At 40.2% G+C, this 231,863-nt stretch overlaps 10 protein-coding genes and 1 long non-coding RNA gene across 15 annotated transcripts; 4 read left to right on the forward strand and 7 right to left on the reverse strand.

Moving 5' to 3' along the window:
• Nucleotides 1-16,958: 16,958 nt before the first annotated feature.
• Nucleotides 16,959-36,581, forward strand: LOC124259595 (sialin-like). Its single transcript, XM_046693753.1, is given in 12 exon segments — nucleotides 16,959-17,343; nucleotides 22,656-22,803; nucleotides 23,611-23,840; nucleotides 25,183-25,416; nucleotides 28,058-28,145; nucleotides 29,608-29,703; nucleotides 30,232-30,365; nucleotides 32,029-32,130; nucleotides 32,132-32,176; nucleotides 32,761-32,893; nucleotides 33,707-33,948; nucleotides 35,040-36,581. Coding segments are annotated over 11 exon segments (1,722 nt in total). The 5' UTR covers nucleotides 16,959-17,343; nucleotides 22,656-22,664; the 3' UTR covers nucleotides 35,319-36,581.
• Nucleotides 36,582-38,275: 1,694 nt separating this feature from the next.
• LOC124259577 (sialin-like) lies at nucleotides 38,276-46,629 on the reverse strand. The gene is made up of 9 exons (XM_046693733.1): nucleotides 46,362-46,629; nucleotides 45,549-45,782; nucleotides 44,928-45,015; nucleotides 44,242-44,337; nucleotides 43,587-43,720; nucleotides 42,561-42,704; nucleotides 41,129-41,261; nucleotides 39,126-39,370; nucleotides 38,276-38,456 (listed from the first exon to the last, which is right to left on the reverse strand). The coding sequence occupies exons 1-9, from the start codon at nucleotides 46,545-46,547 to the stop codon at nucleotides 38,283-38,285; spliced, it is 1,434 nt and encodes a 477-aa protein (XP_046549689.1). The 5' UTR covers nucleotides 46,548-46,629; the 3' UTR covers nucleotides 38,276-38,282.
• A 9,196-nt stretch (nucleotides 46,630-55,825) lies between these two features.
• LOC124259578 (uncharacterized transporter slc-17.2-like) lies at nucleotides 55,826-76,756 on the reverse strand. The gene is made up of 11 exons (XM_046693734.1): nucleotides 76,533-76,756; nucleotides 65,783-65,874; nucleotides 65,276-65,407; nucleotides 62,934-63,220; nucleotides 62,250-62,483; nucleotides 61,771-61,858; nucleotides 60,495-60,590; nucleotides 59,434-59,567; nucleotides 57,401-57,544; nucleotides 56,744-56,876; nucleotides 55,826-56,107 (listed from the first exon to the last, which is right to left on the reverse strand). The coding sequence occupies exons 3-11, from the start codon at nucleotides 65,307-65,309 to the stop codon at nucleotides 55,947-55,949; spliced, it is 1,311 nt and encodes a 436-aa protein (XP_046549690.1). The 5' UTR covers nucleotides 65,310-65,407; nucleotides 65,783-65,874; nucleotides 76,533-76,756; the 3' UTR covers nucleotides 55,826-55,946.
• An 820-nt stretch (nucleotides 76,757-77,576) lies between these two features.
• Nucleotides 77,577-86,354, reverse strand: LOC124259580. The gene is made up of 3 exons (XR_006893868.1): nucleotides 86,344-86,354; nucleotides 81,846-81,849; nucleotides 77,577-77,624 (listed from the first exon to the last, which is right to left on the reverse strand). It is a non-coding gene; the product is annotated as an uncharacterized LOC124259580 (long non-coding RNA).
• A 271-nt stretch (nucleotides 86,355-86,625) lies between these two features.
• Nucleotides 86,626-90,537, reverse strand: LOC124259579. Its single transcript, XM_046693735.1, has 2 exons — nucleotides 89,300-90,537; nucleotides 86,626-88,517 (listed from the first exon to the last, which is right to left on the reverse strand). Exons 1-2 carry the CDS (start codon nucleotides 89,652-89,654, stop codon nucleotides 87,619-87,621), a joined length of 1,254 nt encoding a protein of 417 aa, XP_046549691.1. The 5' UTR covers nucleotides 89,655-90,537; the 3' UTR covers nucleotides 86,626-87,618.
• A 7,173-nt stretch (nucleotides 90,538-97,710) lies between these two features.
• Nucleotides 97,711-113,586, reverse strand: LOC124259627 (uncharacterized transporter slc-17.2-like). Its single transcript, XM_046693798.1, has 9 exons — nucleotides 112,900-113,586; nucleotides 106,531-106,865; nucleotides 105,997-106,230; nucleotides 105,245-105,428; nucleotides 104,273-104,409; nucleotides 102,838-102,990; nucleotides 101,985-102,117; nucleotides 100,863-101,104; nucleotides 97,711-97,977 (listed from the first exon to the last, which is right to left on the reverse strand). The coding sequence occupies exons 1-9, from the start codon at nucleotides 112,943-112,945 to the stop codon at nucleotides 97,828-97,830; spliced, it is 1,614 nt and encodes a 537-aa protein (XP_046549754.1). The 5' UTR covers nucleotides 112,946-113,586; the 3' UTR covers nucleotides 97,711-97,827.
• A 19,247-nt stretch (nucleotides 113,587-132,833) lies between these two features.
• Nucleotides 132,834-148,312, reverse strand: LOC124259617 (uncharacterized transporter slc-17.2-like). Its single transcript, XM_046693787.1, has 10 exons — nucleotides 148,171-148,312; nucleotides 147,869-148,014; nucleotides 140,841-141,175; nucleotides 140,321-140,554; nucleotides 139,631-139,814; nucleotides 139,177-139,313; nucleotides 135,455-135,601; nucleotides 134,447-134,579; nucleotides 133,895-134,135; nucleotides 132,834-133,041 (listed from the first exon to the last, which is right to left on the reverse strand). Exons 2-10 carry the CDS (start codon nucleotides 147,894-147,896, stop codon nucleotides 132,966-132,968), a joined length of 1,515 nt encoding a protein of 504 aa, XP_046549743.1. The 5' UTR covers nucleotides 147,897-148,014; nucleotides 148,171-148,312; the 3' UTR covers nucleotides 132,834-132,965.
• Nucleotides 148,313-152,443: 4,131 nt separating this feature from the next.
• LOC124259616 (uncharacterized transporter slc-17.2-like) lies at nucleotides 152,444-165,445 on the reverse strand. Of its 2 annotated transcripts, XM_046693785.1 has the most exons (9): nucleotides 165,350-165,445; nucleotides 162,380-162,714; nucleotides 160,142-160,375; nucleotides 159,797-159,980; nucleotides 157,668-157,804; nucleotides 156,079-156,225; nucleotides 154,981-155,113; nucleotides 154,059-154,300; nucleotides 152,444-153,751 (listed from the first exon to the last, which is right to left on the reverse strand). In XM_046693785.1, the coding sequence occupies exons 1-9, from the start codon at nucleotides 165,360-165,362 to the stop codon at nucleotides 153,599-153,601; spliced, it is 1,578 nt and encodes a 525-aa protein (XP_046549741.1). In that variant the 5' UTR covers nucleotides 165,363-165,445; the 3' UTR covers nucleotides 152,444-153,598. The 2 variants fall into 2 exon arrangements, with proteins under 2 accessions (XP_046549741.1, XP_046549742.1); XM_046693786.1 differs by lacking the exon at nucleotides 160,142-160,375.
• Nucleotides 165,446-173,096: 7,651 nt separating this feature from the next.
• LOC124259605 (uncharacterized transporter slc-17.2-like) lies at nucleotides 173,097-190,832 on the forward strand. Its single transcript, XM_046693766.1, has 10 exons — nucleotides 173,097-173,140; nucleotides 179,468-179,565; nucleotides 180,196-180,389; nucleotides 180,942-181,175; nucleotides 181,904-181,999; nucleotides 182,543-182,676; nucleotides 183,326-183,475; nucleotides 183,992-184,124; nucleotides 184,428-184,669; nucleotides 189,625-190,832. Exons 4-10 carry the CDS (start codon nucleotides 181,031-181,033, stop codon nucleotides 189,835-189,837), a joined length of 1,113 nt encoding a protein of 370 aa, XP_046549722.1. The 5' UTR covers nucleotides 173,097-173,140; nucleotides 179,468-179,565; nucleotides 180,196-180,389; nucleotides 180,942-181,030; the 3' UTR covers nucleotides 189,838-190,832.
• Nucleotides 190,833-191,880: 1,048 nt separating this feature from the next.
• Nucleotides 191,881-204,153, forward strand: LOC124259614 (uncharacterized transporter slc-17.2-like). The gene is made up of 10 exons (XM_046693783.1): nucleotides 191,881-192,073; nucleotides 194,555-194,652; nucleotides 195,092-195,285; nucleotides 197,540-197,773; nucleotides 198,468-198,563; nucleotides 199,285-199,418; nucleotides 199,924-200,073; nucleotides 200,385-200,517; nucleotides 200,760-201,001; nucleotides 203,688-204,153. Exons 4-10 carry the CDS (start codon nucleotides 197,629-197,631, stop codon nucleotides 203,898-203,900), a joined length of 1,113 nt encoding a protein of 370 aa, XP_046549739.1. The 5' UTR covers nucleotides 191,881-192,073; nucleotides 194,555-194,652; nucleotides 195,092-195,285; nucleotides 197,540-197,628; the 3' UTR covers nucleotides 203,901-204,153.
• A 3,666-nt stretch (nucleotides 204,154-207,819) lies between these two features.
• LOC124259602 (uncharacterized transporter slc-17.2-like) lies at nucleotides 207,820-220,611 on the forward strand. 4 transcript variants are annotated; one of them, XM_046693761.1, is made up of 10 exons: nucleotides 207,820-208,094; nucleotides 210,949-211,190; nucleotides 211,993-212,226; nucleotides 212,809-212,896; nucleotides 215,030-215,125; nucleotides 215,882-216,015; nucleotides 216,604-216,753; nucleotides 217,763-217,895; nucleotides 218,525-218,766; nucleotides 220,380-220,611. In XM_046693761.1, the coding sequence occupies exons 1-10, from the start codon at nucleotides 208,037-208,039 to the stop codon at nucleotides 220,602-220,604; spliced, it is 1,602 nt and encodes a 533-aa protein (XP_046549717.1). In that variant the 5' UTR covers nucleotides 207,820-208,036; the 3' UTR covers nucleotides 220,605-220,611. The 4 variants fall into 4 exon arrangements, with proteins under 4 accessions (XP_046549717.1, XP_046549718.1, XP_046549719.1 ...); XM_046693764.1 differs by lacking the exon at nucleotides 207,820-208,094 and adding an exon at nucleotides 211,535-211,613 and having other exon boundaries at nucleotides 211,101-211,190; XM_046693762.1 differs by lacking the exon at nucleotides 211,993-212,226.
• Nucleotides 220,612-231,863: the final 11,252 nt, after the last annotated feature.

A 231,863-nucleotide genomic window follows, 5' to 3' on the forward strand; every position in this document is an offset into this window, starting at 1 on the left:
GAAACTCCGCGAATTAATTATTTTCTTAGAAACACATATAATATTGTTTCCTGGTTCTAGTACCTGTCTTTCCACATACAGTATGGTGTGATAATCACCATTACGCATATGTATAACAGCCAGAAGTGAATTTCTTCTTGGAGTTATCCGAGTTAACAACTAAATCAGATTAATTACAAAATGTGTTTTGAGTTATGAACAACCTTTATTACATTACCAATGTGTCATTTGTTATCTCCGATACGGCCTTCAGAGAAGGAACATGTGATCTACTTGGCTTGGCACTCCAAAGGTTTAGAACGAGCCTTGATCCGTTTCCGCAAATCAGTGAAATCAACACATGGACTAATTTGATCAACGATGCGGTGATATCCACATCGTGAGTACAATAATTTAGCGAACAATTTTCAAAGACAGAATGTCCATAATGTTTTTGCCCAATCTTGCTATTTGTTTCGCACATATATTTGCAGGTCAAATGGTGGTACGTTTATTTGCAGTAACCTGTAACTACAAATCACAGGTAACTACCAAGCATCTTTGCATCTCGGCAACCTCCATTTATCATATGAAGGGAAAATTGCACAACGAATTCCGTGCAGGTATATCTATTGAAACATATTAGTATATGTTGCAAACAGTTCTCGAAGTCAATTCGTCATGAGATGCGAGTTACTTTCTGTATTTCCCCAGAGTTCCACCAATAGCCTCATCCACACATCAACAACAGTAAATCGATTATTGTGTGATTACCACAGAAGTATCGAATAGAATGACCTTTTATATTGTACAATATGTGCCCGGGTTTTGGTTTGCCATGGCTATTTGATCGTGATTCATATGTAATCAGTATCCTACAGTGTGGACAATGAATGCTATTTTCGGATATCACATGTTACCATGGAAGAGATTTTATCGCTATGTCTAATGCACCCCTGTGGGTGCACTGCACAAGCCAAGGCATTCGTACATGTAGTGTGTTTGTATTGTTTCAGTTCAACACACCTTTTTCTAAAGTGTGACTGGGGGATTATTATTTAACGCCGCTTCAGTAATCGCGTGCGGCTTCAATTCCCCAGAGAGAATTGTCCCATATTGTAATGAATATATTGAGGATATTTTGTTAATGTTGTCAAATAACATATATATTTCATCGAGTGGTCTGACAAAGTTGATATGAACATATTAACTTTGTCAGACCACGAGATGAAATATACATGTTATTTGACAACATTAACAAAATATTCTATTTATTATCATTTGATCATTGTTTATAAATGATCGAGACATCGAGTAAGTCTGCATTTTATTACGCAACCCAACTACAGTCTAGCCCTTGAGCAGAAAGTAGTTCCAGGCAAAAGTGATATTTTACTCAGTGAAACAACATGTTATTCTACTCAGTGAAAATACCATGTTTATTTTCACCAATATTTACAGTATTTCACCCTTAAGAATATAATAAAATGAAGGTAGGTGCCCCGTTATCAACTTCATTAATCATTGTTACATTTACAATGTTGGCACTGTAACTGGTAAACATGCATTAATGATAGTGAATAAGTGTGTCAGTTCATACATGTTTTTGTAAAACCCAGCGTCTCATTTCAGCTTGCGAACACAAATATTTTTACAGACATTTTGCTACCAACTGATTGCGGAAATGGAAATCGTGTATTCACGAACTCTACTGCACCGAATAATGTACGGATGCGGAAGATCTCGCTTCTAATAATTTTGTCGTCGGTTTAAAAGAGAAATAGACATTTAAACCAATCCAAAAGTAGAATATGTAAACTCAATTACGATATCAGTCATTCAGAACATTAATATTTGTTTGTTCTGGTGCCATTTTAATCCATGTCCAGTGGATTTCATGCAAGCCCATGGATGGTAATCACATCCGATATTGACTAATAGTTCCAGAGTCGCAAAGTGTCCATCTTCCTTTTTAAAATCGCTGCATCCTACGTAAATCTGACCCTGACAAGTATGAACATTGATACTGTTTGGACAGCTTTGTATTAATGTTAGTTTTCGTATTCCTTATTTCTCAATATATTTCACAGCAATGCACGTAATACATTGAATACGTCACTTCGAATTCAATAATTCTTTGCCGAATCCTGACTTGGCAACGAATGCTTATGTCTTGTCATATCGAAAGGATATACACTGGTTCAGAGCTTTTATAGTTCATTTTAAGAATGTTCATTTAACATCAAACGGTGTCAGAACGAACAAATTGTGAATATTGCGTTTTATAAAATTACACACTAATCAATAAAGCGGCCCTAATTATGTGTCTGCAACTCACCAAGAATTCTTTTGTTTGGATTGTGTTGGTCTTCAAACTAAATGTCCTTATAATAAATATTCTTTCAAGCTCTCAGGTAACATTAACGAATCTTTGTCAAATAGTACGCTATATTCAAACGGAAACGTCATTGAGACACAAACAAAAAACAGAGCTAGCCTCGAATGAAATGTAACTGCCTTTTGAAATTAACAATTCCTGCACTTGTTTGTCAATTCAAACAACTGTTTGGTTGCGTGTCACAGTAACTGTTGTCTCTGAGTGTATAATTCATGACGACTGAGAACAAGGCAATGGATTTGAATTCCATTTTGAAGTAATGCACATGAGGAAGAGGATATGTTTATGAACTTCATTATAAGGAAGACAACGTTTCGGATTAAATACGTCCTTCTCGACCACCTCAGTACATCTGCTCAAAATGATGACGTCCGAAATGTATACCATTGCCTTAGGGAGAGTATTTACGAATGTCAACTTCTCTGTTATGCTGAACAGTATTTCTCAAAATATGCTTACTCCTCAATCAGATAATAACGGTGTCATCATATTCCCTGAAGCGATGTGCCCCAAATAATGTAGAATCTGATATCCTTACATACTCTGATTCATACAATTATATATTTACCTCAGGCAACGTTATAATCCCAGTATGTGTAATATAACAGAATAAGAGAAACGAATGTTCTATTTGTATGTGACACACTGCGTGATAGATAAGGGCCATAACACATGCATACAATGACTGGTCTGGTGCCTAGAAACAGGAACGTCTAAGCACATGTCAAACAATGTTCTGAACTTTACATCAAACATGTAATGAAAAATGGATCACATCTGATCAAACACACACGCCCTTGTTCAATTTAATCTTTGTGTGATATCTCCGCATTGCACTGTGCGTGATATCTCGACATTGAGACCAAAATTGAAGAGAATTTTGCAATGGAACAATTCCAAAACAGTAATGACCAAAGGCGTAATAAGAATGGTTTTGTTGGTTGTGTTAAGAAGCATTAACAAGTGACACTGGGATACATTGCCAACAAACAATATTGACCATGGGCCCAATTGTGTTGGCTTATGGTATTGACGGAATGGACTCCGGAATGAACAAGTTCACTGGGCATATCTTGTCATTATCGAAATGGTTTTGTCACTTTTATTTACTGTGGAAGTACATCATGCTGGAGAGATTAATATTTATCAGTCAGTCCACGTTACTATTCACTTGTATCAACTTAAGAAAAGCTACAACTTGAGAATGTTTACGTACGTTGCGAATATATCACCACGAGTTGATAAAGTAGCAAATATCCGAGGTATGCCGAGGATATGTTTACATTATCAACGAGTGTTGATATATTTGATATCAGAAGACACGAGGGTGAGATTCTATTTATCATAAAAAATCACTCCTCATTAGTTTTCAATGAAAAATGTACATCTCTGAACATTAGATTTGTAGTGCAGCGATGTCATATCATTGTGACGTCATCAAGTTCATGACGTCATAACATTGTCTGGGCATTGTACAAAATCTACTGTCAAACGATATCTCCTGTGGAACACAGTTTTGGATGATAAATGATAAAAACATAATATCGGAAGAAGACACAGAGAACGTGATGCCAACTGAATAGATAAGAGCCCGATTGTTAGGGTGAGTGAGTGAATGTGTTTATTTTTACGACGCACTCAGCGATATTCCAGCTATATGGCGGATGTCTGTAAGTAATCGCGTCAGGGCCAGACGATACGGTGATCAACAGCATGAGCATCGATCTACGCAACTGGGATACGAGGCCATGTGGTCCTGTGCATAAAGCTCAGATCACAAATCAGTTGAAGTTAAGCAACGTTGAGAGCGGAGATTCCTTGGATGGGTGACTGTGTTTGCCAGCTCGACTCTTGAGAGTTTCTAAGACTTCAGTCCTGTCCCACGACGAAACATATGTGATACATGTGCTCTCACCCTTAGGCAAGTGAGTTTGTTCAAAATTGCCTCTGTTCACCCAGCAGATATAATGGGTACCTGGTGGGATAAGTCATATGGCTATAACCTTCTAGCGCCTAACAGGCAGTTGGGTCATTCGGGATAATAATGTTGTGCTGTTTGTGCTCGCTTTGGTGTAGAGTATTGCGCGGTATAAGTACCCTCATCATTATTATTATTTTTATTATGTGTCAACCAAGTCAGCGAGCCTGACCACCCGATCCCGTTAGCCGCCTCTTACGACAAGGGTCTTCATCTGAACATGCTCTCAACAACAATTAAGTTTGTAATGAGAGTAGCTATGAAGTTCTAGTGGTCCAGGCATTTTGACAACATGCAGGCACTTGTATAGCCATTCTATCCACGTACACTTTAATCAAAGTTATCGTTTACTGTTCCAGCTTCCCTGACAGATCCAGAAGCAAACCATGGATAACGTCAGTCTTCAGTTCAGCAACGTCACAACGGCAGTCGTAGGGTTGGTGGAAAACGTCAGCAGAGACCTCACGGTTGAAAACAACATCGAAGAGGATCTCTATGAAGAGGACTATTATCATGACATTGGATGGGAGATACCGTCCGTCCCATACGTGACCTGTATTGACATTACAGCAGGTCTTGGAATAATTGGAAACATCCTCATCATCATCCTGATGGCGTCACCAGCACAACGACGCTTTTCCTATGCCGTGTACATGATTTTCCTCGCTATTTCCGATTCCTTGATATTGCTGATTATAGCAATCGAAGACACTACCGATAACATATTTCATGTTTTTTTAAGGATGATTGCCTCTCATGTTGCTGTCTGTAAATTCTGGTACACATTGCAGGTATGCTGCAAGATTATCTCCCCCTGGCTTCTTGTCGTCATGACCTTTGATCGATACATTGCTGTCGTATTTCCATTGTCCAAGTCGCGTTTTTGTCAAGTGAAGTACGCTATAATTATTTCACTTTCTGTATGTCTTATAGCGTTCTGCATAAACACGCCTTTTTTGCATTTTCTAGAATTGGTTCAGTACCATGATGAAGTAGAGTGTGATTCAGATAACATAGTCTTTGCAAATTTTGTATCAGCAACGTCAACGTTAATGGACTCGGTCCTGCCGGTGACGTTACTCTTGATCCTAAACATTCACACAACAGTTGTTCTTCGTCGAGTTGTTAAATCCGGACCACGAAGGACTGATTCGCGCAGAAATTTAAATGAATCCAACATTTTGAAAATTACAACGAGCCTTATTGTTGTTTCTGTTTTATCCGCCATTGCATTGGTGCCGTTTGCTGTTAATGCTTTAGTTGAGTATATCGTCTCAGTAACCGACGGAGATCCAATTGTGCTCCAGACTACTGGCAGAATTTGGAAGATTCTGAACGTTGTACGTTTACTGAATTATGCAATGAATTTTTATGTATTGATGGCATCTTCTCAACATTATAGACATTTGCTGAGAAAGAAGTTTCGATGCCCCCAGTGTCATTTCAAAAGATCAGGAACTAAATCTCATGTACCGTTTGATGACCTTAGTTCTGAACGAAAAATATCGACCATCACAAACAACACAAGTGTTTCCCTATAGATGTATTTTTATTCATTTATGAAGGTTATTCAATATTGTTTAAGTCTTTTGTATATCTTTTGTATATCTTATAGGTGCCCGAAACGTTTTTACTTTTGTTAATTCGAGTTTACATCCGTGAAGATCCGGGTTAGAATTGGTCTTCAGCAACCAATGCTTATCGTAAGAGGCGACTAACGGGATAGGGTGGTCAGGCTCGCTGACTTGGTTGACACATGTCATCGTGTCCCAATAGCATATATCTATGTTCATGATATTGATCACTGGATTGTCTGGTCCAGACTCGATTATTTACACACTGCCGCCATGTAGCTGAAATATTGCGGCATTAGAAAACAACCAACCATGATTCGAGTTGATATATCAAAAGACACTCGGTTGAGATTCGCTGTTAAAAGACTGTCTGCAAAGTATAGGTAAGTGGTTCAATAACTATCAAAGGTTATCTGTAAAACGAGACCAGTAATAAATGTCGTTCAACACATTTTGTCATGTAAGCAATATCAGTGGCTTAAACAGGTTACTACGAGGATGCTTACCGTGTACCGTCTATATGAAAACTCGATGAATATGAATGAATATGACAGGAACATGCATAATTCGTTTCTCACACACTTTAACATCATACTATTTTAGTATCGAATCTAATTTTGTCTATTCTCACAATCTGAATTGGATTTTAATACTTACAACGATCCTGATTGACAAATTGTCTCCCCCATATAAGTGAATTATCTACACGATCGTGACCGTGGATATTAGGTAAGATTAATGAATAATTATTGGTTATCGAATAACCATAATATTCGACAGAGCCGGAGGTGAATTCGACTAAAACACCAAAAAGGTATCAAAGTATTGCAAGTTGGAAAGTAGTGCCCCATAGTCTGACCTCAGGTCATCACCATGGAGCAGCCAATCACGGACTAGGAATTAAATCGCTCACACATGTTTATCCCAAACATGACTTTTATCAGAATGTAACGTACAGTTTATGAAGTTTTATGACATCGTTACGTACATCATTACCCCGTTATTGTGCATAATTGTAACATTAATTCTACATCAATGAGCCATATTACCCCGTTATTGTGCACAATTGTAACATTAATCCTACCTCAATAAGATTTTTTACCCCGTTATTGTGCATAATTGTGTCATTAATCCTACCTCACTGAGCCATATTACCCCGTTATTGTGCACAATTGTAACATTAATTCTACCTTAATGAGATCTATTACCCCGTTATTGTGCATAATTGTAACATAAATTCTACCTCAATGAGCAACAGGTCGACCGACCTGTGATAAACTGATGGGTAATATCACCAAAGATCATTCATCCACACGCCAATTCAGTTAGTATATTGTTTGAATATTGTTAGTCTTATTAATTCTATACATGCATCGTTATATATTGTGCATATGTATTGTGCATATTCTTGGAGTGTTGTGCTGTGATTCGCAGTATCAGTTGTGCTGTAGACAGATGTTCTTAATCATAAATTCTGAGGCGAAATGTATTATATATACTCTGACTTTTCTGCATTGTTGTGGAATAAAATATTGATTTTGCGTCTAATTTCCATGTTTATGCAACGGTTCATGGTATACGGGTCTGCCTTTATTACCAAATGTACCAGGATCTATTTTAAAGAGGGTCAAGCCAACTAACGCCCATTGGCTGTTTTCGTGTGTATACTTATTAAGCATTCTGTGAAGTTTTACATATTCATCTATGAGAATTGACTTCAATATATTTTGGGGGGTGTTTCTGGGGGTGTTTCTGGGGGTGTTTCTGGGGGTAGTTCTGGGGGTGTTTCTGGGGGTAGTATTTCTGGGGGTGTTTCTGGGGGTATTTCTGGGGGTGTTTCTGGGGTATTTCTGGGGGTGTTTCTGGGGGTATTTCTGGGGGTGTTTCTGGGGGTATTAACGTAAACGTATGCGTACCGGCTCTTAATCGAGGGGCTTTAATCGAGGACCATGCCTCTCTACATTGATAGGTTGACATAACTACACTGCATAGGTTATCTATTTGTGTAGTGGTATGTTATCACTGTGCAGAGTGGATGAGACCGACTTTTGTGACCGTTGCCATCGATACCGGTGCCATGGATTTCCACCAAGGTGGAAAGTGTCCAGACCTCACAATTCAAGCTGACATAATACGATATAACTGAGACAGTGTTAAACCAAAACCACGAAAATTAGCTGCCGCTCAACAAATTATTCGACAAAGCGGACGTACAATCGTAATCTAAACTTGCATCATTTTCAGTGGACTCCACTTTCTGCAGTCGCGCGTTCTCGCGGACGCCACTAACATTCTTGTTTGAATTGCAAGACTAGTATAATTTAGTGATTTGATGACACTTTTTACCTGCTTTGCAAAAACGTCAGCGTATCGGTCTCATAAACATTTGCAAAGGTCAATCAATTGTAAAATTAAAATTCGGGGACCGTCGGATACAAGCCGAATTGAAGTGAGTTTAGTTTTATGCCGCTTTTCGTAATAGTCCAGCAATATCACGGCGGGGAACACCAGAAATGGGCTCCACACATTGTATCCAACTGGGGAATCGAACCCGGGTCTTCGGATTGACGAGCGAACGCTTTGCCCACTAGGTTATCCCACCGCCCCCAGAAATAGAGAATTGAATCGGACACTGTTTGTGTCATTAATGGTTCACATGTCTTCTACATGTCATCCAAAACACTGTTAGAAACCTTAATGAGACCTTGAATGTTTTCAGCTTAATCAGTCCCCCGCCGTGATATAGCTGGAATATTGCTAAAAGCGGCGTAAAACCATACTCACTCACTCACTTCAGCTTACACAACGTATGAGCGAGAATCCTGTGGCGCTCTTTGAAATCGCGTTATAAAGATCAAGTTCAGTTGCACCTCAAAAGTGAAATGTGAACACCAAAATCTGGAGCTGTTTGAATATTGCTCGACGTAAATGGAAAGTTGACTATTTGGAAGTTGAAGCCATCCCTCTGGTCGTAAAGACTTATAGACAGCTTGTGGATCACTACCAAATGGTGATGGGTGAGTGAGTTAGTTTAATGTTAGACCGCTTTAGCAATATACCAGCAATATCATGATGGAGACCAGAAATAGGCTTCACACATTGTACAAATGTTGGCAATCGAACAAGAGTCTTCGGCGTGACAAGCGAAACACTAGGCTTCCCTACCACCTCCAAATGGTGACAGAAGTAGGTATTTGCGAAAGCCGATTGCAGCATTACAGAGACCTGTTCTGGAAAAAATCTTTTATATTAAAAATCGTTACAAGTGTGATGGTTACCTTTATGTTCTCATCCCTGTCACAAGAAAGTAAAAACAAAAGCCGAAACTGTGGGTTCGAGTCCCAGTACACTCTCGTCATATAACTGGAATGCCATTAAAAGCCACACATACAAGTAGACTGTAGATTAACATGGAATCAATAACATGAATGTTGCAACAAGCCTCTGATTATGTACATCCTGTATGGATACAATCTTACCGTGACCACACAAACAATAAACATTCTGTTTGTGACCTTAACACAATCTGATTTGGCACAAAACGAAAATATCATTGATTTATCTAATCGAAACAATATGTGACCTTACACCACACAGCCTGGTCCATACGGACATACTGCATGTAACCTCCCATCACACAGCCAGGTCACTGCGTACATACTGCATGTAACCTCTCATCACACCGCCAGGTCACTGCGTACATACTGCATGTGACATTTACATCACACAGTCAGGTCACTACGTACATACTGCATGTGACTTTACACCACACCGTCACATAACTGCATATAAAATATGTCAACTTTCATCACAATGTCAGGGCACTACGTACATACTGCATGTGACATAACATCACACCATCAGGTCACTGCGTACATGCTGCATGTGACATTACATCACACCGTCAGGTCACTACGTACATAATGCATGTGACTTTACATCACACAGTCAGGTCACTGCGTACATACTGCATGTGACATTACATCACACCGTCAGGTCACTGCGTACATACTGCATGTGACATTACATCACACCGTCAGGTCACTACGTACATACTGCATGTGACATTACATCACACCGTCAGGTCACTACGTACATACTGCATGTAACCTTACATCACACCGTCAGGTCACTACGTACATACTGCATGTAACCTTACTTCACACCGTCAGGTCACTACGTACATACTGCATGTCACACTACATCACACCGTCAGGTCACTACGTACATAATTCATGTAACCTTGCATCACACCGTCAGGTCAGTGCGTACATACTGCGTGTGACATTACATCACACCGTCAGGTCACTACGTACATGCTGCATGTAACCTTACATCACACCGTCACATTACTGCATATAATAATTGTAACCTTTCATCACAACGTCAGGTCACTGCGTACATACTGCATGTGACATTACATCACATCGTCAGATCATTACGTACATACTGCATGTAACTTTACATCACACGTCACATTACTGCATATAATAATTGTAACCTGACATCACAACGTCAGGTGACTGCGTACATACTGCATGTAACCTTGCCTCACACCGTAAGGTCACTGCGGACATACTGCATGTGACATTACATCACACCGTCAGGTCACTAAGTACATACTGCATGTAACCTCATATCACACCGTCAGGTCACTACGTACATACTGCATGTAACCTTGCCTCACACCGTAAGGTCACTACGTACATACTGCATGTGACTTTACATCACACCGTCTGGTCACTATTAGTCTGTCTCACAGTCCCTGAACCACATTATTTTCCCTAATGCCAAGCTCTCTCTGCAGTGCTAAAGCCCTAAATAAAGCAAGTCTAGATTTCCTCAGGTTCTGAATCTCTGGTCTCCCTAGGGCTCCTTTTCAATATAAATGGGCTTGTTTGTTACTATCAAAATTATATATATTCAGAGACTAAGCCTTAGTCTAGGTCACTATGTACATTCTGCCTGTGACTTTACATCACACCATCAGGTGACTGCGTACATACTGCGTGTAACATTACATCACACCGTCATGTTACTGCATATACTGCATGCAAACTTGCCTCAAACCCTCAGGTCACTACGTACATACTGCATGTGACTTAGATCACACCGTCTGGTCACTACGTACATTCTGCCTGTGACTTTACATCACACCATCTGGTCAGTGCGTACAGACTGCATGTAACCTCACATCAAACCGGGGATAAATATTTCAATGTTAAAACACTTAAGGATATTTTTACCACTGCTAGTTCTCATTTAATTGCTGCCGGCATTGAGCTGGAAACTATATCTCCTTCCCGTCTTCTTTCTTCTCCGCTTTGGCAATTGGTTAGGCCACAATTTGACCTAACATTAACTACATTTAAAAAATCAGAAACAAATGAATTACAGTATAAACAAGAATTTAGTCAATTAAGAAATAAATATAATACATACAAATCCTTATTTACAGATGGGTCCAAGGATGGTGGCGCGGTTGCTTGTGCCACTGTCATTGGATCCAGAACAATATCTCCTCGATTACCAAATAACAGTTCTATTTTCACAGCAGAAGCTCACGCTATATTAACAGCTCTTAGATATATCAATAAACACCGTAAATATAAACAATACATAATCGTTTCCGATTCTCTTTCGTGCCTACAGGCCATTAAAAACCTTTCTTGTAAACATCCACTATTAATTGAAATTATTGAATTGTATAATGAGCTTGCTACTGGCCAATGCGACATCGTCTTTTGTTGGTTACCCAGCCATGTTGGCATTTCTGGGAAGACGATGGCTGATCTTGCTGCTAAGGCAGCACTCAACAAATCTGTGACACCACTTCTTATCCCATACTCTGATTACAAAGCTAGCATTAGAACCTACATCCGTGATCTGATGCAGAAGAAGTGGGACACCCAGGTAGGTATCAATAAATTAGATGAAATAAAACCTTATATTGGTTACACCTACTTGGGTTGTCAATCCAGATTTGAAGAGGTCATTATGGGACGATGTTGCATTGGCCACACTAGATATACTCACGAATATTTACTGAAAGGCGAAGATCCTCCGTTTTGCATCCCTTGTGATGAAAGAGAATACATCTGACTGTGTTGAATATTCCATCACAAGGGTTAAGTATTTCAATGTCAAAACATTGAAGGATCTTTTTTATAATGTTAATTATCATTTACTAGTTGAATTTTTAAAATAATTTGATTTGTTGACTGATCTGTAAATAGCTAAATATTTTATTATTGGTAGTTTAGATTAGTAACTGATAATTGTTAGTGGCTGTACCCTCAAAGGGTGTTGAAGTTTTGTAAAATTATTGTCCTCCTGACAGGATACGTAAGTCCCAAAACTTTCAAAGTTAAATTTTTGCTTACCCGAATTTTAAACGTAGTATATTTGTTCCTTTAAATTTCGGCTAAACTTGTCCTACAATCGCCAGCGGCTGAAGGATGGTGTAAATCCAACTAGGGTCCATGTAGGTAGCAAAGGCACTGTAAGTCCCCATGGTCCCTAGTATGGTGATCTACCTTCAGTTGTTGGCGATCTATAGCCCAATTTTACATTGTATTGTCCAGAAATATTTTTCTACTTTTAAAGATATATGCTAGCTAGTTTTAACTCAATCTGTGATAAGCTAGTGGTTTTACTGTCCTTCGCTGACAGGGTTTTATATATTATATGTATGTATTATAAATTTAGAACTAGTTTTAGTCACGATATGGCTGAAATATTGCCGATGTGACTTTAAATCTTAACTCACTCACTCTATCTCATTTAATTATTGGTTTTTAAAAGAAATTGATTTCATTGATGAATTCTGATTAATATGTTCTGTAGATAGATGTATTTTAAAGATTGGTAGTTTAGGTTAGTAACTTAGATTGTTAGTGGCTGTACCCTCACAGGGGGTTAAAGTACTGTCAAATTATTGTCCTCCTGCGAGGGTACGTAAATCCCAAAACTTTCAAAGTCTATTCAGATCTACACACTTTTTAATCGTAGAATATTTGTTGTTTTATGGCGAACTATCAGTACAATCGCCAATGGCTGAAGGGATGGTATAAATCCAGCTAGGGTCAATGCAGATAGCCAAAGTACTGTAAGTCCCCATGGTCCCTAGAGTGGTGGTCTAACTTCGGTTTTTGGCGATGCTCAGCCTTGTTTATATTGTATTGTCCTAATATGAAATCCTTTTTTAGAGATATATGCTAGTTTTATTTCTTGATATTGTGATATTCTAGTCGGTTTTACTGTCCTTAGTTGACAGGTTTCTATAATTTACCATACATTACTATGTATAACAATTAAATGTTGTCGTCACGATATGGCTGAAATATTGCCGATGTGACGAAAAATATTAACTCACTCACCTTACATACATGAGACCTTACATCACACCGTCAGGTCACTACGTACATACACTACGTACACCGTCAGGTACTACATGTAACATTACACCACACCGTCAGGTCACTACGTACATACTGCATGAGACCTTACATCACACCGTCAGGTCACTACGTACATACTGCATGTAACATCACATCACACCGTCAGGTCACTACGTACATACTGCATGAGACCTTACATCACACCGTCAGGTCACTACGTACATACTGCATGTAACATTACACCACACCGTCAGGTCACTACGTACATACTGCATGTAACCTTACACCACACCGTCAGGTCACTGCGTACATTACATCACACCGTCAGGTCACTACGTACATACTGCATGTAACATCACATCACACCGTCAGGTCTACGTACATACTGCATGTACATCACACCGTGCATACGTACATAACATGTAACATCACATCACACCGTCAGGTCACTACGTACATACTGCATGTAACATCACATCACACCGTCAGGTCACTACGTACATACTGCATGTAACATCACATCACACCGTCAGGTCACTACGTACATACTGCATGTAACATCACATCACACCGTCAGGTCACTACGTACATACTGCATGTAACATCACATCACACCGTCAGGTCACATACGTACATATCACACCGTCATGTCACTACGTACATACTGCATGTAACATCACATCACACCGTCAGGTCACCGCCATGTCACTGTGAACATATTATATCTGGCCTTAACTTCACCACCGTATACAATCTGTCGCAGGAGATCACACTCTGAGGAGAAAATCAACAAGATGCAAAGACTGCCGATTTCACCGCGTGACCAATGTATCTCTTGAAGTTAATTAACTCTCACTCTCTAATAAGTAAACACATAGGCTTATCTGGATGGGGAGAAATGAACACTAAAATATAGACGAATACGCCTAAATTAAATATTCAGACCTACAGGCTAAAGTCGAATCACTAACGGAAATACTTGACCTCCAGAGTAAACAGGTTCTTGAACTACAGAACTACTTGACTTCCAACAATGGAAAGGTGCTCAACCTTAACCAGATAATCCTGAGAAAATAAGTTATTCACAGACACATTTTCTGTTTTCGACTTTACACACTGATACGCTGACAGTGCAACAGAATGTTTGTATACCATTTGGCTGAGGAAGAGAAAGCAACAGCAGGTTGGTACGCAACGACAACTATAAGAGAAATACATCATCCAGTCAACAGTCGGAAAGCAACTGACCTCACGGTGCAGGACACACATTGCCGAGTGCAGCCGGAATGAAGGCTGTTGCAGCTGTAGATTCTAGGCGTAGAACGTCACACCCTTGAATGAGTCGCGTTCAGGGCAAAATTAATCAAATATTATGAATGTAAATGCTTGTGAACATGCAGGGAGGGACATTCTAAAGGGGTCTTCATACAACCAGTTTTAAAAGTATTATATTACATTCAAGGTTTTTGTAAAGATTTAGAAATGTTTCTGATGTACGTAATTTATGTGCCTTTGGGTATGCAAGATGCTACTTGTATACTTATAGGCGGCCGGCATTGTAGGGATAAAACTGGGTAAGTCTGGGTGGAGTATCCGTGTTGAACTGCGGATGGTGTCTCACACACACACACACACACACACACACACACACACACACACACACACACACACACACACACACACACACACACACACACACACACACACACATTTTATTCAATGTTAGCTCAAATGGATGCTTAATACATGCATCTATCAGCATGCATATTAGTAGATTGCCTCAAGCAACTGTACAAAACTGCGTTGTGGGTGTGTATATTCATTTAATCTAAAGCATTTAACAGAGCAAATGAAACAACGCTTTTTTTCATTGATATCATTTCAAGTGGTGAGTTTTAGTTTTACGCCGTTTTTAAGCAATATTCCAGCAATATCACGGCGGGGGACACCAGAAATGGGCTTCACACATTGTACCCATGTGGGGAATGGAACCCGTGTCTTCGGCCTGACGAGCGAACGCTTTAACCACTAAGCTACCCCACCGCTCCTTTTTGTTTTCGAGATGTAATCTCTCGAAATGATATCAATGAAAATATGCGTTGTGTTCATTTACTCTTTTAAAAGCTATAGGTTACACAAATACAAACACATTCACAACGCAAAGAAATTGCTTACATTTTTGTTCAGTTTAATAGAAAATGACACCTTCATGATATCAATGAAAATGCGCGTTGTTTTATTTACTCTGTTAAAGGATTTAGAAAATATATATATACACACACTCACACCGCAGTCTTGTACAGTTTCGTAGAAAATGACACCTACAATGAAAACATTTAACAAAGTCTATCAATGCTCGATTATCTGTGACAGCCACAACGATGAAAGCAATTTGCATATTTGTATCCAGAAAAAGGTCGGAAAGGTTAATCATTTTTTTAACGCAATGAATCGAATACTGTTTTCAGATCCGGTTCCATTATGAACGAAGTTGTTTACTGAACTCTCTGACAACAAGAAAATATATCATTACGTTCAGTGCACGAATGTTAAGTATGTGAGGATGGCGCGAGCCTCCTTGGTCGTTAATAACTTTCGTATGTGTTCTATTGCGAATAAGCAAGCTTCACAGACATGGAGCAGCTGTCTGTTTTCAACCAAGGAATGATAAGTAGGCAGAAAAAATGAGTGACGTTATTGATGTTTATATGCAGGTTTTGTTTTGACGTACCATTTTACATTGTCCTTGTGGCGTAAAATGTCAGGTGGATATCTTGAGGTTGTTACTCCATTTGCAAGTTTTGTCTTGACGTTCCATTTTACACCGTCCTTATGACGTAAATGTAAGGTGAATATTTGAGGGTGTTACTTTATATGCAGGTTTGGTTTTGACGTACCATTTTTACATTGTCCATATGACCTATATGTAAGGTGGATATTTGAGGGTGTTACTCCATATGCAGGTTTGGTTTTCACGTACCATTTTACATTGGCCTTATGACGTAAATGTAAGGTGAATATTTGAGGGTGTTACTCCATATGCAGGTTTGATTTGATTATTTGAGGGTGCTCTCAATATGCAGGTTTAGGTTTGACGTACAATTTTACATTGTCCTTATGACGTAAAATGTAAGGTGTATATAGAGTGTGTTCTCTATATGCAGGTTTGTTTTTACGTACAATTTTATATTGTTCTTATGACGTATATGTAAGGTGGATATTTGAGGGTGTTACTTAAACAGATCGATGAACAGTTCTCTCAAATACACCACACATTATTAATCCATTATGTTGGTGTAACATAACACACGTTTCTAAAACTCCTATGAGGATGCAAGCTTTATCAACTCCATGCAATTCTAATTATAAACTAGGCGAAACAATTGTGACATCCCGTCTATCCGGCCACCACTTCCTCGGCAGTTACTATATAGAGCGTTACATTCAGGGATGTAATTAGTCAATACCCTCACGTGTCAATATGTGTCGTTACAAGTTTGAAATTTCCGCGTTACAAGATTCAATGTTGGTTATTACTGCCTGTATATGTTCTAATAGTCCAACCCAACAGGTTTTGTGACCAGTCAAACGTAGTCCAGGACGAGTCCCCTTTCCTCTAACAACACGCGCTGACGACGAAGTGGGCGGGACGAGTGCGTCACCTCACGTTCAATGACGTCACGGAGCATGGCGCGTGCCGACTGTGAGCACCGCAGGGCCGAGTGACAAACACATTTCCTCCCCTTGATAACACCACAGTCAAACGAATCGGGCAAACCGACCTCAATTGTCCGATGCGCACAAGGATATTTGCGGCATGCTTGAACAAACATCGCGCGTCTAATTCCTGTTGTAAGCTGTAGGGTTGTTGCGCGAGTACCGCACGCAACACAACCCACAATTGCCTCATGGTATCTGTTGGCGTTTAAAGCTGATAAGAGTCTCCAACTCCTTAATGAAGAAGCAATACACGTCCTTTGAATATCTACCTATGGTGTCAGTATTGTGAACAAGGTAAGACCATCTTTCTCCTTTATTTACCTGTGGACGGGATGAAGAGTTTCACCGTTTCAAGGCTGGACAGGTGTAAGCTTTCACCTGAGCTTAATGTTTATCAGACCGTGAAGAATGTGTTTGTACACATAGGACAAATCGTTACATGAGTGCTGAGTATTTGAACGGTATGGTTCGAGACGACAGGTAGGCTATGCGCATTTCGCCGTATAGCAATGACCCGATATGCAAACAACGTTACGAGAGGTCAGGGGAATTCCGCGATCAATATTATCAATCTCGTTATAGCGCGAGTGCAGCTTCATGTCTACTAACCTATATTCGCGAGGGCTGCACGTGGAGTGTTTGAAACGAGTGTCGGAAACATGAATGTACACATGTCTGGGTGAGAGGGATGATTGCTGGGACGTGTGGAGAAGAAAGCGAAGTCCATTCGCCTCCACTGCACATTGCCAGAGCAAGCACGCTAACATTTACCCTCCTGTTGTTGCTGGCGTTTCAGGACGATAGACATGACCCGAGCGAAACATCAGCATTATGGTAGCGGGCTGTTGAGAAGGATTGAGCGTAGTGTTCTGTGAACATATTGCGACTTTGTAACACTTCGTCATGAACTATGGTATATGTCGTAAGAGAAGGGTGACACGTGTAGTATAGGCTCAAATCTGGATGAACTGTCAGTGTATTTTGTGTTGAAATCGTGGGCAGAATGTGCACTAACGCGACCTTCATTTCTTATTAATTACTCGATGGGAGAAGAAGTAGACAAAACTTCTGTGTGTGTGTGTGTGTGTGTGTGTGTGTTTCTGTGTGTGTGTGTGTCTGTCTCTCTCTCTCCATCTCTCTCTCTCTCTCTCTCTCTCTCTCTCTCTGCGACACACCGGCTTCAAATACGCATGATCATACGCACAGCAAGGTGTATATCCTTGTCCTTAAACGCGACCAGCGGGATCAGGTAGTCAGGCTCGTCGACCAGCTATGTCATCGTATCCCCACTGCGTACATCGATTCTCAGGATGTATATCACTGGTTTATTTACAGAACGCCGTCATATAGCTGACCTATTGCTGGGTGGGGCGTTAAACAACAGACATACATTCAAACACACGGACAGTCGTACTAGCAACGACTATAGCAGATCAATACTCCGTACACCGTACCGTAAACACTAGTCTCGCAAGCACCATGTATAATAATTTTTGCAGATATACAATACCATCTGCATCAATGTTGAAATGTATATATGTATCGCATCTATTACATTTTAACATTAGCCTTCACTGGTATTCTAATGGTATGTTATTATATTACTGTATGGTATTATTCTCACGTTCTTGATTTATGACATTTTGGGCACATTACGTCCATTTTCTACCATAATGAACTACATTATACAGTCTATGCCTGGATCACGTTTATCTTAGTATCTATACGTATCACAGAATCAGTTCCCCTGCCATCTGTAGCAGTGATGTGAATGCAAAATGCAGAACAAATATATGTTTGTTCACGCTTAGACTTGCTCAAGTCTCTAAGGTAAAAATTAATAGTGTAAATGATAATTTCTAAATGAAAATAATAATAACAGACTCGGGTCCTTACTGTCCACTTATCTAGACTTGCCTCTTTAAAGGATAGAATTACTATACATGCATTGGCTTAGCCCTCAGTACAGCCGTAGAGCAAGGCCAGTGCACACTATGCAGACTGGCATCTGGGACAAGGAAGTTACACGAAGATACGTACTTCCCTTCCTTGTCACTGTGTCATCTGTATGCATGATCTTTCTGCAACCGGATAATTCCATGCATGCGTTTTGCTGTCAACCGATACTTTGATATACGTTCTTGACATGTGAATAAGCTGAGAGACTGATACCCGCGTAGAAGGTAGAATAGAAAGGGAGACATTCGTGAGTATTGACTTCCGAATCAGTTAAGTCACAGTTAACTACGGTTATAACGAACACAAGGGGACCATTAATTGTAGTTCGTTATAACGTAGTTCGTTAGCGTATTAAGTCTAAGGAGCGGTGGGGTAGCCTAGTGGTTAAAGCGATAGCTCGTCACGCCGAAGACCCGGGTTCGATTCCTCACATGGGTACAATGTGTGAAGCCCATTTCTGGTGTGCCCGGCCGTGTTATTGCTGGAATATTGCTACAAGCGGCGTAAAACCATACTCACTCACTCATTCAGTCTTAAATATACAGCGTCAAAACTAGATTTCATTGCATCCGTTAGTTCTTTAGAGTCAGAGTTGAGTATAAAATTCTAAGTCTGGCCTACCAATGTTACCAAGAGACTGTTCCAGGCAACCTCAATGAGTTTGTCTCAAAACACAATTAATCCAGAGCTCTAAGATCTGCAGATAAATACTTATTGAAAATTCCACGTCAAGAACTCAAATCCGTTGGTCTCTGATCGTCAGCTATGGATCTCCTAAACTCTGGAACCAACTGCCACTTGAGATGAGACTTTCAAAAGTCCTATAAAAACCTTCCCTTTTAGAAAATACTAGAAAAATCTAACCTAAATCTTGAGTCACTTTATTCTTGTATGCACGGAAAACTGTTTTATCATTTGTATGTTTTTAATATTGTAGCGCTCTGAGCATACATAATGTATTGAATTCAGCGCGATATTATTACGCATATTATTATTATTATTATTATTTGCGTGTTCGCTATAAACGCAGTTTACGTTTATCAAAAATGATAAATGTGGTCATGATTTTTCATATATCGTATATGTTCATAAGAGACAATGGAAACAACACTTTATATATCAACCTGCTTGGTGGGTTTATAAAAGTCAAAGCACATATTACCGGTTTATGTGATGAGCGTGGCAGATAAAGTGTTAAATATTACTAATTTCCTTCCGTCTTGTATCTGTAATAATCTAGGCGGAACATAGCGTTGTATTTCCTCGGCGGTTATCCTGTTTGGAGTGCAAGTAGTAGACATGCTATAATGTAGTAGTGTTAAGTTAGTAGACTGCTAGTGTAATGCAACCCAACACCAATTTAGAAGTACCCCATACTACAGTAAAATCGCCAATCCGGACACCGTGTCATGCAGGTGGTTCACTGGAGGAGAGAGTGAGTTTAGTTTTACGCCGCACTCAGAAATATTCCGGCTATATGTCGGCGGTCTGTAAATAATTGAGTCTGAACCAGACAATCCAGTGATCAACAGCATGAGCATCGATCTACGCAATTGGGATACGATGACATGTGTCAACCAAGTCAGCGAGCCTGACCACCCGATCCCGTTGGTCGCCTCTTACCATGTAGCTGAGTGCGGCGTAAAACTCACTCACTCACTCTTTTGCCCCTCTTTGACTACTCGAAACATGTTAGGAGACCATAAATAGTGTAATCAGAGTTTGCCGATAGGTCTTCACATAAAACTTTGGTTCTAAAGCCTCCTTTATAATGGTTGACTGTCAACAAATGAAACCACAAGAATGTGTAAACATCGCATAAACACTCCTTTGTATTCATTTCAAGCACATAAACCTGAAATCGTGATGTTTCAACACGTTTTGTGTTGTGTATTAAATCGGTAACTAAGAATTTGCACTGAGAGTTGACTTGCCTTTCCATGTGTTTGTGGCGTGTGCACCTGTGGGATAGGCTCCTTTCACCTTTTTAGACGCACACCAGATTAACATCACTATTAGTTGCTTGGATGGTTGGTTGTTTAACGCCACACTCAGCAATATTCCAGCTATATGGCGGTGGTCTGTTTATAAATGTTGCAGACATCATTTGCTTTAGTAGGCGGTGGGGTAGCCTGGTGGTGAAAGCGTCCGCTCGTCACGCCGAAGACCCGGGTTCGATTCCCCACATGGGTACAATGTGTGAAGCCTGGTGTTCCCCGCCGTCATATTGCTGGAATACTGCTAAAATCGGCATAAACCAATACTCACTCACTCACTCTTGCTTAAGTCGTCTAAGGTACCCGTTCCACGCAGGTAAAGAGTGTGGGTATTCATGAATCACAGCTGACCAACCAGCCCTCACACTAAACCCCAAATATGCATCTAGTCACCAATGAGTCAATGGGTACCCGATAGGATTAGATAGTGTTGTGACCGTTGTGACCGCTTCACAATATGGACATCAACAGGAACTCGACACACGCGAGGGGCGGTTTTGGGTAGCCTAGTGGTTAAAGCGTTGGCTCGTCACGCCGAAGACCCGGGTTCTAATCCCCACATGGGCACAATGTGTGAAACCCATTTCTGGTGTCCCCCGCCGTGATGTTGCTAGAATATTGCTAAAAGCGGCGTAAAACCAAACTCAGTCAGTCAGTCAGTCGACACACGCGACGACGTCTCGTGGTATCAGCTATGTGCGCTATGCACATCCTTTACCAGAAGGAGGAAACTTATCACTAATATGTCATCCCAGTTTCTTCCTGTTTTTGAAATGTATAAATACGACATGATGACACAATCCCCAAATCCATGCACATTAGCTGCATATCATTACCATCACATATTATACACTGATATTGTTTCGTTTAATGTAATGCAGTACTTATCATCTTTACCCTATCATATGTTTCCAAGTTCAGTCGGAGGATAGGCCTTGTTAACTGCATCATGTTATAAATTGCTATATTATTTTTATGTGTACATAGACTAATAATTGCCTGCGAGATTCTATACAAAATATGCGGTTTATCAAAACACTGTTGTTTCGCATTCGTCACCACTCGACATTTTCCGTTACCATTCGGCTTGTCTCGGAATGACGCGATGTGGAGGGCTGTGTCCTTGACACAAATTCAACGCGTTTATATTGTCACATGACACGAGCCTTTTCATACCATTGTTCAGGTCGTTCGTCATAATATTAATCACTTGGCTGCCTGGTCTAGACTTTGTTATTGACAGGTAAACTGAAATATAGAGCCATGACTCATCTACTACAAAAATACGTGTCTGGGACAGTATATTACTATTACAAACGCATGTATGTAATGTCGTGAATTATCAATATATATCCACTATATCTGCAGCGGTGGTATACGCGACTGAATGTACGGGATCGAGTTTAGTGTTGTGAGATAAACTGAAGCAGGTGTTGCCATATGTATTACGCCAGTCTGTGTTGGTAGTATTTGTCAGTTATATGTAAGTTGAGGTATGATATTTCAGACTGGCAAATCTTATGTTATTTTAACAAGTACAGAGAATACCCATAGGTGCTGACCCAGTTATTCTGGAAATTCTAACTTTACCAACAAAATACAATAATACATACCCTGAGTGCCATTATAAAACAAATGGAACTGTTCCAGAATTCAACGATGCTTCAGGAGGATGAAGAAGGCCCTGCGAAGACGGTGTTTTTGCGTCAGTCAAGCTGGGACCTACACCATTACAATCAAAGACCAGTGTCAATAGATCAAGAAAGTATCAAGTCGGCGGGAATAGACCCCAAGCAAGGTCAGTCTGCTTCATTCATTCATACAACAGTGCGGTGATCGAAGGCACTATCAGTTGTAACATCTAGGGGTGACTATTGAAGGGGAAACAACTATTGCGATAGCGATAGAGAGAGAGAGAAAGAGTAGAAGTGTTAGTTTTGTCTACTTCTCCCGTCGAGTAATTAATAAGAAATGAAGGTCGCGTTAGTGCACATTCTGCCCACGATTTCAACACAAAATACACTGCCAGTTCATCCAGAGTCGAGCCTATACTACACGTGTCACCCTCCTCTTACAACATGTACCATAGTTCATGAAGAAGTGTTACAAAGTCGCATTATGTTCACAGAACACTACGCTCAATCCTTCTCAACAGCCCACTACCATAATGCTGATGTTTCGCTCGGGTCATCTCTTTTCCGAGTAACTGAGTTAGTGTTTCAGTGAGTCAGTGAGTCAGTGAGTTAGGTTTAAAGTTGAAATGCAAATAGGTGTGAAGCCCTTAAAGAAATCGCTAGTAGTCCTACAATGGTAATAAGGCCGATCATAGTTCTCTGCACACCGAACTACAATGCCGCCTTCCTCTTTTTTTCAGTTAATATGAAAATGGACATGTAACATGTTCCGGGAGGTACGGTTAACGCCGATATTTTAAGTATTTCATGCTTAATTAGAAGAATGGTCTTGATATATTTTACCCATATTTGGAACCGAACCCACATCGGGCGAAAGGTTGATCCAGGAGGCTACTATTTCACGGTCTCAGGTATTAAATACATTAAATTATGCATGTATATATTTTCGTAAATATGATTTGATGTTTCAGTTCCATGGTGGACGTCGAAGCGCTTCCGTTTGTCAGTGCTGTGTTTCTGCGGCTTTGCCTGTCTATATGCTCTCAGGGTGAATCTCAGTATAGCAATGGTCTGCATGGTGAAGGATGGCCATCACAACTCAACACACGCCGCGTCACCTAACAGCACTAACACCACAAGTCATTACTCAGTAACAGCTGATGCACAGCAATGCCCTGTCCAAGCTTCATCACATTCGGAGGTATTTAATTGAATTACTGTTATACATTTATGATATTCATAATCTTAATATTATATAATACCTTCATATATATTTATCATATTCAGATCAGGTACGGAAAAAGATTGAATGAATCCTATGCTGCTGTTTTCCGAAAGTTCGTATTTTCTCCGATAGTGAGACCTTTGTCCAATGGAATCTGTTCCGTCCGGTATTCTCTGATGTTGACGTTTTGGCATTATTTTGGATGGTTATTGTTGTGAGGATGCCATAATATGACGTCACGTTGCTAAGGACAGCAGTGCATTAACCAATCAGCTGGAAGAACAAATATTTTTCTGAGTGGGAATTGATGGCGGTGTTGAGGAATGATCATCAATTGCTGCCATGTACAATGGAACCGGTTACTGAGCTTGACGAGTTAGACTTTAATCACTGGGCTGACTCACCACCTCAAGAAACAGGTTCACTCTTGTTTGTTGTACGTCGACTGGTGCACTCTTCTTGCTTTGTGAAGCTGGACGTAACGAATATAACGAATGTAACGACCCTTGATCAGAAAAATCTAGGGTTGACATGAACATAGATCTGTGATTGGGATACGATGACATGTATCAACCAAGTCAGTGTCCAGTCATATTTCCTTCCTAAATTCACCAGATCCGCCTCAAACCATAACGTTACCATCATTCTGTTCCACGTCTTGAACGCAAGAACTTGATGTTCCTTTTCTTCGTCGATGGTAGACACGAAGTCTTCAGTGTACCCTGAACGTTGGAATCGTCTGGGAACATGAGCTTTGGCAGTTTCTGTCTTGCCAGTGTCGCAGTGTTCCAACAAATCGAGGTCCACGACGTTGGCGCTGTACCTCGTGATGGTCCTTACTTGGTCTTTATGCGTACGGCCCATCACGCCACTGTGAGTAACAGATCCCTCAGAGAGAGTGTACATGGGGGGACGGTGACAGGAGGTCGTCTTGTGTCCCGTCCACCATGTCTACCTATAACGGGTCAAAGTCTTGGGGGCATGAATGACGTATTTGTGCTGGTTGGAACTCTGCATGTACGGGTGGAACAACATTTTCACTCGGACTGACTGATTTCCACTGATGCTGCTGCAGGGGCACCAGTCGGTTAATTCTTTGTCTTTGGGCTATTGAACCATTTTCTTCAGCTACTCGGGGCTTGGAACCAACATTTCAAAATGCCAGTTTCGCAATGTATCTTTTGGTCCTCTGTTTAGTCTGTCAGTACATGTAACTTATTGAAAGACATTATTCTGCCGAAGTGTGTCATTGACAATTTCACTGGTGTTTTGTAATCATATTTAGTTACACGTTGTACGAATGCTACCTTCTTTTCAGGGAGCTGAGTTTCTATGGGACAAGCAACTGCAAGGGTTGCTATTAGGGGCGTTTTTCTGGGGATATTTAGTTCTACAAGTACCTGGAGGGATGCTGAGCGAGAGATTCGGCGCGAAAAAGGTGATTGCTGCCGGCATGTTCCCTGTTGCCGTCTTGAACATGGTGACACCACTTGCAGCCCGTGGAAGTCCATATCTCCTTCTGGCTGTCCGTGTAATAGTAGGAATTGGGGAGGTGAGTCCACTTTCAGGAATAATAACGGTATCCAAATTTAACGATACACATGCCTTATCGTAAGAGGCGACCAACGGGATCTGCTGGTCAGGCTCGCTGACTTGATTGACACATGTCATCGTATCCCAATTGAGTAGGTCGATGCTCATGATGTTGATCACTGGATTGTCTGGTCCAGACTGATTTCCAGGCCCACATATAGCTGGCATATTGCTGAGTGTGGCGTCAAACGACAAACAAACAAAACAACAAAATTTAACATAACCGATTTACGAAAGAACCGGTTTCAGCTATGCTACGTGTGATCTCTGCAAGCACCAGAAACTGATTGCTCACTACACATGGGCAAGCTGATTCCTGTCTTGGTTGAATATGTTAGTCTTACGACGCTTTGAACAAGATTTCTTTTCTATTTCTGCGCTCAAACGATAGTCCAATTAACTATTCACAATTATTAGTGACACTTTACTAATGTTCGATGTGAAGGAATTTACCGCACAAGCAGCAATAACGCAAACCAGTGTGACAGCGGGGGTCCTGATCACTAAGGGGGCGGTGTGGTAGCCTAATGGTTAAAGCGTCCGCTCGTAACGCCGAAGACCCGGGTTAGATTTCCCACACGGGTACAATGAGTGAACCCCATTTTGGGTGTCCCCCGCCGTCATATTGCTGGAATATTGCTAAAAGCGGCGTAAAACCATACTCTCGAGCTCACTCACTGATCACAAAGTCATGTCTGTTAAAATTTATATATACTAGGCACATAAAGAAACTGTGCATACAAAAATTGAAAATCTAAATTTATCAAACCTGTGTAGACATATAAGGATTTAAACTCAGAGATTAGTGACATGTATCAAACATGCATGCACGTGCCACGTTCCGTGACGTCAGTGGGTTCGTCCTTGAGACGTGCAATACGTTGTTGCACGTGCATTCTGGGAAAGAGAAACAGAACAAATGAATGCCACACAATACTGCCATTTTGGAAAGCTCAACCCCTGCCCTTGCGATCGTTCAAAAATTAAGCGGCTATTGAAACGCATAGCATGCCAAGGCTCACGTCTGCACAACGTCATAAGGCCCTTGGGATGGTCCGTGGGGGAATGTCTCAACGACAAGTGGCTGCACATTTCCACTGCCACCGGAACACCATTTCTGCCCTGGTGAGACGCTACCAGAACACAAATGACGTCATCGATCGGCCACGTGCTGGACGTCCACGTGTAACAACGCCAAGACAGGACAGATGGATAAGGGTGACCCATCTTCGCCACAGGTGTCAGACTGCAGTGATGACTGCCAGAACCATCCCAGGACTTCGCCGTATCCACCCCAATACAGTTCGACAACGTTTACGTCATCACGGGATCAGACCACGACGTCCCGCCATACGGCCTATCCTGACACAACGTCATCGACAAGCTCGCCGAATGTGGTGCCGAAATCATGTCCGCAGACCCTTGTTTTGGTGGAGAAATGTTGTTTTTACAGATGAGTCCAGGTTTAACATTTCCCATAGTGATGGACGTCAACGTGCCTATAGACGCGTGGGAGAACGTTATGCACAGGCCTTTGTCTTGGAGAGGAATCGCTTTGGTGGTGGTTCCGTGATGATTTGGGATGGAATAACAGCACGCCAAAGAACTCCTTTGGTGATTGTTCAGGGCAACTGAACTGGTGTGGGCTACAGGGATCAGATTCTTCGACCTGTGGCAATTCCTTTTCTGCAACGTCATGGCCCTGGGTTAACATTCCAACAGTACAATGCCCGCCCTCATACGGCAAGGGTTGCTATGGATTTCTTGCAACACCACAACGTTGACTTACTGCCTTGGCCTGCAAATTCACCGGATCTCTCCCCGATAGAGCATGTTTGGGACGAGATGGATCGACGTCTACGCCGTCTTCCTCATCCGCCAGATAACGTCCTTGACCTTGCAACAGACCTTGAGAGACATCCCACAAGCCTTCCTTGCACGTTTGATAGGCTCTATGCGTCGTCGATGCACTGCTGTTCTCAATGCCGATGGTGGACATACCCGTTATTGAGCTTGTGACATGGTCGTTTGACCCCTGTCCCGCTTGTGGACTCGTGACGTCATTGTGATTGACTTTTCAATTGAAATTCTCCCGACTTGTTATTGTCTCATGATCCCGCCATTAAAGTTTATATGTACCTTTGACATTGTTATCGTACTTATCAACTGGGATAATATTTTAACAACTCACAGTTTCTTTATGTGACTAGTATATAATATACTAAGGCATAGCGCAACGAACGCTTTGTTGATATTGGCTGTATTGTGCATTTAGACTTGGCAACTAAATATCTGTATCGAACCACACCATTGTCCGTATTCCAGCAATATCTCGAAATTGACTTCACACATTGTACTCATTTGGGGAATCGAACCCGGATCGTCGGTATGACGAGCAAACGGTTCAGCCACTAAGCTATCCCACCGCCCCTTAGACTTATTAAGAGAAAGCCTGGTAACGTGATATTACCCTCATGATTAACACACGTTGCCTCTATGTCTGTACTGGAAGTATGGACTCCTGGTGATAACTATTAACCCAAGTATGTCTGGTTTGTTAGTAATGCCTGAGCTCTCAACATTCAATCTTTCTCTCACAGTCAGTTATGTATCCAGCGGCACAAGCTCTCTGGGCGAACTGGGCTCCTCCTTGGGAACGTAGCAGACTCATCGGTATATCATTGTCAGGTAAAACAATGCAACCTTTTCAAGCGAACTAATCACTAGGTATGTCTAAGATAGATTGAAGGTCCCTTGGTAACGTCATTGCATTTCATTGTGGAGAGAGTGAGGCGTGTTCATAGGGGTGGGCGATAAAACCGGTTAACCGGTATCTTGCAATTCGAATTTCACAATACGACATATTGCGGTACACTTTTCGCGAACCGGTTCACCCGATACCATCAGCAGTTTCCGTGACCATGATCGGTAATTTTCGTGATGTACTAAAAATGCTAAAAAATTGTATTTCTTTCATATCATTATATATTAGTAGTTTTGATGAGTTTATTGGTCATATAATTGCATTTGCATGACTCTTAAACCATATGAATAAAAAGAATAGAATTGGTACCGGCACTCGTTGTTGGGATAAAGAAACCAAAATGGCGGACGCCGCTGCAGACACTTTTTCTCGAGTTCCAACTTTAAAGTGAGGTCTTCAATTTAAAAAACATTTTCATTTGATCTCTTGTACATCACATCTGAGTCCTGACAGTGGCATTGTAATTTCATTACCTTAAACCATGTGTTACACTTTCACAATATATTGCAATACATATTGCAATACGCCAACACATACCACAATATATCGCAATGCGAAAATTTTGGCAATACCCAACCTGACGGGTTCATACTATTTAAACGAGTCGGAGCAGGCATTTAAATGTTACAGCGAATAATTTTACGCCGCTTTCAGCAATATTTCAGCAATATCACGACGGCAAACACCAGAAATGGGCTTAACGCATTGTACCCATATGGGGAATCGAACCCGGGCCTTCGGCGTGACGAGGGAACGGTTTAACCACTAGGCTACCCAACCGCTCCATCCCGAATGAACAAATGAGTGTTTCACAAGTCACCCTGTATTTACTGTTTGACATTCATTTGTATACGTATATCACAGATGTTTTTAAATCAAACGTCGAAGAAAGTTATTTCTGCTTTTTGTTTCTTTGATGTTCACTTCATTTTATCCATCATTCTATATTGGACCCCAGTTATTTGTATATTATTCACCACGGTTTTGGCCTATCTGACTAACAAATAAACAAACAAACAAACACAAACGTGTTGTTTTTCATAAAAAAATTGTGGTGCTACCAGTAAGGCATGACATGCGTATCATTTTTGTGAACGCCCTTGCATCATAACTAATGTTACTCGTCCGTAGATATATTTTTCATTGCCATTCGTTTTATATTGATAATTATGATAATTAGTCCTACTAATCTCGACAGGTATCTTTTTATGGGTGAGTGAGTTTAAATTACCGTCACACTGGCACTATTTCAGCCATATCGTGACTAAAACAATTCCTTTGTCCTACTAAGACAATATAGTTTAGGTACGTCACATATTACAAAGCGAACCTTGAAAACGGAACACTTGGAGGGTATATTTATTGCTATTGTGTTGTTGGTTTCAGGGGGACAGTTTGGTAACGCTTTAATATTCCCCGTTGGAGGTCTGCTCTGCAGTTACGGGTTTGACGGTGGATGGGCATCTATTTTCTATGTCATAGGTAACATTGCCTTGCCTTTGTATGTGTTTGTGACGACCGCATCTCTTTCAGAACGCTTTGTGTCATTGCTTGTTATAGTGATTCATATACGCATGATGATGTCGAATCGTACAATAAGCCCTGTTTTCAGTACGACAAATAGGCAAGTACGTGCATAGGCTTTTAACAGCTTCCGACGAGAAACCGTTATAGACAAGGTCGTGTATAGGCTTCTAATAACTCCAGACAACGAGAAACCATTATCTTAACTGCAGTTAACACCTCCTCATCCTTCAAGATAGGTTATTCTGTATTTCGCGAGAAGGTCCTGGTAGATCAAGACAGTAGATTTCCGTGGTTCCGATTGGATACAACTCAATCATTTCGTTAAAATATTCCACTTCCAAATTTCATCGAGAATGAGGCATTATATAGAGACAAACCAAAATCTGGATGTCATACCCACGATCATAGGACACAATATTTGAGAAAAGAATGACGTATATTACTGAGTGTATAATATTATATGCTATATTGGGTTTCCTTCAGGAAGCGTAGGACTTTTATGGTGTGTTATCTGGACGATATTTGCTCACGATCGGCCAGAATCGACCCCCGGAATATCGGACCTGGAGAGGAAGTACATCTCAAAAAGCCTCGAAGAGAGCAAGAAACAACCTAAGGTAGGGTCACAGATCACAGGGCTCACAAAGGGCGACAACAGGATGAATATTTATCACATCCAAGGATCAGGGGGAGGTCGGGTAGCCTAGTGGTTAAAGCGTTGGTTCGTCACGCCGAAGACCCGGGCTCCATTCCCCACATGATCACAATGTGTGAAGCCCATTGCCGGTGTCCCCCGCAAATATTAATTGCTATAATATTGCTAAAAGCTACGTAAACCCATACTCACTCACGCATTCACTCCAAAGGCTGTAACAACTTGTCCAAGCATGCTTATGCTGAATAGTTTTTAATTGTGACGTTTTCACTTCATGTCAGTTGACTTACTGATTTTCCCTTAAGCGAGAGAAAGGTGATATGACCGCGAAACGTACATACGTTTTGACAAGAATGTATTCTTGAGGTGCCGTAATCACTCACTGACGTTCCACATTCCTGGAAATAGCCCGAGGCAAACACTAGCGTTGTTTGTGGTAGTAAAGACACTTTGATCTTGTACCGAATGTAAAGAGCGCCGAGTATTTAACAACGTGTCTACGATGGGATACATTACGATAAAATGCTACGCAATGCCCACATGGCATGTAATTGCGATGTAGCACAATTCTCATCTGATAAGGAAAACGTTTCAGCATATTGGTTGCAACTAAACAGCACTAGGTGATACTGTTTGTTTGTTGTTTAACGCCACACTCGGCAATATTCACGCTATATGACGGCGGTTTGCAAATGAGCGAATCTGACCCTGACAATCCAGTGATTGACCTCTGACCAATGGAATCCAGTGATTGATGTGTCCTCTGACGCCCCATCCCGTTAGTTGGCTTTGACTGGGGATCAATTATAACCCGAAATGGACATCATGTGACATCAATATTTTTAAATTAATGACCAATTCCCACGTTCCTAACCAAACGGATACGATGACGAATACTCAAAATGACGTTAAGTCGTGTAGCACGAAATGCACGTGTGAACAACCGCTGGTCCGAACGTTGTGCCCACAGCAGTAAAAAGCGAGCCTCGAGAGAGAAAGAGCCGTTGGAATGGTCCGACAGGGAGCATCACACGCCGCTGTAGCAAGAACCGCCATCCCGTTAGTTGGCTATTTTACGACTAACATGGGATTGGGACACCGGATCAGTCGACAAACCGTTTGCTGCACATGGTATCCGTGATCAATTACCTGAACGTCAAAACGAACCTTCACGGGTCCGAAACTGGGCACGTGTCTTGTTTTCGGACGAAAGCCGGTTTTGCCTTTACAAGAACGAAGGTCGGCAGCGAGTATACCGAAGAGTTCCTGAACGTTTGGCGCCGAACTGCATCCAGCAAGTCCGTGCATTTGGAGGCGGAGGTGTAATGGTGTGGGGAAGTATCTGCGGTGATGTGAAAAGGCTCGTCATTACGGGGAACCTATGTACAGCGTTACCAGGATGAGGTTTTACGACCAGTCGTGCAGCCATTCGCCCAACAGCATCCAGGAGGAATCGTGTTCCAGCACGATAACGCTAGGCCTCATACGGCAAGATTGACCCAGAACTTCCTTTGTACCTGATATTTGAGCACATGGGCTCGGAAAATCAGAAAACTGCGCCCCCAGCCAACCTCCAACAATTGGAACATTGTCCGAGGATGAGTGGCGGGCAATTTTCTCATCAGGGACATACCCCAGTATGGGCCATCATCATCGCGTTTCACACCTGTGGCATATCTGTCTATGTTGGATATACATGTATGTTTCTTTTGACACAGATCCCCACGTACAACTCCCTACATGAAGGAGGTGCTCAAATTTGACATCAAACAGGTACGTGAATACTGACGGGTTAATGTAATTATTATATACTAATGTAGAGTAAACTACGTTTGTTAATACTCTAATTACGAATTGTGGTTTGGTTTGGTTTGATGTTTAACGACGCACTCAGCCATATTCCAGCTATATGGCGGGGTCTGTAAATAATCTGGACCAGACAATCCAGTGATCAGCAGCATGAGCATCGATCTACGCAGTTGGGATAAGATGACTGTGTTAACCGCATGTCAACCGCCTCTTACAAGCATAGGTTGCTGAAGACCAGTTCTAACCGGATCTTCAAGGGCAATTACGAATTGTGAATATCAAGAACTTTCTTATATTTCGACCACTTGGTGTATATTTTAGTCAAAATGTATATTTTAGTATGTCTTTAGTCGTTCAACGAACTACGGTTATAACGAACCCTTGGAATTCGTTATAACCGTAGTTGATAAATTAATTGCATTGTTTTAAACGATGTATTCTAAACATCTACAGTACGAAAACTGTCATCATTTCTCTTGTATGTGATGTGCCATCTGGATTACTTCCCTATGAGTAAATTCATTACTTCAACGCATTTTCTCTTTCAGAACGGAGTGTACTCTATGCTTCCATACTTGTGTTTCTGGGCCTGTATCTCGATATCTGGAGTGTTCGCTGACTTTCTCATATTACGGAAAATACTCTCCGTTACGTGGACACGGAAGGTTTTGTCTCTCATAGGTAGGTGAGATAACCTTAACATTGAAAAGCGAGAGTTTATACGAAACAGTGATACATTTTCATAAAATATATCTATCTGGTGGCAGTTACGACGATTAGGTATTTGTTTTTTGTTTTGTTTTTTGACAATTATTCTGTACATGAAATTAAAAAATGGAAATTAATTAAATTTACGCAATGAGGGCAATCATTCTATTTGATATCTACCGAAACTATTAACATATTTCACAAAATTTGTTATTAATATCACGGCCAAATACAAATAACGTAAGCTTAAAATGAAAAAGGATATTTGCGTAATTGTTTAGAATGTTATTTTCCTCCAACTTCATTATTTACCTTAACAATGTTTCTGTGTTGTAAATAATTTATTGTATTTTATTTCGACCACCAAATACTGAAGTTTTTAAAGCCAATAGCAGGGACAAGATACCATAAACGTTATAGACCTTACGATGCTAAATCCCCAAATAAAACACACACCCTTTTTGAGGTTAATATATATATATATATATAAGGTAACATCTGACACGGTAGAGGATGTAGTAGTCTGCCTCACAGTCACTGAACCGCAATATTTGCCTCGCCCGTTCTGTAATAATATTGTAAAGCTCTAAATGAAGTCTAGATAAATTTTCCTGAGGTTCCAAATCTCCGTTCTCACTTGGGCTCTTTTTCAGTTTGAAAGTAATTTTTGTTTCTATCGTAATTATGTATATTTAGGGACTAAGCGTTAGTCTGGGAATTTAGTGATGTTCCTCTGTTCATATCTCAATGCAAATGTACAGCTCACAAAGTATTTGTTTCACACAGGAATGGTGGGGCCGGCGGTGTCGTTGATAGGCGTGGCCTACATGGACTGCACACAGCACGTGGGGGCTGTCATTCTGCTGTGTGGCGCTGTTGGCTTGTGTGGTTTTCACTTCTCCGGTTACTTCATCAACCACGGCGACATTGCCCCCAACTTCGCCGGCACTCTGTTCGGCATCACCAACACTGCTGCAACTGTGCCTGGAATCTTGGCTCCCTACATCGTCGGTGCTGTAACTCCTAATGTAAGCAGTAGTTGGAGACATAAGTAGAAACGCATATCTTTATACACTTTTTCTCTAGTTAATGTCCAACCAATAAGTCAGAATTGTGTTTAAGGATCAAACGTAAACGATTCTGTCTCATACACTAGTGCAGAAAATGACTGATGTTTACTGACAACGCAGCTACACGAAGGCCTACAACAAGCAATAAAATTTCCCAAATGCAAATCATTCATTAACGTTTCTTCTTGGTTGATGGGTGAAACAAGTTGTTTCATTTTGACGCATATGCAGAAACTGACTGATTGTTTACCGACTTTGGATTCCCACACAGCTAAATGTACATTCGGAATATGTCCAAAACGTGCGTCTGTCCTTCATGAAAATGCATGCGAAAAAATGCTTTCCTTATTCATGTACTAAAAGCAGAGTTTATCATAAGTATGTGTTTATGATTCTCACTATCAAAAAGTGATACCACCAACCGGTGGCACCTGTCACAAACACGCGCAAAGGCAGGTCAATTGTTTACCTGGGAATGTAAATACACGAACATGTGGTAGAACTGATAACTGGGACTCGCATCATATATCACTCCGACTGCTGTGACCATCTAGTAATAGCTAGTGATAACTTTAATCTGACTGTGTTGGATCTTATTAATAAGACAGGGTCAAATAAGCTGGCAGTTGTGGAGGGCATGGATTGACACAGGATGAATGTGATAGTATTGTAGCGGTAACGTGCAAGGTGCTTGTACCTCATCACAAAAGATCCTTGTGATTATATACGATTTGACTTAGAGCAGAAATGTGATTCACTGAATCAGTAATCGCATTGTGTTTGTGGTAAAGATCTGAGGGTGAAACACGCTCTGCAGAGTTGTGTCCCTTTAGCCGTTCAGTTATAGTTAGAAGGGCACTTCCTCAAAGTCTAGAACCTGTTGATATAATGTCGGTTGATATAATAATTATAGAAGAGATTACGTCTTCAATCAGTGATGCAAAGTTTGATCATATGATGTCGTCTAGCACATTAAATGGTCACCCCTTGAAGAACATTGCGGTAATTGAACTAGTTTCCGTTTTCCTTAAGTGTCATTTTTGTTTCAGAAAAGCCAAGAAGAGTGGCGAACGGCCTTCTATATATGTGCCGGAGTTTACATATTCGGTGCCCTTGTGTATCTGGTGTTTGGTTCCGGGAAACAGAGACACTGGGCGAGAGTTATTGACAAAATGGAGGATGAGAAAGTATCACTTAGGAAACCAATAGTAAATGGACACCGCAAATCAAGGACAAGCCAGCGTGGTACCTACTTTGATAATGAAGAGAGCCATGTGACCATTGAGTGTGATCCTGGTGAAAGCTATGCTGAATCTGCCATTGTATAGATAATCTCCTGACCAAATGACACATGACCAAATGAGAATATATTTTTCTTTGCAGCCATGAACGGAGTCCTTGCCTTACAATATATTGCACCATGAAATATTGTATACTTTATTTTGTTACTATCCTTTACTAAGGTTACTGAACATTCTTTTACCATGGATGTTATCATGCACATTATTCGGACTATTTTACGGAATAGTTTTATTTTTCCAATGAAATGAATCAGTGTCTTATGTAAAATGTATTATATTGTTGCGCGCGTTATACAAATGAATGTTTATGAAATGCTGACGATTTTATATAGGACAGCAAGAGGACACATGTTGAATCAATGATGATCTGGAAACAACGGATACAGGTCGTCCGTAGCTCTACAACTGTTTTGTGTATGTGCTTAACAAAGAAACAAACAAGTGGTCGTGTGGCTACAACGGTTTCACCCTGGTAGATTAGACAGTCGTAGAGCTCCATTTGAATGTCCGGAGACATCCCAGTTTGAATAGTCTGTATCAGTATTATGTATAACAACTTCCAGCCAATACTTACATGGCAATAATGATATCATGAGCCTCTTGATTAGTCTAGACGGTTTTACAGAAGTTCGTGTGTTACTGTTTTCATATGCATATGTACAAACAGGTTAGGCTCCATGTATTCACCAATTGTAACACTATAGTGCTCCATGCCTCTATATGTCCATGCGCTTTTTCCAGAACTTGCAAGTGGATCAATATTGCCTTTAAAACACAGGACGGGTGTCTCACGTGCCTGTGTAATTCTCCTATGCACAATAATTATTGAGATTATGAACTTCGTGCCTAATTGCAGTCCAACTGCACAGCATTCCTATTTAATATGCGATAGTCAAGCTCTCGTAATGCTTACTTTGAATGAAATAACTTCTGTAAGTGGCATTTGTAGCTGCATGATGAAGAGGAACAATCTTATGGATAGACAACTTGTTCATTCCAATAGATGCGAAGTTTCGGTGTAGATGTCTCCTCTGTTGCAATAAAGAAGTTGTCTATCCATAAACAAAATGTTCATCTACTTGAAATAGTAAAAATTATTTGCAAGTATTGACACTTCTTTGAAGTCTAGCCTTGTATGTATGAAGCCTTATATTGGGAAGGTGCTATCTGTCTAAGAAACCTTTGTTTTGTATTGCTCCATGAGCGTATGTGTGGTGTGAGTGGTGTTGTATACTTTAGATATGAGTGTTATGAACACGGATACTTGAAATTAAAAAGTATTTTCTTGAAGAGTTGTTTCTATGTTAATCACAGCAACAATGATAATAGACTGAGTGATAATTCAAGTAACTTGATACACATGGCCGGGTAAGACAGGATTCCGGTACAGAAGATGTCCATAATAATGTCTCTTTGTGCAGGAGACGCCAAATGGTCGGATTGTCTGTCTCGGTGACCAGCGGGGCATCGTGGCCAATTCCAGTAACTTGATGCACATGGCCGGGTAAGACAGGATTCCGGTATAGAAGATGTCCACAATAATGTCTCTTTGTCTCGCCAAATGGTCGGATTGTCTGTCTCGGTGACCAAAGGGTCATCGTGGACACCTGACGTGGGATAGTGCTCGTAATATAATTATTGACAAGTTTCTCTGGATTTGACTGGCTCCTGTCAGCACATTTGAACAGCACAAAACAACACATAAGCCCCAAACCATCAAACTGATCTCAGAAACCGAACAGACCACAGAAGAGGACATGTGCACCTGCTGTGACACTTCTAGGTAAATGCTGCTATACTCTTTACAGTTTGCGCCTTCTGCAAGGAGGTCTGGTCATGGCGTAGAGCCATGCCATGGGTAGTCGTTGCGGCCGTCTCACTGTTGACACGGATACCTTGGTGTCTGTTACGGTGCCTTCCTTTATGAGCTGGCTTTTGTGTGTGAGTACATGGGGCTGTGAACGTCATATTAAGGTTCTCCTGTTGTGGATGTAGGGGATACTCGACGAGGATGATCCTGGACTAAATTGGTCCTTTGAAACCTGATAAACAGGTTGGATGTTGACGTTTGGAATCCCCATGGGCCGTTGCTATCGGCATCATCGTGGAGCAACGGAAAAGCATAATTTCCATATTCTTGACTTGAACTACATCCTCAATCAGCAATTCCTCCATTGCAACGACAACAATTCATGGTCCACTATAGCAGAATAAAATGAATGTGTTGCAGGATTTTGCCAAGGTTCTTCACATTCGAAAACGTCTGTCGTGCCTATGCACTAGCATGTTTTACAAAAGAGGTCAAATGGTTTGCTTTACATTCAGGGATTTCCTTCCAACAGCTTAGTGTCATATTTGTAATGTCACGTATCTTGTTTGCATATATTTGATAGTATATTTGCTGTTACGTGTTGTTTACAAGTACAACGCGAAACCCAAATCATGAAAGGCATCACAGTGGCACAAATATGTAACACAGCAATACATATTAGACACTATTCACTGTACACTAACCAATACCCAGTAGTTGTTCGAGTACAAGACATTTACATATAAAGCTAAATAACAACACGTACAACAGCCAAGATTTGTGAATTGTGACCTAAATGTTTGAGATATTGTGTATGTTTCGTCTTCCATATTCAACACAGAAAAAGAGGTTTGGAAAAACTTAAGGTGCTATTTATCAGACACATATTCTAAACAGCCATATGTCATATATTTAGCGTAATCGCAAAAAAAATATATACTGAGGGAAACAAATAAGGGAACACCACTTCATGGCCGTGTTCCTTTATTTATTCTCAGATTTCCTCCCACAGCCCTTTCTGAAAGCTGGTGATGAAAACTGAAAATATTAAAGGAACACTTGAATTTTCCTGTGCTCCTTTATTTGATTCTCTCAGTATAAAATCATGTTACTTAGTTATAAAGTCAAATATTATATCTTCTGTGTGATCTTCATTAAGACTGACAGTATTTCCTTCAAGATTACAAAGCATCTTCTTTGCGATCCACATTAAGACCGTCCACAACAGTTGCATCTTCGGCAGGAGGAAGAGCCCAGGGTTGAGGGGCGGAAGTAGAGAACAGGAAGACGATTGTTGACATCAGCAACACAGCTGCTGCCACGTAGAACGCAGACTGCCACTCACTTTGGGAACCCTGGAGGAACACACAGAAACAACGACATTGTGTCATAGGAAACACGCTCAATTACCTTGTCATGTGTGCCAATAAATGTATAACCACTGTTACATGCTTTTTAATAATTTTGTTTTGCATCCAGGCTGTACACCTAGTTATACAAATTATGTAATAGACTATATTTAATCAAGTTACATTCTTAGCCACCTGAAAATAACATAGCACACGGGAAACAAAATACAAATTTCCAATCATAATCATGCTATTTTCAGTATCTTGCAATACAGCTGCTAGGCTTTTGTCAAGTTCAGTGGGTACATGGGTGAAATGACCTCGTGTACAAATGAAATGCAAAGTATATATATCTTCTTGATAATCAAAGAATATATCTAGATACTGAAGGATTGGCTGAAACAAGTTAGATTTTGACTCAATTTCATGCAGAATACAGTGCTTATCACGATTCGATATCAGATATTCAAACCACTTGACATAGACATTTAATATACAATCTGTACAGATGATCGACGAAAGTGCAGGATATTCGCGATTTTTATACGTACATCATTTCAGCAGTAAATATGTAAACCTTCTGTCCTTCGAATTGAAAGATACAACGCCCTATGACGTAACCATTGGTGATTCAATCCCACAAAGTCCCCTAAATCCAACGCTTACAATACTTACTGTAGGTGTGAGTACTGACACTACATATGGCGCCACTATCCCTGGTATACTGGCAATGGTGTTAGACACGGCAAAGAGAGTGGCCGAATGGACAAGGGCGATTTCCACAAACGTTGCCAGAAACACCCCGGACAAGGAAAGTCCGTTCAATGCCCCAGCTAAACACAGCAAGACTACTGCAGGTATCTGACTTCTGGAGTCCAGCTGGGCCAGGATGATCATCAGGATTGCATGCAATCCGCTCCCTACAGACAAATAAGTGAAGTCTGAGGTTGAAGCATGTGTCTGAGTGAGGGTTATGGTGTAAGTAATTCTGCCATACTTCGTTTCTTCAATACGGGAGAAGACTTTATAAGGTAGATCTATTTCTTCCATCAATTCGATGAAACTCGCACCAACAGGGATAATGCCTTGTAGAGGGTAGCATACATGGACTTCCGCCATTTACTTTGATAGTTCTCACATCAAAGGACAAGTTCGCTCTTTATATAATTTTGTTTGTTCGTTTGTTTGTTTCTTGTTTAACGCCTCACACAGCAATATTCCAGCCATATGACGGTGGTCTGTAAATAATCGAGTGTGGATCAGACAATTCAGTGTCCAACATAATGAAAATCGATCTACGCCAAAGGAATACAATGACAAAAACCAGCGAGTCTGTGTTAGTCGCTTCTTACGACAAGCATGGGTTGCTGAACACCAATTCTGACCCGGATCTTCACGGGTCTTGTTTGTATAAACATTTGTACGACGTACATGCTTATGAACACAAGCTAATATTTTCTTGTTATGATCTTTGTAACCATTTCGGATCACCTTTACGTGAGTCGAACAGTATTTGTGAATGCCATTTCAACACGCCTATTTCTTCTGTCGGAAGCACTCGTACAATATGGTCTGGTGCCATTAAGATAATCCGAATGGCCCACTGCAAAATTCCTTATATCAAAACGCTGATGATTTCAGAATATTTTTGTACACGCCATTTGGTCTGATTTCAACATCAGTCCAAAGACATTTTAGAACTTATAACTGACACTTTAGTAAGAGATTCAGGTATGACCCAGCGTCTTCTCAGCTTCAAAGACCCGTGACGATCCGGGTTAGAATTGATTCTCAGTAACCCATGCTTGTCGTAAGAGGCGATCAGGTGGTCACATGACTTGGTTGACACATGTCATCGCATCCCATCGATGTTCATGCTGTTGATCACTGAATTGTCTGGTCCAGACGCGATTGTGAGGACACAATACCATTTAGATCCATATATTTCAGACTCGATCATTTACAGACCGCCGCCATATTGCTGGAATATTGCCGAGTGCGGCGTAAAACTAACTCACTCATTCACTCACTCACTCAGCTTCAAAATGTGTTTCTTGTGGAGGCCGGATCTACCTCAGGTGACCAAAGCTTCTGTATGTACCCCTCTGACGAAAGTAAATTGGTTCGGCTCACATGGCCGAAGTTATAAATATACAAATTGAATGCTTTTAACATTTTGAAAGTGGTGAAATGCAATATATGTTATTTGTGTTTTATTTCTGCGATTAGGTATTTAAGTGTGAGAGTGTTAGTTCGAATCCCAGATGGGACTCAATCCGAAAAGGGACTTGAATCTGTACATAACTGAAAAAGTGGTATCAGAAATGTAACATATGATGCATTTGACGACCTTCTGAAAGGCTATATTGTGTATACTATTCATAGCTTAAAGAATGTAAGCCATGCCAATTTACACTGGTCAGAGGGGTACAGAAACTACATGATCTAGACTACCAGTTGCGGAAGCTACGGTGGTCAGGTAGATTGGATCGCTGACTTTGTGTGCTAACGACTAGGTGCCTGACTCTGAGATAGTGGGTTGAATCTCAGATGGGACTCTCAACCAGAAAAAGTAACAGAATGTGTACTTGACTGAGAACGTGTAATGGCAGATATAACATACGTTGCATACTTTCTGAAAGGTAATGGGTATTGATCAGTTTCTATATAGTTTGTACCTATAGTGTTCATAATCTTCCTCGTGTTGTCGCGAGATAGAATCTGCTTCCTGATAACTACATCAGTCACCCAGCCACCCAGGAACATCGACAGACCAGTGCAGATGTAGGGCATCATGACAAGCAAGCCATTCTGTCGGCAAATTAACGGAGATTGTGATGGTCCAAGAAAAACGCTAACACTAACGTATATTACCGTCACATTCAAGAGGAGAAATCTTTCCGATAGTCGTACACACAGTTAACACTAAAGTAAATGAATGTCACATTCAAGAGGAGAAATGTGTCCGATTGTCCAAGAAACTGTTAACACTAAAGTAAATTAATGTCTCATTCAAGAGGAGAAATCTTTCCGATTGTCCTAGACACTGTTAACACTAAAGTAAATTAATGTCTCATTCAAGAGAAATCTTTCCGATTGTCCAAGAAACTGTTAACACTAAAGTAAATTAATGTCTCATTCAAGAGGAGAAATCTTTCCGATTGTCCAAGAAACTGTTAACACTAAAGTAAATTAATGTCTCATTCAAGAGGAGAAATCTTTCCGATTGTCCTAGACACTGTTAACACTAAAGTAAATTAATGTCTCATTCAAGAGAAATCTTTCCGATTGTCCCAGACACTGTCAACACTAAAGTAAATTAATGCCTCATTCAAGAGGAGAATTATATATCTTTCCGATTGTCCTAGACACTGTCAACACTAAAGTAAATTAATGTTAAATTCAAGAGGAGAAATCTTCGACAGTCGTAGACACTGTTAACACTATACTACATTTCCGTCACATTCAAATGGAGAAATCGTCACTATAGTCGTAGACACAGTTTATACTAAAGTAAAGTTACCGTCACAATCATAAGGAAAGATCTTTCCGATTGTCATGGACAGTGTTAATACCAAAGTAAATTACCGTCGCAGACATATTGAAAAATCTTTCGGACAATTTGTTTTTATCACTTACATAATATACAGAGAGCATTTAGAGTTCATTTATGAAGTCACTGCGATTTATGACATTCCCTGGACGATGTAATATTAAGTATGTGTTTGACCATACATGTATAAATATTTTATTCGGGTTGACAAGTGGGCAATAAAATTATTGCCATTTCGAATGCTGGTGTGTTTGTGCATGAGTACAAATAATGGTTACAAATATCAAAATCTTGATGTTGCAAAATCAGTACACAGCACTATGCGTCCCGAAGACGCACCATACAAATTCTGACCGTGACGAGCATCACCGTATTAGAGGAGGAATTCGTCACACAATCAGATTGAAGAATCGAAAGAAGTGTCTCATTTCGACACATTTACGTAGTTTCAGTCTTCTGCACATGATCCGTATGTTAGATAGATCTGATGACACGTCGTGTCCTAGATACGACTGAAGCCATTTACAAGTTTATGGATGTTGTGGATTTCAACCTACCGATTGAATGTCGAAATACATGACTTCATTGAAGTAACTTGGAAGCTGAAGCTGCAGCATGTAGTAGGCGTAGTTGTACAATGTGTGGGTGCAGATTAACGTCCACGTCGCCCGCGACCTCAACATATCGCCCCATGGCATCACCTGCGAAGACCATACATGTAGGACAAGTCTTTGATGTGTCTGATAACAATTGGATGACGTCTTCTACCTCTTGTGGGTATTGTATCACATTTGTTTCATTTTAGAAATTAGTCAATGCATAATGTGTGTATGTAATATTTTTTCGATCAATCGATCAAATTAGGGGTGGAATGCAAAGTAGTCGTTATGGCTAGTCAACCAAACTACGGTCTTGTTCCAACGAGACTAGCGTTGTCAGGAATGAGGAGTCCTCAGAGCATTATGTCTTGTGTAATACGAGCCATGACCGTGCAATCTCTATTTTAAGAACTGTTTCGACATTTGGTACATCAACTGGGTTAGACTTTCTTCAGTTTCAGTGTTCAGTTTTTGTACAATTTCCCTAACTGTTTAACCCTATAAGCTAAGGGGAATCTGTGGATCAACAAGACTGGTTGGTCGCTTGCCTTCCACTTTGTAGCATATATGTCTTCGCATTATTATTCGCTTGTATCAAATTTGATAAGACTAATAGTATAATTATCGTGGTAATACAATTAAACGATGATGATGATGATTACAACGATGTAGAGGCGTACCGTTGATCAACTACATTGCTGTAAATAAACTTGGTGACCCGTGAAGGTCCGGGTTAGAATATTGGCCTTCAGTAACCCATGCTTGTCGTAAGATACGACTATTGGGATCGGGTGGTCAAGCTCGCTTACGTGGTTGACACATGTCATGGGTTCCCAATTGCGCAGATCGATGTTCATGCTGTTGATCACTGGATTGTCTGGTCCAGACTCGATTATTTACAGACCGCCGCCATATAGCTGGAATATTGCTAAACTCACTCACTCACTCAATAAACTTGGTTCATTTGTTTTTAACCGGACATACCTTTTTCGCATGGATGCGTGATTTGGTAGTTTGTTCTATGTACGTTTTCTCAGCCACTGAAATCCATGGTTGGTCACGTGGGTTATCTCGTGAAAGAAACAACCATGCTAAAGACCACGCTAACCCGAGGCCACCTAAAAAGGTAGAAAAATCAAAATGTTGAACTGAATTATTAGATCCTTCTAATTCTTGACCAATATTCTACAGACACACAGTGACCTTCTGCGCAGAGTTATACCAACAGTTTTACGTATATAGTGACGTAAAAATAAATATCATGTACTTTTAATCTGTGAAGTTTATAGTTTTTCCCGTAATACACTTATTGGTAAATTCATCAATTCTAACTCTCTAACATGACTTCTTTTTTTTCTTCTATAATTTCTTCTTATAATTATGATATTTTGCATAAAACTTCATATTTTTTTATTAAAGCACAACAAATACGGCAAAGTAATATATAATATATTGATATCATCTATTTGTACTATTTTATGCTATCGTATGTATGTAAATATGTATTATGGGCAGGGATATTTTTGTAACCCTGAACTTTCAGTATTGTGGGTCGAGGGCCTTATACTGAATATAAATCTGTCTGTAGAAACGTAACTAAATTATAAGGAATGAATCTTCTTGTCTTACAGATACACACCTGTAACATAAAAAACTGATGGCCATCCACCGTCTATACCAGACCTGCACAGGATTCCAGACAGCGGGAAGACCAGAGCAATTCCAACCTCGATACCTAGCTCGCAATGCATGAAATACATAAATTTACTAAAGTTCACCCTCACTTGATACAAATTCAATCATGATTTGTTTATCAAAACGAATGCCATTAAATGCAGTAGATCCTCACACAAGCCTTAGGGTATAACATTTGTAAGTTTGTTGTTTAAAGCTACAATCAGCAATATGGGGACGGTCTGTAAATAATCGAGTCGATCCAGTGATCAACATCATTAATATAGTTCTCCGCAGTTGATACGATGACATATGTCAACTAAGTCAGCGGGCCTGACCACCCAATCCTGTTAGTCGCTTCTTACTGAAGACCACTTCTAACCCGGATAGATTTAAGTCTGAATAGGGAAACGTCCCGAGCAAAACAGTGCATACGGTACAAAATCAGTATGATTTGCGTTGAGTAACACATTGTTCATTATACCCTCCTTATACTAATGGATCCTTGGATTCTTCAGACCAAACCAATGTTGCCGTGATGAGAAAGAACGCAAACACGTGTTAAATAATGTTGTTAACGGGTTATGCACCAAATTCTCTTTTATTGATCTGTTTCATATTTTAGATCATGGTTTTGCAGCTGTTATTTACCTGCAAATGCGATACCCTGTAACGTTGAAATTTCGGATTTGGGTGCCCAGTGTATCCAGAACGCCGGAACCGATGTGCACAATACTGACTTAAAGAGAGATGGACATGGGCGTTTGAATCAAGAGGTGGATTGCATGAATAACAATAAAACATGTGTTTTGGAAGACCCACACACAATGCAACTGCTCGATCATTATTTGGCAGTTCTCATCATCATATGACTTTTATGGTCCAACAATTGTTTTATTTGATTATATTTTTATTAATTATTAAATTTAATAAAGCATTGTGAGCATCGGGTGTTTTCGGGGAGACTAGAAATGTTACCCCTTTGGAAGCACCTGGAGTTTTCACAAAATTTAAGACATCTGTTCAAACAGTTTTCATCAATAATTTGTCTTTATGACTCAAAGGAAACTGTTTCTGAAGTTAATTGAGACTCTTATTCTCTCTGCTTGAAGGTTATGTTTACATAGAAAGAGAAATGATTTCAAACCGCATTAGTGAGTGCCCTCATGTACATATAACATGGGTCATGTTCTGTTGACTAATATAATCACAACTACATCCTACAAAGATAAGTTGTTCAAAGAATAAATCAAACCTCATGTCAGCTCTCACCACAAACGCTCCAGTAAGGATCCTGATAACCACAAACATGTAGACGTTGATGCGGGCCGCTACTGGCGATACCAAGGCTGATGCAGAACACAGCATCAACCCAATCCCAGTGACATATCTGGGACCAAATCGTTCGGCAAGCATCCCACAGGGAATTTGGAGACATAGGTAACCCCAGAACATTGAGCCAAGAACAATGCCTTGCATTTCTTTGTTCCATTCAAACTCGCCTATCTGGGAAAAACACCCACACAAAGACCTTATGAGTATGCCAAACACTTGCATTCATTAGGTTGTGTTGAGTTGTTAAATCATTAATTATGATGCAATACGATTTTTCATGTCATTAATCATTTCTTGTTGATTTGGTATCATTTGTTTGATGATATTTATTTCGCATTCACTTAAATTATTTGTTAATTACATTTATACATATAGTGAGGGGCCTTTGGTCATTTTTCGAGTGGCTTTTGTCCAGAGTGGCTTTTGGTCGATTGGCTTTTGTACCAAGGGACTCTTGACCTAGATTCGCTCCAAATAGCGTGGGGGTGCTAATATGTAATCTAAAGGGTGGTGCGTGCGATGTTCGATACCTGGCCGATAAATATACAGTCGGTCTTTACAGGTGCGAACCACAAAGATAGTAACACTACATTATTGCGACTGAGCAGCAACACATAACCTGTATTGATACATGGGAAACACGCGGTGTATTAGTAGTGGAATAAAAGGCAAAATGTACACTTTTTCGGACCCTTTGGGGAGACGTGACTAGTTTAGAGCTTGCATAAACTTACTGAACGTCATACTCACTTCACCATCGCTGGTAATTGCACTAGCCATATGATCGGAATGGTGAAAATCGTAGCTATTGTTTGAAAAATCATCATGTAAATCTATAGAGTCTGAAGGACCCGTAGTCGAGATGGATGACTTGTTTGTTAACCTTCCTCCAAGATCCCCATCGTTGGTTAGGTTGCTGTAAGGATGACGAACCATACAGACAATAGTCAAGCCAAGGTTCGCTCGCAAACAGCTCCCTAAAGCCAGTCCAGTGGCAAGAAGTAAGGCAAGGAAGTAACGACACTTTCCCCGCGTGCGTTCTGAAACGATAAATGTAACGGACAAGTTTTGGTGAAGGAGTAAGGACATATTCCGAAACGTTGTGTTCCTCATTATAAAGAGGTTGACATCTATTATGACATCTCTTCCTTATGCGTATCACTTCTAAATGCCATAAAGACATATTATTACCCATGTGGTACTTCGTGAAGTGGTTTCATAACAAATTGTCATGACACGTATAACACCTTCGAGTGATTTGATTGGCTGATCGGTGAACTGTGACATTACCGGTACTACTTTCATCGCTCATTCCATTCATGATTTTCATTCAGAAGTTTTCACACCTTCTGGAGGCATGTAAAACGAGAACACTTCTATGAAATTAAATAAAATGTATTTTTTGGTGTGGTTACAAGCATAGGTTTTCAATCTTTTAATAACTCGAGTTTCGGTACATAAAAACGAAAATAAAACAATCTCAATAAGTAAACAAATACGTCTACTAAGTCTATCCTGAGTATAAACAAAATGGCGTCGCCCGGAAGAGTTGTGAATATTATCAGGCCATTGAATACATTCAGCGTGTATGTTGTCAGGACTGCACAGGGAGTTTCTAACACACATCAAAAGATGAGCGGCGCTCTTGTAACTCGATCATTGCCACTGTCAGCCGCGTCCACTTGTCCTCCCAAACAAAACATGTGTTCTACTGCCATTGACATGCCTCCCGTGGTTTCTCATATAGGGGTTGAAAACACTTCTCAGAGTCAGAACACAATAGGCTTGAAATCGTCTTCATTCGAGATGAGTGATGATAACGTTGGTTCTGGGCGCAAATGTTGGTATTTTCATTTTGAACGATGGGTAACCGTGGAACAAACGTTCATATCCGGTTTATGACCATCAACAAAACAGCAAAGCGATAATCGGCAAACAAAAGCAAAATTCTTCAAGCTTTGATATCGAGATGGTTTGATTCTCCTCCATTCATTATCGGTAATTTAGCGAGAGAACTGCCGTCTTGAATCATTCAATATGTCGGTATGTTTCCGCGTCAGGTTCGCCAACGAACTTCCGGCTGCAAATATGGTTGCTTATTCGAAAAAGATGGGATCGTTCTCAACATTTTCCACCATATCGTTAAACGGCTTTCATTCAATGCTCGGTATTATTTTCAAAACGTTCGTTTTGAAATGATACGCTGATTATTAACGCACAGAGGTGGACGGTTCTGGGCTTCCATTCATTACCGAATCCATTTCGCAAATGCTGCCAGTTTTCCGGAACGAAATCTACATGATGAATATCGTTGAAACTTCGACATGGCGAATCGGTGGCACTTCGGTGGAATTCCAAATTGGACGGTCAATTATCATCCAGAACTGATGATGATGATGCGAATGCCGAAACCGGATGGCCAGCCGCTCAACTGGTCAGCGCAAAAGCTCAGCGGGTTATTGATGGAATGAGAATACCGGACGGAACCGGATCGCCCTGGGGTGTTCATTCTTCGGTAGAGCGGTTCGGGGTTAACGCTTCGCCATGCTACGCATCTCGGACCAAAATTCAACGGTCATGGAAACGCCTGATGAAACGTGAATTACTCAACGGTCAAGCGAACTTTGCCAGCTGAACAGAATCATTCCTGAAGCTGGGATCGCAAACATTCGGTCAGTCTGGCGTATTATGATGGCGGTGGTATGTTTCCCTCTTTAACGATATTTGACGACAACTGAACTGGCGCAACTTCGCCATGGTTTTCTGGACTTTACGTGGATGACTGGATCATTGTTTGCATTCAATTGAGCGGTTTCGATCAAATCCGCTTATAACGGGAAAAATGTTTTGACGGGGATATTCCGGTGATAATGGATATTCGTGTTGTTGGAACTGGGCCTTCGGTTTCCATGCAGCTTCGAGCACTGAACGTTGATTAAACGCATTGTCGATGCGGATGAGCTTTATGACGGTGTATTATACCATGCCGTGGCTAAACCATCCGCTGGAACCTGAATGGTACAGCAATTATGAACGACGACTGAACAAACGGAATCGCGAAGTGGATTTCAATGGTACCATTGATTTGCATTCAAATTCATTCGACGAGTACAAGCATGCCATCAATGAATTTCATTTATGAAATGCGGTTTCGTGCTGTTCGTGATCACCAATATTTTAACCGTATCGCTATAACGGCGGGATTATCAATTTTAGTTCCAATTAACAAAAAAATCATAAAATCATACCCATTCAATGTCCACCGCATTCATCGGAAACGCATGATGCGCAGCATTAAGAGTCTTTGACGATATCATTAACGGTATCGGAAAACGTTGCCATTGAATGGTACGAACTGATAAAACCGTGTTACCGATCACGAATCCTGGTGTAAAATTATACTGGATATCGTTATATTCTGGTGATTTTGTTGCGGTAATTTGGGGCTATCGCTAATCACCAGAACAAGGAAAAATATCGAATCGTTATCACCGCTCGGAACCTCCGCTATTATCTCGAATGACGTTCCTTCAACCATTCGCGGTGAATAATGCAGGTCGCACGCAATCGCTGAACTGAACGAACTTGATATGATGTTTCCGCAATCAGCGAAAATGTTTGAGATATTGCAAGCTTCGGTTCAAATCCGTTAACGCCGATGGCCTCAAGAACAACAGAATGCTTTTGTATCGATGGACGACGGTTTAATTTTACATAATTTTCAGCTGGACTGTTCTTTCGCTTCGCTTCCGGACTTCATGAATCGCCATCATGCAATACCGGAGGTACGGCGAATCAGCAACGCTTATCCTTCAACAATAAACTCAATTTGATTGGTGATATAAAAATAAGTGTATTGTTGTACTCCAAATTAACCATGGATCGAATTATACCTTGACTGCATGCGTACTATCGCAGTGTATCGACTTTGATTGCTGTGGTTAATTATGACCATTGCGGCGAAGTGAAGATCCGGTTAATTATTGATGTTTAGTAACACCTTACATCAATAAAGAGGCGATGGGGACGGTGGGTGAACTTCGTTGACTTCTGAACGCCATCAAATATCGATGCGTAAAAAAGCAATTCGGTGATATTGATCTTTCGAATATTGAAATCTGGTCGGACTTTCAATTTATTTTCGAAGATACCGCAGATGCTGGAGGCGGCGTAAAACCAAAACTTCCTCACTCACTCATCGTGATACCGCAATTGTATTCAATTTGTGGCGAACAACAGCGCCATCTCAATGACCTGCATTTTGTGTCGCCGCTCTCTAAAATTATTCCGCTTCGGCTATAAGTGAAACTGCTTTCTATCAAGTTTGATAACCTGCACCATTTAAAGCTGGATTATTCCAATTCATACAAGAAATGAAATTCATCATATCAACGAACGAACCATAATGATTTGAAAGTTCTTATTCCTTCGATTTGGCTTAAACTCGGTTTTTAATAAAACATGGTTTTCTTCGTGAACAAGAAAAACTATTCATTTCGTCATTCGAGAACTGGCCAGTGCGTCATATTCGGTCAGCCATCGGTTCATTCAGTTTAATGCCGATCATCGGTTGCTCATTGCAGTTCGCTATCGTTGCTCGCTCGGAACCATCTTGCGAAGCGTTGATCGGTTCCACTCTAAAACCGGGCTCCATTGGTGGAATATGATTGGGGATCTTACCAGCGGTGAGCCATTGCACTCACTGGGATCGCCAATCAGGCTGACCATCTCGCCTGGATGCCGGATAACGGTTAAATGTTGATTGCGCGTCAGGCGCGTCGTGCTGAACTATGAGTTCGCATTTCGCTGTATGGACTGGCGGGTGTGCGTGGTGCCGCGTAATCGGACGACGTTTCTGCCACTGCGTTACCATAAGCCGTAATTGTCAGATGCAGTTCATGGTGTCCGATTCATTTACTGACGGCTAACAGGTGAAAAGCGTGTTATGGGAGGTCGAGATATAAATGGTCCGTGGCAACTGATGCGCTCGCCGGCAGCATCTGTCGTATCGAACCAGCCGTACGGCTAAATGTCATAATATTTTCCATTTCACCGGACGACCGGATATCTGCCAGTTCAATTATATCCGCCGATCTTCCGTCGCGGGGATACAAAGAAGGTGCTGAGGATTGATGAGCGAGACGAACTCCGAATTATTCAGCAAATTACGAACATTCGTTCGGGAAAGGATTAGCGGCATCGCCTGAATATCAAACATCACCAGTTCGCCATCGTATGGTGCCTGGTTGAAATAACCGCTGATATGGCTGCATCGACAATTCGCCATCATTATGGATTTTGCTGAAAACCGCAGATATCAGGCATCGTTAATTACCATCATTCACTCCGTTTACTGAACGAAAATACGCAGGTGTCAGCATCACCGGAACGCCATCAATGCTGGTGCCTGAACGAAGCCTGGGTATCAAAATTTTGCCGAAATTAACGCAACGCAAGTTTATGGACAGGCGAAGAAAATGCGATGTCGGCATCCGCTGAACGCCATCAATGCCAGGGTGCGCGGATGAGAGAAAACCACCGATGTCAGGCATCATTGACCTTCCATCAAATACTGGCTTTGCGTATGGTTCCAGGGAAAACACCGATGTCGGCTGTCGTGGATCCATATCATGTGGGTTGCGGACGAAACCACGCTGATGTCGGCATCAGTGACCGCCAATCGACCGGAACATGGATGAACGCGCCGATATCGAACATCATTGTGCCATCAACCGCCAGATTTTGCATCAGAAAATATGCGGGATGTCAACATCGACGGTGCATCGTGCTGGTGCGCGTAGAACTCTGGAGTATGAACATCGTCGGTCGACATCGGCCTTCCAGGTTGCTGGACGAATATGCCGTCATCAAATCAAACCGGTGTACCATCATTGCTGGTTGCATGGTTGAAAATGCCAAATCGCCAAAACATCCGTGAACCGCCATCGACAACGCCGGGGTTGCGCCTGAACTGAAGAAAACCGCGATCATCAATATCGGTGGATGCCATCATTAAGGTGCCTTTCAGGATGAAAACCACGCCGAATATCGACATCAAATTGACACCATGTTTCCGCAGACCGCCAGACGAAGAAAATGCCGATGTCGGCATCAGTGGTCCATATCGGCTTCGCCGGGTTTGTGGACAGAAAACGCGGATATAAATCAGTGGGTCCATATCCGTTGCCAGATTTTGCCTGGACGAAGAACCGCTGGTCGACATCATCGGCCGCCATCGACTCAGGATTTTGCATGGTTGAAAATATGATATCGAAACATCAATTCAGTCATCATCGGCCAGTTACTGGGATGAAGATATCATTTATCGCCGATTGCTCATCGGCGCCAGTTGCCTGGACAAACACTTCGTCATCGACATCATTGATCGCCATCGGCTAACCGTTGCAGGTTGCGGAAACCGAACGCCAGGCATCGACTACCGTCCGCCATCGACCGGGATTGCTGGTTGGGAAAACCACAACGTCCTGGACATGGACGAAAATACATTTCGCCAGTTTACATGGACGAAAAATGCGGTATGCTGGTTGCATGAACGCCACCGATCATCGTGCAACCGCATCATCAAACTTCCATGATTTGCATGGATGGAAAATACGCCGATCATCCGACATCGTTAAATTATATCGAAAATACCGTTGCATGGTTTGAGAAAACCGGAATCCAGGCTGTCGTCAGATAACCATCAAACTTCGGGTTACGCCTGGACGAACCACCAGTATGTGGGTTGCGCTCAGTTGAAAATACGAAACATATGGATGCGTGGACAGAAAATGCATAAAACCGCCGCAGTTTGCATGAACAGAAAACCATGATGGTATCGACTGTTACATAATCATAGTTATGGACGAAAATACGATGAACATCCATGGGCAACTATCGAACGCGCAGATAACATGATCGCGCGGTATCCGTCATTGCTCCGCCATCAACCGTTTAACCGGACGAAAATACCGCGATAACAAAGCATCGTTGAACCATCGGCTGCCGATTTTGCGGACGAAAACCTTCGCTCAAGCATCCATGGCCCATATCAATGCCGGTTTTGGTTGGGAAAATATGATCATCACGCTTATCATGCCGCCATAACCTAACGGATTGCATCGGTGAAACGCATGATATCGATATCGTGGTCCATATTCGGTTACGCATGGACGGCATCCGCCGATTATCGAAACATCGCCAATAAAATCAATGCTGATTTCGCGTGGATAAAATGCGGTTTGTTGAAAGCTACCGCTCAGTTTACGCCGGACGAAAATGCAACCATATGATTTGCTCTGGACGGGCGCCGATCGTATCATTGACCATCATCAATGCATGATTGCATGGATGAGAAAAATATACTGATATCAGCATCGTTAATTCCGCCATCAAATATGGGTTGCTGGTTAAAATACCGTTCGCCGAAGCATCGACAAACTCATCAAATACTGGTTTTGCTGGAACAGAGAACCATGATTTACGTAGGACGAAAATACGGCTCATATGGTTACGGACTGAAGCCGGCTACGCCGGTTGCGCTGGACGATATTCAAAACTTATCGGTGGCCACCATCGATACGGTTCGCTGGACGAAGATACCGGTCTCGGCATCGGTGGTCCATCAACCATGGGTTATGAACGAAGATACTGACCATCTCAAAATCGGTGAACCATATCAACCAACAGATTTTGCGTCGGTTTGAAAAACCGATATCGAACATCGGTCAAACTCATCATGGCACGGACAGGGTCGCCGTGATGTTGTTGCAGCCACCGCTATGTACACCAAACCGATATTGTCGGTCAGTTCATATCCTCAATCCGTATACCCGTAGCAATCGTTAAAAGTCGTATGCGCTGTGCAATGTATCAGGCGTGTTATCAAGAATTGAATAACAAAGGTATATATCACCGACGATATTCGGCTTCATTTCCGTATGCGCCGCTGGTGGCGCAACAATCGTTCCGCATCGTGCCAGTGGCAATCAAACTGGGATTCGGAAGGCGTGCGCGTCTGAAACTGGAACACGTAATAACTGGAAAGAGATCGGCCGACGACTGGTAAATGCGTCAGTTCTGGCGATTCGATGGTCTTCGACGTCGCGGCATTCGTTATTCAAATTCAGAAGTTCCGGGCAGTTCGTTACTGGTTCATTTTGGATTATGGTGGTGTGTTTGGCTGTCAAACCGTCAGGGCTGGTGAACGTCGCCATGGGACAACGAAAAATCCCTATAATTTAGGGATATGGATCCTCTCCGATAAACTGCGTCTGGTTCGGGAGGGTTTATGAAGGTCAGGAAGTTGGACGGTGCTGAATAAAGCGCGTTTTCATGAATCATCTTTATTAACCTTACGACGAATTCTGATTGGTCGTCGCTCGCTAATGAGGACGGGAGAACTCAAGTTGACGGTGGTTTTCATCAGTTTGAGTTTTCGACAATGATTCTGTTATCGGCATTTCTTAGATCCAACCTGGCCAGGTTGGTGGCTTCGTTAAAGATATTGCTTCAAAGGCTGGATAAATCGTCTTTCAAATATCGTTTATGCAAAATAATGGGTCCTGGCGGATCATGATTCACAATGGATCTTCATTATGGTTTACTAAAGTGAATGGGTTAGTTCAAAGCCTTCATCTCGATCTCGATCATATCTTCATTTAAATCTCGGCGGATGCGTAATCATGGCTGCTCGAAGCTGTTCCGCTGAAGTCATTATGAAATGGCTATTAACTGAATAAGCGATCGTTGGTAAATGGCGTTTTTAATTCGGGTTATCGATTGATTCGATCATCGGTTCGTCATCGAGTTCGTGGTGGAACTTCAGTTGGTTTCGTTACGAATTAATGGATTTTATTGATATTCAGTTCAAACCCGGATACCGGGATGAAAGAATCAAACGGATATTCGATGGTTGGTTGTTGTTGGTTTCGTTAACTCTATGTTTTCAAAACCGGAATCGGTCAGATACTATTGGTCGTCGTGGCACATCAAACTCTTCGCTGTTTGGGATATATCGTAAGTCATCGGAAGGTGAAGATATTCGTCATAACCGGACGATAAACCGCGGTGCGGTTTCGTTAAGAATCGGGATGCTGTCACGGACAGGATCGATAACGAACGCAATCAAAATATTAAATCGCTGCTCTCAAAACACAATACGATTTCATCGCTGAACAGAAGGTACGATTGATGATCGTTTGGACGAATAATAAATATATCAAATGAATGTTGATGGAACCGCGAAGACAAAATATTCGGTTGTTACGCTGCGGGTTGCATATAAACTCGATGGCGTCAGTTCATCATCACTCCGCTAACGTTATCATCGACCTTTAACGTTATCATATCCGTGGAACCATCTCAATAAACGTTATCATCAACTGGCGTTATCGCTTCACGACTCAACGTTATCCATATTGGTTAACGATATCCATTTATCGACGTTATCGCTCCATCAGCAGGTATCATCCATTATCGCGTTATCGCTCGCTTTACCGGGGACAATGGAACTGGCGTCGCCGGACCGACGGTCCGTCTCAAAGATGATATCGTTGAAGCGTTTAAATTGAATATGTCGACAATATTGGTCAACTGTCGGCAAACGATCGTTTCTCCGGCGACCGGGGAAGGATATCGGCGAACAACCTCGAACCGCCATGTTGAACATCGTGACTTCAAAGATTCGTCAGACTTCATGCCGGTCGACCATATCGCCGCTGACATAATTGATCTGTGCTATAATCATTATGGTTATTCGATCCAGCTTGGACATTTATATCGTACTAATTCGGCGCTGGTTCTAAAGTTCTATTTCTTATCATAAGAAACAGGTTCTTTCAACTTGTTAAGTGTGTTAAACATACTAGACCTAAGTTCTATGTTTTATCAAAATATGGCATGTGTCATGTTCAAAACCAAACCAAAATTCAATGCAAAATTCTATGCATGTACATGCCTACCACGACATTTGAAACGTGCATGAGCGTATTTATGCATACCATGTATTTATGCACATCATCACGAATTCATTTAACAGTTTCATGATACCTCCAGTACACATCCAACATAAAACATTATAAATGCGAAAGGGAATTAAGGTCCCGGTAAAATATCACACAGAAGAAATAATAAATACTCACCGTCGGGGTTAGCCGAGACACCACATAGGGTGCGACTATCCCTGGTATACTGGCAATGGTGTTAGACACGGCGAAGAGAGTCGCCGAATGGGCAAGGGCTATCTCTATATAGGAAACCATAAACCCTCCAGACCAAGCAAATGCATTCACTGCCCCTGCTAGACACAGCAGTACGACTGCGGGTACTTGACTCCTACAGTCGAGCTGCGCCAAGGAGATCATCAAAACTGCAGGTACGGCGACAGCTACAGATGAAATTGTCGGTATGAAGGAGAGAATTTGTGGATGGCAACTTCTTTATTTGAGGAACACGACGTTTCGGAGACAGTCTTATTCCTCGATCAGTGGAATGAACTGGCAAAGGAGTAAGAAGGAAGAATGAGTAAGGATATACCCCGAAACGTCGTGTCCCGCTAAATAAAGACGTTGACATCCATAAATTCTCGCCTTTATGTGTATCACTTCTAAATGTCGTTCAAAGACTGGTCGATGTGAGTTAAGAGGTGCCTGTCGAGAAGATTTCATGGAATTAGGTGCTCTTGTCAGTCTTTCTCTAATTTCGCAGCTACAAGTTTACAAGTGTACACGTGTACAAGACCACATTGAAATAAACTGATCATGGAGCGCTGCGCTCCAGTACTTCTTAAAATTAATTTCAAAGATTGAAATGTTAACATGTGCAGTAACTGCTGCCTCCGTGGGATTTCGTCTGAACTGACAGACAAGAGAAATGTAAACCCATGTCTAACGGTAGATAAAAATGAAACAAGCAATAAATAGTATTTCGAAGTTCTTAAAGTTCATACGTAAACTATATTTTCGTTTGGATACTACATTTATAGCTTCGTAATATTTCGATAACCTTTGTAATTTGTTGGGGTCAAATCAAGTGTATGTTTTTCGGCAGTTTGTGAGAACAATGTTAGAACAACACTTGAAAATTACATTGACAAACAACAACCGCTACACACAAGTAAAACCAGTAAATACCTATAGAGTTCATGAGCTTCCTTGTGTTGTCACGTGACAAATAGTTCTTCTTTATAAGGGTATCTGCCAGCCAGCCAGACAAGAACACGACGACACCAGTACACAGGTAGGGCATCATGACAAGTACACCGTTCTGAATGTGTCGTAGGGGAACAGATAATATACCTCAATATAAAGGCTCTCACATTGTAAATATAATTTTGAACAATTCAAAGTCATGAGTTATGTTCTTCTCTCACAAGAATATATATTGAAGAGAATATTCATTCTCCATTGTCTGCCTTCATTCGGGGTTTAATCAAGTCTTTGTTAGTTTGTTTTGCTATATTCGATGTATATGACGGCGGTCTGTAGTTAAAGCAGTCTGGGCATGACAATCTAGTGACTGACTAGATTGCGTATATTTACGCAACTGGGATACGATGACATGCGTCAATCATGTCCACCCGATGAAACATGGGTTGGTGAAGGCCAATTCCAACCCGGATCGTCACCGGTGTTAATGACAATTTTGTGAATGGTTCACTTATAACCATTAATGACACCAGGTGTTCTCAGAAAGGATACTTTCCTGAATATCTTAATCACCTTAAAATATAAAAAATAAATAATCATGCAAAAGACGATAGATAGTCAGCTGTGCACAATTTGAATTACCGATTGAATGTCGAAATGCATGACCTCATTGAGGTAAGTTGGAAGTTGAAGCTGTAGCATGTAGTAGGCATAGTTGTACAATGTGTGGGTGCAGATTAACGTCCACGACGCTCTTGATTTCAGCATATCGCCCCATGGTATCCTCTACATAGAACACAGACGTGGAGACATTTAAATACATAAGGCACGAATAAAATATGTATTATGTTATCAATGAAAATCTCATCATCACTTATATTTCGCTTTGACTTTACCATTTTCGTATTTTCAATATGACAAAAAGACATGCACATGGAGGATACAGGGGATCATGGTTGGTCTGTTTGATAGTTAGCACTGACTTTTACCAAACAGGCTTGGTAACAGGGACTTCTCGAACTGTGATCGAGTCCAGAAAAAGACACACCTGGTGAGATGGCCATCGAATCCAAAAGGTTCGTGTTTGGGATCTTCACGAAAGAAGGGTACATGAAAATAACGTACCACTTGCCAATCATCAGCGTTTCCTATATTGGACCCGGAACTAATCTACGTCTACTTTATGTTCACCAAGAAGTTGTATTTGTAAAAGGTTCAGGTTGTTAGAAAAACGAGTCACGTATTAAAATCCTTAATGCAGCATCTATATACTGTAATGTAAATGGGGTATCTCCCACCTCCGCGTTCAATTTCGTTAGAGGTTAGAGATCACAAGCAAACAAATGTATAAATTCGATTAAGTTACAATACGATAAACCCCAAATTTAGTACAGAGCAATATTACTGCAACACTATTTGAGTCAACAAATGTCTGAATAACAATGGCTTAGTATGGGTGAGAAGCAAGCATTCATTCTTATTTTTGGAAGGCACATGGTCATTTGATATGCAAAACGAACGCACTCTTTTCATTGTATCTATTTCAACAGATGATTGCTACGTATTAATATACTGATATAGGCTATCATTTGGTAATAACACTGCACCATTAGCAGCCAAAAAGATAACAATTTGAATTATGTCTGGATGATACTAGATTTTCATTTTCACAATGTGAAGCCAATAACCAAAACAGTATAGGGCTCAAAGCTCAACCCTGTCTAACACCACACTACAAGTATTATTTGAGAACTGTTAAATTGTACGGACATTCTGGCATATATTTGGATGTTTAGATGATGTACCGGTGTTATGAAAAACTATCCAGAACTAAAACCTATTTGAGGAAATGTGATTGTACAATATGCAAGTTATGTACATAGTTTGCGTCTCCGTTTGGAGATCAATCGTACTACTGTAACTGATTGTAAAATGTTTAGAAAGCATGGTGGAACCCGGCTTGGCATGTCAAGAACTGCAATTTTGTATTGAAAGTGTGACTTTAATAAACACAGCTAGTAAGAAAATTCGCAGGCAAAGGCAAGGCAAACGTTCACCGCGAAATAGAACGGAGCATATGGCACAAGTCAAATTCTATAACTGTATTAGATCGGAGATGGGCCGAATATGGAAGGTTCCTTAACCCGCCCACCAATTTAAAGCTTTACAATGACCTTGGGTACCATAACCCTTTTCAAACAAAGACCGGTCAGACTCAAAGTTATAGGGTTTGTTAAATAACTAGGACACATTAGTTCATGCTACCATGTCACAGTCACAGAAGAAATAATTCTGTTAATAGCTCAGTGTGGGGTATTCTTTTCATAAAAATACAGTGTGACATGAAAGGTAAATTACGACCCGAACTACTGTTTATGTTATACATATGTTTCACCATTGCTCATTGGTGATGAATAAGCATGATACTAATGATGCCTGTCATGTACATGTTTGTGTACACTCTTCAAACCAGTAGTGCATAGTAGATAATACGAATACTGAGTTTGTGCATTCGTGAAACATTCAATACAGATGAAGACTAAACAATCAAAGAAAATATAATTATCTGGCTTCGTAAGAGGTATATTTAGGTATTTATTCGCCAAAACGTCATATTTTAAGATGGAAGTCTTGCTTGGCGTGACCAGTTTCTGATTAACTTTCATTTGCCATACCTTCTCTTTGTGTGTCCGTGTTTTTGTATGTCGTTCTATGTAGGTTCTTTCATCCATTGATATCCATGGTTGATCACCTGGTTTATCACGTGACAGTAATATCCATAATAAAGACCATGTAACCCCGAGACCACCTGCATGTAATGAGACATGGATATATTTGCATATTAACAGCAAAGCAGTTATACCTTGGGCTAATACGACGAAACATTAATGCGGTGTGTACACAGATGGTATATTACGTAATCTATAGAGCAGTCACTAATTTGTTAGCTGTTATATAAAGTAAAATATGTGTCCAAAAAGAAGAAAGCAATTAATGCAGCATGAATACCTAGGTATTTATGAGCGTAAATGTTATGAATTGCATAGACACACTAATGAATTCTTGATCGTATGCGATATGAACTGAGAATGATACATTTAGACTAACAGAGGTGATTACTTCCTGGGCCAAATGCTAGAAAAGACCCTAACTTTCAGGATCTCTCAGAAGCAGTAAAAGTGTTTTCCAGTAATTAGCAAGACACCTCCCACCCTCCAGAAATTCTTGTTCATATGGAATGAGTGAGGGAATTTAGTTTTACGCCGCACATATTCCAGCTATATGGCGGCGGTATGTAAATAGTCAAGTCTGGACCAGACAATCCAGTGATTAACAGCATGAACATCGATCTGCGCAATTGGGAACCGATGACATGTGTCAACCAAGCCAACGAGCTTGACCACCCGATCCCGTTAGTCGCCTCTTACGACAATCATGGGTTACTGAAGGTTCATTCTAACCCGGACCTTCACGGGTTGTTGATATGGAACTAGACACAGAATGTATGAGGTTACTAAAAATAAACAAGGTTTACCCCACTGTTGAAACAATGTCCACATGTTCATAGACCAACTGAATGAGTATTGGCCACATGATGTAATGTACTGTGACAAGCACTGGTGTTCAACGTGGTCAAGATATGCAGTATGGGTGAAAAGGTTGAGTTTGATGCTACCTCTACATTTGGTATAATTTAGACAATATGAATTTTCTAGACTATTTCACAAACACTCACCTGTGACATAAAACACGGACGCCCAACCACCATCAAAGCCGGATCTGCACAGGAAGCCGGCAAGTGGGAAGACTAAAGCATTTCCAACTTCACTGCCTAGCATACATAAATGGAAATTATTGATGCAAACATTCATAAAGAATGTGCAGAAGTGTTATAGAATGTTCAACTGATTTAAAACGTATTCAGTGAGACAACATATGTATTAGAATGTTTTGCAAAGAAAATCATTCCATAGATTACAAGTCGCTTGCTACCTTGCAGCTGGATAGCTGGATTTGAATATGTGATGGTTTAGTGATTCCAGTAAGCTGCTTTGATACCAAAAATTCGCTATTCCCAAACTTGGAGAAAATACACGAAACCCAGTCATTAATACAGGCTACATATTTACGAGTATATGCTATGTTATTAGTTGAGATCTACATTACCCGTAGATGTGATTTCAATAAATTGAATTTGGAACCGAACGTGCAGTGTGTAATTTCAACTATTTAATGTAGCCCGTTTTTGAGAAGCTGCTTCCCTTCATAGATGTGTGTTTTTAGACTTACAACGCCTTGGTTTCATTTTGCCTTTTGGCATTCGGGGTATGTTACAAATATGCAAATGCAGTAGAGAGTTTTCCTATCAGTGCTTTTTTTCTTGTCATCATGTCATTAATTTCATCAAATAAGTTTCCATAGCCCAGGAATCGGAATGAGTACCTTTGCAAACATATACCACATATACCATCTTCATGACCTACTCATTTCACTTTGACTGAGAATTAATTCACTATGTTCCAAAATCTGGTCATCTATGCTTATTCGCGAAACAGGTATGATTTATACATACTAACACATCAGCAACCCTCATCAAAACTGTTTGGTAGCATTTACAATAATGTATTAATCACGCCGATGCATTGGTCTTGCATAAATCAGTTCCAAATCTGTGATCGTATTTACATGTTCATCGCGAGAACAAGTTATTGGATCAGGACACGGGCAATACTATTCTTTATATTATACATGTAGTATAGCAGCGTTCTGGAAGGATTGGGGGCGGTGGGATAGCCTAGTGGTTAAAGCGTTGGCTCGTCACGCCGAAGATCCGGGTTCGAATCCCCACATGGGTACAATGCGTGAACCCATTTCTGGTAGTCCCCCGCCGTGATGTTGCTGGAATATTGCTAAAAGCGGCGTAAAACCAAACTCAGTCAGTCAGTCTGGAAGGATTGAAACATCAAAGGGATAGAGAAACTGCGGGGGTGACCAAAGATCCATGTGTTTACCTGTAAAGGCTATACTTTGTAAAGACGAGATTTCTGATTTGGGTGCCCACTGGACCCAGAAAGCAGGAAGCGATGTGAACAATACTGACTTGGAAAAAGAAAGAAACATGACTGTTAGAAATTCCTTTGGTCATGTATAGATTCATACACATCGGGTTTATGAAAAGATCTGTCGACCCATTCTGACACATGTGCCCACGGGTTTACAGGAATCCAGTGCTAAAAGTATTGCATTCTGGAATATTTAAACTATATTGCAAAGACATATTAAGTCAATGGTTCATTTCCAAGGACAATAGAGAATTTAATATCTACAATGTAGACAGTATGTGTATGAACTTGTCTGTTTGATTTTAATGGAAACATTGCTTCTATTAAAGACAACGTAAAACCGAAACAACTTGTCCAAATTTTTGTTACCGCTATATTGGAATAATAGAAGACATTCCTATGCATAAACGTGTCAGGACAGTTCTCACCACAAATGCTCCAGTTAGGATCCGAAGAGCCACCAGAATGTACACGTTCGTGCGGGCAGCTACAGGTGAAAGCAGTGTTGATGCAGAACACAAGATTAACCCAATTCCAATGACTTTTCTGGGACCAAATCGTTCGGCTAGCAACCCACATGGAATTTGAAGACACAGGTATCCCCAGAACAATGATCCAAGAACAATACCTTGTGTTTCTTTACTCCATTCAAATTCTCCCATCTGTAAATACCAAAGTTCAATATGTATGCCTATAAGTACAACACAATGGCGCACACCAAATGATTTTATTTGAGTGTGTGTTGTTTACGCCGAACTCAGCAATATTCCAGCTATATAGCGTCGGTCTGTAAATAATCGAGTCCTGTGATCAACAGCATGAGCATCGATCTGCGCAATTGGGAAACAATAACATTTGACAACGTCTGGGGAAGGGCTCTGTCCTTCCCCTCCCGTTCGTCGCCTCTTAAGACAAGCATGGGAAACAGTGGACCAGTCCTAACCCGGATCTTAGGAGGTATGCATACCAAGTGAGGAAAGAAATGTTTACAATATAAGATAATAAAAACAAACAAATTTCCGAGAACTATGACATGGTAAGCAAATTCGAGATAACATTAAACAAAATCAGCATATATGAGTTTGTAGATGACTTACTATATGACAACTCACCTCGAACTCATCAGCATCACTGGTAATCCAGCTGAGAATCTTGCCAGTAGGGCAATAACTGTCTGATGTTTCATATCCATTGGTGCTGTTTGAATGACTATAAGCTGTGGTCAAGTTAGATAAGGTTTTCAATGATAACCTTCCCCCAAGATCTGTCAAGTTCCCGCTGGATTGACGAATCATACACACTATAGTTATCCCGAGACTCGACCGGAAACAGCTGCCAAGACACATGCCAACTGAAAGCAATATGGCAAGCCAGTAGCGACACTTTCCGTGTGTCTCATCTGAAAAGAGAATTCAATAGAATGGTAAATCTGTTCCTACGACCTCGAGCTCGGACACAAAAACCATTTCTCACAGCACCAGTCCTGAAATTGTCTCTTTCATTTTGTTTCTTTGTCCAAATACATGTTCAGTTTTTAATACAAATGAGTTTAGTTCGTAAATTGCTAAATGTGACAACGTGCCTTCATTTCCAAATACAAACATATGTGTAAGCTTCACTAAATAGTGTTACATGGGCTTCTACTGAAATCTGGCTCAGATAATTCATCAATGTGCGGCTGCGTCCATTCTGCATAAAACATGTGGTCGTGGGACCGAATTTCGGTTTGCCAGTTTTCGCTTCTGGGTATCAGCAATATTCTCTTTGATTTCGTCAAAGTAGTAAACATCCAAGACCTACAGACCTTAGATTGTATTCTCAAATAACCCTGATACGTATGACTGACAAGTTGTGAAAAACGGCGTTTAACCAAGCTCAGTCACCCACTTCATTGTATACACCTGGAAATACGTTAGTCACCCCTAAATATGTTGACCGCTAACAGAACTATGTTCAAGTTTACCTTCTGTTTGACGTTACACATAATAATAATGTTCAACAAGTGTTTGCCACTGATATGGCAATGTCCCCCGCCGCTAAAGAATTGAATATCTATATTTACTACTTATATTTTTGGGTCACATACAAGATGCCTGAAATGACTGGTGTCTGCATAATCACCCAATGTAGGCTGTCAACATACTTGAAAACATTGGGTGCAATGTATTATGAGATATCGCGTTTAAAAAGCGGTCAAAGTATCGTGGTGACCTTGAAGATAAGGTCAAGGTCACCCAAATCGACTGGTGTCTGCATAATCTCCCAATGTAGGCTGTCACAAAATGTGAAGACATTGGGTACAACAGTTCATGAGATATCGCGTTAACAAGAATCGGGACGTACGTATGGACGTACGGACAGACACCGCTGAATACATAGTCCCCCGTTCCAAGTATACTTGGTCGATAGTGTCTCCCAAACACGTCCCATCCCGACTGTCAGTTCCACCATGTTCTGTCCAGTTGGACTTAATGTTCACCCACAATAGGGGGCGGTACGGTAGTCTAGTGGTTAAAGCGATCGCTCGTCACGCCGAAGATCTGGATTCGATTCCTCATATGGGAACAAGGTGTGAAGCCCATTTCTGGTGTCACAAGCCTTGATATTGCAGTAATATTGCTACAAGCGGAGTAAACCATACTCTTTCACTCACTTACTGTACAAAATACTTGGATATACCGTTCTCCAAAGCCACATCATCTGATACTCTTCCGGAAAGAGCGTCCGCCCGGAGAGGAGTAAGTCGCGGGTTCGATCCCCGGCCGCGTCATAACAATAGACGTTAAAATATGGTACTTGTTGTTCCCTGCCTGGCACTCGGCATTAATGGGTACAACAAGCACTGGTCAGCTCGGAGTCAATATAATGTGTCTGATTGGGGTATTCATGCTTCACTGCGGCAGGGTATCTCAGTGAGCTAGCACTATAAAACCAGCTAATGTCTGGGATAGTACAGGCACACATACTCACGCATGCACGGCATCATATGAGCGAATATTCTTAAGTGCGACGTTGAGCCCCATTTCACCTCACCTCACCTCACCTCTTCCGGAGAGCCCGACACGTTTGTGGACTGGCAAGATTGGTTGTACGCTCTGAACATTGGTGACATACTGCCTTTTGCGTTTTAGAAGTGAGGCAGTCAGTCATTAAGTGAAGAGTAAGTAAGTATGGTTTTACACCTTTGAAAATTTCAAAGGTGTAAAACCTTAAATATTCCAGCCAAATGCTGAGGGCATAAGAACTTAGTTTTTGTCACATTTTACCCATGTAGCGAATCGAACGTGATGATGTAACGTATAACCAATAGGCTAACTCTTTCAAAATGTATAGCTTCACCATGTTACGTGGTGGCCCACAGTTTTGTGATTAAATGGCCCGGAATGATGTATATGATAAAGCAATTACTCGACACACATGTATGGCATGTCAAAGATTATATGCAAAACCATACCTTTGTCAATGTTCAGATTTGGTTCCACTTCCATCTTCAATGCTCAACACATAGTCATGTCGGTGTTGGTCAGTTATGTAAAAGAGCGAATGCCCCCGTGGCCAGGCCTTTTTATATACAGTATGCCTAGCACTGCAATAGAAATTGCTAAGTAAGCAATTGGTGGTCATTGTAACATCTATAAAATGAACGAGCCTGTCACTGATAATTCAGTTCAACGACAACATAAAAAACCCATCAATGTTGTAATATCCTACAGGGTTTTGATATGGTTAGGAATATATGCCAGATGTGACATTAGTATTGGCATTTTCGCATCACTTTGGAAATTCATGTTTCTATTGACACAACACTAGTTTGTAGGATATAGTTAGGTCGTGAATAAACCGTTTACTGGAACTGTGTTCCCGTGCTAATATTAATTTCAAAAACAAACGGTGTTAGGGAATCGCACTTTTCAATAATAATCGTTGGTGGCAAGGTATGTGGAATGGCGCCTGTACTCACCCCGGCTGGAATCAGACCCATTGTGTACGTGCAACAATAGACTTGTTGAGCAGGGAAAGAGCGTGCGTTATGTCGTGGAGTACGTACATATCCTGAAAACACACGAAGCCGGTTGTCAAGTTCTTGGACAATGACCAACAGGTGCATCTCAGAAAATATGTTGTATAATCCCATTGTGTCAGAGCGATATGACTCAGTTTGATGTTGAATAATATTCAAAAGTCTTCAAAACATACATCTTCCAAAAACTTCCATGTTTTTCGATATCATCAGCAAAGCAAAATTAATGAAACCAATATCTGAAAATAAAGTTCACTAAGTATCGCCACTTTTCATTTCATCCTGAATCAGCATTCACAACGTTGTTTTGTATGTTTTAAAGTCAGTATGTCAAGTACTTACTGGGTACAATCAACAAGAAGTAATGTAGTAGTGATTAAATGGTGATTTCAAAAATTTCCAATTTGGAAAGATGATATTTCCAAAATTTCCAAAATTGGAAAGATGATATTTCCAAGGCTTGGAAATCTTTGGAAATTTAGGAAGGATTTTACCACTACTTCTTTCAGTTTCTCCTTTTCCCAAGGATCCCCGTGAGTGTATAGACTGTGTATTCGTCCTCCTAGGGTGTATTCGTCCTCTATGCGATCAACTATAACCAGGAGACTATAAGACGTTGTAGATTATTCCTGGTATAACTTCTCTCGTCTGCATCCTTGTTGTTCTAGGTGTCAAAATTGGCATTAACTGTCATATTTGCCCTGATATGGCCAGCATTTTCCAAAATACAGTTTTAAGTGTATGGTTTACTTATTATCCACAAAAGCGCAAATAGTTTTTGACCTGTCACGGTTTGCATAAACACAAATTACATAGACCTACGTTACATCATTGATTAAATAAAAGTTTACCGGACCCACTGACTGGCCATGGTTTATTACATGTCATAAAAGTGAACCCTTGCCAGGGAATAATAGGCTTATTGTAGTAGAATACATTCTTTAATGGTACCCTCTAATTAACACCTGACACAAGGGATGGACCGTTTAGGTGGTTTATCATTGCGAAGTCAACAGACCATGAAATGTTGTTTTAAGACTGTGAGCGAATAGAGAGCAACCCGTTTGGGTTTGTGGTCAGAGACGGTGTTATGCAGTTGGTGTATTCACGAAATATCATGAACTTAATAATAGATAATTGGTTATATTGTCCACACACAGGCGGACTGGGGCAAAAAGAACCCAAATGAATCCCTTCTTAAAAACTTCATAGTGTAACTAATTAATTTGGTCATATACAATAAAAGGTGACTAAATGTTTAATTTTAGATAACGTTAAATAATTTCTGGAGAAACCACTACACAAGTTCATATCACAGATGATTCCAGAGACAAATAGTTTATGAGATTCTAGTTTATGAAAAGCATTAAATTCCAAACAAGCCAATCTGTTCTCTAATGCTCGGGAATTATTACCACTTACATACCATAGTTTGAGATGTCGACTCAGGAAGCCGACCTTTCGATTCTTATAAGGCTCAGGACATTGACAAGGGGTACGCTTTAAAGTTTGGGTGTTATTTTAGCACATGGCTAATCTCACGTGACGTGTTATTACAAGCTGGTGGTTGATGGAAGTGAACACATCGCACACTGAAGCCGACCGTGTAAAAACATGATCAAAACAATCATATGGTAAACACATTTAACAAGGCACTGATCCAGAGCAATTTCCGCGCACTGGTTGTTGCTTTTGTTATTGCTTTTCTCCCCTGAGTACCCGGATGATATCCCAGTACTTTCGATTGGTTCGTGACCTTTGCTGCGCAACCCGCATGCGCAATTGATCGTATAGGTGTAGATTGATCAACAAAAATAAAATCTTTTTACTCGATAATATTTCCATCATTTTGAAAATGAAATGAAAACACTTTGAAGTTTAATCATCTGCCAGTGGTAAAAATGTCAGGACTGAAAAAAAACAGAAGTCAATGCATGTCTATATATTTTGTCTTATAATCCTAATTATTATATTGCCATATTTGGCATGCATTTTGAAACTTAATAAAAAGCATACGATTATACTTATAGCGTATTTATAACATGACTGTAATATCTAGACATTTTATAGAATGCCAACAAGAATCATATTTCACACACACCCTAGGTATGACCTAGTGTATGTTGTCTGTCTCATTACGGCGAAAACAAATGATTCTGTTGAATGCTACCACAAATGAATAAAAACAAAATGCAAATATTAGAAATAAAACCGACTAAAGTCTGCAACAATGTCAGGTTATTACCTTGTTCGAGGAATGTATCCATCAATATCCACATAGGTTAAGTCCCGATTTTGACCGCCTCAAATTTGGATATAGGAGCCAATAGAGAGCTTTGGTCTGGATGTGTATGCTGTTTGTCCCCTCTTCTGACAACAGTCCCATCTGCTGTTGTAGTGACTGAGGCTGTTTTCAGGCACTGATATCTCCATATAATGGTACCATTCCTGCTGGCAGTTCGTCTCGTATTAGTTTGTATTAGTGTTGAAGAATTTTACTTGTTCTGTACTTCTCTCAGGTGATTGCATTAACATAACTACCCTTAATTGGTGCAGCTAGTTATCCCAGGTTTGAGAGCGAAACTTCGCGAATCAGTGACCAAGACGCTGTCAAAAATGGGACACTACCTCCACATAAAGGAACAATATGCCATTGATCTGCAGCTGACAAAGAATCCCGTTCCATGCCAAGTGTCTTTTAACAGTCTAATACCCGAAAAGGGATACATCGATTCAGTTTTCACATTGGTGTATAATCTCATTGGTCAACTAATTGCATGATGTCCGCCATTCTTTAAAAGGTAATCTAATTAGCCAATAATGAGCATTAAATCCACTTGTGTTTTTCTTGGCTTGGTCATCTCCTCCCCACCCTCCCCACCCACCCGTACCATTGTCTTGCTAATTAACATGGTCTGGTGATCCTCTTACGCCTTAAATAAACAACTTGCCCGACTGGCAAAGAGGAACACCCCATCAACTTACTGGCGGTTAATACATTGAAGGAAAGATGTTGTTTTACACAGGTACAGGGTACAGGACAGGGTGTAATCAGTATAGATTAGTAAATCTACATACATAAACATTACCTTTTGACAAATCCACTGTGCAAGAAAAAGTAATTAATCAATCAGCGTGTTATCGGTTAATCCTTTGATCAATGTTTGTTTTGTATCTCAGCTGATAATTCGTCTTGCTGCAGTTCCATGAGCATATTACATAACATGTAATACATTTGTCACATCAGACCATCAATTCATAATGCTGAGTACATGTATTTACTCCAGACACAAGAAATGCGAAATGGGAACCTTTGGCGGGTAACCTGAGTGGTATTACCATCATACCTGTTATAAATGCATTAATTGACCATCAAGTGAATGATGACAAATAACATGTGTAGGTTTATACCACCAAACACTCAGCTAGTTACAGCAAAGGGATAGTAATCGCTGAATTGCATGCAATGTTAATTGCCTGAAAAAGTTATGGGCCGACACTGTTTGGAGGATACGAACGGAACTTCATTGTTGCATAAGAAATACATATAAGCATTGGATGTGTACTGAAGTTAAAATTGTATATACCTGAGTACATTTTCATTTGTCATAAATATAATATGTAATAGACATCATATGTTTACATGGCATGATTAAATATCGAGGTAAAAAACACAGAAATAAGATCAAATTGAAAAATTGGATCAGTCACTATGCCATCTATGCATTAAAAAATCCGAAAAGCATATACACTGCTGGTATACTTTATTGCAATCAGACAGGAACTACTGGGGGTATTCTCAAATACATGTAACAGCATCTGATGAGCATCCACCCTTCCTAATGTCCCGCTGTTTGGGTTGAAGAAATTTTGTCAAGGTGGCCAGAAGCCCAGTCCCTGTGTCCGTCACTGTCGAGGGAGCAGATACCGACAAGCTTGCAGTTTGGTTTGGTAATTAGACTGTTGGCGAGAAACATTAATCGCTCTGGATCAGTTCCCCTCTAATTACATTGGGATATATACATGTAATGAGAAGAAGCATGAAAGTGTACATTCGATTTCGAAATGGCTAATGCTCAACTTGAACATAAGTTTATTCCTACACCTTGTTGGTGCAATATGCCGAAGGCCAAAGACAACCCACGACGAAGAAATACCGATACCTTGAACGACATCTTCAAGAACTGAGACACCAGTTTCAAAATAAAATGGAATGTTAACTGTTAGACAGTTTGCTGATTCAGCGTCTCTTCTTTCACATCTTTAATATATTTATAATGTACTTATAAATGTGTATGTATATTTATAATTATGTAATATTTTGAAACATTTCATAATATGATGTAATATAACTATTTATAAAAAAAATCCTGTAATATGTAGCATGTTGTAACATGATTAAATAAAATCTGTCCATATAGTCTCCACTCGTGGCTTACGCCTTCTATGTTTTTTATGTGTTTTATATTTCAATGTTTATATGCTGAGACTGAAATGAAACACTATCTTTATACATATATTTGGCTCGTTTTCTCATTAGGTGTGCTCTCATTCGCATAATCCGGAATATCCTATTCTATCAACAAGTAGGCCTATCATTGTCTCTATAATCCAATGTTAATTTGCTAACGGACGGGACATCAACATTTCTCTTAACTCATCTGTTTGGACCAAAGGTCGATAGAGGGGAGTTTCCATGTATATTCTCATGCCGTTATCAAGATAACAGTTACCAGGTGAACAGAAGTATATATGCATAGTGACTAGCAGCAAACTAACACCAGGTGATTCAGCAAGTAGCACATCGTTGGGGGCATGAGGAGAGTAAGATCAACAAGTCTAAATCCACTCCATTCTCCAAGTGATGGAATCAATCAACATTCAATCAGCTTGTTTATCCTGAACGTTGTACATCGAAATGCCGCTCTATGCAATAAACATGGAGTTGTTATCACGTAAGTGGTATGTTTCGTTGTGTATCCCCATACTGTTTACTGCAGTATAAGTGAAATCTGCTTCACTTTGCGAATGACCAATCTTTTGAAGTTGATTTAAGTTCTACTTAAGTAAACTGCTACCTAACAGATTAATCTCAGATTAAAACATCTCATTCCAAAGTCGTGTTTTCTATTTCAGGTACTAAGAAATACTGAATTTTTACATATTAGATATAAATCTATCGGTACCAGTTTGACGTGTCTGGTCATGAGTTAACTAACATAGTGATTATATATTTTTGACCATTACACGTGTCATTCACACGTCACGTATGCCATTCTAATGTTCTCTGATCCATTTCATCATACAGCATTTATGTCATTCAATGTTTTGAAGCTCATATGAAAACATGAAAAATGTTACTGTTCCAGTTCCTTTTGAAGAGTGAAATTATTTTTGTTCTTGGAGTGTTCCATCCCCAATATACTCAGTCATTATGGTTACAATCGGCCTGATTTTAATTAATACCTATCAAGTTATAGATGTTATACACGCGTGCATGCACACACACACACACACACACACACACACACACACAAAACATCCGTAATTTGTGAATTCTGTTCGGACGATAAAGAAATATCTAATTTGATAAGAATCACTCTATAAATTATCAAAAATATGGAACAAACTTCCGTATACTACCATTTCAGAAACATTGCGATATTGACCATGGAATAATGTTAACAATATGCAACCAACCCAATGTAATACAATACAATTTTCACCGCCTGTGCATACCACACTGTTGACGAATCTCTCAGGTGTGTTAAAGCGATAATCACATCGCGACATGATTAACAAACCTACAGCTCAGCAGATTTTAATAACTTACCTTTTTAATAAGAAAAACAAGATTTATGGATGTCTACTTCTTTATTGTGAATAACACGAAGTTTCGGAGCTTATGCTTGCTCCTTCATCAGGTGAAAATCAGGTCACAGTAATGCATTCCACTTCTTAATGCCCATCAAAGATTTAACTTACTTCCAGAGACTTCTTTAAGAGGCATAAGGCCAAGGCAGTAGGCCTTGTTAATTGGTGACTCTTAACTGCCTTGACTCACTCATCAATCAACAAGGGATTAGGTCCTGGGGCGTGCAAAGAACAATAATTTACCATCACCCACCAGTTATCTCCCCTTGTGGACATTTCCAAAATTGTACATTTTTGGAAATCTCATATTTCCAAAATTGGAAACATCGTTCTTGAATATGTCATGCTTTTTGCATATTTCATGCAATTCGAACAGCAACTGTTTGACTGCGTTATTCCTTTTTAACACATCCTTGCACTTTGCTATTGCTAGAAGACTCTGAAAATTTACTTAGGTAAATAGGTAAATACAGTTTTAGCACACAGCAAATGCTTATATGTATTTCTTTTGCAACAGTGAAGTTCTGTCCGTATTCTCAAAATAGTGTCGGCCCATAGGTTTTCACATGCAATTAAAATTGCATGCAGTACAGCAATTAATACTCCCTTGTTGTAACCCGTGTTAGGTGGTATAAACCTACACATGTCATTTGTCATCATTCACTTGATGGTCAGTTAATGAATTTATAACAGGTATAATTAGTGGTAACACCACTTAGATAACCCGACAAAGGTTCCCATTTTGCATTTCTTGTGTCTGGAGTAAATACTCAACAGTATAAACATCGATCAAAGGATTAACCCATACTTTTATCTTACGGATTTGTCAAAAAGGTAGTGTTTATGTATGTACATTTACTAATCAATACTAAATACACTCTGTCGTGTCTGTGTCTGCGTAAAACAACTTCCTTCTTTCAAAGGATTAACCGCCAAGACATTGATTCTCATTATTGGCTAACTAAATTACTTTTTTTTGTAAAGAATGGCGGAGATTATGCAATTAGTTCCCAGGTATGCTATCTTGGGTGACCAATGCGACTATATACCAATGTGAAATACCTGAAACGATATATCACTTTTCGTGAACATGTATTAGACTGTTAAAAGACACATCATTTGGAACAGCTGCAGGTGAATGGCATACGGCTCGTTTTTGTGGATATTGATGGATACATTCCTCGAACAAAGTAATAGCCTGACATCATTATAACTACCTGTTTTAGTTTTAATAATTGCTTTTTGTTTTTATTCATTTGTCGCAGCATTCCACAGAATCCACGATTTCGTCGTGAAGTAATGAGACAGACAACATACACTAGGGCGTGCGTGCGAATTATGATTTACAATGTCTAGATATTCAAGTTATAAGTAAAGGCAGATCGCCTGATAATAAACTAATTAGGATTATAAGACCAAATAGAAAGACGCACGTTGACTAGTATCTACATACTGGTGAGTGGACATTAACCATGGGAATGTAGCAAGATATTTATTGCGCAGTATGTCACTTCGACCCCCACCTCGCTTCCGAGGAAGAAATCGTTATGTTATAAGTTGTGTCATGCCAAATCCTGTTGGCCATGATTCCAATACATATTTAACTACGAGTAGAAAGTAGTTTTGCTTTTCTAACTTGATGAAAACAAACCATAATCTCATTAATTCTTTAACAGACTTTAGCCCGTCATGTTACGATTATTAAAAATGGCAGCGCACTGTCGCGAACATCCGCGAGTCTGAGAATAAATGCTATTTAGGTTTGTTTTCACCGAGTTACAAAATCAAAACTACTTTCTACTGGTAGTACAATATGTATTTGATTGATGTCCAATAGGATTTGCGTGACATATCTTATATCATAACAATTTCTCTCGAGGAAGCGAGGTGGTAATCAATATAACACTACTTCAAGTTGTGTCATGGAAAATATGTTTGGTCATCAATCATATATATATTGTACTACAAGTAGTAAGTAGTTTGATTCTTTAACTTCCGCGAAGCATCTGGACAAATTTAAGATATCGTTCCAAGCTTCCACAACGCTTGTTTCGCACTCACAAACATAACTCATTTACTAAATGATTTAGCACGAACTGCGGGGTCCGGTGGAAATTAGTGCATGGTGACACCATCACTCGACCCCCCAGGACGGCAACGCAACGATTGACAGCAACGCAACGATTCGTTTTGCTTTGAGTAAGTTTCGTTGTTCAGACCATCCTTTAATGTTGGAATAAGGGCGAAAAGTAAATATAAAACAACATGAGTGATTCTACCCTCTGTGTATTGTACTTACCATTGAATCAGAGTACCAATTCTTTATTGAATGTTCATTTTACTGTGATCTGAGAAACAGCCTTCTCCCACAATACTACATAAATAATCCATGTGAAACATTGACAAAAGAGCGAAGTTTTTGAATATAGAGTATAAGATTAAATTAGACATTGTACACGTTAGCATGCAGCTTAATATTATATATGGCGCTGGATTGTATTTTCATCTTTATAATTGTAAAACGGGTCGGTGGCCCTTGTACGAAATTAACTCTCACTGACTAGATATAAGCTTATGATGATACATATTTAAACTCAACGTGACAAATTCACTTTTCACACTTAAAATGTGTTCACTGCAATTTCGACTAGTCAAGTCGATAATCCTTTCGTTAACCCCTTAAACAATCATTACTAAAACAACACCAAACATCAAAGACTACCGCCAGTCGCCTTAACGACCCCATGAAACACTCATGCCGCCCCATGCCACTATTGCAATTAGCCCATGCAGAACAATAATTTACCATCACCCACCAGTTATCTCCCCTTGCGGATATTTCCAAGATTGGAAATTTTTGGAAACATCATCTTTCCAAAATTGGAAATGTCTTGGAAACATCATCTTTCCAAGACATTTCCAAGCTTGGAAAGATGGATTTTTTTTTTCCAGTGAATTATATTACAAACTCAGATTACACACTGTTCAACATATCCTGCTATTATTAATGATCTATTGGTCTCTTCGTTGCAAACATCGGTGACAATGTTGAGAATATATTTGTAAACATTTCAATAGTAAGAAATCATGAACATGTAATGCATACGTTACAATAATTTGGCAAATTCAACGACGAGATTCACCAATACTGCCTTTCTGTAAGTTATCTGTAACTATTCTAGTCTGGACAAGACAATCAAGTGTCTCGCATCTTTAACATCCATCTACAAAATACGGATACGATGACATGTATTAACGAACCTGGCCGCTCTCTCCCGATAAACATGGTTTGCTGAAGATCAAATCTAGCCTGGGCCTCCATATCGTGTGAGTGAGTTGGGTTTGACGCCGGTCTGAACAGTATTATATCTCGACCTGTCTGTGAGGTGAAAGCCTACGTGGTGAAGCTTTAAGACACATATAGCCAACCCTACACCTACGGTGCTGCATAACCTATGTAGATCATAATGTCGAATTATGTACGGTAAGGCACTAACCATTTTGTTTTGAAGAATTTGGTTACCTGTTCAGAAATATGAAAAACGTCTGAAATGAGGCTCCAGCCAATGAAATTTTCTTGCCACAACTCATCTGGTTTCAAAGCATACAACCCTTTCGCGAAATTGTTTTGTTTTGTAAATGAAATTTAAACATGTACACAACAGTTTCTTTCCTTTATGCTTCAAATATTCAAATATTATGTTTCTCAAACAATCCAAATATAATTTTTCAATGCCACAATTTCACTGATTTCAAATCGTGTCAACGTTGACGGAATAATGATATGTATTCATTTACGAATATATTCTATTCATGCAGCGAACGACAGTCGATGGCGACAGGTTTTCCATTTCACATATATATTGTTTATTTAGATGCACTGAACGTTATTGGAATATCGTTGAATGCATATGGCAGAGAATATGTAGATATGGCAAACTGACATACATTCAATGGATAAGGCCACATTCACACCTACCATTGGTGTTTAGTTAGGAATATACTCCAGAGGCATCAATACCAAAAACAGTTAGACCGATTCATGGGTCACAAACACACGCACTCACGCGTGCACACAAACACACACACACTGTTAATGACTGACTTGTCTGGTCAAGACTCAATTATGTACAGACCGCGAAGCTATAGTTGGAATAATGCTGAGTACGGCGTTGAACAATAAACAAAAACAGCCACTGTGACATTAAAAAGCAAACTGATATTTGACCAATATTGATTTCAGGATATCATTTGGCGTTTAGGTAGAGTGTATCTTAGGTGTTGGACAATTATTAGACAAAAATTAGAACTACAAACATCAGAATATGTACAAAAGTTTGGTTTAAATCCATGCGAGGCATGACTTACCATTGCTTTGCTAACATACGAAAGGGAAAATAAATCCCTGTGCTTTTTCATTGTTATTTTAAAAACACATATATTCTGCCAAACACATGCTAAATATGAAGCATAATATCTGAGTTGTCTGAACGTAATAAAGGCATGTAACAAAAACATTTCATAAAAAACTTATCACAATTGATGTATATATGCACGGATACCAGTGTTTGTAAAAGTACAAACTTGGAGGTTAGATATGTATTGCACGCAGAATATAAGCATAATCGTTTCTGTCAACAGGTACGTACAATTACACAGTGACCTAATTTCCTCACACATCCGTTCATGTCTACCTGCATGCCACACTTTCCCCGCGAGTCCTTTTCTACAGCAGAGTAAAACAATAACACACAAATAGATCCGAAATATATACTCCGACTCCGATGCACTCAGTAGTTGATAGCAGTCTACTCACGTGTACATGGGAGCGATGTCGAATTACCATACTCTAGGCAGCGAACTGTTCTGCAAGTCCGATGGCGGTGCACGATGGCGGTGCACAACCAAAGTACTCTGGCCAAGTCACGCTTAAGGAAACAGAGCTGTTTGTCACCGTTCGCTCTATCGCGCGCATTCATATGCTGTACGTCAATAGGTAGTGAAGCGTTGCGCAGTACTCGCTGCTTGTGTTAGGCTTGCGCGGCGTCCTGCTTAAACTGTCTGTCTCACGAACCTGAATCATGTTCGTTTCTTTCCGCTCAGCCCTATATGTGCATGATACTAATGGTCGGAATCTTCATTAACCGAGGGGCTCCTTTTCAATATGAGTAGAAGCATTTGTTTCTCTCACAAGACAAAACGTTAAATTACTGGATTGACAAACATGTTCCTGCAGTAAGCTACGGTTATAACGAACTGTCGGATATAGCGTTCACGCTTTTGTCCTGGCCACATGCTGTATATATTAGTCAAAATGCATGTAACGAACTACGGATAAAGCGATCTAGACTTAGTGGTCCCTTCGAGTTGGTTATAACCGTAATTTGCACATGGGGGCAGGCATATCTAGAGACACGCATTAAATGCGCCATGTCACGCCACACTTCTCTAAAAATAAATAATGCATTTCTCCCAATAATACTAACTATCAGCCCTCAAGGAATTCGAAGCTACCATATAATTATTCCCCCCAAAATACGTGTTATGTACGTAACAATATTAAATTAAAACGTTCGAAGAAGTTAATGCAACGTTGCATTAAATCGACTCTCGTGCCCTCTACCGGCCGAACATTATTTCAAGCGAACCCCATAGAGTTATGTGCCTTGAAGCGCTCTTTACGAATATCCTACGCACACTTTTGATTGAAACCAGTTTGACAAACACCGACAACACCGCGTGCGACAGTTTTCGATGCATGGAGCAGTTGTTTACATTCCATATATGACAAGTGTTCTCTGTTCGCTTCGAGTTTCAATTATCGATTTCAGGCAAGTCGTTAGGGATAATACGTTTTTTATTGCATCAATGGTAAGCTAAAGTGAGTGCTTATGCCAAAATATATAAACTATAGGCCAAAATAGTGTCGCAAATGTGTGACATTGTGCCATTAAGCTTCAGCACTATGTAATTCATTAGCAGGTGCTTGTGTTCAGGTATCAGGTCTTGTAACGACTATCCGTTTACAAAACCCTTGCCAGACAAAATCGTTTCCAGGAACTACATTTAATAAAATTCCTGTTACAGTGGCACACATTAGACTAACGCTGAGTCTTTTAAAATATAAAAAATGATAGAAACAAATAACTCCACTTAGACTGAAAAGGGGTCACCCCGTGCTCACAGTTTCAGATCTAGGGAAATCTAGACTTGCTTCATTTAGGGCAACTGCATTGCAGAAAGGTTTGACAGAAGGTAATATTGTGGTTCAGGGAATGTGAAACAGAGTATGGGACGCATAAGTACTTCAGATAACCTCTGCTGCCGATCCAGTTTCATCGCCTCTTACAACCAGCAGTAGGCTGGACGTGGGCGGGCATACAGGATGACGCTTCGGGATTTGAGAGCATAGCTCTCTTTACCAATTATATAAGCGAGTGTTTGACCGCATCATTAGGCGACCATGTTCAAAGTGTGAAGATCTCTGACTTGTGTAATCCAATGGTAGTACATTTTTAGCTTGTTCATTACAATGTTTGTTAACCATAAAGAGGTGAGATACTTCAAAAAGTGGCCACGATGAGCATTGAAAAGTAATCAGTCTGTTCCTTAGATCGATGCTCATGATCACTGGATTGTCTGATCCAAACTCGACCATGTGCAGACCCCCATCATATAGTTGGACATCTGCCGAGTGTGGCGTTAAACAAAGAACAAACTGAAGCACTTAAACCACTTTGAAGCGTTCGAAATTAACGTCTGTCCTTAGGCCCGAAGCCGACTGAAAACCACTCGGAACCAGAGCTTTAGTTTTCTGCAGGTCCTTATGGCCGTCAGCTTTTTCATCCCCAAATTCTAAGAGTAGTATTTCCATATTAAAATATAGGGTCTACACATTCTGATCAGGACCCACAATTGTTTATGGTTCTTGGTCCTTACGGCCTGCAGCTTTTCAGGGTTAAGGGCAAACACTGATCACATGTATGTCCGGCAGTTCTTGACTCGTGCGAACGTGAATGTTCCTCTCGGACATAACACACAGTTATATCAAATGAAACATGTTACCTCTTGTCACAAACAAGTAAATGTTTCTTACCTTGATAAGAAGAAGAGCAACGATTACAGTCAAGCAGTTTACTGTCAGTGGTGTTGTGTACTGACCAGTGAAGATGCTTGGCTTTTATAGTAATCGCCCTCCTATGTTTTGACTTTGTGTGATACCTTACTGAATGAATTGTACATTGTCTTGAATGTTAATCGTGACCGATGATACGTCGCTGCTGTATTGTTACGTAACTATATCTTGTACGGCGATGCAACTGCGACCGCCATAGAATAGACCGTCAGCGTGCGCGATGGCGTTGATGGATGTGTCCATCTTACGTCTCTATAGCCTGCTATGTAGCTGTCAGTGTTCAATCTGCCACATACACATCTACTGTTAGGTTTGCTTGTAGATATATTCTAATGAAAATGTTATGAATACTTCGATTCCATTTAGGTTTAGTTAATAATTACATCAGAGAATCTCAAATATTTATAGGCAATAATGAGAGTATAATGAGTGTATTTTACACTGGTATAATATTTGAGCAACTGCATGCAGCTACTACTTCGTTCTGTTTCTTCGCCCCTTTTAACACGCTCTTTCTCTGGTTACAGTAAGAAATGCAATAAGAATGGAAAATCTCCCATGTCACAATACCTATTGTTTCTGAGTATAGAGAGACGATATGTGTTTGGCTATATAACCTATTTCAAAGGAGCAGTACATCGTGGTAATGCCGGTTGCCTCAGTAGAAAACCAATGACGAATATTCCACATGTACATTAAACACCAATTATGGCAGGTACACTCATGCTCTGGAATGTTCTACAGTACTCACATGACATCAAGTGATGGACGAGAACTGGCTCTGTGTTTTCAAGTGTCCATTAAGGTAGAGAGTGGTTAGTCTCATCAAGCTTCTGGGGAAGAATTGAAACGGTATACTGTGACAAGGATCAACTCACTTCAGACGAGTAGTCATTCCACTGTCTCATAATGCCAAAATGCTCGAGGATGTACACCCGGCACACTCTGGTCTATACTGACTATGCCGGTCCATAGATAGCAATTGAAGCTCACTACGACTGGATAGAACTTGATTCTGTCTTTACGACTATGCTGGTCCATTTGAAGGCAAGCTGCTAATGATAGCAATTGAAGCTCACTGCGCGTGGATAGAACTTGATTCTGTCTATACGGAATATGCTGGTCCATTTGAAGGCAAGCTGCTAATGATAGCAATTGAAGCTCACTACGACTGGATAGAACTTGATTCTGTCTATACGACTATGCTGGTCCATTTGAAGGCAAGCTGCTAATGGTAGCAGTTGAAGCTCACTGCGAGTGGATAGAACTTGATTCTGTCTATACGGAATATGCTGGTCCATTTGAAGGCAAGCTGCTAATGATAGCAATTGAAGCTCACTGCGAGTGGATAGAACTTGATTCTGTCTATACGGAATATGCTGGTCCATTTAAAGGCAAGCTGCTAATGATAGCAACTGAAGCTCACTACGACTGGATAGAACTTGATTCTGTCTATACGGAATATGCTGGTCCATTTGAAGGCAAGCTGCTAATGATAGCAATTGAAGCTCACTGCGAGTGGATAGAACTTGATTCTGTCTATACGGAATATGCTGGTCCATTTTAAGGCAAGTTGCTATTGATAGCACTTGAAGCTCATTCCAAGTGGATAGCACTTGTTCCTGTCTATACGGACTATGCTGGTCCATTTGAGGGCAAGATTGGTTAACCTTGAAGCTCACTGCCAGTGGATGCCGCCATATAGCTGGAATATTGCCGAGTGTGGTGTAAAACTAAACCCACTCACTGCAAGTTGCTATGGAACTGCCAGGAATCTTTGCTGTACATGACCTTAAAGTAATACAAGTGACGGGCCATGGTTCAGTGTTCACTAAAGACGTGGAACTGATCTACGGTTACGGAAACATAATGTCCATCCAATACATACATACACACATGCATTGCCATAGCTGTAAATGCAATTATCAATATGGGAACAATCGCAGTATGTGTATCACAGATACATAGACTACATATGCTGTAACAGCTATTCATTACAAAATGATATTGTCGCACGAGAACCGGAAGTGTTGTAGCTATTTCTACTGGATGTAGAATATTTTCAAACCCCGATGCAACTAAAATATATCAAAAGCCGTACTGGAAAATGTCATTTATGTGAAAAGTGTGCCATGGCATACAATATTGTGAATGTTATATAGTGAGTGACGAGAGTTATCTGTTGAGCACTACACGCTTGATATGTCATTGATTATCAAATTACCCATTCACATAACTCAATTGTCATCATCATCATGCTGTTGATGTCCAATGGACGTCGGAGGATAGTCGAGACTGATCACTCAAGCGTTGATAAATAATCATGTTAAAATCGTGTGGTCTTAAATCCATATCCAAAGTATTAACGTCCATGGACACCTTTACTTTGGAATGGTGAGGTGAGGTGAGGTGAAATTGGGTTTAACGTCGTGCTTGAGAATATTTCGCTCATATGACGACGTGCATGCGTGTGTATGTGTATGTGCGGCTGCTTGTACTAGCCCAGACTGAAGCTGGTTTTATAGTGCTAGCCCACTGAGATACCATGCCGCAGTGAAGCATGAATACCCCACTCAGACAGACTCCGAGCCGACCAGTCCTTGTTGTACCCATTAATGCCGAGCGCCAGACAGGGACCAACAAGTACCATATTTTAACGTCTTTTGGTATGACGCGGCCGGGGATCGAACCCGCGACCTTCCGCTCTCCGGGCGGACGCTCTAACCACTACACCACGGAGGCGGTCACTTTGGAATGGAATAGTAGTAACAAAGTGAACAACAACACCTTAACGAGCATCATGGGTATTTCGTCCGTGTTAATGTCACATACACCTGAGTGAGTGAGTGAGTGAGTTTCAAGTTTTGACGCCGCTTTGAACAGTCCAGGTACAAGAACAAAGAGTGATAATATCGAAGCAACAGAGACGCCTACACCATTCGCTTCAGCATTATCATCACACTGAACGTGTACATCAAACAAGCTTTATCACACATAGCTGTACTTGGATAGGTTACTCTGTCAATGTTCACCCTATTCAACACCAGTGTAATATGATAATGCACAAATAGATATAGTAATAAATTAAGCTGATATGCGCATAATAGGAGTCCTAGGGTCTAGTCACTTGCAAATACAAAATGTGTCAAACTATTAGTCTGTAAACAGCGGAATGCGTTGCACGTCCACGTGCCACGATGTCAGTTTAACCCACACAATTCCTTCGCTCCTCTGTGTTAAGTGCGCATTCAATCGGCTTACGTTCAGTTAACAGTCGATAAGTGGAGACACGCTGCAATGAACCTACAACATCAGTAATCATTCAGAAGCCCCGTGCTCGTATACAATAACAATGAACTGCATTGATTGTAAAATATATATATATATCTCCATGCTTACTGTACTGTACCGAATGACCTACTTATTGTACATCGATCCGTGTCAAATATACGTGATGATAACGAGAAGACATTGCATAAACAGAAGATGGAAGGAAGGGAATTCGTTACAACGGATTTGCACGGTGACCTATAAACGAGATCTTTTAGCATTCGAAAAAGTGAGCGAACAGAACACTCGAATGAGGCAATGATCCATTTCCTGTAATCCATTCGGTCAGGTTTCTGATGTCCGTACTGTAGTACAATATTCAAAAAGAGCGAATGAGCACTGTTTTACGCCGCAGTTAGGAATATTCCAACAAGACCAAGATGGAGGACACAAGAAATGCGCCTTAAACATCGTACCCACGTGGGGAAGCGAACCCGGATTTATGGCGTGACGAGCGAAGGCTCCAGCCACTAGGCTATCCCACTGGCCCTCGATAAAGGAGAAAAAGAGGTAGGTAAACAGTTTAACGTACCCCTGGTGTTTTGTATCTCTCGGTTGACAGTCCTCGGTAAGCGTTACATGTATACTCCACGGGACTATGTTAGAGAACTGGGCACGCACGTCGCTTGTCACTAGCATACATAATACATTAAAGGTCACATGCAACGTAAAACACAACTTTGCCGATTCTGATACCTTTCGGTATGGACTTACCAAAACAAATCATCAAAAATACAAATTCAACTTACAAAGTTGAAAAATAACGCGATGAAAAAAACCGCGCGAAATCGTAGTTCAAGGATTCACCAACTTTCCCCCAGCGCTTGGGGGAATTGAAGTGGTTTCAACAGCTGGGCTGCGCTCATAGCACTTGCGCAGTGAAATAGGTTCGCGGAGCTTGGAAGCGGGTTGTCCGGTGAATATTCGGTGAAGGCTTTGGTGTGAACTATTTTTCTAATGTTTTGTTGATATTTCACAGGCGCGAGCTTTTTACATGTTATTACAGTAGATTACCGATTTAACTGTGTTTATATAAGTTCTTTTGTTTATTTCACCACACGTTCTTCTTACCGAGTCACTTTCTCAGTTCGATACTTAATTAAAAGCAATGTCATTATTTAGCGTCGACAGAATTTCTAACTGTGATATAGATATGTCGTTGTCACAGACAAAACTCAATGTCTGTTTTATTGGCACCTATGTGTCTGCCTGCCCGTCTGCTAATGACAATATTCAATACACAATTTCAATCACTGACCACATGCAATTTGAACTATCAGGCTATACACCATAAACAAAACGCATTGATTTATGGCCCGAGTTCGGTCTCTGTCACATTATGTAATTACACAGACAGGCAGGTGTGATACTTGTACACATGACATGTTATGATGTCTGTTGATTGCAAAATGTTATACACAAATAATGAGCATGTATTTACAAAACCCAACATCTCTATATATACACACACAATGAGCCGTGAGGGCATCTGCAAATGAACCAGCCGTTACACTTGAGTGCACACCCACCCGCTCTGACTGGGTTCGGTATCCCGGCTGCTTCTTTTGTTAGGAAGTAAACCCAAGTACAAAATATTGCACTTTTGATTTGCGAGTGTACGCTTATAATTTTGTATTTATGTTTTTTTCATAACCAGCAATGTATATTATGTCATGAATAAGTGATAATTGTGTTTTAATTATGTTTGATTTTGTGGTTGCATGTGACCTTTAACACATATATTATATCAAGAATGTGCTTCGGTTTGCTATTAAAGATAAAATGAATTTCCTTAGCTGTTCAAAACAATGCTGACACGTTCACAAAAGAAATCTAACTCTGATTGATTGATTGTGTGTGTGTGTGTGTGTGAGAGAGAGAGAGAGAGAGAGAGAGAGAGAGAGAGAGAGAGAGAGAGAGAGAGAGAGAGAGAGAGAGAGAGAGAGAGAGAGAGAGAAGAGAGAGAGAGAGAGTTGTAAATCTTATCCTATTATAAGTGTGTGACATGGGTTTCTAAAATCTCAAAGGAAACAGAAAATATTCACATGTTTTATGTCAAACTCTGTCATTAAACAAAAGGCACATCTACGTATATCCTGTATATCGAATCCGTTGGAGTACTTTGAGACTGCTATCAGCTGAATGAAGAATAATTGCCCTTGGGGCAAGGGTAACTTCTGGCAATGCTACACAATTGTCTTATCACCCCCTTCCTCTTCCCTACCAAAATACAATTCGTAACTCAATTAGTGAGTGAGTGAGTTCAGTTTTACGCCGCACTCTGCAATATTTCAGTTATATGGCGGCGGTCTGTAAATAATCGAGTCTGGACCAGACAATCCAGTGATCAACAGCATGAGCATCGATCTCCGTAACTGGGATAAGATGACATGTGTCAACCAAGTCAGCGAGCCTGACCACCCGATCCCGTTAGTTGCCTCTTACGACAAGCATGGGATACTGAAGATCAATTATAACCCGGATCTTCACGGGTGTTAGGTAACACGAAGACAAATTTGAAGACTACCTCAATACACTCCCCCTACTTACTCTTATAATAACTCTGTTTGGTCCTCATATCTTATCAAGTATCATTATTTCTTTTGAGGAATATCTGACCACAAGGAGCAACATCACAGTTGGTTCCGCCAAAGGGATATGCGCCACCTTGGTTTCTGCTCTGCAATTGTTCCCACAATCCGTAATAAATCTAGCATATTGTACAGTCTACAAGAGCCTATAAAATAGTTTACATACTAAATAGGCCCTTTGGATTAACCTAGTGGTTTACGCTTTCGCTTTTCATGCCAACAATCCGAGTTCAATTTCAGACATTTGTGCAATGTGCGAAGCTCATTTCTGGTGTCCCCCGCCGTGATATTGATGGAATATTGCTAAAAACAGCGTCAAACCATAGTCGCTCACTAGATAGCATCGATGACACCATATAGCTGGAATATTGCTGAGTGCGGCATTAAACAACAATCAATCAGTCAGATAACATCGATGTTCGTCCATTATAAAGAACTAGCTGAAGACCACAGATTAGTCGGCATGTCTACAATTAATTTATCATGAGATGTAATAACTACAATAACATGAAAGAAGCGGTTAAACCGCAACGCTTTTTCAGTACATATGTCGATGTACTTGTAGTCGAAGGTATCCGTGGCATTACAATATATGGAAAACAATAGCATTTGTGTAAGGCAATTTTAATTAGGAATGATAAAATATACTTCATTATAAAATCACATCACTCGTTAGAATCAGAATGACTATGATACCAGTTGGTTGGAAAGTCACACATCAAGGTATGGAAATAGGTATAATAATAATCATATTATAACAAGATATTTCAACAGAAAACACATTTTGATAACAGTAGCAAAGAACACTCACATATGTTCGTTTGAAGACACATACACACCACTCTACATGGGATACTTCGTAAGTACATGTATACATATATGTATATAAATATATCGGTTAACATATGCCAAAATTTTGGGAAACGTTTCTCGTTACAACTTCGTACAACAAAACATAAACCATAAGAAAAAGGTTAAAGGACGGGCAAGATAAGTACAATATTCACTTTGCTCAGTGTGAATACAAATACGTGTTTTATTGAACACGTTGATCTTAGCATCCTCTAAGGTCATGAGCAAAGCTTGGTTCATTGACTTCAGAATCCAGTGTTTACTGAGTCGGTTTCGTAACAGGACTCAATAATGTCATCCATAATAATGTGGGGACCATCTCACCACGTTAAAGGTTAATATTATTGGTTAACCCCGGGGTGACTTCAGCGACAAGTGGTTGGGTATGAACAATCCGAAGAAAAAGTAAAAACAACCCGACGATGGAAATCACGAAAATAGAAACGATAGCTGCAGTTTGACAAGCAAGTCCATCCTATTATGTGAAGACAATGAAGACTTTACTGTTTGAGTATAACACTAAACGAGCTATCCAAGCTCTTCGTTTGAAGCACCAGATTAGAAAGCGCGGTTAAGCATTCTCTCGTTATACTGTAACATATTGATAGATTCAGTACAGTGGCCTGGTACTGGAGCATGCTCGTTCAACAAAGCTTTCAAAGACTGTCACGCGTCTCTTGCTCAGAACTTTGATCAAGGTTATAATCTTGCCTAAAAACATATTGTTGAAATGTGAATAGCATTTCCATATTGTTGCATAAGTGACAAAAAAATGTCAGATACAATTCCCTATTTCGACTTGAACCATGGAATCCCGTCATTTTGCAGATGAGCAATTGACGAGCGTCTGCATGTGTTTGTGATCAGCGAGCAGAAACCGCTCCATTTATCCAGCTGGTACTATCATTACTGACGATGGTTCAATCATGCTCAGGATATGGTCGATAATCGATTCTGCTCTTGACAGAGCTTTCTTTTGAATATCGACACGGCTTTGTCGCTTTTTGTTATTGGAAAGGGCATTTTGTTGTTATAAGATTTCAGCGCAGCTATAATGATGCATCAAATAGCTTAATAACGAGTATGAATGTCTCATCGTTGCAGTTTGCACTTAACGAAAGGGTTAATCCCCATATCTGTCAAATATACTACTCAAAACAAGTTAAAGATCACAACGAAGATTATGTGTTGCAGTCACCACCAGGTCGTATAAAAAGAGTCTTGTGATTTCTTTTATTCAGGGTACTGAAGAGGCCACAGGCCTATAGTACAATACAAGTGTGTACAGTTACAGGGTATTTAAAACAAATTTTCTACTGTTGAACCCATGATAGATGTACATTGATAGATTTTTAACAATTTGTAGATTTGTTGCTTTGAACAATAACCTTAATTTATATTCACAGTGATTGTATTGTACTATAGGCCTGTGGCCTCTTCAGTACCCTGAATAAAAGAAATTGAAATGAGTCTTGTGATCTTTAACTTCCTTTGTATTGATCATCTTTAACTAAATGTAAATAATTATCAATATTATGTCAGAGGCATGTTATAACATCATTATCATCTCAGTATATAAACAAAATAGGTAACAGATTTGTGAGTACACACCGCAGTTTGACTAGGGTTATTGGCATGTCATGTGTAGCTCTTGTGAAACAAGTCCACATTGCCCTTAAGATCGAGGCTAGCCACCGAAATGTATTGCCCACATTAATATATATAATGCATCAGCTACCCTGAGTATATCTTGAGTAAATACTGGCTGTTTAGAAGTGTGTCTCTTCTCAGTAGCACCCATTGTTAGTTGGCAAGTATCACGACACTGAATTTTCACTCCTTTCTTAAATATCCTTTAAGTATCAAGACACCCGTCAACGGATAAATGGTGGACACCATAGGCCGAACAATAAACCCTCAACACCGCCTATATAATATTATCCTGCAGTCCCGGACGGTAAGAAAGAATCCACACAAAATTAACCTCCAGCAGGCTATTCGGGTCCAACATGGGTGAGGCCGGTTTGAGAGGGTCGATTGGAACGTTCTTCTAGTTTATTCTTATAGTATTTGATCTTCAAATGCAAAAGTTCACATTTCAGCTTGTGTTCTGCTTCAACACAACTCCTCTCGAACTTCAAGTTCTTCATCCTTACCTCATGTTCCAGTCTTCTATATTGAGCAGCTTTCTTCACCTTGTGAGGCGACATAAGAGGTACGTGGCCATTAACATTAGCCCGGACTGAACTCGACGTCATTGGTCTTGATGACGAAATAGGACGATGGGAGTTACCGCCCTTTCTTAAAGGTTGTGTAGAACTGTTAAATCGGTGAGCATTTTTGTAATATGGTGGACTTGTATTGCTATACTGTTGGTTGATTTGTATTGAGTTATCGCGCTGTGGAAGGTTTCCATCACTTGATGCAGATTCTGTCCTCTTGGTATAGTGGTCCACACGTGGAACAAACAATCCCTGAGGCCCTGAGTGGTCGTACACACCTCGTTCAAAGAGTATAGACGTAGCAATACGATCTACCGACTTGCTGATGCTTCGTTCTGGCGCTCTGTATGTTGGCACCGAACATGGTAATCTCGTGGTACCACTTCTTTCCAGGCGCTGAACCTTCTCCTCCGGTGGTTCTTCGCGGGAAGGGGAACGAGATGGGGATGACGTCAGCACGGAGAATGATGATGAGTGCGCATGTGTTGATGACTGAGGAATTATTAACGATGGCGTGGATGCGGTGGGAGAGTAAACGTAGTTCACTTGGGCAGACGTCGGAGGGGGTGAGGGGGAATTGCTGACGGAGAAGGGTTGCTGATGGGAGTTAAAGGTGACAGTTATGTCGTCTTGGGTGGCATCTTCGACATCGCTGTCATGCTCTGCTTTCACTGGAAATATAGGACAAATTTTAATTTTAATAAACATAAGCGACATAATACAACCACTATATTTCACAGTATCCATCGTACAAATGTGCCATGATTTAAATAAACTTTAGTGTCATCATTAACTATCAACTATATTTCACAGTATGCATAGATATAAAGTTCAATTTCGGCTACCGAGATAAATGAAACATTTCTAAATATACGTATTTCGCTTCACGTAAATATCGTACGGAAGATGACAACGTCTGATTAAACTGGCCCGGATAAGCGCCGCTTATAGCAATATTGCAGCAATATCACGGTGAAGAACAGCAGAAATGGGCTTCACTGATTGAAGCCGCCATGTTGCTGGAATATTGCTGAGTGCGGCGTAAAACTAAACTCACTCACTCATTGTAGCCACGTGGGGGATCGAACCCGTTCCGAGCGAACGCTTTTACTACTAGGCTACCGCAACGCCCATCATTTAATTTTAAGCATTGTCTTCAATACATATTTTAAAAAATTCAATGACTTCTTGAATAGCTGTGAAAAATCTACACGATTCGAAACTGTTTTAACTTAAATATCTTTCAAAAATTATAAAGAATCTATATGAAATTATTTTGAAATTATATAGTCAACTGAACAGCTCATTACTAATCAGTCGCTCTAAACATGTCATGTGTGAAACAATATAATACCATATGAAACAAAAGATAAATGCTGCTGAGAAAAAAGAACGAAACGCTGTGTGCCATTGGTGTTAACCGATGCATAACTGCGTTACATTGAGGACATACCTCGTATCTCGTATCCATTTTCATCCTCGTTGAAAGAATTGTAAGGGAGGTAACTCGAATTAAGACTGTTGGACATTGTAAAGAATGGGAACTCCTCCCCTCTCTTGCAAGCTTCTGTTACATCCTTAGCTCTGTTCTTGAGATTTTTCCAACATGCCTGTAGCTGTTTGCTGGTCCGGAGGTTGACATTATCCTGCGAGTTGTATCTGTCCGTCAGCTCCAGCCAAGCTCGCTCCTTCTCGCGTCTCCCCACTCCATCCAAACGCTTGTCCTCGAATATAACGATGTACTCCCTGATGAGGCGTAATAGCTGATCTTTCTCAAAGGGCGAGAAGTTGATGGATCTCTTAAACATCACTGTAGTGTGGTGGGTTAAGTTAGAAAAGTTTCCAAATGCACCTTCTTGGTGCGTCGTGCGGACATTCCACTGTCAGAGAATCAACACAACAAAAGAACAGTGGTCAAATGAGCGCAACCTCAACTCTCGCTCATATCTACCTCGTTATAGCGCAAAAGTCGGCACAGTAACGTGGCCTGTTTAGTTTGTTACAGTATCAATGACACACATAACCGAAGAACTGCCAAGCTAATTTCGACCCCCTGTTCAGAGTGAATCACAGTGTTATATCCGTATACAAGCACCGCGGTACAACGAGACAGTTGTTGATCACGTGACACTAATTCACCTTGAGACGGCTCAAGTTGCTTTCGAGCTCAGTATCGATTCCCATAGCAAGTTCACAACATGGCTCATGCTATTTTTATAGGATCACGTGCAAGCTGCGGGATTTACAGCTGACAGACAGGTTCTAGGTCAAATGAACCTGCTGGTCGAGTGAGCGTGACCCGAGACTGAACCGCACATCTTGACTAGATAGACGGATCAAGCTGTCACTGGAAAGCGTTCTATATTTACGCCAGCCGTTCGTCTCACATGTGGCCTCCGCAGACAGCGAGAAAGAGTTAGGGAAGTACATTTACATGCCTCAGCTGTATTGAGAGTGTGTTAGTGTGCGGGATCTGTCTCATGGGGCAGGGGGAATAGTGAACGAAGTGGTGTTGGAGACGTTTCTCACTCAAGTCAGTGACATTGAGGGTAATGGCACAGATCAATGTGGTGGGGAGATTTATGTCAAAGATGCATTAGCCTCAACACCAACATCTCATTGTTGATGAAGGCGTATTGATCTGTAATAAGTATTGCTATCGATTTCTGCTAATCCCACCTTCGAGTTGATAATGTTAATTATGTTGGTACATAATTGTAATCTCTGCGAAAATCTGCACATTGCTGGCGCGGCGTATAAAAATATTCAATCACTTGCAATTTTTCTTTAATAACTATTTATCTCACCATAATGTTAAGGATGTAACACGCTGTTCTTTTATTCTTCTTTTATTTGTTGCTAATTTGAGAGAAAAAAAGGTTTTTGTTCATTCAGGAAGGATAACAATATATGGATGAACAACTTGATTACAGACAATACTTTATGAACGAATAGCTTTATAACAATGAGAACCAATATGTGGATGAACAATTTCTTTAATACAGTGTTCATCCATGTATTGCTATCCTTTCTCACTACTCCAACTTCTAAAAGCCTCTCAAAGAAGTTATTAGTTCCTTCAATTTGGCATTCTCAAAATCATGCAGTTTCACTCAAGTTTCTTAGAATAATGGTAATCCTGCAAAATGTCAGGTTACGTTTTGACAAAAGGATAATGGTGTGGCATTAAATAATCACACAGGGTGACATTAATTTAACACTGGTGCCAATATTGCACTGAATCTGATCAAACAGAAAATACGGCATTTACCAGTACCTTTCTATTGGGGAGTCCATTTGTTCTAGTTTTGGAGTCACATCGTGTTCTGACCATAAGTGATTGCCAGTGCTTGGAATGAGGTCCCGTATACATTATTCCAAAACAAATGCAAGGCAAGTATATGTGAAACACTTACGTGAACTGTGTATGACACTATACCTGTTTGAAATGACTTTTGCTGACAAAATCTGAGATGATGAATTGGTTTGAATGATTTAAACAGCCTCACTTGTATCCTCCCTTGAGTCCCCCGCCGTGATATTGCTGGAATATTCCTAAAAGCGGCGTAAAACTAGACCCACTCACCCACTCACTATCCTCCATTGGTGGCTGACAGTATAAGGTACTGACGTCCATAGCTCATTTCCGATATCGCTCCCTCTCTCTCTGACCCGTTTTCTGCTGGTAAATAATATATTATCTTACAAGATCTTCATTTTTTGCCAGTTGTCTGCAGAAAACGATGACAAATTTGCTTGACAATGTAGTCACGCAGACGTTTTCAAATGAACACTATAATTAATTATTTCCACAAAACACGAAATCATCGTGCCTGCCTCAACTCATTTCTTTCCTCTGGGGCTTGAAGTTGGTTTCATGTCACTTCAAAAGTCAGTGCCGGGTAAGACCACCATCAGCATTGACACACTTGAACAACGGCGCCTCATTGACAACAGAAGATGGATGAGAGAGGCTTTGGCTTGTAGGCTGTCATTCAGGCTCTTGACCAACGCCTACCGCAGCTGGACCAATGTCACCGTCTGGTTTTGAAGTCGTCGTACATGACGTTCATTTCATCCCACACATGTTCGATGGGCGACGTCCATCTGTGATACCCTAGTTATTTTACAGTCCTTCGATGACTGATTATTTAGCAACTTTAATTTATTGTTTTATAAAACATTTCTCGTCACTATATGGCTGAAATATTGCCGATGTGACGTTAAATATTAACTCACTCGATGCACGACGAATCTGACGAAACTACAGTCCAAGAGAGCCTGAGGAACTCTGTTGTACACTGAAATCTGTAACGATAAGTTCAATGTGATTATGATGGAGGCGTTGTCCTGCTGTGCGGTTTTGTTTTTTGTTTGTTTAGTTGTTTCTGGCCGCACTCACAAACATCCCAGCTACATGTCGGCGGTCGTATATTATCGAGTCTGGACCAGACAATCCAGTGATCAACATCTTGAGCATGTGTCAACCAAGTAAGGCAGCCTCATATGACAGGCATGGGTTGCTGAAGACCAATTCTGGTACTATGATTTGTTGACGTTCATATGTCTGAAGGAATGGTGCCTCGCGAGGAAGGACAAATTCGCCACGGCAGCAGCCTTCAACAAATACAGAGCTATATCCTGAACGTCAGATGACTTGACCATGCAACGCGTGCAGTTCGTTGAAAGAGACTAATGTGGTCAGGCTCACTGATTTGGTTGATGCATGTCATCGATGCTTATGATTTCAGTCACTTGATTGCCTTGTCCAGACCACACAGCTGGATTACTGCCGAGTGCTGCTATAAATAAAGCGCATGATTCTGAAAACAGGAATCGTTACCGCTTTTGATGTGTGCATGGGTGTGTGGTTTCCCTTTTTATGTCTGAAATGCGTGTGTGCGTGCGTGCGTGTTTGATAACTGTATAAAAATTGTATGATTTGAATGTTATAAATGTGACTGTCACTGAGCAAATATACACGGCTCCATTCCATTATTATGACAGACCGAGCTCAATATAATTCTGGCTAAGAATGAACCTCGCCAGTCTGAGATGCTGGTTCTTTCCCGACATTAATCTCAATCTTAGTGTTCCAAAATGCGTTAAAAACTCATCGATCTCAAATATAAACAGTGAATCCCAGAATATACCCAATATCAAATTTCAGCCGAAACTGGTTCCATTAGGCATGAAGAATTACATGAATGGATCACCAGAATTCAGCATGATTCTGCCCAGCCGTCATTCACATTGCATAAAAGCTTGTATTTATTTGTTGTCTGGTGCCCTACAGCATTCATCCTGTATGTTTTGAGGACAATGTAGCAATAACATTTCTTTATGATTGAAAATACTCAGCATTCCTTCGGGCAAATAAAAGAATCGGTCATAAAATCCGAATTTTGGACCAATATTGACTGACGTAGTTGGGAGCTGTGTTTGATTGTCGATCACGTAACGACTTCTGCGGATCGTTTGTCGTTAATTCAGGGCATTTAATCAGTCACGTATGACGCGTGTACATCTCCGTACCCGACAAGGCATGCCGCGTGACAGATAAAGGGGTGGAGAGAATAAACAATTATAATAATGAGATTCAAATTGACCATGGAACGGTCTTCTTAGAGTCGATCGTAAATGAGGTGTAATGGGATTTTCATTCATGTGTTTGTGATTATTGCATATGTATCACCACTTGCATGCACGTGCGTGCGTGCGTGCGTGCGTGCGTGCGTGCGTGCGTGCGTGCCTGTGTAAGTGTTTGTGACTTAGTACCAGTCCGTAAATAATTCTTAGTGACTGGTCATATATTTATAGGGGTGAGTTTGCTGGCTGGAACTGTATGACATTTTGCTGACAAATAGTAATCTTGTTAAATGATATGGTCTATTTTAAAATTTATTTTGACCTCAAGCGATGCCCCCGTTTCGCTTGATTCTTCTTCTTCATCTTCAGAGGAAGATTGTCTTGCAAGATGTAAAATCGGATCGTATTGATACAGTCTAACATCCATTTCAGAAATGACATCAGGAACATCTTTTACTGCTTCAGCATCCACGGACACTGTTAAGTTGTGAGGTAAAATCAAAGAGGAAGCCATCAGCAACAGGCACTTATGACGTCAAGTCACGTGATACCCCCTCTGCTCATTAACTGTCGGGTGTTTCCGTAATAGGCGGAAAGACCAGTACGTTTTTGTGTTGTTATTGCTATTTTACAAACTTTTTGTTCAATTTTAATCACGGAATGTGACTTTTAGAATATCCTTTACAATATATCAAAAGTTTTGTTTTCGTTCGTATTCTCCTTTAAAGCGTTCGCTCGTCATGCCGAAGACCCGGGTTCGATTCGACACATGGGTACAATGTGTGAAACCCATTTCTGGTGTCCCCCGCCGTGATATTGCTTGAATATTGCTAAAAGCGGCGTAAAACCATACTCACTCACTCACTCACTCACTCATAGTATAAATCCACCTAGATACCCAATTTGGGCCAAATCCAGTTTTACTCGACGTTTGAAATGCACATATCTTTGGGCCTCCATGTTTCGCTGGTCCTGAACTAAAAACGCATCTTGTAAGTAATATGACAATAGCGTATAATGCATGTATAACACCAGAAGTAATTGTAAATGCTGTTCATGGATGACACAAGTTTAAATACCCTTGAAATCGTATTTGACAAGGTTTATATTTATTATAAATTTCATAGTCAGAGGTACATGGATTATTACCATATTGACATATATTAGCATTTATTTCAATGGTTCGGATATATAACTGCATTAAACCACCAGCAATGGTTCATTAAGAGTCAGTGACGCAATGAGATAATTGGTAACATATGGCGAGGAGATCCGCTTTTCTACTGACAGTTCCATGTGTAAATTGATCATGAGTAAGCTCTGCATTGGATAGATAGCGGGTTTTAACTAGTCAATGGCTTTCAGAGAGTTTAGTGTGATATAAGTACAATAGCCTTCAGAACGTTTATTTCCATGCAAGGTATCTGGAGCCATTTCGCAAATAATGCAACTCTACAGTGATTAGATTATCTGCCGATATTTATGTTTTAAGGATATGATCCATATGAGTATGTTTCCATCAATGTACAAATAATCTAGCCCCTACTTTCGCCATCCCTTTATCATCGCCAATTCCACCGTAAATTCGGGGGTTTCATTTAAACGTAAGACGGATAAATAACGTTAGTCCCACTTCTCTTACTTGTGTTTTGGAATTGAATAGGTCGCATGAAAGATACAGTAAAATGCAAACTGTCTTGAAGGTTGGGTGATGTTATGACACAATTTATACGCGTGTAAACGTCCCAGGATCGGGTGGTCGGGCTCGCTGACTTGGTTGACGCATGTCATCAATACGCATGCTGATGTTCACTGGATTGTCTGGTCCAGACTCGATTATTTACAAACCGACGCCATATAGCTGGAATATTGTTGAGTGAGGCGTAAAACTAAACTCCCTCACTCACTCATCTTTTCGGGTAAACAATTGGCTTGCCATTGAATGAGTTTGTTGCGTGCCCCACCGATGATCGGGATGAGTTAGCCTGTACTCGAGCACCCTGTTTCATCACTGTTTATTTAGTGATTCATTCCTGAGAGGTCAACAGAGTGCAGTCGACCCGAATAAGTATTTAGTAAATTATTAATATTTTTGTGGGAAAGGTTGGTCGCTTTTTTGACTGCTAAACAGGAGAGATAATGACAGAGTATATTTTGTCATGAGAAATCAAATTTATGCAATTATAAAGATGTTCATGGCCTTATCATGTCCAACCAATCATGTAGCATATAACATCATTGGACCTAGACGAACAGTAGAGAGACACCATATGATTATCTTTTGGTGACATTGGTGGTGATCCTATTCATCACGGTTCAGTTTCGTGAACAAGAAAAGCGGCACAAACAGTACCCTTTATGTATAATGGAAAGATCATAGATCTGACATTTACAAAACACAAATACTCGCATAGTCCCACACGGCAGTTAGAAGGGAGTTTATAAGAGTAATTTAGACCAACGCCAAAGAAATAATCCCATTTAAATTGAAAAGGAGCTCCAGTGAGATGAGAGATTCAGCACCGGAGCTTGAGGAAATCTAAACTTGCTTCATTTAGGACATTAGCATTGCAGGGAAGCTACGCATTAGGAAAAACAAGAAAAGCCTTTTAAAAAGGCAACGCTGGAGGCACCTGAGTTATTTTAAAAATTAGTGAGAAGGACGTGAGATGATTGGGGGGAGGGTGAAGCTGATTTCAAGAGCATCACGATGACCATACCTCCGTCTATTAGAGACTTGCTTCTATTTGTGATCGGTACTCCCATCGCAGATACGGTACCCTCATCTCCAGTATATGACCTTTCATATCAAATTTCTTTGTAATGTCTAACCATGTCTGGAAATGAAGTACTAGTGACGGACGGAGGAAACATGGTCGTATGTAGTGCCATTACCGGGGCAGTGTTTATAAGCGCGCGTGGGTTCGCGCAGTGATTACTAAGGCGGTATAACATGTACGGTCAGCGCTCAGTACTCGCGGTACTGTTACTGAACACGCCTCTCGAACCGATCGTAGGAAACCAGTTCTTCGCTAGAGTTAAATTCCAGGAAAAGCTAGTGGGTGCTACTAAAATGGAATGGATTTTCCGATTCTGCAATTCGAAATTATGCACTGAACTAGTACAAGTGTGCTCGATTACGTGTAAATTGTTTTGCCATACAGCAGGAATATTGCTGAGTGCGGCCATAAACAACAACCAACCAACAGGTTCTCAGAAGCCCAATATGTGATTATAGCATGACATGGCTCTCTGGACAAGATATGTGCACCTGAAAGATCAAACATCACAGTGGATCACAGACTAGAGTTAGAATAGAGATAGGCTAGCTTCAACAACCGGATGTTCATTTCAAAACCGTTCCTGACCCCGACAGTGATACTTGGAATGATGAAACAACATTATCTCTTTGTAACAAAAATGAAATAGACAAGATATCAAGTGCAATGAAATACGAGCCTTTCCTGGGCTACAAAGAGACCAAGTCCGACTATTGCTGAGTGGGCGTTAAACAACATAAAATGAAACAACAACGGAACGTGTTCATCGTATAATGGTAAAAATAGATTTATTCTGAAATATATTAAATCAACTTTCAATAGTACATAATCATGAAGGCATATTGAGTGTAAGGCCGAGATTCACAATGTGCTTGTTATTGCGCGGCGTACGGTGAGGACGTTTACGTGTTTGTTGGGAATATGTTTCTTCTTAGTCCGAACAGCACAGGCTGTTTAGCCATCAGGTGTTCATCTGTTCAACAGTAAATGACGCTAGGCTTTCACGTTTGGTAACAACTTTTTTCCAGACAGTTTTGAGGTAACGTAACATTCATGTAAGCCATGACGTCTCCTTTCTCGAATCTGTCTTCAAAGGTTGGATAAGACGGAAGAATCATACGACAGGATCAGAAACAGCCGGTAACGCTATCTCTGGACATTTCGATTAACATCCCCAAGGTTGTTCACAATGATCAGATGTCTACAACGCGCCACCACTGCCTTGCGTGTAGCAACGATACTGGTCCGCACAACCCATAATGAAATTGTCAATGAAGTTGCTCAAGCATTCCTCTTTTAGGGCGCTGGGTATAGTTTTCGTCAAGGAATTTATCATGATAAAATGCCGAGCAGACGAATGCGAAAACATGATGCTGTTATTTTGCAAAATTTACTTCACTCTATATCAGACACAATGCCTTCACAGTTAGTATATACATAAAAACCATACTTCCTTCACAAGTAATAAATAAGAAAAACTGTAAAAAAAGCGAAGCACTTTCTCTTTTCCTGAGTTCATCAACGCATAACGCTAAACCTGGTATAAACATTTTTCGTTGTAATTACTATATAAATATATGCTCATATGTATCAGGATGCAGATTGATAATCATTAAGGAAGAGCCTTCTCTTCCTCAGGTACTTCCTGGATGACCGCCCACTTCTGTACGTGACCTTGTCCAAGAATCAGGTACACAACAGTTCCCAAACCAAGCAGACCAGCGGTGAGGAAGAATACGATCTGCCATTGTTCCCTTGTTTTCTGAAAGATACGAAATGGAGATGTGTTTTGTCATTTGATATTCATAATGACATACCTTCATAGAGACATACATTTGTGATACGTCCCAAATAACCGGAGTGGAGGGATAGTCTAGTGTTTAAAGCATTGGTTCCTCACACCGAAGACCCGGGTTCGATTCCCCACATGGGTACAATGTGTAAAGCCTATGTCTGGTGTCTCTCCCGGTGGTATTGCAGGAATATTGCTAAAACGGCGTAAATTCACTTATTCATCAGTCATTAGCAAACTCGTTTCACTGCTGTAGAAGATGTACGTGTAGCAGTAATCTTAATTCTTTATTTACTTTAAATATTAAATACTTTAGTTGTTTGTCATGCCCCAAATGTTGCCTGCAATGGTCACACTATGGTGGAATGCCTTTAAGGAAATAAAGATTTTGGTGATTAATTTTTATTACACGTAATTCTTCATTAACTCAAAAGCCTTGAGCGATATTTAATTTATTGATGGGTATTCGGCAACTTTATCAACCCCATTTCCCGTTGGAGCCGGTATTGGAAATTTATTTCTCTGACAATAGCTTAATGTACAAATTATGAACTTTCTATTGTGTTTATCTACTGATTGCGGGCTGACTGGTATGTGGACTAGGTATGTTTACAGGAAGTATCTTCATATAATTTCTTTGATGGGCATTTAGATGTTGGAGTACAAAGGAAAGATTCGATATATGTATGAACAACTTCTTTATGAACTAAGTTCAATTTTTTTAAAGTTTATTTGGAACTCTAAACCTGATAAAATTAAACGGGCGAATTTGACAAGAAGCTATGAGAATGGTGGATTGAGAATGGTAGATATAAATGTGTTTATATCATCGCTAAAGCTCAGTATCCTAAAAAGCATGTTTAAGAACCTCTATAATAGCTACTTTCCTTTAAAACTCCTTTTTCAACTGGGTGCCCATGTACCGTCTTACAGACTTTGTAAAATTGATAACCCCTACTGGCAGGATTCGATATATATTTGGAGTAAATACTATGGGTCTCATTTGACAGATGCAAGAGATATTCAGGCTTTTCTAGCTGAACCGATATGGTTTAACCACCAGTGTACAGACTCAAATTTTATTATAGAAAACTAGTTCTGTAGACCTATGTGACGAGAACGGGCGCTTATCCTTTGTAGACTTGAAAAAAAAATTCAACCTCAAGGGTACTTATTTGGACCATCATCGAGTTGTCAGTAACTTCCCTAAAGAATGGATAAGGGTGATAGACAATTCTAAACCTATATGTGACTCCGATCTTAGGATTAATAACTTTCTTATGGAATGGACTAAACCATCAAAGGGATCTCGGAAGATATATGATATACTTGTGCAAAATAATTATCTCCCTATTATCTGTAGTAAATGGCAACAAATGTTCTTAACTGACTTAAACTGGAAGGAAATATTTAGTCTTCCTAAACAATGCTGTAGAGATATCAAGCTACAAGATTTCCAATATAGATTTTTGCATCGCATTATATACACCAAAAAGGAATTATTTAAAATGAAGTTGATCGACAATAGTATTTGTCAAAGATGTAACAATGAAAACGAATCGATTGTGCATGTATATTTTGAATGTCCACAGGTTAATCATTTTTGGTACAATCAGGACAATTTTTGAGACAACATCTGTGTTATGAGATTCAGCTTAATCTTAAATCCATCCTCTTTGGTATCCAGGGGACCGCAAACTTCAAACTGGTGAACCACATTCTTTTGGCCGGAAAAAGATATATATATATATATATAAGTTGTATTAGAAATGAATCTTTCAAATCTTTTATTGCTACCTTGAAAGATATTTTTCAAGTTGAGAGATATGTTGCTTGAATAAAAAACCAAATAAATGAATGTATGAGCAAATGGCTACCACTACTAGGTGGACTGATGTGTCATGACTCTTTAACATGCTTAAAGTAGAATTTTGAGATAGTGAATTACAATATGTGTCGATTCACGGACGGGAAAAGATATACATATTTATATCCATAAGCTGTATTAGAAATTTAATTTTGTCCTTAAAATCTTCCATCGCTTCTTTGAAAGATATGTTGCCAGAATGAAAAACCAGCCAGACGAATGTGGAGTAAACGGGCACCCATTACACAACATGGTCTGATGTGTTATGACTCTTTAATGTTTACAATCTATGATCTTTGTGCAGTAATACTTGAATGTACCCACTCATGTTTGAAGACTGATGTGTTGTGAACTGTCAACATGTACAAGCTTGTATTAGGCATGACATCTGTATAATAATGTATGAATGTTTCTACGTCTTGGTTACCCAGAATGATATGGTGATATTATGAAAACAAACCAAATGAACCCATGAGCAAACAAGTAATATTACCCATAGCACCGACTTACCTAATTGCTCAAGCTTAGACGATCCGCAATTATACAACCTTGATTGTATGATTTTTGTATAAAACGATTGTAACTAGAACTGTCACCTATCAATGTGTATGATTTTTGTATAAAATGACTGTACCTACTGATGTGAATAAAAAAATGTGGAAAAAACCCAAAAAAACACACACAAAAAAACCAACTTCTTTACGAAAGGAGGGACGTTTCGGTGTAGGTTCTTACACCATTATAACCGCTAGAACTTTGACCAAAACGTCTTCCTGTTGTAATAACTGAGTGAGTGACTTTACTTTTACGCCGCTTTTATCAATATTCCAGCAATATTCCGGCAATATCATGGGCTTCAAACATTGCACCCATGTAAAGACTGGAATCCTGGTCTTCAGCATGACGAGTGAACGCTTTAACTACTAGGCTACCCCACAGCCCCTGATTGTAATAACGAAGTCATACATCCATATATCATGCTACTTACATCTTTTGTTACCTCGGCCACGACATACGGGGCCAGTATTCCAGGTATCATGCTAATGGCGTTGGAGACGCTCATAATCTTCGTTGCAAACACAGGTGCAATGTCGTAGAAGTTGACGAAGAGTCCGCAGTAGGCCAGACCGCTGAGACCAATGATTAATGTCAGAAGGGCTACAGCGATGTCTTTCTGGGAGCAGTCCAGATAACTGAGTATTATCAGCAGAATTCCAGGAATAAGATGGCCTGTGTGTATGCAAGTGATACGACTATCATTAACGGATTTCTTTCTTCAGACAAAACAGGTTTCATATCATAAAAATCCCCTCGTAAAATGAAAATTGCCGCAGTTTCAAAGCATTCAATAGAATACTTTTCGAGTTAATAGATCCCTGCTTATTATCACTATCTTTTATAAATGATGGCGATGATCATCATAAAACCCTATCCTCGTAATGATTATTATTTCACAGTTTAACTTGTGAAACGCTGTACATGATCAATCGTCCTAAGTTAAAACTAAGGAATTCCTTAACTCACAAGGGCATGCAATTCATGCATATGGTGCACAAGGAGCAGTGATAGTCAGTTAATGGACAAACCGTACAAATATATTTGATTCACACAGCATGTATAACGTTGTGTCAAGCATAACGTAGTCTATGTGAACCGCTCCCGTGGTGTAGTGGTTAGAGCGTCCGCCTGGAGAGCGGAAGGTCGCGGGTTCCATCCCCGGCCGCTTCATACCAAAAGATGTTAAAATATGGTACTTGTTGGTCCCTATCCGGCCCTCGGCATTAATTGGTAAAACAAGGACTGGTCGGCTCGGAGTCAGCATAATGTGTCTGAGTGGGGTTTTCATAGTATTACTTAACTGCTGCATGGTATCTCAGTGAGCTAGCACTATAAAACCAGCTTAAGTCTAGGCTACTACAAGCAGCCAGACATACACACGCAGGCAGTCGTCATATGAGCGAAATATTCTTATGTACGACGTTAAACCCCATTTCACCTCACCTCACGTACTCTATGTGTTACACAACAAGGCTACCATGTGTGTTGGTTTGTCGCACTATAAAGGACATAAGTAAGTCCTGCACCCTTCAACCACCATCCATATACTTACCGAGTATTGTCATGAGTTTCCTGGTATAGTTTACACTCAGTAACTGTTTCTCGATGAGAGTATCCGCAAATAGTGATCCCAACAATATTGCCAGAAGCATCGCCAGATAGGGGATGAGGGAATATACGCCATTCTGATGATATATTGAATATACATAACATAAATCCATACAATACAGATCTCTATTATCAGAAAAACTGATTCCCTTATGGATGATCAGAAATCAGAAGGCAAAAGGTGATGAATATTATCTGAATGGATGACACATATAGCTTTCACTGAATATCCAATTCGAATAGACACGTTCATATATAAATCCAAACAGAAATTCGTCGTGTATGATACAGTTGCCTGAAGAATTCGCATAACAAAACGCTCCCATACATTCCAAAAACTTATGGTCGTTCCAAATCTCACACTTGTCTTATCACGTTTCTAAGCTTGTCACAATCGTGTCCATGACTTCATCAAAATTATATACAAATGACTGTTTAACACCTGCACGTTTCCATCCAAACATATCAAGAAGCCATACTTTATTATAGATTGTCGAAACAGTACGATCACTTAATGGGACATAGTTGGATGGTTGGTTGGTTGTTGTTTAACTCCGAGCTCAGCAGTATTCCAGCTATATTGGAAATATTCTATAAATAATCGAGCCTGGAGCAGACAATCCGTTGATCAACATCATGACTATCGATATACGAAATTGGGATTCGACGACATGTGTCAACCCAGTCAGCGAGCCTGACCACCCGATCCCGTTAGTCGCCTCTTACGACAAGCATTGGTTGCTGAAGACCAATTCTAACCCGGATCTTCAGCTAATGGGACCTAGATATCAACTCACCGATTGTATGTCGAAGCGAAGTACTTCCATCATGTAGGTGGGTAGGTTGGACATCATGAGAAAGAGGCCGAAGTTATAGGTCACGTGTGCAGATACTATACCAAGGAATGGTAAGGAAGTAAAAATAGTCCTCCACGGTGTAGGTAGCTGCAACTACAAACACACCAGAAAAGCAAAATTTATGGATGTCAACTTCTTTATTGTGAATAACACGACGTTTCGCAGTGTATGCTTTCTCCTTCATCAGGTAATGAAGGAGCCTGATGAAGGAGCAAGCATACACTCCGAAACGTCGTGTTATTCACAATAAAGAAGTTGACATCCATAAATCTTGCATTTCTTACGTATTCCACTTCTAAATGTCCTTCAAAGATTCGATACAAACACACCGTTCATTACAGGAATAATCCCGGAATAATCTTATTTCGATTGATTTTGTTCTTGTTTGGGACCCAGGTGGTGCCCAGATGATGGTCTAATTTGGTCGAATTCAATACTATCAACAAAGGCCACGATCTGTTGGTATCCAGCTCGTTTCCTGATTGCACGGATCAATGTGAAAAGAATTAAACCAAATCCAATCCAAACGAAAACTAACCTTGGTTTGATTTGCTCACAGAATAAGTTTTGTTTGTTTGTTGTTCAACGCATCAAGCAGCAATATACCGGCTATTAAAACCAGTATGTAAATAATCGAGTCTGGTCCAGACAATCCAGTGATCAACGTTATGCGCATCGATCTACCCAACTGGGATACAATGAAATGTGTCAAAGAATAAGTAACACCATCCCTATATATACAGGACCGTCTTGTGCTGACTTATTAACATAGCTGGAATATTGCTGAGTTCGGCGTTAAACAAAACTCGAACAAACATTGTTTAGTAAATCAAAGACCATTATATTCACACTATTCACAATTCGCCATCCGTTCAGCATACCCCTTAGGTGTATAATTTGAAATAATTTACTGTCGTTCTTTGACAGTGTTCAATGTTGTAAGATGAGAAAAATGTTTTTAACCTGTGTCATTTTCTCAGAAAAGTTACAATCAAACATTTAACAACGAAAACACGAGAGCACGTAGAGTTTAACACAGACATCTGTCAATATGAAAATCCTCAAACAAGGCAGATATTTTTTCTTCAATTTCATTGTCATCTGAAACAAATTCAGTACCATCTGTTTAATGGTTTTTCCGTCTCTTTGTTGTTTAACTCCACGCAGCAATATTCCAGCTTGCGGTCTGTAAATAATCACAGACCACAAAATCCAATGATCAACATCATGGGTATCGATCTTTGTGTCAACCAGTTCAGCGAGCCTGAACAACGGAACCTGTTCGTCACCGTTTATGATAAGAATGGGTTGCTGAAGACCAATTCTAACCGGATCTTCACGGATAAACTTTATGGAACAAAGTGTTTTGACCTACTTGAACCCCTTTCTTTGTCGACTTTCCTAGTGAGTCTTGTATATATTTCCGTTCCTTTGGGTGTATTCTGGGATGGTGTGCAGGGTCATCGTAAACACTGTATATCCAAATAAATGTCCAGCATACCCCTACGACACCTGTAACAAAACAGTGGATATTTAGCTACCACACAACGTCTGCAGATCGAGGGGCGGTGGGGTAGCCCACAGGCCCTCGTGTCTTTGCGAGGATTAAAGATTGACCCCCGACTCCAAATGCTTCGCAGTACAATACATCATGACAAGGCCGGGCACTCCGGTGCACCCCACCCGCCTGCTTTGCGATCGCTACGGTACCATCGCATGCAATCGATTAAAATTTATGTAAACATAATCATTGATGATTGAGCCTGTTGGCCTATAGAGCACCACTCATGACACCTACCAATTCTTTATTGTTATTTCTGCAAGTCGATTGAAACCCGATTTTGACCCTCAACTAAACGATCTTGACACAAATGGATGACGATATATCCACACGGTGGGGTGTGGTCGCGGGAATTTTTACTTTCATCGACTGCTTGACTTGGAAATGTAAGATTCTTTTTCCAGCAATGGCTTCTCTAAAGAATGCATCAGGTGTAAATGTTTCCTTAACAAGCATCAACCAACCTAACTATTTATATTGTAGGGAATCAAAAGGAATCACTCTGAAATGTGTGCGCTCCAATACCATGCCCGTGACGATCCGGGTTAAAATTGATCTTCAGCAACCCATGTTTGTCGAAAGAGGCGACTAACGGGTGGTCAGCCTCGTTGACTTGGTTGATGCATGTCGCCGTGTGTCGATCCCCACGATGTCAATCAGTTGATTAGCTGGTCTAGACTCGTTTATTTACAAACCGCCATCATATAGCTGTGATATTGCTGACGGCGGCGTAAAACAAAACCAACAAATGATACAGATTTCAACGAATTTTTATATAATGCTTACCATAGAAGTAGAATACAGTGGGCCAACCTCCAGCAAAGTTCACTTTACAGAGGAAAGCTGACAGTGGGAACACCAAAGCGGTTGCAGACATGGTGCCGGAGTACATGATACATACTAGACGACTTCGTTCTGAAGGTGGAGCCCATTTACCCCACAGAGCAAAGATTCCATTTATTGTGAATCCCTACAATAAAATGGTAAAGGCGAGTCTATTTTGACACTACTTTTGGCTATAATACTGTTATTATATATAACATATTCGCGAATTAAATAAAAAAACCGATAACAACCTTTAAATAGCGCTGAACACTTAGTGAACGTTGCACGCCTCCATGGTTCATTGTACGTATTCAGGACTCAAGCCTGACGAGCGAATGCTTTAGTCATTAAAGGCTACGCCACGGGCAATATCAGTCAGCAAAAATGCCTTATTATGTTCAAATCGTGATATTTGCACAAAGGGAATCAGTAATGTTTATCTAACAATCGGATGTACGTATATCAATAATACCATATCACTCAGCAATGTTCCAGCTACATGACGGCGGTCTGGACCCGATAATCCAGTGATTAAATTTAACGCATTTAGGATGCGATGACATGTTTCAACCAAGTCAGCGAACCTGACCACCCGATTCCATTAGTCGCCTCCCACGACAAACATGGGTTGCTGAAGATCAATTCTAAACCAGGAACGTAACGGGTCCAGTATGATGTATTAACATTTACATTGATAGTAAAATGATACTTACATTAAATACTCCAATAATTGCTCTGAGTACGAGCACTGCCCAGGGAGACCACCTTGCTGTGACCGGTGTCAACAACGTCAGTACTGACATAAAGAACATCCCGATCGCCACCACTTTCCTTGATCCCCATCGTTGTATAATGATTGAGCAGAATATCTGAAGACTCATATAGCCCCAGAAAAGTCCGCCCAGGACAAGGCCCTGGGTCTCCTTGTCCCAAATTAGCTCCCCGTCCTGTGTGGAAATACACAGCTGATTCAGATATTATCACAATTGGGATGTTAAAACACGACAGTTGAACCTAACTTCAGACAGTTACTTTTAACAGACTCACCAACATAACTGATGCAAAATGACTGCAACTGAGTGCGGCGTTAACAAAGAAACAGACAACATCTGCATTTATACATATCGAGTAGTAGGGCTTGTATGTACAATGATATTGTAGTATCATAAATCATTTACCTTTAAGAGACTGTGTGGAAACACACAAAACATATAGGAAAAGCAAAGAGAAAGAATAACAGCTCCTACCTCACGCTCTTTAACATCAACAGTTTTTGAGTCACAGGAATCATGCAAAGGTACTCCTTCAGTGACATTAGTGTCTCTTTCCACGATTGTGACGTATGATAAATTCGTAATGCCACTGGTGTCCAGAAACCCTCTGCTGTCGTTGGTGAAGAGGCTCACGTTGCCGTTGACAGATATGCCGTATTTGAGGATGTCCACGGCAGTGTGGTTGACCATGCAGACGATGGCCATGCTGAGGTCGCCGCGTTGTAGGAATGTGTTGACTATGCCAAAGGATCCGACGAAAGATATCCAGTACCGAGTGGAGCGATACCATGGTGGCGAGCCATCATCGTCTGAAATAATTGTACGAGCTACAGTACATCTGTTATGTCACTCTGTTTTAACTTCAAATGATGCCTGGCAAATATTAATGCCAACATTACCTTAAACTCCTATTAATATCAATGGACACTTGAAACTGATAAGTTATGTTTTGACACTCTGGTATCACATGATTCGAAAATTGTTGAAATATTCACCCATAATGGACTGGATCGGAATGTAACATATGCTATATTTGGGATGACACTTTCTCAGTAAAGTACAGATTCTTTTGTTGGGTTGAGTCCCATGCACCATGAGTCAGGCACCTAATCGCCAGCACACAAAGTCAGACGCCTCACCCGCTCAGCCACAACGGCTTTGCAAAGAAAGTGTAATCCCAAATATAACATTTGTTACATTTGACCACTTTCTAAATGGCATTGTGTATTCATGGATTGGCATGTATGGGCTTGAGTCATGGGAGAGCCAACCTTGGCTCCAGCAACACATTGCAGAATTTTATGGGAATAACTAATATGAAATATTTAATTTTGAATATGTGTTTAATAGTATTACAATACGATAAGAGGAACAAATGTATCCTATGCAAGATTGGTTTTTCACGGTTCCCACGGTAGGAGCATGATGCGCTGAACTTTTCTCGAGCACCTTGTATCACACCTATTTAGTAAGCGATTGTTCATGATACAGTCTGTGTTGATACGACTCTGCTGTTGAGAGATAGTTCTTGTGGCTGTGGAAAGGGATTTGTTGGTTTAATTTATCTGTATTGCAACATATTCTCAAACCGAGAAAGCGATTCATGATATATTTGGTTTGGGCTTGGGGAAATTGCTTGCATGTCAATATAAAGCGGCCTTCACACGGCAAACTCAAGTTTGACAACACATGTTGTTAAAATTTTAAAAGTTGTCAAACTCGCGTTTTCACACGTCAAACACATGTTGTCAAACTTTCCTGTCATTTGGGCACCATGTCTCTATCGGTGCGGTCACGTGCCAATTTCGTTGACTTCGATTGGTTGTTTCTGAACAACACGAGTTTGACAACACTTCACACGACAAACTCGAGTTTGACTGCACAAAAATTTGATGGAAAAGTTGAGACCGATCCTGTTTCTCGACAACAGTTTGACAACTCTGAAATTGGTGTTGGTGGCGAGTTGTTGGAATGTTCACATTCTCAAACTCGTGTATGACAACATGGGTTGTCAAACATTAGTTTGCCGTGTGAAGGCCGCTTAACGATGGTCGTACAAAATCAAACGTGTTGGACCAGACATACCGGGTGCATACATCTGCAGTATCCCAGTTATATGACGGCAGTCTGTAAATAACCGACAATCCAGTGATCAACAGCATGAGCATCGATCTACGCAATTGGGATGCAATGACATGCGTCAACCATTTCATCCAGCCTGAACACGTGATCACTTTGTGATCTCTCGCGAGAAGCATGGTTTGCTGATGAGCAACTGTCGCCCGGGCCGCTGAAATGCAGACTTGTGTTAAGCTTCTGAGTGCACAACTCGTTGTTGAAAATATAGCACCTCGGAATCAGCAGCAGATGTCTGTTTTGAGACTCACATACCTATTCAGACTACAAAACATTCTCTTCCATATTTCAAATAATGTCCACCAATGACTTTTTTTGTCAAAGACTAATGCAAGGATGAAAACGATGGAAATTAGGAAATATACCAGCAATTATAACCATCGATACATATTCATAACCGAGTTTCAAAAAGTGTTGCTGAAGTAATATATTTGAATTACAGATAAGTTACTTGAACCGTCCAAAATCAAACTGGATAATTTACCGATCATGGTTCATTATTTAGTACAGAAAAACACGATGGATAACAACAGGTGTTCCATCAATGATCATATGCTTTCCAACAACTATCGCAACAGGAATGCATTCTATTAACTAACAGCATTTGGATATTAAAAAATGTAAGCACAAATTGGCACTGTAAATCTCTGAAAAATTCAAGCACACAATAACAAAACCCCCTTTTCATTAGCATAACAAATATCTGTTAAAAGCTCTATCTGCTAATTCGACTATATAAGGATCATGTTTATTCATCATTGTCAAATCGTCATGGAATCTGCAAAAAAAACCATGCAAAGGCAATTCAGAGTACGATTGGTGTCTTGTCCACCTATCAACATTAACGTATATTGTCTTTGGTTTGTTATTGTTTCGCTATATTTACATATACCAAGCAAATTCAGAATAGCATGTACTGCTCAGTTCAAATGTACATATGTCCACATAGACGACACTACGAAACATCTATAACGAAGGATCATGATATCTGGAGATATGACCTGGCTATATACGTCATATTTTTAATAAATTTAACACATTTAAACTTGGGATAGAAATGCACCTCTGGCTTAACAAACGTTCGGTTATCATCGTTTTCACGGTGTTGCGGTTGTGATCGTTACACAAACTGAAAATAATAATTAACAAAAACGCAAGGTTTTATTTTCAGAGGCAACACTTGATATTCAGCTCATTCTGAGCAATGCTATTCAAAACCCACAGTGTTACCATCGCAGGGAAATTAATGTGATATGACTGTGTTCAAGAACGAGAACCCTAGTGTAATGTAAATCTAATATGTACACACCTTCCATCCAGAATATGTTGGTTGTTATTCAAGTAAACAGATCCTACAGTACCAACTGTTCTCGGCTATCTCACTCACTAAACCCTGTTCATCATGTATACTCAGCTACAGGACACAGCACGTAATACGACACAGGTGAGACCCATACAGCATCAAACACATTGCGCTAGCACGTGGACTTTCTGCTCATTGATGTCACGTCTGTCACATATTGTATAGATTTCTTCTATGATATTTATTTTTTCAAGTGGAGCGGAACATGTTCTGAAGCCACACATTTGAACGAACACGTTCAAAGGTTGAATTTATGTCAACGAAAGAGGAGAAAGGACATCTTCCATAACTTGCGTTATACACGGGTGCATACTAAGACCTACTCTCTTAATGTAAGGCATCGTTCCTATTTACATTAGTGTGTTCAGTGGCCTCTAACAGCTGCCGATATCCATGATAAAACCATTTGCTGATCCTCCATAGTAAATATAAAAGGTCAGATCAATAGAATAATTACCCCCCTTTATCTACCGAAAGTTTGTTTGTTTGTTGTTTAACGCCGTACTCAGCAATATTCTAATTATATGTAGATAATCGATGGTCTGCAGATAATCGATGGACCAAATGGATCAACAGTATGACCTACCGAAACAAATTCCATTGGGTTTTAGGCAACATAATGATGAATAAGCTATGAATGGAGCTCTTTAAATAAGTGAAATACACAATGCCATTTTAGAAAGTGGTCAAATGTAACATATGTTTTATTTGGGATTCTAGTACTTTTTGGGTTGAGTCCCATCCGGGATTCGAACCCAGACCCTCAGAGTCAGGCACCTAATCGCCAGCACACAAAGTCAGACGCCTAGACCGCTTAGCCACCGCGGCTTCCACAAAAAGGAAGTCGGACAACTGGTAGTCTAGACAGCGGACTTTGTGTACCCCTCTGATAAGTGTTAACTGGCACGGCTCCCACGTCCGAAAGCTATGAAATACACAATGCCATTTTAGAAAGTGGTCAAATGTAACTTATGTTAAATTTGGAACACTACGTCAGCCAAACAAGGCATTTAACGACCGTTGGTATAACACAAACGTTGTGAAACAGGAAAACACTTTAGATATGCCTAGACTTACAGCGTGAAAGAGTTATAGGAATGATAAACATGGGAGTTTCTCATGCCCATGTCGCAAGAACGTTTGGTTGTCACAGACATACTATCAATAGACTTATTAAACGTTTCACTGAGACTAGCAGGACTGTTGACCGACCAAGGTCAGGTAGACCAAAGGTCACTACCCCTCAGGAAAATCGATATCTACGAATTCTACATCTGAGGAATCGGTTCCTGACAGTTTCGAAATCGGCATCAACGGCACTCGGTCGAGTTGTCAGCAGACACACAGTTAGACGACGACTTCAGCATGCCGGAATTCGAGCCCACAGACCATTCGCGATGAGAGTAGGTTTTGTTTATACCATAACGACGGTAGAGCACGTGTGTATCGCCGTCGTGGTGAACGTCATGCCCCATCATGCGTTATGGAGGTGCAGGCTCATGGTGGTGGGAGTGTTATGGTTTGGGGGTATCTGTGGCGAAATGAAGACACAATTGGTCACAGTTCAAGGCAACCTGACAGCACAACAATACACTGACCAGGTTATTCGTCCAGTTGTGTTTCCTTTCGTTAATCAACACCAAGGGACATTATTTCAACAAGACAATGCTCCTGCACACACAGCTAGGATTGTGACTTCATGGGAACCAATAACATCAACGTTTTACCTTGGTCGTCTCGTTCCCCTGACCTCTCACCAATAGAGCATCTCTGGGACTTTCTGGGCAGGAAAATCAGAATGAGACTAAACCCTCCAGCAAACCTGAGACAACTGGAACAGGGCATTCATGAGGAATGGGGAATATCCCGAATGCCTTCATCAATGAGACGTCGAGTACTTGCATGTATCAATGCAGAAGGAGGACACACAAGATACTAAGTAATGCACACCTAAACGTTGACATTTGTGTTTTAATCTGGAGTTCACAGATATTGTTCAAGACAACTGAAAACATGTAACTTTGCCTTTTGATACCAGTGTCATTTAATTAAATGTTGCTTAAACATTACTTCATGTTTGACGTTGTAATAACCTCGGTATGTTTAGCAAGTGGCCTTACTATCAACATAAATAGATATGAAATCAATTTTTTGTCTGTGTTGATTTTTATTAAGAATTTTAGTACAGGTCACTTTCTTTTGGCCTTGAGTGTATGTTACTATAAATAAGTGATGAAAGTGTTTGTTAAAGTGCAATCATGTTCTGCTCTATTGGAAGCGTCTTCATGTTCTGCTCTAATGGAAGCGTCAGCCACTCCTAATATAATGGAAGTGACCAAAGCAGAATCAAACAAACACAGAACATCCACACTAAATCAACATAATGAATACGTATGTGTTGTGCATAAAAACAATAAATACAGTTATCTAGAATATGATATTTAAATACAACATACAGGTGCCAACCACTGTTACATTATATTGTTTCTATGGTTCTACTTACTAACTTTTAATAAGGAAAACAGGATGTACAAAATCCCTTATGACTAAAAGTCCATTGTGCCATTCCGACCGTACCATAAACTTCATGTGCTTATGAATAATTATCACATAGATGTAACATACGCATGCAAAGTTAATTGTTCGCCTATAAAACAGGGAATAGAGGATTATCCTCAGAAATAGATTCCAATAGAAGTAACGGATAACATAGCTGTATAAATCATATAAATGGAAGACTGAAATTCAGCGATGACACCGGGTGTTCGCGAAAGGGTAGTCTTGCCTTAGGCTTCCGGTAGCAACTATATTCACAATTTGCAGGATAGACCTGTAAACACAGTGCAAACATCCTTCGAATTTATGAAAGAAACAGGCATTTTTTCCCACTCAAGTGTTGGGTGTAAGTAGCCCAGTGACCAGTATTCACCCTGATCATGAACTCTATGTCAACACCATACCCCGTATGTGTGTCACAAATGTGATAAATGTATGCATGACTTTGCAGCTCAAGTTTGAATTTGGTTTAAAGGGCCTTTGTCCGCCCGAATATTTAAAGCTACAGCTACGGTATTTTTTAACTACAAGTGTAATTTCCAGTCAAAATGGCGTTTTGGTCTGAAACAACTAAAACACAAACTGACAGTGTGTTCTGAATTCACACGCACACACATCTGCTTATAGACAGAGTCAATCAGGTTTCCATTAAAGCACGCCGATGGCAGGAACAATTTGCTACATTAACGCTGAAATAATGTGACATTCTTGAGTAGATCAGTTTAAAGTAACACACATGTGACACGTGATAAACTACTGCATACTTTTATCATAATAAAAATACAGACCTGGTTCGTGAACTGCTGTGTCCGACATGGTCGCCTGAAGTTCCATAACTGAATATAGGTCATACGATCGAATCGTTCCTGGTGATTGCAGGTGTGTGGTATTGGCAGTAGGTCATCTGAAGATCACCGGGTAGCAGCAGTGAATATATAATGTCAATACTATACTTTTGAGATAAGAGGATGACGTTTCATTCTATATTTAGCCCATGGATCTTCCCTCACCCACATAGATAAGCAGCCATACCTACATTGAATCGATGCTGTTGTTTCATGTAATAAATGACATATATTATTTACATATATTCATACCTTTGTGTCAGCTGTTCCTGATAGGAAACAAAGGAATAAAAACAGAATTTGTTAGCGTTTCTTGTTACAGTATTGTTTTGATTTAATTTACAGAACGCACAAAAAACGTTGTCATTATTGCATTTAAGCATATATTGCAGATATTGCAAGTGTTCTCTGGAAGCTATTCGCTTCGAAGTCCATTAATTATCGATTGCAGTCAAGTCTTAAGGGATCCTATTATTGCATCAATTGGAACCTACAGTGGGTGCATATGCCCCAATATGTATAATATAGGCCAAAATACTGTCGAAAATGCGTGACATTGTGCCTGTAACCAATGCAGTGCGAGAATACAGAGTGTGGCATGAGTGAGTGAGTGAGTTTAGTTTTACGCCGCACTCAACAATATTCCAGCTATATGGCTGCGGTCTGTAAATAATCGAGTCTGGACCAGACAATCCAGTGATCAACAACCCGAGCATCAATCTGCGCAATTGGTAACCGATGACATGTGTCAACCAAGTCAGCGAGCCTGACCACCCGATCCCGTTAGTCGCCTCTTACGACAAGCATAGTCGCCTTTTGTGGCAATCATGGGTTGCTGAAGACCTATTCTACCCCGGATCTTCAATGACATTGCACAAACTAGATGTATGCATTTACATTCCCAGCGAGAACGTTACACTTATATTCTCATTGATATACAATCTATTTACATACTCAGTTACATACAAGATGCATCTACATGACCAATATCACTACACTTACCGCATTAACACTACTATATGCACTATACTTACCGCATTTACATTACTATATGCACTATACTTACCGCATTAACACTACTATATGCACTATACTTACCGCATTAACACTACTATATGCACTATACTTACCGCATTAACACTACTATATGCACTATACTTACCGCATTAACACTTCTATATGCATTATACTTACCGCATTAACACTACTATATGCACTATACTTACCGCATTAACACTACTATATGCACTATACTTACCGCATTAATACTACTATATGCACACTATACTTACCGCATAAACACTTCTATATGCATACTATACTTACCGCATTAACACTACTATATACTGCACTATACTTACCGCATTAACACTACTATATGCACTATACTTACCGCATTAACACTACTATATGCACTATACTTACCGCATTAACACTACTATATGCACTATACTTACTGCATTAACACTACTATAAGCACTATACTTACCGCATTAACACTACTATATGCACTATACTTACCGCATTAACACTACTATATGCACTATACTTACCGCATTAACACTACTATATGCACTATACTATTGCACTATACTTACCGCATTAACACTACTATATGCACTATACTTACTGCATTAACACTACTATATGCACTATACTTACCGCATTAACACTACTATATGCACTATACTTACCGCATTAACACTACTATATGCACTATACTTACCGCATTAACACTACTATATGCACTATACTTACCGCATTAACACTACTATATGCACTATACTTACCGCATTAACACTACTATATGCACTATACTTACCGCATTAACACTACTATATGCACTATACTTACCGCATTAACACTACTACTATATATGCATTATACTTACCGCATTAACACTACTATATGCACTATACTTACCGCATTAACACTACTATATGCACTATACTTACCGCATTAACACTACTATATGCACTATACTTACCGCATTAACACTACTATATGCATTATACTTACTGCATTAACACTACTATAAGCACTATACTTACCGCATTAAAACCCTTCTTAACACGAAAAAAGATGATGTATCTATTGGATGTTTTATAGCTGGACGGTGCTAGACCTTAGCAAACCTGATGTCAGAGAGTAAATAAACCTATATGTTGGCTCCAAATCTGAACTCTTTTATGATTAATATCATTTCCATGTGTATATGCATACCTCACAACTTTGATAATCCAGATGTTTGTATTAGTGAATGTTGTTTGAAGTCAGCCTGAGCAATATTCAAGCTATACGACGACGGTCTGATTGGGCAGTCTGTGATTAATCTGGTGCTTGACATAAGGCTGTGTGGGGCAGCCCAGTGGTCAAAGCGTTCGCTCGTCAGGCCGGGTTCAATTCCCAACATGGTTATAATATAAGAAACAAATTGCATGTGTTCCCCAATGTGATATTGCTGGAATATTGCTAAAAGCGGCGTAAAACCCAACTCACTCACCCTAAGTTGTCATAATATCTAACTGAGTAAAAGCATGCCGTGTGGTCCTGTGCATAGTGTTTAGGTCACAATCAGGTGAAGATAAGCAACGTTGGGTGCGGAGATTCGTTGGATGGGTGACCATGTTTGGCAGCTTGACTCCTGAGAGTTTCTAAGAATTTAGTCCTGCCTAACAACGAAGCACATGAGACATGTGGTCTCACCTTCGGCAGTTTGTTCAAAATTGCCCCTGTTCACCCAGCAGAATATGGGTACCCGGTGGGATAAGGCATGTAACCACTAACCTTCTTGCGCCTCACAGGCAGTTTGGGTTATCCGGGGTAATAATAATCAGATTGTTTGCCGGCTTCGAGCATGCATTGTACATTGATAAATGGACTATTATTATTAATAATAACATAAACCATTTTACGTTAAGTAATTTAGCTGTCTGACTGACATTATGACATTTCCTCTCACACATGCCCCCATTCTCACTATCATTATGCCAAACGTCCCTTGGCCATCGTATTTCTTTGTATCTTCTGATGGCAGTTTCATTCCGTTTTCAATAGCTGGGTATTGTGCTAACTGTTCAAAACTGCACTGTCATAGACAGTCCGTCTGGTTGTATGCAATCCTATTTAGCTTGAAAAGTAAACATGTGAAATTGACAAACTGTCACAATTACATGTACACTTACCCTTGCTGTTTAGTTTGGGAAATACTCCAGTACAATAGCACCAACACCAGTACGTTAGCCCGATTCATGGGCAATAAACCCACGATTTGTCAAGGGATGTCAGAGGTGACATGTGTCTCCGTTGGCCTGGGTTCATTTGAGACAGTAAAATTAGCATATCTCACGTCTGTGTTTGAATTACAAAACATGTAGGAAGAACATTCTGGCAGCTTCGTGACAGCCTTTCTTCATGCCTTCATGTATATAACCTACTTGGGAAAGTGCATTATCAGTTCTACTCTCGTTAGATTGGTTATTGTACTGACAGCGATTTCGAAGCAAAACATATATTCAGATATTAGACAAGAGCTCATGTAAACGTTGTTATCTACGAAATTCACAACAATAAAATGCACCAGGTGTTGAGGGTGATGGACTGAACGTGCTGGGACTAATAAGCTTGGGGTACATGACGTTGTTTTGAATGACAATACAAAATAGCAAAATTCACTCAAACAAAGCGAGATCCAGCTTTCTAACAATACACCTGAGGCAAACATAAGAGGAACAAACATTTCTTCTTTCTAATTATTCCAATAAAAGGATACAGAGAGCACTGGATTATGTAAACCTACACATTATTGTCAAGAAAACAGTGGATATACAATGTGAGCAGAAACAATGCGAATGTCTTGCTGATTAAAAGACCCACTGAGCTTCAGCTGAATAGGTCACGAAGATCAGATCAGATTAAGAAAATATTTCATTCTAAGAATTTTTACTGTGCCAAGAAGTGCCAAGACTATTAATACCACGCACGCGCACGCACGCACGCACGCACACACAGACATACATGCATACATGACGTACATTTCTCGTCATTGTTGACCCTGTTCTCACAGTTACCATGCCAAACGTCCCTTTATATCTTCAGATGGCAATTTCATTCCGTTTTCAATAGGGGGTATTGCATGAACCGTTCAAAACTGCACTGTCATCGACCGTCTGGTTGTATACAATCCTATTTAGCTCCGTAAACACATGAATCAGAGGGCTTGATGACGTTATGATATGACAAACTGACATACATTCAATGGATAAGGCTACATTCACACTTACCCTTGTTGTTTAGTTTGGAAAATACTCCAGAGGCATTAATACCGAAAACAGTTAGACCGATTCATGGGCCATAAACACACGCATACACACATACATACACAGAGACACATACATGCATGCACGCATACATACACACACATACATACACACACACACACACATACATACATACATACATACATACATACATACATACATACATACATACATACATACATACATACATACATACATACATACATACATACATACATACATACATACATACATACATACATACATACATACATACATACATACATACATACATACATACATGCTGACTAACGGAGCTCATTATATATTCACTTATTCCCATACTGAAAGTAAGAATATGACCAAACCTTGTCATAGTGGGAGTCGTTGATTCCATCAGCCCAAACAAGAAACATGTAATCATAACACACAAACCGTTATCCTCCATTAGTAGGCCATGTTTGAGTCGTCTAGCCAGAAGCAACGTTGAAATGAATATACTGCTCACACATGTTAATAAGGACCATGATGAATGTGGGCCGTTCACTGGGAACAGGTTGTGTGTATTGGCAGTTTATTATCTCAACAATACAAAACAGTATTGTTGTGGATCGGCCCAGTTCATTAACGATGCACAACACAGGATGTTAACTGCTATGAATAGACATATCAGCCAAGCATGAATTGTCAGTCATGTATTCCCTTTTCAGAGAATACACAATTAACTACTAAAAAAATTATATGTGACAGTTAGATCTGGGAGATTGACAATCAAATTTCTGGAACACGACAGAGAATTGCATTGAGGGATATTTGAATAAAGTATGATAGACAGATGGAAAATCAAATATGTCGTAAATGATCGTATGCAGAGAACATCACCAAATCTGGAACTGGCCTTCTGCAAGATCACAAGAGCAAATTATGCACTATGTCTCGTTAAGGAAAACATTATTCCTTATAAGGAAAATATTATTCCCCTGTACCAACTTCAGTTTCAAGCCAGTGTGACCTATATGACCAGGAGATGACGTCAACTTCCCAGTAGTCAAATTCCCTTTAATGTTGAGCAGTATTCCTGCAGCTCCAGTCTGAGGTGTGTCTTATATAGCAGAACTGTTGAAGCAGAACTGTTGAACCCTAATGTCGAGCTGTATTCCTGCAGCTCCAGTCTGAGGTGTGTCTTATATAGCAGAACTGTTGAAGCACAATCGAGCATGCTCTTTCAGCAACATTTTCAAAAAGCGCATCACGGCTCTTGTTTATACGTGTGTGGTCAAGGATAAAACAGTTTGATATGTCACATATGCGGTCAACATTTCCAAAATTGATGTCCGAATTGACTTGAACCATATGTCCGCATATTGTACCAGGTGAATATGCAAATTACTTACGTTTGATTTATATTGTTGTTGGTACGTTCGGATTCTCACAAACATCAGGCGTAATCACTATATGACAGTGATTCATGAACAGAAACTGATGGTCATGATCGAGTCGGAACCACACAATCGATCCTGCCTTGAGCAGAGATTACCTATTTGTGTACCATGTGTGTATGTAGCTATTATTCTATACAAAGAGGTTCATCTTGTATTATTTCTCTAAGATTAAATCATCAACCAAATCATGTGTAGTTTTAATAGCCAATATCAATATTTATTTAATTCAAATGCAGTATAATGCTCAAACTGTTATTGTAGCAATAAAGACAGATATGGTAATATTCATCTCAATGCAACAATGTTGAAGGTACCAAAATTAGACCTAGTCTGAGTATCCAGGGTATAAGAATCTCCACACAATCATTGGCCTTGTAACTTGGGATGTAATGTGAGATGCGGGATGAAAATATTGAATACAAAATTGAGGGACAAACAGTCGGAATCATTTCCATATAGCTTAAGGTATGTAGTTTATGAATTCACGTGATGGACACCTCCCATGCCCAGCTATACTTAAGAAGAGTTCCCCACTCCCACGGTCAAGATGTAGTGAAAAGGCTCTACGGGACGTCTTAACCCTCCCCGGTGCCTTAAGTGGTTTCATTGTCGGACACACAATATTTGTTTAGCGTATGTTCTCCCCAAGATGCAAAACTCATTTACCATGGAGGCCCTGATGACACAATCTAGAGCTCTCAGGTGAGCATTTCCTCTTTTAGAAGTATTTAATCTATTTTTTCGATAAAACATTTTACAAACAGTAAATTGTAATATATTCAAGATTAAAATAAATGTTCACACTGTTTTCTGATCTTCAAAATTTTCTGATATATCTTTAAAAGAAACATCATTATATTTGAGAAATCAATTAGTTCATCTGTTACAATGATTAGATGAAGATATACTGGAGTAAATATGACAGATGCATATGATGACCAATATGATGCAGCTCATATGGTAAGCTCTTCATAAAATATCTGATTTACACTTGATATCAGAATCAAACCCCAAAGTTAACCTCTCATATTTTATACCAATAATGTTATAGATATACAACTTCTTCATACACTGGATAATATAAGTTGCAGCATAAAACCCCGTGCACGCCGAATCGTAATGCTGCAACGAATTTATTCACCTGGTGGGCGTTGTACACAGTAATTTGTCCAGGGTCAAGTGGACCAATCAGAGATCAACATTCTTACATGAGGCAGGATAAAGTTGAAAAGCCAGTGAATATCCAGTGAATAAAGAAGTTGAATATTCATATGATTATTATAAGATTACTTTATTATTGCTACAATTTCAACTGAAACAGTTCTCAGTTTATAATACTTTACTTTTGTTTGCTTTCAAGGTTACCACATCACACTACAAGAGATGATGGACATCACTTGGAGTACCCCCCCTGCTACATGTGACCTCTGCAAGAAGCTGCCTCTATAAGCTTTGATGCGTCAAAGAATAAACACAACTATTGATCAAAAACAGAATGATTTATTCATTCCATGGTTTACATCTGAAAATAAAACTGTTTGCAAAGTTCCATTTGTTCAATGTTATATCTTTTAAAAATGAAATGATTGACATAGTATAGTGAAAGGTTTCTGGCTTCTGCAAACAGAGCAAATCTCGTCATCAAATAGTACGTAGTGTAGACTCAGGTCTCAGTTGTCTGCAATCCCCATCTTCGCCATACGAGTAATTATTTACTGACAGTCCTTGTACACTATCGTCTGACATTCCGAGTACACAGACTACAAATCAGCTGGCTCTTCCTGTCCTTCTTCGAACTGCAGATGCAACAGCGTCGTCTCCTCTTGGGGCTGGACGGACCAGTAGAAGAACTAGCACCTGCTTTCAAGTAGCTAGCGGCATCCATCTGAAACTGTTTGAGAATTGATGTCTGTGATCGTCTTTCCATTTGTGGGAGCATTAGTGTTTCTGAGACTGTCTGGAGAAACAATAGTCTCCGACTTTTTGCAGACCTTTTCCATGCTGGAAACTTCACTGCCCGTGCAATGTAAGCTGCTAGGCTGGCAACGTCTATCATGTTAATGAAGAACACAACAGGCCACCACCTTGTCCTCCGAATGCATTCGGATCCGTGCAGCATCTCATCCATGGTGTCTACGCCTCCTTTCGCTTTGTAGTAGTATGTGACGAGTTTTGTTTTTTTCTTCTGCGAGTCCTCAATGTCATCAGTCTGGTGCATGGTACTCAAGAGAGTCACACTCTTTGACTTGCTGCATCTGTATGACAGGGATTCATAGAGTGGAATGGATTTCTTTGCTGTAAACTTGGCAGGGAGGAAGCGCTTGTTTTGTCTGACTGTTCCAACAAGAGTCAGGCCGTTTGAGAGAAGCTCTACCGCCAGATCACGATCTGTGAAAAAATTGTCTGCTGTTATGTTCCTGTTCGATCCACGGAATGGTCTGCACAGATCTAGAGTGACCTGACGGCCTAGTCCAACCTGGACAATACGGCCCTCCTTTCCCAGGTAAGGTCGGCATTTCAAGGAAATAATTCGCTGAGTCGACAATCCAGAACAGCTTGATGCCATATTTATATGGCTTCATTGGTATATAGTTGATGAAGGAACATCTTCCTCTGAAAGGAACCAGCTGTTCATCAACTGTGAGATTTTCACCTGGGCTGTAGTGCTTTGACAGAGTTCGTTCAAATATATCACACACTTCTCAGGTGCAAGCTGGTCCTTTTCACGCCGAACACTCCTCGTTTCTGTGTCATCGAAACTTAGGGCAGCCATAAGCCAAACCTATTGCAGGACATCGTCGCTTTGATGATAGGGGTGCCATACTGCTTGCTCCAAATCATCCTACTGCTCATCATGTTTTGTTTCAGGAATCCACTTGTAATGAGCATCGCAATTAGAGCCCACATTTCCTCTTCATTTGTGTCCTTCCATTGTTTCTGGCTACCTTTCTGATACATGAACTTCCTTCCATAAATATCTGTGAAAGTCACAATCAGCTTGATGATGTCCTTCTTCAAATAAAGCTGGAACATTTCTACCTGTTTGAATGTGATCAGCATGTTGAACTTTTTGCTGTTGTGTCCTGAGGATATTTCTGTCTGGTGTTTTGGATGTATTCGGCGGGGTGTTTGACCAAACAGATCCATCTTTTGCTTCATAGAACCAGCCTTCATCCAAACTATCAGTTCCGTCAGATTCAGAGACATCATCTGGTAATTGACATCCTGGCCTTCAGAAACAAGACTGTCGCTGTCTGGATCAGATTCTGATTTTGATTCGTCATGTGGAATAAAGTCACTGTCTGATTCACTTTCCTCACTGAAGGATACGCTACAGAATCAGAATCGTGAACATTTCCAATGAAAGCTTCACATGGATTTGCCTTCCTCTTCCGACTACTCATTGTGACGGGTGCCAAGTGACTGCAAGCATACAGGGATTTAAACCTTTTAGCAGTACTTGCCTTATGAAGAAACCACATACCAGGGCCTATGACGCCCACGTTATGGGTAAGTGTGAGTTTTCAAATGAAATGAGTTTTTGGTAAACTTGGTGAGCGCAGGGAAAACATATTGAACAGATTTACAAATTACTGAAGATATTAGAATACGTGTAATCTCGTCAGAATCATGTGAAATGTGAACTTAGGGTAACACTATAAAGGTGACACAAACACAGCATATATACATGGATAGTTACGGGGCAAGCGGAAGGTGAGTGAAGAATGATGATTTGTACTATTTTGTTCAGTGTAGTTCTGTTGTGTTGTCATTCAGATTTCTACAGTAATCCTGACTTTTATTCATTTGGATGACAACTATATAACCATGTGATGACAGCAAGTGCAAAAACTAAATTTGACATATCATCACTGCTACAACCTAATTTGCATATTATGTGGAACTGTTCAACCAAACATATTTTGTAAAAGAAATAAGTGTGGGATAAACCGTGTAATTGTCCAATTAAGGACATTAGTAGAAAATGATAGGACCGTGTGTGTCGTGACTGGTTCAAGTGCCTCGTGAGTGAGTTTTAGCAAGTTGACCAGCACGATGTATGTTGCTAGCGTCATGAATTGGAGGACGTCCTGATCCAGACTGACGCGGTGCATCATGGTCAGAACCAAACTTGTTTCTAGTATCGTATACACAAAAGGTACCCATGATCTTAGTGCGTTATAACAATGCAAATCGCGCCCAACTTTATATAGCTGAAACAATACCGATGCGACGTAAAATTTCAACTTGTACCCAATTGTGTGGAGAAACATATGAAATACGTGTGTAAATAATCGAGTTGGGGCCAGAATATCCAGTGATCCAGGCACCTTAAAGATTAGACCACGCAACGTGTATATGATGTCTTTTATTGTCAACGAGCCAGACCAACAGATCCAGACCTCCTACGCCCAGTAAGCATTGCTAAAGACCCGCATCTGCATAGGTCTCCTTTTTAATTTGTATATTAACAAGCATATGCACTCTATTAAACATATTACAATCGGTTTTGTGAAAAAAACAGATTCATCCTGACCTACGATTGAGAAAGAATGCCAATGTGTTACAGTTTAGAAGGGCTGTCCGTCATGAAGGAAGAGCTATCTCTTCCTCTGTTGTATCCCGGATGACGACGCTATCTCCTGTGACTGGGTATAGTTTTTGTCAAGGAATTGATAATGATAAAATACCGAGCAGACAAATGCAAAACCATAATATTGTTGTTTTTGAAAATTTACTTCACCCTATATCAGACACAAGTACTTTTCCCGTTAGTATATACAGAATAGCCATACTTCCTTTATAAGTGATAGACCGCCTCCTTGGTGTAGTGGTTAGAGCGTCCGCCAGGACAGCGGAAGGTCGGTCCACGGCCGCGTCATACCAAAAGACGTTAATATATGGTACTTGTTGGTCCCTGCCTGGCGCTTGGCATTAATGGGTACAACAAGGACTGGTCGGCTCGGAGTCAGTATAATGTGTCTGAGTGGGGTATTCATGCTCCACTGCGGCATGGTATCTCAGTGGGCTAGCACCATAAAACAAGTTTAATTCTGGCCTAGTGCAAGCAGCCACACATACACACGCATGCACGTCGTCATATTAGCGAAATATTCTCAAGTACGACGTTAAACACTATTTCACCTCACCTCACCATGTAAGTATTAAATGAAAAATATGTAAAAACTGTGTATTATGTCAAAATGGCTTTCCTAGTGTGAAAATCACTTTTTCTGTTTTCCCGAGTTGGTCAACACATAACGCTAAATCCAATATATATAAACATTTTTTGTTGTAATTACTATATGTATGCTCCACGGTAACCGGCTGCAGGTTGATGATCATGAAGGAAAAGCTTTCTCTTCCTCTGGTGGTCCCGTTTTCAATAGTGGGTTATTCTGTGAACTGATCAAAATTGCAATGTCATCTGCCGTCTGTCTGGTTGTATACAATCCTATTCTGCTCCGTAAACACATAAATCAGAGGGCTTGATGTCGTTATGATGACGTACATTTCTCGTCATTGTTGAAACTGTTCTCACAGTTATCATGCCAAACGTTCCTTTATATCTTCAGATGGCAATTTCATTCCGTTTTCAATGGGGAGTATTGCATGAACCGTTAAAAACTGCACTGTCATCGACCGTCTGGTTGTATACAATCCTATTCAGCTCCGTAAACACATGAATCAGACAGACGGCTTGATGTCGTTATGACATGTCAAACTGACATACATTCTAAGGATAAGGCAACAATCACACTTACCCTTGTTGTTTAGTTAGAAATATACTCCAAATATATGTGTCATGGTTGGCCAGTTTCATTTGAGTGAGTAAGTCCCATCTTTTGCCAGCATACCTCACGTCTGTGTTTGAATTACAACATGTAGGATGAGCAGCTTCGTGACAGCGTTTCTTCATCGCTACATGTTTACAACCTACTTGGGAAAGTGCAATATCACCTCTACTCTCGTTACATTGGTTATTGTACGGACAGCGATTTCGAAGCAAATCATATATATTTCAGACATTAGAACATGGCTCATGTAAATGTTGACATCTACGCGATTAGAATTCACAACAATAAAATACACCAGCTGCAGGTGTTAGGGTTGATTGACTGAACGTGCTGGGAATAACTGCTTGTGGTGCATGACGTTGTTTTGAATTAAAATACAAAACAGCAAGATTCACTCAAAACTAAGCGAGAACCAGCTCAAGAAAACATTAGATATACAATGTGAACAGAAACAATACTAATATGTCTTAGTGATAAAAAGACCTATTACGCTTCAGCTGAGTAGGTCACGAAGAGCAGATCGTTTAAAAGGAAAAGATATCATTGTCAGATTTTTTTCTGTGCCAAGAAGAGCCAAGACTATTGTTAAGTGCTATCAAGCCAAGTACATAATGTTTTGACAAAGAAATATACATGCTTCAAAGACACACACACACACACACACACACTGACACACACACACACACACATTCATACATACACACACACACACATGCATACATACCTACATAATTTATCAGTGTATGAAATAAGGCCCGTCCGACCGCCCGAGACGGTCTAGATTTCTGACGGACGGTCTAGATTTACAGCTAGCCAGCCCGATGGTCTGGTACAAATTTTTGATGTTCCATACACCTGAGTAAATTCACCATATTTGGTCTGGTTAAATCCATTTTGGGCAAGTAACATTTTGTACTTACCAGCCCTGATGTCTGGCTGGATATTTGGCTTATTTCATACACTGAGCACACACACCACACACACACCACACACACACACACACACACACACACACACACAACACACACACACACACCACACCACACCACACACACACACACACCACACCACACCACACCACACCACACCACACCACACCACACCACACCACACATACACACATGTATGCTGACTAACGGAGTTCATTATATATTCACTTATTCCCATACTGAATGTATGACTGACTGACTGAGTTTGGTTTTACGCCGCTTTTAGCAATATTACAGCAACATCACGGCGGGGAACACCAGAAATGGGCTTCACACATTGTACCCATGTGGGGATTCGAACCCGGGTCTTCAGCGTGACTGAATGTATGAATATGACCAAACCTTGTCATAGTGGGAGTCGTTGATTCCATCAGCCCAAACAATAAACATGTAATCATAACACACCTCACCGCTACTCTCCATTAGTAGGCCATGTTTGAATCGTCTAGCCAGAAGCAACGTATATCCAAACATATATCCAAACGTTGAAGATGAATATACTGCTCACACATGTTAACAAGGACCATGATGAATGTGGGCCGTTCACTGGGAACGCTTGGTGACAAATCACAGGTTGTGTGTGTTGGCAGTATATTATCTTAACAATACAGAACAGTATTTTTGTGGATCGGCCAAGTTCGTCACTGATGCACAACAGGATGTTACCCGGTGTGACTAGACATATCAGCCAAACGTGAATTGTCAGCCATGTATTCCCTTTTCAGAGAATACACAATACACTAAAAAAAAAGGAAATATGATTAAGCTTTTGTAAAACATTAACATTAAAATCACAACCATGAAGCATAGAAATGATTACTTCGCGTTGAAATAAAAATCAAATTTCCGTAGAGAGCACTGGTTTAGCATTAGTTAAGAATCTCGACAAAACAAAATTTAATCATAAATGTACATCTCATAAATCTGGTATAATTTATTTACATTTCGAATTGTGAACATATATACAATATAAGTCAAATACAACATACATTTTCACAGCTGTGCCAATATAATATCCTGGTGTATCTTACGTTTGAAACATAAATATGAAAGCACCTTTAACTGATATGATACTAAAATGAAACCTGCGTTAAGGCCCATATGTTATCAAGGTTACGAACACAGTGACAATATACAGGCACGTTCCTTGCAGTGTAAGAATTTGAGAGATTGACAATCGAATTTCGGGATGATAACAGAGAATTGCATTAAGGGATAATCTGATAAATATGATAGACAGCTGGAAAATATGTGGTAAATGACCGTATGCATAGGACATTACCGAAATTGGAACGAGCAAATCATACACTATCTCTCGTTGAGGGAAATATTATTCCCTGTACCAACTTCAGTTTCAAGCCAGTGTGATCTGTATGACTAGTGGATGGCTTCGGCCTTCCAAAGTCATATACCACCTCATGTCGAGCTGTATTCTTACAGCTCCAGTCTGAGGTGTGTCTTATATAGCAGAACTGTTGAACCACAATCGAGCATCTTCTTTCTGCAACATTTTCAAAAAGCGCGTCACGGCTCTTGTTTATACGCGTGTGATCAAGGATATAACAGTTTGATGTCAGATGTGTGGTGAACATTTCCCGAAATGATTCACGACTTGACTTGAAGCATCTGTTCCCGTATTTTACCAGGTGAATACGCAACTGACTTTACGTTTGATTGTTGTTGGTACGTTGGATTCTCGCAAACATCCGGCGTAATCACTATATGACAGTGATTCATGAACAGAAACTGATGGTCATGATCGAGTCGGAATCACACAATCGATCCTGCCTTGAGCAGAAATTCCCTTTTGGTCAGTCAGGTGTTTTTGTCGCTATTATTCTATATGAAGAGGTTCATCTTGTATTATGTCTTAAGTAATCATCAACCAAACCATGTGTAGCTTTAAAATCCGAGTCTCTATATTTATTTAATTCAAAGGCAGTATAATGCTCAAACTGTGATTTTAGCAATATAGGCAGATATGGTAATATTCATCTTTATTACCCACGTGGTCAACGTATGGGAAGTTGCATACTAATCTCGTACGTCACACGAGTGTCGTATCGCGTTGACCCGTGTCGTAACGACTTGACCTGAGATTCTAACGATTTGATTGGATAACCGATAACCTCTCAGTTAGGTCACCTTGTGACGGAACTACTTGTTTATTCATAACAAACACGTGAATTCATTTATTCTACTTATATGCATGCGAACGTTGCCGTATCGCTGTTTAATTGTGAGCCGATATCTGAGACATTATATCCGTCTAAAAACATAAACGCAATGTTTCCACCAGTGATGTTAGCCGAGTGAAGCAATTGCAAACCAAGAAAAGGGTAGTTTACTGTAGGAGGCTGTACGAGGCGATGACAACTGACATGCATCGTGACGGCGGTTACCAAGGAGACAGACGAAAATGGCGCAGTGACGTCAATACCGTGTCACGTCATGCAAAAGTGACAAAAGAACAAAATTCTTCCGCAAAATCTTTATGAAACCGGTTTTGGTTTGAAACCATAACAATAACAAATAATGTTATTTTTTCAATTTAATGCTTTTAAGACGTGGGTAATAAAAAAAATAACACACTCGGTCTCATTACATGCGTCTGTCTGGTTGTATACAATCCTATTTAGCTCCGTAAACACATGAATCAGACGGATTGATATCGTTATGATATGACAAACCGACATACATTCAAAGGATAGGGCTAGAATACATTTACCCTTGCTGTTTTGTCTGGAAAATACTCCAGTGGGATTAACATAAAACACGCACGCGCGCGCACACACACACACACACACACACACACACACACACACATACATACATACTGGCTGACCAAGGGTGACAACAAGACTTAAATTACATTTGTGACGTCATTCCATTGTCTGTTCGCTCCATTACTTTACAGGAATGGAGCGATGTGTACCAGTTTCAAAATAAAACCTTCATTTCGTCGTTTTGACATTTCATTTTGATAACAGAAATATTCCCAATACTTCGAATGTAATTTAAGAAGGGTAATATCCTCGTAACTTGGCCTCTGGGGCCTCGGCTCCATTATTTTTAAGGAATGGAGAGTTACTCGGACATTACCCTCTACGACAAAACCGCCATGTTGTGCGACAGCATGTACAGAATCCCTTCATGCAGGCATCCGAAACAGCACGCCAGACAGTGGGAACACACGGAAGACCAATCAGTACTGATACAGTACGGCGACGTCTTAACAGCGGGAACCTCCATTGCGGTAGACCTTACCGTGGACCTTTCCTCACCCCTCGTCATCGGCGTGAACGTCTACAGTTTGCCCTACAACACCAAAACTGGCGATACAGGCAATGGAGAACTGTTCTGTTCACAGATGAGAGTCGGCACTGCGTTTCAACTGCAGATGGCAGAACAAGAATATGGCAACGACGTGGCCAGCGTTACTCAGACCAATGTGTTATGGCAAGAGACTCATGGGGAGGTGCAAGCATCATGGTATGGTGTGGAATAAGCCTGAACCAGAGAGTGGGTCCTGTGGTGTTCCAGAACCTTGGTCCAGGGAGAGGAGGCGGCATCACAGCAGTGCGCTACATCGACCAAGCTCTCAGACCCCACGTCATACCAAATTTCGAACGTCACCGGAAAATTTTCCAGCTTGATAACGCCCTGGCCCATACTGCCAGAGCTATACGGGACTTCCTACAGCAGGAAGGTGTCAACATTATGCAGTGGGAAGCCCTTAGTCCTGATTTAAACCCAATTGAACATCTTTAGGATGAAATTCAGAGGAGACTGAATAATGTCATACCAAGGCCAAATACAGCCGATTTATTGCGCCTTGCCTTTCTCTCAGTGTGGTTCTAGGTGCCAATGGCCTTCATCAATCGATTGGTGCACTCCATGCATAGACGCTGTGCTGCAGTTATTGCCGCTCGTGGTGGTCACACTAGATACTGAAGTCAAGAGTCTGAATGGACTGCAAACGTAAACGTAATGTCTTGAAGTTATTGCTTGATGTGTCAAAATATTGTACACAAAATGTTTTTGATCTACTCATTATGTCCATTTCTGTAATGATTTGATTACAGTGCCTATCTCATTTTGAATTCGTACTGACGTATTTGTTGCTGCTGAGTATTGTTGCAGAACGGCCGACTTCATCACTGATGCACACCAGGATGTTAATTGCTCTGATGGGACTATTGCCGGCATATAATTCCTTAAATGCACTCATGCCAGCCTGTCACGGATTGTCAGTTATTCACTTACTTTTTAGATAATACACAATGAATTTTAAAGAATGGAATATGATCAAGGTATTCACATTGAAATCGCAACCATTAAGCATAGCAATCATATAATAACAAATTTGATATAATTATCTTCATAGCAAGCACGTGTATGTAGCATTAGTTTAGCGTCTTAACAAAACAAGATTTAATCAGATATTCAAAAATCAGAGCTGTAATACCCTTCATGAACTATCAAAATATTTATCAAACGTAATATTATTATAAATGTTCATATGTTTACATGAACTGGATACGTTATTATCTTGTAAGTGAGTGAGCGAGTGAGTTATTATTTAACGTCACATTATCTTGTAAGACATTCATGGTTGGTTATATATATTTGGAAAACATAAACAACCTATCAGCTAACTAATTATTACTATAATAAGTATTTTGCAGAAAAAACGGTAACAACAACGATTGTGTATCATGGGATTACAACATTGGTATAATTTCACTGTCATTACTTTTCGAGTGAGTGAGTGAGGTTAGTTTTTCGCCGCACTCAGCAATATTCCAGCTATATGGCGGCGGTCTGTAAATAATCGAGTCTGGACCAGACAATCCAGTGATCAACAGCATGAGCATCGATCTGCGCAATTGGGAACCGATGACATGTGTCAACTAAGTGAGCGAGCCTGACCACCCTATCCCGTTAGTCGCCTCTTACGAAAAGCATGGGTTACTGAAGGCTCATTCTAACCCGGACCTTCACGGGTCCATTACTTTTCGAAATGTAAACACGAATGATAAGATAAGTCAAATACAGCAATATTCTGGTATATATTACGTTTGAAACATAGACATGGTAGCACATTTAACTATTATGAAATTGACATCAAACAAACGTTTAGGCCCATTTTTATCAAGGTCACTGTTTTCTGTTCTAGCTTTATACAGAGTAGGAATTTGAGAAATTGACAATCAAATTTCTGGAAAGTAACAGAGAGGATCCTTAGATAAACAGGCTTGGCGGATGGTAAATCAAATATGTGGTAAATACTCATATGCAGAGCACATAAGCCGAAACTGGAACCGGCCTTCTTCAAGACCAGAAGAGCAAATTTTACACTATTTCTTTAAAGGAAACACTATTTCTTCTACCATTTAGTTTCCAGCTTGTGCGATCTATATAGCCAGGGGATGACTTCAACTTTCCAATAGTCAAATACCCCATAATGTCCAGCTGTATTCCTGCAGCGAAGAATTTCATTTTGTTCTAGTTCTGCAAGGTAAATAATCAGACAAACCATGGCTGGTTTGAAATCCAACGGTCTCGACATTTATTTAATTGAAGGGCAGTAAAATGCACAAACTGATTATAGCAATAAGGACAGATATGGTAAAGTTTCCAAAATTAGGCCTCGGCTGAGTATCCTGGGTAAGAACACAATTGTTGGTCTTCTTGTAACTTGGGATGTATGTGAGACAGCGTTAGCATTCCATTCATACTTACGAAAGACTCCAGAAAATTATCCCATTCCATAGTTCAAAATATAATTGAAAGCTCTGGATGTACTCTATCTAAATATAGTTCAAATCTAAGCATAGCACACCACCACATAGGCATATTATGTATGTTCAACATACGATCAGATAGCAAGTGTTTGTTGCTTTACGGGATGTCCTTATTACGAATTGCCGTACAGTGCAGAAGGACGATTTGTATTATTTTTTCAGTTTTGTTTTGCTGTATTGCCATTCAAACCTCTACGGTAATCCTGAAGGTTTATTCAGTTGGATGTTAACTTTATAACCATGTGATGACAGCATTTGAAGAAAACTAAGTGCGATATTACTCTTCCGTAAACTCCAGTGCAGTGAATATTTGATATTACTGCACATTAAATTGCATTTTGACTCTTTTGTGTGTGAACATATCTGCACCTTTCAGAGTGATTTTCATATCCTTCCTCGTCAGTCCGTAGACATTCTGACAGTAGTGAGGGGCATGCAACTATCATGGCATTTTGACAAAAAAGTTCAGCCATATATTATCAACAAATACATAATATTTTTCAGTGTTCTTATGGTATAAACCGTGTAACTGTTCACAAGAACAATGCTAGTAGAACATGATAGGACCGTGGGTGTCGTGACTGGTTTAAGTGCCTCGTGAGTGAGGTTTAGTTTTACGCCTCTGTTAGGAATATTCCAGCAATATCGGGGGAGGGGGGGGGGGGTAGGGGCACCAGAAATGGGACACACATTGTATGGCTCGTCATACTGTTAACCAGTCTATGGTAGATTGGGGTTGTATTTTCGTTTCTCGGCGATATTGTCCTTACATTGTACTATTGTTAACCATGATCTGTCCGATATTTCCCAGAGATTACAATCAGGTGAAGTGGCAGGCAAATCGTCAACTCGATGTATGAATGTTCAAGGCGTATTTCTGAATGTATGTCCGTCCCAATAACGTGACACTCAGCCATATTTCAGCTATATGAAAGCGGTCGATGAATACGCAAGTCTGGACCAGACAATCCGGTGACTGAAAGCATGGACATCGATCTACACTATTAAGAAACGATGTCATGCATCAACCAAGAGATCCGGACCTTCCAACCTGTAGTCGCTTCTTACGTATACGACAAGCATGGGTTACTGAATTCTGACACAGATCTTCACGGGTATCAGTAGAGGACGTTTTGATCATGGTCTGAACCAAACGTGTTTCTATTATCGTAGGCACAATAACTACGGTTATAACGAACTCAAAGGTACCAATGACCTTAGTTCTTAGATCTTATAACAATGGAAATAGCGCTAAACGTTATACCCATTTGTGTGAACAAACATATGAAAGAGGTGTGTAAGTAATCGAGTTTGGGCCAGAAAATCCAGTCATGGACGCCCTGAAGATCAACTTGTATATGATTTCATGTATTGATTAAGTCAGCTAGCCACACCAACAGACCCAAGAGTTCGCCTCCTGCACCCAGCATGCATTGCTAAATACCCAGATCTGCATAGGAAGCCTTCTTAATTTGTATATTCACAAGCATGTGCACTATATTAAACATATTTTAATCAGGTTTGTGACAATAACATATTAAACATGACCTGAGACTGCAAAAGAATGCCAAAGTTTTACAGTTTAGATGGATTGTTCGTCAAGAAGGAAGAGCTATCTCTTCCTCCGGCATGTCTCGGATGACGGCCCACTTCTGTACGCGACCTTGTCCAAAAATCAGGTACACGACAGTTCCAAACCCAAGCAGACCAGCAGTGAGGAAGAATACGGTCTGCCATTGTTCTCTAGTTTTCTGAAATGTAAGAAATAAAACATTCATAATTGAGAATAAGTGAATAATAATTGTACGTTTTTTTACATGTATTTATTAATCTATCTGTATATATATTCAGATGATGTAAATTTTATATTATGGTTGTAGGATCCTGGGTTGAAACAAAATGATCGTGTTTCTCTATCAGCTGAAATAGCAATGGTAATAGTAAAAGTATGTCATTGGGATAAGTTTCTTTAAATCACATTGAGGTGACAAAAACTTTGTATAGATATATAGCTTCATCAGTTATAACTGTATGCAGTTGTTTGGCTCTGTCGTCACACATTGTACTTTTATCAAAACCTGTTCGCCAGTGGACATAATACACAATTAACAGCCATGAAGAATGCGCATATAAGAATGTGTTCTTTGTTCCTGTTATCTTTCCGCTAAATAGGACCCGTGAAGGTCCTGGTTATAATATTGATCTTCGGCAACCCATGCTTGTCGTATAAGGCGACTAACGGGATAGGGTGGTCAGACTCGCTGACTTGGTTGACACATGTTATCGGTTCCCAATTGCGTAGATCGATGCTCGGGATGTTGAACACTGGATTGTCCTGTGCAGACTCAATTATTTACAGACCACCGCCATATAGCTGGCATGAGTGACGCGTTAAACAACAATCAATCAATCAGCTTCATGAGAGCGCCCTTTGCGTAATGCAGCGCAGATGAACCACCGGATCCATGAGGTCGCCCTGTACAGGTTTCCTGGGCACCAGTCGTTCCCACGCATTGCACAATCATTATGTACCTGTCACCCTTCGTAAATGTGTCGGATACATGTATAGGAATGTTAACAAGACATATAAATCAATTTTCGTACATCTTTCGTGATCTCTGCAACAACGTAGGGGCCAATATGCCCGATATCATGCTTATGGCGTTGGACACAGTCATGATACTTGTAGCAAATACTGGGGCAATGTCGTAGAAGTTGACCAAGATTCCACTGAAAGCGAAGCCACCAAGGCCTATGGCTAACGTCAGAATGGCCACGGCAATGTGACTCTGGGTGCAGTCCAGATAGCTCAGTATGATCAACAGAATACCAGGGACAAGATGACCTGAAAAAAATCATATGTCATTTACTCATGCCTTAATTTACACTTGCTGGTATGCATTAATAATAATAAATGTTTCTTGATCTTCAACTTCTGCTTGGACATGGACTTAAATAGCAATATATTTTATAACTATTATATATATTTATATTGTCTGTTACACAAATACATCTAGATTTGTATGCATTATTGTTTTGTTCAACATCTGGGATGTCCTTCTTATCTAATCATCAGAGGGCTGGCAACGCTTCGAAAGTGATCATAAACTATACTGTTAGGAAGGTATTACCTGCAAGGATTCAATAAATACTTACCTATAACTGTCATGAGTTTCCTGGTATACGTTACGCTGAGTAACTGTTTCTCTATGAGTGCATCCGCACAGAAAGAGCCGAGAAGCAAGATGAGGAACATGGCGAGGTATGGGATGAGGGAATATACGCCATTCTGGAAGGAATCGTAATGAAAACAAAAGTGTAATAAATACTTGAGACAAATTATATTCATGTTCCATACCTTCAGCCCTTATATGTCTTACGTCGTCGGCATCTAAGGCAATTTGTTGATAGCATTTACCGCCACGTACAATGCATGTCAGACTAGTTAAGGGTTCAGTGTAACCTCAGGCTAATGTTATTTCAAAATGACTGAATGTAGATAAGTTTATACTGATTTGACTCTTAAAAGTATTCCTGACACAAACCTGTATGTATGATGATGCTTTAGATAAGCAGTCGTAAAATATACAATCATTTCATTAAGTAACCGGTTTCAGAATAGTTCTGCGATGTATGTGATACGTGAATTACTGCAACAGGAACTACTTCTCACCATGGTTTGGATCTTAACAATCACTTTCACTCATATACAGTAATTACGATTATTACAAACTCAAAGGGCCATTAACTTTAGTTCGGTGTAAGTGAGTGAGTTTGGTTTTTACGCCACTTTTACCAATATTCCAGCAATATCACGGCGGGGGACACCAGAAATGGGCTTCACACATTGTACCCATGTTGGGAATCGAACCCGGGTCTTCAGCGTGACGAGCGGACGCTTCAACCATTAGGCTACCCCACCGCCCTGTTCGATGTAAGCATAGCTCTTTATACTCATAATATGCTTGATTATTCACGGTTTCAGGGGCGGTTGGGTAGCCTAGTGGTTAAAGCGTTCGATCGTCACGCCGAAGAACTGGGTTCGAATCCTCACATGCGTACCATGTGTGAAGCCCATTTATGTTGCTCCCCGTTCACATGTTGCTAAGAGCGGCGTAAAACCAAACTCACTCACTCACTCAAGGTTTCAGTATATGAGCTGACCGATTTAATGTCGAAATGCAGTACTTCCATCATGTAGATGGGTAGGTTGGACATCATGAGGAACAGCCCCCAGTTGTATGTAGTCTGTGCACATATTATTCCAAGGAAAGGTAATGAAGTAAATATATCCAGCCACGGGGTAGGTACCTGCAGGTGAGAACAGCGGATAGAACACCAATAACTAGATGCTGTTGTTAAGATACAAATTATCGTAATATATGCAAGATTTCAGATTAACAAGAGATGTGAGTGCATAAATCACATTAATTTGTATAATTTTAAGGGATGAAATCAGCAAAACATATCCATTATGATCAGAATCATCTGTTGCCCCACAAACACACCCAACGGCAGCTTAATTGTTCCTATGTACAATACTGCCCATAGAGCTCGAAATACTACATAGTGTGCGCCTATGCTCCCCAAACAAAACGCTGTGCCTTAAAGCCTAAGGTCATAAGCATTGATCCTTTAATGGTGAATTTCTCACCAGGTTGTGACAACGGAAATACAACAGTGTTCTGCTTATATCATTTTGTACATACAAGCACTTGTTAAGTTCTTTGATTCAGGTGGAAACTATCCTGATATATATATATATATATATATATATATATATATATATATATATTATACATATTATATAAATATATACTATTCCAAAAAAGAAACGCATAACCCCGAAATCTGTTGCGAAAATGGTGTATTTTTAAACATGTATAACTCGTCCACAAATAGAGTTTAGTACATGAAATTTTACATCAGTTTAGAAGAAGGTAAGGTCTATACAACCAAGTGGATAATTGTAGTTAACGGAGACGCTGAGCGCGATGTCGATGACGTAGCACAGTCCCGACGTCGGGTCTTCTGGCTCTCTGTCCAATCTCTCTCAACCAGTTCCGTACCGTTTGACCGGATATCCTCCGAAGTCCAGGGACCCTAGCTGCTGTGCTCTCACCCGTGGCAGTACGATCACACAAATATAGTACCCGGATGTACCGATCTTGGGCTGCAGTGGTGACTCGATGTCTGCCTGTACGGGACGGTCATTTATTATACCTGTTTGTTTGTAACGAGCTGCAAGCCGTGATATCGTGCTCAGACTAACATTCAGACGCCTGGCAACAGAAGATTGATAATCTACAGCGTGCATTCTTTCAATGGCGATGTTCCGTGTCGCAGCGTCAAGACGTTGCGTAGTGATTTGATCTTGAAACTTCTTCAAAACGAATGCCGATTTCCGAAAGTAATCTGGATTTTTAGCTGCACAGTTTCAACTGGAAGGTGATTTCTGTTGCGATGTGGCGATGCCTTTTTAACCCTTGAAAGAAATCTCATCAAAATTTACATTCAGGTAAAGTCGATTTTTGACTTCTATATTTGTGTAAAATCATGTTATCAACACTTTTGTTACATATTGTGACGATTGTTTGAAGACAATAGGTAATTAATATATTTTAAAAATACAAAATGCCTATGGGTTTCTTTTTTGGGATAGTATATTATGGAAAGTAAGTACCTGTCCGTTAATTTTTTTTTCAGAAATTATAATCCGATAAATATAATCCAACTGTTTTGGGAGACAAAAATCGCATCTGAATTTTATACGCGAGTAAGCATCCAGAGTGTAGTTTCAAACCAGTCACACTTACCGTCTAAGTCTCAATATCAATCTCTTGATAAATATTGAAATTCACTAGCGGTACAATAACATCAAACAACTCTTTCTCAAAGATTAGTTGATCACATCTGGACTTACTCATAGATCATATCAATATGAAATGTGAATTTATGACATTCAGACAAGACGCAGGCATGCTGATGGGCACGACCTGGACTCTTTTACTGATGTTTCATTTTGAACGTTTCTGCTTATATTGCCAATTTCCCTTGTGTTGAAGTTCAACTTATCATCATCTGCGATATTGTTTATCTGATATCATTTTGTAACAGTAAAATATGTGTAGCCATGCCAAATTATGCAAAATTGATAGTTTTGTAATTACATTTGCCTTTGTTGAAAATGGGTTTTACCAAGCAAAGACAAAATATATCCATCCGGAAAACTTACATTAAAATCCTTTGGGAGATTAATGGAAACTAAAAGCCCATGAACAATTGTTAACATGTCTGCACATACACTTTAGCCTTGAAATTACATCTGTAATTCCAACTACGATAAGATACAGTGAACTGAAAATAATGAAAATATTTCATAAATAATCATGGGAAGAATGTCGTAATTACAGCGCAGCTAATCGTGTCCATTAAATACAATAAACAATAATGCACAATGGGCTCTGTGTTTCATCAAATCAAAGACCATCATACATGCCCAGCTCACACAACACATGTTCGTGAGTGAGTGAGTGAGTATGGTTTTCGCCGCTTTTAGCAATATTCCAGCAATATCACGGCGGGGGACACCAGAAATGGGCTTCACACATTGTACCCATGTTGGGAATCGAACCCGGGTCTTTGGCGTGACGAGCCAACGCTTATCCACTAGGCTACCCCACCGCCCCTCATGTTCATGAAACTATGAGCTAAATTTATAGTTGTGATACGCGTGTGAAAGGTCCTCATATAGATGCAGGCGGTGGGGTAGCTTAGTGGTTAAAGCATTCGATCGTCACGCGGAAGGCCCGGGTTCGATTCCCAACATGGCTACAATGTGTGAAGCCCATTTCTGGTGTACCCCGCCGTGATATTGCTGGAATATTGCTAAAAAGCGGCGTAAAACCATACTCACTCACTCATGTAGATGCGGGAAGAGTTGATTCTTGAAGCAACTGACACCCTCAAATACATCTCTAAGAAAACATACAATCCTGACGGTAGCGTATTTTCTAATACAGAATACTACGGTTATAACGAACTCGAATGGACCAATAATTTTAGTTTTGGGATAATGGTAGTTCGTAAGACGAATTTTCGACTGAAATATAGTAGGCGCCAGGGTCCCGAAACAGTTCGTAATACCCGTCAGTTCGTTATAACCGTAGTCAGTTCGTTATAATGAACCGTAGTGATTCATACCAGTTCGTTATATCCGTATTTTCGACTAGAATTATAGTATGAACTCGGGGACCCAGTCGATCACGTGATCTTCGCATCGAAACAGTTCTAACGCTATAATGAACTCGAAGCCGTCGTACTGTGTATGACTTGCGAGGGACCAATAATTTTAGGTTGGTATAACCGTATTTCGTTACACGAATTTTCGACTGCCAAAATATAGTAGGCGCCTGGGGCCCCGAAACAGTTTCGATGAATCCAGGTTTACCCTCAAATTCGCGGACGGCAGGCATAGAGTCTGGAGACGACGTCGTAATACCCGTCAGTTCGTTATATCCGTAGTTCGTCATGCCAGTTTTCGACTAAACATGATAATACTCTCGTCCGCATACCGCGATGTTGACACGAAATAGTGTGAACCATCGAGGTCCCCTGACCTTAATCCAATAGAGCACGTTTGGGATGCACTTGGGAGAAGGCTTCGTGGTCTTAGGAACCAACCTCTGAATTTGGGACTTGGTGCCCTTGCAAGAGCAATGGCGCAGAATCCCCAACCAGTTTCAGGCAGTCATATCCGTCAGTTCATTATAAGCATGTTCGTTACAAAGTATACACAGTTTAATGTATTACCTCGTCTATCTCTAACTCTCGTAATCATTTAACCCTGTAACCTCTCAATATCTTAGAAAAGGTTTTTGACCTACTGACACGTCTTTCTTTGTCGACTTTCCCAGTGCTGCTTCTATATACTGGCGTTCCTTTGGGTGTATTCTGGGATGGTCTGCAGGGTCATCGTACACACTGTAGATCCAGACAAATGTCCAACATATACCTAGGACACCTGTAAGATGATCGAATAACATTACACATGGCATCCAGATATCGTGAAAATCCGGCTAAACCTTGATTTACAATTTTCGTCAAAGGCGGCTACGCGTGTCGAAAGTGACGACAAACGCAACAGTGTGGTCATGCTAGATGACTAGTCAGATGTTGCGTACACTGATGCCCATGATGTCAAAACTAGATTGCCTGTTCAGATTATTTACATACCGCCGCCATGTGGCTGGAATATTGTTGAGTGCGGCTTCAAACGAAACCAAAAAATATTGGGCATATTTAAGAATGGTTTAATACCTGAATGGCAAAAATTCCTACCGTATAAATAGAAGACTGAGGGCCATCCTCCAGCGAAGTCCAGCTTACAGAGGGAAGCTGAGAGGGGAAACACCAGAGCTGTGGCGGCCATGTTGCCACAGAAGGTGATGCATATGAGGCGTGTTCTCTCGGCAGGAGGTGCCCATGTTCCCCAAAGAGCAAAGCTTCCTGCTATCGTGAAACCCTATAACATGAGAGTGACACAAACCTGTCTATAGCTTACATCTTAGGGAATTTAAAGTATTGGATCACATTTTATGTATCAGATTTAATGATCGAGGAATTTAGGATAATAGGCTCCTACCCTATCTGGCCTAAGGCATTATGGGGGTAGAAGAACGTAATAATATGCACTCTCGGCGAACACAACACAACGATATGGAGAGTGCGGACAGAAGAACGTTATATGCAACTGTCTATGCCTGACTGCTTACCTACCTGGTAAACACAACAGTCGTTCTTACACGCCCTCTTACAGAGTTAAATACAGATATCTGTCTCGTGAAGAACTCTGTTGCGCATTACTCTCTCTCTCTCATCACAGATTAGATTCCACCAGTGTCTGACTTTTTCTAACATTTAATTAATTAAAGATTAAAGTAAGGATTAATGTAAATTGATGCACAGAAGAACAAATGATTTGTTGTGCACACACTCCAACCCTTCCTCTGGCAGTAGAATGATACTTACATTGAAAACTCCAATAATTGCCCTGAGTACGAGCACTGCCCAGGGAGACCACCATGCTGTGACCGGTGTCAACAACGTCAGTACTGACATAAAGAACATCCCGGTCGCCACAACTTTCCTTGATCCCCATCGTTGAATAATAAATGAGCAGAAAATTTGGAGACCCATATAGCCCCAATAAAGTCCGCCCAGGACAAGGCCCTGGGTCTCCTTGTCCCAAACCAGCTCCCCGTCCTGTTTGGAAATGGAAAGGAAATTAAAGCAAGAAACATACTTTTTTTAGTCATTCCAACAAGCACTAAATATGAATGGAGCTATCAATTGCTCATGGGGTGAATATGAAACTGTAATTCCTATGTTTCTCCGCAGTTTGGAAATATACTAGTAAATGAATAATAGTATTATTTTAATATTAGGCTATATTAGAAACCACTGAAATTACAAACGATTTGGCTTAGATTACACAAAAAACGAAAGCCCTTGAACACATGATTAGTATAATCATACTTCTCAAACTCACCTCTCGCTCTTGAGTATTTACTGCAGATATCTGTGTGTCACAAAAATGATGTGAATGCTCTTCATCCGTGATATTGACTCTCATGATAGAAGTCGTGTTAGATATATTCATGTTGATTCCGTTGTACACATGTCTCGTTGTGGCGTTGGTGAAGATGCTGACATTGTCGTTCATGGAATGGCCGTATTTGAGGATGTCCACAGCAGTGTGGTTGACCATGCAGACGATGGCCATGCTGAGGTCGCCGCGTTGAAGGAACGTATTCGCGATACCAAAGGAGGCAACTGAAGCTATGAAATATCGTGTGGAGAAGTACCAAGGCGGTGCATGATCATCTGAAATGAACCAACAAATTATCTTTCACAAACAGAAACTGAATAATAAAAACAAACAATTATGTTCCCCAGGAACACAATGAATTCGTAACACGCAGTCATGGGGACATCAGGCAATGTTGTCTAATGGGTTTATAGGAGGTAGATTTGCAACCCAAATAGATTTCAAGCCCATCGGGCAGTCGACACGAGGCACAGTTATCTGTGTTTGCAAAGGAGCAAAGAGACACTATTTGTCAGTGGAACTAAACAGGTTTTGACCAACGCATACGCAAAAGCACGTACATGTATGCTAGATATCGGTTACGAGGAATCAGGAATAAACAGTATTTGTTTCCCAGCTTAAACGTGCTTATTTACAATATATAATGGAAAATAATGTTTCAAACATGTGACTAAATACTCCCATTGCGCCCGTTAGGTAATAGTTAATCCATATTTGTTCAGTGTTATGTGGCAGTACCGTGTAACAATGTTTCAAATTTTACACAGACATTGTACCTGGAGATTCAGTAAGGGTCAGCGGTGTGTTTTATTTAGACTTGTACTTGATTTACGCAGAAAGGTCTTGAATGTACTGCAGGATGCTAATAAATGAGTGTAGTTTCTGAGAATATAGTAGAAGTTGCTACATTATTTTCTTGTGTATATAAAGGGAGCTGGCTATTGCCTATCATCTCTTATTACATCTTCTGTTACAAGAAGACCAGCATTGTGATAATCATACACCCTAGATGCTCAGCCAAGCCTTTCTTGCAATGTCCTTGTCATGTTCTGTTTTTGACTGGGAGCCTGGATGTATGAAAAGTATTCATTGTGTTATGTTCACTTTGTTTGCTTAGTGTAAAGTCGAAATTTCTTTATTATGCTATCCCTTTTTCTAAATTAAGACACTTATTAAAAATCCATTTGAGGTCTTAACTTGGTATCATCTTGGTCCTGAAAGTAGTACATTAAAATGTTGGTGGGGAGGGAATTACACACAGTTAATTATTTAGCTTTAAATTTAAGTTGTAATTACACATTTCAAATTTCAATCCAAACTTACAGAATATGATGTCTTCAAATATATGTCTTCTAGCAGATACTACTGGAAATGGCAGCATCTTGAAACTGTTTTGTCAATTTACATCAACAATCAACAATGCATCACTCAGGCGACAAAGAATATTTTGTTTCATTTATAAGGAATTAGTCAAATTCGTCCATGTCATCTATTGTGCAGTTATACAGTACAACAGAAATTATTGAGAATATAAAGATTGCACTCCCTGGTGCTCAACCGCCATTTCTTGGAGGGATGCCTGTTTTGTCAATTATACGTCAATCAATCAACAATGATCACATCACTCAGCAAGTCGACAAATAATATTTTGTTTCTATTTGAAAGGATTAACGGAGTGCAGTTTGATAGCTGGTCAAGGTTGTTTGTCGTCCATGCCACCATATTCCTAAAATCGTTAATACATTTCTTCATAATCACTTTAATAAACATACACAAATAACACTGTTAGCAGAAAATAGAGAACAGATGTTCTGCAAACGGTACCATTCTACCTACTAACCCAAACGTAAAGTTAAACATAGCTCTAGAGAGCTATCTAATAGGCCTTTTTATATGCTCGCCATTGTCATATTAATGTTTATTCACAAAGGAAACATACAGATAAGTTCATGCACTTAGTTAGTTATTTGCGTGGCGCATCCAACAAAATGGCTTCCATGTTTTAAATAAATTAGCCAACTCGTTCATCCTTTTTGGGTTGTGATCATGAAAACGTGGGTAGTGATACAATGATCACGTATTTTTGTAGTCAAAATATGAGATAATATAATGTTTCAATAATGAAAGTAAGGTCAAGGTCACCCAAATCAATCGGTGTACTTGCGTAATTTACATCCCCGTTTTAATGTGTGTTTTTTTAATGTAGGCTGTCACCAAATTTGAAGACATTGCCTTTGGGACAACAGTCCATGTAAAAGATGTCGCGTTAACAAGAGTTAGTTTGAAGCAAGTGGTCAAAGTGTCTGTTGATATCAATTGTCTCAATACAAAGTTACACGTATTTGATCCTTGAAAATAAGATTCTATGTTTACACTCTTCATAGGTTTTACATTATCTTGTGATCACCAATTCTGTTTTTTGTATTCACACAGCACAGCTACATAACAACGCATAAGTTTGTTAAATGGGTGAATAGTGAGCGGATAGTCCGCAACTTAGAGCAAGAAATTCACAACAGGTTGTGGATTTCGGCTACAACATTCACTGACAAGCGATTCCAAACTGGAGTGTTTTGGAATGACATGAGTGCATGTTGCATGGCAATAGAATCTGGCTATAATCTGATCCTTTGATGCTCCGCAATGCATACTTTCTAGATCATGCTTGATATAAAACATTAGTTTAAAAGTTTTTCGACAATATTCATTGTCCGTAAATATTTTTTTTTTTTACTGTTATGATATTTCACTGATGACCATATTGTATCTGATATTTCTTCAGCTAAAATAGGTCTTGAAAACATAGTCCCAACTCAGCTTTTCACTTCTCCACCATGGCAGTTAGTAAGGAAAGAGGGAGTCCTAACCTTAACTAATTAGAAGACATCTGAAAGAAACCAACTTATTTACCAACAGCAATATCACGATTAAAGAAGTATGATACTGACAAATCAATCTTTACAGACGGACTATACCAGATCACCTCATGTCAACATCATTTAATTAGTTGTTGGTACCAAACGGGTAAAAACTGGGTGAAGTGGGTGAACACTACTGCAAGTCAACATGGGACCTGGGCCCCGTTTCACAAAGCTATCGTAGCACTACGACTGTCGTAAATCTATGCTACAGTTCCTAGATTTTCGAGGCTCTCTTAGCGCTAAGATAGTCGTAAGATAATGTTAATGTATGGTACTTACGACTTAATAATATCTTACCGCTAAGAGAGCTTCGAAAATCTAGGCCCAATATATGAAGTACGATTGCTACGAGAAAAGTTACGAGACGCTTACGAGAACTTTATTGAACGGGGCCCAGGTATGGCCATCTACCTTCAGTAGCTGGCTATCTATAGCCCAGTTTTATATTGTGTCGTTCCCTATATTGGGATCTTTTACTAAAATATGCTAGATGCTAGAAGTCAGAATCTGGGGTACTCTAGTTGTTTTGCTGTCCATTGACGACAGTCTTTTACAGTGTAAATGTATTTCGTGATATGATGTATTTATCATGGTTTTGCCGACACATTGACGATGTGACGTTAAATAATGACTCACTCACTCAACGAAGTGTACCTTGTCATCTACATAAGTACATGTACTCTATAGGTACTGCAATGTAAATGGTGTTATCAGAGCTGATGTTAGTCTGTCGTGCAGACCCTGCAGCAAATATATCCAAGAAAGCCCATGCAAGTCTAGAAAATGTGGCAAGTCTAGATTTCCTCACTGAAATGAAGAAAGTCTCAGGGCTCCTTTTCATTATATTTTTTTTTTACTATGAACTATTTTCAGTAAAATCTGTTCATTTCAGAGACTAGTTGTTAGTCTAAGCTGATGTATACATCTGGGAAAATGTTAAGCACCCCTAGATTGACCGCTAACAGAACTGTTTTCAAGTTCAGCTCGTGTATGATGATACGTATGATAATGTCATCTAAGGAATTATTGCAAGTGTACTTGGTGGAAAAGGTTTCCCAAGGAGAAATTATGGGTATGCAGTCACCGGTATGTCCTTTAAAGAAATTGGTCGGGAAATGAATTTCCACTACACAGTGGTCAGTCGATTGGTCAGACTTTATAGGAACACCAAAGAGGAGAGGTGACGACCCAGGGCGACGTCAGATCGTGAAGAGGGCATTATTTGCCACAAGCACTGTTCTGAAACACCACTGGTTACCATTTCTCCAGATTTCTACGGGGACAGTCCATAATCTTCTGTGGAGAGGTTGGTCATCAAACGTCTTCTACTGAGCGATATTCACCAAAAGAACGTTTGGCTTCGTGTTTACGATGGCAACGCTGGAATATGAGGACTTGGCCATACATTGGTCTGATGAACGCTGATCCCTTCCTCGTGTAACCGATGGACGCTTGAGAGTTCGGAGGCAGAGAAATACAACATTTGCAGCAAAAATACCCCCATGCAACCAACTGTTGCCTTTGGTGGAGACTCCGTCATGGTGTGGGGTTTGGTCTCAGTATATCCAGGACGTGCCGGGTCCAGTTGTTGTACCCCAGTTGTTATCGGGCAGCGGATATAAGCATGTGTACCACCTGTTTACAATCGGCTAGAGTTGGAAGCAGCTTTGCACAAGAAATGGCGACAGTTTCCTCTTCAACGGAAACGACGATCGACGGGGGTATGCCACGTAGGGCACAGGCAGTTAACCAAGCACGTGGAGGGTACATTAGATATAGCTTGAACAACGTTTCCAGGTTACAAATAAACGTTTTTGCCTTTTCACATACACGCCTTGTTGTCTGACCGTCTGTCTAACTCAATACAGGTATCGTTTTTATCCCAAGCAGATGAATTGTGTCTTGTCCCATATCCATTATTTATACGCTGAAGAAACACTCCTTTTTGTGTTTTCGTGGAGTCAAGACATGATCTTACAAACAAAAAAACATGCAGCAACGTACTTTGCGTGAAAACCACTGATGTTAGCCGAAACATACAACTTTGGGAAAATTACCAGGGGTGCTTAATGTTTTCAGGTGCATATGTACTTAAAAACACACACGTAAAGAGAAATTCTTAACGTTGACACCCTTAACAGCTAACGTTGGTATCTACAGGAAGTGCAGTGCTCTCAACGACAATCCTAAAGTATTTGAGTCAGGCACGCGTACTTCAGTTTCCATGCAGTTTGAATTGAAGCAAATACTGATTATGTACCGCACAGGGTGTATCACATGTTAAGTGTATGTGTGATTCAGCACTTTTACTGCACCTATACCGACGGCTAAAAGGTTACAGTTTAATGTCTTGCTTGCAATGAATGAATATTTACATGTGTATGTTATGTACATCAAATGACCTCAGTGCATCCCAGAAGACGCCTAGACTTGACATCCTTTTCACTATCTGCTTTTTACTGTTTTGTAACTGACGATTAGCAAACTGTAACATGACACGTTTTCTGTCTGTACATAATTTATTATATTACAAGCTTTTCTTTATTTGCTATTTGTCTGCGGATTGTTTGCAGTTCTCCTGCAGAACACGATGACAAACCTTTGGTTTGCAGTGTAGTTACGCAAATGTCACTACAGATTGTCCGCGGAAATCTTGTTTGATTATACTTGTACTCTAATTGAGGTTAGAATTCTTAATTTTGAAAAGAAATTTATTTTCTCTCCTTTCTTTCTTATCCTCCTCCTCCTTCTCTCTCTCTCTCTCTCTCTCTCTCTCTCTCTCTCTCTCTCTCTCTCTCTCTTTCCCTCTCTCTCTCTTTCCCCTCTCTCTCTCTCTCCTCTCTCTCTCTCTTCTCCCCTCTCTCTCTTTCCCCCTCTCTCCCCTCTCTCTTCCCCTCTCTCTCTCTTTCCCTCCTCTTTCCCCTTCTCTCTCTCTTTCCCTCACTCTCTCTCTCTCTCTCTCTCTCTCTCTCTGTCTTTCCCTCTCTCTCTCTCTCTTCATTTTTCACTTCGTACATTCTAGGAATACACAGACTTACTGTTTTAAAGTTTATGTGCTGTGTGGAACTAGTCACGTTTTGTCAGATGATATTATTCTACGGCTGACGTTGTTCTAATTAAATGGATATTTGACATGACATGCAAGAGTCAGTATTGATGGGAATTACAGATATGGTTTAACAACATGTTGCACAGCCAAACCAAGGAAGTATGCATTACATTTCTCGTAAAACATCATGGCTGACAAACTACGATGACAAAATACATAATTTAAGCTACTCTATAAGTTACGTGATGTATGTATGTATGTATGTATGTATGTATGTATGTATGTATGTATGTATGTATGTATGTATGTATGTATGTATGTATGTATGTATGTATGTATGTATGTATGTATGTATGTATGTATTGTATGTTTGCTTTACCGAATGGACGAAGGAACAAACAACGAATAGTTATGATATGCATATGTTGCCTTGTTGGGGTAGGGGGTGGAGGGAGACTGGTCAAACACAATGAAATGCTTGATTAAGTACAATCTTACAGCACAACACACACACACACACACACGCGCGATTCACGATCAAATACATATTCAAGAGTATCACATAATTTATTCTGATTCAACATAAGCTCTTCCCCTCCAAGACGGTGGTGAAGTTAACTGCAGTTTAACTTCACCTACGAGATTATCACACTTATAGAACGATAAGCGGGAGCGTTAGGCATTTTATACTAATCCCGAAATATGCTAGCTTACTGAGATAACATAATGTAGTTTAACATGCACACTCCAATCCCGAGCAGTCCTTGTTTTCTCACTTTACTGGGTTACCAGGGTAACAACAGGTAACATTATTTAGTCACCGAATTACAATAACCATGATCTTTAACAATGATAATAATAATGTTCTACCACGACTTACATAGAAGTTATTTGTTTACTGTAATTTTTACTTGCGAGAGTGGGACCACATACACAATCTGCAGCCATTGTTTTACGAAATATAAACTTTTTGATTCACAATAACATCAAAAACTTACCTCCGTGGTCATCGCGTGTTGCCGGCATGTTCAGTGTGTCACCTGACTTTACCAGACACAGAGATATGTAGGTTAAGCAAAGACATTCTATCCTGGTTTTGTCCTGAGTGAGACAGCATGAGTTATCGTTCTTGGGTAACACAATTCTGCAACAGTAAACAAATATGAACATGACACGCTGTACAATGACAATGTGCGCGGTTTTATAATTGTCAATTAGATGTTAGTAATTGGATGCATTTATTAAAAAAAGGTAATTTCATATTAGCGGGAGAATTCATACACATTTCATGCTCTTTTACCTTGGGAGAATACCTTCCCAGCTGCTTGTTCACATGGCACTTTTCGCATACTAAATACCCATTGGATGCTTGGTGAATGTTTGCTACTGGCTAACAAACGTACGTGCCAAAAGGGAGGCTATATGTTGTAGAATTAGGCCTGTTAAGCCTGTCAGCAATATATTATACACACTCAATATACTTCCATGATGTTTATTATTATTATTGGATATTTATATAGCGCACATATCCACGCACTAGTGCATGCTCAAGGCGCTGGTAGTTATTCCCTCGATCATTGGATGTCAATCTCAACGGCACATTTTATTATCAATCTCAACTCCCTGGGATCATACAACTCTTGCAGCCACTAGGCGCACCGAGTTATTGTGGCTTTCCCATCCGTACGAGTTGGGTGGACTGGGACACATAGTCACAGTATTTTGTCCAAGATTACTGCGCGTTGCTATACCCGCAACTAGGTGTTTGCACGTATTCATGTGGCCACCATCTGGTCATATACCAACGGATTCGTGGGTTCTTTTAAGTGCACAGGGTTGTGTCAACACTGAAAGAGTCTGCACACAAAGTTGACTCCAAGGTTTTTACACCCGGTCACAGGTGGCTACGATCCCGTCACCTCATGCTCGCTGGATCACTAGCCTGGCGCTTTAGCCAGCTCGCCCACCATGCCCCCCATGATGTCGTATACTTATTGGAGTTTCTCTGATATAAATATAACATGGAATTGAAATATTAATTTCATATAATTACCTGGATACCCACAAGCACAGCTCACAGAAGACAGTTGCATAGTAGGCTATAGTGATAGACATATCCATCAAAAGGTGAAATTATATAGTGGCCACAGTTATAGCGCCACACAAGTTATAATTGTGTACTGTTTGATTGTAATGGTTCTTCTTTTCATTAAGGTAAGAAAGGCGTACTCGTTATTTGATACAGTTCATCGTATACAAAATTGTTATATTCTAGATAGTATATGATTTTATCGGTGGCCAACGTCAATAATCTAATGTAAGCCGACAGAGACATAATAGCACTGTGTGTGTAATGATGTCCATATGTTTGTATATAGAAGTAGTCATCATTGCTTATGTATATGAGGAAGATCATACAGACTAACTTGTGTGTTTAAGATATTTGTTTTCCTGAACCTGTGTGTATTATTTAAGAAATGCAGTTCCCTCTACCACCATGTATAGTGTAATAAAGCACACTTTCGCCCTGAACTATTATAGTTAAAGTACGAGGACGCTTGCGTCCGATTGCTTTAACGTTATAATAGTTCAGGGCGAAAGTGTGCTTTATTACACTATACATGGTGGTAGAGCGAACTGCATTTCTTTTCTAAGATGCCAAATATAATACTTTCTAAGGATAATTACGATTAATTTAAGGCAGAAAACAAACGATGGTGTCGTGACCTAAATTAAGATTCCTCTCACAGGGCTAACTGGCGCGCTGTTCTATTGATGTGTCTGCCCCCCTACGTTAAGACGAACGTTACCAAAAAAAACCAAATGATAACAGTTTGATGACGGTTTACGTTCGGATTAAATATCTTCTCTGAATTATTTTAATTACATCTGTCATTAACGTAAACCATATGGGGCAATATGAACGTCGCATTTCTACTACCAACGTAAGTTTAGATCAGTACATCTAGACGAAGCTGAGTAGTCAAGCGACATTCCACGATTGCATTGTGGGAATGTCAACTTTGCGAACGTTATCGTGTCGCTGAAAATTTGTCGAATTGACACATTTTAACCGTCGTAAAACATAAACGTAATGTTTCCACCAGTGATGTTAGCTGCGTGAAGCAACTGCAAACCAAGAAACTTGATCGAACGGAGTAGTTTACTGTAGGAGGCCGTACGAGGCGATGACAACTGACATGCATCGTGACGTCGCTTACATTGTGACGTAATGACGTAAAATGGTTCGACTACGAGGGGGCACACTAGAATGGCGCAGTGACAGGATAACGTCATTCAATTGTTACGTCATAAAGAGACTATACCTTTATTGTCTGATAATGTATTTTTTTTGATTGTTCTAACCGCTAGGCATCTTAGAACAACAATTTTTTAATGTATACGTTGTGTGTTTACAACCGCCTTTAGCACAACATGCTTGTCTTAATGGACAGGCATTCCCTATTATTTGAGTAGGATTATTCACTGTCATATGAAATTTTGAAAACAACATTTATCAAATGGTTAATATTATCTTGAAAGTAGCATTAATGAGACGGTATAATAAACAATAAAGACACAATATTCGACCTGTACATAATTGTTACCCAGATACTCAACGCAATACATGTTTTGACACAAACGTCGACAAACCAATAATGAGTATACAAATCAACTGATAATCAATTCTGATAATCATCTTCATGGATATTTAGTAATAAGAATAATTCTCAATAGCTTTCATATCCTACTGATCAAATACACTTGTCATGTCTAACGTTTTTACTTTATTTAGTGAATAGCAGATTTTACTTGAGGCATATTAACCTAAGCATATTTATATAATTCTCATTGAATACAAGCAGTCATGGGTCAAAATGTGCGCGCTCCATTATGAAGCGCTCTCCAGAAACGACATCCTCGATAATCTCCAGGGTATACGTTACGATCACTCTCCACTATACCCTGGATGCATCCACGGCTTGGCCCGATAATTATCTTACCTCCCTTTGCTGGCTCCGCATTCTCACAGTAGCCAATCAGCTAAGCCGTCGTTACATCCGAACTTGCCAGTGTCAACAAAGACAGTGGTCGCAGTCACGAAGGTTTGTTCGCAGTGCCACTCAGATTTTTTGGGAAATCATACTGACAAATTGACAGATCTGAAACCTTAAAAAAATATATGAAATAACTCCTTCTACCTCTTTCAGAGTACCTCTGCATCAATTGTGTTGGCAAGATTAAACGGTTAGAAAATTTAAGAAGCGAAAGTGAGTTGTGATTGGTACGCTCAACTTCCCGGCGTAGACACCTGATTGGATAAAAAGCCAGCAAAGGGAGGTAATACACTCATCGAGCCAAGCCGTGAATGCATCAAGGGTATAGTGGAGATTGATCGTAATGTATACCTGGAGATTATCGAGGATGCAGAAACGACAGTGTGCCTAGTTCCACCTAAAGCTATACCTTCTACCTATCCAGCAGCCCCCTTAAGTGCTGTCCCCCTTAAGTACCTTACTGACATTGATTTTACATAGTTCATGTATTCTTATTATCATCACATTTCTGTACTGTTTGCATTCTATATTGTACACACAACACCACTGATAGTAAAAGGCTGTAACTGTTCCTCGTTTTCTTATAAAGGTATATCAATCTCCCAAACCCGGGTCAAACGCTTGGTGATACTATCCACATTTTGCTCTCTCCATCGCCATTGTTGTTCGGACAATGTTCGTGACTCTGCACACGACCCCATAGAAACAAGAGAAGACGAGGATCACGGTCTCTTTGTGAGAAAAAACACCTGAGCTTGACGGTAAAGTACAAATTGATGTACAAACCCAAACCGTTTGCGGTTACGCTATTGGGGTCAGATTTGAATTACGGGTCGTTCTCATTGCCCAAAGGCTTAACCCTCTGAACATACTGAGTTTCGGCTACATATGCGATAACTGTTTAAATACGGCTTGTTCTACAATAAACACAGAGTCGTTATACAATACTTTCCCTTGGCACTGTTTGAGGGGCATTCTAGCAGTTGCAAGTAATGGATGCTTATACAATGTCCATGCTTGACAACGGTATACGCACCAAAAGGTCGCTATTATAATTAAAGAAGTTGATCATCCATAAAGTCTTGTCATTCCTTTCCCTTGGCAGTTTCGCAAAAGAAAATTCAGAGAAATTCTGTGTCTCTAGAATTAAGCCTGCTAAAATGCCAAGGCACAACAAGGCTTCACTCTACTGTTCAGTTTCAGGATCAGTTGATTAAGGCCTTCTGTTCCAGTCCGATTAAAACCCTCAGTCTGTCACAACCACGCTGTGTCATCTGAGTGGTACAGTTTACACAACGAGTTGTGATGAAACGCAGTGATGAAACATTAAACGTATACATGAAACACTACACGCATAAATGAAACGTTAAATGAACCACATAAGATGCGTTAAATACTAATCGCCTATTCCGTCACTGCATTCGTGTTACATCCTGGAGTGGAAGATTGGAAGACATTTACTGTGGTCATAATGTTTAATGTCCTAATCATGAACGTGGTTGTAGATCACTTGTCTCGTGTAAGCATAATCATGATAAGTTGATTCATGACTAGATTAGGTATAAGTATAACTTCCGACTTTGGAAAATCACACCATGAAATATATATGTGCGCAAAACAATTATGGGAGGGTTATTGTTTTTGCTGTGTAACGCCCCACTCAGCAATATTCCATCTATATGGCGGTGTCCCGTTAATAATCGCGGCTGAACCAAAAAGATCCAGTGATCAACAGCCTGAGCATCGATCTACGCAAATGGGATACGATGACATGTCAACCAAGTCAGCGAGCCTGACCTCCCGATCCCGTTAGTCGTCTATTACGACAAGCATGGGTTGCTGAAGAACAATTCGACACTACGCATACACATTTTAGACGTAACTGCAAACTGTAAATGACCCTCAAAATCGGATATGGATTCTATGGATATGTTTCGTAAAATCGTAATGTAGTCATGAAAACAAACCACAGTGATTCTGCATGCATTGCTCGTCACATCTGCAAATGTTTACGTTCCGAAGTTCCAGCTGTTGCAGAAATGCACTTTCCGAGCTTTAGTGCACATTTTCATACTTGAATGTCCCAGCCGGGTCGACTATAATAGAGATACTTCTCAGTATTGAAGGCGTGCAGGTCCAACCTGCTCATCATCATAGTTAGCGGACACCGTGCACGTATTCCTGTTGTGTTCATGGACATTGATATTAACTCTCATGAAAACGTACTTGTTTGTGCAGAAATTTAATATGAATTGATTTGAAACTGGTTTTAGTGTTTTGTATCATATGTTTTAATACGATTGTTACAGAGGACAAGGGATACTGGGACACTTCTTATCTCATATTCCACATTATTCTAGAAACTACAGAAGCGTACAATATTACGTAACATTAAAAAAACAAAGTATTTATTGCCAAAATACCATGTGTTCACAACAGTCAAACGAATCAATAATAAACACACACGATACCATTTTGGATATGAGTGGCAAACACAATGTCAGAATGACCACAGTGTTGACATGCAAGTTGTTGGAAAGGGCATGTACGATTTAGTGAATGAATTAATTCTTTAAATATTTGTAAACAATGATGGTGAGGTGGGCAAAAGTGAACAAGACATTTTCCATCTGAACATATTCTTTGAAGTGGCGTGTTGAAGATTGGCCGTCATGAAGGAAGAGCTATCTCTTCCTCTGGCGTATCCCGGATAACGGCCCACTTCTGTACGTGACCTTGTCCAAAAATCAGGTACACGACAGTTCCCAACCCAAGCAGACCAGCAGTGAGGAAGAATACGATCTGCCATTGTTCTCTAGTTTTCTGCAAAAAGATCAAACTAAAAGTCATCTTTGCGAATACGTGAATAAAACTCTTTCAAAAACGTATTTTTGAAGTAATTGTGTCCTCTTAAAATAATACTAAAACAGAAATTAATTATACAAATATTTCTATTCGCATGCTTTTGTTTAACAATTTGCTCTGTTTATCTACTACACGATCTAAAACTATGGAATGAATATAAAAAAAGCACATCAATGAAATACTCGTATGTTCGTGCGTTAATTAAGTTGTTATTTTCCATGATCGTTTCATGCAAAGTTACATCAAGGAGAAATATCTATCTTACATCTGTCGTTATCTCAGCAACAACATACGGAGCCAGAATTCCAGGAATCATGCTAATGGCGTTGGAAACGGTCATAATTTTGGTGGCAAATATAGGTGCAATATCATAGAAGTTGATCAAGATTCCACAGAAGGCCAGTCCCCCAAGGCCAATGGCTAACGTCAGAATGGCCACGGCTGCGTGACTTTGGGTGCAGTCCAGATAGCTCAGTATGATCAACAGAATACCAGGAACAAGATGACCTGAAACAGGTGATAGATGACATATCTGGGGCACCTTGCATGAAAGTTCACATTGCCAAATGCATTCAAAGTAACTACACTGAGAAATGACTACAGGTATAGTATTATTTGAGTTGAGTTGAAATTGGGTTTAACGTCGCGTTGGTGAATATTTCGCTCATATGACAACGTGCATGTGTGTGTATGTGAAGGTGCGGCTGCTTGTACTAGCCCAGACTGAAACTGGTTTTATAGTGCTAGCACACTGAGATACCATGCCGCAGTGAAGCATGAATACCCCACTCAGACACATTATACTGACTCCAAGCCGACCAGTCCTCGTTGTACCCATTAATGCCGAGCGCCAGGCAGGGACCAACAAGTACCATATTTTAACGTCTTTTGGTATGACGCGGTCGGGGATCGAACCCGTTACCTTCCGCTCTCCGGGTGGACGCTCTAACCACTACACCACGGAGGCGGTCAGTATTATTTGAAGGGATGTATTTCTACACACTGCAAAAGTGTTCTTCTACATCTCCTGAACGATATGACTATTCTTAATTTCAAATACAAATATTATATAAGGTACAAAAGTGAACCAAACTGAAGACTTTTATTTCGACTGAGCTCTGACGTTTCATGCTTACATCATTCCAGATTTGTTTACATAGAACTACTACAAACGTACATATACTTACCTATGACAGTCATGAGTTTCCTAGTATACGTTACGCTAAGTAACTGTTTCTCTATGAGTGCATCCGCACAGAATGACCCGAGAAGAATGACGAGGAACATGGCCAGGTACGGTATGAAGGAATAGGCGCCGTTCTGTTAACACGAGGATCAACGATGACATCAACTGTTTCATAACCAACATGGACAGAAGCACACCAACGTGAAGGTTTTGGTGATTTGGCCACTATGAGTTTTGCCTGATCGGTCTTCGTTACTTCATTAACATGTGAGAATTCTGGATTAACTGACTACCGTGAAATAGTTGAGTTACTATGTCACGGTACACCATGTCTCCAAATCTTTTCTGTCATACTACCTCAATTCACACATTCTCTCAACCTTCAACATGTTCACAAAACGTATTAAAATTACTTTCTAATGCATCGGCCAGTTTGTGAAACAGTATGGGTTTCAATGTTTCAAAGGATTATCACAATAGTTACCTCGTTAATATACAATGTAAGGTGAAATTGGGTTTAACGTCGCGCTGGAGAATATTTTCGCTCATATAACGACGTGCATGCGTGTGTATGTGTAGGTGCGGCTGCTTGTACTAGCCCAGACTTAAGCTGGTTTTATAGTGCTAGCCAACTGAGATACCATGCCACAGTGAAGCATGAATACCCCACTCATACACATTATACTGACTCCAAGCCGACCCATCCTTGTTGTACCCATTAATGCCGAGCGCCAGGCAGGGACCAACAAGTACCATATTTTAACGTCTTTTGGTATGACGCGGTCGGGGATCGAACCTTCAATGTAAGATACATGTATTCATCAAAAGTATATGACATCTTTTTCTTCCCTTACAACTCTATCTGATACTATGCCAGGAGCATAATCAAGCATTTCCAAACGGAAGATCCTGGCAATTACAGTGCTGGTCAGTCACCGACTTTGGGTTCGATCCTCGCATGGGTACATAGGATAAAGCTTATTTCAATTTCCCCGCTGTACATTGTCGGGAGGAACATTGGTTAAGGCGACAGAAGATATTTTCTTACACTTATTAACACCTTAATGCCTGTTTTAATATTATGCTCGAGACTACTGACCGATTTAATGTCAAATTGCAGTACTTCCTTCATGTAGATAGGCAGATTGGACATCATGAGGAAAATGCTCCAGTTATAAGTCACCTGAGCACAAACTATACCAAGGAAGGGCAAAGATGTGCATATTTTTAGCCACGGTGTAGGCACCTGCAAGTAAAACCAAACCATGCTCTCATTAATAATGTGTCGTCTTGTGGAAACGTTTTTTGAAGCCGTGCATATGATAATTAAGTAATAATATTTGGAATGAATTCATACTGTAACATGAATACATGTAAAAATATCTTGTTTAGAATAATGTAAAAATGATATATTTAGAAATATTTCAATAGTTTCTTCCTACTTATAACATTCGTAAATCAGGTTTGATTTGTGAGTAGCTATAGGGTAGGGGAGTGGGTAGGGGAGTGGTCGTCAAAGTCGCTGCAGTAGACTGTACAGAGTGACATTCTACAGGCATGCAAGAGACTATTTTGTTTCCATGTTCAAATTCCAGAATTCTTTCTTTATGGTTCTATGTACATGCTCGTGGGTTTCACTGAAGTGGTAATCGTTTACGGTTCATGTTCCCAGACCAAGCTGACACAACATGAAATAACTGGAACAATGCTCAGAGAGTCGTTAAACCAAATACCCACACTCATCCATACTGACTTGAATCTATGAGTCTCGCTTACTGGACAACACACAGTACAGAGTTGCAAACTGTTTCATGTACTTCGTTCAAGAAATCCAAAGTCACATATGAAAGTTGCCACGTCATTAGGCTTTAAATCCCATTCATAATGCTCTTAAATTATATCCTAACCTGTTATGTCCTGAAAGAGTTCAGTTCTTTGTTTCATTGTGTACTGTGGTAGAGAGTGTGTGTGGCTGCGTATTGGGCAAGGGCGGGTCCTTGAATGAAAGTTGATGTGTCATGCTCGAAAGACAGAAAGTCGGTATTCATGCAGTCAAGCAGTGTATCACGCCACACATATGCCAAAGAGAGGGCACAAACACAAGGCATGTTTTATTCATTAATCTTGCGTAGTGTTTCCATAAATCGGTTCTCCTGACGAATGGCATTATCAGATACAGCAAGGACTGGTAAAAGAGGCGCAGGCTACAACACGACAGAGCACTAACTCTGGACAAGTGCCATCAGCAACATGCACATATACGTACACACAAATGCAAGTCTTTAGTGAAATAACATAGATCGCGACGTTTAGCATCATTTTCATTCAGTATGATTTCACTTGTTAATTCTTGATATCTTTACTTTCAGGCTCAACATATCACAAATGTATATGATCAACACAACATACTTTATACCTGACATGTATGTATAACTTGTTTAGTCACGATATGCTTGAAAACGGTATAAGAATCTTTACCGAAACGTCGCCATTTGTCAAAATAAAGACGTTGATCATCCTTAAAGTCTTGTCATCCGTAGTCACGATACAGCTTAAATACTGTCGATGTGACTTCAAATCTTAACTCACTCACAATACCTGACAGTTAACCCCATAACAGTTCATGAACAGCATGTTTCCCATCCACAACTTCAAGAAGGCTTATCAGATGAAAATGCATTGACTTACTGACACGCTTTTTAGGGTCGACCTCCCTAATGCTGCTTCAATATACTGTTTTTCCTTTGGGTGTATTCTGGGGTGATGTGCGGGTTCATCGTACATACAGTACAGCCAGATGAATGTCCAGCACAAACCCAGGACACCTGGAAGAAACAACCTGTATAAAAGGGACACAGACGGGCGTAGTTTTTAGAACTATCAAAGTAAGGGAAACCGCGTATTGCCTCGCATATTGTACCAATGAAAGGAATCGAACACGAACGTTTTAACCGCTAGACTACCCTACTGTCCAACATACAGTTCATTCACAAACATACAGAAATAAGGCCACTTATACATTGCTGAATTCCACGCTGCACGGGCATGCTCTAAGCGTATATAAAACATAAGGACATTATTACACTACATAATCCAAGCTACCTGTGAGGGTCTAGAAGGTTAATAATCATATTACTTATCCCACCGGGCACCTATTTTCAGCTGAGTGAAACAGTGGCAATTTGGAACAAACTCAACTTGCCTTAGGCGAGACCACATATGCCATGTGTGCTTTTTTGTGAAGCTAACGGAAGTCCTAGAAACTCTCAAGTGCCAATTGCAAGCTGCCAAATACGGCCACCCATCCAAGACTCTCCGTGACCAATGTTGCTTCACTTAAACTGATTTGTGACCTGGGCTCTGTTCACAAGACCACACGCCACCACGATATATGCCACATGCAGTGTCAACATGTACATGTGCTCATGTAAGTATGGTACCAATGCTGGGAATCGAACACGAACGCTTGAACTACTTGGCTACCTTACTGCCCCATCAACATACATGTCTCATACACATGCTACGCAGTTGTACATACACTGTCTACGTGTACAAATAATGCTATCAGTTAACATAGTGTACCAATACTGGGAATCGAACCCGTACGCTTGAACCAGTTGGCTGCCCTACTGCCCTACATCCAACTCAATGACAAGCATGTTATGCTTCATACATGTGCAGCAACGTTGTACATACAGTGTGTAGATGGGCATGTAATGTGGTGATGATCTAATGTGCCATGTGGTAATTATGTGGAAGCTAACTCTTCAAAATCGTTTTCTTTTTTTTGTTGCACATATCATTTAATAACTACATATCAAAACTTAGCAACTGATCTATCTTGAAATATATATTCCAAAAAAATATCTCAATAAGTGTCATGTTTTGCATAACAGTCGCTATCATTTTACTCAAGAGTTTCTTTTCTTTAATTCATGTTCCAACACATATCTTTCGACACCTGTGACAAAACTACACTAACACAATGCCCATATGATATCAAATGTTGACCTTCGCCAAACACTGGTTACACACTGCAGGGTTAGTGTGTACATAACACACATGCAACAACACTGTGTGCATAGTATCTGTACCAGAGGCAAACACCGAACCTCGTGAAAAACATCAAGGGCATTTGAGGTACGCTTCCTCCAGTACTGGAGTTTCACTTAATATAGTTCAGAATGGTGTGCAGTATACCCATGCAGAAAGGAATCATAAGTTTTCACCACGCTGTAGATATGTGTCCATCATAACAGTGCCACTTTGGTAAACCAATTTTAATATTTTGTCGAATTTCCTCTAAATTTCAATTATATGTTTACCTTTTAGGTTTTGCAGCCATATTCTCTCATATAGGTTAAATTCTCGATATTTAATATTTCAAAATAAGATATTCGTGATTTCGAAAAAATATCAAAATTCCAAAAATTATTGTAAGGCTCAGAACATATAAAAAATCTATAATAAGTCTCCGCAAGCCATTTTCGAAAACAGGTATCATTATAATGGAATAACCTTGGCCAGTTAAATATATACTTACATGTGTTGTTCGTCAATACATGCAGATCTTTGCCTGGTCTACGTGTTTCCTAAGCTAAACCGTACACTTAATCAGTATTTCAAGTATTGTTTATTCTTTTCAGGTCAGTGTCTCCTGGTGATGCGGCAACGTCAAGCATATAAGCAGAATGACACTGACGTATGATTTGTCTTCCAACAATTAAAAGCGTTTGAACAGGTCTTGCATCATTGAAAACAGCGGAGGTCGTACAAAAGGGTAATCACAAAGAGAGTTAAATACATATGGAGCTCACCGTAGAGATAGAACAATGAGGGCCATCCTCCAGCAAACTTCAGCTTGCAAAGGAACGCTGATAGAGGAAACACCAGAGCGGTTGCTGATATGTTTCCTGAGTATGTAATGCATATGAGACGACTTCGTTCTGTCGGAGGCGCCCATTTTCCCCAGACAGCGAAGATGCCAGGAATAGTGAAACCCTAAAAATGATCAATTAGCGATCAATCAATATCATATGATTTTATATGTGTTGCTATAAATATTTATTGTTCATTTCTAAAGAGGAAAAGCTGTTGTTTGGATTATATAGACACAGGTATTAACAGTCCATGTTACGTGTTTCCAGGTCATAATTACTAACATTGAAGACTCCAATTACTGCTCTGAGTACGAGCACTGCCCAGGGAGACCACCTTGCTGTGACCGGTGTCAACAACGTCAGTACTGACATAAAGAACATCCCAGTCGCCACCACTTTCTTTGATCCCCATCGTTGTATAATGATTGAGCAGAAAATCTGGAGACCCATATAGCCCCAATAAAGTCCTCCCAGGACAAGGCCCTGGGTCTCCTTGTCCCAAACCAGCTCCCCGTCCTGTGTGGAAATGGAAAGGTAATTAAAGCAAAAAACAAAACGATAATCATTCCAACAAGCACTAAATATGAATGGAGGTATCCATTGCTCATGGGGCGAATATGAAACTGTAATTCCCATGTTTTACAGGACTAACACGTAAATGGTTGGTTATATCGAAAGGTGTACATCCTGATCGGTCGTATACACAATAAAGTTGATTTGCTCAATTGGAAAACAAGAGAGTGCATTCTTTCCCACTCGGTAGAATCGAGTGGGCAAATTGTTTGTTTGATTTTTCTCTCTGATGTTGAAGATGTTGTTTAACGCCACACCCGACAATATTTCACCTAGCTTAAGATTGAACCCGAAAATCCAGTGATTAATATCAACACATCATCAATACGATGACATGGATCGACCGTATCAGCGAGCCCTCTCGACAGCGTTATTTGCATGTTTTGATGAAGGGTTTTATGTAACAGGCTTAGACCTTGAGATTGAGTGTTGAACATAAGAACTAAAGTATCTTATGCAACTCAATCTGCCGTCCATTACGTGTAATGTGTACATGTTCTTCACATTTATGTTATTAGATTGTTCTGCTGTGAACTGAGATATTATGGTTATACGTTTACATTAACTTCTTCATACTGCAATATTGCACATCTTGAAAGCCGTATGTTACCGCGTTTCGTGAACTACATGTAGCTAATTGACGTATTACAAAGTACATCCAATGTAACATAATTGTTTCCCATAACATAAAAAGTTTTTCCGAATTTATGATTTTTGAATTTTGACGTAGAACGTGTAATTCTAACTGCTCACTATTTAAGCAGCATGGCTTTTTCAATTAATATTTTTCATAGTATTACCTAATTCGTGGTTTGTTGGACTCACATTCGTCCATACCTTAACAATGGTTTGCAAGGTTCACATCCATCCATACCATAAGAAGGGTTTGTAAGATTCGCATTCATCCATACCTTGAGAATGCTTTGCAAGATTCACCTTTATCTATATCTTCGGAACGCTTTGTAAGATTCACACTCAGCCATACCTTAAGAACGGTGTATGATTCACATTCATCATACCTTAAGATTGTCCTCCTGAGAGTCCCGAAAAATTCAAAGAAAATTTAAACTCACCAGAATTTTAAAACGTAGTAATTTTGTGATTTTAAATTATGGCTAAATGACTAGTTCTAATCGCCAGTGGCTGAAGGGATTTTTTATAATATACATCCAGGTAGGGTCCATGCAGGTAGCAATGGCACTGTAAGTCCCCATGGTCCTTCGTTTTGTGATCTACTTTCAGTTGATGGCGATCAACAGCCTGGTTTTGTATTGTATCGCCTTCTATAGTTAAAATGTGTTAGATCTAATTACTAGTTATATATTCATATCTGTGATAATCTAGTTGTTTTACTGTCTTTCGTTGACAGGTGTTTATAATTATATAGTTTGAATTATTATAAATCTATAACTTGATTAGTCACGATCGATATGGCTGAAATATTGCTGATGTGACTTAAGATTAACTCACTCACTCTCTCACTCACCCATACCTTAAGAACGGTTTGTAAGATTCACAATCATCCACACCTTGAGAATGGTTATAAGGATTCACATTCATTCACATCATGTTTTGTAGAATCCATATGCATTCATAGCTTTAGCATAATGTAATGTCAGTGGCATTATTTGTCAGATGCACATTGAATCATACCTCAAGAAAGTTGTGTAGGACTCGTATTCACCCACACATTAAGCAAGCTTTGTCCAATTCCTGTTCCCGCCTTAAGCATGAATTATACGATTCGTATCCATTGCTAAATTATCAATGACTTGTAGGATTCATGTTCCAGAAAATACATCCAACAACCGTAAAATCGAATCATGACCGGAACATAGTTTTAGTGACGAAGTGAGTGAGTGAGTTTAGTTTTACGCAGCACTTAGTTTTACGCATATTCCAGCTATATGGCGGCGGTTTACTGACGAAGAAACTTGAAAGTCTTACCTCCTTCTCTCGTGTATTTTCTTCAGATGTCTGAGTGCCACACGAATGGTATGGAGACTCACCGGCTGTGACATTGTTCGTGACTCCAGAGGGCGTGTTAGATATGCTTGTATTGCTTCCGATATACATATATCTCGCTGTGTCGTTTGAGAAGAGGCTGACATTGTCGATCATGGAATGGCCGTGTTTGAGGATGTCTACGGCAGTGTGGTTCACCATGCAAACGATGGCCATGCTGAGGTCGCCGCGTTGAAGGAAGGTGTTCGCCATACCGAAGGAGCTAATGAAAGCCATGAAATATCGGGTGGAGCGGTACCAAGGCGGTGCCACTTCATCTGAAACATTTACAAACGCATCTTTAAGTAACGTGCAGTGATCTGTCTGAGGCTCAGAAAACATCAATGAAACGGCGACAGCTAGAAGTTTCTGACATGCTTTTCTGTACATGAAATCACATGGAGAAACACATGAACCCATAACCTACCACGCTACAACCCTTTTGCAATTTATCCAGTTCACTCTTTATAAGAAAAACGGTATCTCCATTACACCGTTTTTTTAAGGATTGATCAATCAGATTCGAGAAATTACCAAATAATTGTAAATAAATTAATTAACATCCTTTGCAATTTTAAAGATGAAACTGGTTAAACTACTTAAAATGCAGTTTTGACGAATAACGTCTGCCTGCCTATTAAGCATTATGTCATAAAATATACATTACCTATTGAAATGCACCCTGAAACATGTTCATCGTGAACCTCTGACCACTTGACCATAACAAGGCAGATAAGTCGACAAATATGTCCTTTGAAATGTAGGTTGCATGGAATGTTTTGTAATGAAACAGTGTTGTGAAATATATAGGCTTGTTCCGTACAGTCAGCCTTACAGATATTGCAAACATTAGAATGATGTGGCGAGTATCCTTGTGATAATAAAAACATTTATCACGACAGCCAACCTGTTATATGGAAATAACACCAGCAGTGGGGCACGGTGGCGGAGACATGTTTTGTTATTGTTTGTCAAACATTCACACAGCTGGTGTTTGTCATTGTCATATAAATGTCAACAAACCTCTGTGACAATTGTATAGGGAACATGAAGGTCACAGTTGGGTCTAATAATCCGAACAGCATTTATTCATGTCATATTGTAAATCGTACGACGTCTTAACTAGTGGATGAATTATTAAAAGATGTACCAAATGTACATATAACCGCTCACAACTTTAGATACCGATAATCACACACTGTAATGTGCGACGTTTAGATCGAAGTCAATTTTAATATCTCCCAAAGAGATACGTCATGAGATGAGCTTTAAGAACGTCGAGAGAGGGAGAGCATCTCAGATCAGATCTAGAAAGACACTTCTAACATAATTTTGTGCACTGACTTCCAAATCAGTAAACACGCTTTCTGGGCTAAGATTGACATTGGTTAGAAGGGATGATTTGTCTCTGACACATCTAAAATAATCTATATAAGTTGTCTCTTTCTTGTGGGGAGGTAGAGGCTTTGTATCCCTCTACTGCTCCACGCCTGGGTGAATCGTGTTGTTCTTAGGCACACAGGGGGTCAACCTGTCAGTCAAACTGTTCTTCTGCGATTGAGATATTTAAATAATTACCATTTGATTGCCACTTCAAGGACACATTTGATGACAGATGCTATTGTAGTGTTATATCCACTATTGACCGGTATCAGTGATGCGGAAAGGCTTATAAAGAAATATGTACATGTAAGCCTGGATTATTGAGAGCAACAGGTTGTTACTTTGATTGTCACAGATAACAATCAATATCCTCTGACTGTATACTCAACAGCTGGTAAGTGTATCACTGGTAATGGGAGAATATTTGACGGTTGATTTAATGCGTTTGAAATGATAAGCAAATGAAACCACTGTTCAGTGCGAACAATTTGAATTACGTGACAACACACAATGAACTATAAACTGAATCTCATTCAAATATGTGTAAAATAACATATATATGGAGAGCATTCACGATATCTGGAATATTGCGAAAACCGACGCTAAGACACATCGCTGAAAAAAACCGTATAATATAAATAACAATTTACACCGATCTTAATGTTTCCTAAACTACCATTCGCATCCATGCTAATGAATCACGTCTATTTACTTCCGAGTTTATTTCAACGAAAGGTTCAGGACACTTTTTAGCTGTTTTTAACATTATTCCAGGCAGGGGACACGGCAAATAGGCGTTACACATCGTAACCTGGGCCTTAGACGAACGCATATCAACGCATATCAGCTAGGCTACCCCACTGCTCCTTATGGCAGCTCACAAACGTCACATGGCAAAACACTTGAAGGTAGATATTACAACCTTCTCCACAAAGACGGTAGGGCTTCACACGAGAATATATCATCTAAGAGATAGAACATCTGTATAATGTGTTTAAAAGGAATATCCAGTTAATATTGCGACATTGTATGTCAGTAACTAGTCCTCACTAGACACGTCAGGTTAGTATCAACACATAAACACTTATATAATTATATTAATCTTGAACGCCACCTTAAATCCGATCCACCTCGCATCACAGCACAGAAGAGTCCCTGTGTGTATTAATAGCTAACGAACAACTCGCCCACCGCAGTATGAAGACCCGTAAGGGCAAATGGGATGTCATTATCCTTGGCAGAAACATGCCACTATGGTAACCAGAAACTGTTCATCATACTGCTCCCACTTTCGACATGACATCTTGTACATCCTTATGAAAACCTGCCGCCAACGTTGCGATAGACTATCATGTTTCACCAATGATAGACGAGTTGTTGAGTACATCCTGTTTCAGATCGATGCTTCACGTGTATCCCCAACGGCTGGAGGAAGACGCCACGATGAAGGCATATCGAAGCTTTGTTTCGCTCAGTTATTACACACGGTGCTAATACATAGGAGAAGAAACAAAACATCTTTGACATTACCTGTTCCTGACATGCTTCCATGAACACCCTACGTTCCAGACAGAGAAACAGAGGTAATGCAGAGATGTGATTTGTTGCTGTTTCGTCAGATGTTGTTGTGGGTAAGCCAGCTGGAGTTACCGTTCTTGAATATCGACACTACTGACTGCGCGCAACCTGTCTTGGTGGTAAGGAAATAATTCAGTAATAAAGCACTGTGTGAACTCATATTTACATTTGCCATAATTATTACCCTATTGGTATTATATTGATATATTCATATGATATACAGTATGATATATTAGATTTGGAAATACTAAAGCTTAGGCGTAAAAAGATAGTAATAGCTATGTAATATTATGTAATATGTGATAACTCCAGATTCATGACAATCCTGGTATGTGGGTAACGTAGTAATACAAGCCACATAACGTAAATCAATAATCAATTATATTATAGTGCAACGTACAAAAACAGACAGGATTACGAAACACCTCTCTTGTGCTTGAAAAAGGATGATTTCTGCTGACGATATCTCATTTTTACATTATAACAGGAGGTACATCATGATTATGATTACAACTCACTCAACCACACCAAACTGCACAACACGAAACACTGCACACTATGCCCCATGAGGAGCGCACACCACATCACACGAAACACACCACACTACACGAAACACAGCACGCCAAACCACACCTAACCACACGAACCACCGCACACAACAACATAATACAAGAAACACAACGCGAAACACTACAAGAAACGCCAAACTCCACACCACACGAAACACTGCACTCCACACCACACCACACCACACCACACGAAACACCTCACATCACACCACCTCACACCACACCACACGAACATCGCATACCACAGCACACACTACACGAAACACCTCACCTCACACCACACCACACGAAACACCGTACACCAAACCACACCACACGAATCACCGTACACCACGCCACACCACACGAAACACCGTACATCACATAACATGAGCCACCGCACATCAAACTACATCACATGAAATACAGCACATCACACTGCACGAAACATCGCACACCACACCACAGGAAACACCGCACATCACACCACACTGCACAAAACACCGCACATCACACCACACCACACGAAACACCGCACATCACACTACACCACACGAAACACAGCACATCACACCACACTCCACGAAACACCGCACATCACACCACACCACACGAAACACCGCACATCACACTACACCACACGAAACCGAGACATCACACCAAACCACGGGAAACACCGCACATCAAACTACACCACACGAAACACCGCACATCGCACACCACACCACACGAAACACCGCACATCACACTACACCACATGAAACACCGCACATCACACTTCACCACCACGCGCACAAACACTACACCCACGCAGCATATCACACTACACACCACACCGAAACACCGCACATCACACCACACCACACCACACCACACCACACCACACGAAACACCGCACATCACACCACACCACACGAAACACCGTAGCATCACACCACCACATCGCACACCACACCACAGGAAACACGCCGCACACCACACCACTACACCACACACCACACATGACACACCGAAACACGCACACCACACCCAGGAAACACGACAACACCGCACCACACAGCACGAAACACCACACCACACACACGAAACACCGTACATCACACCGCACATACACATGAAACACCGCACATCAAACTACACCACACGAAATACAGCACGAAACATCACACCTCACCACACGAAACACCGCACACCACACCACACGAAACACCGCACATCACACCACACCACACGAAACACCGCACACCACACCACACAGCACGAAACACCGCACATCACACCTCACCACACAACACGAAACACCGCACATTACAGCACGAAACACCGCACACCACACCACAGGAAACACCGCACATCACACCACACCACACGAAACACCGCACACCACACCACACAGCACGAAACATCGCACACCACACCACACGAAACACCGCACATTACACCACAGGAAACACCGCACCTCACATTACACCACAGGAAACACCGCACACCACACTACACCACAGGAAACACCGCACACCACGCTTCACCACAGGAAACGCCACACACCACACTACACCACAGGAAACACCGCACATCACATAACACCACAGGAAACACCGCACACCACACCACAGGAATCACTGCACACCACACTACATCACAGGAAACACCGCACACCACATTACACCACAGGAAACGCCGCACACCACACCATACGAAACACCGCACACCACACTACACCACACGAAACACCGCACACCACACGCAACACCGAACATGCCACGATACCGTAACGTGTGTGTGTGTGTGTGTGCCTGCATGTGTGTGTGCGTTGGTGGGTGAATGTGTACACTTGAATACACAATCGGCATACGCTTGATTTCTCTTCACTGCAGACGATTATAGTAACGTGCTCAGGAGCATGAATTAAGAATACATTATTAGTGATTTTGTCACTCGTTTATTCAGCAATTGGTAATGCATGGCTCTATTCTTGCCTCCGCACCAGTCTTATCATACTTCTTTAAAGGACAGATTAATCTGTATTGTTCTAAAGAGAACTGGCGTCTTCTGCTCGCTAAAGTTTCCTGTTTAAGCCAGAAAAACATGAAAGTTTGGCTTGGTTTGCAACACTGAATTCAAAGATTGCTCATGAAACAACCTTAAAATCTGTATCGCAAACGAATGTCACAAGTGACATGGCTAGTATTGTAGTCAGATTAGCTTTAGGCTGCTTTTAGCAATAATCCAGCAATATCACGGCGGGGAACACCAGAAATGGGCTTCACACATTGTACCCATGTGGGAATGGAACCCGGGTCTTCAGCGTGAAGAGCGAGCGCTCTAACCACTAGACTACCCCACCGCCTGGGCTAGTATTGTAATTCTGGTAAGGTGGAAATATTACCACTGGCGGATACACGTGGGAACAACACGGGCTTAGTGAAGATCAGTAGCTGTTGAAGAAACCAGTCAAGGGTTTTGCCAAAAGAGGTTTTACTTGGGTCGTTACATACATTAATTACCGATTATCATAAACAAGGGTTATCACGTGAATGCGTGCGACAGCAGTTTAGTGCCATGTATTAAGAGTGTTTGATGTTGTTTATTTTATTATGAATACACATTAAAATAATTAGCTAAATAATATATTGTGTTCATTCCTCACGCGATGTATGTATATGATCCTGTTTTGTTGGTTTGTTTGTTGTTTCACGTCACTCTCAGCAGCATTGCAGCTACACGAGGGTGGTCTGTGAATACTCGAGTTTGGGCAAGACAATCCAATGATTAACCATCAATAGAATCGATCTACGAAGTGGGACACGATGGAATGTGTCATGGCGGACAACCTCTTCCGACAAGCGTCAGTTGCTCAGCTTTAATTCAAGCCCGGATTTTTAAGGATCTTTGTCATCGCAAGGTTCATACGAGTTAACTTTTAGTCCACTTTATTGTATATTTATTCGTTTAGTTTATCATCACAAACCGTTCCTATAAACATACTGCTTTAAAATGTTAGTCAGCTGGACAGTGACCATATAGTTCCTATCATTTAGAGTTCTTGAACTCCAGTCTACTACAACTTCTGCCATTTTGGACACGTTTTAGTAAGGATTGTTTCCCTTATAACATGTTTTTCAGTTTCCCGTTTAAGAGTGAGTGAGGGAGTTTAGGTTTGCGCCGCCTTTATGCTAGGGCTACACAATGCACAATGTTCCAGGCGCCAAACAGCAACCGCCGCTTCGCCGAAACGTCGTGAAACGGGGACAAAACGGGCGTGACGTGAGACAGGGGGCTGAATGAGCAAACGTGACAGTCTGTAATTGCCGTGGATGCCGTGCCAGATTTTCAAACTGTATGTGCCACGGCAGTCAAGGTACTAATGGGAAACCTAGTAGGCCGTAGTGAAACGGGGAGAACGCACCAAAACGTGACAGCACGTAATACGCCATTACAAAACTTGTAATACAGTGGGTCAGTAGTTTGACTGGAGGCATGTGTATTCCCCTGCGTCCTTTCAAGTTCTGTCACGTTCGGCCACGTTTGTTTTTGTCACGGTTGTTTCATCCTTGCTGCCCGTATTGTCCTGGTTCTCACGGCAAGCTAGGTTGTATGGTAGCCGATTCGGCCGTTGTCTCATGGCGCATCCAGGCGTGTGACGTTTATATGGCCGGCGAGATACGACACGTTGCGTTCTCTGGCATTTCCCTCTGCAGCTGATACTGGCTTTCTTGCTGACGCAAGGACTCAGTGTATGCCCCCAACAAAGATACAAACAAAATGTTCTTCTGGGGTTCATGCTGCTCTCAGGATACAATGGCTGCTATTGCTTGGGAGTCCTTATTTTTATGCCATGGGCACAGACGTGCTCCACAGCTGGCCGGTGTCCACGTTTCATCCCTGGAAAGTTTTGACAGAACGCGCAAAACCTTGATCAAAACGTGAGAAACGTGAGGGAACCCACGAGAAGCGACAGGCCGGGAGGAAATGTAGTGCGCCTTTGAGCTTCCGGGACTTTGAGCTTCCCGTTTTTCTCCACGGCCCATCACGGATACCGTGATAGACCGTGAGAAAACTTAGCAGGACCTAACAAAACTTGACTTTGGAGGAAAAAGATGGCCAAAATTCCACGGCGCACTACGTTTCGGGGAAACGGGGCTGCCGTGGCCGCCGGGAACATAGTGTACCCCTAGCATTAGCAATGTTCCAGCAATGTCACGGCGCAGAACAACAACAGTGGGCCCTGCTAAAGAAAGAAAGTAAACTGTTCCCGTATGACGTGGCAATTTGATCTGAGACAAATGATATTTCTCGTATTATTAATTTCTGTATTTAATGTGTGCTTATAGTGTGCGTGTGTGTGTGTGTGTGTGTGTGTCTCTCTCTCTCTCTCTCTCTCTCTCTCTCTCTGTCTGTCTGTGTGTCTGTGTGCTTTCGTACATTAAAATGAACAGAATTGTGTGCTTAGTCAAAGCAGGAACATTTACTTTTCGCAATGGGGTAGCACGTTATATCCTTGATTCCATGGAATAACCTATCATAGAAAGTGATAATAAAGAGCAGGTTGAAATATGCATGGTGTCTATCAGTTGTATGTTTGTATGTGCTGGTTGAACGATGTAAATATTCTGGATAAATGAGAGAACACTCTCACTGAATAAATCTGCATATATCTTTCCCACACAATCTGTGTTTCGCAAAGGTCAGTCATCTCTATGCAAGATGTGTGCACAGATGATATTTCACGTGTCTAGTGAAATATGATCTATCCCTAATCGTGGAAGATGTTTTCACGAGGGGAGCAGCAATTTCCAAGTCACATCATGAGGGCTGCATCATATTCACGAGACACACGATATACCCCATGTACGAGTAATGAATACTTCATTTGTTGTTCAATGTGTTTGTTCAGACAAATAACCCGAAAGAATTTATAATACGGAAAGTCTAGATTCTGTACATTATACACATTGTTTACTTTCAGGTTTCTTTACGCTTACAAGACTTAGTAATAAATGTTTAAGAAAATAATTAGAAATTATTATAAACTCCATAACTCACTTCAGTTATAATCATTTTTGTTTAACGTACTGCTTAGGTTTAAATTTACACCTACTGAGTAAGAATATACTCTTTTGGGGATGTTCTGAATGTGTCTGTGTCTGTGTTTGTGTTTGTGTTTGTGTTTGTGTTTGTGTTTGTGTTTGTGTTTGTGTTTGTGTCTGTGTCTGTGTCTGTGGGGATGCTTAATCTAACTTAGATGTGCATTTACATAGCAATTTCTTAAAACAAACGACATTTTGGGACATTATAATTTAGAAATGAGTTTGAAACACAGCAGTTAACATAGGAACTCTTTAAAACAAATAACGCATATATGCATTGTTATCCAATAAGTCTCCATATACCCTGGATATTGCTGAGTGCGGCGTTAGGGAAAGCATTAATGTTATCCAGTAAACGTTTTCACTATCAACAGAGAAATGTATGTGTTCCGAGTGCAACTGTTGCCACGGATCCCACGTTTTGGACGGATACAGACGAAGCCACGAGTGGCTTCGAGTGGTTCCCCCAGAGAGCAGATCGTATGGGTTTATCGTCACCTGCAGTGTTGAATCAGAATGGATTTTGCGAGATGAAAATTTGGCATTGGTTGTTGCGGGCCAAAATATTTAAAAGGAAACTGTTGTGCCATTTTGCTTGTTGTGATGTCCACATTCCTGGGAAGTAGACATTCCCAATGAGACAGTGACCGAACTAACTGATAAGAAACGATGACGTCGCTCTAATTGTTATAGAGAAGTTGTTCATTCATATTTTGGTATGCTTCCTTAGTGCTCCTACTTCCAATGCCTATCAAAGAAGAAAAGAAACAGCCAAATGACGCGTGCACGATAAAAAGAGCAGGTGCAATATGTCCCCTTCGTGAGGTAATAGTGATTAAGTAAGTGAGTGAGTTTAGTTTTACGCCGCCTTTTGCAATATTCCAGCAATATCACGCGGGGGACACCAGAAATGGGCTTCACACATTGTACCCATGTTGGGAATCGAACCCGGGTCTTTGAACGCTTTAACCAGTAGGCTACCCAACGGCCCTTATAAGTGAATAGTTCCTGAAATAGTTTTCCTAATGAGCAGAACGGAAATATTAATTTTGTTATTTCTAATATTTGATTTGAAGCTCCTTAATGCCCTAGCTTTTTAACTAGATGCTCTCTTGAACTGCAGTAAATACAATAAATGCTGCAGATTCGTTAAATAATAATTTTCTGTCCATGTATGAATAGGTTAATAATGTAGTGTCTATCATTTCTATTTCATTTATGTGAATTTGATAAATAATTTATTTTATTGCTTTAGTCTTGCTATTTCTGTGTTCATTATTTGAATGAGTCCAAAAGGGATGACGTAAATAATCATATTGCGTTTGGTTTTCTTTGACTAGGGTTTGCAGAAGATAATCAATTTCAGGGGGAGATAATCCACTGGTGCGAATATCAATCAACTGACACATTTATGTGTACACAGACCATGAATCAGGTGACTGCAAATGACTGTGAGACTCGCTGTGAGCAGTTGGCAAATAGCTGACCACGCACGGAAATCTTGATGTCTGAGAGTTAAGACTTAAGTTACGTTAAATCTTGGCATAAAGAAAAGCGAGTGAGAATTTGGGAACCGAGTTTGGTGAGTGGGCAAACGAATGTGGGTTGTACTTAACAATGTTCCGGCTTTATGACGGCAGTCTGTAAATAATCGAGTCAAAAACAGATTGAGCATCGATCGACACTTGGGGCGAGCTGACATATACATGAAGTATATTTCACACAAGGTGTGTACTGTGATGAAATGGTGAATCGTGGTGTAATAAAGGGACGCAGACAGAGACGCCAGCTGTCTTCAATAATATGTAGAATATGATTTCAACACCACAATACGTAACATCAATGACTCATTTCCTTTTAATACGCTTATTGACTTACGCCAATGGATCTTCTCACCTCACCAAGAAAATATTCATTTCCCGGTATGTGCCTAACATGAAACAGTTTATCAAATGGTGTGTGGTTTCATTTCCACGTGTCCATGCACATATTGTGTATTTAGATATGGACTATAGCAACCCTGGATCGCCTTTCGCTCCGACCAAGGTCATACGTTTAACTCAGGAAACGCTCAATAACGAAGACAAGGTTCATCTCGATCACACGTAAGTTGCTGAATGTACACCGTGAACAACTGATTATGCAATCTATTCATCAGTCTTTGACATGTTCCATACAGTTGGTGTTCGTTGTCTCAGGCGTGTCCGTTTACACACACGTGTGCACTAGCTGCAATGTTGACCCGTTGTGTCTGTAAACCTCATAAGTTATCTTGACATTGCTTGTTCATACATTAATATGAACTGCTGGCTTATACGCCCTTGTATTGAACAAAAGGTTACCATTGAGGAGACTATAAAGTGTTTTACAGAAACAGGCTCTCAAGTGAAATTCGAAGTATATCCTCTGTGTAAATGTGTAGTTACACAGTTCTGTGTTCATCGTAGTACTCTTGTGCTCATACAAGTACACGGCATGTTTCTGTTCACGCTCATTAATAGATTTGACGCACAAATTCATATATGTTTTGCGAGCGAGCTGGCTAAGGCGCCAGGCTAGTGATCCAGCGAGGTTGAGGTGTCGAGATCGAGCCCACCTGTGACCGGGTGTAAAAACCTTGGAGTCAACTTTGTGTGCAGACTTCAGTGTTGTCACAACCCATAGTGTACAGTACACAATCCTGTGCACTTAATCCGTTGGTAAATGACCAGATGATGGCCACATGAATACGTGCAAACACCTAGTTGCGGGTACAGCAACGTGCTGTGAACATGGACAAAGTACTGTGACTATGTGTCCCAGTCCACCCAGCTGTGAATGGGTTCCTCGTTAGGGTGGGAAAGCCACAATAACTCGGTGCGCCTAGTGGCTGCAAGAGTTGTATACTCCCCAGGGAGTTGAGATTGACAATACGATGTGCCGTTGAGATTGACATCCAGCGATCGAGGGAAAAAGTACCAGCGCCTTGAGCATGCACTAGTTGCGTGGATATGTGCGCTATATAAATATCCTATATTAATAACATTCGTATCTGCTCGGTTTGATTAGCGTTTACGTTCTAAATCACACTTACTGTATTTGTAGGTATTGAGTATCAACCATTTGTACTTGCCGGAACATTTATGTACATGTGCGGCATATGCTGTTCTGCAGATGACAGATGTTGCACAAATCTATGACCGGTCATACTTTTGCTGACATAAGCATAAGTTTATGCAGAAATATTATCGGCATTGGCCGCTTAACACGTGAACCTTTGACCCTACGGTATCGACCCTACAGGGGGTGTATTTTTAGTTGTGTGTAATTGCCCTCTTGCCTCACTGTGGCCGATTAGCATTGTTTCGGGATTACGGAATGCCGTTTGAGGCGCATGATTCAATCAACATAATGCCAAACTATCCTGGCAATGAATTAGATGTCGCTCGCCATGACAACCTCGTTGAGGTCATCTGATTCACAGAAGGGTGGTCAGTTTGAAGGTATTTTTTATATTTATGTATTAATGTATTTGTTTAAAAAAAAATTATGTTAAAGTTGTTGTTTAAACACAGTGAAATATATGAAAAATGGAAATATCAGAATATCAATTCACTTCATCTCGCACCAAATCACCAAAGCAAGTTATATCAAGATCTAAAATTAATATCATTATATATATATATATATATATATATATACACATACATACATACATACATACATACATACATACATACATACATACATACATACATACATACATACATACATACATACATACATACATACATACATACATACATACATACATACATATTTTTTATATAGAGAGAGAGTACATTTTTTTTATTACTTTGTCTATGATGAATAAAAAGCTGCAAGTTAACTGAACGATGCCTCTTTAATATCAGTATGTGTTTGTTTGACGCCACATTCAGCAGTAAGACACGTGTACAACACGGTCTGTAAACAATCGAGTCTGGACCAGACAATCCAGTGATTGACACCATGAAATATGATGACAGAGTATGTGTTTTTGCCTACCTGAACATTGTTCGACAATGGCGTTACCGACACCTGTTTTTCACAATGTTTTCACAGAGTAATAGTAGCTCTAAGACGTCCGTACGCATATGTCTCAGTATAGGAGTTAATCTAAGCGTAAGGGGATTCTGCAAATGTATGGCGCTACATTATACAACGTCTTGCTGACTGTTTTTAAATTAAATGTTACAAATACCGCCTTGACCAGCATCTAAATTCTTTTCATCTTTTTAAAACATCGGGCTTTTTGTTTACTCTTTATTATACCATTTTAAAACACAACAACAATTATATAGTGATGGCTTCAGACATTCGCAAACAGGTGGATGGATTCTATCCCAGCAGTCGAAACCTAAACGGTCATTCCTAGTGAGTGAGTATGGTTTTTTCGACGCTTTTAGCAATATTCCAGCAATATCAAGGCGGGGGACACAAGAAATGGGTTTCACACATTGTACCCACGTGGGGAATCGAACCCGGGTCTTCGGCGTGACGAGTGAACGCTTTAACCACTAGGCTACCCCACCGCCCTCATTCCTAATGGGTTCATCACGTTCTTGTCGACATTGCATAATGATACATGCAAAACTACTGGACCAGGTCACAATTACATAAATGTAAATCACACATGTCCTCCACTTGCTAGTACTGAGTGTTTGAATGATACAGAAAGGCTTTGAACGTTGTAACCCTGTTCTAATTAGCTTTTAAGCTTATTTTTATTCAAGCTGCGTAGGTGTTTTGCACGCTTGCTTGGGTTCATGTTATTTGTGACAATGACAAACCCCGACGGTAACACAAGGGGTAACTGCGGGGTAACAGCATACATTAAAAGGAATGTGTGTGCTCAGTCTTCTTATCGGTAAGCAGTCAATTTCTATCTTCATCTGAGCCGTGTTTTTCTGACTGAACATAATCAGAAGACGTGAATAGATTTCAAATCTCATAAATAAGAATTTGGTATCTGAATGAACATGGAAACACATTTTTGGTCTTCCTAATAACGTTTCAACGTAGTTTGTTCCGATTTATCTAGTGATTACTGAGAAAGCGTTATACTTGGTAGAAAAGGATAAAAAGTGTTCTTGTGTCATATCATCATATTTTCTACAGACATCAGTCTGAGCGGCGAACACATGAATAATATCAGCAGTGATTAGTCTGTATGGACAAGCGTGGGCTGTAGGTCTTGGGTGTTGCCACGTGTGCAAAACAATATCCCGGACCAATTTGTACGGAGGGCGGACTTATGCCGTGACACCGGCATCTGACACGAAGCTACATATGTATTTGGGGTGAGGTTTTACCGGGACATATTTATACTGGACACCGTGAAACGACACATTGGCGTATGGTGAAGTACTGACGAAAGAACGGAGTCTGCTCGCGAGACAGAGTTTCGTCTATCAGTCGTTCTTTGTCTCATTAATGTCAGACAAGTTTAACTGTAACGCAAGTTTACAACTTGGAGCCAAGACTAAGAGAAGGTTTCTGCAACGTGAGTGTGTCTTATCCTAATCTGCATCATGATTTTCATCCCTCTCGCTGGGCCTCTCTTTGTCCAGATGTTTATACTATACCGCTATTATACTGTAGTTATACATGTATTTACAATGCACGTGCATTCACTGAATTCAGTCTGGTCATGAACATGATACAATGTACCATTAACCCATTCTTGTACTCGGTCAAGACATTCCAGAAAGGTTAAGGTGGATATTTATATTCAAATATGACACGTTTCTGGTCAGCAGGTTGCCAAGTTTCGAACTCATTCCCCCTTAAGCAGTGGTACTTGCTGGGTCCAAATGATTGACAACTGGGCGTTGTACCGGAATGAACGGGATCATTGATCCTGAAGCTGATCCCTGGATTGTCTGTTCCAGACTCGATTGTTTACAGCTGACGTGGAATTTAGGTGTATCTGTCAGAAGCTATGACATAAGGCAACCGATGCTTGCTGTTGACTGGGAGTGGTGGATTGCACCAGTAACGCAGGATAGATGCCCCTTTCTATGAACACATGGCGTCATCTGTTATTTGAAGTGTACCATTCAAAATATGTTCATGACTAGTTCCACTTAAATTACGCCCTACTGAATCTGTTTCGGCAGATAATTGAAGCTAGTTGTTATCAAGCAAGCATTATGGAATCTGCAGTTGTGAGTGATCAATGTTTCTATACTTTTTCGATATTTCGTTGTGATGTATCTTTTGAATTCCAGCAGTTTTGGAATCATACAGAATATGCTTGCATACTAAGCTCTTTGTTCAGTGTCACCAAACGCTATCCGGATATTTGATAAGGAAAAGGTTTGTCCATGCAGAGACCATATGCCGATATATGGTCTCTGGTCTTTGCAAATGTTTCTAACTTTGATGAAGAAATGACAGGGACTGTTCCACCGTAGGTGATAATATTTTCACAAAAGAAAACAGCCAATCAAGGCAAAACCAAGGTAAGTACGTTGACAAAAAGCATATTCATTTACTTATCGTGGAAGGAGGAAATAAATATCTCGAAACATAAATTTGAACATCCTTTGATTAATTGCGAAAATGTACCATCCTGCTGCAATCGTGTTAACTTGGGTGTTCAAGTAGCATTGAAAACGTGTCTAGATTCACAACTGTTCCCATGCCGGCTAGTAGCAACGAGTAGTAGTCTGAGCTCTGGTGCAATGGTTCATGCATGTAACCCCAGTAACCGAACGCTAACGGAGACGGGCCGACATTCTGTTATTGGTATGGGGAACACAGGTCAAGCCCGGTCAGCAGGACTCTCCTTGAGAGTTTTAGCTCACTAATCATTTAATCTATTTGTCAATACCGACCCCGTTTTACAACCGTGGCACACGCGTGCTCGACATTATTCCTGCATCTGGAAGGCACGTGTGGACTAAGGGACACCCACTTTCTGTACTCTTCCATTTCTTCTTCTGAATGTAACCTTTGCCGTCCTATGCCACACTGATATAAAAAAAATTCAACTTGTAATTCTGAGGTTTTTTCCTTCATTCATTTGGTCTTTATTTCAAATTTCTTTCAAATTCATTTTTTTATGTTTTCATTACAATGGTTATTTTAAAGGTTTTTGAAGGAGAAAATAATCGACGCTACGATTTCGATTCTTTAACGGTGTAATTGAAATTGCAAGGCAATTGTCGAAGTAACGAGAAAAAGTCGAAACGATATTCCAAGTTTTTTCGATAATCTTGATAGAAAAGGGAAAATGTTTGGAATTCCAAAGACATATGATCAAAGTGAAGAGAGAATATAATCCAATTTTTCCGTGATTCCATGATACACCAGGGTTTACCATGACTACATATATCGCAGTGAATCAGATAATGGCCATTCATGCAAGGCTGTGTGATCAGCTGATTTCAAGTCGTGTGTTGTCGTTTTGAAGACCTTTTGCATATTGGTAATTTAAGTGTTGCCAAATTTTGTTCGTTTTCACAATTACAAATTTGAAGCATATTTTCGTTGTAAATGTGTTCAAATCTCGTATTATCGCCAGTTAGGCTTGATGTATGCAATTCCGTTCGGTGGGATTGTGAGGGTCTTGTGTGCAACGAGTGAATTTCGTCAGCCTGTACATATTACAATGTTTGTAAGCACCACAAATATTTAGGATGCATATAGCTGACAGAGCTGACAAATAGGCAGCCACAGAGGAATTATGTCAATGATGACCAACATATCATGATACAATATGTTTAAAAATGATTATACAATTTAAAAGGAGTAGACATCACAAACGTCCTTTTTGTATCTGTGCATGGTGTATAAAATGATGCATGGATGAATGGTGGATATGAGTTGCAAATGTCTGCAATTATTACATTTCAATTTTAAAATGAAGTTTTACGTCACATCGGCATTATGAATATGAATACTATAAGAAGTTAACAGTATTTTTGCAGACACAGAAGAGACTATTTGTAGTATAAATTCATATTCAAGGGTTTCTTATTGTTATGTTACTGTTGCTCTTTCTGAGCTTGTTGGTAACATTCACGTTCTTACTTTCCAAGTTCACACGAGAGTTACTTCCCTTCCCTCGCCCTGCTCAGTCTGTTGTACATACCTACCACTGCACTTACAACAGTTACTATAATTGTTCATAGTTTAAAAAACGAAATATGTTGATTATAAATGTCAGTCGCTTTAATGATGAACAATGGTGTGTGTGAGTGTGTGTGTGTGTGTGCGTGCGTGCGTGCGTGTGTGTGTGTGTGTGTGTGTGTGTGTGTGTGTGTGTGTGTGTGTGTGTGTGTGTGATTTTACTGACTTTCAGTGTCTGCGAATAGTTTGGCTTCGCAAAGATCTGAATAGTATTAGTCATGACCAAGATCATATTCAGTACAAAATTAATGTTTAATATACATGATGTATTTCAGATTAAACAGAATATTTGCAGTACGGGATAAATGAATTAACGAAAGAAGATTTTGACGGGAAATGACGTCAAAGGAGGAAGAAATCCAGAAACCAAACGGTAAGCTATATTACCCTCAATTTTCAATACACTTCCGATGTCACCATGACATACTCGGGCTTAATGCGATGTAGGTATATCACAGTCCCATAAGCAGTAATTAGGCATAACTGGTCACTGGGTCGTTAACTGTGCGTAATGGAGGCTTGCACACAGCTGAACAAAGGATTTATTAATGAGCGTTTATTTATGTAAATTCTCCGACACGTCTGATGCTGACGATGAATTTCATTACATTTTTCTCTGTCCTTTCTTCAAACATCATCGGAAAACGCATATACAAAACCATGTTAAAAAAACCAATGGGCTAATAGTTAACGAATTGTTTAAATGTAAACAAATTAATGCTTAATAAAAACAATGTATATTCTGCAATACCATTATAAAATGGTACAATCTTCCATGTAAACCATCCAGCCATCCTATGTACACTTAACTGTATACGTGTATCTCTTATTTTGAGTATCATGGCCTGGGAGTCACGGCAACGTTAGAATACAATTCTGCGTTTCAGGTCGTTTTCAGAACTCTGCACATATATCCTGACTATTAAGTTACGCTATTTTTTATTTAATTTAGAACATAGCGTTGTTGTACAAATAATTTGGAAATTGATTTTTCACTTTTCAGTTCCGATATGGCGCACAAAGCGATACCAGATGGCCATCCTGTACTGCCTTGCCTTTGTTGTACAAGGTATCCTCATGTACAACCTCAGCATCGCCATAGTGTGCATGGTGAAGCATGAGCCGCAGTACAACGAGATCCACACTGAGGCGTTAGTGTCCAATGACACCACAAGAAACGATACCATGGTGAAAGAGGTATCATTCCACGTATCTCAGTTGAGCATGATAAAATATGATAACTGGGTTAGTGATATTAAATTCAGTGACACACGTTACCGCCCACGATGCCGTGTTGAAAGAAGAGAATATTGAACCAAGTCAAAATTGTGGAACAAAATTGTTATAAGTTATAGTGCGCATATATTAGGCAATAACAGAAGATTGATGGTGTCTCTCGGATACATACTAAAGACAATGTCATATTAAAGTCTACAGCAATGAGTACTACTAGTAGTTAAACATTATGCCACAAACAGGATATAATCAAAACTGTTATGAAACGTATTCGATTTGTGGACATGTGTACTCAATACAATAGCTATCAAAATACTCACTTAGCACCCAATCATATTGTTTTTACTACTTAATCTCTCGCGTTTATTGGATTCATGGCCCGTGGTATCTGTTGTTCTTACTCTTCACCTGACCTCACCCAATTATGTGCCACTTGTTATCAATCACGGGCTGTTGTTAAGTTCATCTTCTGTGTGTTACAGAAGACCATTATCACCTTAAGCATTTTCATAGGGCGGTGAGTTCCGGTGGTCCAAACAGCTTCAAGGTCTGCTTCTTGGTGCTATGTTCTGGGGCTACATGGCAGGCCAGATACCCGCCGGATGGCTGAGCCAGAGGTACGGTGCTCGGATGGTTGTTGGCCTGGGAGTTGGAGGTGCGTCCGTCGTCACCCTTCTCTCCCCATTAGCAGCAAGAACAAATCACTATCTCTTCCTGGTCACCAGGCTGTTATTTGGAGCATTGCTGGTACGTTGAAGATCTTTGTCAATACTTTAATATAATTCAAAATTGATCAATCAAATGTAGAATTTGAACCATAAACTGATCATGTTTGACAATGGATTATTTCAGACAGTGATTTACCCCAGTTTGGCAACTTTCTGGTCCAAGTGGGCACCGCCGAGCGAATACAGCCGACTTTTAACTATAAGTCTTCTAGGCGAGTTCAATGATAAATTTGATGACCGTGAAACTATTTTGTGTGCACGAATATCATAAGCTGATTTGTAAAAAAACTTTATGACCGGAACGTATTTTACATAAAATCATCTTTAAAACATGTACAGATTGCTATACAAATTAGAAATCTGGTTGAAATGAAATCTGAAGGACCTAGGCGTCATTCCTTTAACTATGTGAATCTCAAAGAGACTCTGAGTAACCATATTACAAGAACAGAACAACAAACTACCAAACTACCAAACCACCAAAATCCCACTACCAGTTTTGGAATGACGTTTTCCCTAAAAAGTCAACGTCATAGATAAAGGTTATATAATTGCGTCCCAAACTGAACTTCACAATTATTATGTATGCGTAACAACCATGTTCAGTTTTTCATCCTCTCTGTCAAATTTCTCATAGGGCCTGACACAATAAACCGGGCACACATTTTTATCGATGTCAATATAGATGTATTGCAAACAAACCCATTGTCTTGGATATGTACCAATATCATGTTGTCTATGTTACAGGGTGTACCATAGGCAATGCCATCGTGTTTCCACTTGGTGGAATACTTTGCGGCGATGACGTCAGCCTTGGATGGCCATTTGTATTCTATATAACTGGTTAGTTTCCTTGTGGGACGTCACTCCATGATATGAGTGAACAATAATAATAACATTATGCAACAAATACAATTAATGTTAATACTAACATGCCATATTGGCTTTACATCCACACGTGGTGCGTTTGAAACGGGACTGCAATTGCTAATTTGTATATATATCGGCGATGATTCAGGTAAACGTTTACTCGTGTTTTGGTTGAACAACAGACCTCCCAACAGTAACCGACGATAAATTACTGTTTTCCCTTGTCCCATGACTGACAGCCAAGTAATGCATTTATAGTTTCCTTGTATGAAAGTCATCGATGTGTTTTTAAACTTTGTTCACACAATTCTGATCCGATTGCATCACTATTTGCTCTCAAAATCGTTATCTTAAACGATGTTGAAATACCGTTTTTGTGTATGTAATGTTTCTGTACTGTATTTATGACAGAATCGTTGCACAAATATCTTTCTCTGGATATGTATCTGCACCAACGTGAGATATACGATTGTTACTCTATAAGTCAGAGTATTGTGGTACTATTTTGTACGCTAGGTGGAGTATCTGCAATATGGAGCATGCTGTGGATTTTCTTTGCTCGAAACACCCCATCTCAAACCCCGGGTATATCGGCAGAGGAAGTAGAATACATTGAAGCAAGTCTCAGACACCGGGTGTCCATGAAAAGAGTGAGTTCTAAACTGAAACATACATAAGTCTGAGGCATTGCTTAATCTTTGAAGATTTAATCAACAATTTCATACATCTTGTGTCATGGCCTTGTCCAAAGATAAGGTGACCCATGATATCACTGCTTTTGACTGTAAAAGTAGTGTTTGTTTAGTGTGGAGACTGAAACAGGCTTAAAGTTCATTAAGCCGGATGTGCATGTAACATTGTTATAAAGAAGGCATACTCATCATGTTGTGCATTAGATAGAACTTGGTACAGCTTTAGAAACACGCCATACATTGATGGAATCAAACCATAGCTACTACTTTCTGATTAAGGTAGCAAAATTCATTAGGCATTTTGTTGTAACTTGCACTGCATATGAAACGATTTTCTGCAAATTTGAAAGTACACATTCGTAGGCAACGAATGTTCTCTTTGACTTGAAAGCTGTAACTGAAGTCATGCTTTTTGCGATTTTGGTCCAAATGGCAGTGAACACATTCCAGTAACGGATACACACAAAGGTTTGAAGATTGAAAGGATACTGTTGGGTATTAAGATGTTCTATTTTGCTCTATGTAAGTTATCAATATTTAACATTTAATATACCACGAGAAACCTACATTCTTACAGTTTGTAACCAGATGCTATTGTTGATTCTAGGTTCGAACAACACCATGGAGAAAGATGTTCACTTCCAGACCCGTCTTTGCCGTCATCGCAACCCATTTCCTCGCCAACTTCGTCCTCTACATGCTGCTAACTAAAGCGCCCACTTACTTCAACGAGATCTTAAAGCTCGACATCAAAGCTGTGAGTTGCAATGTAACAGTTCCATTCTTTGCCCCTGCAATGTGCTCTGTTGAAACCGACATACCGTTCTTCGCTTCCTGTGTGTTGTTTCATATTGGTATGTGTCAAATCTTTGAACCACATAATGCTATTTTTCGTTGCTGTTTTGTATCAGGTACCAAGTTACATGTTGCAAGGAGGGCAAATAACTTTCAGGAACTAGCAACACGTTGTACTGTAGTGTAGTGTGTGTGTCACTTGGCGATAGCGTCAGTTGGGCAGATCAAACCGCGATCAAACTCACATTCCCGTCCAACATGCATGCATCCATCCATCCATTCAAGCTTCCATCCACACGGACTCTCTCTCTCTCTCTCTCTCTCTCTCTCTCTCTCTCTCTCTCTCTCTCTCTCTCTCTCTCTCTCTCTCTCTCTCTCTCTCTCTCTCTCTCTCTCTCTCTCTCTCTCTCTCTCTCACACACACACATTCCTTTGAGACTTTTAACTCGACATTTTATTGATGCGTTTTGCTTTCCAGAACGGTGTATATTCAATGCTTCCAATAATCTGTATGGGCGTAACCGTTTTTGCTGGTGGGCACATATGTGACTTCTTTATCTCCAGGAAGATCTTCAGTGTTGGAGTGTCCAGGAAAATTGTAAATGTTCTAGGTGGGTACAGAGTGATACTGGCATATTTCATTGTATTTCTGTCCCAACGCATTGTGGTCTATTTGTGCATTTTCAACTTCTTCCCTAACATATCGATTTCATAAATTATGTATTTTGTTTTCATTCATATGTATTGTTATACATTTTAATCATAATCATGGCCATATGCTGTTACAATATCGTTGATTACATGCATGTTGAATTAATGGATTTTCGATCCAATGTTTACCATCCTCTTACTTAAAACGGTACTAATCTCTGTGACGTTCAGCTAACGCTCTGATTTTCATACTTTACATCCAGGTACAGCATTTCCCGGGATCTTTATGGTGATCTTGGCTCAGGCAGAGCAGGGCCAAGTCGTATTCGGTGTATCGTTCATGTGTCTGACACTCGGCTTCATGGGCTTCGGCTTTAGTTCCTACGTCATTAACTACGGTGACATCGCGTTGCAGTATGCCGGCACGCTGTCCGGTATAGGCAACGCCATCAGCTCCTTACCAGGGGTAGCAGCCCCGTATGTTGTGTCAGAGCTCACCCCAAATGTAAGTCACATTAAGTCATGTGTAATAATAATAACGATAATAATAATAATAAGTAGTCAAACCAACCACACTGGAGATGGGACTTGCCCCAAGGGGAAGGCACAGCACCCGATCAAGATTATCTTGGTCAAACCATCTCAAAACCACACTACTAGAGTGTGCGAAAGCGACAGGATGGCCTGATAATCCACGCATAAACGGCAAGTCGCTCAAGCTGCATTGGGACAATGCCATGCCCATGTATGCTTTCCTGACGGAGCAAAATCTCCGAGATCAATTCCGGCGGCTTAAAAATCTCATGCCCCGTGAGCCAGTTCAACCCACAACTGGTGTCCGTTTGCATGAGCAGAATGCTCAAGTGGCAGCAGACCAAAAACTTCTGATGGACGTCCGCGTTAACCTCTCTCCTCTTCCTGGTGGAAACTCTTCCGGCGTAGAGCCAATTGGCCCCGAAATTTCGGAACCTCACTCTTTCTCTTCCTCTTCCTCAGTTACAGATCTTTCCGAAAATCCTGTGTATATTTTGTTTCATTCTACTTATGATGAAATATCTGACATAGCTTCAGAAGAACGGAGGCCAATTAAACAAACAACTGAATCTTTTCCCAAAATGAAATTAATTTATTAAATGATATTATTTCTATGAAACTTTCTGCGGACTGTTCGTTACATGAAGTGAATTGTTGTGTCTATGCTGCCGCTCGAACCTTGGAGAAACTTCACACAGTTTCCAAAGAAAACACATCCAGTCCTATGAACAATACACCAAAGAAAAATCGGTTCAAGTAAAATTAACAGAATCTAGAAAATTCATTTCCTGGATAGAGCTTTGCCTGAAGTTAAGATCAAAAGGGAGTCCCATGTCTAAACGACGAAAGTCAATTTGGAGAAAATTAAAATGTCAGTATAAGACAACAAAAGGAAAAATACTTCTCCAAATTGTCGATTCCCTTAAGGCCAAAATAAAGGTTTGGACTGAAAGAAAGAGAAAATGGGAAAAGAAAAATAAATTCATCAAACAGAATAAACTTTTTAGAAATAATGAAAAACACTTCTACAGGCAACTTAAAATAAACGGTGATGGTGAGCATGATAAGCGGCCTCCCATGGATGCCAATGAAAGGTTCTGGAAACAGTTGTGGTCTGTACCCGGCGACTGTAAACTTGAGGCTCCATGGGTCCGTGATCATGACCATGCAATGCATGAGAAAGTAACTAGGTCGTTTGTCTACTACATCTCACCAGACTGCCTGAGAAGTGTTATCAAAAAGTCCAAAACTAATACAGCTCCAGGGCCTGATGGCATTCGAAACAGGTACTGGAAACTGTTCCCCTGTGTCCAAACACCATTACTTCACTGCTTCAATACTCTCGTGGACACAGGGCATGTTCCTCCGTGGACTTGCAAAGGTCGCACAATACTCCTTCCCAAGAAAGGAAACTTGACTGATCCCAAAAACTTCCGCCCTATCACATGTTTAAATACACAATGCAAATTATTCACAGGGTGTTTGACAAACCTCGTGTCATCATACTGCTCTGCTAATGATATAATTTATAGAGAGCAGAAGGGAGCGAGAAAGGGATGTTGGGGGTGCAAGGATCAACTTCTTGTACAGAAAATGACTTTGGAAGAGGCTATAACATATCACTGCAACCTCTCCATGTGCTGGATTGACTACAAACAAGCATATGACACTGTCCCTCATGAATGGATTCTGAAGTCTCTTCGTTGTATTGACCTCCCTGAGCGACTACTTGATTTACTCAAGTCTTTAATGAGTTGCTGGTCGACTCAACTTGAGATGTACTCGCAAGGGCAGGTGCAGACTTCGGAATCTATTCCAATCAGAAGGGGAATTTTCCAGGGGGACTCCTTCAGTCCTTTGCTTTTTTGTTTGATCTTACTGCTCAACAGAGAGGAGGGATACCATCCTCGACCACCTCAGCACAGATCCCCAACACCACTTACTCATCTTCTTTACATCGATGACATCGAGCTCCTTGCCAAAGGAGATACCAATTTGAAAGAACAGGTTCTCCTTGTCGAGTCCTTTTCTAATGATGTTGGCATGACATTTGGACTCGACAAATGTAATACTCTTCATGTAAAACGTGGCAAGGTAGTTAATGGTGGATCGGCCACGTTACAGGGGTGGGGGTGGGGAGTTATTGAGCATCCTGGGAAGATCAGGCCTACACCTATCTTGGAATGCAAGTTCGAGACAAGCTCCAGAATGCCCAAATTCAAGACAAACTTCGGGCCGAGTACAAATCTCGCTTAAAGTATATCTAGAGCTCAGAGCTAAATGCTCAAAACAAGGTCAAGGCCACCAATACTTTTGCTGTGCCAGTCCTCTCCTATTCCTTTGGAGTAGTTGATTGAACAAAACAAGACATTCAGAGTCTTAACCGCCTGACCAGAAGGATCATGTCTGATAACAGAGCCCACCACCCTCGTCCCTCTCTCAACCGTTTATACATGCCAATCAATTCTCGAGGTCGGGGTTTGATTAATGTGGACTTCATGATAAAATTCTTTTGTGTACTTTTGCACATATTTATATATCGGATGATCCTCTGGTGATGCATGTGAAGACTCATGATGAAAGCAAAGCATTCCACAAATATTTTAAGCGTGCCAAGGTTGTTGGACAGAATCTGAAATTTGAGGTTGATTTTGCTGATGGTGATGTACTGCTGGACGGTACAGCAATGGGAGTAAACCAGGTGAAGTCCTTCACCAAGTCTGCCCAGAGTCGGTCTATTGTGGTGAGGCTTTCTGAGGAGCCATTGCATCGTGTGTACATGCAGTGTGTGGAACAGAATAGCAATGCCATCGACTCCTTCGCCTGGATGAAGTCGGCTGGGCTTAAATGTGAAACCGAGGGCTTCCTTTTTGCTGCTCAGGACCAGTCACTTCCCACTCGTAATCGCCTAAATGTGATTCTTAAAGAAAATATCAATATGAAATGTCGATTATGTAATGACTTTACAGAGACTTCCAACATCTTGTCGGTGGATGCCCTTCTTTGGCACAAACAGCATATCTTAAACGACATGATGGCATGGCTCGTTGCTTTTACTACCGTCTCCGATATGTCTGTGGCTTTGACTCCGAGGTCCATCCATGGTACGACCCTGAACATGTCCAGGGCGTCATGGAAAATGATGCTTTCAAACCTCTGTGGAATAGGCCCATATACAGCCTCAGAAGAATTCCTGCCAACAAACCTGATCTTGTCCTTTTTGATAAAGCTAATGAATTTATTTATATCATTGAAATTTCTGTCCCTTTTGACACCAGTGTGATTGGCAAGATTCAGGAAAAGCATGATAAATATGCGGACCTCGCCTTTGAATGTCTCGCTTGCATCCCAAGAACACTGTCGTCAGGCTCCCCATTGTTCTCGGTGCCCTTGGTTTGGTACCTCCTGAACTCTTGGCGCAGATCAGGAGAGTGCCCGGGTTCTCCACCGGGAGCACAGCCCTTCTGACACTCTGGGTAATGCAGACGGCTGCAGTGTTTGGGAGCCTTCATATTCTCCGAAACGTTCTTGGTGGGTTTGACTAAGCAGTGTTTCCTGGGAGAAGTCCCATTCGCTGTCTGGGCTGGGTGTAGAGGGGCAAGGACCCTGAGCTGATGATGAGCCTTACCAGCCTGACTCAGCCAGGATCACCCGAACCCTCTCTGCTGCATACTATCTTTAATCTGTAAAACATAATAATAAGCCCTTGGTTTGTTACCTCCTGCTCTCTTTCTAGTGGAAGTATAGCTTTAATGTAGATTGTGGGAATAGTGGACACTTCAACACAGAACACATACTGAAAACACGCTGACACAACTAAGCTCTTGTTAAAGCTTATGTCGTCTACAGATCTTGGTTGCATGGTGATTGATTACTATAATGAATTTGTGTCTGCATATTATCCAAAATGATCATTGTCAAACATTGACATCCTTCTAGTGCTATCACATGGGTTATGTTTTAATGACGGCCGCAGATCAGTGTATCGTGAAGGGGGCGGTTCCATCGAGTAAGAGTTGTTCAGAATGAATAACTGTTTTTGTATTTCATCTCGAAATGAAGCCAGGAAAGTTAATTAACTCCATTCCGTACAGATCCAATGTTGTGACAAGAAAAAAGGACAACGAGGTGTTGGTCTTGTTGAATGATTAGCCCTAAATCATGATTTCTGGTCCATTGCGCATGTATTTGCCCCTTACAGAGCATGACAAAAGGAGTCGAACGAGGTCATCGGCACACTGATGCCTGGAATGAAAAGATATTGCCAGTGTTGTTTCGTCATCAGGTCGTCTGTCAAACACAATACCAATGTCGACATGATACATTTTGCGTTTACCTCAAGAAATGCGTTCACTAGAAATTTGGTGAATAATTGTTTGGTCAATTACTCGAACGTTCCAGTTTTGAAGTGTTTTTGTGATAAATACTCTATGTCCTCATATCATCAAAATTGAGATATATTCAGTGGGGAAGATTTAATGATGCGTGGAACCCGAATCGGCAGTGTCCTTTTCTCTCTCATTTTTTGCTGTTTAACGTCGCACTTATCAATGTTCCTGTTATATGGCGGGGTATTACTAATTCCTTCTTTCAGATTGTGACGTATAAGGCACAATCAAAGACTTTGATGAATTCTGTTTCAGCGTGTAATCTCCCAATCATGCATACGCCTAACACTTTTCTTTGACGACACGTAGACGTCACAGAGGTGTATGCATATTTTTATTACTCAAATTCTTTCAACATGTTCCAAATCCATATTTACCATCTGAGTATTCCGATTTTACACATATGAGATGTAGATTATGTTTCTGAATAGTGGAAACATCAACACAGACCCATACTGAAAACAATAAAACTCATCTGAGCATTCCGGTTTTCACTTGCTTACATGTTCAATAGTACCATGGGATGTTTCCTTTTCAGGGTACCCGACAGGAATGGCAACTGGCTTTCTACGTCACTGCTGCAATAGCAGGACTTTCGGCCCTTGTTTTTATCCTGTTTGGTTCCGGTGAGCTGCAGCCATGGGCAAAACCACAATCAACACAGGAAGTAATATTCATCGAAAAACCAAATCAAAATATATCAGTTTCGATGGTAAAGCATCCAAAAGACTTAGACAATTCACGTATATGAAAGAAATATGAATGAAAGACCAACACAAAACTAAACATCTTTGAATCACAAGTTCACTTTGGAGGGATTACATGTTCATTAATTTTATCTTTAAGTGTATATTAATAAGTACTTTAACACACCTAAACGAAGCTGACGTTAATCTGAAGCACACGAGGCGTCGGACATGATATCGAAACTACCAGCACTCTCATTGTGATGAACTGATGACCTAATATTTTTTAAGAGTACCAGTGACTGATTCTCGTACAAAAGGGTATGATTCCTGGATTTCGTGGGTGCCGATCTAACAGACCTCGAGAACTGATGCAGCACTTGTTTCTTGCAACCCTCAAACCAATACGGAGTTATTGGACCAGGACCATAATCAGAGTGAAACGTGCAAGGATTGCTGCTTCCTGGCACCATTAGCAGAAGTACCAGTGATCTTGACATATGTTTACCAGATAAACGCCTCTTTGGCATGTGATGGAAATCATCTGCCTCTCAGATCGCCTCAGCCTTTAGAAAAATACATTTTTTGCAATGTTTCCTTTCCGTTTTGATAAGCGATCATATGAAGTGTAATGGCAAATATTAATTTCTCGTTAGTATCGAATCTACAAAACTATTTGATATAGATATAGCATGTGTTTTTCAGTGTCTTTGTAGTATAGACGAATAGGATTTATTGTAAATGTTACACGTTTTATAAGTTTTTGTGCTTTACAGAGAATGAGAGAAGTGAGAGAATGTATGCTTCCAATTATAAAATACGTATCTTCCTCCATAAGAATGAGCATCCAATTACCAGTCGCAATTTTCACTGCTGTTGTCATTCAGAATTGTCTTATTGCCTTTGTCCGTTGTTCCAAATTGTCGTTGTTACTCTTTGTCATTTGTATGTATACTTCTACATCAGCTGCGTGTGTCATTCACCTCATGCAGAAGCGAACACACGGTCACATATTGGTTTTGTATCAAGAAAGGAATAAATTGACGTCCGTGCATGCAGACTTGCTGGTCGTGTATATTATTCTTAAATATCGAAGATTGTATTCAGTTTTTTCATAATATCGCTTTATGTAGACATACTAACCCTACTTGAACGTGTTTGGGTTATTTTTCATTCATTTATTCGACAAAACTGAAAATAATCGAAGTCGGAGAAGAATGAAGGTTTATTATCACACATATCAAGAGTGGGGATAGGTCAAAGACATCATCACATATATAGAGGATACTAAAGGACCTTCCGTGTAATACCATTTTTAATACACGAGTTAATGATTTTCACGAGTTTAATAAGAATGGTATTTCATGGAAGCGAGTTTAGTATTCTGTTTATTACTCTCCAACATAAATTGGTGGAAACTGCCTACAGTGTGATGACTCTCACCTTTTCGGGAGTCAAGCAAGGTCTAATACCATTGTGACAAAGGTATGAGCATTGTGACGTCATAACTGTAAACCATTATGACATTATACGTCTAGCGGTATTACACTAGTGTATTATTGCCGTAAAGATATTAAACTGCAGTATCTTCCTCGGTGCAATAAATGGACCATACCTCATACATAGGATTGGAGACATAAATTAAGAAGACATACACGTAAGTGATTTTGTCACTCGTTTATTCCGCAACTGATAAGTTCAATTTTATAAGTCATTATACGGCAGAATTTCGTTCACATGCACACGCCATATCTGAAAGTAAACCAGCATTTCGGACACTGGTTGGTTAAATTGTTGAACCTTTGCAGCTACGTATTATCGTTGCATGCACTATATTCTGTTAATCGGAGACTGAATAGAATCGAGTAACTGAACATTAGGAAAACGCTGCTATTTGTGGATGCCTGTTCAAGGCCACATATGTTTAGTCTTTTCTATGAAAGGCGTGGACAAACATTATTATACCTGCAACAAAATATTGTTCCGCAATACTAAACATTTGAAGGCAAAGTAGTTCAGACGAAACACACATGCGTCACCTTACGTTATTTATTCAAGCTGCGTTGGTGTTTTGCCCGCATGCTTGGGTTCATGTCACAATCACAAGGCGAGGCAGTAACACACGAGCTTGAGGTAACAGCGTACAGCATAAAGGGAATGTAGGACAGGTGTATTGAAACTGATACTTGACACAGGTATAAGACGAGACTTAAACATATGAGCTCAGTCTTCGTGTATGCAAGTAGTCAATTTATGTCTTCATCTGAGCCAAGTTTTGCTGACCCTACACAAGCAGAAGACGTGAGTAGATCTTCAAATCTCATACATAGGATTTGGCAACGGATGCCGAGCATATGGAAACACATTTGTTAGTATTCCTGATAACGTTTCAAGGTACATGTATTTCATTCCGATTTATCACACGATCACTGATAAAGCGTTATGCTTGGTCGTAGTGGATACACGGTGTTTTTATGTCATATCATCATATTGTTTGAAGACAACAATCTCGGCGGAGAACACATGAAAAATATCAGCAGTGTTTTGTCTGCACGAACAAACGTGGGCTGTGGGTCTTGGGTGTTGCAACGTGGACAAAACAATAACAGGGCTGAATTTGTACAGAGGGCGAATTTATCCCGTGACACCGGCATCTCACACGAGGCTTCATATATATTCAAGATGAATGTTTACCCGGATATATTTATACTGGACACATTGGCGATACATTGTCGTATGGTGAAGTACATACTTGTGGGCCTGACGACAGAAAGGAGTCTGATCAGTTCATGAGAAGGGGTTCCCTATTAGTCCCAAGCTATCGTAACCAATCAATGTGTCTAAATTCGCTACTGTTCTCCTACCGGCTAGTAGTCGCCTTAGTCCTAGTGCAATGGGTCATGCGTTTGAGTCCAGTAACCGAAAGCTAATCAAGAACTTGTGCTAACGGTGTGGCTGTGGCCAACACAGGTCCGGTCCGGTCACTGGGACATCTCCTTGGGGTGTTTTAGGTCACTAATCATTTGATCTATTTGTCATTCTACCATGACCACGTGAAATACCCGAATTTGGTTGGAAATCAATGAAATTAGACACTATACGTTTGGTTTGAAATTGCGTCTGAGTGAGTGTGTGAATTAATATTTAACGTCACATCGGCAATATTTCAGCCATATCGTGACGAGAACAATTGAATTGATATCATCATTAAAATCAATAAATTTAGAACATAAAAAAACCTGTCATCGAAGGACAGTACAACTACTAGAGTATCACAGCTTTTAATTTAAAACTAGTACGCTATTATTAAAAAAGAGATGTCACTTTAGACAACGATACAATATTTAGCGGACTATAGATCACCAGCAACTGAAGACTAGGGACCATGGGGACTTACAGTACTTTGGCTACCTGCATGGACGCTAGCTGGATTTATATCAACCCTTCAGCAGCTGGCGATTTTGGTGAAATGTAGCCAAACATAACATGACAAAAATCCTACTTTTAAAAATCTGGTAAATTCAAATTGCCTTTGAATGTTTCGGGACTTACGTAACCTCTCAGGAGGACGAAATTGCATCTGATTTCATGACTGCTTCACTGCGCACGTATACAACCCTGCCGCACTACTTCAGCTTGACCACCAATATGGCTAATATCAAACACAACAGGCTTGATGGAAATGTTAATAAAACATTAATTAAAACTCGAAAAATACAATTATATGATTTTTTCCTCCGCAATTAGCAGGGAACCTCACTATCATATTACCTTCTAAAATAAAAATATTCAAACTCAATTACAATGTACAGCCCCAAACATAAACAACCAGAAAGCCTTGTAAAAATACACCCCTGTTCATACACATTTTACAGCAAAACGATAGTAAGATTAGCTTACATCGTAAACGGTATATTTGTTTCCGTTTAGAGTGTTTTACACATCATGAGATATGCAGTTAGTTTGAAACACTTCCTACATAACTGGCGTCACACCTTCACCAGATACGTCATTATAAAGCAATTAATAATTTGAAATTTAGAGACTATCATTTCGGTCAATTATTCATCTAATTTCCAAACACAGCACGTTTATCTCCTAATACAGACCCCGTTTAACAAGCATATAACCAGATACACTTAAGGGACCCACACTGATTGCACGCCTCCTGAATATGAACTGTACATAAGCCATATGATGTCACATTGGAAGCATTTTTTAAATAATCCGAGCTTTCTCGTTTTTGCATTTTTTTCTATATTCTTGCGGAATTTCGACATTTTCTCTTTAATTATTTTGTCGTCATTTTAAGCTTTCTTCAAATGATCGAAATTTCTTTTTCTGTGTGCATTATTATCAGTGGTTATGTTGTCGTTATTTATTTACATATTTCGTTTTTGTTAAGAAACTGGAAATAACAATAGCATAATCCACGCAACGAGAAGAAAATCATTAAATAGAACTGCGAAGCTATGATCGAAGTAAGGAGTTTTTAAATAATCTTGAAATTACAAGAAAAGTTTTGAAATTGCGAACATATACAGTGGAAGTGGCGAGAGATCAATAAAAAACAGGAATGGAAATAACATACAAGTAATTGAAACTTTGTCAACATGTGTTATTAAAACAAGGAGATTTAATTTGTCAAGCAATAATGATTTCATGTATCATACTTCGGCGCTCACAATTCAGTAGTGGCGTATATCAACAACTCGCCATTAGCAACACGTGTGTATGCAACAATTGTCAAGTATTCGTTCTCTGCCTCTTGATATATTTCAGATTAAACCGCGTTTTTGCAGTACGGGATAATTGTATTAACGAGAGAAGATTTTGACGAGCAATGACGACAATGGAGGAAGAAATCCAGAAACCAAACAGTAAGCTATATTAACCTCAATTTTCAAAACACTTCCAATGTCACCATGACATACTCGGGGTTATGCGGTAAATGCACTTCACGGTCGGATGAACAACAATAAAGTTATAACTGATCTTTGAGCCAGTTACAAGTTGTATGCAATGCAGGCATGTCAATAGCCGAACAAAGAATTTGTTTGTGAGCGTTGTTGCAAACCAAACTGCATAAAATGTGGCCTCAGTCAACCCTCGGCATTCAAGATACACGTAAACAGTTTTGTTCCTCTTTTCTATAAACGCTTTTTTCCTCTTTTCTATAAAAGATTATGGATATGATACTGGCTAATGGTGGGACTCACAAGGAGACACAAGGATACAATTCTGACAATTAAGTTACGCTATTCACTAGAACATAGCGTTGTTGAACAAATAATTGGATCGTCATTTTTCATTTTTCAGTTCCGATATGGCGCACAAAGCGATACCAGATGGCCATCCTGTACTGCCTGGCCTTTGTTGTACAAGGTATCCTCATGTACAACCTCAGCATCGCCATAGTGTGCATGGTGAAGCACGACCCGCAGTACAGTGAGATCAACAGTGAGGCATTATTTTCCAACGACACCTCAAGAAACGATACCATGGTGAAAGAGGTATCATTCCACGTATTTCAGTCTAATATGATAAAATATGATAGCGGTGTAAGTCCAATAAATTTCAGTGACACACGTTACCGCCCACGATGAGAAAGAATAGAATATTGAACCAAGTCAAATTGTGGAACAAAATAGTTCCAAGTTATAGTGCGTGTACCTTAAGTAATAACAGAAGATTGATGGTGTCTCTCTTAGATATGCCTGAGTCATACCTAAAACCTACAGCAATGAGTACTACCAGTAGTTAAACATTATGCTACAATTCAAACAGGATATAATCAAAAACTGTTAAATGTATTGCATTTGTGGACAAGTGTACTACATACCATCGACCCTCGAAGAGTTAATCAAGCTTTGTACCTAATCAGCTGGTTTTTACTATTTAAAACCTCATGTTTATTGGATTCATGGCCCGTGGTATTAATTCTGTTGTCTTACTCTTCACCTGACCTCATTCAATTATGTGCCACGTGTTATCGATCACAGATTGTTGTTAAGTTAATCTGCTGTTTGCCATAACATACCATGCATATGTACTAGGGCTGGATATGACCCTGATTCTCATATTGCGGTATATTGCAATAATTCAAAAGTTATTGCAATATATATTGTGATATATTGACTGGAAGGTTTCTGTGCAAGTGTGTACATCATAAATTCATAATAGCTCTCTGTGTGCGACATCATCTTCTTAGTTGCTGTTACACCATATGTTTTGGCTTCCTGTCCCCATTGTGTATGGCTGTATGCCAGTTGTGTACAGATAAACGATATAGAGCCTTAATGTGGAAGGTTTCATTGAAGTAACTGTATTGCAACAAAGTTTTTCGAACATAATGATAAAGGTAATACTATAACATGATTTTCATGGTCATGCGTCAACAGAATGCACTTCAATGCAGTAAGTAATTATTGTTACTGTTTGTCAGTGATTCATTCAGATTCAACTCCGATATAAACATGTGTTAACATGAACTGTTGTAAAATGAAACAAAAACATGATTTAGGTGAACTACTTGAGCTTAAATCTCATGTGACCTCCAGTAACTAAGATCTTTCACTAGAATGTCATTATACAGTCCTACAAAATTTATAAGACTTTGGCCTTTATCATAAGTTTATAATATATATCCCATTATGAAACAAAACAATAATAACAAAAAAATATGAATTGTGAAATGGTCACTCAGAGCCAGTAGCTCTACTTATAAGTCCAAATAAAAGATTGGTCATCTTTTTGAAGGGCATTTAGAAGTGGAATGCATAAGAAAAGCAAGATTTATGGATGTCAACTTTTTTATTGTGAATATTCATGACCTGATGAAGGAGCAAGCATACACTCGAAACGTTGTGTTATTCACAACAATAAGTTGACATCCATAAATCTTGCTTTTCGTAAAAGATTGGTCCATTTGAGGCAACTCAATTCCTCCAAAACGTCACAAATGAAACCAATCAAACCCCAAAACGTAAAGCATTTTATAGAATATTTGGCACTTTTGCAGCCACTTATAAAGACACTTCCATTTGTAAAATGCTACATGGTACAGAAAAGAAACAAAAGTATATCTGGCACTTTTAGTGCTCATTTTGTTGCTATGGAAATCAAGGGCAGATAATTCAAAAGGAGAAAACTCTGGATGATCCAATATATTGCAGAATCTGAACCATATCGCGATAATCGTATCGCGAGATACTTTACCGGTCATATTGCACAGCCCTAATATATACTTCTCATCACTTATTTGAAGTCACTGTTGGCTTAGTTACGGTGGAAGAATCTACACCAAAACGTCGCTCTGTACAATAAACAAGAAGTTGTTATCCATAAAGTCGTATGCTTCATTACTGGGTTTTGCAGACAATGCCTTGGCGAGTAGCTGATCTACCATGAGCCAACGATAAGCATTAAATGAAAGAATAAGAATGAATGTGTATGCATGGTGTGTTCATACGCGACGGGAAGACCATTATCACCTAAAGGCCACAAACAGGATATAATCAAAACTGTTAAACGTATTCGATTTGTGGACAAGTGTACTAAATACAATAGCTATGAAGCTACTCACTTTGATTGTTTTTACTACTTAATCTCTCGCGTTTATTGGATTCATGGCCCGTGGTATCTGTTGTTCTTACTCTTCACCTGACCTTACCCAATTATGTGCCACTTGTTATCAATCACAGTCTGTTGTTAAGTTCATCTGCTGTGTGTTACAGAAGACCATTATCACCTTAAGCATTTTCATAGGGCGGTGAGTTCCGGTGGTCCAAACAGCTTCAAGGTCTGCTTCTTGGTGCTATGTTCTGGGGTTACATGGCAGGCCAGATACCCGCCGGATGGCTGAGCCAGAGGTACGGTGCAAGGATGGTTGTTGGTCTGGGAGTTGGAGGTGCATCCGTCGTCACGCTTCTCTCCCCATTAGCGGCAAGAACAAATCACTATCTCTTCCTGGTCACCAGGCTGATATTTGGAGCATTGCTGGTACGTTGAATATCTTTGTCAATACTTTTATATAATTCAAAATTGATCAATCAAATGTAGAATTTGAACCATAAACTGATCATGTTTGACAATGGATTATTTCAGACAGTGATATACCCCAGTTTGGCAACTTTCTGGTCCAAGTGGGCACCGCCGAACGAATACAGCCGACTTTTAACTATAAGTCTACTAGGCGAGTTCAATGATAAATTGATTACCATGAAAATATTTTTAGTGCACGAATATCCTTATCTGATTTGTAAATAAACTGTCATGACCGAGATATATTTTACATAAAATCATCTTCAATACATGTGTAGATTGCTATTATGATTAGAAATGAACTTTGAAGGACCTTGGCGTGATTCCGCAGCAATATGTACCTCAATGAAACTTTATCTAACCATATTGCAAAATCAGGACAACAAACTATCAAACTGCCACTTTTGGAATGATGTTTTCCCTAAAAGATCAAGGTGATAGATAAAGGTCAGATAACTGCGGCCATCACTGAAATTCACAATTATTGTGTATGCATTGCAACCATGTTCAGTTTTTCATCCTCTCTGTCAAATTTCTCATAGGGCCTGACACAATAAACCGTGCACAGATTTGTATCATTGTCATTATAGATGTATTGCAAATATACCCAGTGTCTTGGATATGTACCTATATCATGTTGTCTTTGTTACAGGGTGTACCATAGGCAATGCCATCGTGTTTCCACTTGGTGGAATTCTTTGCGACGATGACGTCAGCCTTGGATGGCCATTTGTATTCTATATAACTGGTTAGTTTCCATGTTGGACGTTACTTCATGATATGAGTGAACGATAGTAATGGCATTATGCAACAAATACCACAAATATGAAACCGTATATGCGACACTGACTTTACATCAACGTGTAGTACGTTTTAAAGTACCAACTTTTATGTATCGTCGATACATCAGGTTATTTTAACTTGTGTTTTCGTTTGACAATAGACTTCCCAAGAATTACCGACGATAAATACTGTTTTCCTTTGGCTCACATTGTTTGTTTGTTGTTTAACGCCGCACTCAGCAATATTCCAGCTATATAGCGGTCTGTAAATAATCGAGGCTTGACCAGAAATTCCAGTGACTGACATCATAAGTATTGATCTACGCACCTGGGATACGATGACATGTGTCAACCAAGTCAGCGAGCCTGACCACCCGATCTTGTTAGTCGTCTCTAAGTAAGCTCAATGCCATGTGAGGTGTCCGTCGGTTGTTAACTTTAGCATTATCTACATTTGCCTTGAATGAAGATCTCAAGTGTCTATCACTATTTGCTTTCAACATTGTTATCCTAATAGATATACCTGCTGTGTATATTATGTTTTTTTCTCAAAGCACCATGACAAATGCCAGCCTGCTTTTATTTTGATTTATGACAGAATCGTTGCACAAATTCTCCAGGTCAGTACATCTATCTGTAACAAAATGTTACTTTATAAGAGTATTGTGGTACTATTTTGTACACTAGGTGGTGTATCGGCAATATGGAGCATGCTATGGATTTTCTTTGCTCGGAACTATCCATCTCAAACCCCGGGTATATCAGCAGAGGAAGTAGAATACATTGAAGCAAGTCTCAGACACAGGGTTTCCATGAAAAGAGTGAGTTCTAAACTGAAGCATACATAAATCTGAGGCATTACTTAAGCTGTTAAGGTAAATGAACAAGTTAATCATTGACAACAATCTCATTAAATCATGGGTCATGGGTCTGTCTAAAGGTAATGTGATTCTAAAGGTAATGTGACAAGACATTTGATTATAAAAGTATTGTTTGTTTAGTGTGGAAACGCTCTGTTTGGCTGAAACCGGCTTAGAGTTCATTAAACTGAACTGGCTCGTAACTTTGTTATTAAGAAGGCATACTCAACAGGTTGTGCATTAGATAGAATATGGTAGAGCAATATAAACACATCATTCAGTGACGGAATAAACTTTCTGATTAATGTAGGAACGTTCGTTAGGAATTACTATGAAAGGCTTTTGTTTGTTCAACCGTCCCTGCGGCTATTAGATCGGAAGTGCTTATAGCTGTAACAGAAGTCATGCTTTTTGCGATTTTGGTCCATATAGCAGTGACGGGGACCATGAGCTATTTTTATTCAAGGTTCGAACAACACCGTGGAGAGAGATGTTCACTTCCAGACCCGTCTTTGCCGTCATCGCTACTCATTTCCTCGCCAACTTCGTCCTCTACATGCTGCTAACTAAAGCGCCCACTTACTTCAATGAGATCTTAAAGCTCGACATCAAAGCTGTGAGTTTCGATGTATCAGTTCTGTTCTTTGCCCCTGCAATGAGCCATGTTGGAACCGACATGCCGTTCTAACCTTCCTGTGTGTTACCGTATACTGCAGGAGATGGATTTCAAATTCTTTATTCATATTTGAACTACAGAAAACCAATTTTTGTAGCTGTTGTGTACAGTAAATGATATCCGTCTTGGTACCTGGAAACATACATACTTACACACATACATTGATGCATGCATGCATGCATGCATACATACATGCATGCATGCATGCATGCATGCATGCACGCATTTCATTTATTCGTTTTGCTTTCCAGAACGGTGTATATTCAATGCTTCCAATAATCTGTATGGGCGTAACAGTGTTTGCTGGTGGGCACATATGTGACTTCTCTATCTCCAGGAAGATCTTCAGTGTTGGAGTGTCCAGGAAAATTGTAACTGTTTTCGGTAGGTACAGAGTGAATTTAAATATCGCCTGCCCCTTTGAAACTTGGGTTGACTTTGAAACTCTTCAAATAGTTGTAACTTTGTAGAAAGGGATCAAGTCCAAAATGTCGTTCGGTTGTCCTGAGGATGGCGTTTCTGTTATATTGTCTTATGTGCTTTACCAGCTTCCTACTTTAAAAAGGATACTATTCGCCGTGACGTTAAATTCAGCTAACTTTCTCACTTCTATACTCAATATGCAGGTACACTGTTTCCCGGGATCTTTATGGTGGTCCTGGCTCAGGCAAAGCAGGGTCAAGTCGCATTTGCTGTATCGTTCATGTGTCTGACACTCGGCTTCATGGGCTTCGGCTTTAGCTCCTACGTCATCAACTACGGTGACATCGCGTTGCAGTACGCCGGCACATTGTCCGGTATAGGAAACGCCATCAGCTCCTTGCCAGGAATAGTAGCCCCGTATGTTGTGTCAGAGCTCACACCAAACGTAAGTCATATTAAGTCATGTGTAATAATAATAATAATAATAATAAAGCCACTTACATTGCGCTGAACTCTACGCCGCAGAGACATGATCATACAACTTGATAGACATTATAACTCCGGATAACCCAAGCTGACTGTGAGGCGGTAGAAAGTTAATAGGCATATCTCATCGGGTACCCATTTTCTGAGTGAACACTTGCCTAAGGTGAGACCACACGTGTGCTTCGTTGTGGGGCAGGACTTAAGTCCTACAAAACAGGAGTCAATGATAAGTATTGAGAATATGACTGTAAAGTTCTGAAATTGGCATGCATATGTTAGATCTAGAGGAACAAGCATTTGAACGTTTAACCTTAGTATCTTTTATGATTGTCTATGTATTCACATAATATTTGGCATGGATATACACACATGATTGGGGAAGCCATATATTATTTCGGTTTGTTAAGAAATCATAATATACATTTTCTTAAAAATCACTCTTTTTGTTTGGAATTAGAACAAATTTATTAAAGGTTTTCAAAACAGTGTAGTTCCACCTTGTTCTAAGCGCCATTTTATTGTATGGTTGGGTTTTACTTTTTATTTCGTAAGTGATCGTCAAAAATAATTACTTAATGAAAGGACTCTCTGAGATTAGAAACAAATATGTTTATTAGATACATATTTTTGTAACAAAAACAAACCAAAATCACAAACAGTATAACGCTTTGGAACTGAGAAGATTTCACATCAAAATCACATATAAACCGCAAACTTTTAAAAATACAGTGACTTCCTCAGTATTAGTTTCTGAACAGGAGCACCACCTGTAACAATAGATACTGCTTTTATATCCAACTCCAAGAAAGTACCCTCTCTGCAAAACATTAAGCATTAACAGTTTAATGCACACCACACGTGCACTGCAGTGCATTATTTGAATAGTTTCTTGTTTATAATCATAATATAAACATGACTGAAATAATGTACATACCATCCTGTTGTTTTAACTTTAACATCAACCTAACTCAACCTGGAACATTATGCTTTAAATGCACACTCCATTGGGATCTCACGAGCAGAAACTGGTACACAATCAAAGTTTAAGATAGGAGTCCAGCCATGAACCTCTTGTCAGCTGGAGACATGAACTTCAACATTTCTTTTACATCAGCAATCTTTTCTTTTGTGAGTTCTGGTTTCTTTGTGACATCTTTAGTTTTCGGACACTCAATGGCTAAAGGACTCTGCACAGATAAACGAACAGCATTGTTTCTTGGACAGATGCTGACTGTACTCCATGGTTCTGTGAATGTAGTCCTGAATTCCAGGCTGTAGATGTCATCCTTGCTGAGCATTATTGACTTCACTTTGGTGAAGAGCACTTGTTTCAGATTCATGAGTTTAGCTGATTCCATGTATTTCTTAAACTGGTTTTTCCTCATTTGAATGGTGTACATTGGTGCTTTACTCCAAGCTCTTTTCGTGGCTTTAATGACTCCTAATGGACTAAGATTTCATCTGCTTCTCAAGGCGACTGTGGATACTATAGACTTCCTGAATAGGAGAATGACCAGGTTCATAATATTTATGTTCTATTGACTCAACAGAATGGCGAAGCATAAAGTCCTTCAAAGCAAAAAACCATAGCAGAATTATAGTTCTGTGCAACACAAGAAGCCGACCAGAGCACAAGACGTTTTGGGCAATGCTCATCATAAATCATTTCCCAAATTGCAATCAGATTATAAACACTGATTTTACGTCTGTAGAAAAAACTAGAGATGTTTGCTCTGGGACAGGATATTACATTCTCAAGATCAAAGCAAACCACAGCTTCTGTGCTCTGTCGGTCCCTGTCTCGCTCTGCTTTTGTTGCTACCTTTGATGCCAGGTGACGTTCATGTCTTGAACAGAGTTCCTCATCCAGCTGGTTGAACTGCTCTTTGATCCTGTGCCCTTCACATCTAGCGCATCTATCTTTCTTGGGTGTCTTTCAGCTTTTGGGGGGATACCTTTGTAAAGTTGAAATTGACCAACAGAAGACTCATCCATTAAGTATTTGATGATTTCAAAGTCTTCATCAACTAACGATGAGCAGTGCTCCAATTTCAAGGTTTCGAGGTTGGATACACTGGCTAGGAAGGCAAGAGTAGATATTTTCACATAGGATAGTTCCAACTTGGTGAGATGTTCCGCCCTCACTACTCCTATTGTCATGGAGTAGTCTACCACAGAGACACTTTCATGGAATGACATATGGCAAAGATTCAAAGTTTCAAAATACTTTGGAATTCCACAACAGAAAGTTCTTGAAAAGACAGATCAATATGTTTCCAAAGCTCCCGAACTGAATGTACTAGCGTATGCAACGATTTTCATGTTCTAGCTACATTTTGCAAAAGATCTTGAATATGTACAAGGAGTAGAATATGTACAAGAACTTCATTTGGAACCTAACTCATATTTTACCAAAATTGTTGATAGAACAACGTGGTTCTGAAGGCACGAACTATAGGTTGATGTAGTTTGTGTGAAATGTTTAGAGGGAAGTTGTGTCTATAAAATATGAAACATAGTACACACATGAGTGGTAGATTGTGTTTCTGAACAATCGAAATACCGAAAACAGTAAAACCCATCTGAGTATTCCGATTTTGACTTGCTGACATGTTCAGTAATACCATGAGATGTTTCCTTTTCAGGGTACCCGACAGGAATGGCAACTGGCTTTCTACGTCACTGCTGCAATAGCAGGACTTTCGGCCCTTGTTTTTATCCTGTTTGGTTCCGGTGAGCTGCAGCCATGGGCAAAACCACAATCAACACAGGAAGTAATATTCATCGAAAAACCAAATCAAAATATTCCAGATTCGATTGTGAAGTGTCCCAAAGCCTTAGAACATTCAAGTGTATGAAATATAATGAAGGAAAGACAAAACCAAAACGAAACATCGTTGAATCACAAGTTCACTCTGGAGGGATTACATTTTCATTAATTCTATATTTGATTGTATTTAATAAGCACTTTAACACACCACAACCGAAGCTGACGTTAATCTGAAGCACACGAGGCGTCGGACATGACATCGAAGCTACCAGCACTCTCATTGTGACGAGCCGATAACCCTAATATTTCTTAAGAGTACCAGTGACTTATTCTCGTACAAAAGGGTATGATTACTGGATTTCGAGGGTGCCCATCTAACAGACCTCGAGAACTGATGCAGCATTTGTTTCTTGCAACCCTCAAACCAATACGGAGTTAAAGGACCAGGACCATAATCATAGTGTAACGTGCAAGGATTGCTGCTTCCTGACACCATTAGTAGAAGTGCCGGTGATCTTGACATATGTTTACCAGATTAGCTCCCCCTTGGCCGCTATTAAAAAATCATCTGCCTCTCAGATCTCCTCAGCCTTTAGAAACACACATTTTTATGCAGTGTGTTCTTTCACTTTGATAAGTGATCAATGAAGGTGCCATAGCAAAGAATAGTTGCTTGTAGGTATCAAATCTACATTATTTGATATGGACATAATGTGTGTTTTTCAGTGTATTTTCAGAAAAGGTTAATAGTCTTTACAGGTAACTATGATATACCTGTACGATGATACATCGTGGTTTGCAGAAAAGGGAGAGAATGTATGACTCCCATGTTAAAGTACGTATCTTCATACATAAGTATGAACACCTAATTATCAGTCTCAGCTTTCAAATTTGTTGTCAGTCAGAATCGCCATGTTATCCTTTGTTCCAATGCAAATTGCCGTTGTTACTATTTGGTATTGTGTTTGTGTACTTCAGTTTCAGCTGCGTGTGTCATTCACCTCCTACGGGAGCAAACACGAACCCTGTCACATTGAATGTGTTTCACGAAGAGGGTGAATAAATTGACATCCGCGCACTTAGACAAGCTCCTTGTGTACATTATTCTTAACATCGAAGATCGTTTTTAATTCATTCATTATATTGGTTTAGGTAGACATTGAAGCATTAACCTTACTTGCTGAACGTGTTTTCATTACTTTATATTTATGAACTTATTTACTGCTGGGGTATCGGAATCATTAAAACTGAAAGAAACCGACGTAACAAAGTTGGAGAAGAACATAGGTTTGCGATCTTACATATGAACAATGGGGATATTTTAAAGACATTATCACACATATGGATCATTCTTACACAACATTGGTTGCTGGAATATTGCTGAGGGCGACTTTAAGCAACAAACAAGCAAGAACAAACTGTGTCTGGTATACGTGTTGTTATGTTCTAATGGTATCTGAAGATAGCTAAAACTGTCAAATGTTCATTGTTGCCTGCTTCGTCGTATAAAGTGAACAACATCTGTTTCATCGTACGTTTTTGCTAAATGTTAAGACAACGTTTGAAGCTATTTCCAAAGAGGGTGTATGATATGCGCACATCATTCCGTTTTCTTATCGATTATATGTGTCGCAGAGCGTGTGATTTCCCTATGTAGGAAGACATATACTTAGAGCAAAGTGTGTTGTGTTGATGGTGAAACCGAGCCAAATGCAAGTTTACATCACACATTCCAGAACACCACAAGTTATGTTTTATCCAGTAAACACGTATTTCTTTCTGGAACATCAATCATCTTCAACGCACAGCTGTTTATGACATGAAAATAGATCAAACCGTCTTTCCTTACAAATATTCTTTGTCAGGTTTTGACACGTAACCATTGTACACTTAATTCACTTGAAAATATAGGTTTTTTTTTGTTCACACCAAGATGATACAACGGAATACATTAAGGATGGATAACGTTTGTGTAATCGAAAATATTTCAAATGCATTTATTTTTGCTTAGGTGAAGCAATTTCAACAAACGTATAAAATATTTAGAATACAACAATGTCTAACAAAGATAAACTTGAGCCTACAAGAACAAAAACTACTTTTGACCAGACACATTTGTGTTGAGACTCATGTGGCTACAAACGAAATACGCGAAGATCGATTTAACCTTTATTCGAATTTTTTATCCTATTTTACGCAATTTTGTTTGGCTGACATGGAATTAAAAATGAATGCTTAAAGCTTTTCACAAAGCTCTTCCCGTGAAATCTCGCTCGTAACCAGTTTGCAGCATTTTGCACATTGTCTGAAAGTAGTTGAGGGAACTTTCATGTATTACACTTCGAAAAGTCCAGGAATAAGCCGCTGTGTATCATTAACATAAGCGGCGTAAAACTAAACTCACCGACTCACCTGATTTCTAACCTGCGCTATATGCATAAGACCTCACAACACCAATGATATATATCGTTTGCGAAGTCCAAAACATTTCAAATGCACAACTTTTGCTCAGGTGAAACAATTTCGACAACGTATGAAATCAATTTGAAACTGACAAAGGACATCATTCTTTGTACACTGAAAGAAAATGTTGTTGACACAAAACAACACACAATCCACATTTCCGATCTTACAAAACCTTTTGAAGAAAATGAACGATAACAACTAATAGCTTTGAACCGTGGGTCAAAAGTTATTACATTCATTTTTGCATGGTTATTGTGGCGATATGCTCTGTAGCTCACGGCAGTTTTCATTGTAAACGAATCCCATGAAACTCAAATTCATTTCGGTTGTCCAACAGAGGGTTTGCATGGTCCAGACTCTTAAATTTCTGTAGTCGACAAGAATTACGTCCCTTGGCCGTGCCCTGGTACTTGTATGAACAATGACGTCCGATCTATTTCAATGCATCACATTAGATGGGAATGTGTGTATGCAAATACAAATGTGATTAAGTATTACATTACAGAGCAATTTAATGCTCTGCTGGGCACGGCGTTTTTGATCTGAAGTTGAATAGGATTAATGTGCCCAGCTTCTGAATATAATTTCAATGTTTGGCTAACCGTCAACTGCGCGGAGAGAAGTAACTCGTTCGTTATGCACTTTAAACCGAGGACTGAGATATCTCAGTGAACTAGTGAACTAGCATTATATAATTACAGTGCGGGGTAAAACTAAACTCACTCACTCACTACAAACATACAGAAATACAGAGAGACAGAGAGAGAGTAGGAGAGAGAGAAGGGGGAGGTGGGGAGAGAGCGAGAGACACACACACAAACACACCGATACACACAGACTCCGAGATAGGCTAAGGCTTAGTCTCTGAACATACATAATTTTAATAGAAACAAACAATACGTTTTAAATAAATAAGGAGCCATAGTGAGATGGGAAATTAAGAAATTGAAGAAATCTAGACTTGCTTTATCTAGGGCTTTCGCTTTGCAGTAAGAGCTGGGGAGATCTGAAAATAATGTGATTCAGGGACTGTGAGACTAACATAGAGAGAGATAGACACGCGCGCGCGCACACTGACACCTGTGCATACAACCCTGTGATTAAGTGCTTCCATCTTGAACACAGCGATCAACCTCAATTCTCTTTGTACTTTAACGCTGTCCTGAGCATTCCAATTTGTCACGGCAAGCCATGAGTATTATTGTCTGTACTAGGCAATCTAGTGACTGATACCATGGTCGTCGAGAGGTAGTTGTGACACCATCAGCTAACCTGACTACCAGATCACTTTAGCCTCAGGCAAGAATTATTGCCAAAAACCTTTCCTACCGGTTCCCGTGTTATTGTCACGATATAGGTCCATACATGTCTATTGTCGAACTAAAATATTTATTTGATTAGATGCTATCCTGTAAGTGTGATTTGTCTATCACTGTTCGTTACTATACCGTTGGAGTGCATACATTAGTTGTGTTATTATACCGGAATAAGATTTTAGATAACACTGAATGAGCACCAAGTCCGAATCAATGTTCACCTATTCCACATTCTGGCACAACACCAGGTCACAATGACCCCCCGTTACGGCACAGCAACCAGACTGTCACTGTGAAATGCAGGAGCGTTCATCGCCAACGGGCTTCCACGCTGATTCGTGTTCCGACTATTTATCCGCCTAACTGATGCGAGCTGGATCGATGTTCAGCTCCGTCACAACGGCGTTGGAGATCAGCCAGGCTGGCGCACCTAACGAAACAGATGAAAGCGACACAGAGGACTGAGATGCATCATGAAGAAGTATTACGAAAACCAAATAGTGAGTACTGTAGCATCGTTCTGTGTCGAGTCGAAAGGTTGGCCTCTCATCCTCCACATCACTATAGCGTCTATCTTAGGAGAACACACACTTTTTCCGAATCGATTGGGCGAAGTGCGATGCCGCACTTCATTTTCTAACCCCAGTGTCGCGAGCGGATTCTCGCCATAGCATGTAGTCAATAATGAGTATCTTTGTCGTATGCTCTGTGAAGGTTCTGCAGTTTCCTTTGTTGCACTGTGTCAGATGCATCTTTGTAAACGATCTATACCATATAGTTCAAAAAGAACTTTGTATTAGATACAAATGGCGGCACGATATTTGGGATGACTACGTTGCCTAGATGGAAACCTGGGGTCATTGTGACCCGGTATCATTAATTCAATTCAATCATTCATTTCCATGGTGACAAATGGAACAGTTTGAGGAAAACATATGACACAGACTTTCTCCAGACACTCAAACGTCAGTTATTTATAATAACCCTTTGTTCTGTGTGGTATGAAATACTTTTCCTTAGCTTGATAAGAAAGCTGTTAATTTGTCTAATAAAAGTATGTCATCACGAAAATATCATTTAGATTACATGTCTGGTAACTCTCACAAAGACCCTTTCCCTAAAACTCCGTGCGTGAGTGTATGAGTTCATATTTATCGTCGCATCGGCAATATTTAGTCGTCGAACAGTAAAACTAGTAGAGTATAACAGATATCAAGGTAAAACTAGCATGCTATCATAAAACGATGTTATTAAAGAGAACAAGAAAATATGAAAACAGGTTATAGATCGCCAACAACTAAAGGTAGATCACCATTCTTGGGGACTTCGAGTACTTTTGTAGCCTGCGTCGACCCCGGCTGATTTTCACCATCCTTTCAGCCGTTGGCGATTGTACTCCAGTTAGCCAAACAATAAAAGAACATATATTCTGCGATTAAAACACGGAGGATGGGAAAGACTTTGAATGAAATGGGATTTACATACCCTCCCAGGGGGACAATCGTTTTATGCTACTTCAACCCCCTTTAAATGTATTGCCGCTAACAATCAAAGTTATTAATTCACATAACCAAAGTTAAAAATAACCTGAAATCACGTATAACAGCTTCATGGCATCCAAATGGTATAGATTACCACAGAAGCTGGAAAGGGATGTGGATCATGTTCCGTTGCATAGCAACCACGTGCGATATTACGAGTAGTGGTAACATAATTTCTATCCTTAGTTGAAACCTAATACAAAATGTACAAACCGAGGTAAACTGGAAATGGAACCTCATATATGAAAAGTGGATAGATAGAAAGAATGGTAAGGCTGAATCACATTCCCCCAACCACAGTAATTTCCCTTCTGTAATACTGAAGGTGTAAATGAATCACTTTGATGTCACAGTCGATATAGTAAAGGCCCAATTCGAGGCCTCTGTTGTCGCCAAGACTTTGAAATACTTGTTTGAGTGGCATCTTAGAAGTTTTGGCGTACAATATTGAACAAACCTTGTGGATAACAACTTCGTTATTTCGTGGTCGCGACGATTCTTATACCGTTGTCAAGCAGAAATTCCTGCTTGACAACGGTACAAGAATCTGTAACGAAACGTCGTCGCACTCACGAAATAAACAAGTTGTTATCCATAAAGTTTGTTAAATATCTTGAAATACGTTGTCTATTGTGATGTCTGCAGTAAAATAATGTATTGTCACATATCCTTTGAATATTGAACAATCATTGTTGTTTTTATTTTGTAACTTATAATTGTATGGATTGTATTTAAATGCCCCCGACAATGACTTAACACGTATTTTTTAAGCATTAGGTTCTGTTAATCGCTGTGTCAGTCAAAGTGTGTGTTTTGTACTTTGATAACCTCTGACTGACCAGTTAGAATCGAGTAATTTTCAAATTAGAAGTAGAACCAGGCCTTGTTTAACTGAGCCCGTCAATATGAGTTATGGTAACTGCAAGAAGGCATCTGGAATTATTCTAGTCACGTTCTTGGTATTGCATCAAACATGCATAGCATTCTAATTATGATATTGTCAAGTTGTTTTTGGTTTATGTACGTAATATGCATGTATGGTTAGTGTCCATTCCGTCCAAAATATATATTGCATCTCAATATCACGGCAACCCTTCACGAACACATGGCAAGGTAGTGTTGGTGTCCCAATAACATAAATGTTGAAAACGTTAATAGATCAATACCTGTAATTCAAATCTAAATAGAGATTAATAAAATCACTTATTTACTTCATTCGTCATTTATCGACAATTCTGTTTGTTAAGACTAATGTAGATTCTGACATCAAGTACTAGGGCGTGTTGAGTTATCCGCAAGAACGGTACAATAAGACTCGAGGAAGACACGGTGTTATGTGTACCATATTTCAATGTAAATGCTCCAGTGAGTGAGTGAGTTTAGTTTGACGCCGCACTCAGCAATATTCAAGCTATATGGCGGCGCCGGCGGTCTGTAAATAATCGAGTCTGGACCAGAGAATCCAGTGATCAACAGCATGAGCATCGATCTGCGCAATTTGGAACCGATGACATGTGTCAACCAAGTCAGCGAGCCTGACCACTCGATCCCATTAATCGCCTCTTACGACAAGCATAGTCGCCTTTTGTGGCAAGCATGGGTTGCTGAAGACCTATTCTACCCCGGATCTTCACGGGTCAATTGCTCTAGTCATACAATATACTGCTACATCAGCAAGCCAAAATATACAAATGAAATTATGTATTTTGTATCTGTCTTTGAACGGCATTTAGAAGTTATACACATATTTTTGAAGCACATATTTGTGAATGTCAACGCCTGGCGCAAGCATTGGACACTCATGTTTTGTTAGTTCCAGTATGGTACACGAAGCGCTACCAGCTGGCTCTCCTGTACAGTATGGGGTTCGCTGTCCAGGGTCTGCTGATGTACAACCTGAGTATATCCATAGTGTGCATGGTTGATCACCAATACATATCTGGTCCTGCTGGAACTAATGACGCCAATGTGAGTTCCGAAATCAACATAAGTTTCACCATGCCACACGAATGCAGCGGTGAACACAACACAACTACCTCGAGAGAGTGCGGACAGGTGAGGTTACATACGCACCTGTCTACCTGCTTGCCTGACTGCTTACCTACCTGTATACTAAGTTATACACAAACATATGTTTTTCTTTCACGCTCTCTTTACCAAGTTACGCATGAAGGAATGCTTGTTTAGATCGCAGGGCTGTGTATAAAGGCGTAATTTACAAAGAAGCTAAGACATCCGTTTTCTACTCTCTCTCTCTCTCTCTCTCTCTCTCTCTCTCTCTCTCTGTGTAATGTAAGACGGATTCATATACTGAACAGGGCGGATTGTGTGACACATTATTTGCTTGCAACCATGATGTCTCACGAAAATGTTTGCAACGCTGAAAATTTGATATTTAGAATCATCGAGTGCATTGTAAGAGAATGCATATCACGTGAGCTGAACGTGAGCTGAACCTATACATACAAATGATTAAGTGTGCGTATAATATATACATTATTATAGCAGTAGGGTCATTTAGTGCTCGTTGTTGGACCAGGAGTTTGATAAAATGTTTAACACGCACTAGTTATTCATTTTGAAAGTAATCTACCATGCGTTTCTGAAAAAAACAAACTATCCTCTCTCGTGTAAACCTTAAGCTTTCCTCGATTATAAGCTTGGTCAGACAAAATGAGTGAGTATGTTAATGGAATGTGCACCTGTTTGGTGAGTTACTTCATTTTGCTTTCTTACACACTGTGTCCAGTCAATTAAATTTCATCTCCCTCAGTTGGGTGAATTAACGGACTGTTATATTCTTCGGTTTGGTAAATTCATGAACTTGGTGAACTAACGTTTTGGATATCTTCCCCAGAGAGGTGAGTTCACGTGGTCCAAACAAGTCCAAGGTCTTCTTCTCGGAGCTATGTTCTGGGGCTATACGATAGGTCAGCTGTTCGCTGGCTGGTTGAGCCAGAGGTTCGGGGCCCGGATGGTGATTGGGCTCGGTGTAGGCGCCTCTGCTCTCCTCACACTCCTCAGCCCGATGGCTGCTAGGATAAACCCCTACCTATTCCTGTCTACGAGGCTTCTGTTTGGTATAAGTCTGGTGAGTAACTGTCAAGACAGGTGTTCCATCACGAGGTGCTTCTTACGCATTGTGGGTCGGTGGGGTAGCCCAGTGATTAAAGTGTTCGCTCGCCGCGCCAAAAGCCCAGGTTCGATTATCCACATGGGCATAATGTGTGAAGCCCATTTCTAGTTATTGCTGAAATATTGCTTAAAGCGGCGTAGAATCTCACTCACTCACTCATGCTTACGCATTGTACACTGTAGCCACTGTGGTGAATGCACCGAGCGTTTAGTTCATTTCTGTTACAGTCAGTGTACCCGGCATGAATGGCAGTTGGTTTTCTATAGAGTTAAATCAATCCAGTGTATTTGCATAAATAACAAATGAAGTTATGTGACACAAAAAGCAAGACCGGGGAATATTTCAAAGTCTAAATGAACTGTAAAGTGTGCTGACAATCGTTCCATGTTTCAATTTCTGTGTTGTTTTTCATTCGTGGAAGACTGGGCTCTTATTAACTAGGCGTGATTTGATCATTACAGATTCACATTTTAATGATAATTCTTATTTTTCTGCGTTTCATTATGGAGGAAGCTCATGTTTCGAGTTTATTTTCAGGCAGTGATTTATCCAAGCATGGCAACTTTCTGGTCAAAGTGGGCACCGCCAAATGAATACAGTAGTATTGTCTCAGTCTGCATATCAGGTGATCATAGAACTACCCATAACATCCAAAAGAATACTGAGAGAAATAGATAAAGGAACACAGGCTCATTTAATATTTTCCAGTTTTCATCACCAGCAGTGGAAGAAAATCTTAGAATAAATAAAGGAACACCGCCATGAAGTGGTCTTCCCTTATTTGTTTCCCTCAGTATATTTACGTTATGATACGTCAGGGATGAACATGGACTGTTGACGCTGATAGGGGTGGTAGAACCTGCATATACATGTCCACGTATGGCATTGTAATGATTAAACGATTTATATAAGAGAGGTGAAATTATGAATACACAATGTCCATTTAGAAAGTTGTCAAATGTAACATATGTTATATTTGGGATTACACTTTCTTAGCAAAGTACAGATTCTAGTACTTTTGTTGGGTGTAGTCCCACCCGGGATTCGAACCCACACCCTCAGAGTCCGACACCTAACCCGCTCAGACGCCTAACCCGCTCAACCACCTAACAGATGTACTAGAATCTGCACTTTACTAAGAAAGTGTAATCCCCAAAATAACATATATATGTTAGGTGAAATTAGCTCAGTGACGCGATGCACTTAAATTAAGCAGAGCATGTCTTATGATTATTAATCTCACGGTTTAGTGGTTTCCTGGAGTATTAATGCTATGAACTTCGTAAGTTCGATTCATGTTTGTATAAATTCGTATTTTGAAGTTTAGGGATGTTAATTTGACTCGCGCACAGTTTAGACAATTTTGTTACCGTTACACTGCAATGGAGTGACCCAGTAGCGGGTATATTCTTCCACATTACGTAACATAGTTGATCTAGTTCAATAACTATATACCCAACTCATTATCTACTAAGAATTAAGGAGAGTCATGATATCAATATAACATCATACATGACTCAAAGTCAGCATACCCATGAAGATCCGGGTTAGAATTGATCTTCAGTATCCCATGCTTGTCGAAAGAGGCGACTAACAGAATCGGGTGGTCAGGCTCACGGACTTGGTTGACACGTCATCCTCATGACACATATCGTATCCCATTTGCGTTGATCGATGCTCAAGCTGTTGATCAGTGGATTGTCTAGTCCAGACTCGATTATTTACAGACCGCCGCCATATAGCTGGAAATTTGCTGAGTGCGGCGTAAAACTAAACTCACTCACTCTAAGTCAACATTCTTGTTTAAGTACTGTGTGATTTACCAGCATTAAATACTCAATAAGAAACTTTGCGCATGATTAATGCGTGAACAATAATACAAAATGGAAACTGTGACTGTTTGTCACCAAGCACATGCCAGTTGAATGAATAAATTACTCTTGGATTTTTCACAATGCACGTGAAATCACAGGGAGCTGAAAATGCCTCGTGACATCATGCCAATTGTTAGGCCTGCAATGTTTGACGTGAACTGGGCAAGTTTGGCCGAGTATTCAAACTCGACAGTTTCAACAGACGACACACCCTTATAAGCTGATGGTTTAATAGTCATGCATTTTTCAGTGTGTCTATTTCATGTGATGTGATTACAGGCATTAATGAATCTTTGTATGAAAATGAAACGTTAAGCTATTAACGACATTTCCAGTCCGTACGATCGTTCTTAGCAGGGGGGAAGGGGCGGAAGGTGGGGGGGTTAGCCTAATGGTTAAAGCGTTCGCTCTTCACGCCGAAGACCCGGGTTCGATTCACCACATAGGTACAATGTGTGAAGCCCATTTCTGGTGTCCCCCGCCGTGATATTGCTGTGATATTGCTAAAAACGGCGTAAAACCAAACTCAGTCAGTCTTAGCAGGGGAGACACTAGAGAATTGTTTCATTCGAGAATTTCCCATATAAAGTAGTTCAGGTCAGAACGTCAACAGGTAAAGTGCATACTTTGTAAACGTCACCTTTTAAGTTTGTTCACAACGTGAATGAGATGTCATTAGCAAATACACCGATCAAATCACCAGAAATCCCATAAATGAAAATGTCAAATTATTAAATTTTAAAACTCGGAAAAAATCGACCTATTGACAAAGCTCCACCCATATTCCCATTTGTAATCACTCACTCACTCTCAAGAACTAACGGGACTGTGGACATATCAGATGTAGGTTGTATATCTTACACGTTTTGATCCCCGTGTTACAGGGAGCACCATTGGCAATGCTGTTGTTTACCCCATTGGTGGAGTTCTGTGCGGAGATGACTTCAGTCTCGGTTGGCCGTTCATTTTTTACACAACAGGTGAAACGCTTGGATATATTTATTATTGTTATTTTTTTAGTTTTTAGCTCATCACATACTTGCATTAGTAGTGCCGCTTATATTCGTCAGTGTGATGTCGTCCTTTGACATTGTGTGAAATTGACGACATTTTAAATGTATTTATGGTACAAAAATTGTATTGTGATTATTGTGTTTGAAATGATTAATGAGATGACAATTAGTAGACGCGTTTGTTACGCCCACACAGTGTGCGATGGTGAGTTGGCTTTAGCATTCATATGGATGCCCTTCCTTAAAGCGATGTTAGCAAGTGGCAGCTAAAAACATGGAAGGGTAAGATGAGTTGTGGTGGCGTGGCGTGGCGTGGCGTGCTCTCTCTTTCTCTCTCTTCTCTCTCTCCCCCTCTCTCTCTCTCTCTCTGTTTGTGTACATGTGTGTGCGAGAAAAAGAGAGTGAGTTCCAGTCTGGACGTCTGTCGGTTTACAGTGCTATCAAACCGAGATATCATAATAATTATCATATCTCATATCACACGCAAAAACACCGAGGCCTCCTTTCACAAAGCACTAAGGCGACCCTAAGTCACTAAGGTAACCTTAGTGCAATGTTAAAGAATGGGAGTTAAAGTTATCCTTAGTAAACGTTGCTTCGTGAAAGGAGCCCCTGGACTGTTCTTGTTTCTTGAATTACTATTCGGGACGCTTGACGGGCGTACATGCTACGTTGTGCCTTAATAGACAATGCAGTCAAGGATATACTCTCTGTATTTCTTAGGTGGTATTGCGGCTCTATGGACACTGTTGTGGATTCTGCTTGCCCGCAATCAGCCTTCACAAGTGCCATCTATATCTACAGAAGAGAAATCTTATATCGAAGCCAGCCTTCGCCACAGGGTGCAGATGAGCAGAGTGGGTCACGAAAGTTAGCAAACCCTAATCTTGCTACATGTAATTCGAAGCTGACATGTATTTGTAAATATACATGTGTGCACTACCTACTACGTTTTGATTACCTATAAACGGGCAATGCAAAAACATAGTTAGGGCGGAGGCTTCTCAGATAAAAGATCCGGGTTCGAATCTCCAGAGAAGTGAAACATGTTAAGTATATATTATGCCGTCTTTGGCTGGAGCATCGTTCATGGTGTCAAGAATCTCATTTTCTCACGCCCTCGACAAACATATGTTCACAGAGAGCATATATTTAGTATCTTACAGATACAGACGTGTAGTATAAATTGCCCCAAAATAACGAAAACATTCCTAGCAAAAAAGGCAGACACCGTTGTGGAGAACTTTTATGAGTCGAACTTACGTTTGTCCCGAAGTAAAAGCATTGGTAGTGCTTATTTAGTCATCCTTTTGCTGTTGTGTCGAACGTCGGATAGCTCGAAGTATTCCCTACAAATTCTTTGGGTCCCTCAACCCCGACACAACGGTGTTTGTGCTATATTGACATGCTCATCAGGCCTAACAAGATATTATGCATTCCTTCAGGTACGTCGTATCCCGTGGCGAAGTATGTTCACGTCCCGTCCCGTTTATGCACTCATGGCCGACAACTTCCTCACCAACTACGGTCTGTATATGCTGCTCACACAGATGCCCACGTACTTCAACGATGTCCATAGACTCGACTTCAGCTCGGTAAAATTCTGTCAATTGTACTTGCTGTCTTAGTTATTGTATAGCTTAACCGAACCTGCTTCAATCGGAGAGGATGCACAACGATGTCGATAATGTTGTTGCCGGCACAGGCCCAAGCATGCTGTTGTTAAGACTTGACACACCGGGATGGTATTGGTGTGTCATTTCACCTTTGCATTTTGTGTGACGAGTTTGGTAATTCAGACTGACTTGCCATAGCCGTAATATAGCTGACTGTGTGATGAAACAACTTGCTTGACTCTCTAAGCCTCATGTTATCGGTTTATCTACCATTAACCGATCGGTTGACTTGCTTGACTCTCTAAGCCTCATGTTATCGGTATATCTACCATTAATATACATGCATACTGTATGTAGTCATTATTAGGAGTTGCACAGTAATCTCAGAATGAAGATAGTGGGTCTTAACCACGATGTGCTTACGTTCCTAACATGTTTCCGTTTGTGACTGTGTTCAAACCGGTTATTGTATTTTTCTCGTTCATTTAATCTAAACACTTGTGAACATCAAGGTTAGAATGTTTTTTTCAGAAATGCATGCTTGTCGTAAGATGCGTCTAACGGGAGCGGGTGGTCAGATTCGTTGACTTGGTTGACATATGTCATTGTAACCCCATTGCGTAGATAGATACCCATGCTGTTGATCAGTGGATTGTCTGGTGCAGTCCCGGTTACCGCCATACAGCTGGAATATTGCTGAGTGCCGCGTTAAGAAGCAAGCAAGTCAAACAGCTTCCTAAACTTTAGCTATCACAGTTTTCTAACATGGAAGAGTTCGAAAGAGCTGGGTCCCGATCCATATCCATATGCATATCAAGCGATACGAATGCTTTGTGGATCGAGAGCCAGGTCTATGGTAGAGAAGCTGGCTTGACATCGAGCCTGTTGTCCCTCTTGGAATTACCTTGTGTCAACTTTACAGCATGATTCCTATTAAACTGTGCTTTAGCTTGTTTGTTTATCTTTAGTTGCGTTTCCATGTCCGCAGAATGGCGCCTACTCCATGGTGCCTGTTGTTTGCATGGGTATAGCCACGTTTGTGTGCGGCTTCCTGGCGGATCTGCTCATATCTAGGAAACTGTGTTCCGTCGGGGTTACACGGAAGATCACCATTACCCTCGGTATGCACAGAATGCAAATGGAGGGCGAGTTGTAGTGAACCGCAACAGCCTTGGTGCTGTATATAGAAGCAGCCAGAAACATAATGATTTTCACAACTTGAAATCGCAAATCTATAAAGTGATATTACGTTAGTTAATCTAGATAGTTACTGGTCCTGGCACCCTAATGAATACCTGACACGATTGACTCGAATTGAAAACAACTTATTTTTATTCTTTATCAAGCTAATTCTTGCTCCTTAATAATGAGGTTAACACTGAGTCAGTGCAAAGAGTTAAAACATGTAGGGGGGTGGGGGTTAGGGTGTAGGGTGGGGGTTAGGGTGTGGGGTGGGAGGAGAAGGAGCGAGTGTGTGTGTGTGTGTGTGTGTGTGTGTGTGTGTTAATATACATCTAGAGAGAGAGACAGACAGACAGACAGAGGGAGGGGGGTGAGAAATGTTCACTCAATGCAAGGTGGGAGAATGTACAAAGATAACAATATAATGATAAAGCCAAGATGGGGAGGGTCAGGGGTGTTAATGTACAAAGATGACAAAGTAACATCCTGGTGTTACCGCATACACACAGGTTAGCGTCATATTTCAAATTGAATATTTTCAATAATAATTTCATGTCACACCTTTCAGGTACATTGCTTCCTGGTATCTGCATGGTCATCCTGGCGCAGGCGGAACATGGCCAGCATCTGTTCGCTGTCTCGATGCTGTGTCTTGCTGTGGGGTTTGTTGGCTTCGGGATGTGTGGATTCAGCACAAACTATGTGGACATCGCTGGCCAGTTCGCCGGTATCCTGTCTGGTATAGGAAACGCCATCGGCTCTCTACCAGGGGTGTTGGCTCCATACGTCGTGTCAAGGCTAACGCCTAATGTGAGTACTACTTCTCAAATGGACACCTCCATACATATATAGTATTAAATGGAAAGACGGGTGCATGGCTTAACTTCATGAAGCTGTTGCCGCTTGCAAAGTAACACGACACCCTCAACAGTATCGTGCTATGTTTCTGATACAGACACATGTGTAAGTACATCTCAGTAAGCTGTAGTAAGTGAGTGAGTTTAGTTTTAAACCTACTTTAGCAATATTCGAGCAATGTCACGGCGGGGGACACTAGAAATGGGCTTTACACATTCTACCCATGTGGGGAATCGAACCGGGTCTTCGGCATGACGAACGAACGCTTTAACCACTTGGCTAGCCAACCGTCCCCCACGATGTATCTGATCATTATCTGTAGTGAAAAAGTGTCTGTATAGTACCTTTAAACATTCCTGAATTACGTCAACAACAACCAATGAATCCAACTTGGGACTCAATTTCCTCAGCAATGGGGCTTGTATATAGTATTACGGCATCAATTGTGCTTATATTAACTTGTAATGTTCACTTAATCATTAGATTTTATTTGAATAATGTAACCAGCATGTTCAGTACAGCATTGTTCATACCCGTGACATAGTTTATCGAGCCGACGATTTACATTATCATATAGACATGCTTATTAACTTTTAGTTAAGCGAATTGGCATTGTAAATCTATACTACCTATTATGTTTGTGAAAATGGCAAATCACAAAATTTTATAACATTTGCCACAGAGCGGAAAGGTATGTTTATACATTTGTATAGCGCAACATACGTACTTCCATATGGCATACTTCTAATTCGGCGTATTCTAACATATGATGCTTTACAGAGTGTAATAAATTATTGTTAATATAATTTATGGATGTGTATTTAGTCCGGTGCTATTTTCATACTACATCAATTAACTATACCATTAAAATGAATCAGTTGGAAAACATGGAGTCTATGTATATGGGGACTTAATAGAACTTTGGATTGTTCAATACTGGAGATTCCTCAGAACTTTCATGTATATGACAATATACTACGGAAGCGTAGTAGGGCCACGGTGAATTTTTTTTGTGGCCTTACTATCTCCTACGTAGTACTTACTATCTCCTACGTAGGACTTAGTATCTCCTACGTAGGACTTAGTATATCTCCTACGTAGGACTTTAGGACTCCTACATAGGACTTAGCATCTCCTACGTTGGACTTAATATCTCCTACGTAGGACTTTAGGACTCCTACATAGGAGATTAATGTATATAAACGTATATCGATCATCTCCTACAGGAGATATTAAGTACTACGTAGGAGATGTTAAGTACTACGTAGGAGATAGTACGTCCTACGTAGGAGATAATTTGATAGTATATTCTACGTAGGAGATAGTGACACATACAAAAAGTTTCATCGTGGCCCTACTTCGCTTCCGTAATATACAAATAGGATATTTTCGACTCGGGCATTTTCATAAATAAGTCCAGATGATTTACTTTGCCTGCTTAACTTAAAACTTTGTGTCTTCACCATGTTATGTAACGTACGCCGGGGACCGTGTCTCCAAGTAAGCAGTTATACTGTACTGAATAAATTCAGACTTACTTGTAGATTTAGAACATGTGTTTTCAGGGCACCCGCTCCGAGTGGCAACTGGTCTTCTATGTAACTGCTGGGATCGCTTCGCTGGCGACAGTCATATACATTCCGTTTGGATCAGGTGAGCTTCAGCCGTGGGCACAACCCAAAGATGTGGAGCAAACAGTGTTCATTGAAAAACCAACTCTAAAAGACGAGGTTCCTGTTATAAATGGTAGTCAAAAAGACGCAGAAGAAATAATTTCAAATAAAAAATAACATTTCATACTTTTATGTCGACTATTTGCAGTAATTGACCAGTTGTATACATTCTATATAACAAAAAGTTACAGAAGGTCACAAAGGGATGCAACTCCGTACAGCGAACTGAGACGACTTTGCCATGTCACCAGAACAGATATATATTGCCACAGATTTTGTCAGTAGCATGGCAGGTACTGTCAATTATATTGGTAATGGTATACACCAGTTGTTGCCGTATCCATGTCTGTCTGCATTGTCTGTTATGAAATGAATAGCCAGGATACCAGGTCCATATTAAATGAACGTGTGTCCGAAACAGCTTGTGAACAGACATATAGGCGTAACTTGTACTCGATGTCATATTGACAATTGACTGAGGCGTCAAACTAACATATTGACATATTGAACTCGTTGTTAATACTCTGAATAGGAGGTATGTTGGTGTAATACCTGTGCTCGTTGCTTTTACCGAAGTGCACGTCTAGGATATACATTATACACTCAGCATTTAGCTCCCAGCATGTATTAAGCCTCGAAACGACATCAATACAGTTGACCAAAGAAATGCATAACTACGTTATCTTACAGATCAATCACGAACACACAAGTGTGGGTCCTCGTGATAAGCACAATTGTTGTTATGTCAGGGGAAGACTGACTGACTGACAGAGTTTGGTTTTACGCCGCTTTTAGCAATATTCCAGCAACATACTGTGGGGATTCGAACCCGGGTCTTCGGCGTGACGAGCCAACGCTTTAACCATTAGGCTACCCCACCGCCCGTCAGGGGAAAAAAGCGTCCTCGAACTAAACAATGATAGCGGCACATAAGACTCGTTATCCAAAGAACGTAAACTTTTCTGGAAAACAAAGATACTGAAAGAGCATTTATAACCACCGATCACTTTCGAGTCAAATTTCAGAAGTCTGGCTGCAAATGTAACGAATAAGACGTGTTTGTTGAGGGCTCCGGCCATCATACATGGAGGCAATATAAACCTGTGTGATTGTGGGCGTGAAAGCAAAATAATTCAGGATTCAGTTTGGTGGGCGACCAATTGAACATGACAAACGTTTAAAGAAGAATGATGCCAATTTTTTAGATATATTTAACTTCTTTTATTCTGTGAAGAGTGACGTTCTAATGTCTTGTGACAAACGTTTATATTAAAATAAATTGTTTAAACAAAAGAAACTTTAACTGGACCATCAAAGCTTGCTATAGTTATCAATAACAGAGTCAACATTAGCTCACATGCTTCATGTTAAATATGGAAAATGAAATTCAAATCAGTTAAAACTGCAGAGGAACAAATGAAACAGCTAGTGCTGGAGTTGTGGACGTGGTGTCAAATCACGATGAAGAGTTGATTGAACGATATCAGTAAAAGACACAAATTGTGTGAGGAAACGTCTTCATTCATCAACACCATCAGTGAAGATCCAATTGTTATTTACGAAGAGGTCAGTCACTGGTTATCAACATTGGAGTATCGGTGCAAACAAAACAATTATGGAGGAAAACAAGAAGCAGTCTCGTTCACACATTAACTGCGTTTCATGCCCCGAAAATGCATGTATTCCTCAGCAAGTTATTTCGATATCGGATCAGATATTATACATACGAATAAAATACTGCAACACCCCGTATTTTTTCATAGTAGCAGTATGTTGACATTAACGACAGCAAAGAAAGTTATCTCAATCCCAACTTAGTGTATTATCAGCATAAGTTGACGTTCACGGAATAATTGAATTAAGTCAATTACCGGGCACAATGACAATATCTGGTGTAACCTCACTGACTGCATTCTCCTCCCACAGAGGTTACTTGTCATATCTTCCTGCGAACCTCTGTTCTAAAACGGACTTTTCATGGTGCGAGTATTCAGGATTCGTGATTGGTTGCAATCAGATATATACTAAGCAGCAAAAGAAACGTCAGTTTGGACTTTTCCTTTGCAGAAACGGATAACTGTAAACTCATTTAATGTTTTGATTGTATATTTATGACAACATCTCCAACTTTACCTGAGCAAAGACATTCCTTCTCAAACTCAGAATGGAACCCAGGAAATGGTCTCAAAAACGCAACCTGATCTCGGAGATGGTACGATGTCCTCCATGTTTTTCATGCAACTCATGTTGCACGTGCTGTTCACAAGGACCAGCCCAATAAAATGCACCCCTAAACCTGGTTGAAACATTCACATTACAACGTCAGCAGGATGCCGCGACTCACGACAGCTCATAGGAACCAGGCACTAGGAAGACTGAAGCTGGCCACACTGCACAAGCCGTTGCCAATCACTTTCACGTCAACGTTCGGACCATCTACAGGCTGCAGCAACGTTTCTGGGCCATCAACAATGATCGCCCCCGTACTGGCAGACCAAGGGTGACCACAAGACGACAAGACTGCCATGTTGTGCGACAGCATGTACAGAATCCCTTCACGCAGGCATCCGAAACAGCACGCCGGACAGTGGGAACACACGGAAGGCCAATCAGTACTGATACAGTACGCCGACGTCTTAACAGCGGGAACCTCCATTGCCGTAGACCTTACCGTGGACCTATCCTCACCCCTCGTCATCGGCGTGAACGTCTACAGTTTGCCCTACAACACCAAAACTGGCGATACAGGCAATGGATAACTGTTCTGTACACATATGAGAGTCGGTACTGCGTATCAACTGCAGATGGCAGAACAAGAATATGGCAACGACGTGGCCAGCGTTACTAAGAACAATGTGTTATGGAAAGAGACTCATGGGGAGGTGCAAGCATCATGGCATGGGGTGGAATAGGCCTGAACCAGAAAGTGGGTCCTGTGGTGTTCCAGAACCTTGGTCCAGGGAGAGGAGGCGGCATCACAGCGGTGCGCTACATCGACCAAGCTCTCAGATCCCACGTTATACCACATTTCGCACGTCACCGGAACATTTTCCAGCTTGTTAACGCCCGGGGCCATACTGCCAGAGCTACACGGGACTTCCTACAGCAGAACGGTGTCAACATTATGCAGTGGCCAGCCCTTAGTTCTTATTTAAACCGAATTGAACATCTTTGGGATGAAATTCAGAGGAGACTGTCATACCAAAGCCGAACACAGCCGATTTATTGCGCCAGGCCTTTCTCAGAGTGTGGTTCCAGGTGCCAATGGCCTTCATCAATCGATTGGTTCACTCCATGCATAGACGCTGTGTTGCAGTTATTGACGCTCGTGGTGGTCACACTAGATACTGAAGTCAAGAGTCTGAATAGACTGCAAACGTTCACGTAATGTCTTGAAATTGTGCTGAGTTATTAATTGATGTGCCCGAATATTGTACACAAAAACATGTTTTTGATCCGCGTATTATGTCCATTTCTGTAATGATTTGATAACAGTGCCTATCTAATTTTGAATTCGTACTGACGTTGTTTTTGCTGCTGAGTATAGTTGTGCAGTCAGCGACGTTGTTTCAAAAGTGATCATTCGCAAGGCCTCGGTAATTCCCGTATCCTTCGGAAAAAGTAGAACCTCTTACTCTGCGCGATGCGCAAACGTTTTTTCCAGACAGAACTCATTTAATGGCGGATCAATGGCGTTTCCATCGCCCCCGTTGACAACGGGCAAGCGCTAGCTAGCCATTAAATGTCTTGTGTGTCAAATCAACACAAGTCCCCGGCAGAGGAGGGATATTTCTGGCCCCACATTTGCTTGTATTAATCAAGTTGGATCTAAGTCGATGTAACATGTGTATTCTGCCTGACTGTCTGGACATTTCGACTGCAAGGGTTTCACATCATGATGCGAGAAATCTAAAAGATCTATTGTTAACTACCTGAGGGAAGTTGCAATTGACCTGTATCATAAATTGTAACTTTGTAAAGAGAATAACGTATTGCTTGCATTTGTATTTGGTGCTATGACATTTTCTGTTTTTAAATAAAAATGTAATGTATATATATATATATATATTTTTAAAAATATAACCCTTTTGGACCTTGGACTTAAAATGGTAATGAATGGAAACTTGATCTCGTCACTTTATGGTTGGAATAATGCCGATGTGACGTAAAGCCCAACTCAACTCAACTCAACTCAACGATGTAACATGTGTTCTGATTGGACAGAAACAAGGGAGATAATTCGTGTTGTGAGTTTTTGCCGCTAGGGGATTTTACGAGAACCGGAAAAAATGGCCGTATTAGAACAGAGGTTCGTAGGAAGATATGACAAGTAACCTCTGTGAGAAGAGAATGCACTGACTGTGTGAGACGTTGAATTTGAAGTTGATGTAATTGTGTTCAGTTCTTGAAGGAGGGCTTGTTCATTAACAGTTTGCACTTGGCGATCTCTCCGGCATATTCTGCGACGCAAACATGGGACTGAGAAGTGAATTCAGAAGAAAAAATCACCAACAGCACGTGGAAGATGATGCCTTGCATATTTGTCAAAGATGACTGGCCTTGGGTTCAGAGGATGGCCATAGAAGTGTGGTTAGGTTATTCTTGATTAGCCTTCATTAGGTTATCGCAAGCTGTAGGGATGTACTAACCTTGAACTCAGTTGATTGTCGGGTTGAGTCGTTTGATGATGATTGCCTCTGAGAATTTTCGTATCTTGTGATCTGACCGGTTGACTTCACGGATGCTGATGTTGTTCCAAAGGATGGTACGTTCGGATGGGCTTTAGGATAATCAGTAAAGAAGTTGTCTATTCATAAGTAAATGGTTCCTCCGCATTATACCAGCTTAAGAATACCACTTAAGGAAGATGCAATGTACGCTTGTTCTAAGTTATGTCAGAATCCTGTAAGGCCAGAAGTAAGGTACCTAGATACATGTATCCCCTGTAATAAGTGTTGATCGGGAAGTTGTTAAGTGCACCTCGATACCGAAATAACGACATGAACACGGGGACGTTAGTTTCATTTCAGCATGATGGACTCTGATGTGTACAATATATTGATAACAGTATTTAGAGTTGAGGACAATCACCAAATTAGGCCTATGCCTGAAGTATACTGTCGCTGCTTGTACACCCTGATATTGATACGCCAAGGACTAATGTCATTTACAACTCCGGGTCAGTCTAATGTGAGTTGCATATCAACTGACTCACTGCTTATCTGCAAAATTCCCGAACAGCAAAGTTAAAGGTCACATGCAACCAGAATATCAAACATCATTGAAACACAATTATCACTTATTCATGACATATAATATACATTGCTGATTATGAAAAGAACATATAAACAAAATTATAAGCGTACAATCGCAAATCAAAAGTGCAATATTTGGTACTTGGGTTTACTTCCCCCGGAACGAAGCACCCGGGATACCGAACCCAGTCAGGGCGGGTGGGTGTGCACTCAAGTGTAACGAAGTTTTTCTTTGGCTGGTTCATTTGCAGATGCCCTCACGCCTCATTGTGTGTGTGTGTAATGTATATAGAGATGTTGGGGTTTGTAAATACATGCTCATATTTGTGTACAACTTTTTGCAATCAACAGACATCATAACATGTCATGTGTACAAGTATCACACCTGCCTGTCTCTGTAATTACATAATGTGACAGAGACCGAACTCGGGCCATAAATCAATGCGTTTTGTTTATGGTGTATAGCCTGGTAGGTGTTAAGTTCAAATTGCATGTGGTCAGTGATCGAAGTTGTGTATTGAATATTGTCATTAGCAGACAGGCAGGCAGGCACATAGGCGTTAATAAAACAGACATTGAGTTTTGTCTGTGACAACGACATATCTATATCACAGTAAGAAATTCTGTCAATGCTAAATAATGACATTGCTTTTAAGTATCGAACTGAGAAAGTGACTCGGTAAGAAGAACGTGTGGTGAAATAGACAAATGAAATAATATAAACAGTTAAATCGGTAATCTACTGTCATAACATAAAAAAGCTCGCGCCTGTGAAATATCAACAAAACATTAGAAAAATAGTTCACATCAAAGCCTTCACCGAGTATTCACCACCAGCGAAGGTTTTCCGTCTTGAAATGTCGAACGCCTCACTGGTTGACACATAGCTGAGTAGATCTAGATCCTAACAAGGTTCTTTTATGTAATGAGTAGATTATTTACTATTTGGTTTGATTAGACTACTCCTGCTCACGACCTTATAATCCGGACATCCCGCTTCCAAGCTGCGCGAACCTATTTCACTGCGCATGCGCTATGATCGCAGCCCAGCGCAGCGCAGCACAGCTGTTGAAATCACTTTTCACCCCAAGCGCTGGGGCGAATTTAGTGAATCGTTTGAACTCCGATTTCGCGAGGTTTTTTCATCGCGTTATTTTTCAACTTTATAAGTTGAATTTGCATTTTTGATGATTTGTATCTGTAAGGCCAGTATCAGAATCTGCTAAGTTGTGTTTTACGTTGCACGTGATGACCTTTAAGGGAATGGAATTTCCAAATTTCAAACTGTTGCGTAACTGTGAACAACTACTTTCAAGCAAATAAGTAGGTCAGACGATTCCATTATAGGTTACCAGGGGGGACAGTACCACGGCACACAAAACAATAGGCTGGTTTCGGTCGTGTGTGTGTGGTGTGTGGTGGTAGTGGAGAGGGTTTTTTAATAAATATTCGTTTGTTTCCTTTAGACAGAATATTTTTATTTTACAATAATTAATAAAAAACTACGAACGTCACCTACCACTCACTTCACAGACGAGTTCAATTCGCTTCTCCTGCATGCCGGATTAAGCAGTGTCTTCCGCGGAACGATTTTAAATCAGTTATGGTAGAATGGAGATAAACATACTGTGTTTGAAAATTAGATGAATGTTAGACCGAATTGATGTTTCTCAATAAATCATTTGAAACCTCACGCTAGGCAGGGTACCTCAAACACAGTACGTTTATCCCTTAAATTGTGTACTCTTTAAACGAAGTAGGTGACACTGGGAACCAAAGATCTTGAAACGACGAAAGGGGTAAAACCGGAAATATCAAAGCTGATGTTTTAGGATCAGTAGTGAGTAATATCACCACGATTTGGCTAACATTCAGCACCGAACACTGTACCACTCTTCTTGCAGCGCCTGGCCGAGTTAAGCCAACATAGTGGGCAATCTGAGACGTCAACGCGCCATGACCTATACGCTTTCAATTGGGAAACGTTAACGAACCGCGTCCTTTGCTAGTATTGTATTCGTGTGGTGTTGCTGGAGATAAACATTGACTTCATACATGGTGAGTTCGGGCGTTATCGGGGCTGCGGGGTAGCCTAGTGGTTAAAGCGTTCGCTCGTCACGCCGAAGACTCCGGTTTCGACCCGGTTTCGACCGGGCACAATGTGCGAAGCCCATTTCTGGTGTCCCCGGCCGTGATATTGCTAGAATATTGCTAAAAGCGGCGTAAAACCATATTCACTCACTCACTCGGGCGTTACCATGCATGACAAAAAGTGGAAGCACATGTTTTGCCGTCAAGACGGATGTATGCTGTCCCATAGGTGAGTCAAGCGACCTGTACACGTCCTTGCCGTGGGTATTGACGTCTATTTCGACGTCGTCATCAAGGACGTGGTTTGGGAATGATGTGAAAATGTGTCTCGTGAACAACGACGTTTACCCTGGCTGGGCATAACACGTTGTCCTCCAGTGCAGTGTTGTTTGCATGCAGACGTTTCTAATCGCCATTCGCAGCCATTTCATTTGCCATTTTAGCTTTTTCTGGTTTCGGATCAACCAGTATGCTCCTTGGTGCATTTGACATAGGAATGTCACAACTAAGTGTCATTGCGAACACAGCTCCACTGTGTAAAGCAGACAGTTGGTGACAAGCTGTGCACGTAATGCATAATGACGCTATGAATATAATTTCAGTACCTGAGGTTCACAATCAATAATTGATCACTGATATGAAAGCTTTTATTATGGCTCAACAGAGCAGAACAGATTAGTTCAGATAACGCTAGCAATCTAGCGAGATGTATGCATACGCATATGTCTGGCGAGATATGTTTATATGCATATGCAAAGACTACGTGTATACGTGAGTGAGTGAGTGGGTGGGTGGGTTAGTGAGTGAGTGAGTGGTTTTTTAATTTTGATCACGATTTGATAGGAAATTCCAAATGATATTGACCCCAGACGTGTTCTCACTTTGGCGTAGCCTGCGAAAACATGTCCACGGGACAGACAAACATGAAAACATAACTGGGGCGAAACGTTTCTGTGCGAATCCCCGTGGGATTTTAAAACACTTTTCGGACAGTTGCTGAATCAGATCGTCACCCGGTATGCGTTCGCTCGTTACGCTGAAGACCCGGGATCGATTTCCCACATGGGCACAATGTGTGAAGCCCATTTTTGGTGTCACCCACCGCGATATTGCTGGAATATTGCTAAAAGAAGCGTTAAAGCATACTCACGCACTCACTCATAACCATGCGGTCTCTCCATACGTGGGGGTGGTGGGGTAGCCTAGTGGTTAACGCGTTCGCTCATCATGCCGAAGGTCCGGGTTCGATGTCCTTCATGGGTACAATGTGTGAAACCCATTTCTGGTGTCCCACGCTGTGATATTGCCGGAATATTGTTAAAAGCGGCTTAAAATCACACTCACTCACTCATACATTCTACGTATGTGTGAACTGCAGCACGTACTTTAGAAATGTATTTAACTGTATACCTTTGTTGGTGTGTCTGTGTGCTCGATCTAAAGCTAACAACATAGTCAGTTTGTATAGTGAGTGCTTTAGATCAAGTCATAACTACTCGGCCTGAGGATGCACAAACATAGTCAGTTTGTATAGTGAGTGCTTTAGATAAAGTCATAACTACGCCTGAGGATGCACAAATATTATCATCACATCAGGCCCTTGAACACGAGGAGACCTTTCTCGCAGGTCCTTAAAGAATGTGCACTCTGACTGATAATGTTATCTGTCCGCTGTGCTAGTTACAATTATCGACAAGGTAACACTCTCAGTATAACCCGCAGTAAAAGGATGCCTTAGTTTCTTTGTAAGTTATAGAGGAGGTGGTGTAGCTTTGTGGTTAAAGCGTTGGCTCGTCACGCCGAAGACCCGGGTTCGATTCCCCACATGAGTACAATGTGTGAAGTCTACTTCTAGTGTCCCATGCAGTGATATTGCTGCAATATTGCTAAAGGCGGCGTAGAACCATATTCACTCACTCACTCTTTGTAAATTACAGTCTTTGATGCACAGTCCTGTGTTCTGAATAAGCATTTCTGACCAACAATACGTTGATCTATTTCAAGTGTCTATGGCTTAACTGTATATATGATATTGTGGCATGAAAATGAAAATTTAGATTTATTTGCAAGAGACAATTCTTAGTGGTGCCATGTTGTAAATAGACGTGTTGAGGTGAAATGGTGTTTTTATGACTTTCAAGATTATTGCATGTCTTATATGAATATAAATGCAAGTAAGCATCAGTATGTGTATGCGAGTGCGTGCAAGCGTGGGAAAACCTAGCCCACTAAAATACCATGGAGTAGTTTATCATCCACTTACTCCCTTATTTCAGGTCGCCAGTGGGGGAACTGACTACAAATACTGTATTGTGACAGATAGTATGACACGGCTTTCGGTGAACCGGATTTTGCCCCCGAGAGGGTCACCTTGTAAAATATAGTAATCGTGATATTGAACTGTAATATATCCGTGATGTACGAGGATTGGTTGGTTTGTTTGTTGTTTAACGCCTCACTAAGCAATTTTATTTATATATGGTGGTGGTCTGTAAATAATCGAGTCTGGACCAGATGATCTTTGATCAACATCATAAGCATCGTTCTACGATTTTCGGATACAATGACATGTGTCAAACAAGTCAGCGAGCCTGACCACCCAATCTCGTTAGTCACATCTTACGCTAAGCAGGGGTTACTGAAGATCAATTCTAACCCGGATCTTCATGGATTTGATGTACGAGGAAAGTGATACAGGTCCAAAATTAATACTTTAGATAGATCAAAGAGCAAGGTTATGATGTTGGAAAACGTCAACCAGGGCGAACGGGGATTTGATCCATAGCCGTTTGTTCTTTGCACGGCTAAAAGGTACTGTGGTATCTTAGATAACAGGGTCTCGTGGCCCCTCGATATACATGGACATCGCAGCACAGTTCATGGTGTTTGACTAAGCCGTCATGATAGTCATTAGTGAACATGTAGATGGGGACTGACGAACTAATGGTCTGGAAAACGTTGATGGCGGTTTGCTGGTTTGCTGAACGTGTACCCGGAACACATTGTGTCAAATCACCAGAAAATATCTTGCAGCCGTGTCTGTATTTTATCATTGTACAAAATTGCCACATAAATATAAATAGTACACATGTTTATCATTTACTAATACCCAACAGCTTTCTTATATTTGAAAATTTTCCGGACTCCACCAAAAAGTTGTTTAAGAAACTATCATCATTGAAAACGCAAAAGTTGTTATCTGTCGCGGCGGGGTGAAACCGCAGAAACGGAACAGCCACTATCTCGTCGTGCACGGGATACACATGCCTGATGAAAAATGAAGTTGAATGCTGACGTGAAACAGTTGATGATTAAAGTGTACGATTTTTTCCGTGCTGAAGCCGAAAGGGGCAAACCATTTTATGCCATTAATAAATTCCGTAAGCGGGCAGCAAAAGCTTTAGGAGTATCAGCAAGGGTACTGACAAATGTTCTGGAACACAAACATTGTGAGGGTGATGCGAAGCAGGTAGGGGTCGTGTCAAAATCACACAAATTAAAACATTTGGACAACTTTCAAAAGAACCTTGTAAGGCAGTCTATCAACAAGCTCTATTCTGAAAACAAATACATGTCGCTGAAAATTTTAAAAAGCATTTGAAGCAAGAACACAACCTCAGAGTATCAAAGTACACACTCTGGCGACTCTTACACTCTTTCGGGTATCGTTATAAGAAAATTTCGGGGGAGAATAGGTCAGTACTCTGTGAACGCCCTGATATCGTTCGCTTGAGAAATAATTTTCTCAGGGTTATAAAGAAGAAGCGCGAGGAAGGGTTCGAGCCAGTGTACTTGGACGAGACCTGGGTCAATGCCTCGCACACTGCCAGCAGTCAGTGGGTACCCGATGGGGGTGATAAGGGGTCACGTAGAAAGCTGCCTCTAGGGAAAGGAGAGAGACTAATCATTCTCCATGCTGGTTGCTCCAGCAAAGGCTTTCTCCCAGGCTGCGACTTGGTATTCAGGGCAAAGTCCACAGATAACAGAGACTACCATTCCGAGATGAATGGTGCGGTTTTCCTCGATTGGG

The sequence above is a fragment of the Haliotis rubra genome, unplaced genomic scaffold (genome assembly GCF_003918875.1).
Source record: "Haliotis rubra isolate DU_JTF1 unplaced genomic scaffold, ASM391887v1 Scf73, whole genome shotgun sequence".
Classification (NCBI taxonomy): Eukaryota; Metazoa; Mollusca; class Gastropoda; order Lepetellida; family Haliotidae; genus Haliotis; species Haliotis rubra.

What these genes read in the sequence shown, in the direction of transcription:
- LOC124259616 (XM_046693785.1), bottom strand. An exon ending in CTCATTGTTCTATCTCTACG is followed by an intron (nt 157,805 to 159,796) that starts GTGAGCTCCATA and finishes TGTTTCTTCCAG; the next exon opens with GTGTCCTGGGTTTGTGCTGG. An exon ending in TTGCTGAGATAACGACAGAT is followed by an intron (nt 153,752 to 154,058) that starts GTAAGATAGATA and finishes ATCTTTTTGCAG; the next exon opens with AAAACTAGAGAACAATGGCA.
- LOC124259614 (XM_046693783.1), top strand. Translation starts at nt 197,629, where the DNA reads ATGGCTGAGCCAGAGGTACGGTGCAAGGATGGTTGTTGGTCTGGGAGT. An exon ending in ACAGGGTTTCCATGAAAAGA is followed by an intron (nt 199,419 to 199,923) that starts GTGAGTTCTAAA and finishes TTTTTATTCAAG; the next exon opens with GTTCGAACAACACCGTGGAG. An exon ending in TAAAGCTCGACATCAAAGCT is followed by an intron (nt 200,074 to 200,384) that starts GTGAGTTTCGAT and finishes TTTGCTTTCCAG; the next exon opens with AACGGTGTATATTCAATGCT.
- LOC124259577 (XM_046693733.1), bottom strand. Translation starts at nt 46,547, where the DNA reads ATGGTTCGTCATCCTTACAGCAACCTAACCAACGATGGGGATCTTGGA. An exon ending in TCCTTACTGGAGCGTTTGTG is followed by an intron (nt 45,016 to 45,548) that starts GTGAGAGCTGAC and finishes TCTCTCTTTAAG; the next exon opens with TCAGTATTGTGCACATCGGT. An exon ending in ACAGGGTATCGCATTTGCAG is followed by an intron (nt 44,338 to 44,927) that starts GTAAATAACAGC and finishes ATTGCGAGCTAG; the next exon opens with GTATCGAGGTTGGAATTGCT.
- LOC124259578 (XM_046693734.1), bottom strand. Translation starts at nt 65,309, where the DNA reads ATGGAAGTGGAACCAAATCTGAACATTGACAAAG. An exon ending in TCCTAACTGGAGCATTTGTG is followed by an intron (nt 61,859 to 62,249) that starts GTGAGAACTGTC and finishes TCTTTTTCCAAG; the next exon opens with TCAGTATTGTTCACATCGCT. An exon ending in CACGGACACACAAAGAGAAG is followed by an intron (nt 57,545 to 59,433) that starts GTATGGCAAATG and finishes TGTTCTATGTAG; the next exon opens with AGGATACCATGGGGCGATAT.
- LOC124259602 (XM_046693761.1), top strand. Translation starts at nt 208,037, where the DNA reads ATGAAAGCGACACAGAGGACTGAGATGCATCATGAAGAAGTATTACGA. An exon ending in AGTATTACGAAAACCAAATA is followed by an intron (nt 208,095 to 210,948) that starts GTGAGTACTGTA and finishes ATGTTTTGTTAG; the next exon opens with TTCCAGTATGGTACACGAAG. An exon ending in TGTCTCAGTCTGCATATCAG is followed by an intron (nt 212,897 to 215,029) that starts GTGATCATAGAA and finishes CCCGTGTTACAG; the next exon opens with GGAGCACCATTGGCAATGCT.
- LOC124259617 (XM_046693787.1), bottom strand. Translation starts at nt 147,896, where the DNA reads ATGCCGGCAACACGCGATGACCACGGAG. An exon ending in CAATTATTGGAGTTTTCAAT is followed by an intron (nt 139,815 to 140,320) that starts GTAAGTATCATT and finishes CTCATGTTATAG; the next exon opens with GGTTTCACGATAGCAGGAAG. An exon ending in CGACAAAGAAAGACGTGTCA is followed by an intron (nt 135,602 to 139,176) that starts GTAGGTCAAAAA and finishes TCTCACCTGCAG; the next exon opens with GTACCTACCCCGTGGCTGGA.
- LOC124259579 (XM_046693735.1), bottom strand. Translation starts at nt 89,654, where the DNA reads ATGTTTAAGAGATCCATCAACTTCTCGCCCTTTGAGAAAGATCAGCTA. An exon ending in AAATGGATACGAGATACGAG is followed by an intron (nt 88,518 to 89,299) that starts GTATGTCCTCAA and finishes CTATATTTCCAG; the next exon opens with TGAAAGCAGAGCATGACAGC.
- LOC124259605 (XM_046693766.1), top strand. Translation starts at nt 181,031, where the DNA reads ATGGCTGAGCCAGAGGTACGGTGCTCGGATGGTTGTTGGCCTGGGAGT. An exon ending in ACCGGGTGTCCATGAAAAGA is followed by an intron (nt 182,677 to 183,325) that starts GTGAGTTCTAAA and finishes TGTTGATTCTAG; the next exon opens with GTTCGAACAACACCATGGAG. An exon ending in TAAAGCTCGACATCAAAGCT is followed by an intron (nt 183,476 to 183,991) that starts GTGAGTTGCAAT and finishes TTTGCTTTCCAG; the next exon opens with AACGGTGTATATTCAATGCT.
- LOC124259627 (XM_046693798.1), bottom strand. Translation starts at nt 112,945, where the DNA reads ATGGAACTTCAGGCGACCATGTCGGACACAGCAGTTCACGAACCAG. An exon ending in CAATTATTGGAGTATTTAAT is followed by an intron (nt 105,429 to 105,996) that starts GTAAGTATCATT and finishes ATTTTATTGTAG; the next exon opens with GGATTCACAATAAATGGAAT. An exon ending in TTCGCTTCGACATACAATCG is followed by an intron (nt 102,118 to 102,837) that starts GTGAGTTGATAT and finishes ATATATCATCAG; the next exon opens with AATGGCGTATATTCCCTCAT.